We start from the raw sequence: 206259 nt of genomic DNA on the forward strand, positions 1-206259 counted from the left end.
AGCCCTGAATTGTGTTTTGATGTTTCTTCAGACCTACAATTGAGCTCCATTCTTAGCAGCCAAAACAGACATTTGTCAATTCATATGCATCAGGGCACTTTTTTTTTTTTTTTTTACCCTCCCCCCTCTCTCAGCTGTGCCTTTCCTCGTTCTGCACTGCACTCAGTAACATCAATCCAGCACCAGGATACGAGTGGCCATAAGCCCCCCTGCTGCGAGTTGTGTCACATGTGATTACCATTATTTATAAAGCTCACTCAGGCTCGGTTGCGTTGCCGGCCTGTCCCGGCCCTCAGCCCTGCACACTACAGTCAATATTTGCACGCAATCCTGAACTGTTGAGAGTTTCCATGGTGGTGAGAGCCTCCATTACATGAAATATTCAGAGCGCACGGAGACTCCCATGAGGCCCAGCACAGGGTTTTTACTCCGATTTGATTATACGACATGATTTTTTCATGAGCTATGACAGTCCTGTTGAATTAGAGTCAGCTCTGAATCCTTGTGATAGTCACGGAAGCCAGAGAGCAGGAGGAGCAGCCTGTCCCCTTCCCACGACTCTGTCTTTAAGTCTCTCTGTCTCAATAAGAACCCTGATTTTCCCCCAAAAAATAGACGAGCCCTTTGTTAGATACACAAGCTATACATCACATGGACAAGTGTTCATTATTACATAATATCATCCTGTCATTGACAATACATCATAGCTCTTGTCTCTTCTTCCCTCAGTAAGTGACACCAAATCACTTGAGAGTGAAAGAATCCCTTTTAAACTGGTTTTGGGAGTTGTGTGAAGGCCAGTACATGAGAGTCAGTGCTAAGAAGAAGACCTCTAATCCGACTGTCCTCCTTCACATCTTAATTTTTTACAGAGTTGATTCAAAAACATGGAATTATTGGTAATTTTCCTATGATACTGAAGCTTCCTCAAGCCATAATTTGCTTTAAACCATTAAATACACCAGTAATTACGACAAAGCTGTACAGGATATCATGAACTAAGTGTCTGTTGAAGTGGTCAGCTTGAAAGCTTTGAGTGCATAAATACATAAGGGAGTGTGGACGAGAGGGAAAGAGAAGGAGAGAGACAGGAGGGGGATAATGAAGTATTTGACAATAACTGTGGTGCCACAGACAGTTATGGTATTATGAGCGTAAAATGATCATTAGGGCCTTCTAATGGCAAAATCAGTCATGCTACCACACACAAACACAGCCTGTGTAAAGGGAAGTTAACATTATGGCGTTGTTGCTGTGAGACGATTTTTTATGCCCCATAAATATATTACTTATTTTGTTTGATTGTCAAGTTCAGAAGCACACGTGTATCCAACATCCCACTGTGGCTAAGAGGCATGACAACACTCAAAACAGAAAGATTATGTAACACAAAGATACATGTGATTCCAGCTTCTCCAGGTTCCTTTCTCATGGGCTCAGTCTGTGTTTATTCACATTCAGTTGTTTGTGTATGGGGGCACTTCAACTGTTTTATCAACAAATATAGGTTTACAATACAACACTTTTTTGGTTCTATTACATCATAGAAATAAACAGCTGAGTCTGAAATGGTTGCGAAGGCAAATTCTGTTGGTATATGATGTCCATTAGCTGGCTACACCTCTGAAATTTATGTTGTGATGCGCAATGTTGAATACCATCGACTGGAAACTAATGGATAACAAATGAAGCTCCAGATGGACCCATCCATCCTCTCAGCTTCCAGATTCTTTCATCTGATTTCAGGTAAACTTGAGCGATATGATCAGCGTGAGCTGAAAAACAGGAGTCAAAGATTTCTCACTTACCTTCCTCCTTTCACATGAAAGTGACCGCATTGTTTTGTTTTTTTTAATCTACGACTACAGCAAACTGGATTTTTTTTTTTTAGGCTCAAATCTGATGAAGTTAAGTTACTATCCACTGTGTTGCTGTGATATGTTCAGACACTGTGTGAGTTGGCTCCTTCCTAGGACAGTCAAGGTCATTCTCAACACCTGCCACTGGTCCACTGCACCAGATGATTGTCAGCTGAGTCCAACATTGTCGATTGGCCTTTTGATTCACTCACACACACACACACACGTAACTCATAACATACACACACAATGAATTATTGGCTCCTGGCTTTAACAGACTGAATCCTGGTTTCCCAAACACAGACCTGTTTATATGCGGCCCAGCTTGAAGCAATAGGATTGGTCAGGGCCCACCAATGACTGTGTGTTTTTTCAAAACACGAACAAACACTCTGGATGGCAGTCTGGGTCGAATACAGATGGCAGAACTTGCTTCTTTCACTGCCAGGCTAATTGCTTTCCTTAGCCCAATGCTACAGTGACAGCAGCTTCCAATTTTCTCTAATAACAGCTTTACATTAACGCAGTAAAGATTTGATACGGCTTTTATACACCGATAATGGGACACCTTTAATGCCTGATGATTGTAGTGCGGTGTAATCTGACTGTATTGTTCGAATTGCATTCTTCATAATTTGAAAAATTGTATCTATAAATAAAATCAATCATTGGCACAACTTTGCTCCCCCATGAGTATTAAAAGTCTGCCTAACTGATTCCTTTCTGCCAGAAGAAAATCAAATATATTGAAAGTAAGTGTAATGACAGATTGTAACCATGATTGATTATTTGCTTATTAGTCTCTCCTGCTGAAATTAGCAAGATGTTTTAATGAGTGATTTATATTTGTTAATTTTATTTCATTCTTTAGAGGCAGTTGTATCTAACGTATGGATTTGGAAAAACACTCATAACTCTCTGGCATCCTGGTTGAAGTTTGACATGATAGCTGATGATATCTATCTGGCCAGAAAAAAAAAAATTTTTAATTGTTGTTTTCAGTGTTATAATTGGTATTACTCATTATAAGTCTTTATTTCCTGCTGTGATGTTATTTCACAACTGTTGTCAATTTTGAACTGCCAGGTCACTCTTCATTACACAGATAACAATGCAATTATGTTAAGATAATGAAAAATAAGCTGTGATTATATAATGTATTCAGAATTTACCATTATTACACCATCAATGGAAATTACCTTAAATATGGTTACCTAACCCTACTCTAACTTTATTGGCTGTTGACAGGATATAAAACGCTCATGTGTTCCAATCCACTTTTTTAATAAATTCTGTTTGTTAGAAGAAAACTCAAAACTCGCATTGGCCTTTTAATATTTCATGAACAAAACGGAGAAGAATGTTGATAAAGCGCAGAGCCTTTCGTGGCTAGCAGCAGAGGGAGATCCAGTTCAGCAGCAGGGACTTCTTTGGGTCAACAGAGTGGAAAGCTCTGGTTTTTGAAAATACTGCTCTGGATATAGTACTTGTTGAACCATGGTCAATACTATTATGCTGCGTTTTCAGGACCACATCACCAAAGAACTTGAGTGCAACAGAGAGGAAACTGGCTCAGCAAATTCAAAGACCTGCAGGTGGAATATTCTCACAAACTGGGTTGTGAAGCATCTATATACCTTCTATAATGAACTCTCATTATTTGAATATGAAATATTATTTGAATTGATCTGTTTTGCTGTTAATTCTCCTCATGTTGATGACTAAAAAAAATGACCAAATATTTTTGCTGGATATTTTTAAGTTAAAACACATGGAAGCATTGGCACTGGCACACATTTAAATTTGGAAGTCTGTGGGTTCTTTTAAACAAAATGCCTGCCATCTCAAATCTGTGATTCTTCTTGGCTGCTCTCATCAAATCCGTCCATGCAGACCTCCAATTAATCAATTTTGTCAGGAGAAAAGGTCAACTTTGCATATTTGCCACTTCACAAGAGGCCACACTCACTGTTTTATCGCTAACCCTGTAGTGCTCGAGGAAGCTTGCTGCTCTGGAACAAATCAAAGCCATCACTTGGGAACACTGCTCTTTCTGATGACAGCAGGGATCGGACTGAGAAACTGTGTCTGATTGTTTGACAACACTGTAATTCTCCAGCAGAGTGCTGTACAAATGGCAGGGCAATTTATCGAACGTGAATGTCCTTCCTCAGTCTGAACTTTTGCATGTCCTGGAGTGGAAAAATGTCACTTTGGCTTCAAATTGATTATCAAATGGCAATTAACTAATCAGCGAACCCACGCCGCTAATACACTAACAAGAATGTCCCTCGTGAGGCATAAACAGGGACCCAGGATGTAGGATAGTAGTATGAAAAGACGACTGTTATCACTGGTCTAATTGAAGTTGTAACAGCTTCATCACTGCAGCCGTAGGGTGTGGAGAAATGAAGATTACAGAGTCTGGTTGTCTATTATGCTGCTAATTATAGGAATATGCCTTGGGCTCAGCAACTGTCCCTGGCACTACACTATCTGTAATCTATTTCAAAACTTGAGAGTGCTTTACGAGTTCGGAAATTGGATGAAATAGACGGCACAGTGGGTGTAGCTGATGTTACATTATCTGATGGTGTCATCCTCAAACAAAAACAACAAAATTAGCTTTGAAACGAAAGAAACAGTTTGATTGGGACTATTATTTGTTTGCACGTGCATTCATGTGTGTTTGTGCGTGAATGTCAATGTGCACAGCTGTCTGAGGGTGATTATGGTGTGACAGCTGCTGACAGAGAGCCCAACTTGAGGCAAGTGAAGAGGTCTTAAATACAGTAGTGGTGATGTGAGTAGCTACACTCTTCCTTTACACTTTCCCTACTTTCCAGCCTGAAAGGCTGCAATTACCGTGTCAGCTGCTGCACTGCATGAAGAAAATAGCTCAAGCTAATTATTCACTCTGGTTCAGTCAGCAAGGAGCTTGAGGATTTAGGGTTAGGGATTTAGGAATAAAGGGAGAAGAAATGGAGAAAAATGTTCTAATGATTCAGACAGACTGCATGCACAATGTTGGCCCTCAGACGTTAACTCTCCTCTAGCTTTGTGAAAATACTATCAGACTTTTGCCCCCCGGGAAGACACATAGTTAACGCTTAAATGCTGACATCTAATGAGACTCGGCTGTTCAGCCCTGTGTGATCTCACCACCACAGTTCTCAGTGAGGCCCATGAACTTTATTAACGTGCAAGTTTTTTTTTTATTGATTGTGGACGTTTGTTTATGTAAAATCAATGGGCATAAACCACAAAGGCATTACAACCCTTCCTTGACCACCAAGGTTTAGATTCTCTTTGCCTAAAGATGTTAATCTTGGTTGATAATGTGACACTACTGAGAATGTTCATGTTCTCACACCGAGGTTTGTGGTTTGAATTGACCTTGTCTTTTTTTGTTGTCTGCTTGTAAAGCAGTTATTCTCAAAAATAATTTTCCTTGTCAACCAGAAGATCAGGCCTTCAATCTGTATCTTTAATTAAAATTGGCAGGCATCAAAAACATGGATCTGTCCATCTGTTGTATCTGTTATATCAATGTGTACATGCATTGCCTGTAATCTTTGTGGCTTTGTAACAGTAGCTGCTTTTCACACGGTAAATGTATTATTTAGTGCAAATGTATGCTGATGTGATGGTTTCTACGTCTCACTTTTCATTAGCCATAAACCAGACGCTATTGTTGTACCGACTGCCTCACGGAAAAGGTTTTTTAGACTTCTGGCTCAAAGTCTTTGAAGTGTAAATACTCTATTTATAACACCAATCAGTACTGCAATGTGGCTTTTTTCACTTTATCCAACATTTTTCAATGTTGTCTCTGAACTTTGTCTCACCCGTTTTTGCATTTTTGTCGGATTACTGGGTTTACATTCCTGTTTATCAAAAGCTAGGGTTAGTTCCCTCAGAGCTACTTGTTGTTGTTGTTTTTTTTTTTTTTTTTCAATATTATTTTATAAAGAGAGACAATTCTGACAAGTTTCTTTCCTTTTTCTTTGATGATAAAACCTGCAGAAAGATTTAATAAGTCCAGTAGCATCCTCTCCTCAAAAATCAGACTCAAAGGTCATGCAGAAAGTCTGGCGCTGCTCGCAATTAGCAATCCCTTGGTGCAAGGTGTGTTTACGTGGTTTATAAAGATTTTACATGGTCTGCTGTTGAGCTTACTCTTCAGTGAAGTTACTTACCAGTATTTTGTTTTCCTCGCATGATACATTAGCATGAGACAGCTCGGCACATGTGACACTACCCCGAAAATGTCCACGTAATTAGCAACTGATAATATGGAAATATAGGCTATAGATGCTGTAAGTTAAATGTCATTGTTGTCATTCAATAAGTGAGTAAAATCCTTTAGATGAATAAAGACTCCTTTTAACTATAGTCTCTGATTTAAAGAAAAAAAAAAAATACTGGCAGAGAAATTTATCATATAGCACATGAAAAGTAACAAACATCACCATGCTCATGACGGTACGTTTCTGATTTTGTTGTGAGTTGGTTCCTGCTGTCCACTGACGTGGGACAATAGTAAGCAGCGGTATGGGCACAGTGTCTTTACATTATTTAGCCAGCCTGCAGCTCTGAAGCATTAGTGAGGCCTTCCATTTTAGACATGGACACGTGTGCATATTGCTACTGTTGTACACACCCACACACACAGACACACATACATGGAAACTCGCACCTGTTCATAAATGAGAGGAGATTTTGTTGTTATTTATATCCATGTTGCCATTGATTTAATTGAGTTGGATGGATGTCTTTGAATCCCTGGGGTTATTGGAGTTTTGCTGAAAAAAAAGTGTGTGTGTGTGTGTGTGTGTGTGTGTCTGAGGGAGAGCGAAAGAGAGAGATAGAGAGAGATTGGAGGGATATGAGAAGGGACAGGCATCTTAAAGGGGACATGAAATTCTCTCAGAATCCATCAAATCACAATAACAGCTGCTGACTTAGAGGACTTGACAGTGTCCTTTATGTCTGGATAGCTATAACGCAAAACAACAAACTGAACATAGATTGCATCTGTTTCCACAAGCTACTATGTTTACGTCTCCCAAAGAATTAAATCTCACACAGTCTCTAAATTCAACATCAGGTTGTTGCAGGAGTTCTTGGAGTGATGAAATACGTCTAAAGGATTATTCAAAAGCTTCGTTTCAGTTTACACCAAAATCATCAGTTAGGAACATTGTTAGGAACAGCCGCACAAATTTACTTATTTATGTGAAGTCACTGAACCTGATGTCTTTGGTTCAAGGGATATTTTCAAAGGTCTGATACCAGATCATTTGCAATTACAAATAAACAACATTTTATTTTGTTTAGCCTGAGACTAGTAGGCCACTAAGTGTAGTCCAAAGCATTAGTCTTAATGTATATATTAGTTATACTCAGTTATAGTTGCAACAATCCTCTGTTGTGTATCTTTATTGTGTTAGACTGAGGGCTAAGTTACAGTAGTCTAACCAACCTTTATTGGAAGAGAAGTGAGATTTAAAAATGAACAGATTTATCTAAAATGAAGCCACCTTTCAGTATTATTAATGTCCTCTGATGGGTGACCTATTATCACAGCTATCACAAAAACTCTATCCTAACCACCCGGCCTGGTCTGAAAACCAACTGAGAGCGTTTCACTGCATGTCACCCCACTCTGTCTCTGTTACTGTAACTATCAGAATAAAGTTTAAATATTGCCTTAAATAGTATGATTGATTATTATTAAAGAGAAATAAACTACCACCAAATAGGCAATTGAAGGGTTTAGGTTTATAATATACAGTACGCACATTTTTATGTCGGTATAACCTATACTAAGAGCAGCCGATAAAACTCTAGACCGATAAGACACTCAATTTGAACAAAAAAGCAGTGATGAATCTCAAATATGAAATTGAATAAAATTTATAAGGCCACACCAAACTGATATTTTGCATTGGTATAATTGAATTGACCTGTTAATAAAATCTAGAAATCTATTATTGATGGAGCTGGTCCCGCTTCCACCCTTCTGCGGGAACACAAAGCAAAGTTATTTAAGGCATTAAACAGAGAAATGTAAGTTAAAAGATTCCAAACAGTACCCATCATGCTTGACTGACTGCATTTTATCACCCATATGTTGTCACCTGAAGCAGAAAATATACATAAATTATGTGAAGGCAATTGATAGAAATCACCTCAAAACTTAAAAAAAGAAAAAGAAAAAAAAGGAAAAAAACAAGCTTTCCTGCTGCTGGCTTTTCTTCCAGCCACAATCTACCTGCGTGACTCCACATTTGCATTTTTCGTGTCTGCCTGTTAGTGAAGACTGTTTCCAGGTGAGGGGGAAACGGAGCAGAAAGGGAGAGCAGGCCAGGACTAAATACCTTAACTCAAGGATCTAGTCAAGGACTGGTGGTTTCATTAGCATAGTGAACACATGGAGTTTGGCATGCTTTTTGATTTCACTTTCAGCCACCAAATCACCCATTTGCAAGAGCTCCCATCCATATTACCCACCAGTCACAGTTAATGATTACCAACTCTACAAGGTAAATTAATCCATTTATCGGTTCATTTTGGTGTAATGGTCTACATTTTTAATTGTACTTCAGGAAAAACAGAATAGCAGCTCAAAGAGTCTGACTAAAATAACAAGTCTCCAACTTGTGGCTTTACACCTCATAGATCTGTTACACTTTATTTAATGTGTGGATTTTAGGAGTTCAGTATTTTTCCCGTAAAAAGCTAAATGTGGTGCCTTCTGCATCAAGAATTAGCATCCATTTGGCTGTCAGTACTGAGTACTAATTCAATTAACAAACAACAATTTATAACAGCTTTAATAGCAGATCAGATATTTCTTGTGCCATTTTTAGCTGAAAAGGCTTTTTTTTTTTTTTCAGAGCTACTAAAACAAAGGCGGCAACTGCTGTCTCCAGTTACACAGGGGTCATGAGAATCAGGTGCTAAAAAGGCATGTCTGACGGAGTGGTGCTCTCTCACCCCATTTATCCCGTATGATGGATGGGTCATTTTATACACCATTAATCCATCCATTTGTCAATTACTAATGGAAATTTTGGGGTTGAGGACAGGGTTGCAGGGCAGGTCTCAGAAACTGTCAAGTCGCTGAATGCCACATTGCATCACGGCTGACTGTAATTACAGAGGCTGTCTAAAAAGTAACAGAAACACTCACCCCCCCCCCCCCCCCCAAAAAAAAAAAAAAAAAAAAGGGTAGCGGGTGATGATGATTACTGTGCTTCAGGATTGTTATTCCATTTGTCCCCATTCATTTTCTCTTGTTCCTCTGAACATGACTGGTTGAATACCATACATTGTTGTGTTGTTTAATAAGCTTTCACTTAAAGACAACTACCTCGCTGATGGTGAGTGAGGGAAAATTATATTCAGTCTTTCCTAGAGAACATCCCATTTTGAAATAATGGAGAACAGAGATGGATTTGTTCCCAGACACCTTTCAGAAATCCTTTGATGAAAGAAAACATGCAGGAATTATGGGAGATTATGCAAATAGGTGCAAAATGTTGTTGTGTTGTTCCATCCCTTTTATCAACAGTCTGGAGAGCAGACAAGCGTGTTTAATGTCTGTACTTTTTTGCATCACAATGAATGCCAGACAACAATTTAGCTGGATTAAACCTGTAAAATACCTTAATATATGATGAAATATATAAAAACCATAACCATTAAAGGCCTCCTACTACTGCCTACGCCCTGGCCCCCTCATGCAATCAGAGCATGTTTGAAAACATTGAGCCATGGACTGCATGAGACATCTAAAGGTGTCTCATCGTTTCAGATAACAAGTAATGTTCTTTTTTTTTTTTCCAGCACATCCAACGTACGATTGAGATGCATATGTGTATATTCAGTACTAATAAAAACTTTGGGCGCACTTTCCCATTCAAATGATGAGGATTGTGTATCCAAACTTATTGACTGGTACTGTATATTAATAAACCAAGAACAAACACAGGAATGATAAACAAAGAGGAGAATATGCCTCTTGAGTAGATGACGGCATATTATGGAGGTCGAAGAAAGAGGTTTAGCAGAACTGCTGTAAGTCCATGGATATTACCACAGGCTGTGGACATCCCATTTTCCTCTCTCATCACTGACTGACAGAAGGATGTCTCTTTAACAGCTGGGGTTACAGACACACCCGCTCTCAGGCTGGATGAGCTGCTCCCTCTATTTGCTCTGCTCATTCTCCTGAGCACCGTGGCCATCCAGATTAGAACCTATGGCCCATTAGGCAGCCAGGGAGGTGGGTAACCTCAGAATGTAGCACACGTGCGTATGAGTGTGTGCGCGTCCGTGCGCACTACGATACACACTACAAGTCATCCGATTGTCAGGTTTGTGCTCTTTTTCATCCATTCTTTATGAGGACCAAGTGTTCCAACAAGGACAGGAACCTGCAGAAAATATATATAATTTTGGCCAATTCAATATACACAAGGAGGTTCTTTTATTCATACCCATATTAAGTTTTAATCAAGGTTAGACTGCATGTTTGCTTGGAGCTGTGAGAAAACTAATTTGAGAAAGGCACCGAATAAAAATGCCATTGTCAGACCACAAGTTTAGGCCTTTTGAAAGTCAATGTATGTTGTCATGTCCTCAAAGTATTTCCTAATAAGAATGTAGTTCTTGAGCTGTGTGCAAAAGAAATCAAGCGTGGAACCCAAATTTACACCCTACATCACTAACTGTATAGTGCTATTTTACTGCGCATTTTAATTTAATTCCATTGGAGAAAAAAAAAAAAAAATCTAATGCAGAGCATAAAGATCTTCACGCTTACTCTATCTGAGATGCTGGCAGGTTGTGCAGATTTGGCGAAAGCTATAGATAAAATTAGCCTGGAGCACTGCCAACCGTTGTACCGGTGGGAGACGTATACACACTGCTGCATATTGATATAAGCTCATAAATCAGCAATCACTATCTCACACAGACACAGTGGCTTTCACAGTGGTAGAGCGGGGGCACGAAGAAAATATGCATTAACGTAGTGTCTGGCATAATATGCTGGCACATGGTGGGATATTCATATTTTATGTATTGCCAGTATTGACAGTTGTCTGTGTTCTTGAGTTAACCCCCCTGCCCCAGATAGTTTTATATATGTAGTGTAGCACACAGCAGCTCTAGTGTCAAATATTGCTCGCAGGGATTGGTGGAGATAAAAAAGCAGACCTAAAAGGAGAGTAACTTTTGGTTTGACATTCATCAGATGCTAACAACATAGCCCCAAATGAGTCGCAACATGGCCTATAACTTCTGCATTTGAATACAAGAAGCTCTTTATGGATAACTTCTTGCTCACAACTTGTTTTGCGTGTTTGTTGCCTCCGAGCAACTGTGATAGGTGTCTGCCCATGGGGCACCTCTGTGCTTTGGTTTTATCCAAATGGCAATGGAGCTGTTGTCTGTCTTGTTTTCCTAAAAGCCCTTGCAGAAATGTGAACGCTTCGCGTGGATGTATTTATTAGAGCCAATGCACATCATGGCCTACGCCCATTACTGTGCATGTGTAGGGTAATGCGCTCCACTCCACCCTGGAGGGCTTTTGTTCCCAGGCCAGACAGCTCCATACAAACAGGTCATGTAAATCAAAGGCTGAGTTTGATTTAGAAAAACAAATCAGAAAACAAGGCAGGCTGTAAATTGCTGCAGGCAATTCTGAAGCACTGTAATCATGGTTTGTTTTTGAGCAACTGCTTTTTCCTCTGTCCCTGTTTTGTGTTGTGCTATTTGAAAATATTCAATGTCATTCTCGCCTTGAGCGGCAGAGTGAAGCTTCATATAACAGAGTGTTCCCTCAGGGGCAATGCAATAATCAAGAATAGGGAAACGGGTTTAGTGTTGCACTGCAAATCCTGTGAGTCTCAAAAGTTTATTGTGGATAAGGTGCATTGTTGAGACGAGCGTTGGAAAAACACACCTAGATGTCTGTGAGTTGGAGCTGATTGAATGTCACTGTATGTTGCTCACATACCTAATCAGCAAACCGACTCACTGTTGTATAATTTCTTTCACTGTTACATTAGCAGTGGGTAATTAACACAGAGATTCAGGGGTTCATCTTTATTGTGCCAACTCTGTTTAACTGCCTTTGAAGCCCTGAGACAGCTCAGCTTCACAACCAGTTTAATCCCTATGTCTTTTGTTGGCCTCGACTGCATAAGCAAGGACTAAAGTACGTTTTTAAAGCTGAATACTGTCATATAGCTGATTTGGATGTTGTTGGGTTTTTTTCCTGTCAGTTTATAAAAGTGTTTATGGACTCCCCCCAGTTTGACTCTTAGATCTAAGTTGTTGAAGCTGTCAATTAAAATCTAGACTGAAAAAAATATTTAGGGTGTGCAAGAAGCTCTGATCTGCACGACTCAAACAACGCAGAAAGCTCTTCTTCCTCAGCGCAAGTAATTCATTATTACTTTCTCTATTACAGCGTGTGGATGACAGCACTTAAGTTTGTGTAGGATTCTTCTTGGTACTCTTGTTGTTAGCTTTTTTTTTTTAATTATTACAAAGATTAATAGCTAATCAAATAGAGAAAATATATAGAATTTTGGTCAATTCAGTGTTCACAAGGAGTTCTTTTATTCATATCCATATTAAGCTTTAATTAGGGTTAGACTGCATGTTTGCTTGGAACTGAGAAAACCAATTTGAGAAAGGGACTGGATAAAAAATCATGTATGTTGACGTGTCTTCAAATTATTTCCGAATAGCAGTGTAGTTTTGCTGTGTTCATTTGAGTGTGGTCAAATTTGCACCATTTTATTGTCTGTTTTAATGGCTAATAGCTAAAGCATTTTATTATATTCCAACACCTTTTACTACCAGACATTTTTACAATTAAATTCAGACCGTATATCTTAAATTAATTAAATTTCCCAAAGGCAACATGTCTGAATGGCTGCATCAAACTATTGGGAGAAAAAAACAAAAAAAAAAAACAAAATAAATTCACTCCTGGATTGATGTTAAGTACATTTTTAGGTACTTGCACTTGTACTATTGTAGGGTTGCTTTTTTCTGATACTTCTACTCGGGTACAATTTGGATGCACATATTGTATTTATTTACTCCGCTACATTAACTATTCTCTCCTTACACACACATGCAACCGAAAGGAATGTGCTGTTTTATGGCAAGTCATGTTTTTAAATTTGTTCACTCGATGGAATTATAAAAACAGATCAACGAAAAAATATTAATAAAATAAAGTGTACTGTAATTACTGTGTGCTATGGACTTAGGTTTTTTTTTTTTTTTTCCCTCAGTTTGGATTCAATCCATGTGTGGGGCACTTCTGTATGAGCTGGCACTTTATTGTGAACAGAGCATCAGTGAACCCATTAGTGTTATAAAGTCTCATTGTCTCTGTCAGTTGTGCTGATGTGGTCTCGTTCCAGCTCTTTGCTTCTGATGAGTACAGATGGACAGAACTTGTTCTCTCTGGACAGGGGGGATCATAGCTCACGGTTAGGCCCCCTATACACTACAGTCATGCCTCATTGATCACTATTACAGCAAAGGAAACCAAATCATTGCAAGGGGGGGGGGGGGCAGTTGAGGACCACCTCTCAACACTTTGTGCCCTATGATCATCACTGTAAGTCATCACGAGTCTCACTCTCTGCAGGGTTGAGAGATGATTTAAGTCATCTGCAATGTGTTTGATCTTGCATCTTTAGCAGAAGTACAGCAGTAAAAGATAAAGAATGCATGTTGGAAATAATAGCGGCCATGGTCGCACCAGTACCTCATAACCATAGATAATAAAGTATGAAAGTAAACAATTTCAGGCCAAATTTTGCTGAGATTTTGTGAATAATGTCAGGGCACGAAGGCATAAAGTAGCAACAAGCTTGAAAACACCTCAAATACATAATTTGCGGCCCCCATTAATGATAAAACTCACACTGCACACACTGTTGGCACCGATCTAAAATTTCAATAACCGTCCCTTTCACTGAGAGGCATGACAACATTTATCCATCTTTTTATGGCTGCAATACATCTGCAATGTGACATTAATAGCTTGATCCATTTCGGCAGAATGTACAGCCTCCCTTGAGCTACAATAGACACAAACAGGCTGCTGCAGTCAATACATTCTGCCCCACAACCCTCTGTCCTCCAGTGTGTTTGCAGGTTGTGTTGCACAAAGTCAGTAGTCAGTTGGCAGCTTCTGCTGCACTGTTTGGTGATTGGCTTGGAGCTAACTGGTGGTGACGGATCGTGACGTTGATGTATTTACCTCTTCTGTGCTGACAAGTAGCTGTTCCTATGTTCTGATTGACTGGGTCTCATCACAGCAGCTGGCATTGCTTTGCTTAACCCGGTCAGGTTGGGGAGGGTTTGCTTACTCATTCAATGGGACGTCCACGAAGATGAGAGGAAGACCTTTCCTAATCTTGGCTGACATTGGTGGCTTGGCAAACTCACTGTTGTACTACAAATGGATGGAAATGAAGCTGCACTTCCTGTGGAATAAGGTCCGCTGTGTATTGACATACTGAACAAGAGATGGCTTTTCCACCATGTAACGGCTATTCTCCGCGAAACACATTTTTTTTTCCTCAGAGTCGTGTCATTTAAATTTTCATTTTCAGATGTCAACATCACACAAACTGAAAAAAACCCTCAACATTATTATTATTATTGTTGTTATCAATATTATTATTATTTTTATATCCACAGCTGTCTTCCCAAGTGTAACTCTGAGGGAGAGAGTTATTAGGTGACATTTCTACAGTTGGACTGTGAATTAGTGATTGACTTTTCTCCAACACATACATGGAGCAAGTTCAGGACTTCATCAACAAGGTCCATTTCCTGTCTAATTTTTGCAGCAAGTTCTCCCTTTTAACTGCTGATAAAAGGCTATGGAAGGTGCTTAATGTCATAAAACATCCAAGAGGTCCATTTACTCTGAGGCATAATGTGCTCTTAATAAACAACTTCAGATTAAAACTAAATGGTAAAAGAAAATCAAATGCATCGTCTATTTTAAAGTTACGTTGGTGACTGATTGAGTTCAAAATTCGTTGGTATTCAGTTATTCAAAAGTTATCTTTCGTTAAGGCCAACCTTGACATCATTCCAAAAAATATGTTTATTAGACAGGAGGACGAAGAAAATTTGACATTTTTAGGTCGTTTTGGAAAAAAATTGGGAAGCCCTGTACTTGAACCATTGGTTAAAACAGACACACACACACACACACACACACACACACACACACACACACACATGCCTTGCCTTGTCAGCTAACCCCCTCTAGTGCCGAGCATCCTGCACAGATGCGCACAGTCTCCCACCGTAGCAGCCGCCTCAGCTGCTCCTCCGCCGCATCCCGCTCATTCCTCTGTTGACCGTCCGCGTCTCGCTGCGCCGCTGCGGAGGACCGGACCCGAGACAGGAGACCGGAGACCGGAGACCGGAGACAGGCAGGCGGTCGTCCCGCATCAACGGCGGGATCTCCACAGTGCGTCACGACTCTGCGCGCCACTGGGACGCACCGGGCCGATCGAGGAGGGAATTTAGTGTCTCTTTAAAACAATGTAATCAGGGCGACTGAAGTGAACGGGAAATCTTCAAAGTTACGCGCGGCCAAGTGCTTCTTTCTTCTCTTTTCCTGCGTAAAAAAAACCAAGAAAAAACTTTAAATATTCCTCTTACTTTATCCAAATTCTGTCCGTTCCGCGTCGCAGCCGCCGGTTGGTTCTTAGCAGGTGAGCGATGGATCTGTAGTCCGGCCGCACGGCAGTCCTTCTTCATCCAGGACCAAATGTAAGGACCGGGACTGGTGGAGGATCGTTTTGTTTTTCTCTGACCACATTACCTCTGTGACAGAAGAACCTCAGATGCTGCGGCAGACATGACTTTTGGAAAGAGGCTTTTCGTCGTTTCACTCTTTCTCGGGATTGTCCTCACCCGCTTCATCCGGTGCAACCAAGGTGAGGCGAAGCCCACAGAGTTCATGACAGCCCAGAATTTTAGTTTAACCTGTGCAACTGGCCATGCATTCACTCAGGGAGTGTTTCTTTCCATGTTCACCCCGGACACCGTTTAAGGTGCACACCGCACTGCCTCGGTTGTAACAGTTAAGTCGTTAAAACAAGTAACTTAGCATCAACAATGCAATGGGAGCAAATCTCCACCAGAGAAAGGTCCTGCACTTCTGGCTTTTTATGCACCCAGCATGAGACGTGTGGAGACTTTTTTGCTTTTGTCTAGCTCTTTTCTCTTTTATTTTATATGTTGTCAATATTTTTACAGTTACCTAGCAATATTGTTGTCTGCACAGCAATGACTCATTGCTGATCCAGGTTTGAAATTTATTATTTTCAAAGAGGAGTCAATGAATATCCGCGGCTTGATTTCTATTTAGCCACTGAATCAGGCTAGCAAACAAACAAACAAACAAAAACATACTGTCAGCTGCCGAAGTGGCAACCTTAAGGTTTTATAAATTGCACGCTCAAAAATTTCCTTGATGCGCACAGCAGAGCAGCTACAGTAAGTGGGTGACAGTGTGGGAAGGTGTGCGAGCAGACCTGCATGTCAGACAGATATTGCGCTGCGAACATTGCTTTAGATTTCAGTCACACATAATGTAAATTGTCCTGCGCTGCCAAAGATGAATTCATTCGTTGAGAGAGTGTGTGCGTGCATGCTCAAATGCACACAGCCACGCACACCTGTCTTGTGCCCCGTACCTCTGTGGGTGCAAGAGATGTGAATGCAGTATGAAAATTGTGTGTGATATCAACGTCTTTGGCATGTGCTTGCAGTCCACCTGCCTATGATCTGCTTGTCACACTCTTCTCACATACTTGTGTGTGTGTGTGTGGTCCACGCACACACAGCTGCACCATCAGTGGTGTTTAAAATAGTCTTATTGATTGTGTGGGGACGCAGCAGGATCGGCCCCCCAGGTTATATTTTATTGTTCTGAGTTCAATAAGACTGATGCTACCCCTTGTTCTCACAGACAGCTGCTACATAACAGCCTCACTCTGTGTTTTTCTCTGCCACAGATTGAATGATTGAACTGATGTTTGCTTTCTATTGTACTGTAGTCTCACATATTGACTGGTCTGGGACCTCGATGGCACGATTGCAGTTGGGGGAGGTGATAATAATTACTCCCCCACGACAAAAGAAGTTGTCTCACATCCTGCTGTTTTCTTCATTCATTTAATTTCACATTTTCTAGGTTTATGTAAAGCTGTGCACAGTTGATCTATAGCTTCAGAGTTGGGAAGTATTCAATGTTTGGTTATTGATGAGACTAAATTGATCAGGGACACGAAGGAAGAGTGTATAACGCGACCTTTTATGCCTGATTTATGTTAAAATACAGTCAACTCCTGACCATGAGAGTGAAAAGCAGTAGACACAGCTTCCCTTGTTTCTTCTTGCTCAGTTATAGCATACAACTTAGGCTGGGGACAAAGGCAACATCATTGCTCTCGGGGTGTTTTAGTGTAGTTTGATGCTTCTGAACACGGACAAGCACAAACCCTAAGATTGGGGATTTCACACACAAAATTGAGCGAGATGTCAGCTGTTAGGAGAACAATAAAAACCAATCACCTTTCGCGTCTTGCTTGTGTGCTTCCTCTCACAGGAACATGTTGGACAATCCCCCACATCAGCCCATCTGGGACTGGAGACAGTTATTAAGAAAGCTTAACGCACCAACTGCCAAGTTTCAGCAAGCCTTTTCCCTCTCCCTCTCCCCAAATCTATGCTCTTATTAATTTTTCCCTCTCTGGTATAAAAGCAATATTCAATAATTTCTTGAGCTGCCACAGAATTTTCCTCAGCAGGAGATTGCTCAGAGTCAGTAAATCTCAAGGTCGCGTCTTTGTTCCACACCTCTGACACTGTTCAGATTATTTTCCCTGACAAATTTATGCAAGAAAAAATCAGCAAAGCAAGACAATCCTCAAAATTGGATAAGTGAAATGAATAGTACAAGATCTGAATGCTTTTCAGGTTTCGCTTTTCTTTTTTGGGGGGGGGGTTCAAATACATTTCGCATCAATCAGGAACACGTGGCAGAAAACTGCTTGTCGACGTGCTTACCATTGCGTTTTGCAAGTCTGAAATAAAATCTGGTATATAGTCAAAATAATAATGAAACTCTTTACGCTGCTTTGTGTGGATGGCTGATTAAAGCACCTGATCTCACTGGCACCACCCGCAGAGCATTGATATCACTGTCACCGCTGTAGATGAAGGAGATATTCAGCAGCCGTGTGCTGTCAAAGAAAATCAATCAACCGGCCGATCCAGAGCAGCCACAAAAATGTTAACTCGGCATCTTTGACTCACAATCCACTGTATACTTTTATGCCATGTGAATGGTTATTATACAAGACGAGGAGGAAGAACATTGTATGCGTTCTGTCAGTTTCAGTAGACGTGTCTGTGCACCATTTGAAACCTCTACTGTGCCTAAAAAACACAAAACAAAACACAGATAACAAACAAGAAAAAACAGATGCATTGGAGATGCATTTTCTTCAGATTTCCCTCCACTTATCTCCAGGGTTGTAGACATGCTAGCAGCCATTTCAAAGGCTGGTGAATGTGGCTTTATTAATGTGAATGGTGTCTCGGTTACAGTCCTATCTTTGTTAAGTGGAGTACATGCTGTTATATGTAAAGGTCTTTCCACGCAGGACTCTGTCTAGAGAGCGTGAGATGGCTCCAGGCTGAGGCTGTTCATTTTGTCAAGGCTAAGCTTCCATGTAGTCATTAAAATAACGATTGTAGAGTTGTGCTGTATGTGAGCTTTATAGCCACCTGATGAACAAGATGCACTTCATGTTTGGCTCTTGAGGAAAATAACTCCTTTCAAAATCATGAATGATCAGGCAATTATGTCTCAGCGAATGCTATTTAATTTTGAAACGCCACATATATATGAATTAATATTAGTTATAAAATGGCTGTGCTGGAAGCATTGTATGCAAAGTATATTTTAAGGTTTCACACAAGGCATCCAAGTGTGTGAGTATATTCAGGCACACAGCAGCATAGGTGTTTCGTTTCTTTTGTCCAATTTTCAATTTAGAAAGTAACCACCCAGAAAAAAAAAAAAAAAGCATGTTTTCGAATACATGCATGTATGCATGTATGCATGTATTCGGGAAAGGCATGGTGTCCTTTCCATCGTAGGAAATCACCTACAAACTGCTAGCCTGCTTTGAAACTTTGAAACCGAAATGGCCGAGGTTCCAGCAGAATCTGACCTGGCTAAGGTTTCCGCTCCGTTGTCATCAACTGCATTCTCTTGTAACTGTTTGGCCTCATAAAACTATGAAAAAAGGCCTTGACCTGCTCTATGTAAAAAGTACCTAGGATAGTTTTAACACAGAGCAGGTGTTTTTTTTTTTTTTTCTGTTTTCATTCAGTAGTATACAAAAAAAAAGAAAAATGGCTTATCGCGTTTTATTAAGTTCACGTAACAAATGTTCAAAATAGTATGAATTACTTGCAGTGATGCCATGAAAGCTAAAATTGTGTTTTTTCTCGATCAGAAGCCGATATCTCTAAGGACGATATAAGCTCAATCTAATCGAACGAAGCTTTTGGGCATTTTTAACTACAATTTAATTGGTGATGACTCAGCAAGTGTTTGGCCTCGGAGAAATTAAAAAGGCCATTTGTTTTGTTACTTGTTGAGGTGAACTCTGACATGTTACAGTGAACATCATAGCAGCAAGACTTGACCTGCTGCAGGGAGGTGGATTTATTTTTTATTGCCACAACTTCCCCTCGCTAATATCTAATTTAAAAATACTTACAGCCTATATCACATCTAATTAACCACATGAAAATATCTGCTAAGCTCTCATTTGAGGGTCTGATATTGGTAGCGTGTGGAGATGTGTTGAAAATGCTGTCATGTCTGCCAGGTTCTGCCTCTGTTATGGATAGTTCCACATTTCACAGCAAATTATCCGCGGAGCGCCCAGCGCTTTGTTTACACCACTAAATGACAATACAAAGCCGTCATTGAAATACCCACTAAAATCAATTTCCATAAGTCTCTGTTCATCAAATGCTGTGATTTGTCTTTTAACAAGACTTGCTGTTTACCAGTGATTGTGTAGAGAGCTTGCAAATGAAAATGCTTTGTTTTTGTTAAGAGTTTGCTTTGTGAGCCACTGTAGGCTTGAAAGACAGAAACAAAAAAAAATAAAAAATTCTGCTACATACAGAAAAGTTTGCATAATCTATCACGACAACAGAAACCAGTGTGTAGCTTTGCACAGTGTCACAGGGCGCTCCAATATCTCCCGACTGAACATTTATTGCATTGTCAAAATTCTTCATATCATTTACCAAACCAGCCAAAACAATGAATGTTTTGAGAGCAATACTGTGTAACTTTTTTTTATATTACAACATATCAGATGACTTCACGGTAGTCTAATAGAGAACCATCCCCAACCCCAACCAAGCTTAAAAAAAAAAAACAAAAAAAACAACCCTCAAAGTTCCACTCTTTTTGAAAGTTTAAATGCTCTACTTGAACAAGGTGACGGAACCTGTGTCAGTGTTGTTTGCTCCAACCTGAAATTTACATGAAGTAACAGGAGATGAGACTTCCTTTGGGTGTGTTATTAGCGCTGTAGTTATTTTGGGGGTTTTGTGTGGCCTGTGAGGGCTCTAGGCCAGACAGGAGATGTCATCATTCTACTGGAGCTCCATATATTTATGAGTTGGCGAGCTCATGTTCTATTTATATCTAACCAGTGGAAGTCCCAGAGGACCCTTAGCTGCAGGCAGGGTCTGTGGGTGCCTGCCTGAAAGATGACTCTATGGAGGAATAGGGAGGGAGAGAGAGAGAAAGAGAAAGACAGAGAGAGAGAGAGGATGGATGTGCCTCATATGGGGGCAGTTTTAGTATACACTAGTAGGTACTGTACAGGGCATCTATACCTCAACACACACACACACATATGTCCAGCTGTTGTAACAACATTTTGAAGAGTAAAGATGTGTTGTTTTCAGAGGAAGAAGCAGTGAATTTGACACAATATTCAACCACATAGTGGCAGACTGGTTTTGCACATGCTGCTGCCGTCAGCTCACAGCTGCTATTACTGTAATGTCCAAAAAAGTGTCAGCACATCAAGTGTTGTAGTGTGTTGCATTCGAAAGCAGCTTTCATCTCTTGCACAAATGAGGCACAACTTTTTGACACAAGTTTGTTTAAGTGACTTCATATGGACTTTTGCTTGTGTTGTATTTTCACTAACATGGTTTTGGTTATTTTAAAATGCCTTTGTGCCTTTAATATTATTATTATTATTATTTATTCCCACTTGTGTGTCTCTCCCACTCCTATTGGTTATATTTGCTTTGTGCTTTAAGTTCCTGTTTTTTTTAGTGACATTATCTTGACTTTGTGGATGTGGTCTGCAGTAAATTCTGGTAATTCTTCATTGTTATACACAGCTTTGCAGTGTCCGCCACCATAGACTCATAGAGTTTGAGGTGTATTCCCACTAAGTCTCTGAGGACTTCAGACTGTCCGACAGTCGAATCAAATGTATCAGGGCCTGCTATCAGACACTGTAAATCTTTTTATGCACACTTACTGAAAGCCTACATTTCTATAGACTTTGTTTGAGTGAATAATCCACAGCTCATACCGTTGTGATGTTAAAAACAGGGCAATTATGGTTTTCAGGGAAAGCTGGAAGTGTAAAAAAAAGAGGGCAAACAACCACCATTAAACACAGAGAGGAGTACAGACAGTTCACGGTGGATGGAACTAACCCTGACGGCAATATCCCAAGAAAACTATGTTTACATTAAATGTAGCTCATTATGAACTAACTACAGGTGACATAGTGTTTGAGTCCTGATCTGCCTGTCTAACTGCACTTGGGTCCTGCTTCCCTGCACCATGTTTTACAGCATGGTGCATTGTAATATATGGCTGATTCAAACAGCAAAACCTTTCTGAGCTTTCATAAAGACAGAGACACACTATTTTGGCCCAACAGACAGTGTTCTCGACTGGATACTTTAATGCTGCCCACTAATGTACATCAGCTGTTCTTTATTTATGGCAAATTGAGGTGGGAAACTGCTCACTGCAGTGATCTGCATAGCCAACTCTCAGTAATTAGGCTCTTCTCCAGGGACTGGGCTCCTTACCTGCTCCTAGCAGCCTAATGGTGTCCATTAACACTACTGGCAATGTCAGCTAGTCCTCCAGCATGGCACTGGCACTAACATGGCACAGACCTGGCATTGGTAGGCTGAAAAAAGATAGACATTGGCAATGAGCCCAAAGCAGTTAACATGGAGGAAATATTGAAGTAAGATAGCTTAGTGGGGGAGGATTGGATTGGAAGATGAAAGGATTAGCATAAAGACTTTCTATTGGACTGGATTGTCAATCACCACAATCTGCTTCATAGTCATTTAAATCAATTAATTTTTTTTTGCATTTTATCTCAGACCGATGTAACACAGTATCTGTATCATGAAATATCATGATCACAACTTCATATGGGTATTTTTTTCATTTTTTCTGGTCGGTTGCATAGTTGATGGAGAAGGTGACTCAGATCAGACAAAGCAGCAGCAATATCGTAACAAAATGACAAAGAATTATAGTGAAAAAGTATTGAATGTGTCAGCATAGTATGGAAAAGTATAACTCTCCCCTGATGTGTACAGCATATAGATTTATTAAGAGAAAGTATGTATCTCTGTGCATAAAACCTCACTTGTAATCCAGGTTTCAAGAGGTAGATATAAGCATTGTGTTTTCAAATACATTGTCTGACACACCTTGAGTTCCCCCCCTATAAATGCATGCTCCACAGCTCATTGTGCTCACATCTTCTTGCATATGAATGGTGTTTGGATGCTACGGCAATGGGAGCAGGAAGCAAAAATGTATCTCTAGGTTGTAAAATATGAAAAAAAATTCTGGTGTTTCAATTTCCATGTAATATATATGTATACTTACACAATACAAACCTCTCATTGGGAGATAAAAAAAGGCTGTTAATTAAAGTAGTAAAGCAGGGGCGAAAACTCATAGCACACATTAGGTCATGGGCCAAACGGGAAAAGAAAATGTGTTGAACAGACTAAAACTAACTATGTTTTGAATAAAAATATTAATTGAAACAGAATGCTATATTTTGCCCCCCAAAATAAATACTCATAAATATTTTTCTCCATGAAAATGTCTCGTGCATAAATTGAAATTTAAAAATGTAAAATTCTTAAATTACAGCCACATTTTGTACAAAACTGAAAACATCCACAGATGCCTGATTGGTGTGTGGTCAGGGAAGCTGAAATTAAGGTGCTTGCAGAATCTGTTGTTTGGTACGACAACTGTTGCACTGCATTGTGGGATTTGTAGTATGAGTCTTAAGGGCGCCTCATCCAACAGGCCATTAATAATTTGGCAATTGAAACGATCTTTCGGGCCGGATGTGGCGCGAAAGTTTGACACGCGTAGTAAAGCTACAAACAAAACGCAGAGATTACACCTTTAAACTTAAGTTTTAGCTTTCAGCTCACAACAGCTACTGTTAAGTGGTGCACCTGTTAAACTTAAGCTGTGAGTTAAAAAAATGACAGTCTTGTGTAAAAGTTTTAGGCAGATATGAAAAAAATGCTATTAAGATATAGATGTAGAAGATATATAAGATATAGAATACTGTATATTGCCTCCTGTTCATTCACTTTGTTTTTGGTTAATTCATATAAAATAAACTACTGGCATTTATATTTTTGAAACCATTTTTACTTTTCAGTGTTTTTTCGCACCTCCCTAAAACTTTTGCACAGTCCTCTGGGTGTAGTCGAGATTGCTAGAATACAAGTGAAACATTTTTCAAATCAGCAGCAGTTCAAAATGAAAAGTAAGAAAATGGCAGCAGCAATCAGATGCCATTAGACTATATGTTTATAGGTGGACTCTAAATAACGAAGGCATTGTGCTTCCACAATCAATGCGACATGTGGCATCACTTTGATTGTCCGGTCATTTGAATGACATGTTTCAGAGCAGCTAAGCCACAGAGACCATTACAGACACAATCACATTATGAGGAAAAAATCCTTTATTCCTTCTTTTCATTTTATTTTTTAAGTATACACTTGTCTGCTGCACGACAAGCTGACACCGTAAACTTCAACTTGTATTTTTCTTTTGCCTGTGTTGTATTTGTAGACTCTGTCAACTCCGGGGTCTCGTATCATGGATGGTTTTCTTAACTCCTGGATCTTGTCATGCGACTTTTGACTTGAACCCTAACAAGTGTTACATTGTGTTTCTGTACTGTGTCTTATACCACTTCTTCGAAAGAAGAGAGGACTTTGAGAAGCATTTAGTTGTGTGTGACAGACACATCCGCAGAGACACAGTGAAATCCTCCGTGAGAGCAGAGGTGTACTGGCTCATAACAGAGCAATTTAGAAATGATCCTTCTTCCTTTCTTCTTGTCTCACTCAAGTCAGAGTCCTATCACAGCGATACAGATATCAATAATCCCCTGCTTTGACATTGTAATTAGCAAATGATAATATCATAGCATTGAACGCACCTCCTTTGACATACATTTGGTGCTATTAACTAAACTATCCCAAAGCCATGATGTTAATGGAAGGAAAAATTGTCACTGATTGGGATTTGTGTTGCTATAACGACCACCCCAAAGGACTACTTAAAAAGCTCCAAATGGACATTCATGTCCGATAGACATATAAAATGTAGTATCCACATAGAAAGGATCATCCAAGTAGAAAATACACTCGGATTTATCAGAAATCCCGTGTGATTATTGGCATTATTTATAAAATCTAACTCAGCAGCTACTCAAGGACAAGTTAAAAGGTATATCTTTTGGATTATGATGAGCAGGTTGCACAGTGATGACAGTGTGAAAGAAATAACTGGCTTTAAACAGGTCTCATGAGAGCCGTGTTGTTTTGCTGCCCATTATTTCTTTCTGAATACTAACGAAGGCCTACTTTATGATGCAGTGCATCTACATGTAAGTGGGACGGTACACATACTGTACTGTAGATTTGGCACATTTGACAAGGTGACTGGAAGAGCTCTATGTAATATTTATGTAGTTTGTGCATGCCACTGGGTCTACTATCTTCTCCCTGATGTCATAAATGTAGTTAAAACATTTGTTTGTTTGTTTTTTTTAATTCAGTGACATTATTGCCATTTCTGCTCTTTTTCCACTGTAAAACACCTGGGACAGACACTTTCCCCTGAATTATTAAATATACTGTCCTTGAGAACAAGACAAAATGTTGTCAATGAGGCAATATTTTCTGGGGCAAAACTGAATTGTTGTTGTTGTTTTTTGTTTTTTTTTTACACAGTCTGGAAGGTTAGAGTCATACTGATAATTACACTGCTATACTATGACAAGAATAAGGTCACCATGTATTAAACTCTGGATAAATGTAATAACAAAGCTAATTTACATACATTACACACAACCTTGATTGATATTTAACTAAATGATCCTCATGGCACAGAAAAGGTTAAAGACAGATTTATTCCTCATTAAAGACCATGAGCAGACTAAGTCATGGACTGAAGAGGAGCAAATTCATTGAAGTAAAGCTACGGGTGGGAGCGGGGGATGGCAGGTAAGGGAATGGACTGTTGACAGCAATCTGACTGCAATCTATCAGTCCCTAAATTGTGTTGCAAGGAGCAAAGATGTTGCTCTCATTGTATACCCGACCACACATAAATATTCATCCCCGAATCTCATTTCTGTTAATATAAGAAATGTCTAAATGAACACATTTATGACTGATATTTCAATTTCCAGGGTGAAAATAGGACTTTCTGTGTGTTGACAGATTGCTAATGGTCGTTTTTCCCCCCTTCTCCTCCTGTTCCCATTTCAGTTGTGCTGCTGGATACGACATCTGTGTTAGGAGAACTTGGATGGAAGACATATCCTATAAATGGGGTAAGAAGGGCACCTCTTCTCCTGATTATATTTAACTCTGTCCCACTGTCCAGTTTTCAAAATGAAATACCTTGTTTTTCTTTCGACCTCTGTGTCCACATGGGAAATATTTCATTCGGCAGTTAATGAGTCATGGTCTAAAAGGAAGTTCCCCATGTGCCTCAACCGTCGCCTATTAATCCCTGTTGTATTGGTGTCACTTTAGACACAGAAATCTTTCAGTCACTCCTTAAATGGTACCCCAGGGAAAGCATATAGCTCAGCACTTCAGTTCTGGCCACACTAACAACACTGATTATAATATCTCTGCCAATCACAATATATTATGAACTTACTGATGATAATATATCTCCACATTCACAATACATTGTGAAAATGGTGACCATTAAAACTGGCCATATTGAAATCCAAACACCTGTCAGTGTTGCATCAGTGCTACATCCCTCCAGTTCTCTATCTTAAGGAAAAACACGTTCGGTCTGCAAAAGCTGAATGTTTAAGCTTCCATTATATCTGTTTTTCTCACTTCCTAGAGAAACTACATGAACTGTACCTTCAGTCGTACTTTTGTCAGTTGGCTGCCCAAAAAAGGTATTTTCAATTTGTTCTGGCAGTAAGTGCCTCCAGTCTGGCTGAAAATCGGAGAAAGAGCCAAACTGAAGGTTTATTGGCATCATAAAATATAGATGTGCTGACAACAAATAACCTTCATGTTCTCATCTCGATAATGTCAGAAATTCCGAAGGGCTGATTGAAAATGTCTTCTTGTTTTATGCAATAAGCAACACAGGCAGAAATGGCTGACTTTAACTTCTTTATTTGCATGCACTGTGACAGTCTAATATCATTTATCATTAACTACACCACAACTGTAGTTTCCAGCAGGATGGAAACGTATTAAAGGTAACTGCTAGTCTTCTGCTGTGCCACTCTGACTGAAATGCATTCTTGTTTGACAGTCTTCTGTCCTGACTTTTCCTCGATATACAGTAAGACTTGCCCCTCAGTGGTTTGTTGTCAGGAAAATGCCTCAGGTGTTTAAAGTTGTTTTATGCACCACCTTTTAAAATGTCACATATAAAGTACTTTGCTTAATGAAGTTTCCATCAGTGTCATACCACAATAGTTCTGGTCACTCAGGGTTTTTTTCCTTGACATAACAGAGATTTCTAAATAGGACAATGACCCTTGGCGTCCGAATGACATACTTTGCATTGGATGTCTCTGATGTCTGTGGAGGGAAAAATAACTTTTTTTTAACTCCTTTTTTGTTCACATTTGTTATGAATATGTGAATACTTACGCTTTGTGTTTGTGATTCTATTGTTTGTGTGTTGTATGTTTGTGATTATATTTACAACGACACTACTCATGAAATTTTCAACAGACCATGATATCAACTCAAGTAATCCACCCATACTGTATGAACAAATCAAAACATTTAAGTCCATTAAGGTTAAGTTATGTGTAATAAAGTGCAATGAAATAGGAAAAAAAAGTATTGAATGCAATAACTGAAACTTATTTGATGCTTAGTGGGGAAGCCTTTGCTTGTAGAGACAACTTTAAGACTCTTTCTGCTTGAAGAAATTCATCATCTGCAGTGCTTTGGCCGGATTTTGGCCCATTCTTTGAAAGAGATTGTTGTTAAATCTTTTAAGATCCAGAGGGGCCCTCTTGGGAAAGATGATCTTCAGTTCCTTCTACAATTGCTCAATTGAATTTAAGTCAGGTGAATGACTAGACCATCCAAATACCTTTAATTTTCTTTCTCTGGAACCAGTTGAGAGCTTTCTTTGCTTTAGCTTTGGATCATTGTCCTGCTGAAAGACCCACTCATGTCTCATCCCCATCATCCTGGTGGATGGCTGCAGGATTCTATCAAGAATCTCCTGGTACCATTCATTGACTCCATTCATTGTCCTTTCAGTTATTTGAAGTCTGCCAGTACCATGAGATGAGAAATAGCCTCATGCCCTCCAAACATCACTGTTGGTTTTGTGTTTTCTGAGTGATGTACAGTGCCATTTCTCCTCCAAACACGATGTATAGTATAACACTCCAAAAGTTTAAACATCCTTGTCTTAATGGAGTCCTACGGGATGAACTGCCATTGAGGCAGTTGTACCTGCTACATTCAAGTCTTTCTGGAACTCTTTTCAAGTGATGCTTAGCCCTTGGATTACTTTTCTCACTGTCCTTCTGACTCCCTGGTGAGAAATGGCCGAAACAACCAGGGACTCTGCGGTCGTTGGTGGCGTGATTTTTTTCCACTTCTAGATAATAGCCCCAAAGGAGCTTACTGTAAGATTCAGAAGTTTTGAAATGTGCCAATTAATATTTCCAGTAATATTCACATTCAGTATGTTTCACAGCAATAAGGTTGAGAAGGACTTGGGGAGAGCTTTTTGCTTTTGGTGCTCATGAGAAGTTTCTTGTGTGACACCTTGGTAACCAAAAAGAACTTTTTATAGCCCATCAATCTGTACAAAGCAGGCTGATATTATATGTGAAAAGGTAGGAGGTAGAATTACTTTCTAGCTACTTATGAATTTCAGCTGGCTCCTTGCCGTTCCTTGCCTTGCTGGTCCGCTTTTTTTTTTTTTTTTGTTTGTTTCATTCCACTTAATTACAAATACCTTATTGCAACAATCTCTATTCACTTCAATCTTTTTATTCATTCATGTGTGTGGTTTTCTTTAGTTAATACCAAAGTCTGGTGAAAATATCACGTGACTAACCTCGTCACAAAATGCTTACTGATAAATGTGTTCACATTTAGTAAGTAAGTAATATGACAGACCACAACTGAAATTGCATATTGTAATCTTGCAATATCTGCCAAAATATGTGTATATAGTTACATACACACACAAAACTAGAGTCTATTGACATCTGTTGTGCAAATGCACTGACATTGTGTTTAATGAACTGTGGCTCCAAACTTCTTCTTTTTTTTTTATTGTAACCGCAGTGTTTATGTATCCTCCTATCTATGCTCTCTGTGGGTTTTGACTTTAAATGATCCTCAGCTGGAGGATCCCTGAGGCCGCCCCTCCTTCTCTGTCCCTCTATCTCACTCTGCGAGGCCCTCTGTGGCCCATATCAGGGTTATGGAGGTGATTACATCATGTAGGTCGTGGTGACAGCCGCCCACAGCATTGAGGAAGAGGAGAGAGCGAGGCTGCTGCCTCCATGATTAAGCTGTCAGGCCTCTTCCTTCCTCACTCATCCACTATCCTCCGATTTAGCATTAATATTTAAGGCATCGAGGTGAGAGGGCCTGGGGGAAGGTGTGTAGATCTGGGGAGGTAAAATAGTTTAAATCCCCCTCACTACCTGAGAGCCGGCAAGAGGAAGTCAATCCCCACCATATTAGACACAGCTTGGTATCAGGCCTAAACAGCAGCACGCCATGTAGCTGCCTATCAGGTCTGCACACGGTTCTACTTCTGGATATAAACTGCTGTCAGTCAGTCCTGCCCGGTGCACACCTCCAAATAAATGTGCAGTAACTGCTCCAACATGATTACCTGATGAAGATGAGTTTGGCTGGAATTTAGCTGATGGTATGTTATGAAATTGAAGTGGAAATTAAAGTGTGTATTTGCAGATGTCATGTATTATAAAGCCAGTAGACAAGTATGAGTGGTGGGGTCAAAGGCGAACTCAAGTATGCTCTTGTGGTCTGCCAGCATTACGATACTGTGGTAGGACTCTGGACTCTGAATATGTCCATCATGAATTAGCACATGCAGACAGCCTGTTAGGATAACTCCATGTTTGAAAGTTCAACATACCCAGGATGTCTTTTCACTATCTTTTGTAATTGGACTTAACACTGAACATTGACCATCCTTTCAGCCTGATTGAAATGTTAGTTTATAATCATAAAATATTTAAGTGTATGGATCCATTTCCTACTCAGGGTTCAGTTTTGTTCCAGTTAGGCTAATCCGGAAATCATTATTCATTTCATCCACATATCTGATTGGTCAGTACTTCGGATGTTAAAAGATTTGGCCATCAAGTTCCATCAAGTTAACCTACTTTGGTGATGGGAGGTCTGCACAAGTTGCCATGATAATTTACCTACTGTCATGTGAACCCAGACTTAAACCTGTTGTTACCTTAATAACTTCAAATCCTGTTGTGTGGTAGAAGTCTCAGGTTAGCCAAAGACAAACAATCCCACAAGTCCATGATCTGTACGGTTTGCATGTCTTTGTGACGTGGTCACATGATTCTCAGGGCAATCACTTTCTAATAGAGTGGCAAAAAGCCAAGGCTACATGTACATTTATGAATTTTTTGACATTGAGGCTTGGCTGGTCCGGTACCTGTGACATCAACAAATACGAGACAACAATAAATAGCCTACAAAATTAGCATTTCGGTGGATTGTGTGAGGCAGTCAAATTCCCCGTCTGAAATGTTGTTTCAGTCCTGCCCTGCATCTCTGTATCCACATCTGGTTGTGTTATGATTCAGGTTATAAATAAGATTACAATAACTATCCTTCCATTATTTTTAGAACACAGCCATCCACCTGTCCCTTTCATTTCTGTATTTTTGCCTCAAGTCTCTCACTCCGTTCCAGTTCAACTCTCCTATCCCTCCCCCGCCTTCAGAGACCCCTTTGTTCTACACACACACGCACACACAAACCAATATTGAATTCTGCAGCAGTAACTCAAACTACATCTCACTTGTGAGATATAGTTGTTTTCCCACAACAACCAATTTTGAAGCATTATATTTCTTGAGAGCAGGTTAAAACATAAAAGTTTACCGCAGTGCTCTTCTGCACAACACAGCCTCACAATGCAAATTTGTCCTTTTTATCGACACATATATACGCTCATGCTAAAGCTTATGCTTTCTTTGCCCTCTTGTGCTCATCTTTTCACTTCAGAAATCTTAAATGTTATAGGAAAGATCACACTGTTGGTCTGTGCAATACACTGGTTCATTATTGATGCTGTAAATTCTTTCAAATGGGCACATTATATATGATTATCACGGTTGCCTGGGAATACCTCTAATTACAGGGAGCAACTGAGACACTACAATCAATTAATTAATTGGGCCTGGTCTACACTATCCCTAGAATGTATTTCCCAATAGGTCCACATCCAAGGCGTCTCCAGCTCAGTGGAAAGCTCGAAACAGATGTTTACACAGTGTAAACATGGTGGTGTGTTTTGGTCATGCCCAGCCTTCAGTGCAAGGTGCCCTTTGATTATTTTATACCCTCTCTGCTTGGAGAGTAAATAGACCTGTTTCAATCAGGCTGCAGGGGAGGCCATACAAGACGGACTGTTGCTATGTTTGTTAATGACTTTATTCAATGTGGCAATATCCTCACAGTTAAAACTATCACCCTCAAAGGTTTCACTCATTAGATTTGTGCATATTGGACAAGGATCGATCTGTGCCGTGTCTTTCAAGGACTTTGTCTCTGCAAACTTTTCCCTGTAGCAGAAGATGATTGTGTGTGTTAGAGAATGCCAAAGGTGAGGGACCACTTGAAAAGGAAAAGCTGTTGGGAGGTTGTTTCATCGTGATGAAGAACAGGGTGTCAGAAGGGTGAAGATGGGAGAGGAGGGAGAGAAGGGAAAGAAGGTTGATTTGGCATCTTCACACAGCCACAATGAGCTCGGAATGGGCCGACACTGCTGAAATATGCATGAGTCATTTCCAAGTGTTCGGCAGGTAAAGGGGTGAGGGGGTGGCGGTTGGATATTTTGCTCTTTGTTTTTTCAGGGAAAGATCCATCAATTCTAAAAAAGTTTAATTCACATTGCTCTCCCACACTCACACACACACACAAATATGATATTACAAGAAACCGCTTTAAGGGATCAAAAATTACTAATGTTGCCTTTTGCTCTTTGTCACTGGCATTATAATGCCAGCTGAGCTTAGGCAGGTATTATTACAAAGAATGATTTCCTATTTTTATCTATTGTTAGAGATCCCAAGCAACCAATAAGTCACTTCTACCGGGGGCGTATCAACACAGTGTTATGTAAGCACAGCGCTGGCACATTGGCTTACTGCTGCTAGAACACTCAGTCAGATATTAGGCTCTGCAACCTCGATCCCTCACACGCGTTCAGCTTAGAGCAAGACATTTGTCTCTGGGTATGGTTAGACAGGTGCATTTATGAAGAACAAATGTGTATTAATCCAACACAGCAAATGGTTACCAACAAATTGTTGTTGTTTTTTTTTTGCAGCCCACCAATATTTGGGCTACTTTTAAAGATTAATGTCTTCATCAGAGAATGTATAAAAAAAATAAATCAGCTAGGTGCCACTCCAGGAGAGTCAGAACACCTACCTTTGATGACAGTGGGAAAAATAAAGAATATTACCAGACGACTCCATCAGAGCTCACATTTGAGGATCTTAATTGATGCCTTCAGTTATTGCTTCAACACTGAAGTATCAATGTAAGACTTAAGACCCTGCTTTTGTCCATCCAGCCTTGGGTGCCAAATTGTTTGTGTAGCTTCTCCCTCTGTCAGCAGCATCCCGCTGTGCTATTGTACGATACTACACCATGCAGCTTTTGTCATCATTTCCCCAATATAACAAGAGTAATCTCTGACAGCCCCTAATCGACATAAAGTCCTCAGAACAAATTGGTTTGTCAGTTTTGAGAAAAATTTTGCTGTCAGATTCAGCCCTTTGTGTTTGGAGGATGGGGGTGGCAGGGGTAGATGAAATGGAAATGAGGGAGAAAAATAAGAAAGCAGAATAAGTCATAAAGAAAAAAGATAGGTGGCTGTGTGCGGGAGTTATTGGATAGAATTTGTGAGAGTGAAACTGAATGAAAAGACCAACACACATTCAAGTGCTTACACCCTGAGGAAAGCATTTGCACACCCTCTCAAGCCTCTTTTCTTTCCCCCAATACTAATCCCTAATCTTTTTATTGCAATATTTAACCACAGTAATTGATTGCAACTACATGACCTAAGGCTTATCTCAAAGCATTTCCTACATCCCTAATACTATTAGCGTTCACAGTGAGACGGTACAACAGCGAGGAGGAGGAGGAGAGAGGGAAATCTGTATGTCAGTGTCCTTCATAGCTCAGATAAACTTCTCACAGGTGTGCTGCTGAGTGATGGCCGGCAGCGCTGTGAAGGGGGGGAGGAAAAAAATAGAGAATAAGCCAGACTCACTGAACTTCTCCCCATGGAGACTCTAATATAAAAAAGGTATGATGTTTTAGCACACCAGTGTTTGGCACAGGGACCTCTGCCATAACCGGGCTTAAGCAGTGCCGGGGGATTCCTTAATTGGCTTGTTCCTTGTCAGGGACACACCGAGGCCGATATCTAATGCGCTCCCACTCAGCCTCTCACTGACAGCAGAACATATCTTGACAGCTTTTAGGGCTAACCTGCAGCGGGTAAGGAATGCAGCAAAGCTGAGTTATAGAAAGGGAAGGAACGACCGGAAGAATGCAAATGTAAAAAAAAAAAAAAAAAAAAAGAGAGAGTTAGGAGGTTATAAGCACCCAGTCGAACACAGGAGCTGAATACATGAATATGAGAAATATTGGCAGCCAATGAGAGAAACCAAGAACACGTGGCTGCTGCAAGACAAGGTGGTATTTAGATGGTTCTTTTCATGAGTGAAATGCCCTGGAGATCTTTGTGGAACATTACATTTCAAATGTAAAGAGGTTCCTTGTTTAATCTAAATAAAGAATATTTGAAAAGTAGCAGCATCCTTTTTTTTTTTTTTTTATATATATATAATATTTTGTTTACAGTTAGGGCTGCCTTAAATACATCCCAGCAGACACCAGAGCACCACATCAATGAACTTGGGTTCAGATTTAAGTTGATACCAAACCTAGCTTTGGCCAAATGGCATTGACGTGTTTCTCAGATGTTCAGTTTTGCTCAGGAACAAAATGTTGCTATGTTATTTCAAAAGACGCTGTTGCCACGAAAAATAGGAAGTCTTTGGATCTTGATTATATATCAATAAAACCGACAAACCAACAGCTGCAATCGGTGTTCATCAAATTTACCGCACAGTTTACATTTGACGTACAAAATGACTTTGGTGGTCAGCTGTGTGCCGGATGGAAGGCGTTCATCGAGTCTTGCTGAACACCATGCCGACTTGTTACGCTGTTAATTACTGCACAATAATGTCATTTAATTTGACTATAAACTGCAGGAAAGGGGGACAAATTGTTAGTGTCTGCCAATGTAGAGCAAGAGGCGCATCTCTATAGCACTACCTCTTTGATTGGGCTTTTCCTTTTCAACAAGATCAAACCTATCACAGTCTGACAGTTCTATATTTCATATCGAATTTAGTTTGAAGAGCCCAATATCCCAAATGAGGTTTAATCTGAGCAAAAATCAACACAGAGCAAAAACCGAGCTCACTGCTGCTCACAGTTGGCACACTTCCATTTAACCTTTCAATCAGCCATCACTGAAAGTTTTAGAAACATTTTGAATGAAAGAAAGTAATTTTATTTGCATTAGATCAATATTTTAAGCTTATTTTGACATCTAAATCAGGACATCCATTATCTGGAACACGTAGCTCATGAATATCAGATGAACTAAGTAAATGGGCTACACCTGCTTGAAAGTATCAGACACACGTTTAATCAACATTTCTTATCTAAGGCTGCCTAACACATTTTCAGGCCATCAATATTCATATTATGATTCATAACCTTTAAATGCTCAAACTTGGTGTATTTGCATAACCACTGTTATTTTGAGAAAGCATTTGATAACCACTTTGGTTATATTACACTTTACTGTAACTGCCATGAATTCACTGGCTGACCTATGTATTTATTACTGTGAGTTATGATAGAGGCGATGCTATCGAGCCCCAAGGAAATGATAAATCAACAATTCCTTACGTGTCAGATTAATTTTACTGACGAAGAAGTGATGAGAACCTGCCTCCTCTCTCTCACACTCGCTCTAATTAATGTTGTCTGTCCACCCTTTCTTCCCTTCCTGTTTCTCCTCGTGTCCGCTCTGTCCTGTGTCTCCATATTTGTTTTCACCCTTCCCTTTTGAGGCGACCTGTCTTCCCCTGTCCGTACTCCACCCTCACACCGTCTTTCATTTCCTGAATACTGACATCAATGCACTGGAAGGGACAAACTAAGTGTGCATTTGTGTTTTCATTTTAAGATGAGCCTACAAAAGCTGGCAGAAAACCCATAACTCTAAATCCCTAGCTGAAAGGATAATGTATGCAGTTATGACTGTAAGCAGTCAGTCATATGTTAGCACCCATATACAGCAGCACCACAGATAATCAATCACAGGTCATGCATTCAGATTGTAGGGAAGTCATTTAAACAGCCACACAGTCAGGCTGGCTTCCTTGATACTTAATGCAGTACTTAAAAAATGCATTGTCTGTTAAAGTTCATCTGTAGCTCAACAAAGAATTGGTGCTTTTTATGTTGCTTTATGGGAATAAGCAATAATGAGTATGAGCTGATTTAAGACAAGTCTTGAAAGATCTTACGACTTTTTTAATTGGATCCTTCATTGTTATTTTCTTTTCATAAAATAGCAGATACTAATAAACTGAACACATAAATTGTTTAGTAAATTATGTCTCCTTAAATGGGCGTTATACAAGTTCTGTGTCGGGAGAGTGGGATGCCTGAGTTTTTTCTGGGTCTGTTAGTGCAGCCACTGAAGCAGGGAGGTTGTTGCTCATGTGGGAATTGACTTTCGGGTAGAGACACTGTAATAAGAGGTCACCTACACACACTGACTGTCACAGGAACATACACCCTGAGGTTTCCACATTCTGTTCACTTCTTTTTCTCTCTCTTTCTCTCTCTTTCTCTCAGTGTCTCACACATACAGCACCCAGATTGTAAATTCTGGTGCACGGACAGAGCAAAGCTCACACATAAGTAAGTGCACATTCAGGTATAGAACGTTCTCTCTCTCTCTCTCTCTCTCTCTCTCTCTCTCTCTCTCTCTCTCTCTCTCCACACATACATGTACACCAACAGACACACCACGCACTATTGCACATATTCTCATGTGCACTCCAAAAAAAGAGTGAGGTGGCCCAGCAAGAGAAAAGTTGCCCAAGGTCACAGTGCTTTATCTCTAGTATGCTGTTTACTCCTGTCTGTTTCACTTGACTTGCATCTAAAAAATATATTACAGCGACATTGACGCATGTCTCCTGTATTCCAAACCTGAACCTCAGCTCTGCACTAACATTTTATGTATTGCTGTGGTAGTAGAATGATCGTTGCCTTAAAAATAGAAGACACCTGCACCTGTTGGCCACTACGGCAGTATTAATTGATGGATCCAGAGCATTGGTTATTACATTGGTTTCAAACACTTAGATCTGTTAATATCTGATGCTGAATCATGGCCATGATGCCAGTTGGCCGCGGTTTTGTGGATTTATAGGTGCATTCTATTTTTACCTTGCATTTAGAATCAGTGTTCTGTGTCAAAATATTATAAAGCCTTTAAACCCTGAAAAGCTCCACGTGTATAATCCTGCTAAATGGCATGCTGCCTTTATAACGCCACTGACATTTAAGATGTCGGAGTAGAGACATTATTTCAGTGTGACGTGAGATGACTGAATAATCAGTAATATTACTTGTGCCAGAAATCTCTGTTGAAACTTGCGTTTGAGCCATCCATCTGTCTTCCACCGCTTTTTCCGTTTCCGGGTCATGGGGGTGCTGCAGCCAATCCACTGGGTGAGGGCGGGTTACACTCTGGACAGGTCACCAGTCCATTGCAGGACTGACAAACAACCACTCACACTCACACTCAGACCTACAGACAGTTTAGAGTCACCAGTTAACCCAAACATGATGTCTTTGGATGGTGGGAGGAAACCGGAGTATCCGGAGGAAACCCACACAGACACAAAGATAACATGCAGACTCCACACATAAAGGCCCCAGGCTGGGAACCAAACCTGCGACCTTCTTAACGTTGGGGGGGCAGCGATAACCGGTACGCCACCATACTGCCTGCTTTTGAGCCACATTTGTTTATTTTAATGGAGCGTATCAGGATTCCGATCATCTTTAAAGGTAATATAAGCCAAACAAAACGTATTGTCACCTTTGTTTTATAATCTACAAAATCTTGTTGTTCAAGATCAAAGGAAAAAAATACCTTCACTTTTACTTGTAAACCACAAATTGGTGAGCGAAATCAATCTCTTTTTCATCATTGCTCAAGAGGTTTTTAAAAAGAAGTATTTCTCCAGTGCTTTTCCTCTCAACACTGTACACAAGTCTGATTTCAACTTTTCTAAGAAACTAAAATTTTATTTGAATTCTGTATTGAAAAATGATCTTCCTTTATGAAGGTAGCCAGGCTCTTTCAATCAACAGTTGAACATCTTTCTTTGTCACCCAGATTATGTGTGGTTGATTGAAATAGGATTTTTCTTTGGTGCTGTCTATAGAGTTTTGTAATAGCTTTGTGCCTAGCAGAGCAATCGCAGTGCTCCATCAAGCTCTGACACATCCATTCGTCACACTCTCTGTGGTCAGATAGAAAACCAGGGGAAGATGTACACACGCACAGACACACACATACACATACACACACACTCCGAGATGTAACTCCAAGAAATGTGCTGCAGCACATGCTGCGTTTGGTGATTGTATTCAGATGTTGGAACAGAACAAACATGCTTCCACACCTGTTTTATGGTGCAGATATGGACATGTCATTGAACCGCCGAAACAGCCATTGATGAAAATCCAATGTGACACTCGGAAATGGAAAATACAACGTACTAAACAGAGATTGATCGACCCAAAGTTTGCACTTTATGATTGCAACTGATCACTGGAGTCAGTGAAGCAACAAGCTAAAATAAAAACAAAATGCATCATCAGCAGTAGAGCAAGAGCAATGTTGATTAGTACATTTGTAAATATTCATGACATAATGACCGTTTGAGTGTGTTTGTCGCCCCTTTTCCATATTTTGTGTTTTATATATGTCACCATAGCAGGCAGGCACCATGACATTAGCAAGGAATGTAAATAATGTATGTAACAAATTACAACAAAAAAAGATTAGTACTTTTTAGCCTGATTTCACAATTTACTACTTTCGTATTGCAGTGTATTATTCAGATCAGCATGGGGGAAAGCCCAGACAATTCTGACACTAACTCCTAGTTTTCAGAAAGATTGACCTGAACGCAGAAAGCATTGTCTCAGTGACTATAGCGAAAAATGAAAGATGCATCTCTGCTTCCTATAATTACAATACAAGAATACATGTGCTGCCATTTTGCACCGCTGAGGTCATCTGGAGCCAGAGTCTGAGCTGGTAGGATCAAGGAGTGGAGCCGAGGAACTGAGGTCCTGCCCAGTCGTGATGTTACACTTCCATTATGTAATGAATTACACGTAAACATATCAGAATTATTCATAAGATAATATTGGCAAGAACTATACTAACGTGGAGGGACAGTGTTTATGATATATGATGTATGCTGCAGAAAGGTCTCGTTCACATTTGGGAAGCTGTGCTGTTGCCCATCTTTATATACCATCATTTCTTTGGCCCAGTTCCAGCGTCAGGTCCAAAGCAGTGAACCCCTGCAGACTTGTCCCCTGTATGATCAATGGCTGCAGAGATTTTCAAAACCCTGTTTGAGGGCTGGGGGAGCTCTCGCTCACGCTACCACTTGGCCAGTAAAGCAAGAATGTTATTAGAAACATATTACAATTAAATGAACATGTATGGACTCATCAGCAGGACAGCAATCTAATGCATTCATCAGACAACAGACAGTTGGGACAGAGTGATGAGTGATCACTCACAGAGTGATCAAAAAATTAAATGAAATTTTTTTAATTAAAGACTCCTATTTCATCAATCACATGCACACATGCTACTGAATTATTTAGGTCAGTGAGAGGTCTAAGAGTGAATTGGAACTAGACTAACTTGGCCACCAAGCGTATATTTACCACGATTCTTCTGTGACAATGATAGTAACATGAAGTATCAATTTTCGCTTTTGGAGATAATGGCCCTGTAATATGCTCAAGTGTCTCACACTTCCCTCCTCCTCTATCACTCACCATCTCGCTTCCACCGATCGGTCCCCTCCTTGATAACATATTGTTGTGTCTCAGGAGTTCATACAATAAAGATGACCATAATCCATCTCTGTTACACATAGATTACACCCTTCGCATCTGCTCATGCTGTTGCACCAGTACACTACTGCAGCCGGTGAAGGTCATGTGTCCTGTCATGCTGAAAATTGCAACGGGTCACATACATATTCAAAAAGTCAAATGGTTTCTGAAGGGTTCAAATAATTTCCATCCATATTCATGGCATTTGTCTTGCCTGGTGTTATGATCAGAGGAAGACAGCGAGAGATGTGCCAGTTTGCAGGCTTGACATTTGATATTGGAGCCAATTTCTTTTTGTAGCTGAATGGAGTTTACATGATTCTGTGTAAAACTGCTGCTGGGGCACACAGAAAACCATCCATTTCAGTTCATTAAATATGAGTGCGAGCCGCTACTCACCTCCCAAACCCCCTCAATCCCAATTCAAACTGGTGGAGACTGTGGATGGATTGTATTTCTGCTTTGTGTACCGTAGTAACAAAATGCTGGGGTAGATTAATCACAGCACTTCAAGACAAAACATTATCCTTTCTCCCGCTCCCTTCCTCCCTGTCACCCTTGGTATCAATTTACTAAACCCCCTAATGATCACGGAGTCTCCTTATCTAATATCATTTGTCTCCAAGACTTTGAAAACCCACTTGTAAACTACATATCTGTGGAGAAAGTGAGGCAACTTGAAGATATATAACTGTCACTTGAATACTTATTGACTTGAAGCTGTCACACTATCACACATCACTCCACTTTGGAGACATGCTTTTACTGAATGACTCTTGTTTGATAATTAAGGAGCTGTGGCTGGGAGCTGTGAGTCTGGCCATCATGTCCATAGTAAAGTTAGCGCCACATTTGCCCATTCATTTTGCTTAATGGGATTGTCCAAAAGCTGCAACTGAAGCTTGGGTTTTGCAGTCAAATGTTGTAGTGTAATAGTTTCCGAATGCATTTTACAACAATCCATATTTCTCAAGTGGTAAGGCACCACTGAAGTGGGCAACATCCAAATAATTCAAAAGCCACCATTTAGCGTGTGTGTGTGTTTCTTATTTCTATTCTTGCCCCTCTTCAAGGAAATGGAGTTAGAGCTGTAATAGAGGAGAGACAGGGTCACTTGGCTGAAATTCACTCTCTGAAGCGCCACAGGTTATCCCCTGTCTCTTTTCCAAGCAGAGACAAAGCGATGGAAGAGAGAGGCATTCTGTGTTCTCACATCTCAAGTCCAGCTTCAATCATGATCAATCCAGGATCAAGTCTTAGATCCTGGATGGGAACGTGGGTAGGGCCGTTTGAGGTCAGAGGATGGTGCCTACTACAGGGATAGGTTTTCACTGGAGATGAATGTTTTGTCTGGCAAGCTCTCTAAAATGCACTTAACAGTTTATACAAATTCTGAGTATACTGAAAGCCGTGCCTCACCGCACATTTTCTCTGTCTATCTCTTTGCTGCTTTCTCTGTTCTAATTGATCGAGCAGCCCAGGCAATCCCGTATTGTCTGCACTCATTTCCAGTCAGGCTTGTTTAAGCATTACAGACTGGAGTCATATGGCTTTGCTGAGGGAGAGATGTCTCCTAGTATTACCAGAAAGACATGCGAACAGACGGGCAGACAGGGGTGGGAGACAGAACAGATTTTAAAAACCCAGAACAATGCTGTGCATCCAGGAAGAGGCTTTACAGAGTAACCTAATGGATATTTGTGCAAAGCCTTAATTTGCACCCTCATTTAGATGTCCAGAGAATTAATGTCTTACAATATTCTCTTCAAGCATGTAACTTAAATCCCCTTACAATATTCATCATTTACATTTGTAAGGCCTTTCAAATATGCTAAATGTACGTCCTACCTCATCTGTATACAATAATATGCCCTCAGCAATACGACGAAAACTCCACAGCCATATAGATTTCCATCGATCAATATAGATAATCAAATGCAAGACAGACCAATCCAACTGACTACAAAGAGCCCACGTTTGGTAAAAAGGAGCTGCTTTCATTACCACGTACACTGAGCCTTTCCTGATTGGCTTCTTTTCTAGTGGGTTGCTTTTTGTTGCAACTCTTTGAATTACATCACTTGCTGTAGCTCTTTTTTTTTTTTTTATTTAACAGCTTGAATACAGGGGGAAAAGCATCAGGTTTCTCTCCACTCCATTTTCTGTTGAACTACTAAACACAAATAATTGGTTCAGGGCAGCAAGTTGGATTAAAGCGTATGCTTTGATGGAACTCACTGTAGCACTGGGGTTGATCTGTGTGGAGGTTGCATGTTTTGTCCACAAGTTAGGGAAACTGGAGACTGCAAATCACGTTTAGGTGTCTCTATGAGTCTCTGTATTTTATGCATCTGCATTTCACCACTAGGCCAAATTTGACCTAATAAAAACAGCAGCACCCACAAGGCCTGGTAATGCCTAAAACACTGCCTGTCTTGAACAATTCGGTTCGCACCAAAATATTCCTCTGCCTGGCACTGTCTTCACTATAAATACATTTTTAATAAAAAAAAAAAAAAAGTCACACAAATACATGTTGTGCTTCAGGATGCAAATTATTATCCACTAGCCAGAGATGGCCAAGTTCTAGTCATTATGTACAAGAGAAAAAAAAGGTCGTTTGTTGGGGAGAAAGACGAAAAGGACACCAAGTATGGTGGCTTCATGGCTTAGTATGGTTTGCCCTGCGCTTAAATGAAGCTCCACCAACTTACACCTAAAGTAACCTCAAGTTTAAGTTTAGCCTTGATAGCTGATCTTAAAATATCCTTTCAGACATGTCCTTTACTTAGTGCTTTCTCATTTTTTCACATTCTTGTGAGAGAATATTTGGCCCTCAAGCATACCCAATTACTGAGGGACACATACATTCTCACGCTTGGTTATACACACCTCAAGCCCCCCCCCCACCTTGTCAGCCGCTTTATACTGTAATGTGACTCCTTTGCTCTTCATCTTCCCCATCCTCTTTATATCTGTTCGCCCATTCTTCACTCTCTCCTCTCTCTCCACTCGCTCTCTTTCTCTCTCTTCATTGCCAATCTCTCTGTGTCTCTGACAGCCTCTTCTTAACAAAGAGCAGCAGACTGTGAAAACAGGCGAGAGGCAGTGTGCTGGGGGTGTGCTTGTGTGTGTTCCACCATGTACGTCTGCAGAGAAAAGACAGTATAATTAACAAAATGAAATATTAGAATTGAAGTGATATTTATTAGGGAACTGGAGATAGCATAGCTACTTTATTATTTTTATTTAATAATTACATGTCCTCTCATCACACTCCTGCCTCCAGGGTTTACTGGGACATTCATGCCAAGGGCTTTAGTTTGAATCAGTCATCAAATGGCCTTTATAACATAGCTTATTTTTGCCATGACAGTTCCTTTTTTATAATAAAGTATAAGCTGCTAGAGATAAAACAGTTACCAATTTTGCTCGGCATTATGATAGAAAAGGCAGACAGTTAGCATTAATATTACATCTTTATTATCACCAGAACCATCTCCCACATGCACGTGTGGCAAGAAATGTGAGATTTAATGGCATCAAAACACAGTGGAAGCTCAATAACAGACTGCCCGTGGAGTTCTTTCAGCCTTCTAATACATTTTTACACCTGGGTTAGCAGGTATACGGCATCTTTTTTTTTTTTTTAAATGCAAGTAAACCTGGCACAAAAAGACGACCTTCTTCTTTAACACCGTGAGACGAGTTAACTTTCTTTTACAGCACAATGTCATGGGATTCACACAGAGTGCACACAGTGAGTTGCAAGTTGCAGAGTCTCAGCTTGAGACGCTTTGATTGCCCATTGGTTGTTTTTGAAACATATTGCGGGGCTGCAGCTCACTCTGACATCCTGAAGTGTAGCTGTGGATTAACCGCACCGTGCTGGGCAGGTTTTACAGTAGGAGTGTTTACATATATATAAAATCCTGATGTATCCTGTTTATAGAGAGTGGATATATAGCAGACATGCAGCATACAAACCGATGCTAAAGATGGACATGTGATTATGTTATTTTCTTAATGTTTGCATTTAAACAATTGGCAACAAATAGATTTGTGAAATAATTTCTGTTATGTTTTCATTACATGTGGATGAAATTATTTTCATTTGTGTGCTATTACTGATGACATTCACCCCACTTAAGCATAAATAATACTGCTAAATGATCATTTTGGTCCCGAATATTGTGCCATTCTTATATCATGTCATCTCTGTGTGCTGTAGTCAAATTGTTGAAAAATGTGTTAAGAGTTAACAAAGATTGAAAAGAATGGCATGCATGTAAGAAACAACATAATCCTCATAAATTGCTGATATAGTTTGCATTCTCTTTGCTTTGGGGATGGCATTGACCTTCTATTTTTCTTCATGTCTCAAGGAAACTTGAGACATGTGAGACATAATATTGCTCCATCTTAATCAATACATTATTGTTCTTCAAAAAAACTTGCTTTGGTTCAGACCAATAAAGTAGACTAAAGATTGAACGGGGACTAAGAGAAACATGCATATAAGGGAGAATGAGATAGTCATGACCTCTTCTACAGTTTAAAATGTCATAGTGTCATTTGAAACCAATATGATTGGTGGCAGTTATGTTCCTGCTTTCAACCCTATCAGTTTGGATCACTAATCTGAAGATATACACCCAGAAAAGAATCATTTTGAGTATGTGGATAAGGGGAGTATGCTGAAATTAAATCACATTAATATTTGCTCCCTGGAACATTTTTCTTTCGAGATCAGGATAACAGAGAAGTGCTGAACAACAAATTAATGCTCTATTCAGAACATACATGCGTGTGTCTCAGGATACTTTCTTCTTCTTGGGTGACCTGGTCTTATCTAAGCTGAGGCTGAGCCCTGCTACCTCACCCACTGGCAAAGTCTGTGTGTGGGTTCATTGTAACACTGTGTGCAGCCGTCACTGTGATCTCACATCAGTCAGACGCTGCTGAGCCACACATTGACATTCCAGCCTGCATGCCTGCCTCTCTGGCAAAAATAGATATGTAAAACGACAAGCTCCTTTCCCTGGTTTTCCCACGCATAGTTTGTCTGAGCTGGTGGGGGGAAGAAAGGTCCCTGGTTGGTGTCAGCAAGGATGAGAAAAAGTCAGCATATGTTGAGGGGACTGACATATCACCATTTAGGCAAATGAAATGGAGAAGACACTGAAAGGAGACAAGGTTTGTGCCCTTCACCTGGGTTGATACTGAGGAAGATGGGGCTTTAATGACATGATACATGCTATTTTTACCAGCATGATACTGAAGATACTGAAGGTTATGATTATATGTCTCTGAGAAGAAAATGAAAGGCTGAATGAAAACAACATAGGATTAGATTAGATTACATTAAATGATGAGAAGTGTTCATAAAACTGGACAAATGGTGATGATTTCACCATGACTCCACGGAGCCTCGTGAGTCATGGACATCTCTTTACAGCAACGCATAATATGCGACTCAGAAAGCTCTGACCTCTTTTGAGCTGTATTCTAATATTTCCCTCACGCTGTGCCTCCCCTGAAGTTCTCTGGCTCCCTCCATGGAGCTACACTTCACACTCTGAAAATTGCACTAAGACAGCAGTTTGCTCCAAACAAGTGTTATAACTGGAAAATCAACATCACACCAGTTTTGGTACCCTCACGTGTCTACATGAACATTAAAATTTGTTTTGCTATTTTCATTTATCCAAACTCAGGTTATTTTTGCTTGAACGCCTTTTCCTTCGTTTTAAGGAAACAACCGAATATGGTTGATTATAATTTCATTTGAATATAGAGAAGTGCTAGAACTACTCCTAGGTTTTATTGAGGTTTTATTAAGAGTTGCAGTTAAATTCAGAGGTTTGGACACCTCTGTGCTCATTTACATATGTTGACTTTTTAAGTAAAAAATAATCAAGCTCAAGCCCTACAGCAACATTAAAAATTTAATTCTTTGAATATTAATCCACCATTGCTTTTTATGTCATGAGCTGGAGGGGTAGAAAAAAAAATCAACCAAGAATTGTGGCGTGCTTAAAGGTTTGGTGATCATACCGTACTAAGTGAATACTCAGTAAACCTAAACCTCTTCAGATAGACATGGCTGTGTGTACCACAAACCTTGGCAATGCACGCCGTAAACATTTCCCCCTAGAGTCAAGCTGCTGGGGAAGTAAGAGGTCAGTCAGGATCAGCAAATGAGTATATTTTCTTGGACTTTAGAATGGCTGTAAAAATCTATACAGCAATCCTTTGCAATATCTAAGCCCTCAACGCCATTAAGGTTTGATGAGTTTGAACTTGAGCATCCATCAGATGCATAGGTCTGACTTAATTGAAATGCACTATCAACCTCTCTGGTTTAATCCTCAAGTCTTCACTGACCACTGAATCGATCATGCCATGCATGTGACCCTGTGGATGTTTTTTCCATTAACACTGCATTCAGAGGTTATCGGTCAGGAAGAGCAGCAGCCCCAGAGGTGTCGGCAGTGTTTGGCTCAAGGACACTTGATGAAAGGAAGGCCTCTTTGGCGTATTATAAATGGCTTGTCAAAGCACAAGTTAGCTTTTTCATTCGTCCATTAAAATTGTAAAAGAAAAGGTTTGTATACATTACCAACACTCGTGATTAATTTAACACAGCAGCAAGAAGAGCAATATATAGCTGCCTCAGGCAAGTGATAGACTGAGACTCTCCCGAGAGGCCATAACTGTAATGGACATTATACTGTGCTAAATCACGTAAATGCAAAAGGGTGTGTGATGGAGCCAAAGAGAATTTTAACAGTGTCTTGGTCTTATATTCTTATTATTTTATTATTTTTCATTTGAGCAATGACATCTATCACCAGCCACTCCAGTCTTTTTAAAGAAAACATACAAGCGCAATTCATTTTGCATAGATGGGTTCCTTTATCAATCAATAATGTCTTGATGGATGGCCCTGATCACCGCACTGGGCTCTGAAGTAGCTGTCACACACCAGACATCAATATATCTTTTTCCCTTCTCTCATTCTTTCTCTTTTCTCAATTGTATCAAGCTTGTCTATATTTCCTTTAGAAAGAGAAACATTTATTCCGCAGAGATCCTCCAAAGATCGTTTAATGCCACAGGGGGCAAAGCGTGTAATAACCTTGGCAGTACACTTTAGGAAGTGAGCAGTGTTCTTTGCCTTTGTCAGAGTCCTCTCAGATCTTAACACTGTGATCTGTGAGCACTGTTTGCTCTGTGTCCTGCAGCATCTCTATGTTTGTTTCAAGAAGTATTGCTTGTCCAAACAAAATTGCCTGTGTAGCTGTGCCAGTTTTGAGAATTTTAAATGAAAACCACGTTTTGAAAAGTATACAGGATTATAATATTCATTTCATAGGCCAATGTTTGGCATTTAATATAAACCAATGACTTGACAATATGTGTTCTACATACCGCTAAAGTTTATGGAAGCTTCTTTACTAAACATAGCAGTAATGTATGGCTAAATTATTAAAATGTCAATGTTTAACCAAAGAAATCATTCAAACAAAGTGGAAGGACTCAACAGTCTCTTAAACCTGCAATTAAACGTACCTTGAGGGAACTGCAAACACTTATTTAACAGGATTTTATTAGTCTTGCTCTTTAATTTTTAGAGGTTTGCACACTGACCAGAATACATGTCTCGAGGAAAACATTTCAGCCGTGTCATTAGCGTGAGTGGATGGCTTTCTGAAAATGAGCTGCAAACATCAGTCTACCATCAGTGAGCCTCAAAATGTCATACGCGTTTAACACTATCTTGAGTGCCCTATCTTGGGAGGGTGACTGAGGCCATGACCACCAGGGTGTCACTTTGTGAGAACGCCACCGGGATGACAGATGGGTGCTTTGGCTCCACCCTGCTGGCTACCCATCCACTGTGATGGATGCGGGAATGAGCGGAGCACAGGGTCTTTGGATTTCATTTGCTCACTGCTGTTCACTTGCACCTATTGATTTAGTGGTAACAGGCAGCGTTATATTGTGTGTGTTTGTGTGTTTGTGTACGTTTGAGTGAATGTGGGAGAGGAATGTGAGCTGAATTTATCTTTTTTTTAATTGATGGATCTTTCCCTGAAAAAACGAAAAGCAAAATATCTAAGAAAAACGTGAACAGCCTCTTGTTATATTCATGATGAATGGCTGAGCAGCACTCCCTTTGACCTATTTATCCTATTTTTAAAAAAATAGCGTGATAATGTATTGATATTAATGATCCTCTGACATCATTAGAATTGTTATGCAGGTTTTTTGTTTAGTGTCACATCCTGTCAGATTTCCATATTGACTCTCCATTAGTAATTGAAACTGAATTTGAAATTGAGTGCACAGTGAAAATCTATCTCCTTAATTCTCCAATCAAACTATTGATTGTCTTTTGACACTTAGGTTGCCAGATATTGACAAATTCCCCAAGTTAAGCCCTACTTGTCCCTAATGAGCCCTCTATGGACCAACTTTGGATACACATGCATACCCTATCTTACACATTTAGGGGTAAACACAGTATTGCAGATGTCTATTTAAATATGATTTGAATTAATTGTACCTTAGAGTAAGTGTAGGGTTGAAATATTAAGTGCAAGATGTCACATTTAGTTGCATTTAGTTACCTTCCAAATTAATTAAAATTAATTTCAGTGTTCAAAATACACACACTGCTTTACTCAGATGGTGTGTCAACACGATTGTCTGATCATGACAACAACAACACAGAATATCTAGCTTTGTTAAGTAATAGGCTGATCTAGCAGCCGTATTTAAGGCTGGTTGTGAATTTTTAGAGACCTCTGCTGGGGAAAAGGGTTAGGCTTAGGGTTTTTCAAATGTTCTGTTACTCAAATAGCTGTAAATCTTGAATTAAACATGTCATTAAATTTTTAACATGAATTTAGTCCCCTCCCATAGAACCAACATTCAAATTTCAAATAAAACATAATAGCTCTAGTGTTGAGCGAGTGAGAGACTGTGGAATTAATGAGGTTTTTTGATCTAAAAATGTTCCCCATGGTCCCTGAGAGTAAATCTTATTAAATAGTGACATGAATGGGTGGAGAGGTAACTTTATTCACTTTTCCTACAGTCATAATTTTGAGTCAGTGATCGTTAATATTTATAAGTCATAAAACTGCTGGAAGAACAGGTTTAATTTTGCATTATATTTTTTCTCACCTTCTCTAACTCAGTTTTAGTTGTTTTACTTTCTTCTCATTGTTTTTTCTTTTTCCAAAAAGTCAAAGACCTGACATCAAGTTCGCTAGTGAGCAAAGGCTCTTCATCCATCTCCCTAATAATTTTTTTTTGTGTGTGTGTGTGTGTGTGTGTTTGTGTTTGTGTGTGTGTGTGTGTGTGTGTAGAAGTGGAAGTTTTTCATCCATCACTGACAGAGACTCTGGGATTAAATAAAAATCTCTCAATCCCACTGACAGTGGCAACACACACACACACACTTCAGGTGCAAAGTGCATTTGTGTCTATGTGACGGTGTATGGAGAAGACAGAGGAAGAAAGTGCATCAAGTAGACAGGAGGAGAGTCATGGGAATAGACAGAATGGAGAAAGTGAGAAAAAATTAAGAGATGGATTGGAAAAAAAAAAGAAAAGGAGAAATAAAGAAGCAGAAGTGAGCAAAATACAAAAACAACCAGAGGAAAGAAATACAAAGAGTTTAACCATCATTTTATAATAGTAACAGAGAATTTAGTTTTTGATGGCTACTTTTCTAAGTCTCCCATGGGGTTGAAAAAAAAAAAAAACTAAAACTTTTCAAAAAAGCAGGTAAAAGCACACCTGATCCCAACATCACTGATCCGATGAATGATGTATCTGTTTGTGTGTGTAACAGAATCATGTCTTCCCCATTTAAAGCAGGTGATGCGACAGGACACTTTGCACAGTCCTGCAGTCCCTGATGATGACAAAAGAAAAAAGAGGTTATAAATATTTATTTTGATCTATTCTCCTGTGGTCTAAATGAACACCTGTGATTTCACTCTGTTTTTCTTCGCCACCAACAATATGCGAGAGCGATGTCCTGTTTGTCTCCTGCAGGACATTTGTAACACAGAGTGATAAAAGTGTGCTGCTTTTATGTGCTTGTCTTTATAATTCGCGCACACAAATGTGATATAAGTCAAGAAAAATCAGTAACCTCATATTTAACCCCTTCTTTTACTTTATTCTTAGACGGCATAGACAGTGTCTGAAGATATCAGTGTAACAGCTGCTTGTTTTCTCTCAGGTGGGCCATTTACTCCTACTAAGGTTGTTTACACCAGCAAAATGCGTAGTCGCCATGAGAGCTGTGTGAACACACGTGCTTGTGTCCACCAAAATCTGTGACATTTTTTGCGTTTCTTTTTTCAGTGATGACACATCTCTGGTCAAAAAATAAGCAGTTTGAAACACACTTCTTGTTCTTTTTTTTTCTCTCTCAGTAATGTAAAATTATCAGGTTATTCTTTTCGAAAGCTTTGTACCACACTCTCATTCAGACATTTGACTTTTAAATCGTATTTAATTATTTTTCTTTGCAACCTCAGGTCCAACCAAGTGGGGGAAATGTTAAGGTCCACTAAATGTTTAATTTCGATTGAGGGGAAGTAAAGTGGATTATGACGCTATAGTTAAAAGTCCAGCTCTCAATAGGGCTCTGGGTTTCACAGCTTTAATAAAAGGAGCTCACCTATGGGCAAGTGGCCAGTAAAATGACTGGCTTTCTTTCATGTGTGAGAGAGAGATGGGCTACTTGGGCCTGAGCCTCAGACTGCAATCAATCAACCACATTTTCTGACCATTTTTCAATTATGGATGTTATGGCTGGTTGGCAAAGTGAGGTGGCCAGACAAGGCTCTATTTAAGGTTTTCTGCTTTGAAAAAGCTTCACATTCAGGTTGCAAATCAGGTACAGACAGGAAATAAACCATTCAGGTCTTGCGTAGCCGCTGATGCAAACCTGTGCATCAGCAAAGGTGTGATGCCGTCACTCAAATGTCCCTTTCATTTTGAATCCACTTAGTGCGAGATACATTTCATTATTTTGAAAGGCAATTAAGAGAAACAGATATCCCATCTTTTAAGCAAAGCAGCAGAGCAATTCACTTTTAAAGAGCTGGAACCACATAGCTGCTTGACATTATCAGCGAGCTGACAAGATGTGAAAGTCTTGGAGCCCTTTAGATCAGCTGTGACTGGTGTTTAGTTGGAGATTCAAGCAGCAATGTGTTCCTATCACAGTGGATTGTTTTTTCCCTTTGGGACAAATCACTCTGACGTAGCTGCTTCTATCTCTTTGTCTCTGGCCACAGTTTATCTACAGTGGCATTTTAGCTCACTCCTTTGCCTCCGAACGTTAGTAATCACTCTGTATCTTCTGCGGAACACTGTTTCTGAATCTATACATTCTCTACACATTCCATTTGTTATCCCTCGTCTCCCACTTTCTGTTTCTCTGTCACAAATTCTTTTCTATTTAAGATTGCAGTCAAATAGGAGGAATGTCTTCAGTTTTATATCGTGATATTAGATTTTATCCTCCTTTGTGCATAGTAAAAATGTCCTGAGCGGAGAGACTGAGGGATATATCTGACCTTGTTCTGTGTGCATGTGTGTGCGTGTGCGAGGACATATGGTAATTCTCTTTTTCAGTAGCCCTCAAAATCATACAGCCATACACATTCACTCTGTAGACGTTCAGCACGCTGACAGTCAGTCACGACTGATTTGTGGTGCAGTGGGGTGTCAGTGGCTTGGTTGGTTGCCCTTTAGCATCTGTTGTAGGAACAAAACGTTTAATTTAGACACTTAATATCACTCAACATTATGACAGTGAAATATGGTGTCATAAACTAAACTGAAGACAATTGAGAGTGACCGAATGTATTCCGTGTATTTGGCCCAGGAAACTATTTTCAGCAATGCTGATCATCTGTCTTGTCAAATACAAGAGACATTTCATCTTTATCTGATTGCGATTGAAGCCACTGATCTGTCATATTCCTTGTAAAAAAAAAAAAAATAGTGCCCAAACATTTTTCTTTTGTCACCAAGTTTACTTTGTTTGCCTCTTCAACAGAGACATGATTCCACTTGCTTCCACTTGCGCCCAAGTCATATGGGCAGTGTGAAAATGTCAAACATTTTCCTTTTAAACTAAGACATGCTATTTTCTTGTATCATATTAGCTTTGTCAGTAAGTCTCCTAAGCTGTTGAGTTTACCGTGGTTAAAAGAAAGTCTCAAGCCCAAGGGTCCTGATGTATCTTTCTTCCTCCTCCAAACACCCCTGCAGGTCAACAGCTGACTAAGTGGTCAAATCAGATTGAAAAGCCCTGAAGGCTGGATTGAATCAGCACATTATGGACAGACCATGAAAGCCTCACTCTGCTGAGGATGATGCGAATAATTTTCTCAATTAATCGCGTGAAAATAGCCGTCAGTTTCAAATACCAAGGACACGCCACCAAACTGATTTTTACTTTTTTGATTAATGTTTTTGGATGGGTGATCGACAAAATGATTAATTGACAGACTATTACACCTCAACGCCTGTGTCATATAATTGAGCCAGTGTGCTGTCAGAAGGAATTTAAATGTGTGTTAGGGATGAAAATGAATATGATATGCTTTAGAATAGGTGGACAATTAATATTGTTACTTGTTTACACTAAGGTAAAGGATAAAACAGTTTCTCTGTCATCTTTACCTGGTGATGTAATTCACTGCATCGACGTGTGTGACAGGTAATATCACATCTAATCAAAATCAATTTGTTTGACTGTAACGCTACAATTACACCTTTAGGGGAGAGCAGATTAAAGACTGTCGTCACTGGATGATTGAATTAGATTATGTTATTAAAAAGGATAATGAGTATGTGAAAGTGAACATTAGGCTTTGATTACTACTCTCATCAAGAGGTAATATTTAGCTAGCTGAAAAAGTGCTTATTAAATGTGCAAGCTCATCAGCAAACAGTATTGGTAAATTAACCAGGTCTAGCACAACTCCCCAGACCGTGTTTGTATACAGAAAAGCTGTTTTCTAGCCATTAATTAAAATGGGGCTCACTCCACTTCGTCCTGAAGAAGGTAACATTAAGCCTATCTGAATGATTTAGTCTGCTCACATTTACATAAAACATCAGAGCCATACGAATATGTTCATTGCTAATTAATAGTTGTATACTTGCACCTAAACTCCCTAAAGCCTCTGTGTACTGATTCCTGCAGTAGTTGTAACAGTTCAACACACATGAGCCATAAGTGTAACAAAAAGGTCTAAACACCAGACTAATTATAAAGTACATACAAAGAGACTAACACTGCAGCTCATGAGGGGGTCCAGTACTGCATTCTTAGCAAAGCGATTTCAGAACCTTTTTCCCAGGTAGGCAATTTGATTCTTGGTGGTTGATGTCAGGTGGTTTTGGGGTCACCAACGGAGCCAGTCCCCGCTCTAATAAAACCAGAGACCTGTAGTGGGCCGGGGGCTAAAAACACCCATTAATTTCTCTCCCATCAACATTGGAGGAGACAACCTTATGACCCTGTAAAGCTACCAATCCCTAATCATATGACCTGGGAGCTGCTGAGCTGACGTCTAGGCAGCTGGTGTCGGACGTTATTCTAGGAAACAGCCCGCCAGGAAAGACCCAAAGGGACACAAGGAAAATAGATCGTTGGTTTGTTTATTCATTTCAAATCAAGGGCAAAGTTGAGACTGACAGTTCACCCACACACACAAACAGAAATATTATGAAGGGTTAAATACAATATAATATTGTCCATAACAGGTGACCAACAATTTGCCCCACCACATAAACACATATCACCTGAAAAAGAAGGTGTTCGCCTGAAGTACTACAACATGTGGGGTCAGTTATCATATTTAACGCTTTTTAAGATGCATTAGGATGCCAGTCATTTTAGCTGAGGTCATGACCTTCCAATCAGTTCTTGTCAGCAAGTATATATCATATAGTCGATATTCCATGATGTATGCAGCACAGATTCTACTGAGCCTTTCATCACATCTGCATATTAATGAGATCTTAACTTGTCATTTCATAACAGTGTATAAAATTGCATATTAATGTCTGTAAAAGTGGATTACCTTTAGCATTAATACAATTAATGGCTGTCGATGTATTTTAGGGAGATAATCATTTAACACGTTTATTAAAAATAAGATCTGTCACACAAGTTCACAACTTTTTGGGTTCACTTAATTGGTGTGACTGATTGAAATAATAACCCAAAAGATTTTTTTGCTACAAGATTACAGAATAAATAACGGACAGTCCTGCAACACGTGAAGGGAAGTAGAAACGTAATCTGAGGGATGCTGATGGGCTATCATTAAATAAAATTAAAATCTTATTGACCATTAGGTTTGCATATAATAGAACTTTGTCTTGTCTTGCGACACAGCAGAAACAGAGATGAATAAAAAACAGGTTTTTCAGTGGCAGTCCTTCATGGGTTAACAGGTCATTTTGTCCCTGTTCTGAATAGCTATAGCAAAAGGGCACAAATGATTTTTTTTTTTTTTTGTAACCATTTTTCTTGGCTAGAGCAACCTTGAGTGTGTGAGTGACTTGCTCCACTTCCTGCCCTTTCATAATAACTGGCTTGAAGACAGGTCCTATGCTGTCTGCTCCTGTCCTCCCTCTGAGACACAGCTCTTTGGTTTTGCTTGATATTAAGGTCAAGGAGGCTTCTGTCAAACCAAGTGACAAGGTGGTCAGTGTACTGAGAGTAGGAAAGGCTCGCAATGTCCTGCAGGTAGGCAACTCCGACGTCATCTGTGTATTGTATGAGTAAGATGCCCTTTCTGCTGTTTGACCTCATTTGTGTATAAGGAGAATAGAAGGAAAGATAAAACATCCCCATGGAACAGCAGTGTTGAGGGTAAGGCAGTCAGAGAAGGCGGTTTAATACAGACTTATTGGGTCCTGTCTAACCCACAGAATAAAGCTGCTACTGACTTCAAGGTTTCAGGGTCACAGTCAGGGGAAGATGGGGCTTGACTTTGTTCAATGCAAAAGAAAAAGCCATAAGATACTCACACACGCACTCATCTTCTGCCGCTTATCCGTTTTCAGGTTATGGGGGGTTCTGGAGCCAATCCCAGCTCAGATTGTGTGAAGGGGGGGGGGGTACGCTCCCAACAAGTCACAGAGCCAACACACAGAGACAGACAGAGACCAACAACCACTCACATTCATGCTCAGACCTTCGCACAATTTAGAGTCACCAAATGACCCAAACATGATGTCTTTGGACAGTGGGAGGAAACTAACAACTAACTAACTAACAAGAATTAGGTAACATTTGTCGATTGCCCCGTTGAGTTTGTTGTACAGCCGATGTACTGATGATATGATCAAATGAGTTGTCTGCATTAATGCAGCGGTAGATACATACTAGCACATGTGTTTATGTTATCTGGGTGAATAATGGAGGTGAAGAAACTTGGGCAGCAGATCGTTGTTGCCTTTACATCGTCCCTGCCGTACAACCACTTACATCACTTTTGATTAATGAATAAGGAGATGCCACCGGCTTTCTGCTTACCAGCGGAGTCTCGTTTCTGTCACGTTGTATCAGTGTTACAAAGTGCTCAGTGTAGAGATCCAAGTCAGAAAGATATACCACAACAGCCATGATACTCTGCTGCCAAGAGAGTCTGTAGTTCATCCAGTGATCTATGCATTGAGTGTGCACTTGTGAAAATCACTGATTCGTGAGATGTCTTTTTTTTTTTTTTTTTTTTTTTCCCTTTTCTCCTCTGACTTTACCTGGTTGTGTTTCCTGCATACTGTGTGTCTCTACATAATATATCGTGTAATATATTCCGGTCTTCAGCTCTGCTATATTTCAACGTGAGAAAAAAGGTCCAAACTTAACATCTGTAGCCGTGAAGTGCGCCCTTCCAAACAGCAGGGGAAGACTGATACAAAAACTTTCAGTGCCATGAGAATTGGTTTGTTGATATTATTTATCTCCAGAAAACAAAAATATTGAGCGTTAGTCTTCCATCAATTCACAGACAGTTCTCGTGGCATGTTTTTGGTCTTGGTGTTGAGTCTGCCCTTCACCATCATGTCTGAGAAGATCTGTAGTGCCTTTAAAAATAAACAAAAATCTAATAACAGTCTTTGTCTCTCTTCATCTCTCTTTTCCTCCTCTACCCCTCCTCCTCCCATCATCTGGCCTTGTCTTTATTTCCTCTTTAGTGGGATGCCATCACAGAGATGGACGAACACAACCGGCCCATCCATACTTTCCAAGTTTGCAATGTGATGGAGCCCAACCAAAATAACTGGCTTCGTTCCAACTGGATCTCTCGACAGGCAGCTCAAAAGATCTATGTTGAGCTTCGCTTCACCCTGCGTGACTGCAACTCCATCCCTTGGGTGTCTGGCACCTGTAAGGAGACCTTCAACCTCTTCTACCATGAGACCGATGAGGCTCATGGTGTAAAATTCAAGCCCGTGCAGTACACTAAGATTGACACCATTGCAGCTGATGAGAGTTTCACTCAGATGGATCTTGGAGATCGCATCCTCAAGCTCAACACAGAGGTGCGTGAGGTGGGACCCATGACAAGGAAAGGCTTCTACCTGGCATTCCAGGACATTGGCGCTTGCATTGCCTTGGTTTCAGTGAGGGTTTACTATAAGAAATGTCCGTTCACGCTGAGGAACCTGGCCTCGTTTCCAGACACGGTGCCGCGTGTAGACTCCTCCTCACTGGTGGAGGTGAGGGGAGCCTGCATTGACCATGCTGAAGAAAGAGACACGCCCAAACTGTTCTGTGGAGCTGATGGTGATTGGCTGGTTCCTTTGGGAAGATGCGTCTGCAGCGTTGGGTATGAGGAGATTGATGGCTCATGTGTTGGTGAGTTTACAGTTTTATTGTTACAATAAAGCATTTTTTATTTTCATTAATCTCACATTTGTAGCAATAAACTAACAAAAAGAAAACCATAATACCATATTTCATCATATTGACAAACTTGCCATTGTCCGATCAGAGAGTTTCATAGTAGTTTAGAATACTAATCTTAGTAGTTCAATATTTTGTTGTAATGTCAGGAAGCTGATTATAGCCCATTATATATTTGAAGCCATTTCAATTGTCTTTCATCAGCATTTGGTAGATCCTGATTAGCTTTCCACACTTGAAGCACACATTGCACATTGCAAGCAAAATTTTCATGCAAACCAGAACGACACTGAATGAAACATCTAATTCTAACAAGTGTTTCAGAATTCACCTGAAAGCATAAGCAAATTCTTATTTCATTTTTTAACAACCCCTCGAACACTAACCTTAATCCAGCTCATGGTACCGGTATAGCTTCAGAAAGGACTTGCTTGGTTCTCATGAAGATCTTTCACCTAATCAGAAAGGATTCAAATTGTAGGCATGTAACTAGTAGGTGGGGTCCGTGAGGAGTGTCACTGACCCATCCGGCTATCATTAGTGTCATTAGTGTCATTCAAGTAATGCCGTGCGTTGGCATTAAGTTGTTTGGGAAGTCATCTCAAGATTGCATTCTAAGTGGCTGATAAATGGTTCTGTAGACCTTCTACTCTGTTTAGGTATATTGTTCTAATTTGAAGTATGTGGATTCACTACGTCTCAGATGATACTAGTGGGTCAATTTGATTCCTTAGTAAGCAGCAAGGTGCTATTGATCACACACATAGGTAGACGCTGAAGAAAACCTTTTGGGTGAGAGGTGAAATGACTCCAACAACCTCTTCCCATCCCAAGTGGGAGGCCTATATGTAATGTTTGTATATTCCCCTCTCATCTAGTTCCACTCTTTTAGTCTGTTCCCTTTATTTGTTCCAGTACCCACAAAGTAAGACATAATGTCATGCCCTTAACCTTAGCACAGAGCCATTTTATTATTTGGCCGACGTAAGAAAAGTCTTAACAAATCAGCCATTCAGACAGAAGAATAGATGATACAGTGTCTGTCTAATTTTATTTCCCTCTGCTTTGTGTATTTTAACAGCTAAAAAAAGATTACGAACGCTGGCCCGACTTCCTTCCCCAGCTTATTCTTTATATGCTAGAGTCAAGTGCTGACTAATCTTCTGCATCGTATGTCAAAGTTTCTCAAAATCAAGTTCATATTTCCGATTTCACCTCTTTACTTCATTCACCCATGTTCTCCAATACACTTTATCCTTTTCCTCTGCCCTTTCCCCATGTTATTGCACATTGCTAACTGTGTTGAATAAGATTATATAATGGGAGGGAATCAGAGTGGTAAGGATTGCTAGTGTGATGGCAAAGGGCTTCCCTCATACTGTCAAAGGCTACATGTGTGTGATTTACAAAGAGCAATGCATTGGAGAACCGCCGTGAAGAGAGAGTCGTGTGAGGTGAAAGTTGAACCAAAATCCAAACGTTAGAGCTCTTTCACAGGATTTGCCGACTGAATGGTGTCAACCATGTATCTGCATTTAAGTGTGGACTCCAGACAGAAATGCTGAAAAAGTGGAGCGTGTTTATGTACGTGTATGTTGTTGTTGTGTACATCAGAATGTCTGCCACCTGCTGTACCAGGAGCTAGCTTAGTGTGATAGATTATCTCAGATGGCTTGGTGGCAGTTTGATCCTCAGCTCTGTGATATGAGCTTGGGGTTATCACTGGCAACACCACTCACTGGGAAAGTTAAAATCCAAAAAAGCCTTCATAAAGGTCTAACACAACTTCTTTTCAAACCATGTAAAGATGGCTACAATCTATATTTGACATATATCTAATCTACAGAGGTTGGAGTGAGACCTAATCCAAAAGTCTTAGATCTCTAATTTGAATACACGTTACTGACCAAACAGTAACACCTAACCATGCTCTAATCCTGACAAGTAACACTCTATGTGCAACGGCTTTACAGTCATGTCAAAGAGTGTAACATAAGAAATACAGTGGCGGTTCAAAATCTTTGCTATTTACGCAAACCAAATCTTTCACCTGCATCTAATTGGCTAGTTTTTGAGATTGCAACAGCTCACGAGAGATTATCCAAGCTTTGCTTTTACTAATATAAACGGGATGGACAATAGATTGAAGTGATGGCACAAATTGGATGAGATAGTGCCATTTTGTTCCTCTCCAAAAATCATCCATCTAACCATCATCATCATCACCATAAAGCTACAGCTTGGCTTGGAGTACCCTTCTGAAAAGTGCATTCAAGACTATTCGCTGCTGTTCTCCATCCATTCACCATCCTGAACCAGATGTCCTCATACAGTTGATTACGATTCATCTTTTGACATGGGTCAGAGAGGTTTCCCAGCTGCACTTGCAGCTGCATCGCAATCAACAGGGCAGCGGTGGGACTGCAGCTGTGATTAGAGCCAGACTATACTGAAATAGTTGCCTCAGTCGTGTCTTTTCTTTTATTATTCCCTCCTATTCTTATACAGGCCTTAATTGTTGTGTGACAGGACAAGCTTAGTAATGGAGGATAAACTTGGTCTTGATGATTTTGCAGGAAAACAGATGGCAAAGAGGACTCTCTTTTTTTTTTTGAAGACAGTGATGTATTTGTAGACTTGTTTGCTATCCTGTTGGTAATGGTTCAATGTGCACATCCCTGCTGTCTGCTCTGTAGCTATCCGGCCAGTTTGCTTACATTGCTGCTCTTAAAAATAAGATTTCAGTGCAGTAATACCACCAAACCTGAGAATTTGTTTCAATAAACCTTACAGTAAACAGAAAGCAGTGTGCACTGCAATTATGTAACAGCATTAAACATTTAAACAGAGAAGTGCAGTGTTTACCTTATGTCTGTCTTTGTGGTTGCTTTTTCAAAACATATTGCACAATATCATATTCAGACTGGGGACAAAGAAGTAAAAATTGAAAAACCGTGTTTTCTGCTCTTTGCCATTTATAGCAGCAAGCTACCACAACACAGCCACCTATCAGAATTGCTCATACCCTATAAACTAAAGTAATTTGTCTTCCTTCCCCACTCCTTCACTGTTCCTTCCCTGAGAAGCAGATTTCACAGTTGGGTTAAGTTTAGCCTTTTGGGCAATGTGATGGCATTTTACTGCAGTGTCAGCCCTGAAATGCAGCCGCTGCTCATTGTTCCAGGATTCAAACAAGTGTTGTTATTAAATGCCTCCGTACAAAGTACCACCTGAGCGCTGTGGCCAGTGAAGGAGAAAGACTGAGGTGGCTGGCCAAGCTAAAGCTTCAACACCCAGTTTACAACCAACTGGTCCCTTAAATGCTATGGCTGCTTGACTAAGTGGGAAACAAATGGCATGAATGAAAAGTGTTCCTCATCTCTGGTTATTTGCATGTGTGATATAGATTTTTATACAGTTTACACAATCTGAGTCAGGATGAACAAAAGTACAGGTAAAAGTTGTAAATATTAAATATATGTTAAGTAAAATAAAAATGATAAGCAATCTTTGGTAGAGGTAATTATTTCTCTTCAGATTCCTGTCAGGATATCTATGGTATGAGCACTGACGTGGGCCAAAATTCCCTGTATCGCATTACTTTGTTCAGGACTTACAATGAGTGCAGTTTTCATTTTTGGTATGGAAATTATTTTCCTGAGATAAAACAGGACAAAGGACCAGCTGCAGACATGTGACAAACAAACACTCCATTTCTGACTTAACAACCCTTTAGAGGGAAGATGAGCTGTCTGAAGTCTGAATAAAGGGCTTGAGCTCCGCTGAGGTGATAAAAAAAAAAAAGACAGGCTATCCAATCAGCTAAAGCCACATAATCTTTTTTTTCCGTCATTCATACCCAGTGACTTTGGTCACAATAGTACTTTAATCCTCTTTCCTCTTCCAGGGTGAAATTTGAGGTGTCAGTCTGGTGTTGTAAGGCTGATGTTAATCAAATCTAGTAGCCAACAATAACCCATGTAACCCATTCCTCATGCTGCTCCACATGTATTGGCTGGCCAATTCTTCACTTCATATATTTTCTGGTTTCTGGTTCATGTGAATTTATTGCACAGGGCCTTTTTTAATGTGGCCTTAGCAAATAGTTTTTCATCAGGACTTGGATACACCATCATGGTTCGAAGCATTTGTATTATGGGTTTTATAACAAAACCTTTGGCTTGGGCTCTGTGCTAAAAGGGTGTCTTAAAGTTTCTGTCGTTATGGAGTACATCATTTATTATCCACTAATCTCCATGTGACAGTAACTCTTCAAGGATTAGTTTGATATAAACAAATAAATTACCAATGCACCAGCTCTGCAGGCATAGTTGAGTATTAAGTCGAGGAAAAAAGAAAAAAAAAAGATTTTGGGTAGACTTTTAAAAAATAGTGAATGCAGTTTATGTGAGTTGTTTTAAGATTAAAGCGCACAGGATGGTACATGCTTTGTATGTGCGCACACACGAATTCCCCTTTTCAACCACATATTAAACGTAGAAAATGCTAAACTAAAAATCCCTTGTTGTGGTTATCTCCTTGGTATTTACCGTGCTGTGGCTCTTGTGTCTCATGAGTTAATGAATAGAAAAGGCAGTGTTGAAAGAGAGACTGAGCAGTAGCGATCATCTGCTGCACAATTTATTTTATTTTATTTTATTTTTTTTTGAGGATGATTCAAATTGCAAAGTCATGTTTCTCATTCCCCTGATGGTCAACCTGCTCTTACTTTTTTCTTAATTTCACACGTACTAGACGAGACAGAAAATACGACTTAGTTGTTAGGATCAGTTAACCTGTTCAGAAAGATCCTGATTGTATCCCAATTCTGATTCTTGCAGCACCTGATACTAAGTTATTGTAAGAACACATTCTGGCATGTGTTCTTCAGCACTCTTCCTCTGGCCCAATAGGCAGAAGAACTGAATAACATTTCAACGAAGGTTCTTCTCATAGAGAGGAAAGTGATGTTCCTGAGAATTTCAGGCCCACAGACTAATTCATTCGGTGTGGACAGAACTCACTGCTGTGTCATTTTTCGATTTCTGTTTTCCATTTATTCTGTACAAACAGCTGTTTTTTTTTCAGTTATGTCAGTCATGATGAATGCTCCTTGGGCTTCATACCTGATCCTTGGATGCTTGTGAACCTGCCCTGTTTAACACTATACTAGATACGGTAAATGTCTCCTTCGAGACTGTGTAAAGTTTATTTTAACACATTTTCAATCCTTCTGTAATTTTTTCAAAGGGGTTAATGCCCACTATTGAGTCATTTTTATTACTGATTTCACACCACGCTGCCTCAAATATCACTCAGCTCCTTGTTGCAAATTGTGGTTAACGTAGCTATATGAAATAAAATGAAGGTTTATGAATAAAGTTTCTAGGATGATGCACATTCCCTCTAAAGAGGAGCAACAGAGGCACAGAGAAAAAGCTGAGGAAGGCAGGGGAAAGTGTTTCTTTGTAATGTAACCACTTCTTCCATCATTTATCTCCATTAAGTGTTTATGTCTCAGTACCTTTTGTTCGGGCTCCAGGTTTAGGCGGAGCATTATTCTTTGGACTCTAAAACCTATGTTTTCTTTGGCATAGTCTGCACTCCAGCATATGATTATTTTATCCTAGTTTTTGCAAATAAGGGAACATTGTAATTATGATTATTTATAATTATGTGTATGTATATGTGTGTGGGTGTGTAGATAGTTTATATATGCTTCCATCTCCTTCCTGGCACCAGAAAGCAACCAGCTTGTATGCCTAGGTCTAAATATAGACCTGAAAACACACATCAATAGGTGCAATCCTTGGTGTTGATGCAAGAAGACATCCCTTGCATACCTTACGTAAAGCCCCCCCCTCTCTCTCACTCTCCCCTTATCTCCCTCTGCCATCTCTCCATCCCTGTCAGTGTAAAACAATCTAGCTGATGCTGCTACCATTCAGTGTTTTACAGCAGTTGGCCTCTCTGTAAGAGCTCTCTGCAGTGCTATGAATAATGTAATGACAGTGTCTTTATTTCAACGTATGTTTGCACGTTCACCTGTACATTTGTAGTTTGGTGCTGCTTTTTTGCCAAAACCAGCGTGCTTCCAGAGTATTGGGATGAAGAAAAGTGTGAGAAATGTAATTACATTTTGAACAAGTGCTCTGCCACACACCTTCAGACTGATTGTGCTCCTCTCATATTAAAGTATAGCAAAAACTCCCAAAGGGAAATAGCACAGAACACACTGGCACTTTGTTAATGACTAGTACTGTTTTATAGTCCATTAAACAAAAATAAAAAGTTAGGACTGGTTTGATACTGTTTTTTAGCCATGTTATTTTTAGATCATAAGTTCATTTTGTTGCTTGAGATCAGATTGTGCTTTCAACAATTAATGCCCAAATTTTAATACCAAAATACTTTTTTTGTTTTATTTGATGAGCTAATATTTTACACATTCCAGAACAGCATTGGAAAAGGATCAGAAGCCCGATGTTGGCCAAACGGGTAATTGGTCAGGTATCAGGAATGTCTGTGTTAATGTTAAATGGCATGTGGGTATAAACATCCTGGAGGAAGTTTCGCCTTATAAGACATTTTCAATTACAGCCTGAAGACTGTCAGACAACAATTACAGCACATATCCTTCAAACTGCCAGCTCACCAAATGAGATGTCACGTACACACTCCCGAGAGAGAGGGATGCACACATAATGAAGCACATGATACACACAGACAGACAACAAGGCAAAGACACAACAGCTTACACCACACACCAGCCACCTGCTACCTTGTGCAACAAGCACAACACTCACACACATGCGTCAAGCCCAAGATGCACACAAGCATTCACAAGTGTTCATGCAAGAAACAACATTTTGCTTTGACAAACATGCTGCAACAAACACACAAAGAGACACACCAGGGGGCTGAGGCTGGCATCAGCAACAGAGCTGCTTACAGACAGGCCACACTGCAGGGAGACACTATGACATTTCGGAAAAGGATGGTTTTAGTTTAACAAGCTAGGCGCTTCAGGCTTAATTGGGAATGTCTTGAGAGAGAGAGAGAGAGAGAGAGAGAGAGAGAGAGAGAGAGAGAGAGAGAATATTCTGTATTTGGATCATAGATTGTCAGATAAATTGATTTCCATTTCACACAACATCGGCAATCACACTCAGAGAAAAGGAAAAGAGCAGATCAGATTCAAAGGCAGGTTATGCAATTTAAGTTCATTATAAACTGTCTTAACTCATCCATTCCGTCCATCATGGTAATAGTGTGGTGATATTTTCAATACAAATAATATACATACGATGTCCCATTATTTAAATTCATTCTTGAATTCACAGTAGTAATATTTATTGCTAATATAAGTGGTAATAGTATTTAATTCATGCTTACTTGAAAGCAAATCATACTGAAGCACAGAACCTGACTGCGACACTTTGTGTATCGGTCCACACAGCCATTGTATTAGCATCTGCTCTGGCAGCCATCACAAAGAACATATCTGAAAACTCTTTGAATGCTAATACATATTTCCCCTGAGCTGTCATTAAGTTAAGCGAATCGCTGAAAGGCGTGGAGTTTCCCTGCCAAAGTCTTGATGTGGCTTCAGATCTGCCCTTTTTCAGTAGCTGCTGTTAGCCCACTGCTGTCACTTCATGCTGTCAACATGCTCTAACTCTAATGATCACTGAAATTAAAATAATTAACTAGACATTATTTAAATAGAAAACATTCAATAATGTGAGTAAGTAAGAGTTACTGCGTAATTAAAGTAACTAATTACCAGGTAAAGTACCTAAGGCATTACATTTTCTTTTTAATGTACCAGTATTAATACATATATGTCATTATTCCCTATTATTGGGAATAAAAACTGAATATTATATATTGATAAACGAGTGAAATGGACATCTAATGCAGTAAGTCATTAGAAGAAGCCATTCTAATGTCTGCACTTCAGCTTGTAAACGGTTCCTTTCAACTGTCTCGACCCGCCATTGCTGCTTGTGTCTCATTTGTTGTTCGTGTGCGTGTGTTTGCATGTGTGGGTTTGTGGTTCAGGCATGAATACCCACCCAACTCTGCTTCTGATTGGATTAATATGAATTTTTACTCTACCTCAGCCAATCATCATAATTTATCATGCAGTTAATAAGCTCAGTAATAGTATAATAGCCCCATGTAATTGCCAGTAACAGAAACTGCGTTGTAACGACAGAAACAGGAATTAGATTACCTGTAACTGAAAAAAGCAATGCCATAAGTAACATTGTTTATTTTAATGCCGTTATTCTCACCGCTGCAAGTGACTGTAGAAGCAAATCTGACAACAGTATGTTGAAACAGTAGATGGCAAAAAATCTCTACTATGTTGTGTGGTTTTACTTTAGATAAAAAATAAACCAGACCGAATTGAATTCCATCAAAAATGAATGTCAGACATCTTGTAGCTCGCTGATGACGCTCAAAACAAGTATTGAGTGAGACCCAATTATTTTAGGACAACTTGGCAAATCCGGAACAATGAAATTACAGCTAAAGAATATTAGCCTATTTGGGCAGAAGAGTAAAAACGTGATTTTGTTGTTGAAGAAAGTAAATTAAATTAAATTAAATTAAAAAGAGTTACTTAAAAATGCTGGCACAAACTGAAGTGGTTCTGGTATTTAGTTTCTGTGTTCAGCTGTGTATTTGACCACATAGAGATAAGACAAGGCTTTATTTGTCACATGCACAGTGATACATGGTATAATGAGCTGTGAAATGTGAAATGTAGAAACTAGGAACAATATAATGGAAAATACAGAATATACATGTAGCGATAAAAATAGTTACAATGGTGCAAAAATGTCAAGTAAAAGCAATAGACAGGTGGAGACTGTATTTTTTGGGGCAAAGACATGAATATATGAAATAATATGTGTTAAAAAGACAGAATTAAACATGATTTTAATAATGTATAACAATAAGTTGAGCCCCCTACGCGAGTCATGGAAGATAGATGGCTAAAAGCTGAATGAGAAGCGGTTAACTCCGGCTCAGACCAGAGAAGTTTGAAACATCTTGGTGGGTATCAAAGGTCAGGATAATTAGTAAAAATGTGTTTAAACTTCGACAAAGCAAATGTGATGTTTTAGTAAAGCCGGCAACTTTGAAATCTCTGAAAGACAAACACTGCCTGCTGTGCATAACGCCTTCATGTAAATATTGCACAAGTCTCAGCCTGTACTCCATATACTCTGTGCCATATGATGCAATGACCTTCAATCTGGATCATACTGCGGGTGAACAGGCTGTTTGAGGTTAGGTTAGGTTTAGCCGTCCTTCTGAGGACCTACTTTTGACAGCGCATTGTGCTTGTACTTGGGCACAGTTTGAAAACTTTTTAGAGCAAGAAGAAGTGAAGAGCCAGCATGTGTTTCGATGAAGCTTTTGTTCATTTGTACTTATGGCTTCTGTGTGATATAGTTCTTTTTTTTTTTTTTCTTTTTTTTTTTTTGTCACAAGCAAGTTAAAATGCGGCATTGCAGTTTGTTGAATGTTGTGTATGTATTTCTGCAGAAGGTCTACATCTGTCTTGGTATTTGCATGGACACGCATAATCAAAAAAGCAGCACAGTAAAGACACATGAAGAAGAAGAAATGATCAAGGGAAGCATCTACATGTTTCAGATGTGTGATGGAGGAAAGCATATTGGTTGGTGAGTGTATTCACAGTTACGTCTATTTGCTCATTTACACAATGTTGAAATGCCACATTTTATTCCCTCCACATCTCCAATGCTTCACCTTCTTCTGCCTCTTCAAACCAGTCACTTGATGAGCATTAGAGGCTCTCGTGTTGTCGCTCTTCAAGTTGTAATTGAGAACAAATGTGGAGAGGGAGAGTGTTTAATTGGGGTTGTCAAGCAGAGGGGCGGGTTTGTTGGGCACCTAGAAATCTTCTCATCTTTTTGCATTTTAACTGTTTAAGGAATAAATTATGCAGATTGCAGTTTTCGTGAGTCCTAGTTGCAATGTGAACTTGCGGTGACTTCTGCTTGGCTTTTTCCCCCGTTTGCTGAGAGTTACTTCAAAGCCAGGAAGTGATCAAAGACAGTCGAAAAAAATAAATTCCCCAACGTCCCGGCACCCTGCATACATACATACAGCTCCTGCCTGTCTCAACACTCCACACTCTCTCACTCACAAAACAAAAGTATGCGACATCGTCTGATGTTTTTTCTTCTTCTTCTTCTTCTTCTTCTTTTTTTTTTTTTTTTTTTTTTTTTGGCTCCTCGAGCAAAGTCCTGTCAGACGTTGCAACATTTCAATTGATTTTCCTTTTTCCCCTCCTATGTGTGTGTTCTATTTTAGTGCATAAGCCAAGAGAATTAGTCATTAAAGGGTATGTATAGCACGACATGGCCCAGATAGCACATCACAGGCATGTATTGAAGAGCAGACTTGTCATAAATGAAAGTACACTTAAGGATCGGGAGACAGCTCCTCTCCAGAAAAAAAACAAAAAAACAACAACAACAAAAAAAAAAAGAAACGGGGTTATGGGGGGTTCAGCATCAGTAATAACTGTGTTTCGTCTCAGTGGCAGTTTGTTTATCCTGCAGCTGTAAAATAAAAGACTTAATACTCACGTGCCCAATGATTTAAACATACATGTTTCATCTGCCATGTGAAAAATGAATGATTTATAAGCAGCCGTCATTAGGGAGAAGGGTGAAGATGGGGTTTTGAAAGTTGCTCTAATTAAGATATCACTATCGCCATCCAGATTGCTCTCATGCATACTGATGCTGTGTTAACCGACATGACCACTCTTCTCATGCTCTTGGTCAGTCTCAGCAACAACCTGTCCATTCATTAAATGTTTTCTATTTTTACTCGTCCACCTTCACCCTTTCCCCTAAAGACAGCTGATTATAAGTCGTGTTTAGTTTAGTAATTAATCACCGTGGTTCGTTTAGTAATATTATCCCCTTCTTTCTTAAACCTTCTAATTTATCTTTTCAGACTTTACTTATTTATTGGTTGCACTTTATCAATGTTTGTTCTCGTGGCAATGGCCAGGTGCTGAGTCCCAATATTTAGTTCCCCTTTCATGCAAGTGCGACTGGAATGACAACAAAGCAAAGCCAAATCACCTTTATGAAATCTAAGAAGGCTTTGTTGTTGTGTTGAGAGTGACAGTGAAATCTTCAAATTCCTGAAAATATATATTATTTTTGATCGACATTTATTCATGTGATTTACGTGAACCTATGAAGATATAAATACTCACACATTGGTGACATTGTGGCCCAGAAAGTGGCTCTCATCATTTGTTCCCATGTCCCTAAACTCAAAGGCCTTTATTTTTATGCTGGCACACACATGTGGCTGGCAGTGGCACGGACACAGCAGCCAGTTTGAGTGCCAGTTTTGTATCGCTGTTGATTTCATTGCAGCTGCACCTCTTTCCTGGCTCAAAGGGAACCTATTTATGCCAAGATAGGTGGAGTGGCACAGATGAGGTTGTGTTTTTGCAGAACAGACGGCAGAGTGATAATTTGGTAGTCCTTTTGAAATGAAAGCGTACTTGCGTTTACACCGGCTCGGAGCCTCTCTTATCACAAACTCGGGTATAAATGTCTGTTTTTGTGTCTTTGTTCAAACATGCTGCTGAACTATCACAAAGCCTTGTTCATGTTTTCAATTAAAGTCCCCAGGCATTGCACTCCAATGGAACAGAAATTGACTGGCTTCAGAGAATGCAAGTAAACCACTAGCATACTGTCATATTACGGCACTTATCAAGGCAAAGTTTATATTTTTGCAGCTCACATACCTACAGCACAGTATTTACAGTAATGTTATTATGAACATAGATGTGTATCCAGAAAGGTGAGCAACAGCATAATATGGAAATGTTTTCTAAAACAGACTAAAAAGGGGATATTGCGTGTTTTGTGTACATATTTTGTTGTTTTGACCTCACTATATATAATAAAAGCATTACAATATTCAATTTTCTTTTTTGTTTTTAAAGAACTATGGGGTGCTGATGATGTTGAATTCGCACATTTTTACTTTTCAAAAAAAAAAAAGCATTTGACACTTATTTCACCTCTGTGATTCTCTTTTTCACTCTATCCCTCTATCTTCTCATATATGAGCCGCAGCAGCGCATGAAGTGAGCCGATGACCCCAGGGTATGAAAGGCTTTAACTAGCAGTAGGTGTCTCTCAATCTGCCGGACTGCTGCAGCCAAGCTTGTTAGTCACAGCAGTGCAATTGCACGCGCACACACATACGCATGCACAAGCGTCCCGTGGATAGACTTAATCCAGTCATTGAATGCGGCAAGCGGTGATAGCAGAACTGGGTCAGTTTTAGAGAAGACCGTGGTGTGAAACCATCCCCCTCAGGTTGGATTGAGGTCTGAACCTTGGCTGACCTCCCAACAAGTACAGACACACAATAAAACCTCGGACTTTGCCGGGTGGATTCTGTCTGAATTAATGCTGACAACTTCATTGATCAGACTAAAACGTGGGCTTAAGCCATATGAAGAGTATTTTAGACATGGATAAAATAGAGAAGCTGTAATTGGGTTTTCTTCATGCTGAGATTAACTGGAGGAGAGAGTTTAATGCTGGGAAGCTGAAAATGATGGCGACTCACTCCTGTTGTGGTTTGTCCTTTTTATAGGCACTTTAAGAATTAGACTTCCAGGTAGAAAAGTTAAAGGCGTGCTACTAAGAAAACACATTAAGTCTCCATATTCATGTGACTGATTTTATACTTAAATCTCAGCAGTTTTATTTATTTATTTATTTACTTTTTGATATTTACAGAATTTAATGACAAAATACATTTTCTATGCCCTCCATCAACAGGACAGCATTCTTTGTTGGTACCTTGTGGTTCTATTGTGATATTTTTGCCCTATATTATAAATGACTTTCATTTTGAAGGATGGAGGATTTGTTTGATCATATTTCTGAGGATCTGTTTTTGATGTTTTGTGTATACACTACCAGTCAAAAGCTTGGACGCACTTTCCTATTCATGTGAATGAGAAAGTGTGTCCAAAACTTTTGACTGGTAGTGTTTGTTAATTCAAAACTATGCACATTATCTTATTGAGTGTTATATTAGAGTTATATACCTTTCTAAAAAGGAAAATGCTGGAAGTGTTGCAAGCCCCTATTTCATTTTCTGTGGCTTCACTTTTTTTCCATTATTGTTGTTTTTGTTGTTAATGTTTTCATTCATTCATTTCCAACTGCTTTATCAGTTTCCAGGTCACGGTGTTCTGGAGCCAGTCCCAGCTCACTCTGGGTGAGGGCGGGGTCACCCTGGACAGGTCACCAGTCCATCACAGGGCCAACACACAGAGACAGACAGAGACCAACAACCACTCACACTCACACTCAGACCTACAGACAATTTAGAGTCACCAGTTAACCCAAACATGATGTGTTTGTATGTTGGGAGGAAACCGGATTCCCTGCATGGAAAACCCACACAGGCACAGAAGGGCCATAGTGCTAACCACCATACCGTTAATGTGCTCAGTTATTTGAAATACATTGTGTTGTAACATTGCTACATTTTATATTGCTATACATTGCTATTTACATTACTTTTTCTTGATCTTAGCACTTTTGAATGCAATGCAATGTCAAGTCATCTTTTTACATGCTCTATATTGTATTGAGTCCAAAGGGTATAGACTTTGTTTTGAATTAATAAGTAAAAGACACTTTATTGCAGTTAGAGTCCTTACGGCAGAAACGCACCATTATCATTGAATATGGAACAACAGAGGCCTGAAGCTACTGACATTTTAAACATAAACACTACATCTTTCAATGAGGCCTGAATGTTGGCAGCCAACAATGTAATATTTATAATGTTGGTCTCTGTTCATCTTGCCGGATAGGATTATTTATGAAAGGACTGCGACTACACAGACAGAACCAATCTCACTGGGTTAAACATCTCCTGAGTGGGACTCACACTTCATGTAACAATATTAATATTAATCACGACCTGCAGTAATTTGTTGATGGAAGAAAAAGGAAAGCTGAATGTGCAAAGCAAGTTTGTTGTTAAGACTACAATTCCATTCATGTACAGTCAGTTCTTTTATGAGCATATTCTGAGTGCAAACTTTTCTGGGTCCACCAAAGTACAGTTTGACTGGTGCTGGATGGCCACAAATCAGCTGAACATTGGAATATTGCCTTTTGTGGAGCCATTTCCAACTGTCATTACTCTTCGTAATGGTAACACTGCACCATTAGGATTCACCAACTAGTCAAATGAATGGTTCATGCGGAATTTGTATAACCTCTGAAAAGGCAAAGTGGCTTTTTATATCACAGTAAAGGCCAACAGTTACAGAGACAAAAGAGGACTTTTATACATATTTATTGTCTGTGTTCAATGTTGAAGCTGTGCAATTTTACCTTTCCTTCTTCACAGTTATTTGTATAAGAGAAGTTTAGGAACATCTTTCCACAGATGTGTTTGAACTTTCTGACTGTGTGAATCTTTGTGTTTGCATGTTATGTGGATTTTCTGAGCTTCAAGTGTATGCATGTGTGCGCGCATGTGTGTGCGTGTTCGTGTGTGGTTATCTATCACCAGCTGCAGCCAGTAGGCAGCTCATCCCACTCCTTACATTAAAGCTGATGTATGATTATTGAGCAGCCACAGGCAAAGACTGGAAACCTGATTTATAAACCAATACTGCTTGTTTTATGGGGGATTGATCTGCCTGTGTCTCCATCATGGAGGTGTTCTGCTTATCTTTATTCAGAGTGACAGGAGGTAATGAAAGTATGACAGCGGAAGAGAACAATGAAAGTGTACACAATTACACTGTTTAGTGCCATCACCATTTCTGACATCCATACATTACGCTGCGCTCCAGACACATTGAAAAGTTTACCACTTTCAGGAAATATAGAACATTCAGGAACAACATGCACACAGGAGGAATGCGTTCGTAACAGTTTTATGGCTCAGTGCCAGCAACAGCTGAGCTCATTCTTGAAGCATCATGTTTCAGGTTGTCAGTCCATGCCATGACATCTCAGTGACACCTAGTCTTTAAATTTGGACTCAAGGATGAAATAATTAGTTTCCAGTCAGTGATCAAGGATGTGGTTACCTCTTGAAAACAGTTTTGGCCTCATGAATACAGTACAATATCTTAGTGTTGCCTCGAGATTTTCTTCACATTTGGCCAGACGTTCATTTGACTTAAAGATTAACTCAGAATTAGTTGTTGGTCAAAGACCAAGTTCAAAGTGATCTCACAAAAAAAGTTTTTGGCTTTAACTCACAAATTCATACCCGACTGAAATGTTTACAATGAGAAAATGAAGTGATGGTTTGTTTATCTGAAGGTTAACTTTACTGTGATCACAATGTTCTGCAAAAGCATATTTCCAGCACCTAGGCTGGTTCCTTGAGGCAAACATGCCCACTAATAATACAGAATCAATATTGCACTTGGATTGAGAAAGCCAACTCAAGAACAACACTGTTACCATCATTAACCATGATAACCGAAGCGTCATTATGTCTATAATCCTAATGATTTCCAGGAAGCTCTGACTATATCACTTGATCTTTACCAGCAGATGTAGGTAGCCCAGTTTTGTTTTTGTTTTTTTAAGCTAACACTCAAAGTAGACATGTATTTAGACCTGAATGTTGGATTTAGTGGCATCTAGTGATGAGGTAGCAAACTGCAGCCAACCAAATGCAGCCTCCCCTCTCCTCCCCTCCCTTTCCAAATGTGAAGCAGAGCCTACCATGGCCTCTAAAGTGGTAAAAATGAAAAAGGGTCCTCTTTAGAGCCAGTTCTACAGAAGAAACATGTCAGTGTAGCATGGGGTGCTCTGTGAAGCAGAACCTGCTCTTGATGTATAGCCAAAGGTCAAAAAAATATTATAAACACACCATTATAAATATTATAATAATTTTTCTGTAGCTCCCCCAGAATCTTACACACTGCTGCTTTAACTCAATACTCCAACATCCTCTCATATGGATCACCATCAGCTTAACATACTCATTCATGAAATTATCCAGAGTAGTCTTCTTCATGCCTGTACATCATTTATACATCTGGCTTGAGGACCCTTTTGCATGACTGCATCACTTTGACAATGTTTCCTAACAGAACACCCCTTCCTACCGAGTGTTAACACCAGCAGGACTGGATCATGGGCAGTGATTAACATTATATGTGTGTCAGGGCTCCAAAAGACCCCAGGGTGTTAGATGCAAGCCTTTGAACCCAACTACCGTCTGCCTGCTGTCTCACAAACACACACACCTGCACACCTGCACAGAATTAATGAGGAGGCCTCTTGCCGTCTATCTTGTCCTCCCTTCCACTGTTTCTCTCTCTTTGTTTTCGTTCAATCAATCTTGAGTTAAAAAGAAATGATACTGTAAGTGAAATACACCTGCTGCTGCTGGAGGTTTTCAGGGTACCAGATAAGAGAACAAACACACACAGTCTCACTCTCTGCAGTGGTGCAGAAGTAACTTGGGGTCAGTGCATGTGAGGGGACATGAAAGCGATCATTTTGTTTCATCCTAGGAGTTTTTTCAGCATGTGTGTTTGTGTGCGTGACTGTGTGCTCAAATCCAGCTGACAGCGATCACTCTTCTAGAGACTGGGATGGCCTGTAGGGCTGAGGAGTCATTCAATCATTTGTCTTTTCATAAAAAATAAATCCTGAAAGGTCTGAAAGGTCAGCACCGTATGTTCTAATTTTCCATTTATGCTGCCAATAAAAAGGGTACATAATTAAAAATTTATCATCAAGTGTAAAGTGCTTTTTAAAACATTCAAACATCAATATTGCTCTATTGCATTTTTTCTGGATGGACCTAGTTAGCAGGAACACAATAACTATGACTCATACAGTGAGGATCTCTGTGTTGAATAGAATATGAATAACCTGACTGACAGCTGGATGACTCCACTCTAAGTCAACAGTCTCCTTTTTTTTAACCCATGTATTTCTTTTGGTTGTCGTGATGAAAAGACTCTTGTTTCAGCACAACAGGGTTAGGTATAGTAACTTTATTTTACCAGCATCAGCATCATACGATCACTCCAGATAGGTGCATAGTGTTGTTTGGATCAAAGCTCATGGCTTTGAAAAACAGTAAGAGAGATTGTGCATTTTTGGATCTTCTGACATCTGTAGTATCCTCTTCAGGGAGGGGGGAAGGATATCTGTCATAACCCTGCAGAGACAGGAGGCCACACGGGTCTCTAGCCTCTCTGTGGGCTTCACTACAGGAGGTTGCTCCAAAGAGAGGGGGCGCGAGGCCTACGCCTCCTGGAGAAATCCAGCAAGGTAGGGAAGAGAAGATGGTTAAGAACAACAGCTGCAGTTGGTTTATCAGGAGTTTTATAGCTCTCTCTGAATTGGCTTGAAGCAGTTTTGGATTGTAGGGAGTGTCACCCTCTGCAGCACAGGCCTTTCACAGGGTCACAGATGACTGAAGTTTTTTACAAAAGCAGTTGTGGCTTATGGCATTGGAAGTCACCGTATCAGAAATGAAATTGTAAAATTGTTGTTGAGAGCATTAAATCAGACTGTGACTGATCACCATCACAATAAAACAACAGCAACAAGAGTTTCAGTCCTTTGAAATTTGATCATGGCATGTCACAGCACCTTTCAGCAATATTTACAGTATGTAGAAAAGTGAATGTACTGAGAGGGTGAGGGGATTGTCCATGATGGCTGTCAGCCTGGGCCCACATCCTCCTTTACAGCATGTCTTTCAAAGACTCCAGGGGACAGTCAAGGACTGAGCTCACCCTCCTGACCAGCTTGTCCAGCCTCTCCCCCACCCCTTTGCACACCACAGCATAGAGAAGTACAGCTGCCACCACAGTATCATAAAAGATTCTCTACAGTGTCCTGCACCCACCAAAAGGAGTCCAGTTTATAGTTGGTGAACACCACGGTATTTAAATGAATTCACCATCTCACACAAGCTTTCTTTCCAGCGCATATGCTACAGATTGCGTCTCACTTTCTGTTTCATTGCTTTTTTTTTTCGTTTAGTATTGGATTGTCTACATCTCATCTCCAACAAAACGGTAGGAAGCACACATTGCAGAACTTCAATCTGCCTTTCCCCTGCATCGAAGTAATCACACAGATGTCTGGCTGTCCAGAGCCTGCCATGTTGAAGCCTGCACATGCACACACAAACAGAAACACTCAGTGTTCTGATTCGTCTGTCGGATAGCACTGTCGGTGAAACTGGATGTCAGAGAGAAGGAATCTATTACAGGATCGATTTGACCATGCAATTAGGTGGCAATGGGAATTTCTCATTTCACTTTTCTCCATGTAACACTTGTCCCTCAGGAGCTTTGGGGGTGTGTGTGTGTGGGGGGGGGGGGCACACTGTGAAGGCTTGCAGAGGAATAGAAAATTGGCAAGATTATGGTTGCGTGTGGTTGTGCTTCTTTGACAGATGTATGCAGTGTTTCTGCTATGTACAGGAGGACGTAAAAAAAAAGTCATGGTAGGTTGCATTACATTGATGTATTTGTTTATGACGGCGTGTCTGACTTATTGCCTTTAACTCATCTTCCTTCCCCATCTCATCTTGTTTTCCCGACCCGTCTTCACTACACACAACTTTCTCACGAAGTGGACTAACTTTTACCTTACTCTTGCTTTTCAATGTAAGAGAAAAAATAACAAAGTAAGTAAGAGTATGTCAGAGGTGTGACAGGCCTTTTTACATCCTCCGTTTCTAATGCACACACATGTTGGTCTTGTTGATCTTCCAAGCTCAGAATAGTGAGCGTCTGCAGTATTTGAAAAAACACCAAGCCATTCTAGTGCCCTTTGGCCAACTATTCAGTTAAAATATGAACCCTGACTACCATTCAGACAGGCTGAGTACACATCCTTGGGACAGACATTTGTCTGTACTCCTTAGAAACTTCAGAGGGCACCATTGGTCTCATCATATGAAAAGTGATCACTCACCAAAGGTTCCACCGTTATAAATGTGGAAATGTTAAAAGCATAGAAGATAAATGATTTGAAATGTGTTCATATATGCAGCTTTGCAAGAACATTCTATTTGCTAGAACTAGATTTAGCTCCTATCTCAGAGAAAAGTAAAAGTAAAACTACAGGGCAGAGAAATAAAAGCTAGAGTCTTGAAACACATCATAAAAGATTTTAAGTTATCTGAGAAAGTGTGCACTTAGAAATAAGGCTGTGTAATGTGCCTTATGTTTTAAGCCTAAAATCATATATATTTCTTTTTCCTTTAAAGGCAATTATTTATTTTAGGGTACGAGATTACATGCATATATTTTTTCCATGTACACGAGACAGCTAACGTTTGATGAAAACACCGTACATCAATTAAGATTAGAACTCACTAGTTGGTATTGACTACTTTCAGATTTACATCCTCATATACGTGGAAAGTTCCCACACATCAGTAGCATCAAGCTGAGTTGTAGAATTATCTGAGTTCCTCTTGTCAATAACCAGGAACTATCTGTCAGTGAGCATTTTGTGTCTTAAAAGTACCTACCAGGATGAAAGAGGCCGGCAGAGAGATTTAATGAAGCATTCTCTGCCGACTAATTCCTCTCCCTCGCTCTGTCATCAGGCAATGTTTTAACAGGAAGATAGGAAAGGAGTCATAGCCTGGGAGCTTTTATTTTGCAGCACTTCTATGGCGCCAAATGTCTGTGTGTGGGTGGCCAGTATAAGGTATGGGTAAGGTGTGTATAAACAGTCTATTAAAACTTTCCGTGTATGCATGATTATGCGTTTGTGGGTCTTTGTGTGTCGGTGTCACTTATTGCCGAATTGTCTCTCTATATCCTGTCTGAGTTTGTGTCACTTACAGACACGTTTGCAGCCAAAATGCTTCTCGAAACAGAAATGAAGTCTTATCCAATATTCATTCTTCTTCACACCCTCTATGTGCCTGTGGATAGGCTAATGGGCTGCGGCATCAGCCTCTGACATGAGGCGTTTTTCTAATATGTTTGAGCTGCTGGAGGACTCCACTGGGGTTTAATTGCAAGGGAAATACACAGATATGTACTTAATTAAATCCCTTTACCGAGCCATGTTGTCTTATATTTGCATTCGATTTAGAGGTTGAGCTACGCTGTTAACTATGTTGTGATTTACAGAAGAGCTTTTCAGTTCTTTATCAGGGAACATTTTGTCTCTTCTCTCTCTCTCTCTCTCTTTTTTATGTGGCGCTGATGGGGGCTTGCTCAAGGGAGCTTTTAGGCTCAGTGAACTTGTTGGGGAGATGCACATTTAACAACTCTTAAATGATTTCAATATGCTTATTTTGATATACTGTATGTCTACCAGAGGGAGTACCTTAGCCCTAGAGCCTTGTGACTGTATCAAACTTTATTATGCAGGCTTTGAGCTGCATCCTAGCTGCATTATGGCAAATGCACTAAACTCATGGTGAATAGAAAGCAGTTGCCTGCAGCGTGAAGCTAAAATATCATGGTAATAAACCATCTGAAAATGGGAAAACCTTATATTTGGCTCTCCATCTGTGCAGCTTTAAAACACTTCCAGCTCTTCAGTCTGCATTTGTTACCTCAACAACCATGTAGACATGGTCGCATGACCAATGAATGGAACAACAGTTTTGCAAAAGCTTTAAAAACTATGGAAAGCACCTACGGAGAGACCATGACGCTACCTGTGCTATGATTTGTCAAGTCTATATATATTTATAGTCTATAGTCTTCTTACTGGTGCGTTCCAGAGCTTGGGGAAAGGCAGGATAATGCTTTTAAAAATAACCCATCTGCTCCCTTCATTGTTTCTTTAGATTTCATCATGTAGATACTGACAATAAATATTAGTGCATGTCGACAGATTTAGTTGTCATCATCAAACTCTTATCCACAACGTCTTTGCCCTGCTGCAGTGATTAGCCGTTTACTGTTAGGCTGATATTATTCTATTATCATTAAAATTATTTGATTAATTGTTGCAGTGTAGGATTTACTTTGAATAGAAAATATTACATTAATTTGCTCTCCTAATGTGGTCAGTTAGTCCTTTTGTGCTTGCATGAAAACAAAAAAAAAATCAAACATCTGATTTTCTACCTTTATTGATTCAAAAAAAAAAAAAAAACACAGTAAGGCTACAATAGCACCAGTGCATCTTACCATCTGTAGTCAGATTTGATATTTATGTGTTGTCTAAAGAGAGAGGGCTAAAATCTGACTCAACCTGAATTCACAAGGTCTTCATGTGAAAGCAATGTGTATGACTGACTACAATAGGAGCAGCCTCTTGTGTTGGATCAATTTAACTGCTGGAAGCCATGTTGCTTTGACCAATGGTGCCCAGCAGCGTTGGTGACAGCTTTAATTTGGTAGCTGGCGGTCAACATGATTAGCGAACTGTAGGAGGCTTTTACAAAGTGGACCAACTGTCTTACCCACCCACGGTGTGGGAGGAGAGGAGAATGGGCAATGAGAATATTTTTAAAGCAGACATCCTGAGGCTCATGTGTGGAGCTGCACTTAATAGGTGTTACTTTAGGAAGTCAGTTGAGGTTAAGTTTTCCATTTTTGTTTTAAATTAAATAAATGGCATCTACAGGCAGGCGTGTACATCAGGTATGCATCTTCCACTCATTGCACTTGATTAGATATAGGACATGCACAAAAGCTCAATATATATATATATATATATATATATATGAATGCTCCATTCATACCTTTATTTCATGCTCAAACAGAAGCTGCTTCATTTTCCAGCTGGCAGGGAGTTGATGTGTTCAGATATGATTTATTGATCACGTTGAGCACATTAGTTTACCTACTGTGTTCAGTTAAAAAGCAATAACACATTTTACACCCTCTGTTCCATGAGAATGCAATAACGCTAAACTAATTACGCAAGCTGGGGACAGCCGTGTGATTTGTAAACGCCAAAGCTCTGAGCCGGCCTCAGTAAGATCTAGAGAATATCCAGAGTAATGCAACATGATTGGATTAATTCATTCAAACGGGGGACTGTAGTTACAACCTACCACTGGCTTGTCTTTAGTATTAGTCACTCAACGTCAATTCAGTTCCGTTTTATTTGCACAGCGCCTGAGCACAACATACATTATATCAAGGCATGATAGAGGCTCAGGTTCTGATCTTACAATCCTATAGAAAGGAACCCAACAGTTCCCTCAATTACAAGCACTTAACAACAACTTCATTTTTCCAGGAACACCCAGACTGTCAAAAGAAAGGGGATAGTAAAGGGGGTTCTGTTGGTTTACATTTAAACAGTTCTCTGTAATATCTGACTGCAAATCCACTGCGGAACTGAAAGAGGGGGCGGCCATCTCTGTGAAGTCAAGAAAAACACCTTCTGGTCGGACTTCCTCTCGCTGTATTGCCCAGCAGGTTGGCCAGAGCCGGCTTTTTGGATTTGATGGAGTGGGGAAAAAAAAAAAACCCAAAACCTTGATCTCCCGTAGAACCTGATAAACTCTGCAGCTCTCCTTCTGGAATCTGGAGAAACAGACATGGCTGTTTAATTGGTGATTTTCCCGCTGGTGCTGGAAACCAGTGAGGTTAGATTTGCACATTCTGGAGTGAACTAAATGATGTGCAAAAGCTGCTTTTTGAGTTTTGCCTTGAATAAGAATAGATTAGACGGTGTGGATGAATAAGACAGCATGTACTGTCTGTAATGTTTACATGAAAAATCGGTCTACTTCATTTTTCAGTCCAATGTCAATTGGAGCTGTGTGATGGTGCAGGATGATGCTCAGGGTGATTTCTATCTAGCTCTAGATATTCAGCAGAGTTAAAATTACCCCCTAAACATGAATGCTCATCACTGCCACACTTTCTAATGGTATCACATAAGACTTTCAGTGCTGCTATTCTATCCAACCCATTGGCTGTTGCATAAACATTAGAAAAAACTAAATTATTGTTCTCATACTGAGCTTTAACCTTAATAAACCGCCCTAAATAACTTCTTCTACTTCCCAGGAAGAAGCTAAGAAACTCAAGGAAATCACATCCCCACTGCTCTGCCACAGCTGTACAAATGACTTCTCATAAACCCCCCACCCACCCCTCCCTTCAATCAATTTCTTTTGCTATATTAGTGTGTGTTTCCTGAATTAACATCTGTTTCCTTTACCTCCCGCAGCTTAAAAAAAAAAAAACCACCTCCTACGATCATCCCTGGCACCATTTGCTTATTACATATTTTGATTAACAAATGGCTAGAGAGGTTTCAGAAAAGCACAAGAGAAAAACAAGGGAAAGTAGGAAAGACAAAAGCCTCATTTTCATCAGGGAGTATTCGGGTGTGTCACTCCAAGTATCAAGCTCATTAAATGGTGAATTTCCTGTTTATTCAGTACAAAGTTTCTTGGTGTATTTGTAGAAGGTCTATCTGACTGAATACATAACTTGCTTTTGCCAGGCTGGCTCTCATAGTTCCCTGCAGAAACTTTCTGATGTCTGTAGAGAGAGCACATAGTCCGCTGAACCTCTTGGGTCAGTGAGAAGTCAATTTCTCACTGCGCTGAAGATTTTCAAGGTTTTGTCCCGTTAAAGATTCTCAGCGCTTTTGCTCTACACTGAACTGACTCTGAACATTTCCTCTTTTGTCATCAGACATGTCTTCATCATCCTAAGCTTGCCTCCTCCACTGAACAACTTAGAGCCAACACAAATTTGACTGCATGACAGTCTGTCAGTTTCTGCCCAGCTTAGCCGGTAACTGTGGTAACCAACTCTCGAACAATAGTCAGGTACTCCTGCTGGCATTATGGGCAGAGTATCTTTAATAGACTGTCTTTTCAAACCTTGTGAAAGTCTTATAGACTGGTGGAGCCCAACTTCCTTTCCAGGTTTGGGGAACTTTCCTTTAAAGCACATGTTTTGCACACTGTAGCACAGATAGCTATTCTAACACATATTTTTCAAAAATGTTTAGACAAAAAGGGTGTTCCAATTATCAGAGCCAAATGGCAGCCCACTGTGACATCGTCCATTGGCTTGTGACCTTTGTAACCTGTTTGTAGTAATTTGGCTGCTGCCATCTCAGTTGTTTAAAGCCAGAATAAACCATATTTTGAGGAGAATGTGGAGCTGAGGAGGAGTAAGGAGTGGATCTGATCTGCTATATACTATATCCTGATTGCTAGACAGTTCACGGTGTGTGGTCCAGTCAGTCAATCACACAGTAGCCATGGCCTGCTTCCATGTCCCCTGCCTTGTCATCCATTTTCCTCTAAATGGGAATTACTAAAAAGTTTACGTTTTGTATTGACTGTGAAATTGTTGAAGTTAAATATGTATAAAGTGAGAAATTTCCTATAAACCTCTCTCCAACCAGAGGAGTTGCCCCCTTAAAAAAAAATAGTTTGTTTGTTTGTTTTCTGATCGTAAGAAATGATCTAGGAGACCTGGTTTTTGATTTTTCCAGTTTGGGTCAGAGATGATTTCAAAAGGAAGTGTAAGTCTAGGTTTGGCCTTGATGAGTAAGCTGGAGTGAAAAATTGCTGCAGCCCCTCCTCCTCAATCTGTGCTTCAAGGAGTGTGAAAATTAATTTGAGCTGGGTTGAGCTGGTGTTGATTCATTTATACTAATATATTCATCCTGCTGAATCCAGGTTTCAGTAAGACATAATAGATCAATGTGATGATCAGTTATCCACTCATTGACTAATAGAGACTTACATAGGAGTTGTTATTTAATAGTCCGCATTTAATTAATTTTCTGGTTTCACCAGGTCGCTATCAAGTTTTTCTATGAGTGCCTGCTTAAATTTGATGCTGAATTTATGATAGCAAGACTGAGTTTATGAGGTTGGCAGGGGTCAACTACAAGGAAAGCACAGAGAATCATGTGACATTGCAATTCAGTCCTAAGGTCTAAAGCCCGGTTTGGCATGGTCTTGGTTTTATAAACAGCTCTGGATCCAAAAGCTGCTCCATTCAATGTGGGATGTATACCGCCACTTTAATCAGACAGGGTCTCCCTCAGAAAGTGCTGCAATCATGAGACACTCAATTGTTGAATAACATTCATCAACCAAGTTTTTTTTTCTGGGTTCCTACCTAATGTGACCAGAGATCAGCATTGCCTTCATATATTCAGGTTAAATTCTGATTCAATATTAATATTAGTGAGATCCAAATGGTTCAGTTAGATGTCTTTACCTCTGAATTAAAAATATTAGGAATTTACTTTGATTCTTAGCCAGTTTGAAATAAGAAATCACCCAATCTGGCTGAGCTGGTGGGTTGCTGAGTGAGGAGAACATGAACAGCTTGCCGAACTGTGGGGTTTTGTTCAAAACTACTTTGTTCTCCTTATTGTTGCCTGCAGTCCTCACGGCCTTCTGGCTTTTCAAGAGCTTTGGATCTCCGAAGGAAAAGTAGGAGCAAGTGAAGGAGCTGCATTGGATCAGAAGTAGCCATTTACTATCCATAGTAGCTAATAATGGTTTCCATGGTGTGAAACTGCAGTTAGAATTCCTCTAAAAAAGTTCTATTAAAGTCAAATTATTTTTCTCAGTGATCAACTAGTACGCTTCATGTGTGGACAGTACTGAAGACATACGCTGGATGACTGAATACAAGAAAAATCCTTTTGTGCTGAGAGCAAAATATGAACAAAGTCATATAATTTTGATCAATTGCACTGGTATTCCTCAAAACTGTAGGAGATTATAGTCAGAGTTGACTGATGGAAGACAAGAGAGAGCGTTAAACCACGTTAGTTTTGTAAACTGAATGGTTGTATTTCACAGTGTTAGATACACCGAGGAGCCCTGAGCCACCCAGACCTCTCAGGTCATTTGCTGTTCGTCTTCTTCTGCTCCCAGTTGTAACTGCTGGTTAACTCTGCTGAAGCTGCTTGTGGTATTTATACTCCTCGTTGCTGAGGCAGCCTTCACATCTTCACTTTTTCTGTTTTTGAAGTACTTGCTGAAGCAAATTGGTTGATGTAATCATACACATTTTCAATATTATTTTCTGAAGGCTATTCATAATTGTGTGCTTGAAACATAACAGGTAAATATAGATTCATTAAGGAAAACATCATCTCAGCCAGGTTACTTTATAAATCTTGTTTTTTAAGCAAGGAACAGAATTTTATCTTGAAAATGCAGAATGAGAGTAATTTTCTCTGCATGCCAGAAGAAGACAGGGCTTTCTCTCATCACAAAAGAACATGGACGTATAAACACACAGACGCACACACACACACACACACACACACACACACACACACATACACATACACATATTCACTTCCAAACACGTTTTGAAGATGTTTGCATTTTCACTCCTCCTCGGCCTTATATAAGGCCAATCAGCATTAATTTCTCCTCATATATGCTGTTATCACTCTATAATTAAATGTATTTATATATTCAACCAAAATGAAAAGAATAAGCAAAGGATTTGAGGAAATGCAGCATCCATCAGCTTTTTCCCCTCTCTCCCATCAGTGGTAATTGATATTTAAGGCTTCATTTTGTGCCCCAGCCTCCTTTTGTTGAAATGAGCTTTTGGAGCGCAGAGGAAACAGCTGAGGCGGTGGAAATGGAATTGGTTGTGTGTCAGTGCATGAGAGAGTGGGATTATCCCAGCGTAATGTCAGCCTTATTAAACACTATTACACTCTATATATCAGACAGAGATCTGAAAAGGATATACTGCCTGCTCATCTGTGTGTGGAAGTGTGTGTAAATTGGGATTATATGCTCATAAATGAGAGTGTTTTATTAAAGATCAGATATGATCCAATGACTGTGGTCCATCTCTGATATGGTCCAATATTTCTTCGGATTTAATAGTTGGAGTAGTACTTTATTTCATCAGAGTCATTCTCATGCGTTACACTGTCAGTCTGATCACATAGGGCTACATAACCGTTTCCCGTTGAGTTTACAATTGAGTATACAGAAATTATTTCACAAGAACAGACCTTGATGGAAAAGACATGTTGACTGTGGAAGAGGTATCTGCACAGTATGGCACATGTAATCACCCTCCATCAGATCAAAGGAGCTATATGTGCATATAATAGTATTGATCTTAACAGCTATATTATTCATGGTTAGCTGCAGCTCGCTTGACTCTCATAGGGTCAGAACAAGAGATCAGGAATGAGGATTCCCAATGCAATCCGATAAAATTACTTTTTTTTTTTTTTCTATCTTAAAGTTTCGAATTCATTCAGTGTTCATTGTGACTTACAGTAATTCAGTCATTTTGTTCTTCAAGGTTCTGTAAGGGACCATCACTGTCACTAGATGTCGCACTAGTTTCTTTTGGTCACTGTAATAAGATGAAGCTGGTAATTACTTTAAAGTTGTTTTGGGAGTTTGGACCATCAGCTGAATGGGATTCAACTTTTGAGGTTGACTGGGAAAGGAATTTGCACAAATGTCCACTAGCCAACCAGGATTTGGGCCAGTAGGCTCAATGGCCAGTCGGACCGTTCACCTCGTCTTATCTGTGTTTGTCTGTGAAAGTTGTTCCTTCATTGGAGGAAAGTCTGCTTCAGCTTAGTGCTGTGCACTGCGCTGCCTGTTATGAGCAGAGCCTGGGTATTTAAATGTGGGGAAGGCACAGAAGATCAGTTTATTTTCATTTCCAGGACACAATTACGCCACCATTTCTTTAATTTGCAAATAAAGAATTATTGCTATATTGTTTAAGATCTAAATTACAGAATATTTAAATGGAGACTTTTTCTCCTTGCATATCAACTTCTCACAGTTCAAGGAAAAACTGATTTATAATTGAAATTTCTCATATCATACGTCATACGTATTGCTGTATATATTGTTATATGATCCTCTGTAAAACAATACAAAATTTTAGCAAACCTCAAATTAGTTTTTCTTATACAGGCTTCAGGTCTGCATGCTATTGGCATTTCAATTAAATGCAAACAAAATCAATGACAGCTGTGGAAACAAGGAAGCTTTGTGTTATAGGTTGCTACAGCAACACGCAAACATGGCACAAAGGGTAGAGACAACAAAGCAATCGGCAATCTGCAGCTTCAGGAGGCTGGGTATTACTAACCTGAACAAGAGGCTTAAAACCCTGACCCGACCGAGAAAATGAAGACATAAAATGAAAAATAAAACGTTTCTTATTAACACCTACTGAGCTAGCTTCACGACTTTCTAGGGCCTAACCCTAACCCTAACCCTTTTTTTCCACTGCTAGCGTAGTATCAACCTTATTTCAATGGACACTGCTTGTCAACACAGACTAATGGCTGTTTGGAAGCCTCATCATAATGAATCATTTTGTCCTGATGAAAACTGAGCTCATATGCTGTCAGAGAGTCAGTACAGGAGGACTATCACACCAGTCAAACTGTGTTACGTTACATTGCAGCCAGCTGAGCCTGAAGGAAAGTTCAGCGTTCACTGTTTGGCTCCTGAAGCGGCGGAAACAAGCTGTTATTTCTCTTTGGCTTTGTTGTATAAACATTTCTCAGCAGCAGGAATTGTTCGACAAAAAAAAAAAAAAAAAAGTACACATAAACTCACAGACAGCTGCTCAGAAATAACACGTGCCTACACAAACCTTGAATCCAAAAAACTGAAGTTACAGAAGAGACTGCTGGGATTTCAAGACAACCAAATGACAAAATTGTCAATACATGTATCTGCCACAGCACAAAATCTGAAAAGGTAGCAACACAAGACACTTGTTTATCCCACCGTGTCCACTTGCTGCAGCTAACATATGATGAAATATTTCCATGGTTATGCATCAGTTGGAACATGAAGCACAAAAAGGGCACGTTTACCTTTTATACATGTTACTAAAGCCAACCTGAAGCAAGAAGCAGACATTGCCTGAACTTCTCTGCATCGCTGCTGTCGCCGTCCTTTGTGCTCTGTTTTGGGCCTCCTCCACTCCCACCATCCAAACCAACGACCACCATCAGACTCAAATGGAGTGCAAAGAATACATTGCTTCATTTAAACATTGTTCGTCAAACCCAGTGCAGGCACCAATTATGATTCACATGAAAACCTGAATTACCAAAACAAGCTAGCAGTATAGATATGTGCCATCTTGAATTCAAAGCTGTGAACACATACCTTCAGCGACAGGGATTCTCTACCCACGCTTTGTATTTATGCCTGAATGCTGGAAATATACACTAAAAAGAGTTGAAGATGAAAATATCAATTAAATAGCAGCAGTATAAGTAAAATTGGTCATGTTAAAAATATTAACAACTCTCAAACATTAAGTTTGATGTAAGATAGCAGACCATGTCCTACATGATTATAAAGAATAACTGGCATCTCTGTAATACATTATGAAACACAAGGGACCTGTGTGTGTGTGTGTGTGTCTTCGATCTATATACATATAGTACACACACACACAGACAGGGGCTTGCAAATACTTAACCTGCCTTAACCTTTATATACTTTCCTACATTTGCACAAATCCGCACAGTTTCCATCCGCCCTACTGTTCACTCCATATATGCACATAATGTACGCACTTAAACCCACTTCCCCCACACTCACACTAACGCTCATTGGGCTCTCTCGGGAAAAGTCAATCCTTCCCTCTACTGATTCAAAAAGATTTCTGTCACTCTTCGCCATCACACAGAACACACACTCGATAGTGAGCCACCAAAATAAATTTACGGTTAAGAAGCTGTGAATAGTCGAATGTTGTCTCTTCAACAGCAGCAGATTGAGATCTCTTTGCCATTTTGAGACATCATGTGCTTCGGGAGACGTATCTGTCGAAGCCAATTTATAACACTGGCTGTATTTTCTCCAAAAACTACCACCTATAGTTGTTGCCATGCACAAGTATCTTCTTGGGTGTTTTTATCCCACTACAGCTGTTCTTCATGTAAGGGACAGGAGAATAAATGCTGTGCAGATGTTGGGACATGTTCAGGGTCTTCCTCATTGTATCGCCATACATGCTTTGGTCCATTGATTGCTGTTCTGCTGAAAGGGGAAGAAATTCTCATTCTCCGTCACTTATAACTTCTAATAGGGCTGTGATGTCATGCAACACCTTTGGTGATGTGTGTGTTTGTGCTTTCACTGAGCATGCAGGGAGAGTGTGTTGTCCTCAGCTCATTAACAAGAGGAGTCGGTGCTCCAATTGTGCACATTCTCTCCTAATTACTGGCAAATGCTTCCCGCTAGTCCCATGAAGTCACAGTCCATCATCCCAGATGACTGCACTTGTTTTGGCTCCTGTTGCTTAGCAAGTTCTCTTCAGTCACACACTTTGAACTGGACTAGAGAGGCTTATAGTTAAGAGGAGCATTCTCCTTTTATCCCTGCGAAGGCTACATTTCTTCTCATGCTTGTCACTTACTCTTTTTGAGGATCACAGTTACAGTGTGAAATTGTTTGCTGTGATGCACCATGAAGCCATGCTAACTGCTGTTGTTTGTTAATGTACAGTAAAATGTACCAAAATTTCATCATGAGCTAACTATCAAATTAATTGAGCTCATTTATGTCCTTTCGTGTTTCTTTTGCTCTGTCCTCAGGCCAAAATATCAACTCTTCTTATTGTTTCTGATAGTCTTGTTGGCAGATTACCACAGTTTTGAAAAGTGATCACAGCCTGTGATGTGTGTGAAAGTTAGAGCTTCTCGTGTGTGTATGCCAAAGAACAAGACTGTCTCAGTGTTATGTCAGAACCCTGACCCTCCTTACTGATACCTGTTGTTTCTGTTCTACTATAACTATTATTATCAATAATAATCAACAATAACCTTTGTATGCCTCCATGCTGGCAGCAGCTCCGGTCTAATGGATAATATGTGCTCAGGTAGTCTGTCCCATTTTTAAAAAGGTCACAAATCTGAACTGCATGCTTACAGTCTTAGATTTTAAAGCATATGTTTGTCTTATATGTGCAAATGTGTATAAGCAAATTTTATTCCTTGCATTCAGTTTGTATTTGAGCCAGGAAGCCTTGTAGATTGAGATTCAGAAAGGAAATGAAAATGAAAAGAGTGAGAAAGGGAGGGGGAGTTAGGGGGGTTGGGGCTTTAAATTTACTGATCCACTTTAATTTCACTCTAGTTCCATTATGTTGTTGTTGATGTTACTAAAAGGCTACCATGTCATTATCTCCCTCTTTTGTTTGTGTTGTTTTTGAGAAGACATTGCTGTTGTTTATTTTCCACAAGAAGGCCTTTATGCTAATGCGACCTCTGCTAAAAACGATTTGCTGTCGATTTAACAGCGTGTTAAAAGCACAATCAGCATCAATCATGTGGAAGGAAGGGCGAGAGTGAGGGAAATGTCTGGAGCTAAGACATGCTAATCTTTGTAACACCTTATAATAAATTCATTAAAACTTCATTTGCGCACTCTGACACACATTCATTTCATCAAGAGCCATAGAGCCTTGTGAGTATTATATTTGGCACAATTGACCAAAAATGTAAACAAAGTCTAAAAAGCAAAAGCAAGAACTTTATGGCCACACGCTTTATTATTGCTTGACTTTAATGGTTTACATAGCTGTTTAAACATAGTGCCCCTCAGTCGGACTGTACTTGGCATGACTTCTTGGCTCTTAAAAGTTTTTTTTTTTCTGTGAGCAATGTGAGAACTTTTTGAGAGAGAAAGAACTTTTGGACCAATGTCAGTATTACCAGATATAAACATTGCACATATGAAATTAAAAATGAAAAATATTTCTGAAAGGACTAGCTGAACTACAATGCCATCTCACTCAGTTGTGCAAACGTGAAAGTCGTGAAAATATCCCAGTAAGCGACGAAGCTCTCACACTGCGCCTGAAGGAAGAAATGTGTAGAAGTGCCATCACCATGCATAAACCTCACTGCCTGCTGGACAACAGGTGCCGTATTCCACTAGTTGTTTATGGGGTCAGCCCCCACTGGCTGATGATAAGTGATATCATAGATTTATTGTAGTGATCATGCATCAGATATCCTAATACAAGTCAACAATGTCTCGTAGAAAGCCAGGACATTATCTCAGCAGTCGACCTCAGACTATAAAAAAACTGCTTCAAAGCCTCCATCAGCCACCATTTCGTCTCCAAAGTGGGATTTAGAGAGGAGCTATGCTCTCACTCAGAGTTAACTGATGTCTTCTGAAAGGTTTACTACTCTGTTAGTTCGTTTGGCTCAAGACTCTTTCTGTGCTGCTATAAACATTGCCATAAAGGGATCAGTGAAGCTGACCTCTGTAAAGTCCATAAAAAGATCTTTGTGATAATGTCACCGATGCGGAATAACCAATGGCTGCCCATGCACCACTGTCTTTGGTCAAAGTTAGCTTTCATTCTCTCACCTTTTCTGCGTGTGTTGTCATCTTCCTCTGAATGTCTGGTTGCTAATTAGCACTTCTAACAAGTTGATTTCCTATTTTTCTGTGTCACACTCTTTGTTCCCATCTCACCTTTATCTCCCTTAAAAACACCCAAATCCATTTTATCATGGAGTTGGATGCCAAAATTGTAACCGCAACTTTTAATGGAACAGACAACACTTTGATGCCTGCTGTCTTATTTGTTTCTATAATTAATCCTCCTACAGTGTGTAGAAGTGTCATGGAATAACATGACATGAATACATGGAAATGAGTTTGATTCTGGTAAACTAAATTTCTCTTTTGTTAATTTGTGAATACTTTTTTTTTTTTTTTACAATGATTGAGAAGTAACACACTAGCTCAAGAAAAAAAAAAAAAAAAATCAAAGTGAACATAATGATTTTAATGAACACTCCCATTCCCGCTGGAAGGGAATAAGAAGACTGCAAGCAAGTAAACATGGATTTAAGCAATGCAAAATGTAAAATACTTTGGGGAAGAGAAAACATTGCTTTCAGTCTTTAGAGCTACATAAGTGCAAATCATTTCTTGTGTACCCCTTTTTAAACTACTCCCTACATGAAGCAGGAGACGCCTGGGCAGGTTGAAAGGTTAGGTGTCCCCATGACAGTCTAACTGCTCAATTAAAACATGTTCTTTTAATATAGGAAGCATAGGTTACATTAAGGCTTGAAGTGTTTAAGTGTTTTAAATCCTTCATAAAGGCTTGTAACAGCCAATGATCATTATCTCTCATTATCCTGGTTAATAGTATTGGTTTTCGTTTGTTTGTTTGGGCTTCAATTCAAAGAGCTTATTACTTTCATTACCTTGCCTTCAACAATGAATCTCCAGTCATCGTATCTTATCAATGCCTATTATGATGTAATGAACACTCGTGATACAAAATACCAAGCTAATTAAACTTAAAAATAAATAAATCTATGACTATATGAATAACTTTGATATTCATATAATCCCTCCATGTCTGTCAGGGTCAGATATAGCTTACACACTGAAACTACTGTGATAATTGTATAGTTTTACAGGAATAATTTCAACATAGCAGCAATTTTTTTGCAGGGAGCCATACGTCACCCATTAGATACAGACGAGGCGTTAAATCTCTGCGCTGCGTGTTTTTGAGAGGACGTGTACGTCACCTGAGCAGTGTGCCCTCACTGACTCGATACCATGGGCATCAAAACGAGAAGCAAAATGAGACTCATGTTCAAAGACATGGTCCTGAGATGACAAGATGATGATTGCAATGTTCATGACTATGATTACTACTCAACATAAGTACAAAAAGAAAGGTTCGCATAGCCTGTTTGATATTTCTGACATAGTTTTGACTAGAACTTCTCACATCAGCCAGACTGCTGGTCGCTGTCACTAACCAAACGGACGCCATTATCAACACTTTGTCTTGGAGAGGCCCGCTAAACCTGAAGTGCAAATCAGAGATAGCACTCACTTCTCTCCGCTAATGAAGGGAAAGAGGAAAGCTGATGAGCAAGAGAGACAGGCTGAAAGTGAGAGGAGAGGAGGGCTTTTCATTACGAGTGTTTGAGAGGGTTGTTTCTGATTACATGTGAAACTATTAAACGTAGGTTTCAGTGGGCCACTGCTGCAGGGTTTTTTTGTTTTTGTTGTTGTTGTTTTGTTTTTTTTTTCACTTCAGAAGCTGAAGAAGAGGTGTGACTTTTCATCATCTCTAGTGTTAATACATAATGCATATTGCATTACAGCTAGAAGCAGTGTCGGTGTGTGCAAAAGCACAGATAAAGCATAGCTGGCTCAACAACAATCAAGCACTTAGTGAATCTCACTTGTTTCATGGCCTTATTTTATCTTAATGTACCTTAGTTAATTTGGCAACCAATTTTGTCTCTATTTAAGAGTAAATATCGTATTGCATAAGATGGGAAAATGGGAAAGTGATTTTTTATTCTGCTGAAATATAAGGAATTTTATAATGTATGGAAGAAAGAAGGAGGGCAGCCACTACAATTATGCTAATATGTAAGATATGTATGGACAAGATGGGTTCTGTGTCAGCACAGGGACAGAGCAATAAAGCTTTTTTTTATTGTTTTACAGTATTCATGTATGGGACACTGAGGAGGAATATTTGTATGGAATTACACCGGAAATAGGGCACAGCTTCCATTTTTATCCCATTTGCAATAAGTTTCAGGTTGCATCTTGCCTTATACTGCCACCATCTCCGCACCGATCTCTCATCCTTTGCATCGTCTCCACACAATACTGCCGTTGATTTCAAGAGCTGAACTATTCTGCAACATTTGTTGATGTGGTTCTGCAAGTAAATGCTGCAGAATTGTGCTCCTCTTGGAATTGTTGTTCTTCGCTGACCACCGGGAGAGGAACCCACCATCATCGGCTGTACATCGCAAAGAGCCAAACACCTTCATTCACTGATGCTCACAGACCTATAGACACAAAACGCACATGCAGATGCAGGAGACGGAGGCCAGAGGAAAAATGTGTTGCATTCAACTTAGAGCCGTACTTAGGTGAGCCCACTTTTCAATACAAAATTGGAAAACAAATTACTGACTAAAAATTGATGACGTCTGGCAAGATCATGTGTTCGAGCTGCATGATTAAGATGTAATCTTAAACAAAGTTGGGTTTTTAATATATAAATATCATCATTTTTTGTTATTTTTTAGGGCTTTATTAGATAATTGCATGTCCATCTAGGTATATGTGAGCCAGGGATGCTGTGGCTGATGGCCATCAGTATTAGCACATACTGAAAGGAAAAATGCATTTTATTTTATTTAATTTTTTTACTCAGATTAAATATTTCTTAAACAATACATGCTAACTGCTACAGGACAGCAGGGAAAAGGGCATGGCTAAATCATTACATGTAAGGTATGCTAAAGTTCAGGTAAAACATTTGGTTGAAAATGATTTCAATATTTTTCTATAGCTATAACTAGTGGGATTAGTGTCAGTACTGAGGCAGAGTGAGGCGATGTTTCATGTACTTTTTTTGAGTAAATTTTGAGTAAACACCCGTTCTGTTCAAATATCAGGAACTGGCTAACCGCTTTAAACGCAGGCATCCCTGCTGAATTCATCTCATCCGAAGAGTCAGAGTAGCAAACTGAGCACAAGCAGATTGTGTTCATAGATGCTAGAAATGGTTGGACAGGCGCAGGCAGGCAGGCAGGCAGGTCAACTCTCCACACTTGATGTGCCTGCCAGTCGCCCTGCTGTTGTTCAGGTCCAGTGAGTGTGAAGTAGCACCAACCAACCGACCAACCAACCATTCTGCTGCCCCTGCTTCCCAGGGCCCAGCTGAGGGCTCTGGGCCCAGGGCCTGAAGATGTTCTGGATGACTTCCAGAGCTCATTAACCTTGGACTGAAGGTCTAGATCAGATCAGAGCCCCCAAGCTCAGTGGTTCAGGGTACTATTCTGTCTTCCCCTGCCCAGCAATAGTTTATTTGCTTCACGGGTGTATAATATATATGGCACATCCCAATCCTGACACATCCTTCCTTTCAGGTAGATGGCACCCACATTTCTTGATCGTATCTCTCAAAAGCCCGTATCTCCAAAGAGTAATATGTTAAAGGCACTAGCAGAAATCTTTGTATGGTCAAGACTGGAACTGATGTTTTCATGACAGGTCTGCCAAAGCAGGGAAATAGAAGGTGTAGTATCCTTACATACAAACTAACTTCAGCAGTAACTAGCAGCTTTTAAAATTCAGTTGGACGGCCTTAATGCATTTTCTGCTGTAATTTCTGAGGAATCTTTGTAATTTGTCTTTCATATCTGCTGAATCAGGAGCTGCCGCTCTGTCCTTCCATGGAGTTCACTTTGAATGTGTGTGTGTTACATTCAGGTCATGTCATACCTCTGTCTGGCAGGCAGACGTGCAACCCTGCACGCCTTGATGCAGCTCCTTGGAGCTCTGGTATCATGATTGTTTCCTGAGACACTGTGATGGTCATTGCACATCAAATTATATTCTAATAATTTAAAGTCACACTTATTTCTGCAGCTGTTGTTAAACCACATTTGACTGTTTTATGGAGGTTTATTTAAATGCACTGTTCATGTTTAATGCACTCCCAGCTCTGACATGGGCTTTGATGAAAGCTCATAACTTTTAATCATTTCTGCCCATGTTTCTTTGACCTTTTTAGTGCTGCACAACTGTTATAAAAGGGATTTTATTATAGTACCACACAAACACAGACATGCACACAGTCTTGCCCTGCTGCCTCTTTTCACTTTCCGCTATTTTGTTTTGGCTCTCATGCTCACCAGACCATCAATAATCTAATGTGGTCATCTTCTCAATGCCAAATCTTTTGCACCCATATGGATCACAAGTCATATTCATAGGGCAAATAATAGAGGTTTATTATAAGTAAATGGTTCTGCTACTGACTTCATCACCCATAATACTATGACTGTTTGCATGCTTCTATAAAAGGAGATTATTATCCGATCTCCAGATCGTCTGACAAGCTGTCCAGTTCAGCTCATTGTCTCACTCGTTTGTCGCTGTTGCTGCCATGTCCACTGGCACGTGCGTTCGTGTGCGCTAACCTTCTTGCGACCCCGTGTGCCCCCATCCTGGGGTGATGCATGCTCAACCATTGTACAGCAGCACCATGGCCTTGGAACAGAGCCTGTCCAGACAGATTGCAGAACGAAGCTGTGAGGTTGGAAAAGGAACATCCCCTCAGCTCAGCGAAGGTCAGGTGGAGACATCATTAGGTTGACAGACTCTTAAAAAGGGTCTAGTGGTGGAGTTGACTGACAGTTTTTGGCTCAAGGACACAGTGGTATCAGAGGTTAATGACAGAGTCAGCCTTGGTACAGTGTGAGGGATGCCACTTATCATACTGATACAGATACATTGCAAGTATCGGTGTGTGTGCGTGCGTACATACACGCACATCCAGTGTATAAGTGTACATGTCAAGTTTATGAAGCCAATATCACTTTGAGCATTTACCTGTATGATAATGAAATGCCAAATATTCAGTAATCTTAAATCTGAATCTTGAATCTTGAAACTAAATCATCAGCGATACGACTTTCTATTGGAATTAAGTTTAACCATGGTTGACAAAAACAAAGTCTTGTTTAGATTGTGATCAATAACTCATTAGTTTCCATCGAATGGGGTTGTCTGTCTAATGCTAGTCATAACTGGCCTTCAACAATTGTCATTCTAATAAAGAACTTAAATAATGTGTTTGTGTGTGTTTCTCTCTGAGTATATGTGTGCTAACCTCTTTGCTTCCGCTTAATTTCCCCCCTTGATTAGAGCAGTTGTGGTTTTGGGTGCTTCCATGTTCGCCCTACAGCTTATTTATCACAGGTAGCAATGGAGACACAGAAAGGCAGTTGGTGCTTTAAGGTGAATCCCTTCAAATTGCTCGGCTGATGTTATTTTGCTAAATCAGTGTTCTTGGTGACAACTAGCAGCAATTAAAAATCTCACCAGGCAGGACACTTCTGGACATTTTGGACATAGAAATGCTTATAATTGCAAGCCCAATGCAACATTCGGTGCCATCTTGTCCATATCAATATTCAGATTTTAACACTAGAACCTGGGTTTGATAGTAAAACACGTGTTTTGTGTGAATCTGGATCCAAAAGAGAACCTCTTCATTACATGTTTTCGTCCACAGAGAATCTGTAAGATGATTAGCACTAGAACTATTACAACATAGAACATATTTCATGCACTAAACCAAGGTTCTCAAAGCACCTTTCTCACAGTTTGAACAATGTTTTAAATGAATGATAAATGACAAATTTATATCACCTATTGTCATTTTTATCTTACCCTTACGAGCTAATGCTAGGGCAGGTAGTCTTTTCTAAAAAAGTACAGCTGTTGTTCAAAAATGGCGTTACATATCTTTGTTGTAAATTAGGTATGTGAAAAAGATGTTATGGCCTTAAAAACTCTTCGCTGAGTGTTGCACATCACATCACATCAAATCACCTTTGAACCAGCATCCCATTTAGTCACTGCAGTTTAAATGAGGTGGAGTTTGCAATGTCATCCTATAAGTCGCTATCTTTTTTCACCATGTAAATATGTTTCCTATTCAGATTACTTAGATTTTTCACACGACTATGAAGGTGTTTTGAAACAGACTTGTTTCACATCAAACGGCACATAACATTCAAATATGCTTCTTTATTCTTTTCTTTTCTTTTACACATAATACATATTTAACAAAAGTGAAACTCTCTGATTTCATAATGAATCCCCAACTTTTCCTCTCTGTTCTGACAATGTTTTAAAATTGAGGCTGTGAACATGTAGATACAATATTGATTCTGTGAGACAAATAGCCAGAACAGATGCCCTCACTACATTATGGTAAACTTCTCTGGATCAATTTTTCATAAATAAATGTGCTTGCATTCATGTCCAAGGATTTGAATGTCTGATAAATATAGTTTTATTCACTGATAATCCAAAATTTACAATGATACAAATATTTTAACAAACAATGTGTGTTCCTCTGGGCCCTAATAGCTACAGTACTATACTGGAATGCCACCTGTATTACAGCGCGTGACTCTGAAGATCAGGCTCAGTTTTCTCATTCAACATTCAACACTGCACTTTTATTTGGTGGTAATATGGCTTGGTCCTCCTGTGCCACCTTATTGAAAAATCCTTGAAACACCCACGTTTTTCGCCCCAATATTTCAACTTCTATGTCCTCACACTGGCTCGGCTTCACTCTCACATAATTTAATATCATCTTTCTCTCATCCTCAGCGTGCCACCCAGGCTTCTACAAGGCATATGCTGGAAACATCAGGTGTTCCAAGTGCCCTCCACATAGTTTCAGCTATGGAGAAGGGGCTGCCATCTGCCGCTGTGAGAAGGGCTTCTTCAGGGCTGAGAAAGATCCTCCAACTATGGCTTGTACACGTAAGTAGAACCATTTCTCAGTAGAAACATAATTAGCTTTTGAGACTGGATTTGAGCCCCAGCCACTCTAGTTCACAAGGACTCAAAAGCTTCTAAGGCGCCTGATGTACAGAGCTCTATCCTCCCTTTTCAATGCGATCAGAGGCATAGGATAACTGATGACCCATAAGAATAGTATTCAGGAGGTACTGAAACTTTATTATTTGTGAATTTGCATTCAAGGTTTCTATAATTAGCATACCCGACAGTCTTGGTTATTACTTTTTCAATAGAGCTGGTGGATTTCTCCAGTGGTCTCTCAGAATTTCCTGTGGTCGTAAATCTGGTCTCGTCTCCAGGACTTATCTGGTGTGAAACTGTACATTAGAGAGTCTCATGGATGAATTACAAGGCTTTTGTTCAGCTGCCTCGTCTTCGTCGATGATTCACTGACTGTCATTACGACTTCATATTTGCATTAAATTACAGTTTAACCGGACTAATTCTCCTTTAATTAAAAAGCCATTTAGCTGTCACTGAGATAGACGGGGGCCACATCTGAGAGCTCTACAGGGTGAAAGGCCTTATTTGTCTTTTATCGCAAGACAAGGCTAAGTCATTGTGAGGATGCTGTGAGTTTACAGTGCCCTGTAAAGCTTGGCTCTTCACACAATGTTTTTATTTCTAAATTTAGACTCAGATGATTCAACATAGGCTTTTCAGTAATATATTCCTTCTGGCCATTAATTGAAATCAGAACTATTATTTTTCATAACAAACTTTTATAATATTCTGATCAAAAAGCTCTAGATATCTCAAAAGTGTTTTAAGATCTAACTTTTCAACACTTGCCAGTTTTAGAAACTACGTCTTCGAGTCGCGCGCATGAAACTTTAGAGGCCACATTTGCTTGAGCTCAGTGTATTGACGCTTGAGGCTGTGTGACAACCCAGTAATCTAAGAGGAGTACACAGCCACATGTTTTTTTTTTTTGTTGTTGTTGTTGTTGTTGTTGTTGTTTTTTCAGGAGCATGTTGATTTTCTTGTTTGAAGTGTGGTAAAAAAAAATGGAAATGGAGATTAAAGACTGAGGGCCAGAGAGGAAGACAAAGGTGGAGAGTGAGAAAGAAGGGATGTCACAGGAGCAGAGATAAAGGTGGAGACAAAGTGTGAAGACCGGATGGCGTTGACAGGGAGGAGAGAAAGGAGGGAGGTTGATGATACCAATGTCCCCCAGAGGAGAACAGCAGCTGAGTTATGGGAGTGGGGTTGCACTGCAGGAGGGGAGGTGGGTGGATTCTCCTCGATGGAGAGAACAGAGGAGGGGAGATAATGGCCGATGGAGCCCGAAAGAGATAAAGAGAGAGGGAGAATGGACATAGGTGCAGGGGGAGTGGGAGGAGCCCTTCTGCCTCTTGAGATTTTTAGCAAAGGCAGGGAGGGAGAGGGATAGAGGGATGGATGGATGGAGCAGGAAACATCCCATTGTCTGGGCAGACAGTGAGCTTGGCAGGATGGGAGTGTTCAAATCCCCCAGGCCTTTTAACTCCACCCTGTTGACAGCTGGCTGCTTGCTATTGCACAATGCCTACCCTGACACACAAACACACACCTCCTGGGAGCATCAAAATACCTCCTCAAAGAGAAATGTGAGGGAGGTGAAAAAAGCTGCACAGGAGGGGAATACATTATGAGGAGAAATGTGACGGAGCAATAATATGTGGTATTCAGTCACAACAAGTTAACTCTGAGAGATACATCTATTCCATTTGGAGGAATTCTTGAAACTTGGAGTAACACACTATGTTGATGTTTGTGTGAACATTTACAATACAATTGGCTGCAGTGTTCATCAAGGGTCAGTTTTGAGCCCTGTGATTTTCTCTGTACATTATACACTTTAATTTTGTTTTCTGGAGGATGTATGATTGCATTGCTCTAAAAATAGAATTAAGTGATTGAACTCTATCTTATGCCAACATATGCCATTTTTATTTTGATTTGTTTGTTTTTTCCTGTCCTCCACCCTCCTGCATCAGTCAAGAAACCTAAACATTTCTGCAAGATAATTTTCCTCTGTAGCTAATGATCAAAGTTTTTCACAAGTCACATTTTTCCCGTTATATTTATTCTAACATTTGCAGTTTTTGAAAATTTGCCAATAGAAGATATAAAAGCAAAATATTGATCAGAGATTTATTTGCGTGAAAAAGCAGCTGCTACCCTCTGAGTGGGATTGTGAACAGAAAAGACATTACCCTGCGTTTAGAGTAAATTTTCACATTTATTACCTCCAACTCAATACACAGATTAACATTTCTGAATCTATGATCTTTTGCCCTCAGACAAAGCTGTACTGTCTGGATCCAAGTCAATGCCACTTGACCAGGACAGTCATGACATGAATTTGTTTTTACCTCACAGAGTTAAATGTGTATCTTCTTTTCGCACCTTCGCCTGATATATCTGCCATTTTTGTTTTTTTCTGTTGACAGGGCCTCCATCTCCTCCCCGCAACTTAATGTTTACTCTTAATGACACCTGTCTGATGCTGGAGTGGTTGCCTCCCAGCGACACTGGGGGCCGTAGGGACCTCACTTACAACGTCCAATGCAAACGCTGTGGCCCCGAGCCCGACCAGTGCCAGCTGTGTGAGGAGGAGCTCCGTTTCCTGCCGGGACCATTGGGCCTGACCAACGCCACTGTCACCGTCACAGACTTCTCAGCACATGCCAACTACACCTTTGAGATTGAGTCACTCAATGGCGTGTCGGACATGAGCTCCTTCCCTCGCCAGGTAGCCATCATCATGGTCAGCACCGATCAGGGAGGTAAGTGCTATTTAAATTCCACTTGTTGTATTATTGTAGTTTACTGTAGCAAATTTTTATAACGTGGTTTCTGCTTTGTTCGCTAATTCTCCACAAATTAAGTGTTTTCTTAAGGAATTCAATCAGAGTTTCTTTTAACACCTCTTCATGACCTCTCTTGTTACATATTCTGCAGTCTATCACTCTACTATTAGAGATACATTAGGATCACTTATTTTGATTATTACTGACAGGTATCAACTTCATACGTAGTGATGATGTACAGTACTCTCAGTATATGGATGTACTCAGCTAGTGTAAATATCCATCACAATATTATACTGGGGATGTTTGGATCTACCTAGTCAGTCTGGTATGGCGTCAAAAGGTGTAGGGTTAAACACAAATGCAGCTGCCTCGTTAACGGGAAAACTAATTCAAGTTCAGTGAAATTTTATGAGCAAGGGTACACTTGGCAGAGAGCATGGCGCCATATGGTAAAAATATTTCAAGTGTGTTTTCATGAATCATTTCTCCTGGGTGTTTAAACAGTACAGAGTGAAGAACTGTGACGAGATCATTCCCTATTTTGAAAGGTACCCTGAAGAGTTTTTGACCAACTAATTAGTGAGATGCTACATTGTTTACGCACAAACATAAAGGTCTCACCATAGACATTTCTACCAGCGGTTTCACATTATTCCAAAGCGTCAGTGGTGCACGCAAAAATGAAGCCGCCTCAGCGATCACAGAGGATGAAAGCTAGCAAGTAAAAGGGATGCTAAAGGTGTATATATGAAAATATTCAAAAATTGATTTTGTGTTTGTGAGAAAGGAAATGCATGCAGCACATTTGTCACACATGAAGAGACAGCATGCCAGATGCTTTACTGGAAATAAACTTGTCATTACTTGTTATAAAAATAGTCTAGAGGGCAATTTAAACTTTTGCTGTGTTTTTTAGTACTTCAAAATCAAAATTTTGAAAAAGGCAAAAGCCTTCCATTATTATTTAAAAAATAATAATGATTTGGTTTTCCTGTAACCATTTGCTAAACTCGTCCCCCATATGTGTAGCCCGTTATTACAGAAGCCATAATAACTTGAATGTATTATTAAGTTTAATAAAATGCCAAAATCCTTGCACTCACACCGGATACCGAAAGTGATGATTTCTCATTCATTGATGGCAAAAGTTAATTCCAGGCCGCTGGCCTGCTGCTTAAACTCGACAAAGTTGAGTGTGTGTTGTCTTTTCACAATCAGGTTAAACAGTTCTAACTATTTGCTTCTGTTAAGATGGCTAATTTATATAATTGCAAGGTGTTGAACCTTGAAATAAATACTTAGAACTTTGTTAGGTATAAAATTTGTTTTACTCTCCTAATCCTGTCTTCCCCCGAAAGTCGAAAAATAACTCTAGTCAGTGTCTTTACAGCTAATGTTCTCTTGTATTTGTAGTTGTGTGTGTTTAAGTGTTGCTTGAAATGATGGAAGGAGGCCAAGGAGAGGTTGTCTCTGCCTACCTACTTGCTCTGAATAAGGTTTTTATGCTGAAAGGACCATATTTCCGAGGGGACATGGCTTGGTGTGTAGAACGCTTATGCTTTTAATTTGTGATTTGCAAACACAGTTTTTTTTTTTTTTTTTTTCTCTATTCTCTCTCCTCCTGCTCCCATCTTCCCTTGACTATTCTCTCACCTCTTTTTTGTGTCGGTTATTTGTCCTTCCCTTCCTTTCGCTCCCGCTTCCTGCTTCCAAACATGTTTAATTTGTTTTTTCTTCCTTTGTTTTCTGCCCCTTCTTTTGGTCCTTCACTCCATCCTTCTGCTACTGTGGGAGTCTTGGTGAAATACATTTACTCGTACAGCAAAACACATTTAATGCATTATTCTAAGTCACCAGGGACACCTCCAGCCTTTACAGGTAACTCCGCGTTACGTGCAGCCTTTTTATTTCATTAGGATGCCCACTTTAGCACGCAGTTGTGGCAGGTCCCCCAACGGTACACAAGACCCATTTCATCACTAATATACAGAGCTGCAATGCTCATGGGAAGATGCAGGTTCCTGGCCCCCAGCCAGGGAGAAATTATGTGTTTAAATACTATCACTATGACAGAAACTAGTTTCGACCTGAAGGGTTATTGAATCGAACCTTAACCAAATATTTTGACACACCGAGGGTTAATTTACGCTGTGTAAATGGCGACAGACGCCACAGCTGCATGTTTTACATTGAGAAGCACTAAACAGAATATGCCTGACTTAGGGCACACTCGTTCCTTCGCCTCCTCCACATGTGCATGCTGAATTGCTATGGAAGGATATTCAGACTCACTGCTGTGCTTGCGTTGACTGTTTTGTGTACGTCTGTGATGCTTTCAATTCAAATGTCAATCCGTAGCTTCTCATATAACACACTTTACACAAGAATAGAACCTGTTTTATCTCAGCTGTACATCTGCAAGCATGCATTTTCACCCCATAAAAATATATTATTTCATTTTCACACCACAACTGAGAAATACTTGTTGATGATTTGCTACTGACATGGAGATTAACACATTTTAATCACAGAATGATGATTCGTGTATAGAAATGACACACACCATACCAATAATTTGTACCACAGTACCAGTAATTTGACTTCAATATCAATGCAATTTCAATTTGTTGAATAAGTATTTCATATTAGATTTATTTTTAAACACCACATTACCAATATTAGCATTTTCTTTTTTCTTTTTTTTCACATGAATAAGTTCTTTCTTTGACCTGAAAGTGCCAGTGTGATGAAAACCATCAGGTTTTAATCTGTCTGTGGACTGGCTGGGTCGGTGGGTTGGCGGGCTGGTTAGAATAACACAATTTGACGGGAGATGGATCAATAAAACTTGATAAACTAATGTGTGTCTCCTTGTGTATCTATACACATCCTCACATATCCCTGCCAAAATGCAGTCGGAAGGGACTGTGCACCAATAAATTCTCTTCTTGTCAAAGAAAAATGCAAGCCACTGTAAAAATCTATCACCTAAATGGTCCAATACAGTAAAACTCTTCTACAGTTGTGGTGCTGAACTACTTTAATAGTAATTACTCTTCTCAACAGGGACAGCACTGTGAAACCCGGGGTTTGCATTCGTTCTGCCTCTGTGTAGCTGCACCTTCAGTATTTCATCTGAATCATGTTCTGCAATAAATTATGCATACTTTTGCACATATGCTTCCCCAGACACATCCAGCTAAACGTGTTTGTGATGAGCTAGTTTAGAAAGGTGCACCGAAACTGCTAAGACCATTAGCATAGCCTTGCCATCAGCAGAAATGAAGCGGCCATGTAAAATTTGTGTCTATGTGGGGGATATCAACAGTCTCCCACAATAATGTGCAGTAGTCACAGATAAATTAGACTTAGTCATTAAAATGCAGATGACCCTTTTAGTGACTGCTTTGTGGCAGTGAGGTTAGTCTATGATTTGTTGTGCCTGTGAGGACACACACACCAGTACTGTACAAATGCATTAGTGGCAAAGAGAAGCTATAGAGGCCTGTGATCATTTCTTGTCAGGCATAACCTTTTGAAGATTTTGTGATTCATACAGTGCGGCTCATCTGATGTATGCATCAATCTTCATGACACACACACTCACATATACACACACATATGCACTGACACTGAGTGTGGAGAATTATAAAGCATGAGGATTAACAGCAGGGGAGTGTCTGGGCCTGGAGAAAATCCCCTCATATTTGGAAGAAGAGAATAAGAGTCAGGGGAAATTATGTGTGCATTTGCAGTTCTTGAAGTCAGCACCAGGAGCGGGGCACTGCTGTGATCTGTCTGACTTACCAGCTTATGGTCAGCATAAGGACAGAAAGGTTTGCACCCAGCAGTGTAATCTGTGCTAAACTATTTTTAGTCTGTCCTGTTGAAGAAGAAAGCTCTCTGAATGCCTCTAAATTGTTTTGAGAGACTCCCTTTTATGTGGTTTCTTCTACATTCTGCATACCCACTAATTAAGCAGAGTTCTCCCAAACATTTAGCAATGTAATATACTGCTTTTTCCTTCATGTGGTGTTTATCAAGGGAGCCCTGGGCATTTTCTAAAAGTAGGTGACTGGGTCAGGAAGAAGAGAAAAGAGCACAAGGCAGCTAGTGGAGTGGAGTGACAGCTGATAAGGATGGGGAACTTTAAGTGAACAGAGAAGTAAGAGGAAATGAAGAGGAAGAGAGACTCAGGGAAAGAAGAGAGAGAGGTGGTATGGATGCAGGCAGGATCAGGACTGAAGTGACAGAAAAAGAAGAGGGAGGCGAAGGCTCAAAGATGGGGGAGTGAAGAGCACACATCCGGGTGTGCGTGCGTGCGTGTGTGTATGAAACAATGGTTTAGCTTTAACAGCTAACCTTGCACACACTCTTTTGTCCTGCTGATTTCACAGGTTTTGGGGGGGGGGGTTATGCTCCATGGCTTAAAAGTGGAAGCACAGCAGCACTGCATAAACAGGTCAGCACCTTTTTAACACTAACAAAAGGTGGATGTCCACTGATTCCTGCCACATTTCTTAGGTCTAGTCGTCTTAGATCAACAGTAACAGAAAATATATGTGTGTCTCTACATTAATGGTTCTTTCAGTTTCATACTCACTAAAGAACATTGACACAACTTTTACTTTCACATCTTTGAAAAGTTAGTTGTAGTTTCAAACTCAAAAACATTCATGTTAAAGATATTGTTTATGCGTGTTTTCACATTATGAACAGGAGAGTTTTTAAGAGAAAACGGGTAACTGTGTTTTATTATGCAAACTGGGAAACAAGTGGCGAGAGGGGGTGGACAGGTAGATAACTGTAGAAAAGAGCTAGATAGAAAGAGGAAGGGGAGGAGAAGGAGGAAATGGCCTAGAAACAGGAGAGTTACTTTAATCACAGGAAGCAGCTGGGTAATTGTGTATGTCACTGCAAGCAATCAGACACAGATCAGGTCCTCGGTTTCTGCGACGCATTAGAACATTCTTGCAGCAACTTGAAAGGCTCTAATCAGACAGTCTTTTGTAGATGAAAAGCCAAGGGGTAAAACTGTGTTGGATGTGCATGATGATATGAAATAACATGGGAGGAGCTGGAGAGAGGAGTGCAGCTCATAGACTTGGCATCGATTCCAAGAGGCTGGATCATTTTCGTTTGTTTCATTTACCTTGAAGGCAGACGCAAAAACTGCACTAGCAATGATAGTGTGGCATCATCCACAAAATCTAAGTTGATGTGGAAGTCTGCTTGCCTGCATGTTAACAAACTAAACCATCCATAACTTCGGGGTTAGAGCTACTCTAATACTGGCACCGATTAGCATGGGTTTCTTCTTCTGGTCTTATTCCGTTCATATTCCCTCTACTCTCTCCGGTTAACAATGCAAAACACCCACTGATATGCCAACACCACACACAGTCTGAGGCTTCATCAAAATCTAAATTGATTTAAAAATGTGCGTACCTGGCATGCAAGCTCACTAAACCCACTAAACCATGCACACAGAGAGTTTGAAAGAAATGTTGTGCAGAATAGAGTTTAGTGATAAAAGATTAATAGAAAATCCTTATGCTTCTGGATTCAGGTGAGGTTATTACTAAGAAAGTTATGGTTGTAAGTGTGTCGTATTTCAGCAATGTACTTTGGTGGATGAATGGACTGATGAGTAGCTAAATGAAACTAATCCATACATGTGCTTTTACTTTTTTTACACACAGAAATACAATATATTTTTTTAAAAGATTAATAAAAAAATATATTCAACTCAAGGAAATAATTAGTCGTTAGACGTGTGGATTGAGGTCATCAAGACCACTCCGATGGAAATGACAAGAATACAGTGATTTTGCATCTGACCATTTCTTCTGTTAAAATTTTTTATCAGTGTCCTCATTTATCAGCATTTGTCATGTTTTCTCATATGAGTACAGGCATCACAGATTTGCTCAATTTGACGATTTTTTTTTTTCTGGATGTGCAGTAACTCTGATGCAAAAAGGATAAACTTTTTTTCTGCATATGAGTCGGGCTTGTTTAGCTCTTTGGGCTTAGCCTGTGTAAAACGTGAGTGAGCTGATGGCAAAATCTTATCTGTGTTTGTCTACTCCAGTCCCCCTCCTGCCTTCTTTACATTGTATTTCTTTATTTGTGTGTTTTTTGCTGTTTTGACCATAGTTCCTTTGATGGTTACACATTCACACAGTTCGATAAGAGGAGCTGCTGTGTGTGTTGGGTGCACTGGGTGTTCAGGGTGTCCACAGAGTCCTGCAATGCAAATCTCCTGGCAGACCTTGTTTTTTTGTTTTTTTTTAATAAATATTGCTATTGGCTGTCAAAAACTCACAACTGTCAAATCTGAAGAGTATCATGGGCGCAAAACTGTCAAGTCAGATTCTATATAAGAAAACCTCTGGCCCATTTTGATCGGTGATGGCCTTGTGCCATGCCCCCAGACTGCAGCAATCTAATTATCTGCATAGCTTATGAATGAATGGTATGTATTAAGATCCCTGGCTTCTCAGCCACTGTACCTCTCCCAGGAGGCCGTCTCCCGGCATAGTGCCATGGTCTAACTAACTATGACAAATTAGCCCCACACTTAATTACTAGCCTGGGAAAATCACAATGATGTTTATTAGGCGCGGCATCATAAAGTGGTGTGTCCGTGCCCCGAGACCAAAGCGCTATGCTGGAGAAACACTAATAATAACAACAGCCATACAAATTGGCCGAGTGGAATGGCCGGGGGCCCCGGAGGCTCCATCCAGGGTGGGGTAAGAGGGAAGGTGACTTTCCATGGATGAATCAATACTGTTCTCCGCTGCACTGCTATGCTGAGCAACAGCCACCATTGTCAGTATAGTAGATCTGAATGAGATGGACGAAATTCAGTGTGTGTGTGTGTGTCTGTAGGGTAGATTTAGCTATGATCCTTACTCTATTATGGGTTAATGGGAAAAAGCCGGCACTGATTAAAAAAATGCAGAATATATCACATTACGCAAGAACATTTTTTTCTCCCCTGACATGCCGTAATATGAGCATCTGTATCTCGGGCGTCTTCCGTCTCATAAATATTAAGTGTGTCTCTGTGTGCGTGTGTGCATTTGTGTGGCTACATGTGACCACAGCTGGTCTGGTGGTGCTGGCCTTGTGGGGAGAGTAGTCATAAATAGTGCCTCCATGTTTTCTAGCTTATTAACAACTGATTTATCTGCCTCTCTGTAAGGAATGCTTGCCCTTGGCACCCAGGCACAGAGATCGGCCCCCAGGGGGCCCTTATTACTCTGCACCACGTGGAAATGTGAGGCTGTGTCAAAGGAATCCTTTGTGTGACCGTATCATGTTTGTTGTCTGTGGACATGTGTCTTATGTTGAGGTATACATCACTGTAACTGTTCAGTACCAGGGTCATCTTCATCATCACTCTCTCTGTCACACACACACACAAACACACACCAGCACACATTCGAACACACTCTTTATACCTCCTGCAGAGGGAGATACAGGGTGTTAAAATAGGATGGGATAAATTTATTCGACAGCTCTGCCTCCACAGTGATTTATCAGAGTATTTATCCTCGTGATGTGCTTTTATCGTTCTCTTTTCTCTGCTTTCTCCCCCCCCCCCCCCCCCCCCCCCCCCTTGTTGGTCACTCCCCCCATATTTTTACATTAAGGTCATGTGTGCGTTTGAATTGTGAATGTTCATCATTATAAGCACCCACAACACATGCCATTACACTGTATTTTACTGTGCCAGGACAGCTGTGTGACGTTGATTTATTGTGTTCAGGGTGAATATTAAAGGCTGATCTCATTTTATCCATAATGTTTGGCTTTCTTCCCACATTCCTTTTGAAGATATGTTTTCCTTTGCAATCTGATCGGAAAAATGTAATTTTGATCAAATGTGGGCTTTTTTTTTTTTCATCCCTCACTGTCTGAACTTTTTGTCTTATGTCTTCTTATGCAATATTTGACATCTTTTAAGCTGCATACTTACAATCCACTGCATTTATTTTATCACCACCCAGTCACGATAGTAACATTAATAAAGATTACATTATAGATTGCAAGAGCTGTAAAGTCTGAAGAAAATGAATTATGGCTCTTGATAAAGCCCTACATGGTTAAAATAAAGATGTCAACGATGATACTTTTTAAATAATTACTGTACATTTGTTCAGAATTATTTCCCATGTATGTTTCAGATTAAAAAAAAAAAAACATTTGTTAGAGTTAGATTAATTGAGGGCAAAATATGAATAACTCTGACTGTCTCCCCACAAAGTTGGAAATGTATTCCTCGGTTAGTGATTAGACTTTTATCTGTTCTTTCTTTAGATTACATTCTATGGGCGTTGTGGGTTGTTGTATTGCAATGAATTTTTCTGTGTTTTATGTGAGAGATTACACTTCTGAACCCCTGCAGCAACACGTGTAGCTGCACACCTGCCACTAACTGCAGTACAGGTTTACCCTCATTCTGCCATCCGGAGCTCTACCCTCCTAATGTCCTCTTTTAACAGTTGTTTGAATTGAAAGAAATGGCCCAATTAATCCAGTGCAGATTAATTCCTTGGTACAGGAGTGGGAAGAATTTGCCTTTCATTCAGAAAGAAAAACAACCACCGCACATATTACTCTCCCTTTCGCAGCTGCACAGTGTGTTAATTTGTTTGTCTTGTTACCCGTGTCTTTTGGGAAATGGTGAAGATGGAAATTGAACCTCTTTGCTTCATTCACTGAATGCAGAGCTTTCCTCCTTCTGTTGAATGGCGACAATCTGTTTCTTAAATACTCAATTTATCCTGGTGAATAACAAAACTTTAAGATGCAACAACTGACTTTTTGTCAACTGGGGAGCAGCATAAATTAACGTTTAACACAGTATTGGGATAGTATCACCTTATGAGTTGGTTTGTTGGTTATTTATACAGCAGATACCACGATGGGCATGTGTGGTTGTGTTTCTGGCATAAAATGTAAATAAAGAGGGACAATGCCCATAAGATTACCTTAGCAGCATAGCAGCTGCACTGTCGATATCTTGGCATTGTTTAACTTTGCCCAATTTCTTGCTAATCCAAAATCCGGGTCAGGTGCATGTTGGTGTAATAGCTGTGGCAGGCATATGTTCCCATTATCGTTGTTGGGACAGCTTGGTACCTTGCTTGAAAGCTATCATCTCATTTTCTGGCTAATTAGGTAGTTAACCTGTACCATCAAGCCAGATATGGTGAATGCTCACACTGATACCTGCTAATTGGTGTTAACACATGAATAAAATCATACAAGAAAGAACAGGAGCTCATTTTCTCTTAATCATAAACCATACAAGAATCCATATTATCTGTCTGATATTTGCATCGGAAATCATTTAAATAGGACCAACGCCACCAACATGGCCAAGAGGTCACATCCAGTGACTTGAATAAGCTGAGGTGACACCTGCAGACATTTAGAGAACTGTGACAGCATCTGTAACTAAAAGTGATTACACTATGAATTATCCATAAATTTAAATAAGTTAGTTGCAGATGGCCTGCGCCATCTTGGCTCTTAACAATCAGTGGACATCAGCTGTGGAGCACTGGCATTCGCCCCGATTGAAATATGCATGTACTACTGCACACAAACCACCGACTAGTAAGCAGTTACTTGGAAAAAGACACACAAATATGATGCAGTCATAACAGTTTCAGGCTGTAAACCTGCTTATTTTTTTGCAATATGAAGTATTTTTACACAGGAATCAATGATGGAGGGCAGCACGGTGGCATAGTGGTTTCCTCCACAATAAGAAGGCTGCTGGTTCAGTTTCCCAGCCCGGGGCCTTTCTGTGTGGAGTTGGCATGTCCTCCCCATGCCTCCGTGGGTTTCCTCCAGGTACTCCCACCGTCCAAAGACATCATGTTTGGGTTAACTGGTGACTCTAAATTGTCCGGAGGTCTGAGTGGTTGTTGGTCTCTGTCTGTCTCTGTGTGTTGGCCCTGTGATGGACTGGTGGCCTGTCCAGGGTGTACCCCGCCCTCACCCAGTGTGAGCTGGGACTGGCTCCAGCACCCCCACACAACCAGGAAACAGAAAGCATTTGAGGATGAATGCATGAACGAGTCAATGAGGGAATCCTTTGTGCTTTCATCTTGCCTTAATTTTTCAGTAATGCAGGTTGCTGTTTGTATACCAGAGGTAATACAATATATGTTTTAATTAATCTTCCCAATAAACAGTGGACGTCACTTTTGTTTTCCTTCCATGGACTCTTCTTCAGTCCCTCCATCACTGTGGTGGTCACAGAATGCTGAAAGAGGCACCTGGAAGCGCTCAAGTGTTCAGTATAACTATGCTCTAACCCCAGTGTTATGGTATCTCTGCAGCTTTTTCCAGCCTCTGACTCAACTCAACATGCAGGGGTGACTGATCCCATCACACACTTACCAACACTTCACTCGCATCCCCACAGTTCTCATGTCTACCTCCACACATGCACTCTTTTTTTATTCAACATTGGTGCTGAATACCAAGCAAATCAGAGCAGGCACTCGCTGTAGCAGGTAATGAAGTGTTTATTTCATTGTTCTCACAGGCTTTTTCACACTGTTGTGGCCACACATATACGCGTATATGAATTATATGCATTCTTCGTGCGCGCCTGTGAGTGTGTGGCTGCGTGTGATTAGATTTTTGACAAATATGGATCTCAGCGTTATTTTTGTTAGCATTATCAGATATGTAGTTGCTTATAGGTGTTTACATTTTTCCAGAGGTGAAAGCACATTACATTTTTGGAGTTTCCTTCATTAACTGTGATAAGATCTTAATCAGCCATGCGAGATTTGTCGAAAATTGTTTGATACAGTTAGACATTTTTGTTGATTCTTAGGCTTGAGCTCCTCAGACATCAGCTCACTATAAACAACTCGTTCTAGGCTGAACGTAAATCCCATGTAACCACAACAGACTTTTGGCATCCAATCCCCATCTCTGAGATTCATGTATTCATTTATTCACACACACACACACACATACATACATATATAACATATAAAATTCAACTCAGCTACCTGGTTACTATCAGGTAGCTGAGATGAATTTTATTTGTAATCGATTTATATGCATGCCATCATTACAGCCCATCAATGGATGTGTGACAGCCAACCCACATACTGCCCTCATCTACCCTGCTTTTGACAGCCAGAGGGTATGTGGAGCTGAAGTGTATGTTTTAATGGAGTATTTAGAGCTGGGAGAGAAAACATGAATCTCAGTGAAACCGAAGCGGATTGCTGTATACGCATCTCCTAGTAATGCTGTTCCAATTCCATGTCAAGGACGTGGCATGGCCATGACAAGATGATACCACATTGAAACTTTTCACAGGCGACAATAGATTTTATGAAATATTTGACATGGGATGTGTTCCACGTTTTGTAATCAGCTTCGTTTCCAGGTTCATGTTATGCAGTGGTAGGGAAGTGAGCTAGTTCATATAAGAACCACTCACTCCTAATGCGTTTGAGTAGAAAGACCTCTCTGTCTACCTATTGTGTAAGTATTGTATAACATTTTGTTCTCAGCCTTGTGATTATGGCAACAACTGCTGAAAAGGTATGCACTTAGAAAGTACAAAGAGAGGAAGACACTTCTCAGAAAAAGTAGCACACAGAGATTGCATTTGACCAAATCTTTTCGCTGTCCTTTGTGGTGTATTTTGAGATCGTTCCTGGTTCAAAATCTTTCCAGTCCTACTCACACTTTTGTCTAAGGCACTAATACGTATAACGTATGGTTCTGAAATCATCAGTCAAATTCATACTGTGCCCCTATCGCAACAATGTCACTAATGTCGGATGATCTCAGAAATAAATAAATTACTTTTCACGTTCTATTAACATACTTGCATAAATTTGGCAGTAGGGATGGACAACCGCGCCTAATACACAAAATATATTGCCCAGGCTTTGTTTTGTTTATTCATTCAATTGGTCCGTCTCCGTGGAAAGACTGGACTGCAGATATAATTTCAATCTTTTTATATGCACATGTTCCTCATTTTAACTGAGCAGATGAGAATGTCTCTACGGTAAATATATGTTTTGTTTTACTCCCTTTGTTTAGCAGAACAACTTTCAAACTCACCTGGAGGTCTTTGGGGTATAGGTTTATGTTCTTGTGTGTGTGACTGCAATTTCTTTTTGTGTGTGTGTGCACAACACTTTGTTCTCTTCTGGCACTCCTGACTTTTTAATAGAGTGACGTACCCAAAAGACAGTCGCATCCATGCATGATAGGCTCACATTTTCTTCATCTCTCTCTTTTTAAACTTCAAGTACACACTGCTTTGCCAATGAACTTGTCAAATTGAGACTGCACCAAGTTTTAATCAAGCCAGAGAGAAACAGCTAAAGGCAGAAAATAAGATAAAAAACAAGGATGAAACTGTAAAAGCTGTGCATGATCTTCCACCCACATTCCCAAGTTGGCATTAAAATCTTTTCCTAATGTCTTTCACAAATACAGCGGGTAAAATAAGTATTGAACATGTTGCCATTTTTCTTAGTAAATATATTCGTAAAAGGTGCTACTGGAATGAAATTTTCACCAGATGTTGGTAACAACCCGTGCAGCCCACACATGCAAGGAAATTGAAAAAAAAAGGAAAAAATTGGATGTCCATAAATTGCATTGCTCAGGTGTGATTTTGGCCCATATTTTCACACAGAGTCTTCAAATCTTGAAGGTTCAATTGGCCTCTTCTATGAAATCAAATGCATGCAAGTGAGTTTGATGCTTTTTGCCTGTGTCATTCCGTTTTATTGCACATAACTTAATTTATGGACATCTAAGGTTTGATTTCCTTGCATGTGTGGGTTGCATGGGTTGTTACCCACATCTGGTGAAAATTTCATGCCAGCAGCACCTTTAGAAATATATTTACTGAGAAAAAGGGTGGCATGTCCAATACTTATTTTGCCTGCTGTATATCCCTATTAGACAAATTCATACTCATCAATTTGTCATTATTCATGCATTGCTGGGGATATGGGAAATTATATCCTACTTTGATGGCATAGTCTATGTACAGCTGTCATGTTACTTATCACATAATCAGGTTTGTAAGTGATCAAACAATGCAGTGTGACTTTCAACGGAATCCGTGCTGTTTACTTTTGGTAGAAAGTAAGATTTTGACTTTGATGACTGGTCAAATCTAGTAAGTAGTTCTCATATTGTTGAAGCTGTTGATATCATTTCAATTGTTTATTTAAAAGTTTGGTCCTTCCAAACCAAGACCAGAGTAACGTCTCCTCTCTCTGCAGTAACCTGAAACCCAAATATAACACAATAGCTTATGGAGGTAAACTCACAGTTTTGTCTGTGCCAGTTGAATAATGCTGTATTCGTGAAAAATTTGCATGATTGAGTGCACTTGTCAGGGGAGACTGCTCTATGTGTTAGGATAGTGGAGTGCTGCGTTTGCAATTGTGCAAATAGCACAGTATACATAAACACACACACACGCATGCATAACAAACGCACAACAGACCAAGCACCGTGTGAAAAACCCTGCACCTGAAAATTGAGTGATAATGCTGAGTAAGACGGACACACAGTTTTCCACATGCAGGCACACTCACACTCACACACACAGACACACAAAGACATAATGACTTTAGGTCCGTCAAGCCGGCGTGGGCTGTACAGTCGTGGCCTAAATGGGTTGGGATTGCAGCATCATTGGTGATTACCAGTGGAAACCTTGTGATATATAGCCCCTATAAAGAGGCTATAGGGGAACATTTTTACACTGGAGCACAGAGGTAACTACAGCTCCACAGTCTTAGACAAAATGCTCTATATTTATCATTAAGTTCTGCCTGGTAAAACAAATGAACTCATACAGTTATTAGAATTGCTTTTAAAAGTTACTCATATTGGGCTGTCAACGTATTACTGGCAAATACTTGCATAGTGTTATCAAGTGCCTGTAGGTGTTCAACAAATGTGGTTAAAGGGTTAAGCCATGGCAAACTTTCAACAATGTTCCACCAAACCAGTGCAGCTCCTTATTATCCCTGCTGCATAACTAAAGTTTTTACATTTTTAGATAAATCCACGGATGAGGCACTTCAAACGTTCAGCACTTTTGAAGAAATACTGTTTAAGGGATAGGTAAGTTCAATTACAGGCGACAGGTACAAAATGATGCCGAGAACAATGCTCACATGCACAACATCGACGATAAACGATGGTTTGACAAATGGCTGTGAGTCCATGGAAGGAAAATCCATGGATATCAGGTGGGTGTATGAAGGAGGGCGAGCTGTAGAAAAACCAGGATAAATAGTGTGAGACAGGAGTCTTGGAAATCATGACCTAACCCTGATGAAACACAAAATAGGGATCAACTGCTTTATGCTTGGCTTAGTGACACAAAACATGACATGTTTACGTTTAATTCCGATTGTAATGTTATATCAGGTGTATCAAATAGCTGCCACACAGCTTCACAGAAATGATTTGTTAAAATAAACCATTAAAGCCCTCTTTTATCTCTCAGGCTGCATAACTCTGTATAGAAAATATATTTTGGAAGAAAAGAGCACTCAGTTTTTTAAATGACCTCATCTGATACCTTTGCTGCCAATGTAAAGGCGCCTGACCTTCAGGATAAAAGTGGACAATTTTAATGAGCAATCCCATTACAGGCTTAGCAGTAACATCGAAGGTAGCATTGTAAAATTGTCCAGTCAGCAGTCAGATGTAATGGAGGCCACTGCTGAAGGACTTTTGAAACTACAAGTGCAATGAAAGATTGGGGAAAGCTGAGAACAAAGAAGTCAGAAAGCATTAGAGCAGTAAGACGGCTTTCGCTCTGTCAGAGCTGTGCTCGAGCATTTCAGCACTGAAATCCAACCCTGACTATGAGGTGGTAGTATGCAGTTTGTGGCGTTTATTTGATGTCCACGTCAACATAAAATGAGCAGGAAGGGAATCCCATCTATTTTAGCATGATCATAGTTGTTAAGTGAATAGACATTACTTGGATAGTTTAACAACACTTGATGTGAGATTTTTTCTATACTTGACATAGTCTGCTATTTTGTTGCTTTTGTCTCAGTTTATTGACTTGGTTCGTCAAAACTCTTTAATGCAGATTGGGTTTGCGGCTTTCTGTCAGTTAAAGCAAACTCTCATAAAGTCAGCATCAACTGTCATTTAATTTGAATCCAATGTGCTGGAGTACAGACTCAGTGAAATGTCTCTGTTATAAAGCCTTTTGTAAACATAAAATAAATTCTGGAAATCGATATCAATCTATAGACACCTTGTGTGCTATTAAATCACACTATTAAAACATTAGAGTCTTCTGAAGTCACAAAGAGTCACAGAGAAGTCACATCTATTAGTTCTTGCATGGGTGTGACGACATTAAATGCCTATTTATTAGGCTATCCACCAAGGGGTGTGTGTGTGTGTGTGTGTGGACCACAGATGGATGACACACATAACACACACATGCGTAGCTGGCAGTAAATCCCCACAGACTACACAGTCCCGTTCCCAGAAGGTTTTTTTCCATCGAAGTGTCCTTGAGTAAGACAGTCATGCCCTGCCTGGTCACTCATCGTAAGTCAGATAAGGACTTCTTAAAGATGAATAAAATATTATCCACAGAAACAGACAGAAGGAAGATGTGTCAGACCACTTTCAAGTCATTTCAACTCATGCTCCGTTGCGATAGACAGTAATTTTCTTATTCTGTGTTTTTTCCCTGGTTGCGCATTTTTCTATCAAGCTCAGCCGTCTGATTAGAAAGCATTGAAATCATAATTACTTCCCACATCAGACACAAATACACACAAACTGTTGATTCTTTCTGATACCCAAAAGATAATCACAATTCAATAGCGTGTCAACATCAAAGATACAAACCACTATAAAATTTGGTGCATAACAGCAGTTTTGGAAAACAGAATAACTGGAGGTAGTTAGTGCAGCGGTAGCAGAACTGTTCTGTATAATTCAACTTCTTTAAAGCCTTTTGACAATATCTTCTCCAACCAGCCATGAAAACTTTTATTATAAATTAGTTTAAAAGAGTTTGTCATGTAGTATCTTAGGGGTTTTTTTTTTTTTTGTTGATGATTGGTGGACCAAAGAAAATAGACATTTGAGAAAAGTGAGGCAAAAGGTGCAGAGGACAGAGTGAGGATGGCAGTCCCTTGTGTGCTTAGAACCAAGAGACATACTGTCGCCCCCTTTGAAGCTTTGCAATGTCAGCACAGAATTAACTAATGACACTATTGAACTTTATGTGCGTGCACACGTGCGATACGTTTACATGCAGCAGGGAGACAATGGTGAGGATCAGAGGGCGCACAGACAATAGGAACAACATAGCAAAAAATATGTATTTGTCATGTAACACGCTGCATTATTAGTCCAGGAGATTAGACTAACCCTAACATAAAGACTAAAATAAATAAGTAAAACAAAGCCTCCCTTCTGAGACACCCCCCCCCCCCCCCCCCCTACACACACGCTGAAACATCTCCTCTTTCTTCCTTGCTATATTGCATGCTATATATAGCCAATGGAACAAGTCAATTTCCCTGAGGAAATCATTAAAGCTTCATCTCATTTTAGAGGATGATTTTGGGGGAGGTGATGATGCAGAGGTCGGTCAGGAAGTGATACAATGGGAAGATATCAGGGGAAGAAGTACAAAAACAGTGAGTGGGAAAGAGTGAGGAAGGCAGTGATTTGGATTCAGTGGTGCGTAGTGGCTACCAGCCCATGTTGTCACTGACAGGAGGTGAAGGGTACATACCTTCCTCAAACCAGCTTATGCTGCTGACCTCAAGGGGGGGCAGTGTGTGTATGAGTGTGTGTATGTATGTGTATGTTTTTGTGTTACACAAAGAGAGAGGAAGGAAGACAGCGTCCCAGACTTTGCAGTATCATCCCTCTCTCTCTCTCCAGACCTGGAGTGAATGATGCTCCCAGTGGCGTGGTTTCAACCCAGTGAGCACAAACACACTAAGCTAAAGGCGAAGCTCTGGGGCCAGAAGTGTGCGCCGTATGTGCGTTTTTAAACTTGGGATTCCCACCTCTATTACCAGCTATGAACAGTGCATACAGTACACGTACAGTATGCATTCCTCAATAAGCAATCCTGATTGTTTAATTATATCAGTTAAGTTTTTCAGCGGGGAGATTGGCCCAGGGTACACTCAACCACTGCGCTCAGTGGTTGAGCATGTGCTTAAAACTCAAAGGCCCCCAGTTCAAACCCCAGCCACAAGGCAAACCAGCGGTAGGCTTGTCCTGGCCCCAGGCCTGGATAAAATGAGGAGGGTTGCATCAGGAAGGGCATCCAGCGTAAGAAATGTGGCCAAATCAACAATTCAAGTCACAGAGCTGACTTGCTGTGGCGACCCCCCCCCCCCCCCCCCAAAAAAAAAAAAAAAAAAAAAAAACAGAAAGGGGGGAAAATAGTAAAATTTCAGCTTGGAGTTTGGATGCCTAAGATGAAGGTTACATGGTACAGGATGGTAATTGGGTGTCCACACCACAGTGTTACCTCAAGATTATTGCCAGGAATAATACACCTGTAACAGCTGAAAATATAAGGGTGTGTTAGCAACCCTAGATGAGAGTAAATGCAACCTGGAACTGGCACAAGAGCAGAGAGGAGTTTAAATTAAAACCACATAGTTACTGGTGGAGCTTACGGATCACCTGGTGACGAACCTCACAACCAAGAGCTGCATTTTCACTTTGTGACAGGGGATTTCAAAGTAACAGTGGCATTTTGATAAGACAGCCATGGTACTTGAAATGGCTGCTATGTGGATTATTCCATTTGCACTTGTCACTTCAATAGGCAATACAAAACACTAAGGTCAGTGTGAGTGTACATTTTAAATAGTATGTTATTTTCAAAGCAGGTTTTTTATGAAGAAGTCAACTTACTGGAGACAGCAGCACTATTTCATCTCATCAATCCACTCCCATATTAACCCCTTAATGCCGACTACAACCTTGTCACAAACTGTTTCCATTACGGAAACAGCCCAGACAGTGTGTGTATTCCCGCTATGCTGGTTTGTGCATATTCAATACTCACCTGTTTTGTTTCCTGTCAATGTTTTGATTCACTCAGTTTAAGCTGTAAATGAAAAGTTTGAGCTCTGTTTGAAATTAGATTAGGAAATAGTTATAATAGTTGGTGTTATATAGTCAGGACACTGAAAATGATTTTGTGGCATCAATAAAACTATCTCCATCTCCTGAGACGGGAAATTCAGTTTTATTACTTTTTCATTACTATGTACCATTATGGCCATACCCAAATTTCTATCTATTTGATGTGTTATAGTCAAGTTAACAATCACCGCTTAATTTAGCAGCTCCTTGAAAATAAAAACACACATAATTTTTTTTTTTATCTCAATGCATATTGTCCTTTCAACCATTTTTTATCTTTTCAACTATGTGGAGAATTTGAAACTGAATTTTGCTGGGAAAATATGACGGTCCTCTCTACAACACAACTCTGCTATTGGCTGAGAAATGTAACATGTAACATCTAAACATTTAAATTTGAGGACATTACTTGATCCTGTTCTGGTTCAGTTTGTTTCATAACAGGAACTGTAAAATCAACTCATTTCAATCAGGCTTTGAATATATGAATAGAATCCTATGCATCCTAGAAAACCTAGCAGTCTAAATATGTTACTGTACTCCAGTAAAACACAAAAGCTAAATATAAAGCAATAAAAAAAAAAACACCTAGAGAAATTGGTATTTCATGTTTTATTTTCATGTTTTCATGTGCTGTTAAACATCATTGCAACTGACAAGCAATTAAAAATCCTCATATTTAGTCAATAATTTGTAACAACAAATTAAAAAACTTAATAGAAATATTGACATATTGATTGCGCTCTACTTTGCACTAAACTGTTCTGAGAATAGTTTTGTTGACTGAAGCAAAAACAAACAGGAGCTGCAGCATATTAGTACAGTGTTATCACTGGAGAGGAGCAACATGAACAAAGAATTCATTGTGACACATGTGATGTTGAGTCCCCGTAAAGTTTAAATAGAGTGATAACCTTCCTTAAGGTTGTGAGGTCATTCTTGTCAAACTGAAGTTAAGAGTATAGATCTGTCATGGATAAAAGACACAATATTGATTATTGATTTCACACACAACTGTGGCCTCCTGCATTGAAATGTGGATTCAGTCACTTTTTGTGCCGTTACTTGACTTCCCGCTTCTCTCTTGTCATAATAACTGCAGCTTTGAACAATAAAACAGAACTACAGGCCGAGCTATGCTGTTTTCACAGACAACCTGTATTCAGAGGACCAATATTTTTGATGATGTGCCTAACCCTACATCTCTAGCATGGCCAGTGCGTAAGCCTGGAAAACTTAAGGTAAAATATAGTTCATTTAAACCAACTCCAACTCAGTGAGAAGTAGCCCAAAGATGGTCTTATTTAAGTGTGTAACAGATGCTGGATTAAACAGGAAATATTGAAAAACTGTTTTGCTGGCTCTTTACCAGCTCCGAAAGCCCCATTAAGGAACAAATGATTGGAGCAGCCAGTTATTGTGTGGTTCCAATAAGTAAACAGCAAGAATTCAAATTTTCCTTTGAAAACTTCCCAACAAGAATTGTACAGTTAATTTTGATAGACACATGCAAGAGTAATATTTGTGCTTATCCTGTGCAACTGCACAGATATAGGACAAGGACACAGTATATGGGACATGCAGTAGGCTACAGGCTGATGCAATTTGCTGAACCATGCAGCAAGACCCAAAGAACACCCAAAGCAAGTATTTGGATTTTAAAATGAGGATTATTGAACACAGAAAATTAGACATAGAAGCTCTCTCAAGTCGTTGCATCTGATACATTAACTGACCTGAGTACATTAAAACCTGAAAGTAATAATGAACCTGCTGGTAGATGAGGAAAATAAAGTAGGTAGCACACATATGGTAGGATTTGATCTTCTCTGCAGTCACTCCTGCATTTATATGAGTTCTAGTATGGTTTTATGAACAACAGCTGTGCGTATATACTAATTGCATCTTCTCATATGGTTGTCCATGCCAGAAGGCAAATTGAACCGCCACTGTTACCTTTGAGTATTTGGAGATTTAGCTGCTATATTGAGCCGTGAAGATTACACTTTCTTCTCTGCATATTGAAATATGAGAGATAAAGCTCAACTTACTGAACATGGGGATTGGACTGGCTTATGTTTAGCTACTACCTTCACTCATATTTTACTTCATCATGTCCCTTGATGCGTTAAGTGTGCTGGTGCAGGGTGAAGCATGTGTATTGTTGCATATTATTATTGTACATGTTCACACATGTATACAGCAAAGATAGATTCCACCAGATACATGCGCACAACGAATAATGGTTTATTTCAGATATATTAATTTGAGGTGTGTGAATTTTAGCCTTTCCTCTTTGGTGTTTAGTAATTGCCACCACAATACACATACAAAGATGTTCATAGAGAGAATGAAAGCAGTGATACGGAATCAAGATGTGTATGATATAGATACGGCAAAGGAACTCTGTGTGTGTGTGTGTGTGTGTGTGTATCAGTATGACAGCTTTCGGAGTAGCACTTCTTGGCCAGCTGATTCTCTACCATCTGAGATTCTGAGCGAGGATTATAAAACCAATCAGCAGACGGTGATTGCTGCAGCCAGTCTGTGATTGGATCACAACACAGTCGCTTCCATCGGCTCGGCAAAGAGAAAGACTGAGAAATGAGAAGAGCAAGACGCAGGGAAAGAAAGAGATGAGAACAGAGATAGATAAAGAGAGCCTTCGGAGGGAGGCCAGAGAATCAAGGCGGGGGGAGAGAACATGATATCAAAATATTACACTCCAAATCATATTTACTAGCAATGGCACACAACAGATTAAAAAAAAAAACAAAAACAAGGCTGGCATTTGTTCAGTCACCTTATAATTTATATGATGAAGCACTGTCTCTTTACATTGAGCTCCTTCTTGACCGAGGTTGTTTCAGGTGCAGGGATGTTGTGTTCAGTGGTTTGAGCCTCTGTGTCACAAGTTAGTGTCAGCCCCGTGATGGATTGGAGTCCTGCCCAGATTGGTTACCTGCCCTTCAACTAATGTGTGCTGGGGAAGTGCAAAGAGCCTGAAGTCTCAAAACTACTTGAATACCCTACAAACATGCTCTGTCCAATTTAAGTGCGATCAATCTACACACAAGCTTTCTTTTGCTTGACACAAGCAATTTGGTTTACCAGTGATTTTTACGTGATACAATTAAAAGATATCAACAGCTATCAACAATCAGACAGATTTGAGCTATCCTTGTTTCAAGGTAATAAAACTTCCCTCAGGCCATACCTCTGTAGAGTACTAGACAAATATGTTTAAATGACAAGTTTCCATTTGGGAGATGTGTTTGACTTTTGAGCTACCATGCCAACTGACCCCTGGTGCTGCGTCTGTGTCTATGGTTATATCAGTCATATCTGTCCGCCCCTTTTGGCCCAGTCTCAAAGATCTCATGAGCTGGTGGACTGCATATAATGATGTATGGACACTCCTGGTCTCCTGATAGTGCGAGAATTTGATGATCACCTTTCTATGATATTTGATGAAGAAACATTTGCAGTGCAGAAAAGATTCTTTTTCGTCAGTTCAGGGTTTCCTGACTTTTTGCCTTAGGGAGACTAGTGGGTGACAATTTTCATTTATCTACTGACATATCTCAACTTCTACTGGATGAATTACAAATTTGCCAGAGTTTCACTTTGTCCAAAACTTTTGTCTTTAAATAGATTGATGCTTTATTCATCCCAAGGGAAATTAAGGCATCCAATAGCTTGTGATGCACATTCACGCATATGGACTGAGAAAACACACACATTGTGAAAGTGAACAATGCAACACAAAAGACTCAGTGCAAAGATTAAAACAAGGTAGAATGGGTATGCCACTGAGGTATTGTGGATGTGGTGTAAAAAGGGAACATTACAAAGTTAATGCAGTGCAGGACAGGAATATATAATAATGGGAAAATAAGGTTTCTAACTAAAGTAATTAAAGAAGAAAAATGTACTCACCAGAAAATAGGCAGGGCAACTTTTAAAAAAAATAATGTATGATCTTTAAACCTTTAAATGACAGCTTTATTTAATTTGGCCTTGAATTAATTCAGGCATATTTAATTTTTCTTATTGGTGTCTATATTTTTATTTCCATCTATATATTTCATCCTATGCAGCTTTTTTATTGTCTCATTGAATTTTCCTGCTACTGCCCCTTCTTCCAATGTACAATTTCATTTTTATTGTGAAGTACTTCAAGCTACATCTCTAGTGTGAAAAGTGCTCTTTGGTTTCTTCAATGAAGGATGTTATGTCTAATTATTCTCAGACTACTATCTTATATTATTCTGAACTAGACAGGTTGATAAAAAATGAACTCATGGGAAAAGAGTCTGTAACTTAAAATTACATTTTTACCCCCTATATAAAGTTTATAATATACCAGTGCACAAGCCTTACTCAGACACAGAGATTTGGAGTGCTAGTAGGATATGAAAAAGTTGTTTTACCTCTACTGTAGCACTATTATCTTCAGATAGACATATGATGTACATATCATGCACCTCTATTCAGGGAGTAATGGCCTACAACATTTTCTCAACATATATTTAATCTGTTCAGCCTATGTAGTGCTACAAAGGCTGTATCATCCTTTTTACTGCTATGAAGGCAACAATAAAGAGGAAATTATTGCATCACCTTAACTTTCATTTCTTACTGTTACTGAACATGACATGACTTGTTTACAACATCAAAATCTCATGGCAAACCCAAACCGGGATTTTATAGTGAAATCATAGCATTAAGTTCTGATGTATTTGTTCAGGTTTAGGCATTCTGCCGTGATGTGCATTGGGCTGTGTCTGTAAATTGTCTCCAGTCCTCCATCAAGATGAGCCCAAAGCTGTAACATCCTACTCATGTTGTATCACAGACCACTTACTTTTTTGCAGTTGACCCTGCTGTAATGCAGCAATTCTGTCATTTAAAGTCATATTTACATGGCAGAGGTTTTACAGTAGTTAGTCACTGATGGGATGAGATATTGCTCTGGTCTGCGGTTTTCCTGAAGTCCTGAAGGAGACGGCACGAAGAATCATATTCAATACTCACTGCTCAGGCTTTTATGGACTGGTGCAACGAGTTCTTGATCTTAATGTGTGTGCGTGTGTGTCACATAGATACCAAATATACTTTAAGATTCAGTTTTTCATTCATCATCATTCATCATCATTCTAGTGTCAGGGTAATGTTTGTTCTTTCTTTTTATACATCTGGTCTCGAAAAGTATCCAATTATATTGTTCTATTCTTGTGACGCTTTTCGCTCACAGGAGTACGACTTGTCACAAGTTTCTAGTAGTGAATCACACTGAGAAGGTAGGTGAAGGGGAGATTAGATGTCAGCGTCATACTTGGAGTGCAAAAATGCATATATTGGCTGGAGCAAATCAGTAACAGTGTTAACATGACTGGCATCACGCTTGATTCAAATCAAAATACATGCAGAAAATATTCAGGAAGGTCATTTTGGGACGGACAAAATCGAACAAGCCTTATTATAAGAGAGGTGACTAAATACTAATACTAATTTTAAAAATAAAATGGACCCCACAATTAATGTGCAAGAGGGTTTAGGGATGTTTATAAGGCTATGTAAATGACTCTTTGGGGCTACGGGTGTTAGTGTAGACTTAATAAATGTGCGCATCTGTGATATGATGTTAGCAGGTGTTTGCTCAGTGCGCTGGTTGGCAGGTTTGTTTAGCTGGATCCCCTCGGGGCTTCCTGTGACCTGGGGCATCTGTTGCTCTCTGCCCATTTTCTGCCCTTCAGCGCCCTCTTTTTATCTAAGCTCATGATTTGCTGCTTCCCTACTCACACAAGTGCACTCACTTCCACACACACACACACACACAAAAGCTCAGACTAAGTTTTGGGTCAGAAATTAGAGTAAAATAAGTGTACCATATCCCAAATGCCTGAGCTTTCTGCATTCTAAAATTACATAAAAAAAGGGAGAAAGCTTGGGTATGGGAATACAATGTTAAAGCTTTTGTTGATCCAGTAGACATGAATTTGGACAAACGTGGATGAAAGTAAACAGAGAGGTGACTGGGGCAAGAGCAAATGAGGAGGAGGTGAGAAGGGGCAGCATCGCACAGCTGGGCCCAGTAGGTAGAGCTGTACCTATGTTGGCTTTGTATCTGTTTATTTGTATTCATGTTACAACCTGTTTAATATGGGTAACATCAGATCTGGTGGGCTCAGGACAAAGTCAGGACACAAAACTTTAAGGACACAAAGAATTAAGGTGAATTACTTAGCGGGATCAGTGAAGTGAAGTCCCAAGCAAGTACTGGGATTTTAGTCTCTCATGTCTCTGATGGGGAAGACATCCAATTGTCAACCCTGTGATCAGTGGAACACCCAATGCCATGGAGCCAATTCATTAACTTGGATAAAAACAATAAATAGGGCAGCACAGTGGTACAGTAGTGAGTGCTGCTTCCTCACAAAGAGAAGGTTGCGGGTTCAGTTCCCAGCCTGGGGTCTTTCTGTGTGGCGTTTGCATGCTCTCCCTGTGACTGTGTGGGTTTCCTCTGGGTACTCTGGTTTCCTCCCTCCATCCAAAGAGATGCATGTTTGGGTTAATTGGTGAATCTAAATTGTCTGTAGATCAGAGTGTGAACGTGAGTGGTTGTTGGTCTCTCTCTGTCTCTGGGTGTTGGCTCTGTGATGGACTGGTGACCCCCACTCTCAACCAGTGTGAGCTGGGATTGGCTCCAGCAACCCCCACAACCCGGAAATGGATAGGCAGTAGAAGAGGAATGAATTACTAAAAAAAAAAAAAAAAAAAAAACACTATATCATATGCAATTTTCAGGCAATGTATAAGCCCTAATATCAGATAGGAAAAAATAAACCGGGACTCAATAACACAAACTGTGTACTTAATTTTAATAACTATAAATGTTGTCTGTCTCGTTGCTTGACTTCTAAGAGTTCCGGTCCTGTTTGCAGTGAAACTAACCAGTTATCAGCATCTTTTTTTCCCTCTCCTCGCCTCAGTGAGATAGAAACGCTAATCCTTGTATCTTTGCAATCAAACAAGAAATTTGTGTGTGATCCACTTTTGTACATGCACAGTAAATAAACTCAGTGCTCCCCAGAAGGAATATCATGTTCAGAAGTTATATTAATGCACCTCTATTCAAAATGCCATTAAGTTGCTAAGGGAATATCCAAGCGTAGATAATCAAATCACATATTACAATCGCTATCAGTAGAATCTGCTGGATATTGAAAAGACCTTCACGCCTTTTTTGTTCTAAGTTTTGAAAGCCGTCCCTGAGCTTCCCACATCTACATTACAGTGTGTGGCCATATGTATCTTAAGCCAGCTTCTGTGAACCCCTGACCCCACTGTAAGTCGCCTGTTCACCAGTCAGCATTAAGAATAGCTATCCACCAGGGAGCAGTGCTCAGAGCAGGTGGGGAGTTTGAAGGAAAAGAGATTAGCTGTTTCCACTCGACAAAATGATTTATGCCCAGACTTTTATCAGGAAGCTTCTTTCCTCCTCCTGCAAAGATCATTTCCCAAGACTTCACCTCACAACGGGAACTATTTTAAGCTTTGGCTCATTAATACGGAGTGATTGGATTCATTGTTCTGCGATCCTGATTGATGTTCGGTGAAGTTTGCTCTCTCTCAACTCCCTCCTCGCTCCCCTCCTCAATCTTTAGGGTGAATTTCCTCCCAAGAATGCAGCCCCATTGTGTTCTGGAAGTCAGATAAATCAGTTGCCACTGCCTTTTGTCGCTTCGGTTCATTTAAATAAAATTGCATTAGCTTCACTTCATCAAACCATTCATAATGACGGCGCTCCCAACCTAAATCTCCACAGACCTTTATACATTTTAACAACCGCTGAAGACACAGTGAGCTTAAGGTGTTACAGTTTGTTCTCCATTTCCACAGTGGATTCAGATGTTCTCAGAGTGAGCCATCAAACACCTTGCCAGGCTTTTTATTTTATTATTTATTTTACCAGGCTCACTCTGCCTCTTGTGAAAAACACAGCATGGCCTACATGACTACAGGTTGATCAGCACTCACTCATTTGTTCAAACATTTTTATTAAACTGGGAATCTGCGGGTGTCATGGGAGTGCTTTCAGCCTCTGCCCTCACTCGGAACATTTGCATTAGTGTTTTAATATTGTTTCATCTGAACATTTACTTTTAGTTTGTCCCACTTTTGTTGGATGCAACATGGATGTGTCAGCCAATAAAAGAAGTGTTACTAGTAGGCAAATGTATTGACACTTAATGCTTTATGAGCAATTTTTAGGTGCCTGCTGTCGTCTATTTTCAAACAGTCTTCCGTGACCCATGCACACAGCATTGTATCAGTTGTGTGGGCTGTTTTTAACTACAGGATGGTTGACAGCAGGATTGTGTATAGATGGCTCTGCTTGAAATTTGCTCTTATAGAGAAAAAAAACATATTGCCACTTTGCCTGCTGTGTGTTCTGCTGCAGTAAGTCTGCTCTTGGGGCTATAGGAGGGTTGCCTGCTATTTATACTGTACCTTCACTGCAGAGGCAAGCTAGTCTTCACTCTATGCACCCCTATTCAGACAGGAGAGGTGGCAAGCTTTAGGAAAAAAGTTTTAATTCTGCGTTGATGTTCAGTGTTAAAAAGGTAATAAACCCTTTTCACAGGTATTAATGTTTATGCCACTTATTTTACCCCACTGAACATTTTAGAATGGTCACCACTAAGAAATGTGTCTTTTTTTCTTTTTTTTTCTTTTTTTTTTTCTGGTGTTTCTGGTGTTAGCAGTAGCAACATTGGTGCTGTTATCATCCTGCCAAAAGCACAAAGCAAGAAACAACCCTGACAATTAATTTCTGAAGTACAAACCCAGCTCACAATGCTATGACCAAAGCAGAGTAAAACACCTGATTGTATAAAAGTGAGCAGGGTGTGTCACTTACTGTTCTAGTGAAAAACTGCCAATGTTTGGAGTTGTCCATGGGGACAACAGGGACACACCCTGCATTTCAGACTACCTCCAATGGACTACAGAAAGACACGACTTGTTTCATTTCAGATTTGTTATTAGAAGCAGGACGAAAATTTGAAATTTAAGAACTGACAAAGAGCACATCCATCTGTGTTTTATCGGGCTATGCTGAACTGGTAAGAGGGATGGCGCTACTCTTCGGTTTTTATCCTCGCACATGTGAGAATATTATGCTCATCGACATCTGTGTCAGCCCATATCTGTGTCACTTCCCAGTACTGAATGTTTGGCTTCAACCATAATGAAGCTTTTAAGTAGAAGCATGAGAAGTGGACAGGGTGTTAAGGACAGAGACCAGCAGGGAAATCAGCTGTCAGCAGCCAGATACTTCCCTTCTTCTTATTAATTACTTTTGAGGAAAGCGAGGTGGAGGGCAAATGAGTATTGATTGCGGCGGGCCAGTGTAGGGCTGGTTTCACTGGCCTTTCACACGTCATTGCCTCTCCACATCCCCATTAAGTGGGAACAAGAGGGATCAGTGGTGAGCTGGGACCCTATTAAAGACGGGACCTTAGAGTGTCCGACAGGCTAGCTAGCACACAAACCTTCTCCGCGTGACAGTAGGCAACGATTCTCCTTTTCACTTTGTATCTTTCCGTCTGTCTTTCTTGTAATCCCTCCTCCACTGCTTTAGCGCAGATTGTCAATAAAACAAATTTTAAATGTTTGAGGCTATTTGCAAGTGAAAGACCATCCAAAGTCAAACTTTGTCTTTTAATTTGTCTGTGTTCTCTTTTCTTTTGTTGTTACTTTCCATAGTATTTTCCCAATCTCTTCTCTCCTGCCACAACCAAACACTACAGAAATAGCTCCGGAGTTTTGGAAAGGTCTCATGCCTTTTCTCTTTCTCTCACTGCCGCCACACTGTTTTTGTTGCGTGACTGATGATTTTAATTACCTGTTAACTCCCTGCACTCAGCAGATACACATGATAAATGGTCCAAATAGCTGTTGAAGCCACCATCTGGATGGGGCAAAGAAGTCTAAGGTGCTTTTCTCCACTGTCACACTAAAGACAGCCCCTGCAGCAGGGGAGGACTGCAGGTGTGTCAAGGGAAAACAAGAAACCATCCCAGTTTAGATGCAGTTGACAGCTATTTAGTGTCATCGGGGTCACACACATTTTTCCTTTCTGAGACTGTAGGCAGCAAGAATATGCTACCAAAGAAAAAGAGGCCCTCATTGCCACAGTGGGAAGAGAGATTGCTGTAGATGACAGCCAGCAAATTGCAGTATTTTATATGGAGATTGTTGTGAAGGAGCTGGAGGAAGGAAGGGCAGGCTACCATTGGTACAGAGTGGATTCAAAAGTAGTTATCCAAACGGCTATATTCAGAAGTAAGTGGCCAGCGTCTGTGGGTCAACACTGCATAGACATGACCCTTGTGACCAGGGTTGGACACAGGCCGGTAGTTGCCTGGCTTTGGGGAACTGGAAGGAAATGAAGTCAAAGCTTCAGACATTTAATTTGTCATTTAACTGACCCACTTAAAAGAAAAAATAAAAAGCCAGAGAGTAATAATAGAGAAATAGAAAGTACACATGTGATCAAAAGAGAGGGACTGTACAGATGATTGAACCTGAAACCTAAAACATAGATTGTTGGATGTCAAGCTCAGTGTAATTCTCAGCACACTGAGTCAGACTCAGTCCCTGCTGACAGTGAAGCGCAGGTGACAGCTGTCACACATTTAACTGACCCTTGTCATAGTGGCTGCTGTCAGACAGCGGTGTTAGTAGAGTTTTAGAGTGCAGTCCTTTTCGAAATAATTCCTGAAATATGTGCCTGCCTCAGTATTGCTTCATAGCAACTTGCCAGGGCAGTGCTGCAATATGTTTGCAATAAATTAAGCATGCACTGAAAGAAGAACCAGATTCTTATTTATCAACCAGTTTACATTTGTTAAAAAAAAAAATGAACATTTGGAAAAAAAAAAAAAAAAATGGAGCTTGTACTGAGCTATCTTTTATTCATTTATTCAACATGGTGCCCTATTATATTTTCCAAATTTTGGCTCTATTTCTCCAAACACACACGACTGTTTAACAAGAAGGGAGGCACAGCAGCACAGCGTAATTCTCCGGTGGATAACACAGAGGCCACCGCTAATTAGGCAACAGTTTCAATTATACTTAGCTTGATTGAGATGAGCAGATCAGTGACTTATTTATGTCAGCTTTCACATTAACTCTCTATAATTAGACTCCGACCCAACAGTTTATTTGACCGTTGTCAGGTCTCTGTGGCGTCTGTGTTTTGCTTGGAGTTCATGGCACAGAGCAGATGACCTGCGGTGCAAAGGGAATGGCCTCCAGCATTAATAAAGGGTAATGATGATCGTCCTCCGAGGAGACCTCACGTCACTTCACTTCTGTCTCATGGTTTGTAAAAACAACATGGACGAAACTACATTCACACACATGTTCACACACTTGGACATTAAGATTCCATAAATGTGACACTGCTGCAACTGATTACTTGAGTTCCCAGAGGTAACACTAGAAACAGCTTCAATTTATTCATTCGTTCCCTTAGTCCCTGAAGCAACTATGAAGTGCCTCTGAAGCGCACCACACATATGACAATGGCAGGCATTTTGAAAATTGTAATGTTTTTGGAGCCACAATACACACATGAATCTGTTTGCGCCTGTAAATCTCTTATCCCGTTCACTGCTGAGGCTGCATGCTGAAGGACCAATTTGTGTCAGGTTCAAGACAAACACAACCAGACACCTAGAAAAGAGACAGGCGTATCAATATGATTGTTGTAAACAAGAGCACCTGTGTGTGCATGCATGTGTGTGTGTGTGTGTGTGTTTCTCTCTCTCACGCTATCTCTATCAGCGGTGAATCAGTGGAGTGTTAGGACATCGTTTAAGCTCTCACACAGCATCAATACTGGGTCTATTGATTTTTTTTAAACAGTTAATGGAAGCCTTTAGGGCAGGAAAGCTAATTAAAATCATATGCAGGTCAAGCTCATTTAAAGACTCCCCATTAGTTTATGTTGAGCTTAACCACGCTTGACTGGAAAATCCATCCATCGGGCATTGTAATTGACTGGTGTTTCTAATGGCTTTCCAATGCATCTCGGAGAAACAGAGTCGGTTCCTCTGGCAGATTGCATGCTGCAGCTCTAATAACCCACCTACAGAATCATTAAAGATGGCCGCCGCATGTCCTGTGTCCTCAAAGCATCTCAGCTGTGTCTGGTAGCGTGCCTTATTCTCATGTATACATGTACGCCTCCATCCTCACATCTTCACTCTGCAATGATATAAACTGAATCACATTTTTACTTTACATCCCGACAGCACGGGCAAACCGATAGCAAGGCTGATAGTAAGGAACTGACAGTGGATTGCATTAAAATCACCTGCATCTAGATAACAAAGGGTTACATTCACAATGTGAGCTATAAAATCAGCCAGAGCTGAAAATAATTATCAGATAGCAAGATCAGAGGCAAAAATCCAATCAAATGTCTGCATCCAACAGGGGCCCTTTTTCTGAACCTCAGAATTAGGACTCTAACTGGAAGAATAGATTGCATTAATCCTTTTTTTGGGAGGGGGTTCTGAGGGATAGAGCAATTAAAAAGACTGTGGCTTTGGTGCGATTGCTTTAGGAGAGCATTTTTGAGTGTATTGTCATTATGAGTTCTGTCTTAACATATTTTATGTTCCCCTGTTTGTTTGCACAACTCGTGTGAGTGCACATTCTGCAGTAGCTTGCAGTGGGAGGTTGATTTGAATCTGCGAGTCAGAGGGAGATTGTATTCAGGCGTTGTTTATTGTTCTCTATCAGGGGCCAATATACTAACAGCAGATGCCAACCATCTTGCTGTGTTTTAGCTTGATGCTTCTACTGTGCGACTCCAGCCACAAACCGCCACTCTCCCGCCACTGTTGTACCAAGCTGGCAAGGAACCCCGCAGTGTTGTAGCTTCAGCTGAGTGGTTCATTAGCCAGAGTTAGATCACTTAAAATCCCCTTGAGATATGTTTTCTCTCACACTGAGGACAGAGGGAACCGAGGATTTCCACATACTCTGAGTAAAATTGCTATGTGTAAGGTTAAATTTATTAATAACAACAAATAAGATACCGCTGATGTTGACTTATGGCGTTGCAACAAAAGCTGTGTTTTCTGCTGCAGCTGTTCCATATTCTCTTGCTGAGATAAAAACTATGCTCATTCACATGCACTCACATGAAACCCCAACTTACACATATTTACTAGCACACACACCGTGCCCTTTGAGCTTGCTGATTATGCTAATATTATTAGCTGTTTTCACTCACGCTTGATATAACGTTGTTGTATTTTCACTAACATTTCAGACAGCCTACCAAATGTTAAATGGCTATTAAGGTGTGGGTTATTAGGGAGAAGCCAAGCATTAAAATGTGGTTAATATAAAAGTGGCTGTTGCTGTAAACTTGATGCTGCACAATGGGTCTCACCCTTCCAATCGCATTTCATCAGTGACCAAGTTTTGGTCCAGTTAAAATCATTGACCTGAGTTACTGGCTGCTTGATTAATGGCGAGTTCCTGTCCTTTCTCATCAGTCACGAAGTAAATAATGACCAATGTGTTTGTGAAGTAAAGTGACGCTAATGTAGCTTTTGCCTACATTTCAATATAACACAATACATTTTAAAAAAGCACTTGACATGATAGTAATTTAATTCTTCTCTTTGCATACTCCCATCTTTGTAGCTTTCAGACTTTTCCGCTCTATTTCTGCTGAAGGCAGGTATATCATGGACTGTACACTGATCAGTGGTGGGAATAATGGCATTAAAATAAACATTCTTCAATCATGGATAATCTAATAATAATAATCTAAATGATGACTGGCTAAGGTAGAGGTAAAATTCATGGCCAGCCAATTGGAGGAGTGGTGGGCGGATGTTGACACATGAACCACAAACCTGCACACACCCACAAATATCCGGGACACATTCAGCAATTAAAGCGCCATTCAAGAATAAGAAAAAATGTAAATAAATAAAATTAAATAAATTTTTACTGTACTCTCCTTGGTACCTAGTTACCTTTATAATGCAGTAACCCAATCACTAACTCTGTTACTTTTTGAGAGCAGTAACTATACCTCATTACTTTTTAAAGTAATGTGTCCAACACCGATCCCAATATAGAACTACTGCCACAAAGATTTCCCCAAGCAGAATAAAGACTCATACGAAGATGTTCCTTTCATTTTTGAGATCAGCAATAATACAGAAGCCTTTAATATACTGATAATTATCACCATCCTATAATGAGTCAGAATGGAAATTAGCTAAAAAAAAAAAAAGAAGTGGCAGACAAATTAAAAATTTTGAACAGGCAAACAGATAAACACTACAACAGATGGAGTCCAAATGGTCAAAAAACACAGGCGGCGATCAAAAACAGAACAAGAATGTGTGGGATGATGGGAGCAGAGATGTTCACTTTCATTTTCTGTAGTAAAACGACACTAACAAGCAGTACGAGCTCAAGCACCAGACAGCCCACATCTTTCATCTTATCTAATGCCTGAACCATAACCCTCACCTGTTATTAATGTCCAAACCATAAGTCCCCATACTTGATCCCCGTATTTTCCCTGCACAGTCCCTAACACCTGACCTCAGTCAAAGTGAGAACCGAAAACAGCTTTTCCAGACACACGCCTCAGGAATAAATGTAAAGCATACTAGTCAGCCATCAGCATCATATCACTTTGAATACAAATGAGAAAGGTAGGCCTACATTTAATAGCCACATAATGAGTCAGCTCTGTAACATTAGACTATATAATGTATAATAATGACTCTCATGACAGTTACATCTGCTGACCTCTCTCGGGAACTCAGTGCAATTATTTACCCAGCAGAAACTCACAGAGCGGTGCTAACGCAGCTCAGTCCAAGAAAACATAACTCCCTCAACTTATCCTCAATTCAAACCAGATTATCTCAAGGGGGAACAGAGTGGAGGCTTTTTACAGTGATTCTGAAATGGAATAATTGTGTGGGAACATGGATGTGTGATAATTACTCCTGAGGTGCGACGGAGGGCAGGTGTTGATGGGTGTGTTATACTCATCTCTGTATGCACATGCACACTTGTTGTGCACCGCTAGCTGTCCTCACTCTGTATTCAGTGCACATTTTTACCTAACAACTGCTCGCTGGAGTAAGCTGGTTCTCACTGGATCAACAAGAGTAAGAGTCTTGTTGGAGGCTCTGTGAGGCTGTACCCAGGCTTAATGGCAGCAAAGTTGCAACCCCAGCATGGTTTTAATGAAGAATCATCAACTGTCGTGTTCTATGCTGTTCTGTTACATCGTAAATGTAGATAAGCAAAGATGTGAAGAGAAAAGTTGCTGTGTATAACGTCATGATCACTTTCTGTATGATTGTTTTTGTCTGGAAATTGTATGGTTTGGTCTAGAATTTAAACTCAAGTTCTCCTTCAGCCAAGTATATCTCAGGAGAACAGAAGCATATGCATTCACAGGTTCTTTCCATTCACTGAATTTAGCCTTTAGTTGAATTCTGTTGAAAACCAGTTAGGAGCATGTGTTAATTGGAGGGGAGAGGTACATTCTTGCCATATAGTGAGCTCATAAATTAAATTCAGTTTTGCTGTTGATTTGTCTCTGTGTAGTTTTAATATGTAAGCCAGTGAATTTTATTTTATGAAGAGATTCACTAAAAGTGAGTGGAGTCAAACCGGTGAAGCTGACGTCTCTATGCTGTTTTTTTCTCACCAGGTCCGTCTGTTGTTGGAGCACTGAAGAAGGACTGGGCCTCTCCCAACAGCATCGCTCTCTCCTGGCAGCAACCTGAACAGACAGCACTGCCCATCCTAGACTATGAGATCAAATATTATGAGAAGGTACAGTCACTCTTGCTTATGTTAGGGTCCACTCTGCAACTGCAGGCCAGTACCAACGTGAAGACTCGTGTGAGGCTGACCGAACTATAATATTTTTCAAGTTACGTAGACATTTAATTGAAATACAAAAAAAGTAGCAATGAATGTGTCTGTCATTATTTGGAAAAGAAGAAAAGAGTTTTATTCTCTGTCTCCTCACCAAAGAATGGATTAAAGGATACTTCAAGAGCTTTGTTGTTAAAGAAGAAAATTCAGCATTGGACCAAAGGCTTTCGATGAAACAGTGATCTAAATTAAGCAAGCAAATTACCAGTAGAGCTGGGATTATGTCCTTCTAGTCTGTCACCCTTTACGTGCTCTAAATAATAAAAGTAGATATAGTGAGTCAAAAGTGAACCCTTTTAACCTTGGTATCATAGGAGGTTATTTGTGTAGCCAAATAAGGACTTTACAGCAGGAGTCTCCACTTATTTTTTTGACAGCCATATTTTTATATATACCCATCATCACTTGTCAGTCAGTTGTTTTCATTGTTTAGCATAAAAACTTTTTGAGAAAAAAAATATCAGTCTTTTCATCTGTCAAAATCTTGATGAATGAAACAGGAATTGTGGATGTGTGGAGGGAGAGAAACCCATCTGCAAAAGACTATACACAATATTCATCTATTCATGGATTGACAATTTTTTTTTTGGTTTAAAAAAGATCATTATAGATTGGAAAAATGTGAAATAGGCCCCAGCAACCTTTCAGACCACTAATGAAATTAGGTCTACTCTTTGGAGGTTAAATTCAAATATCCCAAATAACTCAGATAACAAAGAAATCATGAAAAGCTAAATTAAATAATTGTTGGAACTTGATGACAATGAAGAGGTGTCACTATCTATATTCTGGGATATATTAAAGGCTGTGCTCAGAGACAAAATTATAGTCATTTCATCCTACAAAAGCTTAAAAAGCCAGAGGAAGAATTGAGGATGCTTCAAAAAGAACACTCAGAAACTCTCAAGGACAGCATAAATCCAAAATTGTAAAGCTACAAAAAGAAATAAATTATAAATAAATAAAAAATCAATACACATGAAATACAAAAAAAAAGCTCCTTTTTACAAAGCAGCAATACTATGATGCATTAACGTTTAGCGTTAAAATTAAGTTAACAACAAGCAGATGGAACAAGACACAAAATCAGAAACCCTCCCTACGACAAATGTAAAATAAACTAGCTCAGAAAAAACCCAACAATCCTTTGAAAACTATTATAATAAGCTCTATTCCCAAGCATGAATGAACAACGGCCACCAGGTCGATACCTTTTTCTGCCTTCAATACACTTTCCGAAGGTCGCAAATCAACAAAACGATAAATTAACCTCTAAAATAACAAAAGAAGAACTAGAGTCAGCAACTGGAAGAATAAAGGGAGGAAAAGCTCCAGTGAGAGACGGCTTCACGCCACAATGGTGCAGGACGATACAAGACCAATTCCATCGTTATTAAAAACATTTAACTGAAAGTGATCCCTCCTTCATGGAGGGACTCAATAATTTGCATCATTCCTAAAGAGGGGAAGGACAAACTGTAATGTGGGTACTGTCACCCAGTCAGTGTCTGAAATATAGAGCACAAACCGTTTACCTCCACTCTATCTAAAAGATAAACCGATAGACGAGGATCAGACAGGTTTCATCAGACAAAGAGAGAATTCAGTTCAGACACAGAGAAAGCATTTCATTCAGTAAGTTGGCCCTTTTTATATAAAGTATTAGTAACATTCGGCCTCCATATATCCCATAATCAACATATTTGCCGCACTATATGAGAGACTCACGGCTAAAATCAATGGGGATCTCACTAATTCATTCATTCTGGAAAAAGGAACAAGACAAGGGTGTTGTGCATCGCTGCTCCTCTTTGCCCTGTTCATAGAACCCCTGGGCCAGTGAATATGGGACAGGTCAGATATCAAAGGGGTGACAATGTCTGCGGGGGAACAGAAATTGCTGTTTGCTGAGTATTTATTGGTCATTCGAGCAGAACCCACTCAAACACTTCCTAAATGTATCAAAATGCTAAGTTAATATGGCCTACAATCAGGTTATAAAATCAATTTTAATAAACTCAGGTACTAGCTCTTAATTCTGACCACAAAATTAGATAAAATTTTTGTATGAATGGAATTGGGAGGCAGAAAGCGTATAATATCTGGGAGTCACACTACTAAATGTCCATTTCAAAATATTTGAGCTCAACTATGACCCTTAAAATAAAATCATATGTGCAAAGGTGGAATGTTATTCCTTTCTTTGAGCACAGGTTCGAGGATTGAAACAATTAGGATCATTGTCCTTTCACAAAATGCTCCATCTTTTTTCAATGTCACCAAAACAATTCTTTGATTGGGTTAGGTTAATATAAAGGGTTATACGCCATGGGGAAAAGGCCAGGGTTAAATATAGGACACTGCAGTTAATACAAGAAAAGGGTGGAATGGACCTCCCCTGCCTCCAAGAATACTATTATGCTGCTCAGCTGAGACCATTGGTTTACCTTTGTCCACCTACGTACTCTGCAGGATGGAAACACATAGAAGGCACACAGGTAAAAGAAATACCAATCACACGCCTGTTAGCAGACAATAAATTACAGGGTGAATTAATGGTCTTGGATGATCCTCTGCTTAATACCCTTCTAAAGTCCTGGCAAGAAACGCTCAAGGTTTGTGGGTTAGTTGACTCATCTAAACTTTTGAGGTGGTGTGCCTACAATTCAGACTTCGCACCAAATAAAAATGATGTTTTCATTTTTATGAGATCAGAATAGGGCCTCAGAGGGATTAGCGACGTATTATTCATTTACCCACAACGAGGCATTCCAGAGCTTTGAAGACCTACTAAATACATTTGGGCTGGGAAAAGAGGATTTTTACAGATACCTGCAAGTTAGGCATTACTTCAACTTAAACCAGCGAATAGTGAATCAGAATTCCAACAGGAATTTCTGTTATTTCTCAAGTCTGCAACATGCAACAAAATTATATATAAATTATGCATAATGGCATCCAGCAATCTAAACTGGATAGCATGCATTACATAAACAAAGTGGGGGAAAAAGAAGGAAAAGTACAGATTTCGACAGAGCGTTGGGAGAAAATATGCCAGCTAGCTGCATTGGCTCTCAACAGGGTCGAACATGTGGCAAGAGTTTGGTCGGAAACTTTTTTTTTTTTTTTTTTTTTTAACACCGAAAGAGAAGCAATATCAGAGTAGTGGTGATTTCATGTTGGAGATTTTGTGGGACTACTGAAGCCAACCGCTTCCATGTTTTCTGGACTCTCCACATTATTACTGCTTATTGGAGAGAGCTACATAAGCATATAAATAATATATTCGGTACTATTATTCCTTTCCAGTAGGAAACTATGTGTTTGGGTGATATAACATTTGAAAAAGGGAATACTAATGAAAAAAAAAATTTACTCAAAATCCTATTGGTAGCAAGTTAAAAAAAAAAAAAAAAAAAAAACACCACCATTGGGGAGGGTTAGATCAATATTGTGCATGAAATCTGTACTATGGAAAAGTTATCTTATTCACTTAAAGTGCAAAAGGAAAGGTTTTAGCGTATCTAGACTAAATGGGCTGAGTATATAAAGCCAACGAGATCAGATTTACAATAGTTCTCTTCATTAATGAGAATCTGACCTCTGGCAGATTACGTCGACATGTATAATATGTGTAAGTGTATATATCAAGGTACATGTGTGCAAAGGTTTGTTTGTATATGTGGATATCTTTTATCTATATCATCTGGAAGAGCACGGGTAATAAGCCTCCCAGTTCTGCTCTGTTTTGTTAATTATGAATACTCAAGAAAAAGCGAATTGGGAAAAGCAATACAGTTGAAGATACTCAGACCTTCTACAACCACCACTCCCCACTCCCTGAGGGAAGGGGTTAGTTGGATGGACAAACAACTTAACCAGAGATCAAAGGAAGTCTGGTCTGTAATAGAAATGGCGACTAACTGAAATTGTAATTTCTTGCTTTTTCATATAAAAAGAAAAAAAAAACTATTAGAGCAGCTTGATTTGCACTTGACGTTCTATAATTCAAACTCCTTTCATTTTATTACCCACTGGAGTCTGAGTCCAAGCCATTCTTCCCAAGAGATGAAACTGTTTTTTTTTTTTTTGCAGTTTGCCAAAGTCCAAATACTCTGTTACCGTTTACACTCTATGGACGATGATGCGCCACAGTTAAATTGAGCTGAATAATGTTTTTTTTCCTCCCCCTTCAAAAAAATGGATGCTTTTCACTGTATTCTTAAGAAAAAATGATCAAGTACGTGGTGAATTTTGAGCTCACCCTCACTTGTTGACAGTCTTAGCTGCTCACTGTGCGGTTGCCAATGTGAAGGAGAGAGTGATTGCACACATAGTGTCAGAGCAAATTGAAGGAAAAATGCAATACTCCTTCCACGCAGGTAAACATTTTTTTCGTCGACACCTGTTCTGAAATGAATTCTGAATTATTTCTATCAACTTCCACTGTCTCCCACAGGAACACGAGCAGCTGAGCTACTCGTCTACGCGCACCAAAGCGCCCAGTGTGATCATCTCAGGTTTAAAACCAGCCACTTGGTATGTCTTCAGTGTACGTACCCGTACGCCAGCTGGATACAGTTCCTACTCGCCGAAATACGAATACAAGACTACAGGAGACTGTAAGTACCTGAGACCATCTTAACTGTGTCTTGTGTGTTGGGGGCTACAGCTGGGTCTGAGTGAATGTGTGAGCTCGTGCTTATACTGTTTACAGAAACAAGATTATGAAAATCCTCCAATTCAATGTTTTGCTTTTCACCGTAAATGTCTCAAAAAGAGCTCAGGACTTCACCTTGGGGTCATCATTGTCAGGTGTACATGAGGTTAAAAAGCAAAAATGAAGTTTTTGACTCTCAAATATGTAGAAACCACCAAATGACATAAAGAAAACATTTTAATATGAAAAAGGATTATCCATTCATCAAATCCAGTCTGTGGTTGAGCTGAGATCTAGCAATCTCAAAATTCATGATTATCAAGGGCAGTTAAGACCTACAGCATTCTTTGGCATTTCCTTTTGAGTGAATATGGTGTTGTGTAAATTTTAGGCTTAGGGTGATATAAATTAAAGGAGCATGTACATCCAAAGTCCCAACCCTTTGAGTTCATCATGACCGTTAAGTTAACAGAAAATAAGACATCTGAATATAAGTTCACAAAGAGGAGTACCAAAAATAGGATTCCTACTACCAACTTTTTGAAAAAGGCTCTGGAAAATGTGTCCAGGAAGGTGAATGAATATCACACCTGTGCTTTTACTTCACCACAGCTTGTTGATAGTCTATAAAAGTTAATGATGGCCCTGGCTGAGTGCCTGGTTATACTGTTAAAAATGTAGACTTTGATATGCACACAAATCTATGCTATGTGGTGCCAAGCAGTGAGACTCTTTTTACTGCTGAATTCCTTTTGGAAGAAGCTACAACATTCACTATCTTTACACATCTTCTGTGTTTGCTCATAATGAGTTCTCCCTGACTGAGTTTTCTAAGGAAATGATGTGATATATTTGAGACAGCGATGGCTTAAAATATGGAACAATATCCGTATTGTCCCTTTTACTGCATCTTTATTGAAATGCCTTCTGACTCACTCTACGTTATTAGCTGTTTCTGGCAGTTTGCTTAAAATAGTTTTTCTATGCTTGCTGCAGACATATATTCTTTCTTAGTTACCTCTATCTTAATACAAAACAAAGTCAGTCCAGAGGGCTGCTTTTGCTAAATTATCTGGGTAAGTCATTCAAAGTGGACAAAGCATGCTAAATTTTACTTGTGAAAAAGGATGAAAGACTTGTCTATTTCATCACGACAGTTTTTTACATTAGCTGAGGTGCTAAATGCGCCACAACGTAATTTTGTTCATTAGAATGTTCTCTCATAGTTTAGGGATTTCCTCTGCAGTATTAGTGTGATATGGATCGCATTAACAAATTCCTCGAAGGTCAGGATACAGCAGTAGCAGTTGGAAAATTGAGAAAACTCATCAAGGGAGTAGTAAATCACATTCATCACGCTTTGCGTATTTTGAACCAGTGTTTTTTTGTGTGTGAGTACTCGCGTTATTGCAAGTCTAGTCATAAAATACAAAGGTCCAGCTGCCCTTTGATGTCAGGTCAGGCATTGTTGAGACATGATTTGGCTTCACAGTGGTCCTCTCCCTTCCAAAACTGGGTTAGTGTTAGCTTTGCTTTATCTGTGGATCAGACACTGCTCGGCCAAGCCTTTGTACTGCCCGGCCTTTTATCTGAAAGGAGAAAGCAGATTTGGCCCGTCACTCTCTCCGTCTCTATCGGTCTGTCCGTCTGTCTGTCATCAGTCTCATCCGTCTGTTTTTCCATCTGACTGTGGATCTGTCCATCACTTCCTCCTCTCTCTGTCTCCTGTTTGCCTTATCTCTCCTCTGCCATTAATTTCCTCATCCCTCGCTTTGCATTCTTCATCCTGTGCTCTGCCTATCCGCACACAGTCTAATACATCTGCTTAGTTAGTGATGTGTGTGAGCGCATGAAGATGATGACTGGGAGAAACGTCTTGTGTGTGATCTGGCCACCGCCACTTTCGCTCTCCGTCCCACTGACTGATCTGTAATTACTTCTATCCAAATACACACACATACGTATGCTCTTGACTTTAGACTCACACGCGCACGTATTGCGTGGTATAAACCGACATAAGCCTCACTCACTGAGTGATTGACCACCACACCCTGATCTTCAATTCATATTCATTAAGGACAAAATATTATAGAAATAAGCTGGTAATAGCAATCATCTTTCAATTATCTGGGATTCGTTAGCTTTGTGACAAGACACAGAGAGAGGGGAATCATGAATATCAAATGGGACCAATTTAACCAAATGATCATGGACTAAATCACAATTTCATGAATGAATAATATTAATTAAACAGAAGCAGGCATATGAATCATTCCTGTACGAAAGCTGACGGAGGGTTTTTTGCATGACAAAGAGCTGATCAAACATCTTTCTGTAATATCTGCCTATCAAGAGAGCGCACAGTCGCATGGTCTGTCTGGTGCACTGATGGAGAGGAATATTTAAAATAATGCTGAATGGAAAATTTTCTCTTTCTCCCCAACTCATTTTCCTCCTTCCTTTCCATTTCCACTTTTAACATTCTTACCTGCTCTTTCTATTGCCCCTCATCATTCTCCTTATTTTGCTGTTCCTTCATGTTATTTTTCTTTCTTCCCACATTTTTTTCCCCCTTTTTTCCCCCCCATCTTCTCCTGTCATCCCTGTAATTCCTTCCCGACCGTTGCCCATCCTCCACCACATTCAGCCTCAGATATGGCCTCTGATCAAGGTCAGGTCTTGGTCATCGTCACGGCAGCGGTTGGTGGCTTTACGCTCCTTGTCATCCTCACCCTATTCCTCCTCATCACTGGAAGGTAAGATGAATTCACTTCCCTCTGCGCACCATGAATGTTTCACTGTGTGGTTTGAAGTGATGTGCCGCCTGCCTAATGCATTAAGATGAAATCTACAATGAGTCAGTCGGTCAGCTGAGTCTTTCTGTGATGTCCCATGAAGGGCTAAATTGAGACTTCTACATCCTGATAAGAGTGGAATACTTCATACTGTCTGAACCCGGTCAGTTTTACTCATCCCATTTCATTTTTTCAGAGAATGGATAAACAATGACTTTTTCTTTCATTTTACATCCAGCCGTATTTTAAATCGATGGCTAATTAGACTTGCTCTCTGGTCAGTGTAGGTATACGGGGTCATTTTTTTTACTTTTGTTGCGCTTGTCAGGGCAGAGCAAAGTCTTAGATGTCTGATTTTTTTTAATCAAAGGTAATTTCTGTCTTAGCTCAGCCACCTTTATCCAACGAGAAGGTCTAATGAGCCGGTATAACCTTTGTGAATGTGCTGGGCCTTAATTGGACTCCATATGTCACTAGAGTTAATCAAAATACAGTTTTCTATGTGAGAAAGGCCTACTCAGACTGTGAACAGTATAGGATTCAGGCCTCAGAGTTCTAAAAATTGAGGAACATTTCACTTCCTCATGAAACTCAACTTCACAAGGTAACAACTTTTTCTCTCTTTCCTGCTCCTCATGCTGCAAATGATCTGTTACTTCTACACCTGTGTTTTTCCTGCTGAGTCAATCCTTACAGATATTTGAGTGAAAAAAAAAGCCTGTTTGTTTGCTGCAGCAACTTCATGTTCCTTCCAACAATTCCTACAAACAAAAGGTCTGTATAGGCTGCATGTCCCTCCCCTCAGATATGATCCAATTGGGAGACAGGAGCACCAGACCGCCATTTGCCATGAAAACAATTTCACCAAGTTTGCCTTATGTTAAAATAGCCTCCGTCAATATAATAACAAAAGTGTGGTTAAGGTCATGATAAGGTAATGATGGGTATCATTTTCACATAGAAAACAAACAATACTCCCACGAATTGTCAGCTAATCCAGCCGTTCACATCCTCTTCCTAATGTGGTCACTATTTATTGTAATCATCTGATTTCCTCTTTTTGTTCCCACCATAATTGCTACGGTCATAGCTGGAGATCACCCAACAATAGCACATCACTGTGAGTCATGATAAATTGTTTGCACAGTCCACTATGAACTTTTATTTACAGAAGATTATCCCTTTCTCGATCGACCGTATAAGCTTCGTACTCCTTGGCTAGCTGAGCATTATTTCCTCCAGGGCACTGGTATCACGGTATATTAAATTTTGCTTCAAGAAATGCCTTTAGACTCAAACCAAAAGCGTTTCTGGGTCTTTCAGTGATGCAGTTTGCACAGGTTTCTTATTTGGATCTGTCCGACCTCATAGAAGTATTGAGAGCATAAATTGGTGTATATAAAGGTGGAGTGTTGCATTTTGACTCAAAGCAATTCTCACTTTTCCTGGAACAAGCAAAAAAAAAAACAGAGACACAATGCTCACGTATGTAACACATATATTAATGGTAAAAGCAAGAGGCGATACTCAAAGTGAGGAACATTACAACTTTCAGTGTTGCCTTGGTAGAGATGAGAGGAAGACAAGCTAATCGCAGTTTTCCGCAGCTAGGTGTGATCAGCGTGGCTGACACTCTTTCTTTTCTGCTAAGACATTTAATCCTAATGTTTTATACTTTCCACTGATGGTTACACTTGTGTTATTAAGATTATTATAGATCTGACAGTGTCTGAGGGAACGATGTCTGACATTTAAGGTTAAGGTTAGTCCCATCAGCACAGCAGAGGTATACATCTTCCGAGCCTTTTGTTTTTTGTTTCTCCAACAGCTGGTTAGTTGGACACATTATCGCGCATACAGTCAAGCCTGTTTGAAGCACAGTTATATCAGCAGTCGACTGAAACCTTTTTAGTGAGTATTTCAGATATGATTAGTGTGGTTGATTGCACAGTCCACTGAGTTTACTAAGGTATGCATTATTTGAAAAGGTCAGATTTGCATATAAATTCTATCTCTCTCTAAAAAAAATTGCAAACACTCCAGGTCTCTGTAAAAGAAGTGATCTTTATTGGGCAGAAATACTGTGTGTCAGAAAGTACGATGACAGATTATGGAAAATACCAAACACCACACTGTCTCACCCTACCCTAAAAATATACATCCATCTGCCATCTAAAAAAAAAAAAAAATACAAGACAACCAATTATTTTGCACGTTTTGGTGAGGTTAGGTGAAAACTAGATAATGTAATATCTAATATCTATGAATGTAAATTCATAATGTGAACTTGGGACCAAACAGAACTTTGTGTTAATATTTAACACAATGTGAGGAATTCAAAAAACTAGCTTTAATGAAACAGCATGTTGAATATCACTTGACACCTCGAAGAAGGAAACAAACTTTTTCCCGTCTGAAGGCTCAGTTAAACGCAGGTCGGGGCCTCCTGTGGTTTTGTACTGCCTGTTTTTCTTGTGCTGAACGTCTCTCTCTTCCATCTCATTTCTCTCAGCCTGGAGATCGTCACCTTTATCTTTCCCAGTTGGAGCAAACTGATAAACTGATAAACACCCTAAAGTGCACACACAATAAAGTAATAACTTTGAACTAATGTCTGTCTTTATCTCCCTCGATCTCCCTTGTCCCAAACCTATGTACTCATGAGAGGAGTTTCTCGACCTTAAACTGTCTGAAACTTCTTAAACCTGATGCATGTCTTAGACTGAGGTGCTACACCAGCATAATTTACTCTTTACTGCAGTAGGAGCTGCCTCACATGTGCTGGCTGTGCACCTCTAGTCAAAGATCACATGATTCTCACTCCACTTTGATTACTTTGACTGACTGAGCTTGTTCCTAGCTGGTTAGCGCGTGAAGCTTTCCAGCTGCAGTAGTTTAGCCACTAGCCTCGCATGTCGACAATCTTCACCTTTGACTTATCTAATAAATATCAGTGGATATCCTGGTTTCACCAAGAGTAAGAACACAACAAAATATGTATTAGAACAGAAAATTTGATTTAAAAATTGGATTTGAACTGTGGGATAGGCAAGTGGCCTTTAATTTGTTACATGCAGCTTTTATGCCATAACAATTTACTTTATAGATTCAGAGTTTTGTTTTGTTGCTTTTTTTTGTTGTTGTTGTTTGTGTGTTTGTTTTTTTTGCTGTCATTTCACAGATGTGTAATGTAATGTGTCAAGATTAACCATTTCTTAGTGAGGAATTTTAATGTTGGCAAGAATGTTTTGTCAAAGGAATTTGAAATGCATCACCTTCACACAGAAAGTTGTAAGATGATATTTTATAGTAGGTTTTTGTGTTTTTACTTATTTGTATGACATGATTTAAAGATTTGTAGGGGGCTCTTTGCTCATAATTCATTAACAACCTATGCACACCCCAGGTGCAAAAGAAAAAGCTGTTAAAGCTTTTTGCATGCTAACGCAGGAAGGACTTATTTTACCAAATCGGGCTAAAAGCAGCTGTAGCAGTAGTTGGAGTGTTTTTTGACTTTATCACCGCCTGCCGTATCTGCAGTCTCTCTGCCCTGTGTGGGAGGGACTTTCAGTTTGAAAAAGCTACAAATGTACTTGAGCTGCTTGAGAAAGATTAGAGCTTTCAGCGAGATAGTTCTCATAGGTTGTGCAACACAAGCGTGGCTATAAGAGGAACTGCTGTACCCTGAGTTTTAACACCTGGCTAACCTAAAATCTTTCCAAATATACATCATTTGCATTTTTGCTCGTGCTAAATTTGAAGAGCAAGAACTTCTACAAGAGCAGAGCAGCCATTGCACAGATGTTGCCTTGCTGAAGAGTTTTTCTGTATGTACACTCTTTATCCTTGAATTATCTGTCAATCACTGAATTTCTTTCATGCCCTCTTTCTTTTGTGTCCTCTCTTGTGTGTCATGGTGAGGTGACTGTGAAGGATGGTAGGAAAATACAGGATTGGTTTGCATCCTCCCAATGCTTTGATTAAGGCTCTAGGCAAGGTTGGTTCAATGAGGTGTGTGCTCATGGAAAGTATTTAATATGAAACAATGCTCAATAGTCCAGAGAGCAGTTGAGGAAGCCGAGGCCTTCATGTGCAAAAACTGCCTTTGTGTGTCTGTGTGTGCAACCCAGTGAGACGTAGGGGTCGATGGATAAACGGGATCAGAGGATGGGACTGGAAAAGCCTGATAAAGACGCATGCCACTATTTCTTTAATGAGCAGCTTGACCCCATCAACACAGGTCAAGAGTAGCTTTCCAAATCCCCTTCTTGTCCTCTCTGCAGTGTCATTCCCCATGTTATCAGCTCTGTCTATCAGTGTCCAGGATCCCACAGACTTCACTTAGCCGAAGCCCCAATCCAGCAACGTGTGGCTCACAGCCGTCTGGGACCCGCTCTAATCTGGCGACCTGGATTATGTTAAATCTTCAAAAAGAAGGAGGCTCACATGTGATCGCATGAACCCATACACACTCATATCAGCAAGCATTCACAGACACACTGTCTCCATTTGTACTTGGTTGCGTGGTCACTCCTTACTTTACATCTTACTCTGATGTATGGCAGCTCCATCACCAGGGTGTTGATTCGTACAGGGACAGCGTTCTTGCTTAATACGCTTATCCGTTTCCGGGTCTTGGGGGGGTGCTGGAGTCAATCCCAGGTGAGGGGCGGGATACACCCTGGACATCACAGGGCCAACACACAGAGACAGACAGAGACCAACAACCACTCACACTCAGACCTACAGACAGTTTAGAGTCACCAGTTAACCCAAACGTGATGTCTTTGGACGGTGGGAGGAAACCCACACAGTCACGGGGAGAACATGCAAACTCCCTGGATGGTGGGAGGAAACCAGAGTACCCGGAACCGGAAACCGAACCCGTTGTGGGACAACACCACTAACCACTATGCCGCAGTACGGCCCTCCTTGCTTAATATCAGAAATGTGATTAATATGGATGCTGGTAAAACTCAGGGTATGCAGGAATTTACCAAAAACATCTTAGTCTTTTAAAATGAATAAATAATTTGATAGAAGTCAGGAGCTTCAGTTAATGTTCCTTCAACATCAACAACAGCAGAATGAACTCTGTGATCTCACTGACTCTCGGTGGCAGAGAGACTCCTGGGACACAACAGAGTCTGGATTTGACTTTTGGAAAACAAAACACATCCAGTAAGCAGCAGTGCTGCAGACAGAAATGTCTTTTAGCTGAAGGAGGTCAGAGGGGAATGGACTGACTGGGTAGGGATGACAGAAAAGCTGCAGTAATTTACAACTGTGGTGAGCCGAAAAACATCTCACTCAGTTTTGAGATGAATGAGATACAACAGCAGAGGACGACTTGGAAATCGCAGGACACAGTGGGCACAGGCTCACAAAAAGACAGCCTCGGCTGTATTGTGCGAACTTCTGCTGTCCTTCAGCGGTATCAACAACATGAAATCATGCACCCGGCAAAACCTATTTGGCGTACTTGGGTGCACAGCGGGGTTTCGCAGAAATTGTTTGCCAAAACTGGCAGCAGTTTTGGGAAGCAAGACACCAAACCAGACAAATTAGCTAAAATATAATTTAATTGAAGGGTTGCACAACGGACTAAATCTTTATGATTTTTACTGTCCGAATGACTCTTTGACATCACGGAAAACATCACAACTCAGTGCTACAGGTTTATACAGTACAGTGATATCATTATACTCCAAATTATGTTATGATATTCCAAAGTATCCGTTTTTTGTCAGCTGCATTTTCATTTCAGACTGTATCAAAGACCTGTGTTTCAGTGGGCTATTATTTCTTTCGTATAAATTATGCTGTGACATACAGTCAAAACATACTCCAAAGAAGAAAATGGGCCTCTTGCTTTTATTTATATGTATAATACACTTTAGCACAACATGGTGAACAAAACGGGTTAATTCACAGATTCACAGATTTCGACAGATAAGGACATTTGTTCTCTGCAAGATGTAGCTGATTCTTTTACATTGCCTGTTTGAGTGTACTCTGTGGCCTGAAGATTCATTGAGATAAACTGAATGAATATGTAGCCTGCTCTCGTATCAGGATATTCTGAGTTGGGGTTCTGGGGGATGATGTTGACTGGTGCATGAAGCTAAAGTGAAACAGATCATGAATTTTGAAATCTAATCCATAATTCAAAATTGAAAATAATGCTTCGCAGTAACATTAATAGGAATGTTTATGTTTTGCACCCGCACCAGAATCACAGCAGAATTAAATTTATCACAGACATGATGTCCTGCGGGACCAAGCTTCAGACCTCTGTCCCTCAGCTCCACTAGTTTTCTAGGAGGGAGATAGCATTACTCATCCAGACCACAGCGGTGTGGGTGCCCAGGGCTGAGAGAGAGGCTTGTCTGCAGCAGTGACACTGAGGAGAAGATTCTCCTCTGAAGTGACAGTGTAACTACGTGAGATCTCTGTTTCTGTCTCTGTTCTGGCACTGTTGGGGGTTGGGGTCAACTCTCTGGGCTCGCCTCTTCTACTTGCTGCCACTTTGAAAGCCCCTTTGAGACATGCCCTTTATTACGTGCTGTAAATGTGTTAGCAATTTAACACATCAGTCTTATGTTGGAATAAATGCCAGTTTTACTCGTCCATAAATGTCAGTATGGCTAGGAAGCACAATACATTTCTGTCGCGTGTCCGACACAGCTGAATTCTGAGTGAATCACCGTCGAGTTGACGGGAAGGCTGCTGGAGCTGAAAGCGTAAATATGCGGACGGGGTGAAAGATTTTACTTTAACGCTTGACAGAGTGTACTGAATGTATCACTTAATTATTATTGTTTATATTTTCAACCATTTAATTGTTTATTTCCCAGCCCCAGACAGAATTATTATTTAAAAAAGAAATAAATAAATAAAATCTAACAAACGTGTGAGGGATTCAGGGATTCACTACAAAAGACACAGCCTTGAGTTTTGTGATTTTTAACAGCATGGCTTCTGTGGGACTATATGAAACAGGCAGCATAATTCTATATTCTATCTAATAAATTATAAATATGGGAAATTTTATTAGGGGATCCACCAGGGAGAAGTATGAGTGAGCGTCCCTCATGCACACCTTCATTAATTAAGCCCTCTACTGAAAAATAAGTTTTAAAATTCATCAGCGATACCTCCTGAGCCTGAACTGTGAGAGCACCTGTCTACCATCATCATTATTTTCCGTCTCGCTGCTCCTCACCAGCAGCACCACCTCTATCACTTGGAAACCAGGCACCAAATACTGTGGCAGCAAAACAGTTTCATTTGCTAACAGTCCTCCTCCATGTTTGAATGGAGACATTACTTAACATTTAGGTCATGGCCGAGCATGTTTGAATGACAAAAGGCCATAATTTGAACTTTAGGCCAGATGGTGGACTTTTTATGTGCAAATTTACGAAAATTAGTTTCCATTTCATTTACTACAAATGTTGGTGAGCTTTAGAGCCTTGGAGAGTGCAGGTTTTCAAATGCAAACACAATGAAAGCAGACTGAGTGACTGAAGGAGATTTCTTTTTTGAAAGGTGTGCCTGACTTTTTATAATCAAGGTTTCGTGTCACCATGAAGTCAATTCAGGAATAACGAGTAGATCACACGATTGTTCAACCAAATCTGGACCATAGCAACAGGAGATTAGTGTCTCTCCAACCAGTCATTTCAATACCTCATTTGTCATTTGGAGATATTTTTGGATTGAGTTTCTCTTCATTTTTTTGGAAAAGGTAGTTTTGGTGTTCGGCTGAAGTAGCTTGCTGGTAATGTGTTTGAGCTGTTAGCCTTCTCTTTCCCACTGACGTGATGCTGGTTCTACTTGTGATTCTGGAGAGGTTATACTTTGTGTTTTCTTCATATTTGATTTTAGAGTGGCATTCAAGCATCTATTTGGATAAATTCCTCTGTGGTCTTTTTGGTCCTTTGCAGATGCTGTCGTCTAATCTCCCAGCTTTTCAGACTCTCTTGGCAGAAAGTCTCCTTATCAGTCATTGGCTGTCTTTCTGTCTGTCAGTGCCCAGATAAACTCTCCCACAAATAAACATTTGCACACACAGAAGAGTTATGTTGTTTTGTTTTGTTTTTTTTTTCTTTTGTGTTAGTGCCTGCATTTGCACCTCCCCTTTCAAGTTAAATGGACATGTATGCCTCAATTACACAGACCCATTGACCTTCCTTTCTTTCATTCTCTTGATTTTGAGTCTGGCTGTATGATTCTGCATGCATGTTCTGTAAATATGTGTTCAAATTTGTTTAGCTCAAGGGCACTGCCTGTCAACATTATTCTTCAAATGATACCTTCCAGTGATGAGTAAACATTACCTCGTCCTCATAGTTAATGCCATGGGCTGTAGTTTCATCTGTGGTGTTTGACTTTCACTGGGAAATGTGAAAGCGTTCATGAACCCTGGTTCTTTGAAAGTGTTGGGTAACTTTAATAGACTAATTAGCCTCTGAGAAATGACTGAACCTCTTCCTCTTTCTTCTCTCACCATCTGGCTCATGTCTGGCTTGCTCATTCCTCTCACTTTTTCTTCCAGTTTTATTTGCTCTATTTTTCCCCAAACCACTTATCAGAAGCTCCCAATGGCACCACACATATGAACCTTTGAGTTAGTGTCAATGATTTTTTTTTTTTTGTTGGAAGTGACACTACTCAAAATTTATGCTGGTGTATTCAAAGTGTGAAGCTGTTAAAATGTCACATATGATCTGCAAATAGGCGTGCACTCAAAAGTGTGAAGAAAAAAATGGTGATACATCGCTGTAAGATTTTCGAAATGATCCTGTATATATAAAGCCTGTATCTAACCTGCCTTTCCCTATTGAAACCTACATTCCACGGTGGACCCCACAAAAAATTCGAATCATACTTTTGCCTATTGGAGGGAAACCCCTTAAATTCAATCAATGTGCTTCTGCAGGTGTCAGTGGTACTTCAAGGCCAAGATGACCTCGGAGGAGAAAAGGAGGACCAGTTATCAGAATGGACATGGTACGTCAGATCCATCTAACTCACTCCTCTGGAATTTTTATTTTTTTTTTGCCTTCACCAGTTTTGGCAGTTTTACAAGTTTCACATTGCAGAACGATTGAGTCATGGATAATCAATTTCCAAATTTATGGTAATGATGGTGGGGGAAGTCTGTTCAGTTTAATTTTAATGGAATTTAAAATCTGTTTGAACCCCTTCATAACATTGGCGTTCAACATTAGTATTGCCAGAACGCCCAACAATTTGGCAAAGACGTGCCAGGTTGCCTTTTTTTGTGCTGTGTTTTTGCCAGTAAACACGGCAGCGACAAGAAGAGAGAGATTATTTGAGCTGCAGTTAGCCTCTAACAGGATAGCCACCTGCTCTTCTGTTTTCTCTCAACGCAGTGGGCTGTATGGATCACTTCCCATGTGCTCCTGTGCCTATGCATGTTTGAATTTTGCACAGGAATGACAAACACCACCAGAAGCTTTTACAGAATGCAAATGTATACTTGCTAGTGAGAGAAGAAGTCACAGACAAATCAAATGTGCCAAATTCTTTAAACAGCCATGTTTCTTATCTCTCTGTCTTCTGCCGCTCATGTTTGAATGAGTTTCTTTTTTTTCCTTCCCTGATTTGTTTTTGGGTTTTTTTTGTTTTTTGGTTGTTTTTTCTTTTTTTTCGCAATATCAAACTTTTCATTGCTGATTTGAAAAAACATAATTCCAAAACAGAAAAATAAGGTTGGGGGGGGGGCGGGGGGGGCGGGGGGGGGGGGCAGTGAGGAATTAGGAAATTTTTAAGCAGACAGTTGGATCAGGGCAAGAGCATCTGACACAAAACAGGAAGAGGTAAGAGAACATACATATATCAAGGTGCTTTTGAAAGTAGTGAAAAGGACATGCACCTTATAAGCAGTGCATTTTCACCCATAAAGTATTAATGTTCCGACTCGGTCTCAGCACTGAGTGCGGTGTTGAGCTCTGAGAGGAGAGCAGGCCCTCTCAGCTGAGTATCAATGGCTCTGGGATCCTACATTAGAGAGAACTGATTATTGTGTTCTATTTCACAATGAACCCTGAAAGAGAAACAACTTTTGTAATAAGTTCATTTCTATAGTATCTTTAATCACATTACCAATTCCACAGTCTTTCCACATACACCCAAGTAAATGCAGAATTGCCTCCTGGGGTTCAAGTACCCCTGACTGGGTGGTATTTTTAGCAGCAAGTGGAGCAGTAGCCATATAGTAGAAATATGTTATAACCATAAAAGCAATAAAAGTAATAGCAGTACAGTAATAGTTTCTCGGCGGTTGCAGTAAATGTTTTATATATTATTGAACAAAAAAAAAAAAAGAACTTTACATCTGATTTAAGCAAATTTTCTCCTTTGTCCTTGTCATGGTAAACATAACAAACACACATACTCACTTCTGCTTCTGTTCTCCCTGTGTGCCCACAGTCCCTTTCCCAGGAATAAAGACCTATGTCGACCCTGATACATATGAGGACCCCAGTCAGGCCGTGCACGAGTTCACCAAGGAGATCGACCCATCCAGGATTCGTATCGAGAGGGTGATCGGAGCTGGTATGTACGCGCTCAGGCCTGCATGCACTATTCATTCTGCACGCCTGTGGGTGGAAAAGGATGATTTCATGGTGGTTAGAATAACAATAACTTCAAATGTGCCATAAGAGATTATCTATTTTCACTCCACACACATAATTGCTGTGAACCACCCTCCACTCCATTGTACACACTTAAGAGGACGCCTCTTTCCATTTCCCACTGTCTCACTGTCATTTTCTTTGCACAGACTGCAGCAATATTAAAGCCTTACCAACTTTAGAGAACAAAAGAAAGCATAAGAATAGATTTACTTTTTTTTTGTAGAAGGTGAAATAGAGAATTTTATTAAGTTAAAGCAATCAGACAAGAGGTAATATTGCTGGATTTTAGATGGGAACTGCAACATTGCCCCCCGGTGGCTTACTGTGATCACACTTACACTTACAGTACACTCACATCGTAATGGTGTGTAGTTTAGTGATGGACTTCTTGCTGTGATTTTACCGTGCGTGTGCTCCAGGTGAGTTTGGTGAGGTGTGCAGCGGTCGCCTGAGAACACCAGGGAAGAAGGAGATCTCCGTGGCGATTAAGACACTGAAAGGAGGCTATGTGGAGCATCAGAGGCGGGATTTCTTGCGTGAGGCATCAATCATGGGCCAGTTTGACCACCCCAATATCATCAGGTTGGAGGGTGTGGTCACTAAAAGTAAGCATACATTTTTTTTCTGTGTTTTTCATAAGCACATTTCATTCCTAATGCAAAAAAATAGAATTTTGAGTGCAGCTCTTTTTTTTTTTTTTTTTTTTTTTTACAACCAGACAACCCTGTTCATCACTGCTAAAGACAGACACACATCTGTTATTAACATGAGCAACAACTGTTGTCACTTTTTCACATTTTCATATAGTCTCTTGCCAAATCTGAGCGTGAATTAATTCATTTCTTACATTCAAATCCAGACGTGTGTTGTCTTTTCACATGTTGGACTGGAGTAACTCACAAAGAAGTGAGCATTGTGCCAAGTTAACACGTGTAATTTAGTCATTTAACACATGCATTAGTCTCTAGCTTGGAGTGAAAATACTTTGTTGCCTGATGACTCAAATGCTGAGCTCAAACCAAACAGTATGTAATAAGGCCAAGTTGGTATCTCCGCAAAGTTTCATTTGTATGCATGGAACAAATGGTTACTGTGTGTTTCTTGGCATTTACAAGATTAGTGAACTGACTGTTCTCATTATACACAGTTTTTATGCGTATATGTTTTGTGTAGAGAAGACTTTATCCTCCTCAACTACCATAGTGGATGCAAGTGTTGCTGTGCATATGCATGTGTGTAGTTTTATTGTGATTAAGTGCCCAGCATGCACATGTATATATTCCACTACCCTGCATGTTGTGCAGGAATCCATGTTTTTCTGCACCAGGTGAGTGTTTGTTTGCTCGTGTTCGTGTGAGTCTGTCAGTGTGAACTTGTTAACGAGCTCTGTTTTACGGGGCTCACCCAGCACAACATATGGTTGTTTTTACAGGGGGTGTATAAACTGAGACATGGCTGTGAATAAAAATGTGTCCCCTGAAGACTTTCCACCGTTCCCCGAATGGAGATAAAGGACACTCTCGCTCTGACCACACTGACAAGGATTCAACTGATACGGGATTTTAAAGGCCGATACTGCCATTATTGTATCATTGCATCTGTATTTTCCACTGATTTAACTGCAGCTTTATGGTCCACCATCTTTGTAACACCTGAGTAACAACTCCCCAAACAATACAGATATTTCTCTGGAAAGACCTCTGATGGTTACAGAATAAAAACATTGTGAGTCAACTGAATGGCTGCTCTGAGTAGACATTCAAATGCCTTTTATCACTGAATAGCAGTATTCATGGACCTATTAGAGCTGGAGCTTGAAATGAATGCATTTAATCTAAAGAAATAACCTGGGGTTATGTTTTACGATGAATACTTTTAATGCTTTATACTTCATTTTTTTAAACTATTTCTTATTCAAAATGTGTTTTATTTCATTTTATTTATATGACTGCATTTTATGGAGATTTTGGAAAAATAACTTTTATAGAATACCTGTCCAGTGACCCAAGGTTATAATCCAAGGTTACTTATTTAAGTGTCCAATCAAAACTTCAGAAATTATATAAATGGAGACTAAATAAACCATACCACCAAAACAAAATCAATGCTGACATCAAAAAGGCAATAATCCTATTTTCGATTCACAGATAAAGCTTTGCGTCAGGACAATCCCAAGAAACGATTTTTATTTTATAATGAGCTTTATTTTATGGGTTTTTCCAAATGATTTTATATCTATTTCCAAAAAAGACAAAACATAATCATAAAGCAATCCTAACTCTAGCCGTAAGCCATTCAAAAGCTTTTCATATGGTTTCCTATGTGGCTCAAAGGAGCTATTGGCTATTGGTACATAGCTAATGTCAGCTTTTAAAGCTGCATTCAGTTACCTTATCAGTCCTCAATGCTTTCTATTCTCAGTGTTTTCAATCTGCAGCATTTTTGGTACTCGGTCTTTTAAGCCACTGTTGCATATATTGTATTAAAGATTATAATGCGTGCTGTGAGGATGCTGCCCCCTCTGGACAGACTGAAAGCTACAGTGATTCAGTATCCCAAAGTGACTAGACAGCTGCCTACCAGTGCAAATGAAGAGATGGAAATAGAATAAAAAGTCAACAGATGTAGCTTTTGATGAGTAAAGGAAGGATGTTTGATAGTCTATCCTGTGTTCTTGACCTCCAGGCTCTTAAGTCAACAGCTGCTAAAGTTGGTTTTAACAATTTAGTAACATCACAGTTCAATAACTTAACAAGGAGCTAATATAAACCTGCAGAAAAATAGGATAAATGGGCTTTGAGGTATGATTTCTTCAGTGTGAGTTGAGACAAATACTGGATGAGAGTAAACTTCTTTTATAAGTGTGCTGCTAAAGTACTGCCAGAACATAGAGAACAAGAACAAGAGCCATAATACTGTTATTCAAGAAGAATCGTCTACATGATATATTTATTATTATTTGATTTTGGAACTTGCTTGTTTTCCCTGTTTAATATCACACAAAGGAAAATAATAATAATGAAAATACTAAAAATACACATTTTAATCTATGAATATTATAAAAACTATTTGGGTAAAATGGATAGAATATAAAATGTTGAGAAAGAAAATAAAGGATTTTATTTGTCTGCCTCTATAAGATAGGGAGTGATTAGAGCAAAATGTTCCCAATGGGTTCCTGCCCACACACACGCATACACAACACAATATACACAAGAGATCACATAACCTAAAGCCATTTGTGCTTGGCAGTGGGGCATCCTTATCGAAAGACATCAATTCTGAGTACCCTCCCTCTGTCCGCCTGCCTGTCTGTTTGTCTTTCTCTCACGCTCTCCATCTTCCTCTCCCTCCATCTGTTGTTGTTCTTCAGAGACTAATTATGGAGAGTATTATGCTGTGACTGACTGCTATACCTGCACTGAAATAACAGGTGACACATTAGACTCTGGTAAACAGGTGCGTTTGTTTTTGTTCAGGCGCTGCACTGCATAACTATATATTGTTTCCAGACCTTGCTAATTAGCTCAGGAAAGCCATGCTTGCTCAAATAATTTCCTGTCTATCCCTGTTGGATTTGTGTGCCAAGACGGTATCTTGAAGTTTAAGGATATGATGATTTGTGAGGAAAAACAACACTTAATCTGTCTGTCTGGTCTGAGGACAGTGATACAACTCGGTACAGACTTAACGGCCTGCTCATTTATTTATATACCCACTGTGACCCCTTTGTTGGTGTGACACCCAGGAGTTTTTCTGAAGGTGTGTTGATTTTAATGCCCCGACGTCAGTTGTTCCCCATCGCCCATTCCCTGTAGTTAAATCAGTGCAATAAATTCTGAAATGCCTGGCACCTTACAACATGACAGGTGTTCATTTTCTGAGGAACAGTGCTTTAACATGCGTCTGTTTAGCCTTTGTTTAAAAGCACTGAAAGGTGCACTCGGGGGTGTGTCGCTGACGATCCACTGGAACAATGAAATTGTGGAGTCAAGGATGTTTTTACCATCTGTGTTTCTTTTTAATTCCATTGCACATTCGTCAGTTTCAGATGCCTCCCAGTGAAAAGCTTTAAATGGCCTTCAGCTTTTTTTTGCTTTTTTTTTTTTAATCAAAGGTGAAAAAAACAATGTGCATTCATTCAATCATCCACTGAGTTCTAATCCTCACAGTCCGCCCCCTTTTAAAATGAAGCACACATGGCACATGCGTGTAGAAATCATGGAATTAAAATTATACTACACGGCTGGTGAAAGATTATGAGGCAAAGAAGATGTCATGGTCAAAACATTTTTCAAAAGCTGTAAATTATTCTTTACTTAAGTGTTTTTCATCAGTTTGTTCTTTCACAACCAATGAAGACTAAGGAGCTGTTTTTTTTTTGGTTTTTTTTTTTTAAGATTCCCATTTGGACAACTTCCTTTACTTGGACAAAGACGCAGCCAAAAGCAGTAACTAATATTGTGGTTTTCAGTAACTGCTGCCCTAATTATCAAAGATGTTTGTGAGCAGCTGTAACAGACATCATTTGGGTTTGTTTTTATAGCACCCAAGCTGAAAATGATCCTGTGTCAGATTGTCTCCTTTATTTTTGTCAAACAAAGAAAATGCTGCTATTAAACAATGTGCTCTCTTATGATGGAATCATCCATTTAGATGTACAAAAACTGTTTTGCAGATTTCTATATAGTTCCCCTTTTAGATTTTCCACTCTGTCGTTTGAGGGACAAAAGATGACTTGAATTGGATCTTGAATACCAACGTGTAGCTTCACTGCAGTCGCACTGTACTGCTCAACAGTGCACAGGGTGGGACAACTCCCTCCCAGCTGCAAACCAGTCAATCTGTAGCACCATGGGGATCCTCTGTGGGGATACAATAACATTTTGAAAAAGAAAGCATGCTTGCACCTGTTTCTAATGAATGTTCTATGTTATAGGCAGTCTGAATGCAAAACAGGTCCCATTTACACGTTGAGCACGTGGAGATGGTGGTGGGGGGGGACGAATGTATTTTCCCACAATGCATCAATCAGCAGCTGACTCAAGACATTATCTTGTGGTTGCGAACGATCATTTAGGAGCAGTGATCCTGAGCTAATAGATTTGTGACCTACAGGCTCTTATTTATCATGTTCAACAGTCTGAGCTCACTGGTGTTTTATGATAACTGGGATGCCAGCTTGATATTTACCCACAAATGCTGTTGCTCATATGAACACAAAACACACACACTCGGAGAACACTAGCCATATGCTAAGCTACTTTATGAAGAAAGCATAAAGTAGCTTAGCATAAAGTGTGTCAGTGTTTTCACATGTGCTAAAATGTACTGACAACTCATTTGGCAAAGGAAGAAATGCAAACTGACTTTATAAGCATGTGATTCAGGCGTCCAGTGTTCCAGTTCTGTCAGGTTTCTTCTCACTTGTCTCTCACCCCTCACAGCACGCTGTCCTTAACAGTGAAAGAAATCCATAACAGATACAGCACACTGCATAGAAATGAAATGATCTCTGGAAAAATAAGGCGTGTGTGTTGCTATGTTTGTGTGCTTGCAGGTAGACCAGTGATGATTGTGGTGGAGTATGTGGAGAATGGATCATTGGACTCCTTTCTGAGGGTGAGTGCTGCGGTAATCAAAGAGCTCAGGTATGATTATATTTATTACTTTTGCTGGAGATATTTTATGGGATATGAACACGGGACAAAATTGTAGATCAAAAAAAAAAAAAAAGACAAAAGCAAAAGACATCAAAGCCTTCTGCCAACCCATTTTAAGGCCTTGCAGGCAGAAACGTAAACGTAAGAAGAAACAAGCAGCTTAACTCTGTGTTTGCTTTGTAGGTAACTAAAGTTTACAACAAACTGACTGCAGCACATTGTTCTCTCAATAAAAACATAAACATAACTAAGTATTTCACAAAATTTTCTATTTCTACATACATGCCATCATGTCTATCATCTTTTGGCAGTGTTACTCTTCGTCCTGTTCATTTTTGCCTCCTTACTTTCTTGTCTCTCTGATTGTCTGACTGGTTTGTGCAATGTTTCCCTCTCTGCCAGTTAATTTTCCTCTGTGTCCTGCTCTCCCTGTCAGCAACATGATGGCCACTTCACTGTCATCCAGTTGGTGGGCATGCTGCGCGGCATCGCCTCAGGCATGAAGTACCTGTCAGACATGGGCTACGTTCACCGAGACCTGGCAGCTCGAAACATCCTGGTCAACAGCAACTTGGTGTGTAAAGTCTCGGACTTTGGCCTGTCGCGAGTGCTGGAGGACGACCCAGAAGCTGCTTACACCACAACGGTACACAACCCTTCTAAAACTAAACATTAACTGTTAAGATGAAGTCTTTCAGTGGTACATATACTCCAAAATCCTTCACTCAAGTATTTCACGTTCAGAGCTCATCTGCAAACCTTTTGCTTGAAAGGAGAGGACAAACATAGAGGGTCGTTGTTTCGTAGTGTTGACTGTGAAGTTTTTCATTTGGCCATAGATTATATTGTTTACACTGACACTTGCTTTTCTGCCCTGAACTGTGTGTCCCTGATGGACCAACTATGCAACAGCACCAACCTCTTGTACTTATTGGCAGCCATAAACACAGTTTTATTTGTAATCCATCCACCCAGGCTGTCGTATCTGGCTAAGCACCCACCAGTGCCTACTGAGTCAGGAAAGGCTTCTTGTTCTGTAGTAATACAGCAGTTACATCAAGGATGTACGTTTGTGACTGACTCTTCCTGCTTCAATGCAATATAGTCACCGTGTGAGATTCAACTACAAAAAGCACAGTAGAACAGTTTGAGTTACATACCCAACAACCTTTCTGTATGACGGAGTCATTGAAAAGCCACATCTGAGCCACAATCTAGGATCCAATGGATGCCATTCAAGCTGGAGTCAACACTGAACTGGACTTTGGAAGGTCTTCAGAAAGACATTTCGAAATAATGGACACTAACTTTTTCCCCTGAAGGACAAACATCAAAGATTGTTGCTCTATACTGTGTTTAAGTTTGACACAACTGATGCATCACTTGACTCCAACTTTATTAGACTGATGAAAATTCTCTCCCAAGGCCACTGAAAGTGAAAGAGATGCCTTATAATAAGCTAAAACTCGACTTCAAAATGTTTTGTGTTGAAAGACCGATGTGCTGTAAATCTGTCTGAGCCCAGAGTGACCTCCATTTTCTAGTTTATATTGAGGTTATTTTGTGGAGGAAACGCTGTTTGTCGTTCTAAGTTGAACCTTCTGCAACTAAAGAAAATGGTTGAAATCCACATGAACAAAGGCTGAGGTGAGGTGACTTTCAGGGTGGTAGGTTGTCTGCGTACAAAAATGAAATGCATATCTTTCTGTTGGTTGCATGTGAACAGGGTGGTAAGATTCCAATCCGATGGACGGCTCCTGAGGCCATTTCATACAGGAAATTCTCCTCGGCCAGTGATGCATGGAGTTACGGCATTGTCATGTGGGAAGTGATGTCATATGGAGAGCGGCCGTATTGGGAGATGTCCAATCAGGATGTGAGTATTGTGGTCATTGTGAGGGCAGTTGTTTACCCCCTTAATCACATAGCTCGAAGTTTGGCTGAATCATATACTACACATACTGTGTACAATTTTATCAAGTTTGTAAGTCATTTTATATTTAGGTTTTGTGATAAAACACACAAAAAAACTGATTCCAGTCAAAATGAAAGTCAGTGTGTTAGCATATAAATGCTAGGGTCATAATCCACCATCTTTATCTGATGCTAAATATTTTCACACTGAGTGTTAGTTCAGCCAACATGTAACTGGTACGTTGACTTGGTACATTGGCATCTTTGTGATTGTTGGACCCAAAAACCTTCTCTAACCTTGACAACTTTGAGTCCCGCTCCATCCAGCGAATTCTGTTTCCTTTAATTATATCCCATTATTTCTCATCTCATAGAGCTTGGGGTTTAGCAACCAAAATGCTGGTCAGATTCACCAAACGGATGAAAAAGATGAGGGAGAGGGAAGAGAAAGGAACAGTAAAGGTCAGGGGTTGGGAAGAATTTGTCCAGTATCTGTTTGGGGGGGAGTGGAGGAGGGCTTAAATCGGTGGATTCAGTGTGGCTGAGCAACCCGCTGATCCCTGGGCTGTGGTCAGGGATTGGAGGGGCCACAGAGGAAGCAGATCCATCCCCCTCTCCGCTGAGTGTGAAAGCTGCACCGTAATCCCTTCAACCCCTTCCTCACAGACTCATACACATCTATACACTGACATCCCACACGCACACATGCGCTAGGGTCTCTGGGTTTGGGAGGATTTGGGAATTGCTTAGAAGTTCTTTCCAAGGCAAAAGGCCGGCCAAGCTGCAAAACCAGCCTAACACTATCTCATCCTGGTCAGCCACTTACTACTGCTCCCTACAAAGATACATGAATCCCAAGGAACCACAGGTTAGATTGGAGTTGTGTTGTATAGAAGACTTATGCGCACTATGAGCTCAGATGAAAGAGCAATTCATGCAAACTGTACAAGACACAGGAAATCCACTATCCAAGCATGGGATTATGGGGATGGCAGAAACTCATAAAAAGCTTTAAATGTGGTAATATGTCCCGTTCTTGCTCCATATCAATATTTCATTCACTCAGCATGCGAGTATTGTGACTGCGAGCATCTCTGTGCAGGGAATTGAACAAAATGGCTAAAAAAGATTAGATCACCTCCACTGTGATATGTGAAATTCATTACACATTTTCATTCTTTTAAACTCCCTCTTCAAATTCACCCTTGACACAATTTTGATGCATGTGAAAAGGTTTTATATAAAAGATTTTTACCTCAATTTTTTGTGGCGGTCACTTTTATTTTAGCTCAATACGAACAGCACAAGAAAGCTTTGGAAATGTAACTGTAAATATGCAAATCCACAATGTAAGGCCAAACAATCATTTAAAAAAAAAATCCAAACAATCGTAGAGGAGTTGCTTTTTAGAATTAAATCGATTAAGCTTGACTTTTTCACAGTGACCGTCCTCCACATTGAGACTTCACCCTCAATAAGATTCATCTGTTTCTGCAGGTGATTCTGTCCATCGAAGAGGGCTACCGACTGCCTGCACCGATGGGCTGCCCTGTGGCCCTGCACCAACTGATGCTGCACTGCTGGCAGAAGGAGAGGAGTCATCGGCCCAAATTCACAGATGTCGTCACTTTCTTGGATAAACTGATCCGCAACCCCAGCAGCCTGCTGCCACTGGTAGAGGACATTCAGAGGTAAAATATAAGCTCTCCTAATGCACTGAAGGGAATGAGCTATGTTTGTTCACGTTAGGAACAGTGATTATATTTGCTAAGACTCTCTCGGAGCACCTTTTCCTCAGAACAGAACTTGAGTTTTTAGAGTTGCAATAAACAGCGAGCTATAACAGGACATCTCTCGGAATTAGGGTTGCCAACCGTCCCTTGAAAAACTGAGTCGTCCCATATTTAAAAACAAAAAAACCCGTCCCGTATTGAGCTTAAAAGGGACAGTCTGTAAAACATCGGGTCGGCCAGCCCTGCCAACTAGGTGTCCCTTTTACATTTTTCAGAGTGTTGGCAACTCTACTTGGCAGGATAGCCTTGGTTAGAAAGTTTTCACCCCCACGCCTGAAACTGTCACCAAATATGTGTCCCTGTAAGAGTTTTCAGCCAGTTTTCCAACTCTGAAATACTTTAAAAATACAGAGTTGATAAATTTTTTTATTTATTTATTTTTTCTATTAGTCTACCAGAGTCTCCGGGGGAGGAGATGGACTACCCAATGTTCATCTCTGTTGGTGACTGGCTGGACTCCATCAAGATGAGTCAGTACAAGAGCAATTTCATGGCAGTCGGTTACAACACATTGGATTCTGTGGCCAGGATGAGTATTGAGTGAGTAGATGAGCCTAAACATAACTATCATTAAATGCCCGGAAACAAAATAGAAACAGTGGTTCAACGATTTTCCTCATGCTGTCCCAATTACTCATTATGAGGGGCACCATTCAGCCTGGGGACATCCTGTCTGAGAAAAAAAAAAAAAAAACAAGACAAAATTATCGTGATGTCATCAGTTTGATTTGACGGTAGAAGAAAATGCATTTCAGCACGCAGTCAGCACTGACTTTATTAGAGTCGTCAGTCCAGCAGCTATTTCATAATGTGTCCTCAGATTTTTACCAAGTGGCAACCCCCTGAGCTTTTCAGCAAGCCCTAGCTTGTAATAACCTGAAGAAACATTGGAGTCAAATCCTTTATTAATGAAATAAGAACTCAGATGACTGTCTCAGGTGTTTTGAGATTTTGCTGTCTCGATTTGGACCGGATGCCATAGCCCTGGGATTTTTTACAATGTAACTTTGAAATGTTGTGTGTAGAATTCTATACAAGAAAATCACAACAACAGGTTTTTTTTTTTTACTTTTTTGTCCTTGTATTACAAGTCCTTGAACAGAACCTCACCAGGCAGTGTAAACATGTATGAGCCTACAGAACTTGGAGCACTTGGAAAAGTGTCGTGGATTGAAAGCGAAGCCCCCACAAAGTTAAAGTGATTTGTGTGTGTTTGTGTGTCTCTCTGTGTCTTCCCACTCGACCTAGAGATGTGAGGCGTATTGGGGTGGAGCTGATTGGCCACCAGAGGCGAATCATCAGCAGCTTACAGACCCTTCGCCTTCAGCTTCTGCACGAACAGGAGAAGGGTTTCCATGTATGAGGATGCCTGCTTATATGGCCTGGGCAGGACAAATAGATGGCGCAGACGGAAGTGAAGTCTAGACCGTAGGACAGACAGTCTGCAGCCTGTGCAGTCTTTAACCCTCATACAGGAGGGCACTGGACAGACCACCACAGCAGACTGCCCTGTGGTCTCCCTCACATCCAGTAGTAACAGACTTTTTTTTTTACTAAACACCCCTTACCCACTATACCTGGTCCTGACAGACTACTAAAGCTGGATAGACTTTCCAGACAGGACCAGGCCCTCACCTAGGGGAATGTAATGCCTTGTTGCAGCAGCAGTACTTTGTGTGTGAGCAACAATATCTAGAGATGTAGATTTGCAAACATAATCTACTGAACCTTTTGACTCTTCTTTTCTCGCTCTGAGTTATGTGCTCATGTAGCTGCTATCGGGTGTGCAATCGAAATGTTTTGTCTTCTGAAGAAAAAAAAAAAATTTGTTTTTGGAGTTTAATAATTTATCATGAAAGAATTATTTGCATCGCTTTAGTTTACCCTCTCTCTAGAGAATCTCGTATGCTAATACTTGAAGAAAGAAGCGAGAAGGAAGTTGGGGAAGGAGACAGAGATTTCTTGAATGTTTAAAAGTGTATAAACAATTAATCAATAATTATTATCATAACCTAATATCGATATATGTGCAGTCCTGTATGTGAAAGCCCTAGTAAATCTGGATTTTATTCAAAATGTTTTTATTTATTTAAGATTTTTATCCAAGTCAGCAATACAGTATTATGCAGTCACCTCAGTATCTCAGAGAGATGAAGCATTGTGCAATGAGAGAGCTCTTGTTGACATACAAACACGAGGCTCGCACCACACCGTCCACCTGTCTTTATCGTCACATGCTTAAGCTTGCAGACCCGGATCCGTTGCCTTCAGGTAAATAACCATACAAGTCTACCCTGAGAGTTTTCTAGCAGCTGATGTACTCACAATTGTGTGAACAGCCTGATTTTTTTCTTCCTCCCTTTTTTTTTTTTTTTTTTTTTTGGGATTGTGAATGTCAAACATTGCCTGAAAACACACATACACACACAAATCTCCACTGTTTTAGCATATGAATGTTCACAGATCTTAGATACTGTACAGGTAGGACGGGGGTTGTCAGGAAACTTAACACAGACTGATATGGTTTTTCAGAAACACAAACATGTTCATCCTTTCTTTTTGACTGCAGACACTTATACAGGCAGTAGTTTGCACTTCTGGGACAAAGTTGATCCAAGATGTCAGAGCACAATAATCCATCTCTGGTGTGAAAGCGGCCAGACATATTTCAGAAAGTACTGCTAGTGCTCCAGTCTGTGCTTACCTCGTCGTCATATAAAGGCTGTGGGAAACCAGTGTACATAGGCGTAGTCTGAAGTGAAAAATGGTGGATCCGCCGTAGATGATGTCAAGTATTCAGATATTTGCCAGTGTTTTTTTCATTCTCTAAGTCAGTGGTGCTTAGGACGATCTGCAGAGTCAGAGACAGCAGAAGTAGCTCAAACCCAAGGAGATGTCGCTCCCAGGATCGTGTGATCAGGTTGGAGATGGGATGAAATAACTTCAGTGTAAAGGAAGAGAAAGAATAAGCATTAACAGCAGCATCATAACTCATGTGTCATTCTAATATCAACGCTAACAGACATACACGTGCAAACACACACATATATATATACACACATATATATACACACACGCACACAGAATGCCTTACAGTAAACAGCTAACCATGCAAGAAGGAAACACTTATTGGTCGTGAGTTTCAGCACAGCCAGTGGACCTAGCCATTAGTTTGAGTTGTACTCCATGCTAAAGAGAGCAGCTGCCATTCTACAGCTGTAGCTTTTATCACAACCTGGGGCTCATTGATTCATGCGGAAGGCCAACTGGATCTAGAGGTCTGTGCCTTTCAGTCACAGTGTAGTCATGCATCCAGGCCTTCAACAGTAGGACAAGGTGCAAGTACACATCCAAACGCACACACACACACACACACACACATGCACGCACGCACACACACACACGCTTGCAGTCACCACCCCTCTACAGGATATGGAGAATATCAGATGCTGTTTGTTTAGCATGTTCTACTGCTGAGCAATGTTAGAACATTCTTTTGTACAAAGTACAAGTATACTTATAATTCTTGTATTTTATTTTTCTATGATTTCCAAAGAGATGTTGTAGATCTTGCACACTGTAAGAGGCAGTTACAGCAAATATTTATTTGCAAATAAAGATGAACAGTTCTGGTGGTCGACTGCTCATTTAATTTTGTTTCCATTTTTAATCTCAGGCACGCAAAGAATGAAAACATTGTTGATCCAAAGTGGGGAAAGGTTGTTTGACATCACTCACATTGTGAAATGTTGTTTTCACTTCTGCAATGAAAGAGAAATTTCAACAGCATTACGCTGAACAATTCATTTACCCCAGATCAGTGTTACCTCTTTTATTTTGTAAAGTTGTCCCCATGCCTCAAGTTATATAATAAAGCTGTAATTAACTGTATCTATATAGCAAAACATATGTTTTGTCCTTCCAAAGATGTAAAAATAAAATGTAATGCGGTTATTGTCAGGTTTCTAAAACTTTTATCACCGCTTTATATCTGGCAGCTAATGTAAACTTGTGGGCATACCTCATGACCAAAGGGTGGCGCTGTTGTATCATCTCCAGATCTGCCCTAAACTTAACTAAAGTTAATTCCTGTAATCACATATAGAAGGTTAAATTGTGCAAATTGTGCAAATGTAATTTTTAATTTAAATTGTGCAAATTTAACCTTCTATATGATTTCAGTTAAATGCCCAAATACATTTCCATTCTCGTTCCACTTCCAGGGCTTGTAATAATTTGAGTTTTTTCCCGACCATCGCCACTCTCTTATTTGTGCTGTGATATTTGTAGGTGCTTTTGTGCATGTTGTTTCCTATTTGTTGTAGACTACCTTCACTTTGGAACAGATGGATTGGATTAGGACACAGACGGACACAAGAGCTTGACAGAGACAGAGGAGCTGGAGCTGCTGCTGATGTTGTGCGTTCATGTGTCTTCAAGGGGATCCATACTAAGTACCCCACACCCCCTCCTCCCCAGAGTTAAGGCCCTTTAAGGTAATATCAAGTGCATCAGGATAGGGAGCCTGGGAAGTTCCATCCTCTGTCCCTGGGTGGTTCACAAAGCTTAATTCACCTAAATAGGATTATCTGTCACAAGCTGGCATGCCCAGGCAGCATTTTATCTTGTGACACTATTCTCAGCAGGAGGTAGCACACTATTCAGAGCTATGTTTGTCATCAGAGTTTGCCTTTATGAGATTTTTTAAATTTAGTTCATTCAATTACCAGTAGTCAGACCATTTATGGGGTGATGTGTTAGGAATTTAATGGTGCAGAGGTAATAGAGTGTAATGGGGCTTCTGGATAAACTGTCTGGCTGGCTGGGCCTGCGGAAGAAAGAGGTTAACGTTTTGTGTTTGGGACTGGACAACAGCGGCAAAACCACCATCATCAACCAACTGAAGCCAGCTAATGTAAGTACGTGGTGCAGGGGATCATTTTAATGTTGTGTTAAAAAAGATTATTATGGAACTGTGAGGCTTTAGTGTGTGCCATCCTGCCATGTGAGTACAGCAAGTAAATCTTCTCTCATAGCATAAGGACAGTTTGGGATAAGTCTTGTGAGAAGGCCTGTCAAAATCTCCTTTATATCACTGCAATCATTCACTGATTGCTTGTTTTCAGCATTCGAATCATTTAGGCCCACTGTCAGAAGAGTGGAAACATGTTAGTCAGGTAAAGCCCGTATCATACTATACTAATACTGTTTCCTTGTTGACATACTTTTGCCATTACTTGTCTGTTTTTGTGTGTTTGTGTGTGGGGGTGCATGCAGACACAGGCACAAGAAATAGTCCCAACAATTGGCTTCAACATTGAAAAGTTCAAGACTTCAAGGTAGACGCCAATAGACATCTCCACTGTGCTTCTGCGTAGAGGAGGGACAGCAGCAGATGTCACTCCCCGTTTACCCCTCACTCTTTCTCTCTTTCTCTGAATGCAGCCTGTCTTTCACAGTGTTTGATATGTCTGGGCAGAGCAGATACAGAAACCTATGGGAACATTACTACAGGTATGAAACCAACAACATGCCACCACTCATCGAATATTCAGAGACATTATGTATGTTAGTGACAACATATTCTCTCTCCTCAGAGAAAGCCACGCCATCATATTTGTCATTGACAGTGGTGACAAACTGAGAATGGTCGTTGCCAAAGAGGAGCTGGATACTCTTCTGAACCATGAAGGTACAAAACAAGACACATGATAGTAGCTTCACTATATCAAGCATACTCAGGAAGTCTGACACTGTTAACAATTATCTAATTGGATAATTGACTATTTGATTTATTTTTTTCCCCCTTGCTCTTGGCTGGTGACTCACATATCTTCATATCTGTCTCCTTGGCCAGATATCCGCAGCAAAAGGTTACCGGTATTGTTCTTTGCTAACAAAATGGATCTGAGAGATGCAATGTCCTCTGTCAAGGTCTCTCAGATGTTGTGTTTGGATAACATCAAAGACAAGCCCTGGCACATCTGGTAACGTATCTGGGAAATTTCTCTGAACAGGCTGCACACTTTCAGTCCAAAGGCTAGCTATTTAGCTCTTTATTTCTTCAGCTGCGGTAGTCATACAAGTCCTGCTGTGGCATTTATGTGACCACATTACTGTAAAATATTCTCCCCGAGGTGGTCTCTCTCAGGAAAGGCAGGGAAAATCTGCAACCTGTAAAGACATTGTTAAGTAATTTGGCAAAGGAATCATTCAAATATCTGGCAGCTTTGAAGGAAGTGGATTAAATTAATTGAATCCAGCAAAGCCCAATCACTTCCCCATTTGCAACATTTTGTGCTTCCAGAGTTTCAGCTTAGAGTCCTAAGCATAAGCAATAAAGTGACCAGGTGTGTTCATGCTCTGGTTTCTGGTTGTTTCCAAAGTTTCTTTGCAGTATTTATACCTTTCCATGGTGTGAAACACTTTTTGGGGGGCACAAAAAAAGTCTGGTTCTTCCATATCCATGTTTTCACTCCGTTTAGTCGTCAGGCAGATGGAAAGCAGATGAATTAAGAGTGACACAGCTTTAGACATCGATGATCCAAAGAAAGTCATGAGATAGAGAGCATGCGCCACAAGAAGATTAACTCCTGACGTCTTATTTTTTCAGTGCCAGCAATGCTATCAAGGGAGAAGGCCTACAGGAAGGACTGGACTGGCTACAAGGTAACGCCTTTGTTCGATACATTTAATAAAACAGCCTTATATAGTGAGGCCAAAAGAGAGAAGAGGGCTCAGGATTTATTATCAATGATCAGATGTTGTCTGCAGCCTCATTAAGATGTGACCTTTTTCTCCCACTCATAGAACAAATTGCACAGTAAGTATCATCTAGCTGTATCCTGTCATGTTAGCTGATTGTGATGGTAGATTGTATCAGCATGTTTCTGGATGGGATTCAAATTATGTGAACACGGGCCTATTTAGCACGAAAGAGAGAGAGAGAAAAAAAAAACCAACAAAAAAACATCAACGTGACTAAAATGAATCCCATCCAAACAGGGACTTTGTGTGGTGTACCCTGTAGAGCTGTTATATCAAACTGCCAATTGTCAGATTTTTATGTTTTTTAGTTCATGAAAAGTTCATGTTTTGTGTAAATACATTTTTCAGTTTGAACCTGTATCCAAACACGTAACCAGTCATGTTTGAGGTAAGCACCCCAAGGCTCCATTGAAAAAATTGCCTTTTTCTGTTTTTTCTTCTCCTGCCAGATCATATCAAAACAATGAGCACATGAATGACTGAAATGCATGTGACCACGGACAAAGTGCGGAAACTGGATCCTGGAGAACTCATCACCTTTGATGTTGTAGGCCTTAAACATTGTCAAATGCTTCCTGTGCAAGCTAAACATTTAACCCCATGTTTCTTTAAAAAATAAAAGAAAAAAACTAAATAAAACTTTGCTGATAGAAGAATTTCTTTGACTACTCTATTTAGATCCCCAGTAGTAAAACACCTCAATCCAGTCGGAACAGAGTTCAGAGGAGCGTCACTTTTTTATCTGAATCCATGTCAAATGCTTCACTTATTCCATCAATTGATTTTTTTTTTGTTTGTTTGTTTGTTTGTTTGTTTTTGGAAAGGTGGCAGTCAGTGCTGAATGTTATTCTACCTGGAGGATGATTAAACAACCTGTTTGCAAAGATTTAATAGGTTCAAAACAAGACACATTAGCATTGAATATTATTTATTCAAGTATAAAATAACAATTATATTAGGAATTATTATATCACAGCTATATTTACACAGGAACTGTTAGTGTGAATAAATAGTTCCAAATAAATAATGCTATCATTAATGAATAAATATTAAATAATGTTAAATTACTGTTGATAAAAACCAACCACAGATTTCTTAAACAATAAAAGAAGTATAAAAGTAGTCAAATTAAACATCTCAATTTTCAAACTGCAAGGTCAAATCGTTTTTATAGCATACAGTGAACTGCGGGCCAAATCCTTCCACAAGATTTCCCTGAACTTTCAAAATTATGACAGCACTTTCCATGTTCAAGTATTGTTGTAAAGGTCCATCATTCTCTATCACACTTAGCTTAATCCTCTTGTTTCCTGGTTCTTGCTTCTTACCAGGCTCTTCCTCTTCTCCTACACATCTCGTCACTTTTAATCTGCAACATTCCTATTTCAGGAACATGTGGAGCAATTTTGTGTGGAAACGAGCACTAGAGTCCAGGAGGATACAAAAGGTCTGGAATGTCTCTCTGTCTTGAAGGTGGTTCTCTGTAACACATTGGGATAGTATTATTGACTTGTGTTAAAAAGAAACAATCTGAGAGGGGGATGTATTGCAGCAGAGCTGTGAAAGGTGACAGGCCAAAAGGGAACGAGTGGTCTAGCAAAGATAAAGTTCATAAATACAAATAAATACAATTCATAAATACATGTTCAGGATCTTGGTGTGTGTGTATATATGGCGGGAAATTCAGTCTTCAAGCTTCAGTTCTTCATGATCTGTCACATTAGTTGTAATACATCACATGAATTTTCAAAACAAACTCCTATACACCACTAATCACTTTCTCTACAACTCAGTCATGCTTACACCTACTCTGAATACAACAGAAAACGTCCTCTCCAGAAACACTACAGCTATTATACCTACACATTCTGTGTTAATTTCATGGTACTTCTCAGTATCTATAAATCTTATTCACTTGGCTGAGATCGATAGTCTAAAGTTAACCAATAAGATCCTATTCTGATTTAAGTATCCAAATATTGTGTTTCTGTATTTTTTTGTTACAAATAACCAGAGTCCCTGGAGGTTCAAGTTAGCGTTTTTGTTCACAAAAACATTTTGTATTAAGATAAATTAACTTTATGGACTAAAATAAGAAAACTGGCACAACTTACCTGCCACAGAAAACTCATAGAACTCTCTTGTGATTTCTGAAAACATGTTCTCTACTTGTCGGATGAAACAGAGCCGTTCAGGAGCCGTGCTGAAGACTTTGCAGATCTGTTGCACCAAATTCACTGCCCACTTCATGTGATAGCCATCCTTCTCACATACCTGAGGGTAAGGGAATATAAAACAGAAAACCCAAAAAGAAGGCCTTTTACAAAGCACCGATGTCGCCATAGCTTAGTATTTAATTTATAAAATGAACATTATAAGTTTATAATCATTTGATGTCCCGGTTTTTTGACAATGATTAACTGACTAATCATGGCTGCAAGTCAGAATTACCAAGGCCAATTTGCCCAAAAAATTTCAATCAAAATCAGGGAAATGAAGCATGTAATAGAATCAGGTTGGGAGGAACAACTGCACCAAGGAGATCAATAAATTATGAATTCATTTCACAGTCTGTATGAAAATTCTTGGATGCCCACCTATCCTGATTTTATTTTTAATCACATTAATCTGCTGTACAGATTGTAGTTTAACTGCCTCTTATCAGAACAGAAAAGGGCAATACTGGTCAATATCTGATTATAAATCAAAAAGCTAATTATGACACAATAACCGTGACTATTATAAATGAGTCTCTGTGCAGCTGATGATAAAATAACCAATGCTGTAACCAGTATGATGTAGACAATGAGCCTGGAGCTCTCAGGGAGTTGTCCATTCAGGGCCTTGCTGGCCAGAACTGTGTAGCAGAGACTGCTGCCACAGAGCACCAAGAGACGAGCCACGTTCTCCACATGCCATGGCTGAGGAATACCTGCACAAAGGGAAGAGGAGAAATTTTATGAAATTATTTATTTAGTAGATGAATTTTCACATCACTTTAGTAAACTGTATTAGAAAGATCCCCAATTCATCTGGTGGCATTCAGCTCAATCAAATGCTTGATTATTCTTTGCATCTAAGCATTTGATATATTGTAGAATGATCACTTTGAGGTCTATAAACTGTGTCTGCAAGTCTGTGACATTAAAACAATTGAGAGGCACTAAAGCATGTTACCAATGAGTTCATCCAGCATTGACAATAATGATTCGGTGCTCCAGCCTTTGACTGTCAGTTTGCCAAAAAGCAAGAGGATAGCCCTGGCCAGATCCCACAGAGCGCTGTGAGGCTGACCTCTGTCCACCAGATCCTGCCAACCAAGAGTGCCTGCATGTAGAGGGAGTGATTCACTTATTTTGTATATACTTCAAAGTGTCACAAAATTGTTTTATAGCAATCTCATACCATTAATGTCTATGTTTTTATCTCAACTATATGTTGTTGCTCAAAGTAAAAACATATGTTGTACATTTTAATCCAATTTCCACATATTTGAACATAAATTATCAACCACTGCAGTAATTTTTAACTAGTGAAAAATCTGATGCACAGAGCATTTATTTCAGATTAATACTCACCACTAACATATTATTATGAATGGAATATGGTAATGTAAAGAGAGGACTAAAAAAAGGTCTGGTTGTGTTATTGGGGTTGTGAATAGTTTTATTAGCTGTGAGATGTCAGGGTTATCTAACCATCAGGAAGCAGGGGTCCATAGAGGATGAACAGTAAGTGTGCCTTGCTGACCACGGGCCAAGGTTTAAGGAGTTGCATTAGCCAGAAACGACACTCTGGCTGGTTTGACCATGGGTCCAACAGCACCTGACGGCAGAAAACACGGAGCTGCAGCTCCTCGTACCACCTCATCCCTTACAAAAAGACATACAGTAAATAGCATCTTGGCACTACAACACCCTAGGTCACCATGAGACTACTCCAGCTTTTCACCTGACCCCTCTACACTGATATAAACTCTCTCTCTTCTATGACTTTGTAAACACACAACATTAAACTAACTCTTAGCCCTGTATCTGACCCAGAGAGTGAAATGAATGCTATAGAAGAATTTCAGACTGTTGGTTAAACAGAGAATGATGTCCTCCATGATGCACTGTTTTTACCTCATGTTACAGTTCCAGTTGTGGTTCTTAATTCAAATGTATTTTCACTTCCAGACATCTAGCACATACCTGGTTTTGAAGTGATCACTGCCTCCATTTTTTGCAGCAGGTTTGTGATGTCACACAAGAAGTTGAACACTCTTTGGCACTCTAACTCATCCCATCCAGCAATAAGAGTCTGTTAAGAAATCAACATAACCTTAACTAAGATTTATTCATTCTTATATTTATTTATTAACTAATTTCTGGATTTCATATTTCCCTTCTAAGACAAAGCACAGATGAGTCATATTGCAAAAGTGTTTCTATCTGGGCTTATTTTTCAGGCTTTTCTAGAGTCACCTGTAGAAAGATTTTCAATTTAAATTCATTGTTTTTCCTTGTCTGGTGATACCTGTCACTTTACTAGCCTGTATCAGTTTGTACAGTTTATCAAGAAAAACCTTTATCATTTACTTTCTTAAGTAGGTGTCTAAAAGCTGTATTGCAATCTGTCTGTTTTTCATGTTTATCCTTTCATAGCTGTACATGATTTGTAATTTCCTTAAATAACATTCAGTAATTAATTAATTTATTAACATTTCTAGACATCACATGAGTCTCTCACCTGGAGGAAGACACCATAGCTGGAAAAGCCAATACAGTCTGGAATTAGACACTGCTCCAACATGAAGCAGGGAATCTAAAGCACAACAATAAGACAACTTTGTGAAATTATTGTGTCTGTTCTATACTATCTGTTTCCTCCAAGAATAGTAGAATGGAACTATATATTAACCTCATGGCAGTACAAGTGCAGTTCCATTAAACTGATTAAAGCGCAATCTGAAATTGCAAAGTTGTGAAAAATTGAATATTGGAAATGTAAATTTAAAAGTAAATTTACTCCCATGACTTGAATTGAAATGGAAAACGCATTTTCCGCTTTTAAGTTGTGTTTATTACCTGTGAAAACCTGCTGAAGATGAACTTTAACCTGTCCTTTGTTGGTAACAGCAGAGTAGATCTCTTGAACAATAAACCTGAGAACGTCAACATGGCACAGTAGTTTAAAAAAAGACTCACCTCTCCATTAGTTCATGAATCTGTTTATCTATCGTACTCTGGTGATCATAAAAAAACTAACATTAAAAAATACAAAAATACAAATTCTTGCCTACCAAGGTTTCTGTAGTGTCCAATAGTGGATCGTCTCTCTTGAAAAGTAGAGTGGTGAAAAGCTTGCACAATCATTTTATTCTTCCAGGATAGGGTGGAGATGTAGTCCACAATATGTCTAGTGATTTCTTTGGAAACCATGCTAAGCACACTGATCTCCAGCACTGAAAAACAAATGTTTTTATTCACGATACAGTATTCCATGAGCCTGCTACACTAATATTGAAATTTTTACTTGATTCACATTTTGTCTGATATGTGTGAAAGCACTCATTGAAATATGTTCCTAAAATTCAGTGAAATATCATAACTTAATAACTAGTAGAGTTGAAAAATATGCAAAATATATGATATTGATTAATTCAATTATTTTTAGCTGATACTGGAATTGTGATATCAGTTTTAGTGGGAATTATCTATTCGTTGCAATTTTACTGATTAAAACTGATGATGTCACTTTTGCCACAGTCTGCACCAAAGTAGCAGATTCCCTAAAATATGGAGAATATGCAGCACATTTTATCTTCAAACAATTGCAGCTGTTGCTATTTCACAATCGCGTATGGCCACATTTAATTTCAATAATGAAATTATTTGTACAACCCAATCTAAAAATGTGGTTTTCTTCACTGAATTATGAAAAAGTAAGTCAAGGGTTAGAGGGAGGTGGATACGATCTTTGTTCCATGCAAAACTCAATATTATGAGACACTTAGTGAGCAGATTCAAAATAAATGAAGTATCTTTTAAGTTAGCATAAATGACTATGATGTGCAAAATCTCATGTAGAATATGTAGACATCCATGCTGATAAATAAAAGCAGCCAGCAAAAAGTCACGACTAACTCAGACTCCAGCCAGCAAAAATGTTCAGTAGATGTGACATGTGTCTTTCATGCCGTGTGTAGAGAATATCAGACCACGAATAACTGTATAAAAATAAGTGAAGTGGAGCTGGAAGTGAAGCCCCGGGTTGGAGGGTGGTGTTAGCGGGTACCTACAGGACAGCTTGTCCAGGACCATGTGGAAGACCTCAGCCGGCAGCCTGTGGAAGAAGCTGCAGCTGGTGACGCGCTGGCTGCGGGTCATGATGGTTCTCTCTGGCCGGCGGCTGCTCTTGTATTGGTGGCTTTTATGTGTCATTGTGTACCGGCTAACGTTTCTGGAGGCTTTTCTCACCATGACGTCCTTCACCCAGCTGACTGCGTTCAGACAGATTGAATACATTTGAGGCAGAGAAAGAAAAAAAAAAATAGAGAAAAGAAGCGCTCTGGTGGCAAACCGACCACATGCTAGGTCAAAGCTAACTTAGTTAGCGTTAGCTATGCTGAACACCTGGCAAACTAATACCGGAGAAAGTTTTGGCTGAATTAATGTTTCCGGTTAAGTGACCACGGAGCAGACATCTCTTCTATAAAATACTTGGTGTGAAAGTAGCTCACCGGTGCTGTAAAGCTAAAGATGAAGGGAGCTACTTGTTAGCCTGCGGGGCTCTCTGACTGCTCCTCTTCAACGGCGCGAAACAAACACAGTCAAGTTTCCCGGTGAAGACGAGTTTCTGCCATGTTTCTTCTCTGCACCAACAAAACAGCACAATTATGCAATTGCTGTCAAAAAAAATATATACATATCGTCTCAAGTAGGTCTAAGTACTTATTATGTCGCCAAAGTGGGAAAAAGCCAACGAAGAGCACTAAATGTATGTAATGGGTCTGATGTGTAGTGAGCACTGTACTGCAGATTGTGACCTTTGATGACCTCTAAGAAAACGTTAAATATGGAGCTTAGACTTAGACAGCATTTTATATTATGAGTGTATCTCATATGTATTTGAAAAAAAAAAATACATTACTCAGTGATATAATCATGTCTCAGGTCTTTTTTTTTTTTATTTTTTTTTTTTTTTTTATTTTGAAAAATGTGTGTGTGCTACTTAGGGTCCTTCCACAAAACCTGTGCTAAGGTTCACTTAGCCACAGTGAACATATCGTCAAACTGTGTGGGTGTGCAGGGCCCATATAACTAATATCTAGTTTCATTTTGTATATCTGCAATACTGTGAAAAAAAAGTTGTGTTTAATGCAGAGAAGAGTGCAACTTTCAGACTTCTGAACATTAATAAGGCTTAAAAAGGAAGGCCTGCACAACACTGTGGATGTGTTTGTGGTTGTGTTACCCTCCAGCAGCGGCTAACAAACCGGCTATGCTCATCTGCTAATCACAGGATTATTTCAGCTTAACCAAGACTATCGAGGCTTCCACATTCAAATGGCATCTCCCACAGGCAAACCTTGAAGAGGATCATCCCTTCACTATGGGACTCACCATGGGAGAGCTGAATACTACATGAGGGGCCCCAGGGGGAAGGTCTGGCAAAATGCTCTTGTACACCAACAGGATGTCCTGCTGGGCTGAGGTGCAGAGGGAGAGGATAAGCAAGACGATGGACTTTAAAGATGAACCCAGGATAAAACCACAGTATTGAATGACCTCACCTGTCCTTCCGTGCAGTATGTACCACAACACTATAGAGTACAGTTTAGCTGTTTTGTTTTTTGTCTTCTTTTTCTTTTTGGCAATGTCAGCTGATAGCATTTAAAATTAAATGAATGATTTTCTCTCGCTTGCAAATAAGCTAATTTATGAAATGCTCTTTACGTTTATGCTTTTACCTTTGTATCTAATCATGTTTTATTCATAGTTCTGGTGATCCAGAGAGCAGCATTATTGAAACTAAAGCAGCACAACCAGTGAGGACAATATCTCCTCTGTCTGTTTTTGCTCTGCCTCCACTAGTTGACATCCACCCTGTTTATCTGTCGGGAGCAACAAGTCAGCAGCAAGACTGTCTCATGTCATCCCTGACATGGTGCTCCTGACACTGAAAGGGATAATGCTGATGATAATATTTGGCCGGTCACATATTTGACAGTTGTCACATTTTGCTGGTGTGTTAAAACAGAAGCAGAGACAGAAGGAGCTGGTCGGTGTGGAATCTGTGCCAGTGACCGTATATATTTGGACCCTCTCCAAAGACATCTCTGTCACTGTGGACAAGAGTGCCTTCTGGACACCTGTGACCAGGCTCTGTAGTCTTCATGTAACCTTGTTGGTAAGTATTCAATTATTAATATTTTTTTTGTTAAGTATTTAAGATGTTAAAAACTTAAATTCATGACAGTATTTCAGTGTAGACATTGCAGTTGCCATTTGCTCAAAGTTATATTTGCAGTTATCAGCAATCACACAAACTTAGCAAAATGCTTGTCACAGTTTTGCGTTCCTCATGTTTACTTGCTATGCCTTCACTGTAGTCAATCATTAATTAAGGACAATGACGCCTGCATCCCTCATATTTAAGAGGCCCCAACAGGATCAGGTTTAACACTGAACAAGAATCAGGCTTTATAAACAGCCTCTGTTCTCTGAGGAAGTCAAAACAATGGGTCTGTTTTAGTTTGTCTACTCTGGTTTGAAATTTAAAGCCAGTCTGTTTCAGTGTTGTGGGTACAATGAGCGGATTTGAATTTAAGGAGTATAATTTGTCCATTTATTTAACAATGTGTGTTTCTCAGCAACATAGATTGTTTGAGAAATGTGTTTGCTCCTTATTCTGGATGTTTTCACCTAGACGTTGTTTCACTGAATACATTGGGAAAGAACAAAAGTAAATGCTTAACTACTGGGTTTGTCATTTCCTTAATATGGGACAGGTTACTTACTTGGACTTGGACTTGAGGGCAGGTAGAATTGCCAGGTGATCTCAAACCAGAGAAAGACATAATAGGATTTTGTCAATTATTGAAATCGTCACTAATATCCGTTATTTCGACCATTTGGGGTCCAGTTGTATGATCAATTCATTTAATACCTCTCTCTGTAAAATACCCTGCAGAGCTGTGAACATTTTCAAAGTTAGTGGTTGATAACGGTACTCTCAGCTTGGGCAGTTTCTGTAAATGTTTAATTTCCTCTCCCCCACTCCCCTTTCCTGAGGGGTGTTGGAAAGCTTAACAAATAGACTGCTGCGGTTTGCCCTCCAGAGGAGAGCATTAAACAGGTGAAGCTGAACACTACTCTCATTAGTTACAGATGCAGTCATCTGCCACTCACCAGAGACGGATGCCAGCATACTGAAAGTTTCCACTGCTATTTCTGCCTGCACTCCAGAGACACTTGAGGAATGGTTCAGTCGCTGTGACTGGATTCTAGCTCAGTGGAATTTACTGTACTACTGGGGACAATGCAGATAACAGGAGAAATCGAGCCACGTCTTAAGCTTGAGGGACCACAGTTTTGTTCCAACAGTGCTTCTTTTTCATCTGGTGATGATTTATTTTGGCTCCTTTCATATGTAACCACTGCATTTATTGTATGTTTGTGAGCCTAATACACATTTCTGAGACATGCCAATACAACTAACTGTTTCTTAGTGTGTAGAGTTACTCATCATCCGCAACTCTAATTTTGTACTTTTCAGTTTGAACATCCTTCTGAGTGAAACAGTCATGGCCAGCATGGCAGTTCAGCTCCTTGGCTTCTTCTTGGGGCTGTTGGGACTTGTGGGAACTGTGATTTCTACTCTGCTCCCCCACTGGCGCAGCACAGCCTACGTTGGCTCGAACATCATCACAGCCACTGCCTACATGAAAGGCCTGTGGATGGAGTGTGTATGGCATAGCACTGGCATTTACCAATGTGAGCTGTACAGATCTCTACTGGCACTGCCACGTGACCTGCAGGTATCACACACATGGCGTTTAATCCACAAAAATGTTAAGTCCTTTAAGTAACACATTTTACCCACAAAATAGGTATATACTCATTTGTAAAACAATCAGAAGAAAATCCAAGATAGAAAATTGTCACATATGATTGATAACTAATACAAGCAGCAGTTGATTGATGGAATAATTGTCCATTTAAGTTAATATTTGTCTTTGTTTTCTCCCTGAAAGTAAAATAAAAATATATAGAATTCACACAGGTTAATACACCATTAAAAACATACAATAGATTAAAAGAATAAGTACCATCAGACAAGTTGAATAAATATGACGATGTTTAGTTTGGGATTTTTTCAGAATCCCAGATATAACAGAAGGGTTTGTCCCAACATTTAAAGAGCTTGTCTGTTCTCCACATTAGGCAGCACGGGCACTCATGGTGCTCTCCTGCATCACCTCAGTCTTGGCATCTATAGTGTCTGTGATGGGGATGAAGTGTACCCGCTTTGCCCGTGGCTCGTTGATCAAGTCTCCACTGGTGATGAGTGGGGGGATTTGTTTCCTCTCTGCTGGTCTACTCTGCCTGGTCACAGTGTCCTGGACCACCAATGATGTTGTGATGGATTTTTACGACCCCTTCCTTCCCAGTGGGATGAAATATGAGATTGGCCTGGCCGTGTACCTTGGTTACGCCTCGGCCTGCTTCAGTCTGAGCGGAGGACTTGTGCTGTGCTGGAGCAGCAGGGATGGCAGGTCACAGGGTCCCCCCTATATGCAGAGGAATCAACCGTCATCTCCTCCCCCTGCCTTCAACAACATATACCCCCCTGCTCCACTCTACAAGCCCCCTGAGGCCCTGAAGGACAATCATGCTTCCTCACTTTGCTCCCTTTCCAGCAGTGGCTATAGGCTCAATAACTACGTCTAATTTTAGGGGAGAGACAAAAAACTTGGAGTTCTCAGTAAAGTGCTTTCCAGCATAGTGGGTACAAAATGACAGAATTAAAACTAGTTGATCTGCTGCTATGTCTTTGCAGGACCAGAAGATGGCAGTATTTCCCTGCAAATAGTCAGGGAAGGACCGTATAAATTATATTTCACGTTCTTACTGTATCACTAATGTGAATGATTAACTAGTTCTTACCACATCCTTTTTGGAGCATTCTTTTTAGTTGGTTTTATCTTGATGAAAGAATACAAATACATCAGTAATATTTTAACAAACACATTGCATTTAATTCCTGTATTCACTCTTTTCAAATAAATTTCAAGTTGGCAGAAATATGCAGTTAATATAAGTTTCTAATAATTTAAACAGTGATGATTTTAAATAATGCAGAAATACTCAATAACTGTGGCCTTGATTTTGACATGTTTAATTGTTAAAGTAGCTGCGCAGCTGTAACTAATGATCATAAATCATATTAGTTGAATCGTTCCCTCTTCATGGCGAGTCAAGCTTAGGCCTTTTGACAAACTGTGAGGATGAAGTGGCTAAAATCTAATAATATCATGAATGACCTCCTTAAAACGTTAACATTCAAGAAACTCTGCCTGGGCTAAGCACACCATACAAGGCAGTGGAGCTTTGATCAGTTAAAATAAATAGTCAGTGTAACTTGCAGGATCTTCTGCACACTGTCTAATGTGCCTCATGCTCCTAAACAACGCTTAAAAAGACCGCTAGATGGCGACAGCTGTCTTGCTAAGAAAGTGATTTCCAGCTAGAAACCGACTGTTTCGTTTTCATTTGTATGTAGTTTAGACAATATTTTGGTTGACATTTAACTCTTTGAAGAATAACACTAACATTCACTCTGAGTCATTAAACCAAATATATGAAATGGAAATAATTATCACCCGGTGGACGCGAACTCTGAAGTTTTTTGAGACTCCTCTGAGATTATCCAGGCTGTCTGCCTGTAACTTCTTGTACACTTTCTCTTATTTGTTAGAAAGCCATCCAATTAGAGCTACCCTGGTCGACCAGCCTGTCCCCCCCCCCCCCCCCCCCCACACACACACACACACAAAATTGGATGACATGTCACACTTCAATTCACTTTTCTTTTTTCTAGAAGTCAACACCTACGTTTACACCAAGGAGCTTCATAGACTAGACTCGCTGGAGAGGAAGGAACGATTCATTTATTTTGCAATTCTAGAAAAAAAAATAGTTACATGGTTTCCCCTGGAAAATATAATGCTCCTGCGTAAAAGTGAGTAAAACTGAATTATGTTTTCAAAAGTCACAATATCAAAGGCCACTTCGTGTAGCACTGCAGACTCCCTCATTACATGCTACACGTTGGATAATGATAATGAAGATGCAGACATTGTGGTAAAGTAAATTCTTCCAGCTTGATCGATGTGAAATGTCTCTGTTGGCGGTGGTGAGTTTTTACATCTCAGCACCATGGACAGCGGACTGGCTGAGCCCAGGACAGGAGGTGGTGTTGTGGGAAATGTAGTTTCAAATGTAACTAATGTTACATTTGGGTGTAATAACATTTTTTTTCTGGCATGGTGATTATTGTAAGAGTGGCCGGAATAATGGCATGTCATTCAGCATTGCCCCATTCTTTTACGGTCTGTGTCTTTACAGGGAAGTTTGTGGTTTTGATGTTCCGCGTGAGTGGAACGGTGTTCCTGGATGGGGAAAGCGTCAGATTTGGACTGCATGGGGTAACTCATCAAATGAAAAAGTAATCCCATGCTGGCCTAGCCATTACCACCATCCACCCAGCGTCTGCGGACTGCACGCGATGCTTTAATTGTGGAGCTACTGGGGAGCTGCGCAAGCTCGTAAATCAGAACTGCAACTAACCTGGCAAAGCAAAGGTTTCATCCATCGCCACTATGATATTATGATATTGGAAAGCTTTCCCGGAGAGGCCGTGCGTCATGCCATTCACTATTAGGTGCTATTTTCGTCCTGCCCTGGAAGACATTCATCCACCATCCACCAACCCTGACAGCACCCAATATACCCACCACTCCCATTCATCTCCACCCACCTCCACCCTCTCTCCCCCTCCCTCGCTCTTTGCCTATGACTCCGTCTCTCTCATACTCTCCCTCTCTTTCTCTGACGAGCATTGGTGACTCTAAAAAAATAAAAAATAAAAAAATAAATAAACAGGTTTTTGTTTGCTTTATTCCTGGTTTACTCTCAGGTCCTCTGCTCCTGTCATCTATTTCCACCTGTTTCTCCGAGGGAGAGGTAAGACAATGCCACTTCTTCAGATGATTTTTTTTAACAACATCTACAACATCTAACTGCATGACTGACAGATGTTGATTTAAAGAGAGATCAATAATGCAACACTGGCCTGCTGGAACCGTGGTGTCAGCGCAGAGAGGATCTGAAAACCTCAGCTTTGGCTGGGGTGATGTAGCATATTGGAAACCAACCATCTGGTCTAGATTTCTTTTGGTCCTGGGTTTCGCAAGCTTTTTGACGGCGCGTCACTTTGGAGAAGAATTACTTTTACGCAGGGAAGCGGTTCAGAAAACAGTGGAGCGTCGTCCAGATTTTTTATATCATGTTTGGCAACGCGGCGGCCACTACATTTTGTCTGAGTAAAGTGGAAATTAGCTCACACGTTGTGCGAAAATAGGCGCAATAATTGAAGTAAGCATGTCTGTGATTAAAGTGAGTCGTGCGTAAAAGTCCTCCCATTGTTTTAAAATCTGGACAATAAAGGCATCGCTCTTATTCCATGAAATCTTCAGATCAATACTAGCTCTGTTTGTGTATATTCTCTCATTCGTATCTTCTGATCTGATAAAACGATGGAGCGTTGGTTCGTGCTCTACCTGTTCTGCGCGTCAGTCGGATACGGTAAGGCATCATAGCTGTTTACTGAACAGATGGGAGCTTTGATTGTTGTAGTGGTGAATGGAGAATAACGAGGGAGACAGTTTTTATCTTTATTTTTAATGTTATGAGTCGGTTACTTTTCCAGTACCGGTTTCGTTTGTCGTTTTGTGTTGGGTAAATTGCATGGTCAGTGGGAAGGTCTGGGGTCAATGCAAAAGTCAAAGCAGGTTTTGGGTTTTCTTTCGTTATATGTTTGCTTTGATGCATTGTGTGTGTATGTGAGTTAATTTACTAGCAGATATTTAATTCAAAGTAAAAACAGAGCTCACCTCAGCCTTTGATGTAAAAATGCTTTGTAGTTAACTTGCTTCTTCATTTGTAGATGGTAAGAAATTTTGAGTTGATAATTTATCTCCTAAATAATGCAATCTTTAAAATTGTTTTGGTGGAAAACGTGTTATGCCAAGGTAAAATAGTTTGGAGTCTCTAAATGGAAAGCACTGGGCAAAATAGCTCCTGCTGTTAAAACCTTGAATTGGGACGTGTATCGTGCGGCTTTTAAGAATTTGGTGGCTCCTGATAATTTGGTTTACGATTTTTAAATAACGAAAGCTGGGCCGGTAGTTCATATTCATTTGGGGTTAAATCACGACCTTATAAACACAGTGAAGCCTCTATGTCATTTTAGCTTCAAATCAAAGACAATCTTTTTTTTTTTCCTTTTTTCCACAGAGCTCTCTCCATGAGATTTCAGCCCGCCGCGCGCATTCGCACCTGATCTCGGCGGGAGGAAGCGGACGGAGGGAAGATGACCATCCACGCCGAGGGTCTGGTGGCCATAGTGGTTTTCTATCTGCTGATCCTGTTCGTGGGGATCTGGGCAGCGTGGAAGAATAAGAACTCGGGAGTTGGCGATGGCGGAGACCGGAGCGAAAGTATCATGGTCGGAGGGAGAGACATCGGATTGTTCGTTGGTGGATTCACGATGACCGGTGAGTTGATCAACTACCGACACTCCCGCATTTTGTTCTATTATCTCAAAAAAAGACAAAAAATGAAAACCATCCGTCTTTTACGCACGGACAGGACGGAACCGCGCGTTATTTTACGTCCACGAATCAGCATTACATTTAAGCGCGTGTAAACGGTCTTACTGTTTGAAGTAAAGCCGTTTTGATTTGTTTTGCTTTGTTGTTTGCCTTCAGCCACTTGGGTTGGTGGTGGCTACATCAACGGGACAGCAGAGTATGTCTACCTGCCGGACTTTGGCTTGGCGTGGGCGCAGGCACCTTTTGGTTACGCTCTCAGCCTGGTTGTTGGTAAGAACCGCTTCTTTTAATCATATTGTGCAAAGTATGAGCAAAGAAGCACATAAACACAAGGCAGAGAAGGTTGCTCCAATTCAGAGACACGGAGGAACTTTTGAAGAGCCATGCCTGTGACCAATGTTCATTCCCTTCTTCCATGTGTTATATATTATTGTGACTGGTAGGAAGCAAACATTTCTGCTTTTACTTTTGTCACTCTGCACCAAAGTTGTGTAACAAATTAGTGCAGGCGGGTGTCACTGAGCACTTGTGTTGCAGGAGAGTAGTAAAAACATGGTATGGTAAGACAAAGAACTGTACAGTAATGCTAGCGCTCCAAGGAGTCATAAGAAGGGGATATCAATAGGATCCAGATACCTGCTTTGTGTGAAGTACTTTTATTGTTTTAGATTTTGGACAATTCACTTTACTCTAGTTCACTCTGTTTTTTTCTCTTAACATAATGTTAACATCACTCAGGTGGCCTGTTCTTTGCCAAACCCATGCGATCCCGTGGCTACGTCACCATGCTGGATCCTTTCCAGCAGCTTTATGGAAAAAGGATGGGGGGGCTGCTCTTCATCCCTGCACTCATGGGAGAAATCTTCTGGTCTGCAGCCATTTTATCTGCCCTGGGTAGGTGATCATTAGTGTCTCCACGTCACGCCACCTCTGTGTTTTTATTTGATCTAAAATGTCCCGTTTGTTTAAACTCACTATGTGCATCACTTCAAGCTTACTCCAAGTGTATCTGCTGAGGTGAATGTCTTACTGCTCTGCAGGTGCCACTCTGAGTGTGATTGTGGACATAAACATCAATATGTCTGTGATAATCTCGGCTCTGATAGCCATCTTTTACACACTCGTTGGAGGACTCTACTCTGTCGCATACACCGATGTGGTCCAGCTGTTTTGTATCTTTGTTGGCTTGGTGAGTTTCACTGATGGCTCCCCAGCAGGGCCCTATGGAGGGCACACTGGACAAAATGTAGTAGATGCAAGACCAAAGAGTTACCTCTACAATATTTTCAGATCAAATCATTAAACTACTACAGGACGATGTTAAATGCTTATGTATGACAATTTTCCCTTTTTGACCATTTCCAACAGAAACGTATTAAAGATACAAAAATGTTATATGTATGTGTGGTTTCTGAAGAAATGTAATGTATTAAATGTGCAAAAAAGCCTCTCTGGTGTCAGTATGAGAAACGGGTCACATCAGAATGAACATACAGATATCAATGTAACAGTCTGTTAAATTTTCAATCTGTAGTCAGAGTGAACAGCTTCGATTGTGAAAATATGTTAAGATGAGAATCGGAGAATAGTTGTTCATATCATAACCACAATCACAATAATCTTTTCAATCTGTATTCTCCTCTCCATCAGTGGATCAGTGTTCCTTTTGCCCTGTCCAATCCTGCCGTGTCGGACATCGGTGTTTCAGCCAAGGAAGAAATCTACCAGTCACCTTGGCTGGGGAAGATTGAACCCGGGGACAAATGGCTGTGGGCGGACAACTTCTGTTTGCTGGTAGGCCATAACTTTTATCAGACAACCAATCAAGAAACAATATTTTACTGTTAAAGTGATTTGCATATGCACTTTGATTTCACCTAAACTGTCATTCGTTAAGGGGGTTCAAAGAAGTGCAGTTTAGGAACAGGGAAGCTAAATATTTTAACATTATTTTAGATATAGTCTTGTTCTAAAGCTGAATAGGTTGTGGTCTTGCTGGCTGTAATGCATTGGTTTGGTGTTTCTGTTTCTAGATGTTGGGGGGGATTCCCTGGCAGGTCTATTTTCAACGGGTTCTTTCTGCCTCTTCAGCTACCTATGCCCAGGTCCTTTCCTTCCTCGCCGCCTTCGGCTGCTTGGTCATGGCCGTCCCCTCAGTCCTCATAGGAGCTATAGGGGCCTCCACTGGTAAATACACCCACACATACGCTTACAAGCACATATACCTGGGGGCATTGCTCTACTTAAAACAATATCGGATGCCCCAGCACAGTTTAATGCTAATCGGTCACTGCAGAACATGTGGAAGTTGCCCAGGACTTGACTGCATTTCTGTCCAAACAACACACACAAGGTCATAGTATTTACTCTTGCAGACTTTAATACGTACACAAATCTATATCCAGATTTGATACAGATTTTTTTTTATATATAAATGTAAGTATTAACGAAAATATTGAATTAGTTTGAAGACAAACATATCAGACGCCGATCTGTGAATTATATGTATACACACAAATAGATGCCTTGATTAAGCAGTAAATGAAACATCACAAGACAATCGAGACATCCAGGAATCTTATCCTTTATTCAAATAGGGAAGTGCGATCAAAGGAGGCACACTGCCTTCCTGGGTTGTTTACACCCCAGCAGCTTTTTTTTTTTTTTTTTTTTTTCAGATGTGTAAATGCAGATGGATACAGTGTCTGGAGGGTAAACAACGGCAGACGGATCCTGTCACAACAGGCAGAGGAGAGTCATCAGGCCATACTGATTAAGTGAATATTACATCTGAAGAGGAGCTAATTAATCTAGTCCATCTGAAGCCTTTCCATGTAGAATCAGCAATAATCCAGCGCTTGTTTGTGAATATCAAGCGGAAGGAGGAATTGATACATACTGAGATTGTGTACAGGCAGAAAGATGGAAGTCAGAGGGTTTAAAGGCAGAATACAGACAGTAGAATGTTCGATGTCCGCTGCATTGGGGGACTGGGATGTCAGTGGAAACTGCGTGAGTCCGGTGTAGGAGGGTAATGTACGAGCAAGTAAACGTCAGGTTGATGAAGCAGTGGCAACTGAAGACAAATCAAAATTAAGATAGCGTTTTTAACTATTACCCTTTTAAGTTACAAATTTCCCAGTCTTTATCGTGGCTTCTACGAAATGGGCCTATCACATATCTTTGATATATCCGTGCACAGCTCTGTACTTAATCAGCCATCAAAATGTCTCATTAGAATCAATGGATAGCTGCAGTAGTCAGTCATTATTAATGAAATGATCATGAGTTTTAAAATTAACTACATAATGTATTCTTCAACGCCGACTTATATTTTATACTTTGAAACATTATGTATTAATCCATTAATATTGCATGGATGTCATATTTTTTAAATCTGGGACATTCCTTCATTATGATGGCTTTTTTCCTGTATTTTGGCAAACAGCCTCACGTTGATAATCTTCGCTTTATTTTGGCACATCGACACATGACACAACCCTTTTATTGTCAAGCTGCTGAAAAAAGGTCTATCCACAGGGAGCACTGTAATCTCAAACGTGAACCTTTTGTTTGAAAAAACAAAACAAAAGGGCTTTGTACAAAAACTGTTGTAAAATTCTAATTCCACTTAAAACTCCACAGCTTTGAATCCATCCCAGTATAACAGCATCAAGCACAGCCTGTTCATCTGCACTTATGTTGCTATATTGCCTTGCTCAAGTTACTATGTTGTTTTTTGCATTAAGAAAAATATTGGTCCAGGAGATGATCCTGATACTATGATGCAGAGAATAGTACTGATTTTGATAAAATCAGATTTAAAAAAAAAACAAAAACATTTCTCATTTTCAGACTGGAACCAAACAACTTATGGGCCCCTCCCTCCAAAGGATAAAGAAGAATCAGATATGATCCTTCCCATAGTGCTTCAGCACCTCTGTCCACCCTACGTCTCCTTCTTCGGTCTGGGGGCTGTGTCGGCGGCGGTCATGTCATCAGCAGACTCATCTATTCTCTCAGCCAGCTCCATGTTTGCCAGGAACATCTATCAGCTCGCCTTTCGGCAGTCGGTAAGAGCACCAACAGAAATACCAATACACATATGCATAGTTCAAGCATGAGTCACCTAATCAATGGATCAATTAGTTACATTCCATTGGTGTAGAAATGTGTCAGACAAACGAGCTGCCTGAGAATCAAGATAGAGTGCAGAGCAGATCAGCTCTGCCTCACTCTCTCTCAGCTTTACCTTGCTGTCCAGGTTCAATTTCTACTGGTTTCAAAAATCAAGATGGTTGCAGTCAAATTATAAACTCAAGGCCTCAAAGTGACACTTTGCAAACCAAAGGGTGATGTCATCGTGGGTGGTTTGGGCCTTTTTTGAACATTTTTGAGTTTGATTGGGTCTTAGTTTTCATTTTATATATGCACTTAACCACAGCGCAACACAGCCTAAAGCTATAACTCTGATGTTAAATTGCAGTGTACATTTGTCTACCTTGGCTTCTTCACTTTTTATTCTGCCATTTTTCTCTGTTGTCCATTTCTTCTTTCCCACAGGCCTCAGATCGTGAAATTGTTTGGGTAATGCGTCTCACCATCTTTGTATTTGGAGCGCTTGCCACTGCAATGGCACTTTTAACAGGATCAGTATACGGCTTGTGGTACCTCAGCTCTGATCTTGTCTACGTCATCATCTTTCCCCAACTTCTCAGTGTGTTATTTATCAAGGGCACCAATACCTATGGTTCTGTGGCTGGCTATATATTTGGTCTTTTGCTGCGCATTGGTGGAGGGGAGCCTTACCTGAAACTCCCTCCCTTCATCTACTATCCGGGCTGGGTGACCCAGGAGAAGATACACCACCTCACTGGTGACAAGGAGTACTTTATCAAGCAGAGGTTCCCTTTCAAGTCTGTGTCTATGGTGGCATCCTTCTTGGCTAATGTGGTCTTTTCCTACCTAACAAAGTACCTATTTGAAAGTGGTATGCTATCACACAAGTATGACTTCTTGGACGCTGTGGTGTCAAAGCATAGCAAGGAGATCATGGACAAGGCTACATTGGTGAGCAACCATGATAATATCATTCTTTCAGAGATGGCACCCGTCAAGCAGGCCCTGGGTGCGTCACTTGCTGGGACCTTCGCCAACACTGAGGTCCTCAGCGATGATGGGGCATCCAGTCCAGAGGCTTTTCACAATGAAGACTAGAAAGCAAAGGCACAAAGCAAACCAAGGAATTTGAAGAAGAAGGAATAGTCAAAGAGGCATTGACATTCTTCGGGAAACTGCAGTGCTACTGCCACACAGGAACCTAAATCCACAAGTTTGTTTTATGCTGATGACATGGTACCTCCTTCTTTTTTGAGATTCCTTGCCTAAAAACAGGTAGCTGACTCTCAGTCTGCTGTGTTAAGCATACCGTACTCGTTCTTGTGTTTCGATCAAAACTGTGAATCCAGAATGTCAACTCTCATTTTTAATTTAAGTGCTGCTACTGTGAGAGGAGCTTTTTCAATGGCCATACAGCACCTATTTGAGGAAATGGAAAGGGTTTGCAATGGGTCACTGAGACTAGTGCAATATTTAACCAAGCAAGGATGTCTGTGTGCACACGACAGTGTCTGTTCACGTACATGCATACGTGTCCACCTGCTGACAAAGCATCATCAAATGAATCCTCCATAAACTTTTTTTCCAGATTGAGTTTTAATTTTCATTAGACAAAATTTATTAATAGAGCAATAATATTTTAGGATCAATGTTGTAAAGATAGATATATGATACCGATTTTACTTTGTTTTTGCAGATTTAATGTTATGTGTTCACCTTGCGATCTACCTGTGATCCTATTCCAGACACAAAAGGTGTCAAATTAAGAACCTCCAACCACCTTATTATTCTTCTTGGTTTCACCAAGAAGCTTAATATTGGATTTGGACATTTTTAAATGTTCTCTGCCAAAATTTTGTGAATTAATTATTTCTAAGCAATCCATTTGACTCGACTACAACAATGGTTTTGTTAAAATCATGATGAAACCTACTTAGGCCATGTGGAAGGATCGCAACAGGCTGTAAACACATAGGTGACCATATAAGGTTGGTATGAGGCTGCACCCCATAGCAAAGCGTTAGCAAACTTCATTTACATATCCAGTAGATATGAAGAAACATTAGCGTCCTGTTGAAATTGTGTTGGTGTGTTTACACTTTTACCTCTGCTTGGTTCTCCACCATTTGCTGAAGCAAATTGCTTAATCTTTCTGATAAATACTCCACTAATGTTCTTCAGTAAGTTGCAAACTTGGGCTGGTAGCATACAGACAGTTTATCAGAACTTTAAGTTGAAAACACGTGCATCCTTCACTTGGAATGAAACATTACAGAAATGTTACTGTTGTTATAAAATGTAACGAAAACCCAGCTTCCTGTGTCAAAGTCAAACTTATTTAACATCCTCCACTCCCTAGATCGCCACACTTTTGGCACTATATTTGCACTTAACGTAAATTGTTCTGTGGAACCATCATGGTATGAATGTCATTTCAGTGGAGCCACAGCTTTCATTACACACCACACTAATGCAGTCAGATAAATATTCTATCAAAATGAACCTGCCAAATTTTTTATAGATTTTTAAATATTTTTCCTGTTTACCCTTCAGGCTATCACTGTCTATCACAATTTCCATACCATGCATTCAAATTTAAAAATTCACATAAAATCACAATCACATAAAACATTAATATTCACAACAGTAAAAGCACATATGGTGTTCATTTTGTAAGTTCATCTTATGTAAACAAATTGGAACCAAATTTCTGCCTGGACAGTATGAAAAATTTAGCTTTTAAAGATGATTAACGTTCATCTACCGTCCATTTAGTTGTACAAAATGACTTTAGAGGATCAATGTAGTTCTTGAAAATTTTAAATTTCACAGACTCTGCTTTGAAATATATCTGTGTATGTGTGTGTATGCCAACAACAGTGTGTTTGTTCATCTTATATCTTTATTGAGTGGCCAGCCACAGCAGGTTAGGAGAGAAAGGAAGTGATCATTCCTCCCAGGATGGTCTCAGAAGCGCTGGCCATTATTGATCCAATCGCCAGTCAAACAGCACTCAGGACGTTTGATTAATGCTGCAGATGTCTGAGACATCAAACATCTGCAAAGGTTTGTGAGGATTTTGTTTTGCAGTGCGTTATACGCAGTGATGACAGTGATGAGTAGAGTTTAGTTGTTAAGTAACATTATCCATAAATTCCCCCAATATGAGTCGTCACACTATCAAAGGTCTGGTTTCAAAAACCTACATACACTGCTGATCAGTATAAGTAGAAGCAAGTAAAGAATTTAATTTAAATAATAATTATTGGAGTTGTTATGTGTTACTGTTGTCTAGTTGACTTAATTGTCTCTCTCCTCTTGATGCTCTTTTGTTTTGTTGCTGTGTATGAATCTGTGGATTTGCCTTAATTCAAACATCAGCGATGGGATATGAGCAGATTAGGGACTAAACACGAAGGATAAGGAAGTAGAGCTAAAAATGTGCCAAGTTTTGTTTCCCCATTCACCAATTTAGAGATAAAGTAATAGAGTACTAGTAGTAGTAGTAGTGATGTACTAAATTTGATTAAGTGTCGCCAGTACATCACAGTGTTAGTCTGGTTCACGTCTGTAATTTCCTACACCGAGTAAAATGTATTCCTGAGGACTAAAATCATTTAAAAAACAAACATGAAGTGGACGCAGACGGGCACTGTAGATTCCAGTAGTACATTCGTTCAGGGACCATTTCCACAGGGGTATTATTGCAGAGTCGGTACACTAATGAGTACTTGATGCAAAACGTTCGTCTTTAGCACAGAATAAACCATTCTGTGAAAAGGTGCAAATTACAGATGCATTTCTAATAGTTTTTGGACTAATGGAGTCCGCTGGGTTCCACAGAGGAATGTGATACAGTATGTGAAAATTCAACTACAGAGATAATACTCATTGTAGCATGTCGTTGATTTTGGTCTTTTCAAAGAAATTAGAGGAAAGGCAGCAGGATGGCCTCGTAGTCAGTCTTTATCACAGTCCTAGTATGCATCCACAACTGCTGAGATATGGTAAAGCAAGCTAAATCCCGACCTGTCCCTCCTCTGCTTCATGGGCTTGGTGATATGCCACCAGAATGACGTCAGCTTGAAACTGAACAGGGTGACTGCTGGTCTGATGCTATGCAAAGCGTCGGGCCTTAAATGTGAATGTGAGCTTTCCTCATAAGTAGTATTCAGTGTGTCCTATCTTAGGTTCATCCACAAACACACACGCCGAGAATAATCAACGTCAGCCGTCTGACACCGACACATTTGTGGCTCTATGTCGTAATTTGCAATGATGCTGTATTTTTGTGTGATAAATGTATAAATGCAGCATTGAAAGTTATGTTTGTTGACAGTGAAATTCCAGATATTTATTTATTCATGCAGTGTCTCTATGGGTGTAGCTGTAAACATGTGAGTCAGTTGAATAAATCATATTATTTAGCACAGTCATGATTTGTTTTTTGTTTTCCCACATACATGCATTACAGTGTTTAGATTTTATTCTGTTACATTCTCTTACATTCTGTGAAAATGTGTTTAAGATACATAATTATTGCTAACCAAAGCTGTTTATGATCAGTAGAGCTGTATGTATGATAGTGCCTGTTGGCCGCATCAGTCAAAAAAAATCCTACCTTGGAATCTTTAACTGACAGAAGTGTCAGGGCTGTCAATCTCACTGTCAATCTCTCTTTCCCCCATGCATGCACGCACACACACACACACACACACACACACACACACGCATGCTAACGGAAAAAAAGATGCGTTAATTTTTGCCTCATGGTGCAGTCGAAAGGTGTGCGTGTGTGTGTGTGTGTGTGTGTTCGCATTTCAAACTCCAGATTTTTTTTATGGAGCTTTATTTTGTTATAGAATAATTAGTTAAATCATGTCTGACAGTTACATGTGAAACAGCCATACTGATCATCAAACGTGAAGAAACCATGGGCAACAGAAATATGCTCTGACCAAACCAGCTGGATCCCACATGTATTGTACCGTGTTGTTTCTGACCACGCGGCTCTGTCTGTAATTTCCGGTAAAATTCTGTCCAACTCTGTGATGAAATCCATAACACATGAACAAATGCCCATAAAGTGTGACAGGCAGTCACATAGGTGAGTGATTTTATTGCTTTCATAAAAGTACCTTCATATATTTTGAGATCTTGAGGGTGTGTGGTATCATTCTGTCCCTTTCTATAGTTTTCTCTCACAATCTTCCTGCCTTTTTAATGAGGATTTCACTGGATCCATGAAAAAGATCACAATTCGTAATTTTTAATATTACCTACTGGCGTGTTTCACTGAGGTGTTTTGGTTTCATTTAGATCCACGTCCATAACAATCCCCTGAGTGTATTCCAGTTTAAATTAAATTGACAGTCATGTTTCTGTCTCAAAAGCTGATATTCAGGCTTTCAAACAGAGCTGTGTGTGCGTGTAGATGCTACACCTCTCAGTGTCAGTGCTTCATCTTGAGGGAATCCCGTATCACAACTTCTGCACCTCCAGACTAATACCTACTGAGGCAGAAAGCTATTATGCTGTCTGCATAAATGGATTGAGGCATGTGTATAATAGTTATTGCACATTGTTATTAGTGGCAATTGTTAATGATTCAGCTGCAGGAGCCAGACATGAGAGAGGTCACACCAATTTACAGCAACATATTTGAAGTCAAAATGTGAGTGTTTAATTCAATTTAATTCCTTGGAAATTATTGCAAGGACAGTTCAATTCCTTGTTGGAAAACGTGCAGACTAATGTGATGGAGCTAAATATAACATGTGGTCTACAAAGAGGATGCATGCAACGTGCCCTGTTTTGTGATATGCATTAGTGCTGATGTGCAGCTAATGCCAAGAGTTCAGGAAGTAAAAGCTGATGTGTACATAAAGTCGATGCCATGAATGTTGTAAGTTTTAATCTGTGTGGCATCAGACAAAAGAGCTGAATATATACTGAAGAACGTATTTCTGATTCTGAGTGACAACATGACTCTATATTGATGATGATGGAGCTGATTTCATTTTCTTGTGTTAAACAATTGAATTAACATTTGAAACATCCATTTTAAAGAAAAAAGTTGCAGTCAGGCTACGACAGCAGAGGTCTGGTAGTGTGGCTAAAATAACTTTAAATTCACTTGGGAGTGTGAGCTGTCCATGTCTCTGTCCTGTTTCTGTGTTGATGCATTACAAGTAATGAATAGATCGTAAATGTCAGTATGGCCATTTCTGCCATTTTATTAGCATGGCTTGCATGGCATAGACTTTACAAGTCTTGACTGGACTTTCAAGAGCTCAGAAATGTACATGAAGCGCCTTTTTCTCGTCGAGGTTATAAAATCCAAACACTCCCCACAAACTGCCTTCATTGCTTTTGGGGCTGATTTGGCTAAGGAAGAGTACCAGGGTGGAAACCATCATAAGACTGGGGAACTAATCTCATAAAAATGTAAACTGGTGCTATTACAAGTGGAAAAGGTTCTCTGAGTCACTCAGGCTCACTCGGGTTTCAGGCTTTGGTATAGAATCTGGGCTGCAGAGTGTGTTGGTGACAACATGGACATGTTATCTTCATGAAAATCTGAATATGTCATTTACATACCAGGTTCAAATAAACATATCACTGGTTTATATACAGTATTCATGTTTTATTATTGGCAACTTCTGATCAGCTATGTTTGTCATGTTGTCATGGAGACCAATCTTCTGATTGAACTCCCAGCTGAACAAGTGAGGTTTATGTGGAATGTGTTTCCTCATGTTTATTTTATTTTGATTTTTTTTCAGTTAAGCTGCAGGCATCATTACTCGTACTTTGTCCTTACTGGCTCTTCCTATGTTTCATGTGACAGAGTATATACATCACATATGCATAAAGAGAAACACAAACATTCAGCCCTGCGGCAGACATTCGGAAGTGCCGATGAACAAACAACCAACTACACTCTCGGACACTCTTTGTATCTTTTATTTATTGATGATATTTTATCCTACTTTTTAATAGCTTTGATCTTTTAATAACAGCTTTGATTAATACCTAATTATAGTTACTTTGTGCCTTCAGATAGTGTTTGGATAAATGGTTTTCATCGGCTGTTATATGACACTGAAGTGCATGTTTATAAAACACAGGCTCTGAGGCGGACTGACTGAGTTCATTTAAGAAAGAGGATAACAGCATAAAGAGGAAACATAAATAAGCAAAGGAAATGTACCGTAATATTAAGACATTGACTAAAAGAAGTGCGAAGCCTACAGAGGAAAAGAGATGATGTAATTTATAGCAATAAATCTCGGCCCATTTAATGCTTTCTCAATAAGGGCAGCGGATAAGGACCAACCTGGAAAACAGTCATCGTCATTATTCATGTTAGACAAAGTGCTCCGCTTCTCAGGGTGGAAGAGGTTAGAAAGGAAGGAGGAAGAAATGAATAGGAAGTCCAGACGTTTACTGTGTCACCCTCAGCTCAAATGAGCGATGTCCTGGACGCAGAGTCTCCACCCACCAGCTTGTCCTTTTGTATTTAAGAGCTAATTTCACAAGGTAATTTCTTGTGTTTTTTGTGTTACTGACCAAAATGTTTTGTGTCAGTAGACAGTAATATTAAGACATAGTCTCTGTAATGTACAGTAATTTTGAAGTTCAGACGGGGCCATGCCTGATTCCAAACCAAGCCAGTTTGTGGCAATCTATGTTCACTCACCTTAATTCTAATTCATTTTAAGACTAACAATATAAGAAATCATCCTATCCTATGTACCTTGGCTGCCTTAATGTTTCACCAGTTACCTCCCTTTGGTATTTAATCTCCATTCTTCCCACTTTTTGGACTTTGACTGTACGGTCGCTCCTTCACTGTTTAAATCATATTCGATTTGCATCCACTTCAGGTTTTGTCCGTCTCCGGATTTGAGGTCAGTCTGAACTGCAGCCTTCTGGCCTTTTGCTTTTTAGCCATGGTGGTTGCTGGTTAGCTGATACATTGACATCATCGTGGTGGGGCTAGTTTCTCTCTATTAACAACATGTACAATGGATTTTCCCTGACTTTGATTGACAGTTTCTTGGCTAGTTTAGCCTTGTGAAGTCCAGCTTGCAGTCGTAATCAGCTGTCAGTTAATCTCTGTCGTTTGTGCTGTGGAAAGAAGCTTTGTCTATGCTCTGTGTTGCGTTGCTCCTCGAGGTCTTCTGCTTCATCCAACATGTTTTCAGAAATCCCCATCGACGACTTTGAGTTTGTGTAGCAGGTAAGTGTTTTTATCTTTACTTATTACTGAAGTTCTTTACATGATATAACATTTATTTATTTGACATGCTTTTATTCCAGAGACATCAAAGCCAGTTACTTTAGTCGGATGAATGTTGGAATCAGAATAAGATCTCAATGCTTATCATCAAACAATATGAATCTGGGCTAAGCGAGCTGTACAATGACATGGATACATTCAGTAAAGGCTGAATACAATTCACATGCTGGTTGCACAGAGGAAGCTCAGTGATGTTCAAGGCTTGTGTAGGCATCAGGCTGAGATGTGGAAAAAATGAGGGCGGTCTTTGGAAATTTTGTGATGGATGTGTGCGACACCTCAGAAATGATAGCATTTACTAGCAGCTTGTTTTCAGCTCAAGTGGATGTATTTGTCTTAATTTTGCCACCTCGTGCAGTGGTGGCCGAGCTGGAGCCATGGTATTTTCACCTGGACAGCCATGAACACAAGTGTGACCTCCCATTCTTTAAGACCTTATCATCCCCATCCTGACAGTAATAATTTGTCATTTTCTTGTTCTAAAATCCCATCATGAAAACAAACCATCTCACCCTCTGACGCTTGCATACAGTGGGCAGGCTGATTCACTCATGCTGCAAATGCACCATGTTACTTGATCAGACTATTGCCTTGTTTCTTGTCTTACGGCTTTTGGTAGTCAAACCTTTTCTCTCTCTCACATGCACACACACAGCTCCTCAGTCGTCAGGGTACATTTTATTAATGCTGCAATACTGCAGACAAAAACATAAATTACTGGAGAATTTATGACTGGAGCTATGGGAAGAACATTACAGCACAGTAGTGAACAGATAGGTAGTAAATACATTTCACTGATGATTTGGTTACATTCTTTCTTCTATTCATACTCCGTATTGTTTAAATTATATAACCTATTTCATGTAGGGGAGAAAGTCACAAGCTCTTCTACGATAAATCTTCTTTCATGACATTTAGCAAAATGTTTTGATTAGTGAAAGTGGTTTGTACTCTGTCCAAAATATTGGCAAGACACTTCTGTACATCTACTTGAGAGCATTCATTTTTATCATGGTCATTTAGAGCATGGTGGACGGTTGGTGGTTGATAATGTGTTACATAAAGGAAGCAGTGTATAAGGCTTTCTTCTAAGTGTAATCTAATTATGCCCATGGCCCGTGTTCTGGATTTTCTCCGGACAATACCTCTGGACAGGTACAGTATCAACCTGGATAATAAGCCATGGAGAATGTCACATGGCTGTAAATGAATTAACTCCAGTCACTCTAACAGACAGCGGCACTATCCATGCCTCCTCACAGGTGCCTATGCAGGTTTGGTTTTTTGTCTCTGTATGGGTTTTCGGCAGTCTCTGTACATGAAACCTCAAAACCTAAATATTATTATAACTTAATATAGCCTCCATCTATCATCATCAATGTTGTTTTTTTTGTTACAAACCAGGTGTTTTCATTTGTAAAGCCAAATCTGTTTGCAAATTGGATTTTTCCTCGTTTCGCTGAAAAAAGGTTTTCATATTGCTTCTTTGTTACAGCAGAGAGGATGAGTTTTTTTCAGAGGACTGCTGCAGTAAATTTTCTGATTTGATTGACAGTTTTGTCGAGGACGTTCGACTGATACACTGAACCTATTGATTTCCTATCACTGTAATACTGCAAGAAAAGACCGTCACACAATACATCTCATTGGAGGCCATTTATTCGTGCGTGTTCACACCTGCCTATTTTACAAAAAGATTCTCTCCTCTTGGATCTTTTCAGTTGTGCTGCCACTTTCCTTCAGTGTGACTCACCACACATTATAAGTGCACTATAAGTAAAATGTCAGTTTTACTTATTCAATCATCTTCTGTCACTTATGGAAAATAACTGTCACCCATTCACCTGATGGAATATAATTCAACTGCACTAAATTGCTGTTCCTGTCATCTGACAGTCTCTGCAGCTGTGCTTATTACCGCTGCACAAACTAAATGCTGCTTTACCTGCTCATGTATTGAACTGCAGTAAGTAATGAAAGTGGCGTGTGTCCTGTGGTGGTGTGCTCATTGATCCAATCAGTGGTAAGTAGCTTGGCTCCAATTAGACTTTAATAGGCCCGAGGGAGAGGAGAGCCAATTTAGAATGTATCATACTATGTGAATTTAAGTGTTCCCCGTAGAAGATGGTCTGTCACATTTTCCCCGAATCGGTTCATTAGAAAATGCAGCAAGATGGAAATAAACTAAGCCGCTCTTTTTTGACAGCCCATAACTACCGCTGAAAAAAATTACCCCCCAGACATTTAGACTGTTTATTTTGTTAAAATTTATAGTTAATGATGATCACACCCTCTTTCCCTTCTTTCTTGTTAATGTATACCTCCATCCGCAGCTGTCTTCAGCTTGTTTTTTCTCTTTGTTGAAGAGCTGGCAGGAGCTGACTCTCGTCACAATGCTAATATAATCAGCTGGACCCACACAACCTTCAGCGCACAAATTATATTACTCCACAGTTTGGAGGGTCCTTTGGAGTGATTTAGTTAATGCTCAGAGCCAGGATGATTATTGAGTGGGGGATGGAGCTGCAGCCTTGAAGCCACATGAGAGACATACAGTAAAGTGCTCCAAACAAGGCTGCATCTGTGTGTGTGGTTGTTTGTGTACTTAATTTATGTGTTTCGTTTTGTTTTGTTTTTTGGGGTTTTTCTGTATGTGCACTTTACGTGCCTGGATGTCTTTCTGCTTACAGCTGCTTCACATCTCGTGTCTTCCAGTAGCAGGTATTGAACAAGTTGAGATGCCTGCTCTGTTTTAAACAAAGCAAAAAATAAAAATAAACGAAAATTGATAAAAACAATGGACACAGATGAAATGAATCTTTATTCAAAGTCGACTATGTTTGCACTGCTGAATAGTCAAATGAATATTTTATCCCCTTTGAAATTATAATATGCAATGTTTAAAAAAATAACAACCCTGGTTGTGAAATTTTAGAGAGAAATAGACAACAGAAAAATACATAATAAATAAAGAATCTAGCTGATGATACCAGCTTTAGTAAAGCTGATAAGGCTGGTATATCATACAGTACACATACTACTATGCTAGTTTGTTTGTTGTTGTTGTTGGGTTTTTTTTGTTTTGTTTTGTTTTTTTTTTGTAGCTGGCGGTCCCCAGTGACACAGCGCCTGTTGGAGCACGGAAGAGCGTTGATTAGAAGTGATACCAGCTCCTGGCTACCAGGCTAACAGGCTAACAGGGCAGAGACATTTATCTGGTTAACAAAGCCCTGGCAGGGCCCCTCTCCTCCGCTCTGCTTTCCGTAATGCTTTACGACACTGTCAGTTAAAGATGACATATGATAGGAGTGGGCTTCAGCTTGCCAATAACCCCATCGTCTCTCTCTCTGTTGCTCTTTCTCTCGGTCACACACACACAGCTGCTGAGGAGGCAACCCAAGGCGGACAGAGATGGATGAGCAGGCAGCTGCTCCCTGTGTGTGTGTGTGTGTGTGTGTGTGTGTGTGTGTGTTTGTGTTTGTTGGCTAATGTAGTCTTGGTTATTTATTTGATTATTCTTCCCGTTTTACATCTCTCATGAATCAAGAGAAATGGCTGTGTGTGCATCTAAATGTTCAGCTCTCTCTCTCTCTGTGTCTATTGTGTATGGTTGTGTTACTGTAAGTGTTATCCATTTGTGTGGATCCGGCAACAGGATGACTACAACCAAAGCACAACATGATCCAACATGTTGGTGATTCCCATGGTCCCGTAAGTAATCACTAATTGAACAGACACATTATTTATTAACTCGTCAATTAATAATTGATTAATTAACAAGAGAAAGCAAGAGTGTCGGCACAGTAAAACCTAATAATAATACAAAGATAGATAGATAGATATTATGTAGAACCATGCAGGTTACTGGGTAATAGAGCTGAGGTAGGATGAGCAAGTAGAAAATCTCGAATAAATGTATAAAATGAAACATCCATGTAAACGTGGCTGTTCTCCCGTGCAGCCCAGTATGTCCCTGCAGTGTTTCACTATACGATAACTAAAAGCCCTCTTCTACACTTTCTATTGAAGATTATGTTCTCAGACTAGGAAAAAAGATGACAAGATGTATATTGTCCCCCTTTAACCTCTGGACCATCTTGCAGATATACTCACCTTTAGTGTCACAATTTAGCTTCAAATGCAAACCTTTAAAGCTTTGTTGTGAAGGTAAACAGCTGCAGGCATTCAAGTGTATCTTAGAGACACCCCATGAAGATTGCGGTGATCGTTGCATTAACTGCCATTCAATATAATGAAAACAAGAAAGGTTTTAGGAAAGATGAAATTATGATGATTTCACCCAGGAGACTGTTTGTGTGAAGGGGAGCACTTAAGTCTCTCCATGTCTGAATATGCACATTAAATGGTCCTGCAAGGTTTCCATTTTATTGGGACATTTTTCAATTAGTTGCAAAAAGCCTATTGATTTAGTGCTCAGTGTTCCGAAGAGCAATCTACAGGGGAATATTTATGTGTTCCTTTAGCAAAGTCTCCCATAATGTAATTGCTACAGAACAAGAATTCCTTCTTTTATGGGGAAAAAACCTCAGCGTGGCCTTATCTGTTACTAACTGTGGAATGTTACCATAAAGAAAATTAAATGAAGAGCAGTAATGGATGTGTGCTGCAGATGTTCAGGGTGAGTTCATAGACTTGACGTTGTTCTGTAGATATTACATATAGTAACAAGTGAACCAAGCAGGCTAAAGAAAAGGAGAACGTGTGGCCACAGACATACAACTCACTAACTACTGTTTCATACTTTCAGTTCTTCTGCGGTTCAGATATGTGTCTCTCTCTACTGTGCACAGGAAGCAACAGACAATAATCATATTACCTGGTCTGAATGGGGAAAGAGAATTAAATCTAATATAACCAAATCCATTTACCAATTTATTGCCCCGTTACGGACTGGGACACCCTCTCCAAATGCACAGGAATGGCCCTCAAAATTAGATCAATAAAATGCAAAAGGCATTGTTTAAGACTTTTACTTTACTACAATGTAGAGTTACAGATATGCACATGACTGAACAGCTGACTCTATCCAGTCCCTTCTTCATATCACAAAAGTCTGAAATCTGTGATCTCAGTTACAGAGAAAAGTTGTCGCTATAGAGGTTTGATTTTGGAGAGCAAGAGTGGAGAGCTAAACAGATAAAGAGTCCAGGACAGTGGTGAATGAGCTTCAGTGTTGTTATGGCAGACATTCACCATCTATTGTTTGTTATGTTGCACAATAAGGAAAAAAATGTTTGCTCAGAGAAAGAGGGAAGATGCACCGACAGAATTTGTAATAAATGCCACAATTAGCATGCAACCTTGAGTCATGCAGGATTTGTGGGTTGCACACTCTTTCAGTCCATTAAAATGTTTCCCATGCATTGATTCGTTTGAAAAAGAGCAAGTATAAAAGAAAAGAGTGAATGAGAGAGGGGCCATTGATTGACTGGTTCTTAAAATAGGAAGGGAGCCATTATCACAGATCTAGAGAAAGTGGTTTTTGTCAATCTGATGGAAATTTACAATCATGGCACTTTGACACCTATAAACAAGTCTGAACACGAACACCTCAAAGACTTTGCTTTGGCCTGTCAATCGAGTCCATGTGATAGAAATGATAATGAATGAATACAGCTCAGTGGTATGCATACATGCAGGAAAAGGGAAAAAATGTGTCTTCTCCCATTCCAGTCTTTTGCTTCATCCTTACATAGCCTACAGCAGATGATGTGACTGGCATCAGCAGCATGGATGCCATAACAGTGTAGAGTAACTATTTCTATAAAATTAAATGGGTTCCTCAAGAGAGGCAGAGAGGCTATTTGTCTCCGAGTCCAAACAAGCTGAATCTAAGTCGGAAATCAATACTGATATCTTTAGACTGCTAACTGCTTCACTAATATATTATTGATGTCTGGTCTGGCTGGATTGAATTTAGGCTGCACACAACAGTTCATCTTGATCAGTGCACACAGGAAAGACAGTCTGATAGAAGAACACATGAATTCTCTTGGAAATGTGTGTATGACATACAGCACCAAAAAGCAGAGGGGTATTATGTGTTGAAGGAATTTTCAGGATGAGTAATGAGGGAGGTTACAGAATATGATTGGAAAAGCCCATTACAGCCTTCAGGTCCATTTTTTCAGTGATTTCGAGATGTATGGCCATGGGGCTCAACAGGAATTTGTCTCCGAGGCTTTTGGGTGAGCTGAGCTACTTATCACTTACCAGTCGTTTCTCCTTTGACCTCCTGAACATGGTTGCTCAGCAGATAGTTAAATGACCTCTTAGAAATGCATTCAAGGAGGTTCATTGGATGATCTTCTAACATCAGCAATCACTGTTATATCCTCACATAACTCATCAGGGATATTCTGGACAGCACATAGTGAAATGTCAATTAAGTCACCTGCCAATCAGAGTGATATTTTAAATGTTCTGTTCTGTTGTGCCAGCTCCAGGAGACTCTCTTCACCAGAAAAAATCTCTATTGATCAGGTCATTTAAAATTAAATAATTAACTCATTGATCTTTTCCTGGAGAGAAGCTCTATGTTTCATTAAATGCAACCAAATGTTGAAATGGGTCAGGGTTAGGGTAAGCTAAGAAAATGCACCTACAGAATCAAAATTAATTGGGACCTTGTCAGTACTGAAAGCTAAATTTCACAGTACACACCATTAATGCTGTGGGCCAACTGTCTCATAAAAGCAGCACACTTTCAACTGTTGCATTATGTTAAGCCTGAATAAATTTGTGTGAGGTATTAACAATACAGGCCACAATCATTTTTGTACTGGATTGCAAACATGTTTAACATTTTGCATTTTAGCATGACTGTGTATGGGGATGGACTCACTTTTGCAACCAAACTAGGTATGTTCACTGTATTTTTATACCTAATTCAAACAGGTACTGGGTTATTGCTAGTGAGAAATATTCCTCCAGTGTACCTATCTTTAGCTCCTCAGTAATTGCTGTTTCAATCAGTTTCCACCTGCACTTTTTGTAGACTAAAGGTTTAATTTGTGTTTTAGGGTCTGGTCAGTTCCGGCTCATAGTGCGCACAGTGAGTATTTCTTGCAAAAAGCAGAATCATAACTGGTGGATAACCATGTGGATGTTATTAACTTAACTCCACTTTTTCCCTTCTTTCTCTACATTCCTTTGAAGCTGCTGTAATTCCACTAATGAAGAACATACCATTCAGGGCCAGATTTTTGACAGTGACAGATGCTGCTTATCTGCTGAAAAAGAGTGGTTCCATGGCTATTACTAAATGGCAAATTACAGTATAGCTGTGGCAACAGAGAGGCACTCATCATGATGGCCAGGACATGTTACCCTAATGTACAACCCATAAAGTGTCATGTGGGGCTAATATTAAATAGCTATTCTGCACAATATTGCCCTACCAGGCTTTTTCTCATCTCATGAAGAAAAAGAGAAGCCAATATTCTAGAGAGCTCTGCACCATGGATAAATGGAACAGAACCCACAACTTCAGCAAAAAATAAATTGACATCATGTGAAGATAGCCAGTAAAATTATGAGTCTAAATGGTCTCTCTGTAGTTATCTCCCTGGTAAGTGGCATGGTTAATGGATGGATGAATGGTAGGACAAAAAGAATACACAAACACATAAAATACAGAAATTTGGAAAGGCAGGAGCTTCCTGAAAATCCTCAAAGCTAACACTTTTAGAGCAACTACAGCTCTTCTCTCAAAGTGATTAAAGGATGAACAGCCAAATGTCTTACTTGCCTAAACACAGCTCTTTAAGTTGTCTAATCGACACCCATAGTGAGTATAACACAACAACATGATGCCAGATTTCATCCCAACTGAAATATTAAAACATTTCATCTTCACACTGTTGGTATGTTACTGGAAATGATATCTTGTTCATTTTTAATTGGTGTATTTATACTTCCAATATGCAGCTACAATGCTGAAACTTCTCATTGCAGAGAAGGATTTTTTGTTAAGTCAGAGTTTACTGTGAATGCTGAGCTCGCCTGAACCAACTGTATTACTTCAGACACGCTGTGTGCATGCAGTGATGTACTTGCTTTACTCAAGAGCTGGGCTGAGCTGATAACTGGCCAGCACTTCCATTAGCTGTGATTGAAACTGAGGCAGTGCTGGTGAAATACGTTCATTGAAGGTTAAGAGTCCACGTCCACACACACACAAATACAGTCTAATACTTACAGGTTCCACAGGCAGTGAAAGAGAGGGAGAGGGAGAGCCAAGAAGCATGAGAGAAGTAGGACGAGGAGGCAATATTTCAGTCACACTTAAACAGCTGTCATTGATCAATCCAGATACTTCATCACACTCCCAACCGTCGGCCACTGTGTTGCCTCTCTGTTGATGCTAATGAAACCAACCCCTCCCCGTTGTGTTTATATTGGCTTGTGATTTTTGAGAGCACTAAGCGTTAAGCATTACTGGGGTTCAACATAAATACTAGCTTAAATAGTGTCTCTAACTATAAAAAATTAGACTGATGGTCTATTCAATGGAGAAACATATAATTTGACAAATGTAAATCTCATAGCCCATAATTAATTCCCAGAATGAGTGAAATAAATTATTCAGCTACTTCAGCTATACTCTTATAACCTTTGTGATGCTGCAGACCAAAAACTTCTGGATAAAGGCAATGCTAAACTATAAAATGCAGTGGAAGTGGAAAGCAACACCTGAACGCACAACACCTGATTTGAAGTCAGCTTCCATTCAAAATAATGCAATGTTGATATTTAGTAACAGGTGACACGTCTATTTAAACTATTTTACATTTCAATTTTGATTTATTTAAAGATGATTTTTTGGACAAATAGTAACCTTAACCCTAAATCAGTGCGTTTCAACGTAAGTTTCAACGTGATGTCAGTTGGCCTAACCCTAACCCAAAACCCCACCAGTGGGACATTACTTGTTTTACTTACTTTGATATACTCATTGTGATATACTCACTGCTGGAAAAAAATCCATGAAATTCCAGATACAGTCAGCAAAATGCTTGGTCTTACTGTATATTTTTAGAGATTTCTAGGAAGGAAATAAAGGAAACAAATCCTTAAATCTACAACATCTGCACAGGATGTACAAAATATGCCGTAAGCTTTTAGGAGAGAAGTGTAGTAGGAGGAAATGGAGTAGGGGCAAATAAGAAGAGGAAGAAAAAAAAAAAAAGAGGACTCCTTGTTGTAATCAAAGCTGAGCTCAAGTATAAGTGCAGATGGATGCAGGTTGTGCCCATGGCTCTTGATGAAGTGCTGTTCTCCTGCTGAGCCACCACGCTCTTTATATACAACACACTGACAGCCTATGGGCATGGAAGAGGAAAATGCTATGCTCACTGCTTTCTTCCTAATCACTCCACCCCCAAAGTTTTGAGCAATAGATACAAAGGAGAAACAATAGCTAATGACTAATCTAAAACAGACTTAAAGAAGTGTTTAGCATTTGGCCTGATCAATTTTCTCTGACTTTTTGTGGACTGAGCGGATTCAGTGTTTTAAAAAAGCCTGAATCATTTCATCACTGATATTAAAGGTCATCTCAGCAGTTTGTATTCATCAGATCAGAAGCTGAGCCGACCGGCAGGATGCAGCTCTGACATCATCAATAATGGACAACTATCAAGATGGGACCACCAGAGCTTCTGTTACACTTGTACCTGCACACACAAACACAGAAGGCAAGGTAAAGACTATTTTAAATGTTTTGCAACATCAACATATCAACATATTTGCCAAAGCTTCACAGAGTGTCTAGTAAAAGCGTAAACTCTTAGTATAGTAGATATGTATCAAAATGCAACATGGCTGAGTTAAAACATTACTGGTTATGGTTTACATACATGTAAGATTCTTCAATGATATCATTTAGATGTGAACTAGTTTTGATCGATGATTGTCATGAAGAGCACCTGGGCAACACTTATTGGAAGAGATTTATTTATTTTTTTTTTCAAAACTAAATTTTTGCCCCACCAGCATTGGTAAACATTTATTTTAAACTTATCTTTCATAATGTTACATTTAAAAAAATTGAAATGTATATTAAACCAATTACATTTATTTAGGAACTCTCATAAAAACATGAAAATACAATTCCTCCCTCTTTCATGCCATATCGATTTGATTAATGATGCACAACCTGTAACAGATTGCCACCTCTTGAGATTATGACACTCTAACTTTATTAACTATTAAAATATTATGTAAAGAGCCAACACTATTAACAGCAGCTCCAAACATAATGATGTATTCTGTCATCTTTCAGGAATGTAAGCTTTGGTCATTTATTTGAAACCCCACTCTCTCAGGGTCTGTAGTGAAAGGAACAATCTGAGGTTCAATTCCCACGTTACTACATTAAAATGTCAAAGCTATATGTTAAAATGTCAAACCTATTAATGGTAGTGCCAATCCTGAGAGGAAAAATGTCAGGAGGAAAATAAATGCAGGATGTAATGAACAAAATAAGGAATGGACCAGTGTAAAATGCTAAGTAACAATATTATCTGAGATTCATGAAAAAGAAAAAAAAAAGTTCAATCACAAAGTGTTGATGGAAATTGGTGAAAATGAACATACAAAGAAAATGTGAATAATGTGAGAAATAAAATCTGAGGTCTAGACTTTCTGTTACTATCCTTTGTTAGTGTAAGATATAACTAGAATTTTAATTTCTCTATACCAGGGTTTTTCATAATATCAATCAGTCAGTTGCTCCTGTTTATTAACATCATCTAAGCAAAAACGGAATTACAGTGTCCTCAAATCAAGCTGTTGTTTATCCAGGCCCCACTGAGAGGCTTCAATCACGCTGTAGGGGGTCGGTGACATAAGCACTCCACCATGCCAACCCCCAAAGTCACCTTTTGCTGATTGGGTAGGAGCTTGAGGATGGTGGAGTGAAGGAGCAAAGAGAGGGGGAAAGGGTGAACAGGAAGCTTCAGAGAGGACGACTAGTTCATTGTCACCTTACTCTTTTCATTTCACTTCAGTGTTTCTATAACTAGTCTCAGACTTGCATTCAGAATTTTAAACACACCTTCATATCAGCACTTTAATAATGATTGATGACTGAAGTTTTTATTCACCAAACTGGTTTTGCAATGTATCCATGTTAGTTTGAAATGTGGGGACTGCTGAGCCAAAATCAGCAGAAGAAATTGAGAAAGAGAGAGAGCAATAGAGGGAAAGCCAAAGAGAAAGAGAGAAGCATGAAAGAGTATCTGTTGCTCCTCCTGATGGACCCAGCCAGGCTATTCATTACTCCCTGAACGCCAGCGAGTGTCAGTTATATTACCGCAAAGCCGTCCCTGACTGACGACCACGAGTGGGGGGAGAAAAATGGCAGCAAAATACTGCTGGATGCCCAGGGAGAAAACAAGGGAGGGGCTGTGATGGATGGGTGTGTTTGACCCAGGCTGGGTGGAAGGCAGAGATGGGTCTCTTGCAGATGAGACAGGGAGTTGGCAGAGCCCCGGCCCCACTGCCCAAAGCATCCCAGTCTTGTCAGGATGAGAGGCGTCTCGCTAAACTGCTCCCGTCAGTGCTTCTATCACTTGTGTCAGAACAGACACTCCCCATATTCAACAGATAGAACTGGGCCTCACGTGACAGGAATACAGAGGGAGCACAGTTAGGCCGTCCACAGAGTTTGTGACAGGCCTAGTGTCAGCATGAGGGCACATGAGTCTCACCCGATAGCAGTTGCAAAAATAACATCATGGAAGCATCAGACAGCTTTGGGATCATTTTATGCCCCATATGCCCTCACATAAATATTGAAATAAAAAGCAGAACAGTTAGTTTTAGATTCTTAGCTACAGGATGATGTGTCCTATGTCTATATCTTCACTGATCAAAGTTTATTTGTTTTGTATATTCTATCCTTTTTTCCAGTCAATACAACTTCTTTCAACCAGTTTGTCTGAAAATGGAATTTATTTATCATGTAATTTATCAGACAACAATAGCCCCTTGTATTAAATGCATATTTCATATTGCTATATGTAAAAAAATAAATAAATTAAAAAAAATTATTGACCTCATTTTGTTATTCTTCTTCCTCATAGAACAAACATATTACAATATCTCCTCAATGTAATTTGGGAACTATGTCCCTGTGATGGTAAATT

At 39.9% G+C, this 206259-nt stretch overlaps 5 protein-coding genes across 5 annotated transcripts; 4 read left to right on the forward strand and 1 right to left on the reverse strand.

The window, feature by feature from the left end:
* Nucleotides 1-15833: 15833 nt before the first annotated feature.
* On the forward strand, nucleotides 15834-161376 carry LOC115061430 (ephrin type-A receptor 6-like). The gene is made up of 17 exons (XM_029529722.1): nucleotides 15834-15865; nucleotides 25851-25915; nucleotides 55359-56022; nucleotides 95305-95460; nucleotides 97935-98270; nucleotides 132289-132413; nucleotides 136978-137140; nucleotides 139826-139934; nucleotides 148918-148988; nucleotides 150435-150560; nucleotides 151063-151248; nucleotides 156204-156265; nucleotides 156743-156956; nucleotides 158019-158182; nucleotides 159718-159911; nucleotides 160404-160553; nucleotides 161262-161376. Exons 3-17 carry the CDS (start codon nucleotides 55377-55379, stop codon nucleotides 161374-161376), a joined length of 2817 nt encoding a protein of 938 aa, XP_029385582.1. The 5' UTR covers nucleotides 15834-15865; nucleotides 25851-25915; nucleotides 55359-55376.
* Nucleotides 161377-164805: 3429 nt separating this feature from the next.
* LOC115062309 (ADP-ribosylation factor-like protein 6) lies at nucleotides 164806-167335 on the forward strand. Its single transcript, XM_029530948.1, has 7 exons — nucleotides 164806-164928; nucleotides 165291-165352; nucleotides 165459-165527; nucleotides 165611-165705; nucleotides 165871-166000; nucleotides 166627-166682; nucleotides 167231-167335. The coding sequence occupies exons 1-7, from the start codon at nucleotides 164806-164808 to the stop codon at nucleotides 167254-167256; spliced, it is 561 nt and encodes a 186-aa protein (XP_029386808.1). The 3' UTR covers nucleotides 167257-167335.
* An 826-nt stretch (nucleotides 167336-168161) lies between these two features.
* On the reverse strand, nucleotides 168162-173206 carry LOC115062194 (F-box only protein 47). Its single transcript, XM_029530826.1, has 10 exons — nucleotides 173065-173206; nucleotides 172066-172227; nucleotides 171851-171927; nucleotides 171513-171587; nucleotides 170975-171083; nucleotides 170480-170653; nucleotides 169959-170108; nucleotides 169571-169713; nucleotides 168896-169055; nucleotides 168162-168262 (listed from the first exon to the last, which is right to left on the reverse strand). The coding sequence occupies exons 1-10, from the start codon at nucleotides 173204-173206 to the stop codon at nucleotides 168162-168164; spliced, it is 1293 nt and encodes a 430-aa protein (XP_029386686.1).
* A 3365-nt stretch (nucleotides 173207-176571) lies between these two features.
* Nucleotides 176572-177718, forward strand: LOC115062355 (claudin-14-like). The gene is made up of 2 exons (XM_029531005.1): nucleotides 176572-176805; nucleotides 177212-177718. Exons 1-2 carry the CDS (start codon nucleotides 176572-176574, stop codon nucleotides 177716-177718), a joined length of 741 nt encoding a protein of 246 aa, XP_029386865.1.
* A 3703-nt stretch (nucleotides 177719-181421) lies between these two features.
* On the forward strand, nucleotides 181422-186879 carry LOC115062196 (high-affinity choline transporter 1-like). Its single transcript, XM_029530828.1, has 8 exons — nucleotides 181422-181605; nucleotides 181819-181932; nucleotides 182401-182556; nucleotides 182703-182851; nucleotides 183313-183456; nucleotides 183696-183849; nucleotides 185518-185735; nucleotides 186226-186879. The coding sequence occupies exons 1-8, from the start codon at nucleotides 181422-181424 to the stop codon at nucleotides 186877-186879; spliced, it is 1773 nt and encodes a 590-aa protein (XP_029386688.1).
* The last annotated feature ends 19380 nt before the right edge of the window (nucleotides 186880-206259 follow it).

The sequence above is a fragment of the Echeneis naucrates genome, chromosome 21 (assembly GCF_900963305.1).
Source record: "Echeneis naucrates chromosome 21, fEcheNa1.1, whole genome shotgun sequence".
Lineage (NCBI taxonomy): Eukaryota > Metazoa > Chordata > Actinopteri > Carangiformes > Echeneidae > Echeneis > Echeneis naucrates.

Bases quoted from the DNA above. Each gene is read 5' to 3' on its own strand.
- LOC115062309 (XM_029530948.1), top strand. From the start codon at position 164,806: ATGGGGCTTCTGGATAAACTGTCTGGCTGGCTGGGCCTGCGGAAGAAA. The intron at 165,353-165,458 runs GTAGACGCCAAT...CTCTGAATGCAG, and splicing joins GAAAAGTTCAAGACTTCAAG to CCTGTCTTTCACAGTGTTTG. The intron at 165,528-165,610 runs GTATGAAACCAA...CTCTCTCCTCAG, and splicing joins CTATGGGAACATTACTACAG to AGAAAGCCACGCCATCATAT.
- LOC115062194 (XM_029530826.1), bottom strand. From the start codon at position 173,206: ATGACACATAAAAGCCACCAATACAAGAGCAGCCGCCGGCCAGAGAGA. The intron at 172,228-173,064 runs GTAGGTACCCGC...TTTGTTTTTCAG, and splicing joins GGTCCTGGACAAGCTGTCCT to TGCTGGAGATCAGTGTGCTT. The intron at 171,928-172,065 runs GTAGGCAAGAAT...TGACGTTCTCAG, and splicing joins TGGACACTACAGAAACCTTG to GTTTATTGTTCAAGAGATCT.
- LOC115061430 (XM_029529722.1), top strand. From the start codon at position 55,377: ATGGACGAACACAACCGGCCCATCCATACTTTCCAAGTTTGCAATGTG. The intron at 148,989-150,434 runs GTACGTCAGATC...GTGTGCCCACAG, and splicing joins CAGTTATCAGAATGGACATG to TCCCTTTCCCAGGAATAAAG. The intron at 151,249-156,203 runs GTAAGCATACAT...GTGTGCTTGCAG, and splicing joins GGAGGGTGTGGTCACTAAAA to GTAGACCAGTGATGATTGTG.
- LOC115062196 (XM_029530828.1), top strand. From the start codon at position 181,422: ATGACCATCCACGCCGAGGGTCTGGTGGCCATAGTGGTTTTCTATCTG. The intron at 182,852-183,312 runs GTGAGTTTCACT...CCTCTCCATCAG, and splicing joins TTTGTATCTTTGTTGGCTTG to TGGATCAGTGTTCCTTTTGC. The intron at 183,850-185,517 runs GTAAATACACCC...TCTCATTTTCAG, and splicing joins AGCTATAGGGGCCTCCACTG to ACTGGAACCAAACAACTTAT.
- LOC115062355 (XM_029531005.1), top strand. From the start codon at position 176,572: ATGGCCAGCATGGCAGTTCAGCTCCTTGGCTTCTTCTTGGGGCTGTTG. The intron at 176,806-177,211 runs GTATCACACACA...TCTCCACATTAG, and splicing joins CACTGCCACGTGACCTGCAG to GCAGCACGGGCACTCATGGT.